The sequence below is a fragment of the Jaculus jaculus genome, chromosome 3, assembly GCF_020740685.1.
Source record: "Jaculus jaculus isolate mJacJac1 chromosome 3, mJacJac1.mat.Y.cur, whole genome shotgun sequence".
NCBI classification, from domain to species: domain Eukaryota; kingdom Metazoa; phylum Chordata; class Mammalia; order Rodentia; family Dipodidae; genus Jaculus; species Jaculus jaculus.
In genome coordinates, this window is record NC_059104.1 from 170,350,611 (window position 1) to 170,637,363 (window position 286,753).

General features: G+C 47.4%; 5 protein-coding genes and 1 pseudogene across 11 annotated transcripts in view; 4 read left to right on the plus strand and 2 right to left on the minus strand.

The window, feature by feature from the left end:
- The first annotated feature begins 28,382 nt into the window (after window positions 1-28,382).
- On the plus strand, window positions 28,383-173,765 carry Clpb (caseinolytic mitochondrial matrix peptidase chaperone subunit B). Its single transcript, XM_045145897.1, has 16 exons — window positions 28,383-28,825; window positions 32,839-32,890; window positions 63,602-63,688; window positions 91,135-91,238; window positions 113,691-113,819; window positions 140,572-140,669; window positions 153,322-153,436; window positions 161,808-161,885; window positions 163,021-163,076; window positions 167,821-167,865; window positions 168,183-168,344; window positions 171,606-171,762; window positions 172,416-172,489; window positions 172,624-172,743; window positions 172,950-173,054; window positions 173,452-173,765. Exons 1-16 carry the CDS (start codon window positions 28,414-28,416, stop codon window positions 173,698-173,700), a joined length of 2,043 nt encoding a protein of 680 aa, XP_045001832.1. The 5' UTR covers window positions 28,383-28,413; the 3' UTR covers window positions 173,701-173,765.
- Window positions 173,766-207,810: 34,045 nt separating this feature from the next.
- LOC101594764 (astrocytic phosphoprotein PEA-15) lies at window positions 207,811-208,283 on the plus strand. The gene has a single exon (XM_004660254.2). The coding sequence runs from the start codon at window positions 207,853-207,855 to the stop codon at window positions 208,243-208,245; it is 393 nt and encodes a 130-aa protein (XP_004660311.2). The 5' UTR covers window positions 207,811-207,852; the 3' UTR covers window positions 208,246-208,283.
- Window positions 208,284-220,685: 12,402 nt separating this feature from the next.
- On the plus strand, window positions 220,686-224,385 carry Phox2a (paired like homeobox 2A). Its single transcript, XM_004650762.3, has 3 exons — window positions 220,686-220,902; window positions 222,937-223,124; window positions 223,939-224,385. Exons 1-3 carry the CDS (start codon window positions 220,686-220,688, stop codon window positions 224,383-224,385), a joined length of 852 nt encoding a protein of 283 aa, XP_004650819.2.
- Window positions 224,386-225,008: 623 nt separating this feature from the next.
- Window positions 225,009-243,045, minus strand: Inppl1 (inositol polyphosphate phosphatase like 1). 5 transcript variants are annotated; one of them, XM_045145177.1, is made up of 29 exons: window positions 242,891-243,045; window positions 241,428-241,804; window positions 238,546-238,609; window positions 238,312-238,462; window positions 237,989-238,109; window positions 237,619-237,759; window positions 237,342-237,435; window positions 237,143-237,232; window positions 236,922-237,020; window positions 236,679-236,829; window positions 236,480-236,586; window positions 235,898-236,000; window positions 235,607-235,803; window positions 235,170-235,287; window positions 234,127-234,223; window positions 233,741-233,879; window positions 233,537-233,636; window positions 233,349-233,437; window positions 232,599-232,680; window positions 232,364-232,453; window positions 231,792-231,905; window positions 231,568-231,656; window positions 230,625-230,712; window positions 230,383-230,538; window positions 230,077-230,155; window positions 229,840-229,980; window positions 226,249-226,921; window positions 225,845-225,978; window positions 225,009-225,737 (listed from the first exon to the last, which is right to left on the minus strand). In XM_045145177.1, the coding sequence occupies exons 2-29, from the start codon at window positions 241,610-241,612 to the stop codon at window positions 225,647-225,649; spliced, it is 3,783 nt and encodes a 1,260-aa protein (XP_045001112.1). In that variant the 5' UTR covers window positions 241,613-241,804; window positions 242,891-243,045; the 3' UTR covers window positions 225,009-225,646. The 5 variants fall into 5 exon arrangements, with proteins under 5 accessions (XP_045001112.1, XP_045001111.1, XP_045001110.1 ...); XM_045145176.1 differs by lacking the exon at window positions 242,891-243,045 and adding an exon at window positions 242,624-242,711; XM_045145175.1 differs by lacking the exon at window positions 242,891-243,045 and adding an exon at window positions 242,379-242,394.
- A 20,739-nt stretch (window positions 243,046-263,784) lies between these two features.
- LOC101601076 lies at window positions 263,785-266,667 on the plus strand (annotated as a pseudogene).
- A 17,718-nt stretch (window positions 266,668-284,385) lies between these two features.
- Folr1 (folate receptor alpha) overlaps window positions 284,386-286,753 on the minus strand; it is a 15,527-nt gene continuing 13,159 nt past the window's right edge. For all 3 annotated transcript variants that reach the window (XM_045145832.1, XM_004650991.2, XM_045145833.1), the window contains 3 exons: window positions 285,179-285,367; window positions 284,948-285,083; window positions 284,386-284,785 (listed from right to left, as the gene is read on the minus strand). In XM_045145832.1, the coding sequence (XP_045001767.1) occupies window positions 284,505-284,785; window positions 284,948-285,083; window positions 285,179-285,367 (606 nt within the window). In that variant the 3' untranslated portion in view covers window positions 284,386-284,504. The remainder of the gene's footprint in view (window positions 284,786-284,947; window positions 285,084-285,178; window positions 285,368-286,753) is intronic.

A 286,753-nucleotide genomic window follows, 5' to 3' on the forward strand; every position in this document is an offset into this window, starting at 1 on the left:
GTTCAAGGCCAGCCTTGACTTTATGAGACCCTTTCTCAAAAAAAAAAAAAAAAAAAAAAAGAGGATGATGATGGGCATGGTGGTGCACACTTTTAATCCCAGCACTCGGGAGGCAGAGGTAGGAGGATCGCCGTGAGTTCAAGGCCACCCTAAGACTACGTAGTGAATTCCAGGTCAGCCTGGGCTAGAGCAAGACCTTACCTTGTATATGAGAATATCCATATGTATGCATGTTTTGGCATGTATATGTGTGTGGTGTAGTGTGTTTGTGTGTTCAGTATGGAGTTGCATGTGGAGGTCAATGGTGGGCCGGGGTATCATCTTTTTTTTTTTTAATTATCTGTTTTTTTTTTCTGGGATGTCATCTTTAATCATTCTCTACCTTAGTCATGACCAGCTAGTCAGTGAGCCTCCTGTCTCCAGCCTCCTTAGTGCTGGGGTTAAAGGTGTTGTACACCACACTTTACATGCATTCTGGGGGTCTAAATTCAGGTCTTCATGTTTGTGTGCAAACATCTTACCATCTACTCCCGGATATGTGTGCGTGCATGTGTGTGTGTGTGTGTGTGTGCACGCGCGTGCATAATTATAATTACATTTGTATATTATAAATTATAAAAATATATAATTATAAAATATATAATATATAATTACATATATGTGTGTATTATTAGCAAGCAGAGACATAGAGAGAAGAGAGACAGAGAAAATGGGGTGCACCAGGAATTCCAGCCACTGCAAACAAACTCCAGACACATGAGCCGCTTTGTGCATCTGCCTTTACATGGGTACTGGGGAATCGAACCTGGGTCTTTGGTTTTGCAGATGAGCGCCTTAACCACTGAGCAATTTCTTCAGCACTCCCCCCCAACATGTAGTGTTGATACTGTTCTCATGCTAATAGTCACACAGCGGTCCAATGCCTATTATCAAACCTATTTCTTATTTTCCACTATCACTAGTAATTTTCTATGAACACCTTATTTCTAGATATTTAACACAAAATGGGAAGAGGCTAATCATTCGTTGGCCATCCTCTGCCTTCCAAACCCGGAAAGTCAGGCCTTCCCGCCTTCTAGTTTTGGCAAAGTCCTCCCATTGCAAACCTCACTCTCCTGGCATTTTTAGCCCTATCGCAGGCTGTGGGTGAATCCTGTCCTTAGGCGTGGGAGGTGGCTTTTCTGTCTCAATGGTCACTGACGCTGTGGTCACTGCTTTGGTACATCCTGTGTGTAGATACCACCCGGGCTCAAGAAACTGCCGTGAGGGGCTGGGAGGATGGCACAGCGATTAAAGGCGCATGCTTGGAAACCTGGCAGCCCACGGCAAGCCAGACGCAAAGTGGTGAGGGCATCTGTCGGGCCTGTGGCAACAGGAGGTGGAGCCAGAAGAATCTGGAAGCTTGCAATCCAGCTAGACTGGTGCACACACAGAGGCAAAAATAATGAGAGATCCTGTTAGAAGGTAGGAAGGACTGGAGGAACACCCTGAAGTTGTCCTTTGTCCTCCACACATGTGTGTGCTGGGGCGCACATGCACACACATACACCTTTAAAATATATATATATAATTTATTTATCTACTTATTTGAGAGAGAGAAAGAGGGAGGGAGAGAGAGAAAGAGAAAGAATGGTCTTGCCAGGGCCTCCAGCCACTGCAAACAAACTCCAGATGCATGCATCCCCTTGTGCATCTGGATTATGTGGGTCCTGGAGAGTTGAACTGGGATCCTTTGGCTTTGCAGGCAAATGTCTTAACCACTAAGCCATTCCTCCAGCCCCAATTTTTTTTAAACGAAAAGAAGAAGAAGTATCCAGGCACGGTGATGCATGCCTTTAATCCCAGCACTCAGGAAGCAGAGGCAGGAGGATCACTGAGTTCAGGGCCAGCCTAAGACTGCATAGTAAATTCTAGGCCAGCCTGGGCTAGAGTGAGACCCTACCTTGGAAAAAGAAGGAGGAGGAGGAGAAGGAGAAGAAGGAGTAGGCCATTCTAAAGTGGCTGCATGGGAAGGAACAAGCTGGGAGACGCTGAGCTGTGAGCAGGACCAAGCGCCATTGTGAGATGTGGCAGAGTGCCAGGGAAGGCAGAGAGAATGGAGGAGAACCAACATCCACAATAAGACGAGAAGATAGCTGGCTGTCCACCACGAGATATGCCACCTAAACAACATCTGCCAGGGCCCAGGAGAAATCGCAGAGGAAGTGGTGACATGAACACTGCTCTTACTGCTAGCCTGACAACCAGCTTCAGGGCAATGGTGACAGACACGGTGATCAATCAAAACCCATCAAAGCGGAAGTCCAGAGGCTACAGAGAACTCAACAGTAAATCAGACTGCCAACAGGCCTGTCATGGCTCAGGGAACATTGTGGGAGAGGGAGGTGGAAAGATTTAAGAGCCACAGAACAGGTAGGAATGCCCTGAGACAGAGTGCCCCTGCTACCCCAACAGGGACTGACTTGGGCCTTCCAGACACCCCACAGTGAAGAGGGCCTCAGGGATACAGGAGTAGGGGCTCAGGGATAAAAAAGTATAACCAGTTGTAATTTATATGAAATAATTTTAAATTTAAAAAGAAGAAGCAGTATAACAAACTGGCCATGGATGGTGGCTCATTATCCCAGCATTTGAGAGGCTAAAGGCAGAAGGATCATAAGTTCAAGGTCATCCTCCCATACATAGTGATTTCAAGGCCAGCCTGGACTACATAATATCACATTTTCAAAACAAAACAAACAAGTATAATAGAATGTTCCATCCGAGTCTCATGAGGAATGTAGGAACCATGACCTTGTTCTGTGAATTACCGCTTGCAAAGAGAATCTGTTTTAATGATGCGACTGCCTACTCTTCATTTCCAGTAAATCTGACTAAGAAAACATTGGTGGTTCACCCAAGGGACCTTGAAGAGCTGATGAGAGTAAGTGGGAAAATATATTCCTGTATTCCTGCTCTCCTGAAGAACAGTTTCACCATTTTAATAAAGGCCCACAGTGCCAGCAGAGCCAACCCATGGTCCAGGGGACCATTTTATGTTGTGATTAGATTTTAGAATTTCAAAAGGGAGTTATTTCCCCGCTTGGAATACTTCTTGCCAAGTATAGAATTTGATCCTTCACACCCACATCACTTCTCAATTACTGTCATTTCCCCAGATGTTAACTCTAATTCATCTTCCCCTAGATTCTTATTTTCAAAAGAATATAAAGTTTAATTTAGGCTCCAATTTTTTTTTTTTTTTTGAGTGGAGGGTTGAGGTAGGGTCTCGCTGTAGCCCAAGCTGACTGGGAATTCACTATGTAGTCTTGGATAGCCTTGAACTCATGGCGACCCTCCTACCCCTTCCTCCAGAGTACTCAGATTAAAGGCGTGCGCCACCATGGCTGGCTTGGACCCCAGTTTTTAACCCATGGACCCCATCTTCCACAACTTACAGCTGCCTTGTGTCCTGATTCCTCCAGAGTTCTGGCTTTTATTATCTTAAAGAAAAGAATATTTCTTTCAAAGTGAATGTGATGGTCGTTCCTTGATATACCTGGTTACTCACGTCTTGCTTGCTGTGGTCACTCCTCAATCTCTGAACCCCCTCATCTCACAGGGGTGCTGGGTATTAGAGGCCCCTGTTATCTGTTCCCTTTATCTAGTCAGGAAATTGGGCTCCTGTTCTGCTCAGATTTTCTGCCCGATCCTCTATCCTCTTAGCCTATCAACTGTTATCATGCCTACTGTGTGGATACCCACATGGGCAAGTACAACTTCCCAGCCCCTGAGGCTCCTTCGTCTTCCTTTATACCACGTGTGTGTTGATTTTGCGGTTTTGGTTCTGTTTTGATCAAAGTAAGCCTTGTCAGGATGACTGCTACTTGACGGGCTCCCCAAGTCCCAGTGAAATCCAGAGGATATTGATCTCCTTCACCGAAGTCCTCCTTTGCTTTAGATCAGAGGGTTGAGGCCAGTACACTTCCTTAGATCACGTTGGAAGCCTCTTCCTTATTTAATTTACTTATTCCCTTTTAAATATTTATTTTATTTTATTTATTTGAGAAAGACAGAAGTAGATAGGTAGGTAGGTAGGTAGATAGATAGATAGATAGATAGATAGATAGATAGATAGATAGATAGATAGATGGCTATAGATAGATAGAGAATGGGTGCTCTAGGGCCTCCAGCCCCACAAACAAACTCCAGACCCAAGCACCACCTTGTACATCTGGCTTACATGGGGTCCAGGGAAATTAAACTTGGGTTCTTTGGCTTTACAGACAAATGCCTTAACTGCTAAGCCATCTCTCTAGCCTTTTTTTTTTTTTTTTTTTTTTTTTTTGAGGTAGGGTCTTGCTCTAGCCCAGCCTGACCTGAATTCACTCTGTAGTCTCAGACTGGCCTAGAACTCACAGCAATCCTCCTACCTCTGCCTCCTGAGTGCTGGGGTTAAAGGCGTGCGCCATCAGCACCCAGCTACTTACTCCCTTTTATTCCCATCCCTCACTCCCAACTAAAGGCAATCACTCTGACATATTGAACATCTGTATATCCTTCTAATTGTGTATATGGGGATTGTTGCTTGGAGCAAGATCTCACACTGGCCCAGACTGACCTGGAAATCACTTTGTAGCCCAAGCCGGCCTCAAACTCCCAGCAGTCCTCCTGCCTCAGCCTCCTGAGTGCTGGGGTTTGGTTTTGTTAAGACAGGGTCTGAGGGTTAGAAAGATGGTTCAGTAGGAGGGCTCCCCATATAAGCGTGAGGGCCTGGGGGGGGGGGGCTGAGACGCCCAGAGTTCTATTTCCCAGCACCTGTGCAATACAGCTGGGTATGGGCACACACATCCAAGCGGAGACTGAAGAATCGCTGGGGCTCGCACAAAGATGGCAACTCTGGAATTGATGAGCGTCTGTATCTCAAGGACACACATTGAATGAGCTATGTAGGGTGAGGCCTAATGTTCTCCTCTGGCCTCCTCACACATGCACATCTGCACATAAACCTGTATATACTCCACACAATACCATACATGCATACTACACACATACACATTTAAAAAAAAAAAAAAAGACAGGCTGGAGAGATGGCTTAGTGGTTAAGGCACTTGCCTGCAAAGCCAAAGGACTCAGGTTCGATTCTCCAGGACCCACATAAACCCGATGCACAAGGGGGCACATGCGTCTCAAGTTGGTTTGCAGTGGCTGGAAGCCCTGTTGTGCCCATTCTCTTTCTCTCTCTTACTCTTTCCCTCTCTCAAATAAATAAAAAAGAAAAATTTTTTAAAAAGAAACAGGTCTGATATAGTCCAGATATAACCCACGCTGGCCTCAAATTCTCTATGTAGCTGATGATTACCTTGAGCTCCTGATCCTCCTACCTCCACTTCTTAAAATTACATGTATTTGCCATCACTCCCAGCCTAAATGTTTCTTATGAAATATATTATATTATGTACATGAAATTTTTATAAATTTATTCATGTGTGTGTGCATGCACCTCTTACCTTTACAAACAAACACCAGACACATATGCAACTTAAAAATATATTTTTTGTTTATTTATTTGCAAGAGAGAGAGAGAAAGGCAGAGGGAGAGAGAGAGAGAGAGAAGTTGGGTGCACCACAGCCTCCAGCCTCTGAAAACGAACTCCATACACATGCACCACCTTGTGCTTCTGGCTTTACATGGGTACTGGGAAATTGAAACTGGGTCCTTTGGCTTTGCAGGCAAGTGCCTTAACCACTAAGCCATCTCGCTAGCCATTGTTTGACTTTTTAAAGAAAGATTTATTTAGTTAGTTAGTTATTAGAGACGGAGAGGAGAGAATTGGCACGCCAGGGCCTCTAGCCACTGCAAATGAACTCCAGATACATGCCCTACCATGAGTATCTGGCTTACATGAGACCTAGAAAATCAAACCTGGGTCCTTAGGCTTTGTAGTCATGTGCCTTAACTGCTAAGCCATCTCTCCAGGCCCGTTGTGTGACTTCTTAAAAACATACTTTTATTTATTGCTTTGCAAGGAGAGAGAGAAGAGAGAGGCAGACAGAGAAAATAGGTGCTCCAGGTCTCCAGCTGCTGCAAACAAACTCCATGTGCATGGTCCACATTGTGCACATGGCCTTACATGGTTAATGGGGAATTGAACGCATGTCATATGTACAGGCAAACACCTTAACTGCTAAGCTACTTCTTGAGGCCCTTGTGAGACTTTTTTTGCATCTGGCTTTTGTGGGCAGTTTTGGAATTGAAGCTGGGCTAGCAGGCTTTGCAAGCAAGCGTCTTTAGGCACTGAGCCATCTTCCCGGTACCCAGTACCTGAAGTTTTAATTTAGGTAATTGATCTTGTGTCATAGCTCATTATTTCTTTTTTTTAAAATATATTATTTATTAATTTGAAGGAGAGAGAGAGGAAGAAAGAGGTAGATAGAGAAAGAGAGGATGGCTGGGTGTGGTAGTGCACGCCTTAAATCCCAGCACTGGGGAGGCAGAGGTAGGAGGATTGCCATGAGTTCAAGACCACCTTGAAACTACATAGTGAATTCCAAGTCAGCCTGGGCTTCAGTGAGACCCTACCTCAAAAAAAAAAAAAAAAAAAAAACAGAGGGAGAGAGAGAGAATGGGCACGCCAGGGCCTCCAGCCACTGCAAATGCACTCCAGACATGTGCACCCCCTTGTGCATCTGGCTTACGCGGGCCCTGGGGAATCAAACCTGGGTCTCTTGGCTCCTTAACCACTAAGCCATCTCTCCTGCTGGCCCATCATTATTTCTTTTCTAACTATAATGTTTCCAAGACCTCGCCATGGTGCTGGATATACGCCTAGGTGGTTGTTTCTATGGGGTGCCTGTCCCCCACATCTTACCTAGTGACAAGTAAGTAGCCTGCCTTTGACCCACCAGTTCTTTGGAAAATGAAAAGCTGCAGTGTGCACCCTCATACATCTCCTATTTGGATACGTGTGAGAATTGCCCTTGGAGACAAGCCCGGGGTGGGGGGGGAATAATTTGGTAACACGACACACAAGATCTCTATTTTCACGAGTCCTGCCACGTTGCTGTTAGGAGCGTTCGCACCAGTCTGCGCTGTCACTGGAGGAGTGTGAGTGTCCCTACGTTACTGCATCCCTCCTAACACCTTGCATTAATTAGCTTTCTAACTTTTGTCAGTTGGAAGGGGAGGAGTGGTCGCACTCCTAATCTGAATGGCACGTGGCACGTGGCATTGCCGCACGTGGAGCCCCGGGCTCTCTTGGACTCAGCCTCTCATTCACGTCTCACACCTACTCAGCTGTGAAAATCCATCAGCTATGGCTACATGCCACTCAGAGCCATTTCCTTTTATCTTTCCCTTTACCATGATCCCAGAGGGAGGGAAAAAAATCCTCTCACTATTGCTATTACTACCTAATTTATTTCTTGGTGTGCAGATTCCACTTCACCAACATATGCTATGCCTGGTACCAATATTCCAGAAGAATGACCCTTTGAGGCAGGAAGAACGTGAAGAAAAAATAGCAGTTGGGGCAGGGGGAGGAGGCGGCTGGAGAGATGGCTCAGTAGTTAAGGCACTTGCCTGCAAAGCCTAAGGACCAGGGTCTGATTCTCCAGTACCCACGTAAAGGCGAATGCATAAATGTGGTGCACGCATCTGGAGTTTGAATGCAGTAGCTGGAGGCCCTGGGGTGTCTATTCTCTCTCGCTCTCTCATGAGTAAATAAATAAATAAATTTAAATCCTGGGGAAAAAAATAATGGGTGCCATTATGGCATCTTTCTATAAGGAGATTTCTAAGAGATGATTATTATCCCCTGAGAGATATAAAATTGAAAACAGTGAAAGAGTTGAGAAATTATCAGATTGGTAACTACTCTTTCTTTTTTTCCCCCAAACAGTGTCTTGCTAGACTTGGCTGGCCTCAAACTTAACAGCAATCCTCCTGTCTCTGACTCCCAATTCACAAATACTGAGATTACAGGCATATGTCTCCATGCATGGTTAGAATTCACTCTTTTGAGTCAAGAAAGCAGTTTAAATGAGCATGGTGGCTCATACTTAAAATTGGCAAGTTCAGAGGTAAAGGCAGATGGATCAGTTCAAGATCATCCTCAGCTTCATAAGGAGTCAAATCCTTGAAACCTTTTCTCAGAAAACAAAAGAGCCGGGCATGATGGCACACGCCTTTAATCCCAGCACTCACTCAAGAGGCAGAAGTAGGAGGATCACCGTGAGTTCAAGGTCACCCTGAAAATACATAGTAAATTCCAGGTCAGCCTGAGCTAGAGTAAGACCATACCTTGAAAAAACAAGGGGGGAGGGGGGCTAGAGAGATGGCTTGGCAGTTAAGCCACTTGTCTGTGAAATATAAGGACCCAGGTTTGATTCTCCAGTACCCATGTAAGCCAGATGCACAAGGTGATGCATGTATCTGGAGTTAGTTTGTAGTGGCTAGTGGCCCTGGATTGCCCATATTCATTCTCTCTCTCTCTCTCTCTCTCTCTCTCTCTCTCTCTATCTATCTATCTATCTCCAATAAATAAACAAATAAAATATTTTTTAAAAAGAGGGAGCCAGACATGGGGGTGCATGCCTTTAATGAAAGCACTCAGGAAGCAGAGGTAAGAGGATCACTGTGAGTCCTAGGCCACCTTGTAACTACATAGTGAATTCCAGTTCAGCTGGGCTACAGTGAGACCCTAAAGGCACTTGCTTGCAATGCCTGATGGCCTGGTTCGATTCCTTAGTGCCCATATAAAGCCAAATGCACAAAGTAAAGCATGTGTCTGGAGTTCATTTGCAGTGGCAGGAAGCCCTGGTTCACCCATACTCACTCTGTTTGCCTCTCTCCCTTGCTCTCAAATAAATAAATAAATTTTTTAAAAGAGGTGCTGGAGAAATGGCTTAGCGGTTATGGCACATGCCTGCAAAGCCAAAGGACCTAAGTTCAATTCCCCTGTGCCCACATAAGCCAGATGCACAAGTTGACACATGTATCTGGAGTTTGTTTGCAGTGGCTGGAGGCCCTGGTGTGACCATTCTCTCTCTCTCTCTCTCTCTCTCTTCTCTGTGTCTCTCTCAAGATAAGTAAATAAATTAAATTTTTAAAAAAGAGTTTGGAGGGCTGGAGAAATGGCTTAGCAGTTAAGCGCTTGCCTGTGAAGCCTAAGGACTCCGGTTCGAGGCTCAGTTCCCCAGGTCCCACGTTAGCCAGATGCACAAGGGGGCGCACGCATCTGGAGTTCGTTTGCAGTGGCTGGAAGCCCTGGCGCGCCCATTCTCTCTCTCTCCCTCTATCTGTCTTTCTCCCTGTGTCTGTCGCTCTCAAATAAATAAATAAAATATGAACAAAAAATATTTTTTAAAAAAAAAGAGTTTGGAGGCAGAGGTAGGAAGATCACCACAAGTTTGAGACCACCCTGAGACTATACAGTGAATTCTAGGTCAGCCTGGGCTAGAGGATACCCTACTTAAAAAAAAAAACAAAAAAAAAACAGTACAGGGCTGGAGAGATGGCTTAGCGGTTAAGCACTTGCCTGTGAAGCCTAAGAACCCCAGTTCAAGGCTCGATTCCCCAGGACCCATGTTAGCACAAGGGGGCGCACACGTCTGGAGTTCATTTGCAGTGGCTGGAGACCCTGGCACGTCCATTCTCTCTCTCTCTCTCTCTTTCTCTCTCTCCTCTCTCTTTATCTGCCTCTTTCTCTCTCTTTCTGTCACTCTCAAATAAATAAATAAAAATGAACAACAAAAAAGAATGGTCATAATTTAGATTATTTTCTCATCTCCCTGTACCAATAAAATTAATTTAAAAAAATACAGAACAAAAACAAAGAACTAAGGAATGGGAAGGGAAGGCAATTTACTATAAAAATACAAAGGTCTCTAGCTGGGCGTGGTGGCGCACTCCTTTAATCCCAGCAGTAGAGAGGCAGAGGAAGGAGGATCGCCATGAGCTCAAGGATACCCTGAGACTCCATAATGAATTCCATCCAGGTCAGCCTGGGTTAGAGCAAAAACCTACCTTGAAAAACAAACAAACAAACAAACAAATACAAAGGTCTCCAGTGCTGGAGCGAAGGCTTAGCAGTTAAGGTGCTTACCCGCAAAGCCTAAAGACTCATGTTTGACTCTCCAGGTGCTACGTAAGCCAGGCGCACAGTGACGCAGCACACAAGGTCACACAAGGTCACACGTGTGCACAAGGTGGTACACCGTCTGGATTTCAACTGCAGGAGCTCGAGGCCCTGGTGGGCCAATTCTCTCTCGTGCTTGCTGTCTCTCACTTTTGCTCTCGCTCTCTCACATAAAAAATCTTTAAGGGGCTGGAGAGGTGGCTTAGCGGTTATGCGCTTGCCTGTGAAGCCTAAGGACCCTGGTTCAAGGCTCGATTCCCCAGGACCCACGTTAGCCAGATGCACAGATGCACAAGGGGGCGCACGCGTCTGGAGTTTGTTTGCAGTGGCTGGAGGCCCTGGTGCGTACATTCTCTCTCTCTCTCTCTCTCTCTCTCTCTGTGTGTCTCTCTCTCTCTCTCTCTGCCTCTGTCTCTCTCTGATGCTCTCAACTAAATAAATAAAAATGATTTTTTTTTAAAGTACAATGACATATATGTCTGAAAACATCATGAAACCCATTCTTTTATATGTTAAAGACATTTATTGGGCTAGAGAGATGGCTCAGCAGTTAAGGCACTTGCCTGTAAAGCCTAACGGCCCTGAGTTCAAGTGCCAAGTGCCACTACCCATGTAAAGCCAGATGTACAGGTGGTACACCATCTAAAGTTCATTTGTGGTGGCTAGCGACCACAGCACGCCCATTCTCTCCCCTCCCTCACTACCTAAAATATTTCATAAACCTCTGTGGCTAGCTAAACTTGAGGATTTGCATTTTAAATAGATTTTATTCATTAATTTATTTGAGAGTGCATCTGGCTTTATGTGGGTACTAGGGAATCAGACCTGGGCCATTAGGCTTTGTAAGCAAGCACCTTTTAACTGCTGAGCCATCTGTCCAGCTACAGGATTAGAATTTTATTTATTAATATTTTATTTATTTAATTTTGTTTTTTTTTGAGGTGGGGTTTCGCTCTAGCCCAGGATGACCTGAAATTCACTATTTAGTCTCAGGGTGCCCTCAAATTTATGGTGATCCTCCTATCTCTGCCTTCCGAGTGCTGGGATTAAAGGCATGCGCCACCCGCTTGGTTCCTCCACACTTTTTTTTAAACTTGCTTTTATTTATTACTTCCACAATTATAGACAATAAACCATGATATTTCCCTTTCATCCCCCACTCAATTCGTCTCTCATTTATTTTAATGTCATCATCTTTACCTATTATAAGGGTCTTGTGTAAGACCAGGCGGGCATTGCGAGCTCATGGATATCCAGGCCATTTTGTGTCTGGAAGAGCACATAGTAAGGAATCCTACCCTTTCTTTGGCTCTTACATTCTTTCCTCCACCTCTTCCACAATGGACCCTGAGCCTTGGAAGGTGTGATAGAGATGTCTCAGTGCTGAGCACTCCTCTGTCACTTCTCAGCATTATACCTTTTGATCATACCAGAGGTTATCACTATCTGAAAATAGAAGCTTCTCTAACCAAAAGTGAGAGTAGCATTAATATATGGGTATGAACATTAAAAGAAGAGCAGTCTGGTGAGCATAATATATGCATTTAGCCATACACTAGCAGGCCCTATACCCCTAGGGTTCATGACCTCCCTGGTCATAGGCCATAGGCTTTTTTTTTTTTTTTTTTTTTTTTTTTGTAGGGTTTCACTCTAGTCCAGGCTGACCTGGAATTCACTGTGTAGTCTCGGGGTGGCCTCAAACTCATGGCAATCCTCCTACCTCCCAAGTGCTAGGATTAAAGGTGTGAGCCACCACGCTCAGCAGAGTATGAAAGAGTTTTAAATCAGGAGTGGCGGTGCACGCATTTAATCTCAGTACTTGGGTGGCTGAGATAGGGGGCTCACCATGAGTTCGAGGCCAGCCTGGAGCTGCAAAGTGAGTTCCAGGTCTACCTGGGCTAGAGTGAGACCCTATCTTGAGAAGAAAAAAAATAGTAATGTAAGGAAAAGATGGAGACTTTTTTTTTTAATTTTTATTAACATTTTCCATGATTATAAAATATATCCCATGGTAATTCCCTCCCTCCCCACCCCTACACTTTCCCATTTGAAATTCCATTCTCCATCATATTACCTCCCCATTACAATCATTGTAATTACATATATACAATATCAACCTATTAAGTATCCTCCTCCCTTCCTTTCTCTACCCTTGATGGGAGACATTTTTTAAATGGGTCATGGTGAATAGCGAATCAATCTGCTGCACTGGACTAAGGAAGGGAGTTAAGTCTAACTAGTGGAAAGATAGTGCACAAAATCAGTACGTTCATGTTTCTGTATAGGTCATCAAAACCTCCCCCAGAGAGTGGGCCACAGGGAAGAGGGTGTTGCATTTTGCTTGGCAAAAGTGGACAACATGCCAGCCGTGGTAGCACACGCCTTTAATCCCAGCACTCGGGAGGCTGAGGTGGGAGGATCACTGTGAGTTCGGGCCAGCCTGAGACTCCATAGTGAGCTCCAGGTCAGCCTGGGCTACAGGGAGACCCTACCTTGAAAACTGCAGCAGGCTAATGTCAGGCTGACAGAACTCAAACAAGATCAAAGTCAGTTAAGGTAAAAGAGGCCAACAGTGTATCAGAGAGAACAGCAAGTTATGGGGGAAAATGTCAAAAAGTAAAAATAGACTCTTCTTCACTCTTCTTCATAAGAAGGCAAAGAGGCAGAGTTATGTAAAACAGGTGAGGGAATGAAAAGAAAAATAACAGGACCTGAAAGTTTATCTAAGTTCAGTGGTGTCTCGGAGACACGTAGACACAGACTAAGGGCCAAGTAAAACAACCCCTGCCAGGGCACAGAACAAATCTAAACACAAAGGCTATCACCAGGCAGAGTGGCTCACCCCACAATCCCAACACTCAGGAGGCTCAGGCAGGAGAATTGCTGTGAGTTCAGGGCCACCCTGAATTCAAGAAAGGAAGGAATGAAGGGAGGGAGGGAAGAAGGAAGGAAGGGAGGAAGGAAAGAAGGAAGGAAGGAAGGAAGAAAAGAAGGAAGGAAGGAAGGAAGGAAGGAAGAAAAGAAGGAAGGAAGGAAGGAAGGAAGGAAGGAAGGAAGGAAGGAAGGAAGGAAGGAAGGAAGGGGAAATAAAAGGTTGAAAAGGCATGGAGAGAGTGCTTAAAACACTTGCCTGCGAAGCATGCAATGTCACATATGCACACAAGAGGGCGCACTCATCTGGCGGTCATTCACAGAGGCTAAAAGGCCCTAGCTCAACTTGCAGTTCTCTCTCTCTCTCTCTCTGTCTCTCTCTTTCTGTCTCTCTCTCTCTCTCTCTCTCTCTCTCTCTCTCTCTCTCTCTCTCTCTCTCTCTCTGTGTGTGTGTGTGTGTGTGTGTGTGTGTGTGTGTGTGTGTGTTTGTCTCTCTCTCAAAAATAAAATAATTTTTTTTTTAAAAAGCCTATGACAGGGGAGGTCATGAGCCCTAGGGATACAGGGCCTGCTGATGCCTGGCTAAATGCATACATTATGCTCACCAAAGTGCTCTGTAAGCACGTCTCTTAATGTTCATACCCATATATTAATGCTACTCTCACTTGGTTAGAGAAGCTTGTCTTTTCAGATAGTAATGACCTCTGGGATGACTCAAAGATTCCATAGTGCTGAGAAGTGACAGAGGAGTGCTCAGCACTGAGACATCTCTATCACACCTTCCATGCCTCAGGATCCATTGTGGAAGAGGTGGAGGAAAGGATGTAAGAGCCAAAGGAACGGTAGGACTCCTTGTAATACAATCTTCCAGATACAAAATGGCCTGGATATCCATCCATAACCTCTCAATGTCTGCCTGGTACTACACAAGACCCTTATAATAGGAGGAAAAGATGATGACATCAAAATAATAGAGGGACTAGTTAAGAGGAGGTAGGGATATGATGGAGCGTTGATTTGTGAAGGGGAAAGTGGGGGAGGAGAGGGAATTATCATGGTTTATTGTCTATAATAATGGAAGTAATATATAAAAACAAATTTAAAAAAAAAAAAAGTATGAAGGAACCAGGCATGGTGGCACACACCTTTAATCCCAGCACTTGGAAGGCAAAGATAGGAGAGGATGCCATGAGTTTGAGGCCACCTTGAGACTACATAGTGAATTCCAGGTTAGCCTGGGCTAGAACAAGACCTTACCTCGAAAACCACAAAAAAGGTGTGGAGGTCCAAGGCTAGCCCAGCCTAACACCAGCAACTGGAGATAAACCTGAAAACAATGTTCAGTGTCTATATGGGAGTGACAGGCAGAGGCTAGCAACTGCCACGTAAGCCAGGTGCGCAGGGTGGCACACGCATCTGGAGTTCGTCTGCAGTGGCTGGAGGCCCTGGTGCACCCATTCTCTCTCTGCCTATCTCCTATCTCTCTCTCTCCTTGCAAATAGATTAATTAATTTAATTTAATTAATTTTTAAAAAAATAGCTGGGCGTGGTGGCGCACGCCTTTAATCCCAGCACTCGGAAGGCAGAGGTAGGAGGATCGCCATGAGTTCGAGGCCACCCTGAGGCTACATAGTGAATTCCAGGTCAGCCTGGGCTAGAGTGAGACCCTACCTCGAAAAAAAAACAAATAAGAATGATGATGATGATGATGATGAACCCCATTCTCTGTGCACACCTCTTTCCTAACCTAGATTCTCTAGAACACAGTCGGCTGGAGGAGAGCAAACATGCTAATACTTTAGGGAAGAGAAGAGAGAGTTGGAGGAAAGGGTCAGTGCCACGGATAATGCCGAGGGAAGGACCAGGCCTGCTGTTCCTCCCTAGGGATTGAGGGGATGAAGAGCATCGGACCACCCAGAAACCTCTCCTGGCCACTGGAGAAAAACCACACTGAGTCAGGAGTCTTTTCGAAGCAGGAACTCACAGATAAAAACTCGCTTTGTTGCTATGATCAGTTGCCTATATCATGTTGGGGACAAAGGCGGGGATTTTAGGATGTGGGGGGAGAGGTAAGGGCCAATAGTAAACTGTAACTATTGAAATGGTAATTACAATTGCCACGCGGCAGTGGCAGGCCAGAAGCCATTAGGCGTCTTGCTGAGTCCTAGCTGGCCAGAGTCAGGTAGCCAGACTTTCGCTGGGCTCAGGAAGTCCCACTAGGTCTCACGCCCGGGCCTTTCCGAGCCCAACAGGTCAGGGGGAGAGGGGCGCTGGCGCCGCCGCTGCGCTGCGCTTTACCGAGCAGGCAGCTGCGTCCTGGGAATGCAAGCGGGCAGCTAGCAGGAGCCCTCCTCAGCCTGGAGGATGGAAGCCCCACGCCTCCAGAGCCATCCAGCAGGAGGAGCAGAAAGAGCCCCCCCCCCTCCTCCCCGCCCCTTGCTTTCGCCCATGCTTTTTACCATTGGTCAAAGTCATTTACGATGAGCCAACTCAGAGAAGGGAGTGAGCAGTTCAGGCTGAACCGCACTGCATCCGTCCCTCTGGCCACATGGGTCCGAATCTTGTGCAAGGGGGAAAAAAAAATGTAGCTCTCACTTTTTCTCCAAAAAGACAAGTTTGAGCCTGGTTCGTCAGGACATGACTCATTGATCTAGAACCTGAATTGAAATCCCATTGTTGCAGATGGTGATAGTTGATATCCAGGGCCGTAATGGATATTCATCGTCTCTCTCCTGTGCCAGCCATTCTAGGCTCCCCTCGCCCGTGGGCAGCACTTTGACTGGTCTGGATGGCTCACCTGGTGGGGTGATCAAGACCTCCAGCCCCGCAGCCTGCTTTTGTCAGGCCCCGGTCACTGTAATCACCCACTCTCGCTTCTCAGCCCTGGTGAGTTCCTGGAGCCCCAGACTACTTTCTCCACTATGAAAGGGCAGACTTTACTGTTCATGGGAATTGGGGTCCATGACTAACCCCCCCACCAATACAGAATTGGTTCTCAGTGTCTGCTGGTCTACTGGTATGAGGAGTCCAGACTGACCAAACCATAGTCACATCTTTCAGTGCATATGTGTGTGCGCTTACACACACACACACACACACATACACACACACACACACAGTAATAGGAACACAGATGGTTCACTAAGAGACACAGTGGTCAAGAATAATACTTCTACCAATGTGGAGTTACCCAGACCTGTGTATTGTAGTAATTTGGAAGAACAAATCATTCCATCCGGGACCACAATAGTAACATGTTCCAGAAAGAATTACAAAGATCAGGGGCTGGAGAGACGGCTTAGCAGTTAAGGCACATGCCTGCGAAGCCTAAGGACCCCGTTTCAATTCTCCAGGTCCCATGTAAACCAGATGCACAAGGTGGCATATGCGTCTGGAGTTCATTTACAGTGGCTGGAGGCCCTGGCGTGCCCATTCTCTCTCTCTCTAATAAATAAAAATATTTTTAAAAGTTGAAATGTCTGATGGTGGTGCACACCTTTAATTCCAGCACTAGGAGGCTGAGGTAGGAGGATCCCTATGAGTTCAAGGCCACTCTGAGACTACATAGTGAATTCCAGGTCAGCCTGGGCTAGAGCAAGACCCTACCTCAAAAAAAACAAAATAACAAAAAAGAAAGAAAGGAAGAAAGAAAGAAAGAAAGAAAGAAAGAAAGAAAGAAAGAAAGAAGGAAAGAAAAAGAAATGTGAGCCAAAGGAAAGGGAAGACTGCTTACAAAACAATCGTTCAGACAGAAATTGGCCTGGACATCTATGACCTCATAGTGTCTAGCACTACCTTCACAAGACCCTCATAATGGGAGTCAGAGATGATGACAACAAAATAAAAGAGACTAATGGAGAGAAGGAGGGGATATGATGGAGAGTGGATTTGTGAAGGAGAAAGTAGGGGAGGGGAGGAGAGGGAATTATCATGGCTTATTGTCTATAATTATGGAAGTTGTAATTAAAAAGAGAGATGGCTTAGCATTTAAGACACTTGCCTTAGAAGCCTAAGGACCCAGGTTCGATTCTCCAGGTTCCACATAAGCCTAATGCACAAGGTGGCACATGTGTCTGGAGTTTGTCTGCAGTGGCTAGCGGCCCTAGCATGCCCATTCTCTCCCTCTCTCTCTGTAATAAATAAATAAAAATAAATCTTAAAACACACACACCAAAAAAAAAAAAAAAAAGGTTTAAGCAGGGTGTGGTGGCGCCCGCTTTTAATCGCAGCGCTCGGGAGCCACCTCAGTTCATTCTGATAATTAGGGTCAATCCATCCGGTCTGCGTCTGGGTAGTTTTCAGTGTCTGCTGGTTCACAGGCATAGGAGCAGGCTGACCAGATCACTGCTGTAGACCCAAATTAAGCAGCAGCTTTATTCTGCCCCCTAGTGGACAGTCCTCGCAGGAACTCGGGACCCAAGACCTAAACAGACCAAGACTGAGGGGAGTCAAGTATGTAGATGTAGGGTACTGAGTGACAGTGAGGGCATTTTCCCTCCCTTCCTTCCACCCTTCCTTCCTTCCTTCCTTCTCTTCTCTTGTTTTTAAAATATTTTATTTATTTATTTACAAGCAGAAAGAGTTAGAGACAGACAGAGAATGGGTACCCCAGGACCTCCAGCTGCTGCAAACAAACTCCAGATGCATGCCCCACTTTATGTATCATGGGCTCTGGGGAGTCAAACCCGGGTCATTAGGCCTTGCAGGCAAGCACCTTAACTACTGAGGCACCTCTCCGGCCCCGTTCTCTTCTTTTGTTACAGATCTAACCCAGGGCTTTTTCCATGCTTAGCGAAGCTACACCCTCAGACCGAGGCCAATGTCACTGTACATGTATAACTATAACTGGCTATTACGTAGTGAGTACTTCCTCTTGGAGGGCAGTACCACCTCACCCTGATACGTTGGCTGAGCCTTGGGCAGTCCATTTGGCCCTCCCGCCAGCTGCTTTCAGTGGTAATAGTGGACCCCATGTCATTGTGATGCATCTTGTTCTTGCGCTCCCAAAGAGAAGATTCCATACCGAGGCATGGGCACAACAAACAAGTTGTCAAGGCTGGTTGTAGCAGGTGAGAAAGCAAGAGCATAAAGTGTGCCCTCCAGCCCGGAGGGCACACTAAGCCAACGGGCCGCAGCAATCCAGCTGCTCCCAGCATTGGGACTTACAAGTCTTGATCTCCCATTTCTCCTCCTTTTGCCACCCCTGAGGCAGTCCAGGGTGGTTTCCTGGAAGCCTCACAAGTCATTCTGTTACAACTGGGTGAATTAACTGCATATGTATGTCATACAGTGGAGAAGTTTGCTTAGAGCCAGATGTGGTGGCACATGCTTTTAATCACAGCACTCAGGAGGCAGAGGTAGGAGGAGAGCTGTGAATCTGGGGCCAACTTGAGACTACATAGTGAATTCCAGGTCAGCCTGAACTAGAGTGAGACCCTACCTAGAAAAACCAAAAAAAAAAAAAAAGGGGGGGGGGGATGTTTGCTTATGGGAAAGTGCAATGTTACTCTGCAGGTGCTCCTTGGAGAGGGGCCTCATGAGAACTGGCTGGAACCTGCCAAAACTGGCTTTGTTATTTTTCCTGGAGCCCTGTCCTTTTTTTCTTCCTTCCTTCCTTTTTTATTTATTTTTATTTTTTTTTTATTTTGTTTTTTCAAGGTAGGGTCTCACTTTAACCCAGGCTGACCTGGATTTCACTATATAGTCTCAGGTTGGCCTCAAACTCATGACAATCCTCTTACCTCAGCCTCCCAAGTGCTGGGACTAAAGGCCAGGCCCTTTCTCTTTTCTGGTCTTTTTGGTTATCTCCTACCCAGCTGCAAGCCCTCTCGATTCTCTTGCCCAGCATCTCCGGCCTTGCCATTTTCACTCTAATGTCCCTTTGAACTGGGACACTTGCATGGGTTTACTAGTGCAGTAATATGTCCTTTATTTGGAAGAATGTAGCAACATTCTTCACATGACTTGGGTCCTACAGATTTCACCAATGGCAGGAGAGATGACTCAGCAGTCAAAGACACTTGCTTACAAAGCCTGACAGCCAGGGTTCGATTTCCCAGGACCCACGTAAAGCCAGATGCACAAAGTGGCACATGCATCTGGAGTTTGTTTGTAGTGGTGAGAGGTCCTAGTTAGTGCATCCATTCATTCTCTCTCTGAAAATAAGTAAATTAGATAGATAGATAGATTTAGATTTTAGATTTTATTTTATTTATTTATTTGAGAGAGAGATACAGAAATAGGTAAGTAGAAAGAGAGAGAGAGAGAGAGAGAGAGAGAGAGAATGGGCACACCAGGGCCTCCAGCCACTGGAAACGAACTCCAGATTCATGCGCCCCCCCTTGGGCATCTGGCTTATGCGAATCCTGGGGAGTTGAACCTGGGTCCTTTAGCTATGCAGGCAAGCCCCTTAATCCCTAAGCCGTCTCTCCAGCCCCAAATACATATATATTTTTTTAAATTCACCAAGATGACAGACTCTTGAGTCTTTCTGCGGTTATTTATCCCTCGCCCTCTGGCTTGCACATACCTGAGGAGGGCACCCAAAATACCTGACACTTCCTGCATCCCAGGTCCCATCAGCATGATGTCATCAGGAAGTCGGCCTGTGTTATGCTGTGAGAGGTAAAGATCAAGGCTCTGTGGTCTACCCTTTGACAGAGAGTAGAAGAGATTAGAACATATTTTGGGGATAAGACAGTGACTGTGTATTGATGTCTTTCCCTGTGAGAGTGATAATGATCAAAAGGAACACATCTGACAGATCAGTGGCCACATATATGCTAAGTGCCAGACACCAGCTGATCTGTTTCAACAAAGGCGCATTGTCTGTCACAGCAGCTGTGGGTAGGCTATAAATCAGTTCCATCAGACTTTAAAATGTTTGCCCATTTTGGTAGGTATGCATATGTAATGTGTTTTTTTTTCCTTTTCTTCCTTTTTTTCTTTCTTTTCTTCTCTGCCACCCGAGTGCTAGGAATGTGTGTGTCACTACACCTGGCTATATGTACTGTTTTGTTTTTTTAACACAAACACACATATGATTTATTTTTATTTATTTATTTGATAGTGAGAAAGAGGCAGAGAGAGAGAGAGAGAGAGAGAGGAGAATGGGTGTGCCAGCTGCTGCAAATGAACTCCAGACACATGTGCCACCTTGTGCATGTGGCTTATGTGGGTCCTGGGGAATTGAACCTGGGTTCTTTGGCTTTGCAGGCAGCCATCCCTCCAGCCCTGTACTGTTTTTTATGTTTGTTTAAACTTTTTTTAGTTTAATATTTGATTTATTCATTTATTTTGAGAGAGAGAGAAAGAGGCAGATACAGAGAGGGAATGGGCACACCAGAGCCTCTAGCCACTAGAAACAAACTTCAGACACATAAACCACCTTGTGCATCTGGCTTCTGTGGGTCCTGGGAAATTGAACTTGAATCTCTGGCTTTGCCAACAAGCTCCTTAAACACTAAGCCATATCTCCAGCCCCAGTGTGTGGTATTTTATGGTGGCAGTCCAAGCCAACTAAAACTGGAATATAAGCTTGTCCCTTCTCCTCTGGAAAATTGCAAGAGCCACCATTGTGGTTGTAAACTTGATGACTTCAAACTACAGAGATTATGTTGCACATGAATTGTCTTGATGGTGATTATTTATTTTATTTCTTTATTTTTGTTCCTTTTTATTTATTTGTTTGAGAGTGACAGACAGAGAGAGAAGGAGGGAGAGAGAGAGAGACTGGGCGTGCCAGGGCCTCCAGCTACCGCAAACGAACTCCAGACGTGTGCGCCCCCTTGTGCATCTGGCTAACGTGGGTCCTGGGGAAGAGAGTCTCGAAGTGGGGTTCTTAGGCTTCACAGGCAAGCGCTTAACTGCTAAGCCATCTCTCCAGCCCTTGATGGTGATGCTTGAAAGGAATAGTTTATACACGGCACTGGCTGGTGGCTTGATCAGGGCTGAAGAATCCACTCCCAAGATGGGCCACTCACGTAGCTGGCAAGTTGGGATTGGCTACTGTCTAGGAACTAGGGTGGTTCACCAAGACCTTAGTTCCTCCCCATCTGGGCTTCTCTCATATAGTATGATGGATGGATTCCTTGAGCAAGCATTTCCAAACACAGGAAGTGGAACTTCATTTTTGAGGCAAGCCCAGCAGACTGCCCTTTTTTTTTTTTATAAAAGAGAGAGAGAGAGAATTGGCACACCAGGGCCTCCAGCCACTGTACTCAAACTCCAGAGCCATGCTCCACCTGTGCACATGTGCCATCTTCCCCACGCATCACCTTGTACATCTAGTTTACGTAGGGGATTTGAACCTGGGTCCTTAGGCTCACAGGCAAGCACCTTAACTGCTAACCCGTCTCTCTAGCCCCAAACTTCTTTTTCTTTTGGGGGGGAGTTGGAGGTAGGGTCCCACTCTAGCCCAGGCTGACCCGGAATTCACTATATAGTCTCAGGCTGGCCTCGAACTCACACCAATCCTCCTATCTTGGTCTCCCTAGTGCTGGGGTTAAAGGCATGCACCACCCTGCCCGGCTATTTTTCAACATTTTATTGACAACCTCCATACATATAGACAATTAATAAATGAATAGCCCTACTGGAACTTCTTAATAACGGATCCTAGACACTGGCATAGGATCACTTCCGTCTTACCCTATGCCAGCAGGGGCAGAACCTCCCCACACAGGAGAAGGGACATGCTTTCATAGAAGATGTACTAAAAACTCTGTACACACCATAGCACTGAACAATTTCTTTGGGTTTGCAGCCCTCCTTTCCTACAAACATTTATCAGAAGCCAGGCGTGTTGGCTCACACTTTTAATCCCAGCACTGGGGAGGCAGAGGTAGGTGGATGTCCATGAGTTCGAGGCCACCTTGAGACTACATAGTTAATTCTGGGTCAGCCTGGACCAGAGAGAGACCCTACCTTGAAAAAAACATAAAAGGGGGGGGGGCTGGAGAGATGGTTTAGCAGTTAAGCTCTTGCCTGTGAAGCCTAAGGACCCTCGTTCGAGGCTCGATTCCCCAGGACCCACGTTAGCCAGATGCACAAGGGGCTTGCAGTGGCTGGAGGCCCTGGCACGCCCATTCTCTCTCTGTCTGCCTCTTTCTCTCTCTGTCTGTCACTCTCAAATAAATAAAAATAAACAAAAAATATTTTTAAAAAAGCAAAAAAAGAGAAGACACATTTATCAGGGCTGGAGAGATGGCTTAGTGGTTAAGGCATTTGCCTGTGAAGCCTAAGGACCCATGTTTGACTCTCCAGGACCCACATAAGCCAGACGCACAAGGTGACGCAAATGCAAGGTCACACATGCGCACGCACAAGGCGGTGCTCGCATCTAGAGTTTGATTTCAGGGGCTGGAGGCCCTGGCCCGCCAATTTCTCTCTCTTTCTCTCTCTCTCTCTGCCCATTATAAAAAAAATTACAAAAACAACATTTATCATGCAGATTTACAAATGTGCCATATACCTAGGCTGGTGTCAAACAACCGATCACTCTGCCAGCACTCTGATTACAGCTTGCACTGCCACACCCAGCCAGACTTGTCTCTTTGCTTCACTGTCTTTTTTCAGCTCTGGGCTTTGGGAGGACAGGTCCTGAGTTTGCTCATCCTCATTCTGTTAGACTCAGCCTTGCAGAAGGTGACTCAAAGGTGATTAGTGAACAGTATTACTATGGCACATTCTTGCTGGGCATGGTAGTGCATGCCAGTAATCTCAGCACTCAGGAGGCTGAGGTGGGTCGATTGCCATGAGATCTGGGATACATGGTGAGCAATCGGGCTAGCCAAAGCTGCATAGCAAGGTCCTGCCTCACAATTAGAATAATGATTTGGGGTTGGAGAGATGGCTTAACGCTTAAAGCACTTGCCAGCAAAGCCTAAGGACACAGGTTCGATTTTCCAGTACCCACATAAAGCCAGATGCACAAGGTGGCACATGCATCTGGAGTTCATTTACAGTGGCTAGAGGCTCTGGTATGCCATTCTCTCTCTCTATTGCTCTCTCTCCTCTTTCTCTTAAATAAATAAAATATTTTAAAAAAAGAAGAATAGGGCTGCAGAGATGGCTTAGCGGTTAAATGCTTGCCTGTGAAGCCTGAGGACCCTGGTTAGAGGCTCGATTCCCCAGGATCCACGTTAGCCAGATGCACAAGGGGGCGCACGTGTCTGGAGTTCATTTGCAGTGGCTGGAGGCCCTGGTGTGCCCATTCTCTCTCTCTCTGCCTCTTTCTCTCTCTGTCACTCTCAAATAAATAAATAAAAATAAACAACAACAAAAAAAAAAAAAAGAATAAAAACTTGCACAATGCTGCTTATTCTCCAAGACTCAAAGATTTCTTTTGCCTGGCTTGCTCCATTCCCTGCTCCAAATTCCCTCTATATCTACCTTTTTAGACTTTTGGGTTCTTTAAGTCTAGTGTAAGAAAAGAAAAAGAAAAGAAACCCTTCACTCTCCAGCACCTTGACTCAAGGAGGTAACGGAACCCAGTGTAATAATCGGGCATTCAGAGACCATGCTCAAGCTATCACTGTGGATGGAGAATGATGGGGTACTACTCACACAGGGAGCAATTTCAGTAGCATGGAAAGGAAGGACATAAATCGGTTAAGGGTTGGTAAGAAAATGAGAATTGAGAGGCTGGAGAGAGATGGCTTAGTGGTTAAGGTGTTTGCCTGCAAAGCCAAAGGACCCAGGCTCAATTCCCCAGTACCCACATAAAGCCAAATGCACAAGGGGCACATGCATCTGGAGTTCGTTTGCAGTGGCTAGAAGCCCTGGTGTGCCCATTCTCTCTCTCTCTCTCTCTCTCTCCTTGCAAATAAATAAATAAAAATTTTAAAAATTCTTTGAAACAAATAGAAAGAAAATGAGAATTGAGGATGAGTCACTATTTTTTGGAAAGCTCAACTAAAGGAAACTCCCAAGCAAGGCCAGCCACACTATAGCAGTGACCCTGGCCTAGGAACCCTCGACCTTCTTTTCTAATCACGTGATTCCCCTTGAGATTAATCCAAAAGTCAGGATCCCCTCCTGCTTCATTCCTCTCCACACTTCTCTCCCAGTGATGGACACAGTAGGGAGCACAGAACACACTTAACAGTGAGTGAGGCCCTATCTCAAAGAAAACCTAAAAGGGGCTAGAGAGATGACTTAGTGGTTAAGGGGCTTGCCTGCAAAGCCTAAGGACCCAGGTTCGACTCCCCCAGGACGCCAGATGCACAAGGTGACGCGTGCATTGGGAGATCGTTCACAAAGGCTAAGGCTCTGGTGCACCAATTCTCTCTCTCTCACAAACAAAAACAAACAATATATGTATATTGTTTGTTTCTTGATTCTATATATATATATATATATATATATATATATATGGAGAGAGAGAGAGAGAGAGAGGGAAACCAAAAAAGAAATTGCTGGAAATTCTAATTCCAAGCCAAAATTTAGTGAAAGATTTTTTTTTTTAAAAGAAACTCAAAGCCAGGCATGGTAGTACATGCCTTTAATCCCAGCACTTGGGAGATGGAGGTAAGAATTCATTATATAGTCTTAGGCAAAGATCCAGAATGATGTCTGTTGGAATTACCTTTAAGATCCATCCCCAGTGACACCCTGTCTTGGCAGGGCTCTAACTGATGAAGACTAAGCAGGAAGCCTACTAAAAAATACCTAAGTCTTTGAAAGACACTCAGACCATCACAATGGCTAGGACTGTAACAAGCCATAGGCTGACAAGAAGCATCTGTAGTAAATTTGTATCTATTGTAAGGCCACTTACAGATCACTTACCAAAGCTAGTGCTTATCATTTTATTCCCACTTTTTAATGTACTTAAAATTCAAATCATAAGCTTATAAAATCCTGTCATAGTTCCAACTTCTCCAGTCTCTATTTTTTTCTACAGTTGCTGCACTAAAACATTTCAAATGAAGCTAAACAGGGTACATTTTTCCCTACAAAAAGCATAATAGAACTCAATCAGAAATGTTCAGAACTCAGGCCAGGTTGACATTGCCTCCAAAAAACCTTTCTTTTTTAAAGTAAAAGTTTCATTATATTTCAGTTTTCATTAAAATAAATTAAAATAGACAATCATGGACAAAGATAATTTATTTTTCCTTAACACAAAACTAGAGTCCTCCTGCTTATTTAAAAAGAAGCATTCCTGTTACAGAACTAAGTTTGATACTGAAATGATAAACCCTCAAATCACTTACTGGGTTGAGATTTCTTATGGATGTTCAAGTTGTGATCCCTAAAATAAATATTTTCTGATAAGTTTGTAAAACTGTTTAGTCTGCATCAAAATGTCTTATTTTTGTTGCAAAAAATTATGTCAAAAAATGTTAAAAAGTGGCACTCCCAAAACAGAGAGGTGAGAACCTTAAAAGTTACTTTTATTGGGAATCAGCCATAGCCTTCAGAGCACCAATAACAAATGACATGTATCTCAGCCACAAGCACAGGGGTCTCTGCACACTCTGGCTACTAACAGAATACCATCAACTAACAAACAAAGGAGAGTAAAGTTTTCATGCTGTGAACTTCAAGATCAAAGTGCCGACAAATTCAGTGCCTGATGAAGGCATGCATCCTAGTTCACAGACAGATGACAGATAACTTCTTGCTGACTCCTTTTCATAGAAGCAGTAAAATAGCTCCTTATGTTTCTTTTCTATTCACTAGGGTTCTACCCTCATGATCTAATTATATCTCAAAGAGCCCACCTCCCAGTGCCATCAGTACAGAGGTTAGGCATGCATATCAAACAGAGAGGAAGGTACACATATGTTGTACATGGGAACATGGTACCAAAGCAGGCAGAGGGTTTTAGGATCTGCTGTTTGCTGTCTGTCTGGATGATCCTCCTGGGTGTGAGTTATAACAGAAAGAGAGGAAAATCACTTGGAGCATTAGTAGAGCCCAGTATTCATACACTATTAGGGAGTAGATCATGAACTGAATTCTACTGTAGAAGATATCAGAGAATTATTATATGAGAGATAACACTTCATAAAACTTGTTTCATATATGTGTGAGTACACTATGTAGGCCTATGTAAACAGGAACGCTGATTTCTCACAGAAAGAGCTTTATATGCAATGGTATATTATTTAAAGTATATTTAAACTTCTCTGACCTCTCCATCCAAAGGTAAGGGCTCTTACACTAAAGGCTATTGTTTTTCCCTTGTATTTTACATTTACCAAAACTTGAGCAAACAAAAAACCTTGCTTCTAAGAGAAAGGGAAAATAGGAGTGGGGGAAGGAAGAGGGGCTATTTGACAAGCAAGTTGGAAGAGAGAAAAGGAAAGGAAAGGGAGGGAGGGAGGGAGGGAGGGATTAAAGGCCCCTATGCCCAGTTTGCTCTCTCTTTCAAATAAATAAATAAAAATATTTTTTAAAAAATTAGCGGGGCAGTGGAGAGATTGCTTAGTCGTTAAGGCATTTGCCTCTGAAGCTAAAGGACTCAGGTTCCCATGTAAGCCAGATGCACAAGGAGCACATGTGTCTGGAGTTCATTTGCAATGGTTAGATGTCCTGGTGTGCCTGTTCTCTGTCTGTCTCTCTTCTATCTCTCTCTGCTTGCAAATAAATAAGTAAAATTTATTTTAAAAATAGGCAGGCATAGTGGGGCACACTTTTAATCCCAGCACTCTGGAGGCAGAAGTAAGAGGATCCTTGTGAGTTCTAGGCCAGCTTGGAAGTACAGTGAGCTCTAGGAGAACCTGGGCTAGAGTGAAATCCTACCTCAAAAACAAAAAAAAAAAAAAAAAAGGTCAAAAGCTCTGGGATGAGGGAAGAGGATTCATCAATGAATATTTGTTGAGAGGAATGAAGTAGAGTGGTGGAGTGGAAATTCTGATTTTAATCTTGATATTTAGCAGCATTTACCCAGGAGTCCACAGAATGTCAGTACTTCCACCTAAGAACAAAATAATAATATGGCAGTATAGATGAAGTTAAAAGCATTTCCCTCCCTGATACAAAGTTTTAATATCTTTATTTATTTATTTGAGAGAGAGAATGGGTGTTCCAGGGCCTCCAGCCATTTGCAAACCAACTCCAGGTGCATGCCCCACCTTGTGCATCTGGCTTATGTGGGTACTGGAGAATGGAGCCTGGGTCTTTATGCTTCACAGGCAAGCAACTTAACTGCTAACTCATCTCCCCAACCTCAACTTTAAAAAATATATATATTTATTATTTATTTTTATTTGAGAAAGAGAGAAGCAGAGAGAGTGAGAGAATGAATGGGCGCACCAGGGCCTCCAGCCACTGCAAACAAACTCCAGATGCATGTGCCACCCTGCACATCTGGCTTACATGGGTCCTGGGGAATCAAATCTGGGTCTTTTGGTTTTGCAGGCAAGCTTCTTAACCACTAAACTATTTCTCCAGTCTGTTTTTTTGTTTGGTTGTGTTTTCGAGGTAGGGTTTCATTCTAGCCAAGACTGACCTGGAATTCACTATGTAGTCTCAGGGTGGCCAGGAACACACGGCGATGTGCCCCACTCTGCCTCCCGTGTGTTGGGATTAAAGGCGTGCGCCACCACGCCCAGCTTGTTTTTTGTTTTTAATCAAAGGAACTTTAATAAATGAGATTATAAAGTGGTCTATGAGACACATTTGGGGCAGTTTAGGGGTAACATCCTGAGTAAAAACAATGAACGTCCTTGAGCCTGCCCTTGCTGTCTGCGCCTCGCTAGAGGTCAAAGAAAGATCTGGCTTCTCTTTATCTCTTGCTCCCTAAAGAGGTTCTCCTTTAAAAACACAGCTGGAATCCCTCCCTAGGAAGGAGTTCCCCTTACTAGAATTAAAACTCCTGAATTAAACCTGAACTTGTCCTCGTGGTTGGTTAGCACAGCCTTCATTCAGGATCTCATTAGTTAATCCTGGATGGCCTGGAACTGGAACTCGCTTGTATTACCAGGCATCCTCCTGCCTCTGCCTCTCTCCTGCGCATCATCACACGCTGCGAAATCATTTCAACTTTGAACTTAAAAATTCTTGGCTGTTAGACTCCGGACCTCGAACTCCTCATCCTCCCGCCTCTTAGCTCCTAGATGCTAGGAAACATAGGAAGCTCCCGCTTCTGAAATCTCCAACTCCAATCGCCACGCCACGCCCTAACCAGAGCGGCTCCTCTTTTGCCACGCCCCTCCGTCCGGACTTCATTTCCCAACACGCTCCGGAGTCTCCTGAATGAGCGCTTATTGTGACGTCACCCCGTGGCCTTCCGGGAAATGTAGTTCCGTCCTCCTCAGACCGGAGGGGAAGATCTGAGGGTTGTGGACTACCACTCCCGTGAGGCAGTGCGCAGTCCCACCCCGGTTCGCGGCGTCTTCGAACGCGCCGCGGCAGCCATGTTAGTCGTGGCTGACACGGGGGCCGGCACCAGGGGGTTACGGAAGCAGCTGTCATGATGCTGGGGTCCTTGGTGTTGCAGAGAACCATGCGGGTGCCGCGGCTCCTCCCCCAGCTGCTCCGGTCCCAGTCGCTCCGCAGTCATAGCGGCGTCTTAGGCCGGAGCGTTACCCTCCACGACCGCGGGGAGCCTCAGTGGCTGAAAGCGGCCGCCTGGGGGCGCCCCGGAGCATCGTCGGCCTTGCTCCCCGGACCAGGGGCATCCAGCCGGGGGCGCCGGCCGCCGCGCACCGGCATCTCGTGCTTGGCTGCCTCCACGTGGGGTCACCGTACCTGCCCCGAAGACGAAGAAACACTCTCAGAACAGGACAGCTGGAATGGGGCCCCCCACAGGACCGGCCTGGGCATATGGGCCCTGGCCACTGCGCTGGTGGTTCACTGCTACAGCAAGAGTCCGTCCAACAAGGGTGATTATTAGGGCCCAATGTGGGTTCGAGGGAGAGGTGGGAGGAGTGTCCTGTGACTCTACGTCTTTGGAGGGTGGGAGGTGCTTGTGATTTTAGACGCGCATAGCCTCAGCCTCTAAGTGACCCTGGCATCATCTGGTTGGTACCAGAGGCACTGTCACACTGGAGAGCTAGCTCACCGCCTGGAGTTGTCTCTCGTCATAAGTCAGTCCCTCTCTTTGGGCATCTCTGGCGACCTGTCCAATGACAGTCTGGTCCTTTTATGCATCAATATTCTGCCTGGCCCACTAATCTCTCGAGATCTCTCAAGAAGCCACAGTGGCTATAAAGACGGTCCACTAGACGGTTGTCTCTTTACAGTGTCCTGAGATCCTTTCTTGTTCCAACGCCAATGCTAGGCCTCGACCCTTGTTCCTTCCTCTCGGTTCCCCACTATATAGTGAAGGCGATTTTTTTTTAAGCGCTTTTACGGAACTTTTGAGCGTGCAGTTGCCTGGATCTGTCCAGCAGTCCCTTCTAGTGTTGCGTTGTTAAGGTGATCTGGCATGTGGGAGACAGTTGGCAGAAGGAGGAAGTTGGAGCCCTGGAGAGCCAGAGGAGTGGGCAGGAGGTGGAGGTAGCGGACACTCAGATGAGTGTCTTTGTTGGGTGCCATGAGGCCGGTGTTTTATCCCTGGAGTTTGCCTCTGACTCTGATGCCTTCTCCCCTGTTTCCCTGATGGATCCAGATCCCGAGGCGTGGAGCGAGAGTTGGGAGAGTGGGCAGAGAGACAGGCTTGTGGTCTGCGGGACCCTGGCACTAGGTTCTCAGATGTCCATGCGGAACCTCCTGAAGCATGATGTCCGTGGATTCCCTGCATCCCAAAGGGACTGTTGAGCAGGGTTGGGAAGGGCCTTGACTTTCATTTTTCTTTTCTTTTTTAATTCATCAGCACATGGCTGTTGGAAAGGAAGAGCTTTGGACAGGAGTGAGGACAGCCCGAGTCTTGTTTTGCTCCTGTCCTATTCCCACTGTCAATCTGGACTGTTTGTTTTTATTTTTTTGCTTTCTGAGGTAGGGTCTCACTCTAGTCCAGGCGGCCCTGGAATTCACTGTGTAATCTCAGACTGGCCTCAAACTCAGGGATCCTCTTACCTCAGCCTCCCTAGTGCTGGGATTAAAGATGTGTGCCACCATGCCCGACTTTAAAAATGTTTCCTTTCTACAAAGTGAGCATATTGAAGTAGGCTCAAAGGACCCTTTAAGCTTAAACATGCTGTCATTCTATAATTTTGGGCATTTTGGGGGTACTGTCTGTGTGCCTAGCATGGGGCTAGGTGTGCAGGAAATCTCAACACAGAGCCAGTCAAGAGTTTAAGTGCTGTAAGATGTGCAGAGCTCGTGAGTACTGTGGAGTGTGTGGTGGCTCCGAGAGCTCAGCCTTCCTGGAGGATGGGCAATTTGAAGGATGAGGCAGGAGAGTGACTTTGTGGGCCCATGACAGCAGAGTCTGCATCTTACTTAGCAGGTTAAAACCAGAAAGATACACTGACACCTACACACCACCTTTGATTGGGTTGGACTCCCTGCCAGGGTTTCAGTCAGCCTAGTGTGGAGGGGAAGGAGGCCAGCGAGGCTAAAGGTACACAGGGCTTTTGTGCCTGTCAGGGAGTGTGGAAATCTGTAGGTAGTAGAGATCCATGAGCTGACCCAGATCATTAGCTCAGATTATCCAGAGGCCAGTGTGTTTGGATGAATTGGAGAAAAGTGCCCAAAATTTTCCCTAAGAGGTTCTTGAGGGTTCCTGGCTGGAGACTGAGATAATGACCGAAAATTATGATCATTTCCAACTCTCCTGACTTGTCAACAACACCGTCCCCTAACCAGGGGTTTTGAACCAAGTCCCTCAGTACATTATGGTAGGACGATTATTTAGGAGCCAAGAGAAATTCTCGAGGCTGTGGAAAAGTATGGAAGTATGGAAGGCTCACTAGCAGGTGGTGTCATGGTTTTATTTTTCTGTCAGTCTGTAACCTTGCAGAGCGAGGGGGAGAGGGGCTAGAAACATCTCTGAGGAAAGGATGGTCCCCTTTTAGCTGGAGGGTGTCTGAGTGCAGTTGGATGTGTGCCTGAGAACAGGCAGGTCAGGTAAGCAGGGAAAACCTGGCTTAGAGGCCCAGGCCAGTGGTGGAACAGAGGTGCCAGTGTCTGAAGAGAGCTGGTTGAAGTGCATTTTATCCCTGGAGTTTGCCTCTGACTCTGATGTCTTCTCCCCTGTTTCCCTGATGGATCCAGATCCTGAGGCAGGCCTGGGCGGTGTATCTCAGAGTCAGCCTGGGCACCGAGAGGGCCATGGGCACTTGGTATTGGGCTGTTTGAAAGAATTGTGGCTCTGCTTGTTGGCTGGAGTTTTTTCCAAGTCCAGAGGTTCTTCCTCTTGCCACAAGGTGGTGCCAACAACCAAGCCAGGCTTAGCATAGCTTTTTAGCTAGAACGGTGGAGTCCTACGGGATCTGACTGGTCTGTTTTGGATCTCCCTTCTCTGGGCTTTTCAGCCACTATTTCATCTCAGCATCCTTGTGAGGCTGGCAGGGCAAGGAAAATTGTCTCCTTGACCATGTAGGAGACTGGTGAGGGGAGGGTTGTGGCAGCCATGTGGTAGGTAGGTGGCAGAGTGAGTTGAAATCGGGCCCCTTGGTTGAGGGTCTCCCCATTGTTTTTTGAGGTAGGGTCTCACTCTAGCCCAAGCTGCCCTGGAATTCACTATGTGGTCTCAGAGTGGTCTTGCACTCATGGCGATTCTCCTACCTCTGCCTCCCAAGCATGTGCCATCACGCCTGGCTTGTTTTTTATTTTTTCCCCTTGAGGTAGGGTCTCCCTCTACCCCAGCTGTCCTGGAACAAACTCTGTAGTCCCAAGTTGGCCTTGAACTCACGGTGATCCTCCTGCCTCTGCCTGAGTGCTGGGATTGGAGAAGTGCATACCCTTGCCTGACCCCCCCCCCCAATACTTTCCTTCCTTCGAGGTTTTGACCTGTGACATGATTTAGAACTAGACTAAAGCCAGGCATGGTGGTGCATGCCTTTAACCTCAGCACTCTGGAGGCTGAGGTAGGAGGATCACTGCGTCCGAGGCGAGCCTCAGACTACTTACTGAATTCCAGGTCAGCCTGAGCTAGAGTAAGACCCAACCTAGAAACAAAACAAAACAAAACAAAACAAAAAACAAAAACAACAACAACAAAAAAAAAACCTTAGTACTGGACTAAAAAACTGGAGTTAGGAGAAAGTGGGATGAGATGGAAGAGGATGGCGGGGCCAGGGAGATGCCTCAGTGTTACGGTAAAGGGCTTGTGGTACAAGCATGTGTATGTGGCTCTGTGGGGATCTCTAGAACTCCCCCTTCCCCACCCCATAAATCTGATGCTGTAACACTGGCATCTGTGTAATCCCAGCACACCTATAGCAAGAAGGGAGGCGGAGACAGGAGTGTCTCATGGGCCTGCTGCCCTGGCGAACACAGCATTGAACAGCGAGAGTCCTGCGTCATGGTGGAAGGTGAGGACTGACACCTGAAGTTGTGCTTTGACCTCTGCACGTGTGCCCCCACACTGAGACCGTGACCGTGCACATCACACATAGCAAAACACAGTGGTGGGGCTGGAGGGATGGCTTAGCAGTTAAGGCATTTGCCTGCAAAGCCAAAGGACTCAGGTTCGATTCCAGGACCCACATAAACTAGACGCACAAGGGGGTGCTTGCGTCTGGAGTTTGTTTGCAGTGGCTAGAGCCCTGGTGCACCCATTCCCTCTCTCTCCCTCTTTCTCTCTGTCAAATAAATAAATAAAAATATTTTTTAAAGCCACAATGGTAATAGATACCACTCAGAGCTCTATTGCTTGGGAAGAGTGGGGGAATCTGTGTGTGGTGAGGGCAGAGGGGCATTTGGGTGTTAGAGGAACTGCCTTGCTGGGCCCTTCCATTAAGGAGTAGGTCCTGGGCAGGAGTCTGACCTGTGCCTCCTCTCCTTTCAGATGCAGCCCTGATGGAAGCAGCCCGCGCCAACAATGTGCAGGAAGTCACCAGGTGAGTGTGGGCCCTGGGGGTCTTTCTGTCCTTCGCTGGAGGGCTGGGCTGAGCTGGGTGTGGTGACACTGCCTCAGAGGAGATCCTCTCATTCACCCTGAATTGTCCTGGTGCCTTCCCTGTCTGTAGCCACAGAGTCACCTGGGTTCCCAGGCCCATATATTTTAGGTAGAGAGGCAGCCTGTTAACATCCTTGGATCTTTTTCTGTGATGCCTTGGAGTCCCTGAGCCCTTCAGTTTTGTTTTTGTCTTAGACAGAGTCTTGCGTAGGACCTTGAACTCACTGAGTAGCGAGGATAACTTTGAACTTGGGACCCTGCAGCCTCCACCTCCTGAGTGTTGGTATCACAGGCATTGCCTCCATACTTGTTTTGTCTTCTGACTCAGGGCTACCCGCTGAGCCACATCCGTCCTCCAGTTCTTGTTCCTCTGGTGGAAGTAACCACTACTGCTTGCTGCCTAGATTGGGTGTAGGTGGGCAACCCTGGAGAGGCATAGGGATTTAGGTAGAAGCTAGCAGAGATCTTTGTGCCAGAAGGTCCTTTGGGCTAGAAAAGCCTGTCTTCAGGGCTGGGGCACCTATGCTGGGCCCTGCCAGAGGCAGACTGCTTCTCTGAAGGTTGCACTGGAGAGGCTCAGGCTGGTGCTGGGGCAGGGCAGAGTCTGCCAGGACAGGTGCTGAGCCCAGGGCATCACTTAGGGATTGTTGCTTCGAGAAACGGCTGGCCCCGTGGCCTCAGCTTACCCTCTGTGTGCCCTTGAGTCAGTTGAAGAGTTCATTGAGCAGTCCCCTTTCTTGTCCTCTTGTCATCGCTTATGTTTTTATTAAGGGGGAGCCTTTAAAATGCTTTTTCTTTCTTTCTTTCTTTTTTTTTTTTTCTGAGATAGGGTCTCACTATAGCTTAGGCTGACCTGGAATTCACTATGTAATCTCAGGATGGCCTCGAACTCACAGCAACTTCCATGATTATAAACAATATCCCATGGTAATGCCCTTCTTCCCCCCACTTTCTCCTTTGAAACTCCACTCTCCATCATATCCCCTCCCTCTCAATCAGTCTCTCTTTTATTTGGACGCCATCATCTTTTCCTCCTATTATGATGGTCTTGTGTAGTGTCAGGCACTGTGTGGTCATGGATATCCAGGCCATTTTGTGTCTGGAGGAGCATACTGTAAGGAGTCCTACCCTTCCTTTGGCTCTTACATTCTTTCTACCACCTCTTCCGCAATGCACCCTGAGCCTCGGAAGGTATGATAGAGATATTGCAGTGCTGAGCACTCCAGTCACTTCTTTCCAGCACCATGGTGTCTTCTGAGTCATCCCAAGGTTACTGCCATCTGAAAAGAGAAGTTTCTCTACCAAAAGTGAGAGTAGCATTAATATAAGGGTATGAACATTAAGAGAAGTGCTTACTGGGCAGGTTGATGAGCATAGTATATACATTTAGCCAGACAGCAGCAGACATTACACCCCTAGGGCTCATGACTACCCCTGTTGTAGGTTTTCAGTATCTGGGATGTATTCCCTCCCATGGAGCGGGCCTCCAGTCCAATTAGAGGGCAGTTGGTTTCCCCCATAACAGACATGCCACTATTGCACCCATTGGCTCATTTGGCCTGGCTCGCCAAATATAAGGCTTACAGTGTCCACTGTTGGGTGTCTTCATTGGTGATTTCTCTCTTCCATTGAACTGCATGCAGAATGGCTTCTTCCAGCTTTCTGTCAGCTGGTCTACATGGAGGAGGTTTTCAGCTCAATTCCAGCAGGATTTCTCAGTGACCTTGCAGCCCAAGTATGTGTAGTCTTCAGCAGTAGGGTCTTACCATCTATTCCTGGTGGGAAACCAGGGGCCTCGGCAGTGGCCTATAATGTTTTGGGGGCATCAGGAACCTCCGTGGCCAACAACTCACTGAAAGGTATCCCATCCCTGACACTGAAAATTTTCTAGCTATAATCTGCAGCCTCTGAGTGTTCCATTGTCCAAACAAGTAGGTTTTCATATGATTTATTTATATCCTCTTAGATTTTGGTTAGCCCTCCCTCCACCACCTTTTCTTTACTCAATGTCCTGGCCTATTTCTTTTGAGAGAAAGATTGTGTGTGTGTGTGTGTGTGTGTGTGTGTGTGTGTGTGTGTGTGTGTATAGATAGATAGATAGATAGATAGATAGATAGATAGATAGATAGATAGATAGATATAGAGAGAATGGGCATACCAGGGCCTCTAACCACTGCAAACAAACTCCAGATGCATACACCCTCTTGTGCACCTGGCTTATGTTGGTACTGGGGAATCAAACCTGGGTCCTTAGGCTTCATAGGCAAGCGCCTCAACTGCTAAGCCATCGCTCCAGCCCACTTTTTATGTTTTTTACAGTGCTGGGGCTTGAACTCAAGACCCTGTGCATATTAGGCAAGTGTTCTACCACTGAACTACATTTGTAACCCTTGGTGGGGGGTGTTTAATTGTTTAAAAATTAAATTTTTGTAAAATTTTAATTCTAACTTTTGAATCAGAGTCTCACTGCCATGTTTCTCTCTGGAACTTCCAGGAAATTCTTCTATCATTTAAAAAAATATTTTTATTTATTTATTTAAGAAAGAGAGAGAGAGAGAGAATATGGACATGCCAGGGCTTCCAGCCACTGCAAACGAACTCTAGACCCATGCGCCCCCTTGTGCATCTGGCTAATGTGGGATCTGGGGAATCAAACTGGGTCCTTTTGGCTTTGCAGGCAAACGCCTTAACTGCTAAGCCATCCCTCCAGCCCAGTTCTTCTATCTTTATGTCCTATCTCGCCACAGGCACACTGGGATTCCAGAAACCTGTCAAGGCTTTTATGTGAGGTCTGGGGATCCAAAGCCAGGCACCCAGAGTTGAATGGCAAATTCTTTCGTCAGTGAGCCATCATCCCAGACCTGTCCCTTACTTTTTTGAGGTAGGACCTCACTAGATAACCTAGGCTGGCCTTCATTCCTCCTGCTCCTGCTTTAGTCTCAGGGGTGCCATGTTTACATTAAGTCTGGAAATCGAATGTTCAGGGTGGCTCTCCCTCCACCCACACCTCAGACCCTTGGTGCCCTTGCCCACTTCAGCTGCCTGAACACATAGGAAGTGTTGAAAGGCAGCCACAGCCCCACCAAGACTTACTGCTTTGATTCTCTTTCATTTTATCTGCTGCATTACTATTGATTCTCAAGGGTGCTTTTGACTATTAATGTTCAAGGCTTAGTTTTTAATAAACCACTTTTGCAAGTATGGGCTTAGGAGTTTTGTAGGCAAATAAATATGATGGAGCAATAGTTTAATAAACATGCAATGATGCATCTTAAAAACCAAGCGCAGATGTCATCTTGTTGTTATAAGAGCCATTCATAACTGCAGGCTGCATGAGGCATCTTCATCTCCCAGGAACACACGTGCCTTGCTTCATACTGCTGCATTACAGGAGAGCAAATTGCAGGAGAGCATGGGGGTGGAAACTGGCTTGCTGACCCTGCAGTCACCTGTTGGTCACTGCCGAGGGCGGCCAGTCTCCTGCTACAACCTGCCTGCTGTAGGCAGGACTCTCACAGAGCATAGTGCCGCCACTTGCCTTCTTGTCACCTGGTTGTCCGACTGTCGTTTACTCCACTGGGCACTTCTCTCAACTCCCAAGTGCTCGTAATTTTAGCTCTTTGAAATGTGGTTTTCGTTTTGAGGTAGGGTCTCACTCTAGCCCAGGCCGACCTGGAATTCACTATGGAGTCTCTCTCAGGGTGGCCTTGAACTCAAGGCGATCCTCCTACCTCTGCCTCCCCAGTGCTGAGATTAAAGGTGTGCGCCACCACGCCTGGCTGGGTGAAATATGATTTTTTTTTAATTGTTACTCTTTTTAAAAATATTTAATTTATTTTATTACTTATTTGCGAGAAAGAGAGAATGCATACTAGGGCCTCTAGCCACTGCAAAATAATTCCAGAAGCATGCACCACCTTGTACATCTGGGTTTATGTGGGTACTGGGGAATCGGACCTGGGTCCTTAGGCTTTGCAGGCAAGTGCCTCAACTGTTAAGCTATCTCTCCAGCACATGTTATTCTTTATTTTTAATTTTTAAATTATTTATTTATTCATTTGAGAGAAAGAAAGAGGCAGAGAGAGAGAGAGAAAGAATGGATGTACCAGGGTCTTCAGCTGTTGCAAACTCCAGATGCATGTGCTACCTTGTGCATCTGGCTTATATGGGCCCTGGGGAATTGAACCTGGGTCCGTTGGCTTTGAAGGCAAGTGTCTTAAGTGAAAAGCCATCTCGCCAGCCTCCGTGTTATATATGTTTTTAAGTTTTATTTATTTGCAAAGGGAGAGGGGAAGAAAGAGTGACACGGGTACAGTAGCACAGACTCCAGATGTGCATCGTTTTGTGCAGCTGGCTTTATGTGGTACTGGGGAATCGAACCTGGGCCTTCAGGCTTTGCATGCAAACACCTTTCTTTAATGGTTGAATTGTCTCTCCTTGAATTTCCGATCCTCCTGCCTTGCCTCTCAAACGTTAAGTGTACAACTGCATACCACCATGCCTAGCTTTTATTTATTTATTTTTGTGTTGGTTATTGTTCTTGTTTTTTTTGTTTCTTGAGTCACAGTTTCACTTTAGCCTAGGCTGAAGTGTAACTCACTTTGTAGTCCAGACTGCCCTTGAACTTACGGTGATCCTCCTACCCCATTCTCCCAAGTGGTAATGTTATAGGTGTAAACCATGTCTAGCTTCAGCTTTTTGTTGTTGCTGTCTTTTGAGGTGGGGTTTCACTCTAGCCTAGGCTGACCTGGAATTCACTCTGAATAGTGATCCACCATCCTCTGCCTTCCAATGCTGGGATTAAAGGCATTTGTTTTTTTGAAATAAGGTCTTGCTATTTAGGCTAGGCTGACTTCAAACTCATAACCTTGCTACCTTAGACTCCCAAGTATATACTTCATTTTTTTCTTTTTTCTTTCCCAAGGTAGGTTCTCATTCTAGCCCAGGCTGACCTGGAATTCACTGTGTAGTCTCAGGGTGACCCCAAACTCATGGTGATCCTCCTACCTCTGCCTCCCAAGTGCTGGGATTAAAGGCGTGCGCCACCACAGCCACCCCAAGTACACTTTAAATTGATGATCCTGCTACCTTAGCATTGGTCACCCTTCTCCCCAAACGCTCCCAAAGCAGTCCTTGCTTATGAAAGCATGAATGGACGCTGCAGATTCTGTATAAAGGGTGACCTAGACTCTAGCTTCAAGGGAATGTACTTACTGCTTAACAGAACCAGGCCTGGGCCAGAGGTAGAGAGCTTGACCATCCTCAATGGAAGGAAAGACTTTTGAGTTATATTCAGCCTTTCTACTCCCTTGACTGCATAGCTGTCTCACACTGCTCTTTATTTATTTCTGTGTGTCCTGGTACTTAACCTGTGCCCAACAGGCCTGTATATAACAGGATGGAATCCCTGTCTCCCTTTAAAAAAACAGTGTTTGTGTGCGTGTGACCTGTATTCATGTGGGAGTGAGGGCACACTCATGTCATGGTGCACACGTGGAGGGCAGAGTACAACTTTTGAATGATGGTCTCACCTTCCACCTCCTTTTCTTTTTTATTTTACTTTATTTTATTTATTTATTTTATTGGTTTTTGAGGTAGGGTCACACCCTCTAGCCCAAGCAAACCTAGAATTCACTGTGTTGTCTCAGGGTGGCCTTGAACTCAGAGGACGCCCCCTCCCCTACCTATGCCTTTCTCCCAAGTGCTGGGATTAGCACGTGCACCACCACACCCAGGCTTCCACCTCCTTTTGGAACAGGGTCTTCCTCTCAGTCTCAAGGTTGTTGGCTGCTGTAATTCTGGAAAATTCTGTCTTTTCCTCCCGACTACACCTATGAGTGAGAAGGGAGGCAGAAACAGAATGTGCTGGAAGCTAGGGGGCGGGGCAGTTAGCCTGATGAAAAAGCAGTGGTGAACAATGTGAGGCCCTCCCTCAAATGAGGTGGAAGGCAAGGATGGCCACCAAAAGTTGTCCTCTGACCTTCTTGTTACACACATGAGCACAGAGTTTGAGTTGGTCACATGCCTGTAGTCCCAGCACCGGGAGGATGAAGGAAGAGGACCTTGAATTAGAGGCCAGCCTGGCCTGCAAAACAAGTTCAAGGCCAGCAAGAGGTTGTCTAAAAATGAAGTGTGGGGCTGGAGAGATGGCTTAGCGGTTAAGCGCTTGCCTGTGAAGCCTAAGGACCCCGGTTCGAGGCTCGGTTCCCCAGGTCCCACGTTAGCCAGATGCACAAGGGGGCGCACGCGTCTGGAGTTCGTTTGCAGAGGCTGGAAGCCCTGGCGCGCCCATTCTCTCTCTCTCTCTCTCCCTCTACCTGTCTTTCTCTGTGTGTCTGTCGCTCTCAAATAAATAAATAAACTCAAAATAAATAAATAAATAAATAAATAAATAAAATGAAGTGTGTGCGCTGCCTTTCGCCTTAAAGCAATGGATGGTGCGCCCGTCCCAGGGCGAGGGCAAGCTCTAGTGCTTCCTCCTCTCTTCCTAGTCCCCAGCCCCAGGTTTCCCCGACCACCTCCAGTGCAGCTGACGCTGGCAGTGCAGAGGCCAGTGCCTGTGCTCCCACTGGCCCCGTGCAGACCTGAAGGCCCAGGGCACTGCCTGCGTCCCTCTCCCTCCCAATGTGGCTACCATCTCCTCCCTTCTTCCTGAGGCCCTTAAACATGTCAGCTTACCAGCCTGTGCTCCTCACCAGTGGGAGGCTGGCCCCTATCCTGCCTGTGGGTAGCATGAGCAGGTGGCCCTGCTTCTGGGCTCAGCCCATCCCTGCGCCTGGCTTTTGCACTCGGAGCCACTCACCCGAGACAGGGGCGGGGAGGGGGTTGCGGGGGCCAAACTGTTGCACATCTGTCTGTACTCAGGCCCAGCCACATGGCTTGTCTGGAGGAAACTCGAGGCCTCCTTCTCCAGTGCAGATCACATTTCCTTCAACTTGGACTGCTGAAAGACAACATAATGCCCCTTCTCCTTTTCCAGGCACGGAGCTGGGTCTCTACTAATTGCCCAACTCAGTGGATCCTCAACCCCAGCAGGCTCTGATGAAGGGAACCTGGTGGTGTCACTTTCAAACTTCAGAAGACTGCCCTTTCTGTCTATAGTTCATTTGACAAACACTTACCGAGTACCTGCCATATGCTGGGCCCTTTAGTTGGCACAGGGGACACCAGCGCAGTCATGCTTTCTTTGGTGTCGGAGTCGGAGGCAGCCTGCAGCAACAGTGTGATCTGCCCGAGCCAGAGCCCGGGAGATGTTCTTAACCCTCTTGAAGGATCAGTGAAAGCCTCTTACAGGAAATGGCAGCTGATCACAGTCCCAAATAGCAGCAGGTCCTGCAGATAGGAGAGAGCGGCCCTGGTGGGTCAGTTTGAATGGTAGCAGGGCGCGTGGCAGCCTGGGAGAGTGGAAACTGCGTTCCGAGTCTCCGGAGAAGTGTGAGACAGGTAAGGGCCTGCTCATGGATGGTACTGATTTACTGATTGGCCATCTGTCCATCCTGTCCTCTGTGCCTAGTCCTGAGGTGAAGTGGGGGTAGGGACAGTGGCAACACAGCGAGGAGACCCAGTTCCTACCTTGGTGAGGAAGAAGAACATGAATCAGAAACTGAAACCCCCCAAAACAAGACATAAATTTATGAGCCTAGTTTATATGAACCAAAAGAATATGGAAATGATCATGGCTGGGGGAGATGGCTCTGCAGTTAAAGATGCTTGCTTGCAAAGCCAGTTGTTCTGGGTTCAGCTCTCCAGTAGCCACAAAAATTGGATGCAAAGTGGCATATGTGGGCTGGAGAGATGGTTCAGCAGTTAAGGCAATTGCCTGTGAAGCCTAAGGACTGAGGTTCAATTCCCCAGTAGTCAGATGCACAGGGTGGCGCATACATCTGGAGTTCATTTACAGTGGCTGGTGGTCCTGGTGCATCCATTCTCTGTCTTGCTCTCTCTTTCTCTTTCTCAAATAAACAAAGCATTTTAAAAAATGAACTTCACCATGGAGAAAATGAAAAGACTCTTACATGTTTCTGAGAAGGAATTTGTATCCAAAATATGTAAAAAGCTCTTTCAAAAGATAATTTAGTGCATGCCTTTAATCCCAGCACTCAGGAAGCAGAGGTAGGAGGATCACTGTGAGTTTGAGGCCACCCTGAGACCACATAGAGAATTCCAGGTCAGCCTGAGCTAAAGTGAGACCCTACCTCAAAAAAACAAAAAATAAGATAATCTAATTTTAAAACTGAGCCAGGGGGAAGGGATGTGAAATTAAGTTGATTAAGAAAAAGAACCGTACCGCACTGCTCTGTACTAATATTTTTATTTTTGCAAGGAAGGGTCTCATTGTAGCCTGGGCTGATCTTGAATTCACTACGTCTCAGGCTGGCCTTGGACTCAGCGATCTTTCTACTTCTGCCTCTTCAGTGCTAGGATTAAAAGCATGAGGCCCCATACCCAGCTAACTTTTTATTTTTTTTAATTAATTAATTAATTTGTTTGAGGGGAGAAGGAGAAAGAAAGAAGGAAAGGGAGGGAGGGAGGAAGAAGAAAGGGCATGTCATGGCCCTTCGCTACTTCACTCCAGATGTCTGCGCTACTTTGTTCATCTGGCTTTATGTGGGTACTGGGGAATTGAACTAGGCTGGCAGGCTTTGCAACAAGCACCTTTAACTGCACCACTATCTCCCTAGCCCCCATCCTTTTAAAAATGATTTATTTATTTATAATGTGTGCATGTGTCCACCAGCTTTTGCATCTGGCTTTACATAGGTCCTAGGGGATTGAGCCTGAGTCAACAGGTTTTTACAAGCAAGTCCCTTTAACCACTGAGCCATCTCCTCCAGTCCTGCTTTTTAAAGCTTGTGTGAGTTATGAGAGACAGAGGTAGGTATGGCTGACAATTAGAGCTCAAGTAGATTGTATTTTTTTAAAAAATTTTTGCGGCCAGGTGTGGTGGTGCATGCCTTTAATCCCAGCTTTTGGGAGGCAGAGCTAGGAAGATCGCTGTGAGTTCGAGTCCACTCTGAGACTACATAGTGAGTTCCAGATCAGCCTGGGCTACATAGAATGAGACCCTATCTCAAAAAAAAAAAAAAAAAAAAAAGTATTTATTTGCAGGCACAGAGGGAAAGAGAGAATGGGTGCACAATGGCCTCTTGCCACTACAAACACAAATTCCAGACACATGTGCCACTCTGGTTTAATGTGGGCACTGGGGAATCAAACCTGGGCCACCTTTAACCGCTCTCCAGCCCTAAAATAAAATTTTTTTCTTAAACTTTAAAAAAGATATATTTCATTTATTTATTTTCAAGCAGAGATAGAAGAGAAATAGCATGGACACACCACGGCCCGGTGGGATCCCCCAGAGGGATCCAGTGCAAACAAACTCCATATGTATGCGCCACTTTGCATCTGGTTTCTGTGCGCACTGGAGAATCAAACCTGGGTTGTTAGGCTTTGCAGGCAAATGCCTTAACCACTGAGCAATCTCTCTAGTCCCTTAAACTTTTTTTTGATTTTTTTTTCAAAGTAGGGTCTCCCCTAGCCCAGGCTGACCTGCATGTAATTCACTATGTAGTCTCAGGGTGGCCTCGAATTGATAGCAATCTTCCTACCTCTGCCTTCTGGGATTAAAGGCGTGGGTCACCACACACAGTTTAAACTTTTTTTTTTCCAGGTATTCTAAGGATGGCCTTGAACTCAGTGATTCTCCTACCTCTGTCTGCTGAGTGCTGGAATTAAAGGTATGCATCACCATACCCAGCTTCTTAAACTTTTTTTTTTTAAATAGTATTTATTTGCAAACAGAGAGAATGAATGGGCACACCAAGGCCTCTTGCTACTGCAAATGAACTCCAGATGCATGCGCCACTTTGTGCATCTGGTTTACTGTGGATGGATATAGAGGAATTAAACCCAGGCCACCAGGCTATGCATGAGAGTGCTTTTACCCACTGAGCCGTCTCTCCAGCCCCCTTAATTGTAATTTTTTTTGTTGTTGTTGTTTTGAGGTAGGGTGTCTAGTCCAGGCTGATCTGGAATTCACTATGTAGTTTCAGGGTTGCCTCAAACTTACGGCAATCCTCCTACCTCTGCCTGCCAAGCACTGGAATTAAAGGCATGTGCCACCACGCCTGGCCTTAATTGTAATTTTTAAAGATCATGATGTTAATTTCTTTAATATTTTATTTTGTTTATTTGAGAAACTAATAGGCAGATGAGGGAGAGAATGGGCATGCAGGTATGCACCCCCCATACATGGCTGTGAATATAATTTTTAAAGAATAAAAAAGACCCACAGAGCTGGGGAGATGGCTCAGCAGTTAAGGCACTTGCCAACAAAGCCAAACAAAGCCTAATGACTGAGGTTTAATTCCCCAATACCCACAAAAAGCCAGATGCACAAAGTGGCACATGTATCTGGAGTTCATTTGCAGTAGCAAGAGGCCCTGGCATGCCCCTACATTTTTCTCTCTCTCTTTTTGGAAATAAAATTAAAAGCAATTCTTAAAGCTGGTGTGGTGGCACACACCTTTAATCCCAGCACTCGGGAAGCAGAGGTAGGAGGATCACCGTGAGTTCAAGGCCACTCTGAGACTACATAGTGAGTTCCAGGTCTGCCTGGGCTACAGGGAGACCCGACCCTACCTTGAAAAAACAAAATAAACGACTTCCTAACAGCCCAAACTTGTTTACTAGGTGGCTTTGGAAGGGAAGATGGTTTTCAGTCAGTTTAGGACAGAAGAATGGGTTGGGCTTTGTTGACAGGTAAACATAATTATTGTAGCTCTGCATCAATGTCTTGGCTTGGTACTTGTCCCCTCGTGCCCCAGCTTGAGGCACTTGCTGTCCTTGTGCCAGCATCGAGGTGTTCAGAATGTGTTTAGCTACAGCATAGGTGAATGTTTTACTCATTGATCGGGGGATTTTATCTAATTAACAAGAGCCCTGCCTGGTAAACACATTTGGCTGTCTCCGGGCCTCAGAGAGGCTGTCTGTGTATCGATTGCTGCATCATTTTGGCTGGATGGAAAAATATTAATGATGGCATCAGAAAAACCAAAACATCCAGCTCTCTTAATCAGCGAATATGTAAATGTCCTTGTGGTTTGCAGTGGATTGAAACAAAATCTTGTAGACCAAGGTCAAGGCTGGGACAGCATCACTTGCTGTAATTTGATACTTAAAGTAATTGCAGTGTTTTGAATGCTGGGCTGTAACGTGCACAGGTGTCTTCAATGCTTGGATGTTGGAAAGCAGCATGTTACAGAAAGAATGCAAGAGTTTTAGATTTAAAAGTCTTAGGTTCTAGTTTTGTCAGGTACTGACTGTGACAACCACCTTGCCCACTTTATACATGGTGAAACAAGTTCAGGTTGCTGAAGGCATTCTCTCAAAGCCCTAAGTCCACTCGGAAAATAGCTTTACTACATTGGTCTACAGGCAAGAGCGAGGCCAGAAGCCAGAGAGAGGCTTGCCTGGGTTCCCATTTTCTCCTAGAAAACTGGTCAAAAGGAGAGCTATTTCTTTTCTTTTTTTCCAAGGTAGGGTCTCATTGTAGCCCAGGCTGGCCTGGAGCTCACTATGCAGTCTCAGGCTGGCCTCAAACTCACAGTGATCCTCCTAACTCCTCCTCCAGAGCAGTGGGATTAAAGGTGTGCGCCCAGCGGGAGAACCATTGCTGCTGGCTTCACCGGGAGTCCACAGGTTCTAGACCCTCATCAAACCTACCCTCCTCATGGACCTACTTTCACCTACTTGCTTCCAACTCCCTGATGCTAGGACTGGCCTTCTTTCCCAGAGATGCTGTTGTCTTTATTGCTGTCTTGGCTTCTCGCTGTTTCCGGCTTGTTTCTTCCACGAGGCCCCCTGTAAGGTCTTGCAGCTCTCCCAAGCCTGCCCACCAAGCTTCTCTTCCGGAAAGCCCGCCAAGGCTGATAGTAAGTGGTAGTTGTTCACTAGCAACTACAATTCAGTCCTTGGCAAGCAGACTGCTAGATACCGTGTGGACTGATCCTTATTCCGTGTCACCGTGTTGCAAAACAATTATGTTATGTCCATTTTCCAGATGAGAACCTTGGTGCCTGAGCAGGTTTGCTCTCTCCTGGCCTCCCAGCTTAGGTCTGTGTTTACTGAGGCCCAGCCACACCCACAGTATGTGCTTTGCTCCCAACAGTCACAGGGTCGATCTTTCTTTCCACGTCCCAGGGGTCCTAAAGACTGACCCATCCCATGTCAGTCCAGTTACTGAGTCACCTTCCTGCCTTTTTCTCCCCGGTTCATGTGTTTCTCCTTTGACCCGGCTGTGAGCCTTGTCACAGCAAGGTAGATGACACATCCTGGTCCTTCCTCCACCTTAGCAAGTCACATGTGGCTGGCTGGGCACTCAGAAAGAACAGAGTTTGGCCCATTGATGGATAGGTTGATTGAAACCCTGTTTATCTCCAAAGACTGCCCAGTAGGAGAGTACAGCGCTGGGCAGCAGCTGGGCCCGCATGCCCCTTCTCCAGGAGTCCATTCATGTGGATGGGAGGCCCAGGAAGGCTGCATAAGAATCCTCTGATGCTGGGCGGAGGCTTCCATCTCAATGGCCTTTTGTGTGCAGAGAACACCAGGCCTCCTGGGAAGTCAGTGTGTTTGACCAGCCTTTGCAGATGGACAGTGAGTAGGGACAGGAGGTAAAGCGCAACAATGAGGGGCAGCCCCTAGAATTCCCAGGGACTCGGAATCCAAGTTAGGACCTAGCCGTGAGCGCTCACTCACGCCGAGTCCCTCCCTGGGTCAGGCAGGACTCCAGGCGCTTCTCGACATCATGTCCCCTCATTCACTGGTCAGCATCAGCCCTCTGGGACTTCTAGGACTGAGGTGTCTTCTGCCTCTTGAAGGAAAAGTAGATTTTGATGAAACAAGCATTCATTCACTCATTTATTTTCATTTATTATTTTTTCTCTTGAAATACAGGTATATACTAGAAAATTTACCCTTTTAAATTGCATAATTCAATAGACTTTAATGCATTTATTTATTTATTTATTTTTGAGTTTTTCACAGTAGGGTTTTACTCTAGCTCAGGCTGACCTGGAATTCACTATGTAGTCTCAGGATGGCCTGGAACTCATGGCTATCTTCCTACCTCTGCCTCCTGAGTGCTGGGATTAAAGGCGTGCACCACCATGCCCGGCTTCTTTAATGCATTTATAAGACTACAATTATCATCACAGTCTAACTCCAGAATATTTCGTCCCCCCCCAAAAAAAAAAATCCTGGTTTCATTAGGAATCATTCTCCAGCCTCTGGCAACCACTAAACTGTTTTCTGATTATGTGGTTGCTGCTGCAGACATTTCACATAAACGAGACCATACACCATATAGATTTTGTTTCTGACTTCTTTAATTTAGCTTAACTTTAAGATTCGTGTTGTGGCATGTTGTCAAAGCCTTTTATAGCTGAATCATATTCCATGCATGATAAAACCCACCTATTAATCTATTTGTCATGTGATGAGTATTTGTTTTTCACCTTTTAGCTATTCAGAATAATCTGATGTGGCTGGGCATGGTGGCACATGCCTTTAATCCCTGTACTTGGGAGGCAGAGGTAGGAGGATCATTGTGAGTTTGAGGTCAGTCTGAGACTACATAGTGAATTCCAGGTCAGCCTATGCTAGAGTGAGACCCTTCCTCAAAAAACTAAAAACAAGCAAACAAATAATCAGATATGGACTGGTTTTAAAAAATATTTTATTCATTTACTCATTTGAGAGAGGAAGAGACAGAAAGAAAAAGAATGGCCTCCAGCCACTGCAAATGAACTCCAGGTGCATGCGCCACCACCTGTACATCTGGCTTACATGGGTACTGGGGAAATGAACTTGGGTCCTTAGGCTTCGCAGGCAAACACCTTAACTGCTAAGCCATCTCTCCAGCCCACGAAGTGTTTTGTTTTGTTTTTTTTTAACTTTTGTTTCTATCGGCGGGGAGGAAGTTGAAAGAGAAGTGAATGCACAGCTAGCTCCTCTGCCTCTGCCTGTCCTCCTGTGCTGGAATTAAAGGCGTGTGCACCACGCCCAGCTACCTTTCTCCTTTTTATGCAGGATAGGCTCCCTAGCCCATGGAACAGTACCATACATAGTTAGGGTAGGTCTTTACACCTCAATATAATCTAGAAAATCCCTAACAGACTTGCCGAAAGCTTTGTTTCTATGATGATTCTAGATCCTGTCAAATCGACAACCAGAGATTACCCATCACAGAGATGAATGGCAGAATGTGGGACTCCAGTTCATGGGATGGCTACTACCCACAAGTTAGTTTCTAATCTAGAAATTTCCTCACTGATGTGTCCAGGGATGGTGATTCTAGATCCAGTCAAGGTGACACTTGAGGTGAACCACCAAAAGCACCCTCACTTGATCCTACCTCTGCTTTCCAGTCCTACTCACTTGAGCTTCCTTTTCCTATTCAGATTTTTAAAATTTCTCTCTCTCTCTTTCTCTCTCTGTCTCTCACACACACTGAGGGAGAAAGAGAGGGAGGGAGGATGCAAGGGCCTCTAGCCACTGCAGACTCCAGGTGCATTCGCCACCTTGTACATCTGGCATTTCGTGGGTACTGGGGAACCGAACTCTGGTCCTTAGGCTTTGCAGGCAAGCCCTTGAACTGCTGAGCCATCTCTCCAGCCCCTATTCAGATTGTTATATAAGGAGCTGATGCAATGAGGAGATAAATATTAGGAGACAGTGCTCCAAGCTACTCAAATTAGGTGACTAACTGTAGTTTCAAGCCTCCTTATCATCATTTTGTGGTGAAACGATTGCAGAGTTTTGATGCCCTCTGAGCCCCAAGGCACCATGACCCTTGTGAGAATCAGGGCAGCACCCCCTTGGCAGAGATTTTATGCTTCTGTTAGTATGCCAGAGCCTGCATAGATTTCCTAGCCACTGCCTTACATTCCTAGAATCTGTTTAATGTACAGTTAGGCTGGCTTACCGAGAAATAGGACCACTTATAGTCTGTGAACATTTGATTGGATTTGTTTGCTAAACTTGTTTTAAGCCAAAGGCAAGGCCACTTGAAGGCATTGCTTAGGTGTGTGAATCTGAGCTTGGCAGTGGTAGGATGGATGACTGCTATGGAGAAGCGGTGGGTTCGGCCTTTTCTCATCCCAAAAGTAGAAGAGCCACCCAGGAGAAGATATTCCATCAGAGTATTTCCATCCTGCAGATAATTTAAGGCTTTTCCTTTATCGTATTGTCACCTACAGTCTAGACAAGTTGAGTATGCTGTCCCATGCGGAGTGTAGAAACAAGGGAGGGCCGGGCTGTCTGCCTTGACGTCAGCGTGATATGACTTAGAAAGTACAGGGGACTTCTTTTTTGTTTTGTTTTTTTGCTCTTTGCTTTTTGAGATAGGGTTTTGCTGTAGCTCAGGCTGACCTATAGCATTCACTATGGAGTCTCAGGATGGCGTGGAACTCACAGCGATCCTCCCACCTCTGCTTCCTGAGTGCCGGGATTAAAGGTGTGCGCTACCACACTGGGCCCAAGCTACTTTTTTTTGTTTTAATTTGTTAGGGGTTAGGTTTAGGGTTATGGTAGGAATATGGTTTAGGGGTAGGGTTAGTGTTCCCAAGCTGCTTCTTAATTGGTTGTAAAATCTAAAGTCGCCCTATGTGAGATATGGGCTTGCTCATCTAATCTCTGGATCAAATGAGATCAAAAATGTCAAATGCCTCAGGCACAGCAAGCAGTTCAAGAAATGTGATTTATTGGACTTCATTATGTGAGCCTGGTCTGGTGATGCAGGTCTGTAATCCCCGCACCTGGGAAGCTGAGGCAAAAGGATCACAAGTTCATGATCTTTCCTGGGCTACAGAGTGAATTCAAGGCTAGTGTGGGCAAGTTAGTCAGACCCTGTCTCAAACTTAAATAAAAAGTAAAGGGCTGAAGAGATAGCTTAGTGATTAAGGCACTTGTCTATGAAGCCAAAGGACCCAGGTTCAATTCTCCAGGACCCACATAAGCCAGATGCACAAGATGAGGCCTGCATCTGGAGTTCATTTGCAGTGGCTGGTGCACTCATTCTCTCTGTCTTTTTCTCTCAAATAAATAAATAAAAACAAATTTTTTTAAAAAAGTAAAGAGAGGCTAGTTCTATAGCTCAGTAGTAGAGTGCTTGCCTGTTATGCACAAGGCCTTGGGGTTTAATCCTTAGCCCTGTCAGAAAGAGGAGGGAGGGTGGGAGGGGAGGGAGAACTCCATCGTTCAAGAGCCTTGTCAAACTCGGAAAGTCAAGAGTGCTACTGTTCTCACTGGTCCTATCCAAACATCACAGAGGATGCTTGACACTTAACGCATTATGTGAATGTTTCTTACCCATTTCCCCTCCTCAAGCTCCGACTAATTTCTCAGTGTGGATAAGGTCCATGTCTGGTCCATTTCAGCCTCCCCCCGCCCCCACGCAGTGCCCAGTTTAGAGAGGTGGCTTTGAGAAGGATTACTTGAGTTTTGCTGATTGAAGGCATTGTGGCTGGTTTCATGCATTCTGTTCTTTGTCTGAAATGTTGTATGGTCTTGAGCTTAACAGTAGTGGTTGAGGTGCCAGTCCAGGTTGAGAAGTTTGGTCCTCCACGGTGTCTCACTGCTGTCATGGGGCAAGCTTCCTGGCAACCAGCCAGCTGCCCGGCTGCCCTGTGCTGCAGGCCCAAGTCCTTCTTTGGTGCCAGTAGGTGGCGCCCATCGTCCTTTCCTACACAGCAGACTGGACAGGCATTTCCTTTTCACCAAGGCAGCTGCTGGTATCTTCAGGACATACATGTAGCCCTGGGCAGAGGTACCTAGATATTCTCACTGATCCTGTCCAAGCAGCTCAGAGAACCATGGTGCCGCAGGCAGTATTGGGGTCCTACCAATCTCTCCCCACACTCAGACTTAGCTTTCAAATGGTCCATGTCTGGTCCATCACAAGGTCCTCCATGCCCAACATCGAGTTTTGAATATTTTAGTTATTTGAGAGAGAAGGAGCACCCGGGCCTCCAGCAGCTGCAAGCAAACTTCAGACGCGTGCGCCACCATGTGCATGGGTATTGGGGAATCGAATCTGGGTCCTTAGGCTTTGCAGGCAAACACGCACCTTAACCATTAAGCCATCTTTTCAGCCTTTTTGTTTGTTTTTTAGTGTTTGGAGGTAGGGTCTCACTCTGGCCCAGGCTGACCTCAAACTCACAGCATTTCTCCTACCTCAGCCTCCCAAGTGCTGGGATTTAAGGTATGTGCCTTTTTTTTTTTTTTTGAGGTAGGGTCTTGCTCTAGCCCAGGCTGATCTGGAATTCACTATGTAGTCTCAGGGTAGCCTCGAACTCACAGCGATCCTCCTATTTCTGCTTCCCAAGTGCTGTTATTATGGGCGTTCACCACCATGCCTGGCATCCAGCCCTTTAAAAATATGTATTTTATTTTATTCAACATAGAGTTTTGAGAAGTTGCTACTTGAGTAACAGATAAAGGCACCCTCCCCTTTACAGCTTTGAATAGTTGGATTTTCACATTTTATTCAGTCCCAGCCCGAGCACATCTGCTGGGGAAGCAGAGATGTTTGTCCAGAGGATCCCAGGAGGTCGTTAAAGGAATCCATGCTTCTGTATGTCCTTTCTGGCCCAGGTCTGCCTCCAGGAGGTCATCCTTGGGACTCTGTTTCTCTGACTAGTGCTCACGTAGCACTTGCTTCCAAGATCTTTATTTGTGTGTTAGCTGTTTGCCAAGTGTGTAGCTGTGCAGTGACTGCCTTGAAGGTATGGACGGTGTAGTCCCCCAAAGCACCCTCAGCACCTGCTCAGTCGTGTGATAACCCGTCTTCAAGAAGAGCTTATAGAATAATGAATGAATGATAGGACTTCAAGGCGCTGAGTGAATCCAGCATGGGGCGCACACCTTTAATCCCAGCACTTGGGAGGCAGAGATGGGAGGATTGCCGTGAGTTCAAGGCCACCCTGAGACTACACAGTGAATTCCAGGCCAGCTTGGGCTAGAATGAGACCCTACCCTGAAAAAAACAAAACAAACAAACAAAAAATCATGTGAGCCAGGCGTGGAGGCACATTTTTTTAATCCCAGCACTCAGGAGGCAGAGGTAGGAGGATCACTGAGTTCAAGGCCACCCTGAGACTCCATAGTGAATTCCAGGCCAGCCTGGTCTACAGTGAGATCCTACCCTGAACCCCCCCCCCAAAAAAAAAAAAGTTGAGAGATTCTACAAACTGTTTTTACTGTGGAAAAAAGAAAGTCAAATCACAGAAGGGTCAAGGAGCTATTCCAGATGCAACTGAAGACGTGCAGTGTTTGGTCTTTGTCTCAATCCTGACTTTTGTCTGGATCTCAGGGGGGGGCTGCTACAAAAGATACTGGGTGCTGGGCTTGGTGGCTCAGACCTTTAATCCTGGCATTCAGCTGAGGTAGGGAGATAGATTGCTGTGAGTTTGAAACAAGCCTGGGCTAGAGTGAGACCCTGTCTCAAAAAGAAAAGAAAAAATAAGTGAACACAAATTTGAACACCCTTAAATATAGAATACTAGATAAAGGTAAGACAGACATAGTGCTGGAGGATTGGTTCCGGTATTTCCCAGGGATGCTTAAGCCTCTTATATATTATGGCATAACGTTTGTATGCATATATGTGTGTGTGTGTGTGTGTGTGTGTGTGTGTGTGTGTGTGTGTGTATGAGAGTGGGAGTGCCTCTAGTCACTGCAGACTCCAAATGCATGTGCCCCCTTGTGCATCTGGCTTACGTGGGTACTGGGGAATCAAACCTGGGTCCTTAGGCTTTGCAAACAAGCACCTTAACCACCAAGGCATCTCTCCAGCCCCAATATGTATGTCTTCTTGTATGCTTAATCGTCTCTAGATTGTAAGTGCTGTGCATATAGTTGTGCTCTGCTGTTCAGGAATGATGACAACAAAAAGTCTGTATGCTCAGTACAGATGCAGGGTTTTTCGTTGTTGGTTTTCAATTTCTAGTTTTGTTCTGAAGCTGGTTGAATCCTGGCTGTTTTCAGTGTTAAACATTGAGAATTTGATCATTGTCAGTTGGCTTTTCTGTAGGAGTACGAAGTATTTGAAAATAAGGGGCCTAATGTCTAAAGTAAGTTCTCATATGGACCAGGGATAATATAATAGAAAAGGAGTAAGAAATAAAATGAAGCAAAATATAAAGAGAGTATGTATGAGTAAGAAGGATTTGTGTGTGTGTATGTGTGTGTGTGTGTGCTGTTCTTCTGACTGGTCTTTAAGTTTTCTAACTAAAAACTTTAAGAAATAGTAATCTTGCTGGGCGTGGTGGTGCACGCCTTTAATCCCAGCACTTGGGAGGCAGAGGTAGGAGGATCGCCGTAAGTTCGAGGCCACCCTGAGACTCCATAGTGAATTCCAGGTCAGCCTGGACTAGAGTGAGACCCTACCTCGAAAAACCAAAAAAAAAAAAAAAAAAAAGAGTAATCTCTGCACATTACTGTCTGCCAGGTGTTGGTCAAAGGTGGGTCAAGGGTGGTCACCCAGCACTGGGCTGCATTCACTTAGTCCGGCTAGTGTTCCCTGAGTTACTTTAACCCCTGCACTATTTGCCTCTGAACAAATAGGACAACTACGATAGCAACTAACGTTTAGAAGCGTGCTACGCAATTTCCTTTGGTCATCCCAGCACCCTTATTAGGTGGTTTTAGCAGGATGGTAAGGTAAGATGAATGGGGTAGAGAAGTTAGCTTGCTCTACCCATGGTCACATGGCTGGCAAAGACCGAGGCACACTCCAATCTGGGTCAGTCTTTTCCAGGGAGAAGACTTTCTGAGCCCGCACATCCATGTGTAAAGAAAAGATAGATAATTCTGCAGGGCATTCATTAGGTCTGAGACCTGAGAACTTTCTCTAATGAATTATACAAATGCGTCACACCTCTGGTGTGGATGCTGCAAACACGCCAGTCCCTCTCCTCTCTCACTGGAGTCAGAGCATCTGGAGAACTTGCTAGAGGAAGGGGCCTGAGCTGGGCCTTAGAGGTGTGTGCACAGTTCAAGTAGCCAATGCCAAAGAAGCCATACAGAGCACCAGGCCCAGGCATGGGCCTGAAGTCTGCTGGCTCAGGCTGAGGTCCAAGAACGGCTTTTGCTACCTTGCTCCCCCTCCCCCCCCCCATACCCTTCAGTCCCTGTCCGCCTGGGAGATAAGGCACAGATGGAGGCTGAGTCTGCCTGGGGATTCTAGCCCGGAGCGCAGCGGGCGGCGCCTTTCCTCAGTTCAGACAGCGTGCCTGGTGCTGTTATTACTGTAAACAGGACCTTCTGGGCGGCTCCAGTCAGGTCCTGTTGCCCAGATAGCCATCATGATTGGGTGTGCATGGCTCAGTGCTTCCAGGCCTGTGATGCAGGTGGGACAGGGCTCCCCACTCTCCAGCCCTCCCCAGCTGCAGCTGGGGGCCAGTTTGTGCAAAGGATCCGGAAATCAGTTGGAACAATGCGTGATTGAAGTTCACTGGCCGCTTGGTATTGATTGGTCATAAAGAAAGAGGAAGAAAAGTGAAGTGGTACCTCCCTCCCCTGAGTCGGAGAGCTGGTTAACCAGAATTACTTAAATCTGCCTCTGCCCGGGACTCCCACCCTCCCTGAGGAAGCAGCAAGCGTTTGGAAGGTGCTGAGAGTCATGTCCACTAAGAATCCACTCCTCAGCTTTCATATCGATGCCACACACATTTAGAAAGATAGGATTTGAGAGCTTTTAGGTAGGGACTAGCAAGATTTTATTCAATTCTCTAGTTTTATTGAAGAGAAAAGTAAGACCCACAGAGCCAGATTTATCCTGGGCCACACAGCTGGTACCTGATAGAGCCATGACAAAACCATGGCCTCCAGCCACATCACAAACGTCCCCACCCCTGACCTAGATGCCTCCCACACACACAGGAGAAAAAGACTCATACCAGGATGAGACAAGTAACTCCCAACAAGAAGTAGTGTAACAGATTGGCATAGGCAAATGCCACAGGCACTCTTTCAGACCCTGAGTATGCCCATGTGCCAACTGCCAGGGCCGGCACTGGGGACAGAGATGAAGGCAGGTCCTCTTCTCTAGAGGGACATGCTGATGACAGGGGAGCTGGACATGACAACTGTGTCAATAAGAGGACAGCACAGGGTGGATTGTGAAGGCAGCCTTCTCAGGAAACATAAAGAGAGCAAGCCTAGGCTCTTCTGTTTTTCCTAAAATGTTTCATTGTTATAACAACAGCCCTGTTGTTATAAAAACTGTAAGAAAGCCTTCAGAGCAGAAAGTGAAAGTTTGTCTAGCCTCCCCTCTCCCCATCAGAGGTCATAGCATGTCCCCTTGGTCTTTGGCCCTCTGGCCTCTCCTGGATCCCTGGTGGCTGGGAGGAGGTTTTGCTTCTTCCTTTGGTTTGTTCTCTTGCGCGGTCTTCACTCTTGGGCTAGGGCTCCTGCGTAGGGATTGTACACAGTCTGTCTCTCGGTCCACAAACAACGTTGCGTACTTGGTACTTTCCAGTTTTTACGTAGTCTCCTAGCTTGCTCTGTCACTTTTTAAAATGAGTCAACTCTGATGGGAACGATAGCAGTAGCACGGCTCTTCCTTCCACAGGCCTTCCCTGCTTTATTGCATACCAAGAGATTTTAGCTACTTTGTTTCCTTTTCTCTCTTTATGACACGGCTGTGTATGATATGTAGTAAGGCTAATGGGATTCTCTCCGTTCTTTTTTTTTTTTTTAATGTTTTTATTTACTTACTTGAGAGAGAGGAAGAAACAGAGAGAGATTGGGTGCACCAGGGTATCCAGCCACTGCAAACAAACTCCAGACGTGTACACCACTTTGTGCATCTGGCTTATGTGGGTACTGGGGAATCGAACCTAGGTCCTTTGGCTTTATAGGCAAGCACTTAACTGCTGAGCCATCTCTTCAGCCCTCTCCATTCTTTTTTTAGACTTAATTAGTTAATGTGTGTGTGTGTGTGTGTACACATGCATGCACATGCCAGGATCTCTTGCTGCTTTACATAGGTGGCTGGGGAATTGAATCCAGGTTGGCAGGCTTTGCACGCAAGCACCCCCCTCCACCCTCCACATATTTTTGAGACAGTATTTCTTTCTAGCCAGGACTGACCTGGAACTCATTCTGTAGCCCTGGCTGGGCTCGAACTAACAGTTCTCATCCTACCTCAGCCTCCTGAGTGCTGGGCTTCCAAGTGTGACCCATCACACCCAGGTTGTGTTCCTTTTCTTTCCTCCCTTCCTTCTTTTCTTATACAAGGTCTGCCTTGTAAACATGCTCTCCTCAAACTCATGGCAATCCTCCTGCTTCAGGTTTGTAGGTGTCAGCATCACACTCATGCACCGGCACACCTAGGTCCTGTCAGTTGGGTGAGCGGACCAAGTCCGAGTCCAAGAAGCCAAGTTTACCCACAGGTCTTCACCAGGAAGTGGCAGAGCCTTTGAACCGAAATCTTTTGTGGTCTCCTGTTTAGGACCCTGAGCCGCCCCCAGTTAATGTCACCCACCCGTTCCTGCCAACCTGGGGAGTATAGCTCATTAGGGAAGGGCTAGTCACAGGTCTAGAGGGAGCCTGGAAAGCCTGCTGTGTCCACCCCTCTTCCCAGCCTGATGCAGGCTACTCCACCCCGAGTGGCAGCCTGCATTAAGCAGTCTACCCATCATCCCGGGGATGATGGAATCCTAACCTTTTCGGAGACACCGTGCTCTGTTACAAGCATCGCTCTTTTTAAAAGAGATTAATTCACTTGCCGCATTTTGTCCATTGGTGAAAATCACAGGGGGAGCAAGGGTGGCTTTCTCTGGCCTCTGAGGCCCTTTCAGCCCCTCTCAGCAGGCAGCCCCCTTCCCAGTTGGCTCTGGACTTTGAAAGGACTGCCTGCTGGGCATTCACTTGCAAAGCAACAAAATGAAATGAGGAGCCCTAGCTTGGGAAGCTCTAACTTTTGGGGACTGCTCCTGGAAATCAGAGGAGGCCCCCCAACCCAGAGAGAAAGTTGTCTGTGGTTGTGTCTGCTGCTGGTGGGATGGGCCTCTGTCCTCGCTGGGCTTGTCTGCTGCGCCCGCCTTACCTTGAGGTGTCCCTCACTCCCCACAGTGCCCTTGCACACAAGGGTTAGCACCTTCCTCTCTCCGGCAGGACTTTAGCTCTTGGGTCCCAGTGTCATTGCTTCCATCCATTACATCCCGTCCCAAGAGGCTACGACATGATGTTCAGGCCAGAAGACGGGCAGGGCGTGCAGGCCGAGGTTGCTGAAGAACACCTGGGTGCCCCCCCCCCCACAGAGCCTTTTCCTGCCATTTGCAGCGCTGCTGTCTCACCCGTGTGTGGAGCTGCCAGGGAGTGTGGCCCGTGGTAATCAGGTGACCAGGGACAGACTGAAGCATAGTGCGGGGCCATGCCTGCTGAAGGAGGGAGGCTAGCGGGCGGCAGTGCTGCAGCTAGACTAGCCCAGGGACACCCTGTTCGGTGCTCTTTCGCTTTCTCTCTAATAAATGAGACAGAGACAGTTTTGCTATGTAGTACTAGTTGGTCTCAAATTTGCAGCGATCCTTTTGCCTCTCCCTCCAACTACTGGGATTTTAGGTGTGCACTACCATACCTGGCTTGCCCTGTATTTTTTTTTTTAATTAATTTATTTATTTATTTTTGACTTTTCAAGTTACATCTCTCTCTAGTCCAGGCTGACCTGGAATTCACTATGAAGTCTCAGGGTGGCCTTGAGCTTTCGGCAGTCCTCCTACCTCTGCCTGTCTGTATTCTTTCACTGAAGTAACAAATTGAGAGGAACTGCTTCTGCCAGGTGTCCCTTTTAAGTTTTTTAAATGTCTTCATTTATTTGCAAACAGAGGAGAGAGAAAACTATATGTGTATATATGTGTGTGTGTGTGTGTGTGTATGTATATATATAATATATATATATATATATGCAAATGAACTCCAGATATTTGTACTTCTTTCCTTCTAAAAATAAGATTTATTTTTATTTATTTTTTAAAGACAGAGAGAGAGAGAGAATGGGTGCACCAGGGCCTCTAGCCACTGCAAACGAACTCCAGATGCATGTGCCACTTTAGGCATCTGGTTTACGTGGATCCTGGAAAAGTGACCCTAGGTCCTTAGGCTTTGCAGGCAAGAACTTTAACACTAAGCCATCTCTAAACATATTTTATTTATTTATTTATTTATTCCAGAGAGAGAGAAAGAAGTGGGGGGTGGGGGTGGAAGATAGAGAATGGGTGTGCCAGGGCCTCCAGCTACTGTGCCACTTTGTGCATCTGGCTTATGTGGGTCCTGGGGAATCAAACCTAGGTCCTTTGGCTTTGCAGGCAAGTGCCTTAACCACTAAGCCATTTCTCCAGTCCCACATTCTTTCTTATATATTTTATTTTTATTTATGTTCTAGAGAGAGAGAGAGAGAGAGAGAGGAAAAGGAAGAGAGAACGCACACCAGGGCTTCTAGCCACTGCAAAGGAACTCTAGACGCATGCATCACCATGTGCATCTGGCTTGCATGGGTTCTAGGGAGTTGAACCAGGGTCCTTAGGCTTTGCAGGCAAGCACCTTAACCTCTAAGCCGTCTCTCCAGCCACATTCTGAATCTGGATTTACATGGGTACTGATGAACTGAACTTCGAGCTAGCAGGCTTTGCAAGCAAGTACCTTTAACTGCTGAGCCATCTCCCCAGCCCAGGAGTTCCTTCTAAGAAGAAAACTCCTGCAGAAAAGATAACCCGGTGCTACAAATGCTCAAAATTGTTGATTATCTCACATTGAAACAGTAATGTACCCTTTATACCCATTAGCTCTGCACACCTAGTGCTCAGGGGGCTGAGGCAGGAGAATCATTAATTCAAGGCCAGTGTGGGCTATGTAGGGAATTTGAGGTCAGCCTGGGCAATGTAGTGAAAGCTTATCTCGAAACAGAGAAAAATAAAAGTAAAAAACCTACCACTGCTAAGCATTGGCACAGAGAGCCATGCAACAGTATCACCCCTGCTCTACTGGTGTGAGGGTCAGTGGAACAGCTGTACTGGAGAGGACCCTGGTACTGTTTAGTTATTTATGTGGTGCACACATACAATGTAGGGATCCCACTCTCAGGTAAATACACAGGTCCCAAAGCAAAAGATGTCCTTTGAGCATTGCTTGTAGTGTCCAGGAGATGGTCACTATCCAGAGGAGGGGTAAGGAAACATATGACGAGCTACCAGTCTCCTTTGTCTGCTCAGCCCTTTTCATATTAAGCCTGCTCAATCTAGGAGGTGCACTTTATAACTTCTTCTGCCGCAACCTATTGAATGACACTTACCTTTCTGGAAAGAAGGCTAAGCTAAGGGATGGTTAAACAGTTTCCTCTCTATTGCCAGCTTCAGTCAGGCAACGGTAGTTGATTGAAACCTGTGTGGAGAACTCTGAGACTTTGAACAGCTCTGGAAGAGTTCCTGGAAGAGATTTCTGGTCTCTGTCTTAGATACCTGGTTGCGTGCTTGCCTGGCCTGTCTGTACCTTAGACTGATTTTGCATCCTAGGCTTATCTTGATGGACTTGACTTCATGGGGCTGTGAACCCCTGGACATCACTGCCAAATGATGATAATGTTTGAGTGTGTTTGGGTGCTCCTCTGTACTTTTTTTTTTTTTTTTTTTTTTTGAGGTAGGGTCTCACTCTGGTCCAGGCTAACCTGGAATTAACTATGTAGTCTCAGGGTAGCCTTGAACTCTCGGAGATCCTCCTTCCTCTGCCTCCTGAGTGCTGGGATTGAAGGCGTATGCCACCCACGCCTGGCTCCTATATGCTTTTTGATAAATTTGATCAAAATTCCAAAAGAACACATAGCTCAAAAATGGTTGATGTCCCCTATCTTCCTGACTGGCATTTGAGACCCTGTGCTTCTCTGCATTTAGAAACCATCTGCTTCTTTGTTGTGCATTATCGCCAAGGTGGGTCTGCCTGGTAGTGTTCCTTCCTTTTATTTTTTTATTTTTTTTATTTTTTATTTTTTAAATTATTTATTTATTTATTTGAGAGCGACAGACACAGAGAGAAAGACAGATAGAGGGAGAGAGAGAATGGGTGCGCCAGGGCTTCCAGCCTCTGCAAACGAACTCCAGACGCGTGCGCCCCCTTGTGCATCTGGCTAACGTGGGACCTGGGGAAACGAGCCTTGAACCGGGGTCCTTAGGCTTCACAGGCAAGTGCTTAACCGCTAAGCCATCTCTCCAGCCCATCCTTCCTTTTATTTTTTGCCTTGTCTGGTCTGCCTTGTTCCTCATTTCCCTGAACAGGAGTCTGTGATTTTTTTTCAGCCTGTCCTGATTTTCTAGTTTCTCTAGAACTATTAAGCGTTAGGATCATATGCTTTCACACCTCACATCAGGCTGGAGAAATGGTTCAGCTATTAAAGGCACTTGCTTCCAAAGCCTGCTGGCCCAGGTTTGATTCCACAGTACTCACATCAAGTGAGATGCACAAAGTGGCACGTGCATCTGGAATTGGTTTGCAGTGGCAAGAGGCCCTGGCATGGCCATTCCTCCCACACACACTTCCCTCTCTGCCTCCCTGCCCCTCTCTCTGTAAATATATAAAGATATGTTTTAAATTTTTTGTTTATTTTCATTTATTTATTTGAGACTGACAGACAGAGAGAGAAAGAGAATGGGTGCACCAGGGCCTCCAGCCACTGCAAACCAACTCCAGATGCATGCGCCCCCTTGTGCATCTGGCTTACATGGGTCCTGGGGAATCGAGCCTCGAACAGGCCTCACAGGCAAGTGCTTAACCACTAAGCCATCTCTCCAGCCCTATAAAGATTTTTTTTTTTTTTTTTTTTTTTTTTTTTTTGGTTTTTCGAGGTAGGGTCTCACTCTGGCTCATGCTAACCTGGAATTCACTATGTAGTCTCAGGGTGGCCTCGAACTCACGGTGATCCTCCTACCTCTGCCTCCCGAGTGCTGGGATTAAAGGCGTGCGCCACCACGCCCGGCTTAAGATATTTTTTAAGAAGAGTTGTGTCAGGCTGGAGAGATGGCTCCATGGTTAAGGTACTTGCTGGCAAAGCCAAAAGACCCAGGTTCGAAGCCAGAGCACAAGGTGGTATATATATCTGGAGTTTGTTTACAGTGTTGGCGACCCTAGCACACCCATTGTCTCTCTCATTCTCAAATAAATAAATAAAATATTGTTTTTTAAGAAGTCTGACGGAAAACTTATTCCTGGGGTTCTTGGCATCTTTAACATCTGTGGTCATAAAGAATTGTTTCCTCATTTAAAAAGGTTGGGTCTGCTGGGTGTGGTGGTGTATGCCTTTAATCCCAGCACTTGGGAGGAACAGGTAGGAGTATCACAGAGAATTTGAGGCCACCTGAGACTACGTAGTAAATTCCAGGTCAGCTTGGGCTAGAGCAAGACCCTGCCTCAAAAAACAAAACCAAACAAACAAAAAGGCAGGGGCTTTAATTAATAGTAAATGTAGCAGGTGGCTCCAGGTCACCAGAAGAAATCCTCCAAAATAAAAAATAAAGAGTGGCTAAGGCGCTTGTCTATAAGGCCTAACGACCTGGGTTCAATTCCCTAGTACACATGTAAAGCTAGACTCACAAAGAAGTGAGTCTGTTTGTTTGCTGGAGGCCTTGGTGCGCCCATTCTCTCTGTCTCTCTTTATCTCACTCTCTCCATCTGCTTATAAATAAATAAAAATAAATAAAATGAAAAATAATTTTTAAAAATGAGGGTACCCTGACCTTTCCCCTTCAATCTCTCCCCTTACCGTTTGGACCCAGTCACCCCAATACTTTCAGGACTTCATAGACCCCAGCCTGCTCCTCTGGTGACAAGGCTTCACCTCTGCCTGGGACATCCCTGCCCCTCCCTCCTTCCTATCTGTGGAACTAAACTGCCCCTGACCATCACTGCCGCAGAGGCCTTCCTGGACACTGAGGCTGAGTTGGCTTCCCTCGTGCCTGCCACCTATGCCCTCCATTCACAGTCCTCCCGAGATGTGCTTGGTGCTGGGTCTCCCCTTCAGGCTGTCAAAGTGCAGCGTCAGTCACCGCATCCCAGCGTTAAGGCACACAGCTCTGAGGGCTGCATGAGTGGACAGGAACTTGACATTTCCCATCTGCCTCCCAAGCCTTGCTCATCTGCTGTCCTTAGCAGCACAGACTTTTTTTTGGGTGGGGAGAGATAGGATCTCATAACCCAGGCTGGTCTCAGATTTCCTATTTAGCTGAGGGTGACCGTGAGCTCTGGATCCTTCTGCCAACACCTTCCAGGTGCTGAGATTGCAGGAATGTCGCCACGCCTAGCTAACACAGGTGTTTGGCTTGGTCCAGAGAAGCTTTTACAACAAAGCCATGATACAGAAATGTTGTTAGTGCTTGGCCGCAAGCCTTTAGCTCTGCTAATACAATCTAGACAGCCTCCCGGTTCCCCAGACATCCTCTGCCCTTTGTCCATGTGGACATGTGAATAGTGGGTGACTTGCACTATTTTTTGTTGTTGTTTGTTTGCCTGTTTGTTTTGAGACAGGGTCTTGCTACATTCCAGGCTGGCCCGAAACTCACTGTGTAGCCCAGGCTGGTCTTGAACTGCAACCTGAGTGCTGGGATTATAGGCATATAGTCCTAGGCTGTCCTCAAACTCAGCAATCCTTCTATCTCTGCCTCCCAGAATGCTGGGATTAAAGGTGTGTTGCAGTCCGGTTCGCATTGCTGGTAGAAATCACCCAACCAAGAGCAGCTTCTGGGAAAAAGAGATTTATTTTGGCTTACAGGCTTGAGGGGAAGCTCCACGATGGCAGGGGAAAACGATGGCATGAGCAGAGGGTGGACATCACCCCCTGGCCAACATAAGGTGGAACACAGCAACAGAAGGGTGTGCCAAACACTGGCAACGGGAAACTGGCTATAAAGCCCATAAGCCCGCCCCCAATGATACACTCCCTCCAGGAGGCATTAATTCCCAAATATCCATCAGCTGGGAACCTAGCATTCACAACACCTAGGTTTATGGGGGACACCTGAATCAAACCACCACAAGGTATATGCCACCACACACAACATTTTTTTAATTAAAGTTTTAAGTTTTTATTTATTTGAGAGAGAGAGAGAGAGAAAGCGACAGATAGAATGGGCACCAGGGCCTCTAGCCATTGCAAATGAACTCCAAACACATGTGCCACTTTGTGCATCTGGCTTTATGTGAGTACTGGAGAATCAAACCTGGGTCCTTAGGCTTCACAGGTAGGCAGGTGCCTTAACCATTAAGCCATTTCTTTAGCCCAAGACTTTTTTTTCTTTTTCTTATTTTCCTTCCTTCCTTCCTTCCTTCCTTCCTTCCTTCCTTCCTTCCTTCCTTCTTTCTTTCTTTCTTTTTTTTTTTTGCTTGTTTGTTTTTCAAGGTAGGGTCTCTCTCCAGCCCAGGCTGACCTAGAATTCATTACATAGTCTCAGGCTGGCCTCAAACTCAGGCACTCTTCCTATCTCTGCCTCCCGAGTGCTGGGAGCCACTACACCTGGCTATATTTATTTTTCTTAAACAGTTGGTTCTATTTATTTCTTTCTCTCTGTCCACTCCATTATAGCTCCTCCTGTTCCTGGGACCCAGAATTCAGAGTTAGTGACATACTTTAGTTTTCCTCTATTTCTTCAATGTATATGCACTGGCATATGGATCCTAACAGGTCCATGTATGCTTTCCTAGGGACCTACTTAACTGTCCATTCATTCTTTCTCTCCCTCCCTCCCTCCCTCTCTCCCTTCCTTCCTTCCTTTCTTTTAGGAAGGTCTCACTGTAGTCCAGGCCAGCCCTAATTTAGTATTTTTCTAATGCTTTTTCCCTTGGCTTAAAGGATTTCCATTTCCAAACAACCATGGTTCTGATACAGTAGAGAAAGTGATCTATTTGTGAACTGGGAACAACCTAGAAGAGACAGAGCCTTAAGAGACACTGGGAAGTAGCACAGATGAAGGGAAGGAGGGCTGTGGACTGGGTGAGGAAAGGAAGGCTTCTCAAGAGAGAGTTCAAGGCCGGGATTGCATCCCATGGTGTGAGGGCAGGATTTGGACAGGCAGAGAGGCAGGGGAGAGTATTCTTGGGCCAAGGGAGTGGGAGTGTTAAGGTCTCACTGTTAAGGTGAGGACAGAAGCCCAGAGTGAGGAGAGTGATCAGACAATCTAGCATTAGGATTTAGTTCTCAAAGGACTGTTTGGAGACTCTACCAGGCTCCGTTTATTGACTGTCCATCTCTTTTTTTTTTTTTTTTTTGGCTTTTCGAGGTAGGGTCTCACTCTAGCTCAGGCTGACCTGGAATTCACTATGGAGTCTCAGGGTGGTCTCACACTCAGCGATCCTCCTACCTCTGCCTCCCGAGAGCTGGGATTAAAGGCGCGCGCCACCACACCCAGCTCTGTCCATCTCTTGTAGTTGTGTTGTTTTGCTTTGAGGCAGGATCTCAGTATACAGCCCAGGCCAGCCGTCAGTGTATTTTGTATCCTAGGCTGCCTCTGATTTGCAGTAATCCTCCTTCCTCAACCCACCAGGTGCTGGATTCTAAGCACTCACCACCATGGTGGATCCTGTGCTATAAGAATACTTCTCTGTCTCCTTTCAGGCTGTTGGCGGAAGGTGCAGATGTCAATGCAAGGCACAAACTTGGCTGGACGGCACTGATGGTGGCAGCTATCAGCCGAAATGACAGGTGAGTCTTGTTCCACCCAGGGCTCGCTGGTCTCTGCAGGCTGTGTTCCTGCCTGCTCCCTGCTCTCCGCTTCACAGGCAAGGAGACTGAGTGTCCTACAGTGTGGGCCTGCAGAGTAGATGTGGAGAGCCAGATGTGGCTTTGGAACCCAGCACCTTTCTTTGGCTTACTGTTGTCATAGCAACCACATGTTTGCAAGCCTATTAGAAATGGTTAAGTGAACATGTGTGAGCCATTACCATGCTCTTATTGTCCACTGTCTGTCCATGTTGAGACATCTTCAGTCAACTGTCCCCACTGAGGGCTCCGCTAGGGGCTTTTTCTTTTGGAGATCCTGTTGGAAACTAGGAAAGATAGGAGTCTGCCTTCCTCCTTCCGTCTCTTCCTTCCCGTTAGAGCTGGTGCTGTTTCTCACCCACTTCTCTAGTCCCTCCTCAGGGTTCTATCTACTGGCTAAAGATTGAAAGTACTTACCTCTTTCAAAGTGGCTCGTCAAAATATATATTGTTAGCCGGGCATGGTGGCGCACTCCTTTAATCCCCGCACTTGGGAGGCAGAAGTAGGAGGATCGCTGTGAGTTCCAGGCCACCCTGAGACTACATGGTGAATTCCAGGTCAGCCTGAGCGAGACCCTTTCCAAAAGATAATATGTTGTTTTGCTCATTTTGCTGCTGAGAACATTGAAGCCCAAAGAGGGAAAATGACTTGTCCACAGTCACGCCGACAAGTCTCAGAACCTGACACTTGGCTTTCAGCTCAGGCTGGTGCTGGGCGTGCTTCCATGGCTGCCGCGGCTTCTGCCCCAGAGCTCGCAGCTGGGTAGGGGTAGATGTATGGTCACTGTAGCTGCGCTTGTGCAAAAGAACTGGTTAAGCACAGAAAGGGATGCTTCCAGGCTTCCTCCCCCTTGTGCTGGGGGTGGCCTCCGGGTCCTGTACATACCAGGCAGGCACTCCACCGCCGAGCTGCACCCCCCGTCCTAGGAAGGGGCTTTCAGAGAAGAACTGGGCACTTCAGTGGTGGCCGTTGAAATTAGTACCTGGAGGTACCAATTCTAATTCTTCCCTCAGGAAGGTCTTCAAGGCGTGCATCGCCAGTGTTGGTGCCTGTGAAAGAGTTCTAAATGTGGAGGGAAGCCACGTAATAGCTTAGAATACAGGGCATGGTTAGAATACAGTGATCCTTCATTGTCTTTAAGATAGGATTTGTGGGGACTGGGGAAATGGCTTAGCAGTTACGGCATTTGCTGCGATGCCTAACAACCCAGGTTCAATTCCTAAGGACCCACGTAAGCCAGATGCACAAGGGGGCATCATGTGTCTGGAGTTCATATGCAGTGGCTAGAGGCCCTGGTGTGCCCATTCTCTCTTTCTCTCTATCTGTCTCTTTCTCTCTCATAAATAAATAAATATTTTTTAAAAGATAGGATTTGCTGTCTACTCCCATATCAGGAACTTTGTGTAGTCATTAAATTTCCTTATTTGCCCTCTTTAAGTCCAAGTATTTATTCCTCAAAAGCTATTGCATGGCCAGTTGTGGTGGCATACACCTTTAATCCCAGCTGAGGTAGGAGGGTCACTGTTAGTTTGAGGCTAGCCTGGGCTACAGCATGAATTCCCAGTTATCCTAGACTAGAGTGAGACCCTATCTCAAAAAAAAAAAGTAATTCATATATGCTGAGGGTGTAGCTCAGTGGTAGAGTACTTGACTAATCCCCTCCCCCCTCCAAAAAAAAACTGCTGGGTGTGGTGGTACAAACCTTTAATCACAGGGCTTAGGAGGGAGAGGTAGGAGGATTGCTGTGAGTTTGAGGGAAAGTGGGGGAGGGGAGGAAATTGTCATGGTTTATTGTATATAATCATGGAAATTGTCAGTTACAAAAAAGTTAAGGGCTGGAGAGATGGCTTAGTGATTAAGGCTCTTGGCTGCAAAGCCTAAGGACCCAGATTCAATTCCCCAGTGCCCATGTAAGCCAGCCATACAAGGTGACACATGCGTCTGGAGTTCGTTTGCAGTGGCTAGAGGCCCTGGCACACCATTCTCTATCTCTTCCTCTCAAATGAATAAATAAATAAATAATTTTAAGTTAAAAAAAGTTGGACTGGGATAAAGGCACTTGCTTACAAAGCCTGCTAGCCCAGTTCAGTTCTCCGGCTACCTACAAAAGCTGGTTGCAAAAAGTGGCACGAGAATCTGGAATTCATTTGCAGTGGCAAGAGATTCTTGGCACACCCATACACTCACATACATGCAGGTGGTGGTTTGATTCAGGTGTCCCCCATAAACCTAGGGGTTCTGAATGCTAGATTCCAAGCTTATGGAGATTTGGAAATTAACGCCTCCTGGAGGCAGTGTATTGTTAGGTGCAAGCTTATGGGTATTTGGCACACTCTACTGTTGCTATTGTCTGCCTGATGTTGGCCAGGAGGTGATGTCCACCTTCTGCTCATGCCATCATTTTCCTCTGCCATCATGGAGCTTCCCCTCAAGTCTATAAGCCAAAATTTTTTCCCAAAAGCTGCTCTTGGTCCGATGATTTCTGCCAGCAGTGCAAACCTGATTGCAATAATGCACATAAACAAAATTTATATACATACATATATATTTATATATACATATATATACACACACACACACACATACATACATACATAACATACATACGTGTGTGTGTTCTGGAATCTAATCTTGATTCTGCCCCTTAATTGAATTTCAGAATCTTTGAACACCTGTTTCTTCATGAGAAATACGTTATTTATACAAACATTTAGTAAATATGTATTCTGAACCAAGCCTTGTGCTAGCCTTTGAAGACTCAGAAGCCTTGGGGAGCTAGCAATTCAACCTGTAAAACAATGCAAAGGAAGAGAATAGCACAGCTAATCAGTGGGATTGGTGCAGAGAATACAGAGTACTAGTGGAGCAGAGGGGTGAGGGGACTGCATCTGGAGGCAGAGGAGATGTGTTCGTGGGATCTGGAGACTTGAACATGAGTCCTTAGGCTTTGCAGGCAAATGCCTTAACCATCTCTCCAGCACTTTTGTTTTGCTTAGCAAAGTAAGATCATGTGTCCACTACAGGTAATAAGTGGTTGAGTTACTATTCTCTGGAGACCACAGAAGACCATTTCACACATGAATGCTTATTCTCCCCCATTGATTCTCCACCCCAAACACCCTTCTTATTCCCTAGTTTGCAGGTGTTTCCATCTGCAGACTAGCCAGTGGTAAAGAAAGCAGTACATTCCTGCAGATTGTAGCATCTCAGTGTTGAAACAGAATGAGAACTAGCACTGTCCTTAAGCACACTGTCAATTAGTGATCAGGTAGCTAGTAGATGTGCTTTTGGGGACATGTCTCTGAATCTAATGAGGTGTTAGTTTAAGTGATTGTTCTGTCCTTATCCACAGCCATTAGCAAATTGTTGATGCTTGCTGAGCACAGTGACTGTGTTGGCTCCTGTTTACTTGCTTGGGTTCGAAGACTAATTACTAGGTTGTATTTTTATTTATTTGAGAGAGAGAGAGAGGCAGATGAGAATGAGAGGTGAGAGGCAGAGAGAGAATGGGCATTCCAGGGCCTCCAGCCACTGTAAACAAGCCCCAGACACATGTGCCTCCTTGTGCATGTGGCTCTACATGGGTAGGCTTTGTAGGCAAGAAGGACCTTAACCAGTAAGCCAGCTCTCCAGCCTCTAGGTTGTATATTTCTTTTGTATTCTTAAAAATTATTTAATTTCTTAAAATTTCATTGATGTATATGCTGTATATTGAGCAAATTCTTCCCCCACTTTCCCTTTTCTTACTTCTTTCTGCAATTTTAATTTAATTTTATTTATTTATTTATTTTTGGTTTTTTGAGGTAGGGTCTCACTGTAGCTCAGGCTGATCTGGAATTCACTATGTAGTCTCAGGGTGTCCTCGAACTCACGGTGATCCTCCTACCTCTGCCTCCAAAGTGCTGGGATTAAAGGCATGTGCCACCATGCCCCGGCTATTTTTGTTTTTTGAGGTACGGTCTCACTCTAGCTCAGGCTGACCTGGAATTCACTATGCAGTCTCAGGGTTGCCTTGAACTCATGGCAATCCTCCTACCTCTGCCTCCCAAGTGCTGGGATTAAAGGCATGCACCACCATGCCTAGCCTTTTTGCAATTTTAAATATTTAGTTATGAGAAAGAGAAAGAGAAAGAGGCAGGGAGAGAAAAAGAGACAGGGGAAGAGGGAGAAAATGGGCACACCAGGGCCTCTAACCACTGCAGATGAACTCCAGAAGCATGCGCCACCTTATGCATCTGGCTTTACATGGGTACTGGGGAAATCAAACCTGGGTCCTTAGGCTTTACAGGCAAGCCCTGTTTTTTTTTTTTTGTTTGTTTGTTTTTAGATATAGGGTCTTACTGTAGCCCTGCTGGCCTTGAATTTACAGTTATCCTCCTACTAAAACCTTATAGGTGTGAGCCACAAGATCTAGCTTCCCACTGTATAATTGATGTTGGGGATTTGACAAGGATGTGTCTGTGTATGGAACGTGTGTTGGTCTGCTTCTAGATCACATATGTGCATGTGAGGCTGGCCAGAGGTCTACATTGGGTACTGTGTTTGGTTGCTCTCCATTTTATTTTATTTTATTTTTATAAAGAGAGGGAATGGGTGAAACAGGCCTCTAGCCCTCTGCAAATGAACTCCAGAGCACGTACCACTTTGTGCATCTGGCTTTATGTGGGTACTAGGGATCAAACCTGGACCATCAGGCTTGACTAGCAAGTACCTCCAACCACTGAGCCATCTTTCCAGTCCTCCACCTTACTGTTACTTTTTTTGGTTTTCGGGTTTTAAAAAATATTTTTATTCATTTGAGAGAGAGCAAGAGGCAATTCTCTGGGATGGGTGCTAGGGCATCTTGCATGTTGTTGCAGTCAGGTTTGCACTGCTGGCAGAAAACACCTGACTTAGAGCAGCTTGGGGGGGCGGAGTCTATTTTGGCTTAGATTCCAAAGGAAGCTCCATGAATGCAGAGGAAAACAGTGGCATGAGCAGAGGGTAGACATCACCTCCTAGCCAATGTAAGTTGGACAGTAGGAACAGGAGAATGTGCCAAACACTGGCAAGGGGAAACTGGCTATAACACCCATAAGCCCACCCCCAGCACTATTCTGCATCCAGGAGGTGTTAATTCCCTAATCTCCATCAGCTAGGAACCTAGCATTCAGAACATCTAAGTTTCTGGGAAACACCTGAATCAAACCATTGATTTATGTGGGTACTGGCAAAATGAACCCAGGCCATCAGGCTTTGCAATTAAACACCTTTAACTACTGGACCTTCTACCCAGCCCTCAGCCTTATTATTATTATTATTATTATTATTATTATTATTATTATTATTATTACTATTACTATTATTTGAGTCAAGGTCTCTCACTGAACCCAAAACTCACCAATTCAGCTAGACTTGCTAGCCAGCTTGCAGTGGGGAGATCCTATCTCCATCTCCCCAATGCTGGGATCACAGGCAGGTGCCACCATATAATTTATGTGGGTCCTGGAGATCCAAACTCCGGTCTGCATGCTTGTTCAGGGAGCACTTTCCCAACTGAGTCATCTGCCCCCACTCTTTCAAGTCAGTATCTCATGTAGCCCAGGCTTGCCTTGAATTGCCACCACCCAGCCTAATTAACCAGTTTTTTAAGCACCCATTTTATGCCTCCCTCTTCTTTCTAATATTCAAATAGGAATTTTTCTTTATTTAAAGTAGCAAATTGAAGTAAGGCATGGGGACACACATTTTTAATCCCAGCACTTAGGAGGCACAGGTAGGAGGATTGGTGTGAGTTTGAGGCCAGTCTGGGAATACTGAGTGAGTTTCAGGACAGCCTGTGCTAGATGGAGACCCTACCTCAAAAAATAAATTAAAAAGACAAGCAAAGAAACAAAAAATAAAATAGCAAATTGAGCTGAGTGTGGTGGCATATACCAGAAACTGGGGTAGGAGGATTGCTGTGTTCAAAGCCAGCCTTGGCTACAGAGTGAGTTCCAGGTCAGCCTGGGCTAGAGTGAGACCTTGCTTCAGAAGAAAAAAAAAAAAGCCAGACGTGTTGGGAGGCAGAGGTAGGAGGATCATCGTGAGCTTGAGGCCACCCTGAGACTATGTAGTGAATTTCAGGTTAGCTTGGACTAGAGTGAGACACCATCTTGTAAAACCAAAAAAGAAAGAGAGAGAGAGAGAAAGATAGAAAGAAAAAGAAAGAAAGGAAGGAAGGAAGGAAGGAAGGAAGGAAGGAAGGAAAGAAAGGAAAGAAAGAAAGAAAGAAAGGAAAAGAAAAGAAAAGAAGTTTGAGAGATTGCTCAGTGGTTAAGGCACTTTCCCATAAAGCCTAACTACCATAGTTCTGTTACTCTGTACCCACATAAAGCCAGTTGCATAAGGTGGTGCATGTATCTGGAGTTCCTTTGCTTGAGTGTAGAGGCCCTGGCATGTGTATATTCTCTCTCTGTAGGGTGTGGTGGCACATGCCTTTAATTCCAACACTCAAGAAACAGAGGTAAGAGAATCACTGTGAGTTTGAGGCCAGCCTGAGACCACATAGTGAATTCCAAGTCAGCCTGGCCTAGAGTGAGACCCTACTTTGAAAAGAAAATAGCAAATTATTTATTTTTTCAAATCACAAAACTTGGGTCCCTACATTTTTGCCAGGTACTTGAAATAGCATCAATGATAAGCAGAGGCAGATCCTACACATGTAGAGCTTCTGTGTGTGTGTGTGTGTGTGTGTGTGTGTGTGTGTGTGTGTGTGTATGTGGGTTTTTTGAGGTAGGCTGTAGCCCAGGCTGACCTTGAATTCACTGTGTTGTTCCAGGCGGGCCTTGAACTCATAATGATCCTCCTACTACTGCTTTCTAAGTGCTGAGATATTAAAGGAATGTACCACCATGCCTTGCTCTTTTTTTTTCCCCTGTAGGTAGGGTTTCATTCTAGCCCAGGCTGACCTGGAACTCACTATGTAGACTCAGGCTGGCCTTGAACTCACTGCAATCCTCCTGCCTATGCCTCCTGAGTACTAAGTGCTGGGATTAAAGGCATGTGCCACCACACCTGGCCCATAGAGTTTATTTCTGTATTCATACTGGTCTTAGATGGGAAAGGTATAGACAATAGACAAGAATCATATACCTTAGCAGATTATATGACGTCAGAGGTGGTAAGTGTCATGAGTAAAAGAAAAGTGGAACTTGTCATAATAGGCGTACCACGAGGACATTGGCCAGAATCAGTGGGCCTTATTGGTAAGGTACAGTGGGAGTAGACAGGAAGAATTGTTATATGTATACCAATACAGCCTACCATTAAATTTTTCCTTATTTGATGTGTTCTCATTCTCACAAAACTAATCACTGAATCTTTCTGTAGTCACTTGCCAGACCTTAAGCGCCTGCATGAAAGGAAGCTAGAGAGGCATAGCCCTCCACTCAAGGCTGGATGCAGAAACCATCCACCTCTTTTAGATGTTGGCAGCCCATGAGCCCTAGGAGAGGGCCTGGGCTCAGTCCATTTATCCTCAGGCAGCTGCTTAACTTGTTAAGTCCGTAGGGATATAGAATATAATAGTCTCAATCTTTAAGGAGCTTAACTCCTTATCAGTTGGTATTTCTAAATGTATTTGTTATTTTATTATTTTATTTAGTTTTGAATAGGAAATACAGTGTCATATTAGTAAATTTTCAAAATATACACAGAAGCAAATTTAAAGCTCATTCCCTTATTTTATTTATAAAATGGTTTTGAAGTGACCTAATTAAATACTTACACAAATATACACAGGAGACTTAAAACTGGATCAAGATCAAACACCATGTTGTTAAAAGGAGAGATAATTATATCAGGATTGAACCAGAGGTTTTTTTCTGAAAGTTGTTTTATTGTTTATGTAAAAAATAATACAGAGAAGAAAATGGCAGTCCTCTGGATTCTTTCTGTCTAGAGATACTCATTGCATGTATACTTACTTAGGGTACAATTTTACATAAAGGGGACCTGCTATATTCACTGTAAAATAGGTAACTACTCAAGTTGAATATTAATTTAGACTGTTTTATGAGAAAGGGAACACAAGAGGATAAGTTTTGGTTCTTCTACAGAGAAGAACTTTGCTCTGACATCATTTATGTTATCATTCCCTATATCTAGCAAACATTTTTTTTAATTTAATATTGTTATTTATTTGTAAGCAGAAAGATAGAAGAGAGACAGACAGATTAGACACATCAGGTCCCCTAGCCACTGCAAGTGAACTCCAGACACATGTTCCACTTTGTGTATCTGGCTTTATGTGGGTACTAGGAGATTGAATAGCAAACATTTTTAATCATTCTGCCTCAGATGCTGATGCGTTAGGCCCTAGGAAGATTCAAAGACTAAGTAGCCACAAACTATCTTTAAAAACTTTCTTGATTGCTGACACCAAGGAGTTGAGTAATGTGATAGCTGTTGTCCTTTGTAGCCAAAGATTTGTCAGTGTCCTACCAGATTGGTCTTTTGCCAACCCTAGTAACAGCTTGAGCATAGAATTGACATTATCGGTCACTGGGGTCTGGGCCCTTCTCTACTGTGAGCCCCCCATAAGCCTCATGCCACAAGGCACTTGTTTGGCCTGAGTCTGGGAGCCTCATTCTGTATTGAACTTTAACCCAGCCTAGCTAAAGGCTAAGCCACAGGGTCCCAGGATGATCACTGGGACTTAGCATAGCCTTCACTGGCCAGTGCAAATAAACGGAGCTTTCAGCTAAATTCAATTAGTCTTTCTTTAAGAAGGGAAAGAAATCCAATTTTACCAAACATGGACAGACGGTGGAAAGCACTTTGATGTTACAACCTCTCCCTGATGCTTTACTTAGTCACAAGTTCATAAGCAAGAAGGCTTAATTACTTGGGAAAACACAGGATTAAAGCTGGCTACAATGACTGAGTATCCGCTCTTGGGTGACTTGATTCGAACCCATGCACCCAGTTCGTGTGTGGTGCAAACTTTGATGTGTGCCATGACAAGCTGAAAGCCGTGACCCCCTGGGGGAAGCACCTCCACATGGCAGTCGCAGGATGCGTAGGCGGAGAGGCAGGGTCTGCCAGGACTGTTTGCTCAACTTTGATGTCCAAGCAGCCACAGGCTCCACTGTTTACTCTTCCACTGAGGGGTGCATTGGGAGCCCCTACCTTTCCCAGTGGACAATGGCCAGCAATGGAGTGTGACGACTGTTGACCATTCCTGGAGCCTGGCGAACCAGAACAGGTCTTTAGGAGATGCAGAGCCTGGTGACGGGCAAAAACTATTTATAGGTCATTTTTCCAGATGTAGCTTTCCTTAAAGCCATAGGGATGGCTGAGAGCATGCAGTAGAGTTAAAAATAGTCTCATGAGCAGATAGTAAGTCCTGCTGGATCCTCGGTCTGCTTGCAGTCTGAAAGCTTGTCTTTCTTATTCCCTCCACCAGAGTGTATATGTACAGGGAATCATGTCAGAATAAAACTAGCATGATTTAGATCCTTTTATTTCTAATTCCTCAAAGAAGCTGTCAAAACATTTTTCTGATAGAGGAATAGTATGAGACTATATAAAGAACTTTTATAAATCAATAAAAAGACTGTCAATTAAAAAAAAAACCATAAGCAAAAGACTTCAGCAGATCTTTTACCAAAGAAGAGATAGAAGACAAATATATGAAAAGATACTCAATATTAGTAGTCATTAGAGAAATGTAGTTTTTTGTTTGCTTTTGATTTTTGCAGTACTGGGGATTGAGCTCAGACCTTTAAGAGCTGGGCATGGTGGTGCACACTGTCAGTCCTAGTATGAGAGAGGCAGAGGTAGAAGGATTGCTGTGAATTTGAGGCTACTCTGAAACTACATAATGAACTCCAGGTCAGCCTGGGCTAGAGGGAGACCCTATTTTGAGAAACCAAAAAAAAAATTATAATGATACACTGGCAAATCCAAATGCTGAGAAGGATATAAAGATTATCATACATTGCTTGTTATTGGAATGTCCAGTGGCCTAGTCACATTGGGTCTAGCACAAAGTGAAGCATACATTTACCACACAGCCCAGCAATACAACTCCTAGATATTTGCTGAAGACAAATAAGACCAGTATGCAGATATCTGTAGCAGCTTTATTCATAATTGCCAAGTGATGGAAATAACCCAATTGTCCACTAACTAGCAGATGGACACATTGTGGTATATCCATGCAATGGAATAGCATTCAGCACTTAAAAGAAAAGACCACTCATCACAGGCAACATGGAAGAATCTTCCAGCCTATGCTAAGTGAAAGCCAACACATGACATTCTGGAAAAGATAATATTCTAGAGAAAGAAATCAGATTACAGTTGGAGAGATGGCTTAGTGGTTAAAGTACTTGCCTGAAAAGCCTAAGGAGCCAGGTTCAACTTCCTGGAACCCACGTAAGCCAGATGCAAAATGGGGCTGGAGTTTGTTTGAAGTGGCTAGAGGCCCTGGTATACCCATTCTCTCTAACTGCCTCTTTCTCTCTGTCTCTCTCATAAATTAATAAATATTTTAAAAAATCAGATTACTGGCTGGGCTTAGGAATAGAAGGGATAAAAATGAACTTGTTTTTGGATTTTTGAGGTAGGGTCTTGCGCTAGCCCAGGCTAACATGAACTTCACTATGTAATCCCAGGGTGGTCTCAAACTCAAGGCAATTCCCCTACCTCTGCCCCCCAAGTGCTGGGATAAAAGGCATGTGCCACCATGCCCACCTTTGAACCTTTGCAGTGATGGAAATTGTTCACGTCTTGATGATGGAGGTGGTTGAATGACTGTATAATTTTCAAATTATATCAAATTATTTATCTTTAAAAGGATCAGTAAATTACCTTTAAAGTTGTTATTTAAAACATTGTGTGGGGGGGTGCATATGCTACAGCACGACAACTTTCAGGGGTCTGTGCCCCACCTTCTTTGAAGCAAGCAGCTGCAAACTTGTCAGACTGCAAGCCCATGTTAAACCAGCTGGTTGTGACTTCGGAGCCTCCTGGCTTCGTGTTTCTCCATTCCAACAGGAGAAAGTCTGGGGTGCTGGACTGGGGTGCCACACTCCACCATTCTTAGGTTCCATACATCTAGACCGCTGGTCAGGCAGACTCCCAGGCAGTGAAGCTGTTACTAGAGATCCCTCGTGGGGACATCAGATTGCGTCTTCCTGGACCTTCTCGTGGTTGCACAGGCTCCTGCCTCCGAGAAGGTGAGATGCACAGGCAGAGCTCGGCGCTGGGCCCCAGCAGAACTGTTTGAAATTCCCCACAAGAGCCACCCTCCTCCCGCCTGGCTCGCGGAGTACATTTCATCAGCATCGGAAGGACTGCTTCCCGGCACTGCCCTCCCTGCCTGGCCAGCGTCCCTGAGGAACTGAGCTAATGAGTGGATAACACGCATTTGCCAAGGCCTTCCTGGATGTGGTACCTGGGCTTTGTTAATTTTCAGATGCTGCCATCCTTGGCTGAAGACCATTTAATTCTGTCTCACAGCAGTCATTTATTTTTAGCATTGCTGATTCCCTCCACCTCACCAAGGGGAGGAGGGTATCATACCCTCCTGCCTAAGGGACCTCAGTCCCAGCCAGACTGCTGGCCTCCGAGGAGAGGCCATGCGGCCCTTTGTGGACCCAGCAGCTCCACAGGTGGTCTTGGCACTGGCAGCCGGTGCTGCCCATGCAGCTGGACCTTGGCAGCCTCCCTGGAAGTCTGTCCCTTACTGCTGCCCGGCCAGAGGCAGAGCAGGCAAGCTGTCCCTACGCTGCCCTTGTGCTTCAGCATGGGTTCTTGGGGAGTCCGTCCATGGCAGTCCTGTTTTAGGGGCAGGGGCCCTGCCCGGGGTCCCCAGCCCACAATTGGCCTGGCCGCCCGCCGCACAGTGGTGCTTCCCTCTTCCTGGGGTGGAAGGACTTCGGGCTTGGTGATGGAAGAGGATGCTGCTGATTGGGTGCTATCTGTGTGCCCAGCATGTTGAGGTCTTTATGTGGTGGCTGCAATGTTGAGGGCCATCCTGAAAGGAAAGCATTCTGTCTGTCCTATCCTACAGATAAGATCGTGAAGCACAGAGGTGACCAGGTTGTCCACTTTATGAAAGAAGGAGTCAGGTTTTGAAGCTGGAGCCTTCTGAACCCCAAACCATGCTCTTTCCACTGGACTACACTGCCTGTAGAGAAGGGGCAAAAACAAGGCCCTGCAATGGGTTGCTGGGGCCAGGAGTCAAGTTTGCTCAGGGTCTCAGTCTCTCTCCCTCTCCCTCTTTAGATTTGGAGAAATCTAAAAACAGGCAAATCTAATCCTCAAAAACTGGTAGCCAGGGGCTGGAGAAATGACTTAGCAGTGAAGGTGTTTGCCTGCAAAGCCAGAGGATCCTGGTTCAACTCTCCAGGACCCATGTAAGCCAGATGCACAAGGGAGTGTATGCATCTGGACTGGGGTTCGTTTGCAGTGGCTGGAGGCCCTGATGTGCCCATTCTCTCTCTTTCTCTCCCTCTTTCTCTCTTTCAAATAACAAATAAAATATACTTTAAAAACTGGTAGTCAGAGCCAGCTGTGGTGGCACACACCTATAATCCTAGCATTCTGGAGGCTGAAGTAAGAAGACTACTGTGAATTTGAGGCCAGCTCCTGGGCCACAGAGTGAGTTCCAGTTCAGTCTGGGCTAGTTGTGACGCCCTACCTTAAAAAAAAAGAAAACAAAAAGTCCCTGAAGTACCCACATTCTTTCTCCTCACAAATAAAAAAATAATTGCATTTATGTTATAATGTATGTACTGTATTAGTACCTAAGTATTTGTGTAAATAAATACCATGTTTGAGGAAGATGACTTGCAAATATTTGATGTATGATCCAAACATGCCCCTCAAAAAAAAAAAAAAAGACCATTGAACAAAACAAAAAGTGATAGAAAGGAATAAAACAAGTCTTTGACTGAAAATGTGGAATGCTGTGGGTGATGTCCTGAAGACAGGCCTGTTCTGAGGAGTTGGGCTTTGAAAAATGGGACAGGATTTGACTGAGAAAGTTTTGGGGCTCAGGCAGAAAATAGGACCATTCTGGAGGAAGGACCATTGTGATCATAGGCTCACAAAGGTGGAAGGTAGGGTAGGGAGAGGCGGGAGAAGAGGAGGAGCTGGCAACATCTGGGACCAGAAAAGAGTGAAGGCCTTAACTGGCACTAGCTATGATGCTCCGGCATTCTAGCACGAGGAAACAGTTATGGACTCTCAAGCCACACATGTGGGTTCAAATCCAAGCTCTACCTCTTACTCTTGCTTGGCAGGTTTTATGTGATGGTTTCCTCACCCATAATGGAGATAATTACTATAACCTCAAAAGGCATGTGTGAGGTTTAAATTTGTAAATACATGTCAGTTGTAAGGAGCAGTGCCTGACATATAGTCAGCCCTCAGTGAGGCTAAGAGCATTAATTATTATGGGTTGCTCCAGGAGGAACTCAGTGAATGGCCAGCAGGTAAGCCGACCTTAGGTGAAGATGCAGTGTAACCTGTCATCAGCAACTTGCAGGTGACTCAGAAGCAGTAGGGCTTTGAGATTCTTTTTCCATACCTTTTCTTGTTGTTTTGGTTTTTTGAGGCAGGGTCTCACTCTAGCCCAGGCTGACCTGGAATTCACTCTAGTAGCATGGTGGCTTCAAATTCACAATGATCCTCCTTCCTCTGCCTCTCTAGTGCTGGGATTAAAGGTGTGCCCCACCATGCCTGGCATCCACCTTTTTGTTTAAGAAGGTGGGCCTAGAACATGGGACCCATGAGTCAGGTGCTGTGATATGCAGCTGGCTTTTGTCCCAGGTGGCCATCTGCCCAATGCAAGGCAGTGCTCAGTATTTCCCAGCAAGTAAGGGTGGGTGAGGGTGCTGGCCAAGTGCCTGAAATACCAGCACCGTGTCCCAGAAAAGGGTGCTGGGCTTGACGTTTCTTCCACTGCTGCTGCTATGGCCGATTATCTCTGAGTTACACAGAATCATTTCTAATCCCATTTGGAATCGTTGTTCATGGTAATCCTGTTTCGTAGTAATGATATTCCAATTCCAGCCTGCGCCCATTCTAGTTTGGCAGATGCATGTCTTGACCTCAGGCAACCCAAGACACTGGTCCCTGGAAAACAGTGCCAGCTCATTTGCCTAACGTGACAGTCTCGGGTCACCCCCACCTCCACTCCCGCTCCTAAGCTACATCCCATCCTCAAGTTCTGTGTTCAGTGCTGTCTTCTGGAGATTGTTGGAGCACTAGAGCCTCCATTGCCTTCTAGTACAGCTGCTGTGGGAAGATCCTTCATTCCTGGGGCCTGTGGTATGGTCCAGGATATACCTTTTCTTTAAAAGGCAACTTCCAAAGCAACTGTGCCATTAGCTACTTAATGGGTGCTGAGCTGGGGGAAGGAATCTGCAGTAGATCTGGTAGATGTGTCTGAGTTTCAGCAAAGTATTTAGCTGTCTCTTGTGGCATCTATACAAATTAAATATGATATGGTAAACAACATAGTTACATTAAGGAATGGTGAATGACCTGTTTGGATGTTTGTATATGAATGGACATTGTACTGCAGAGCAGATTCAAGTGGTGAGCCATGGAGCTGTGGTCTGTTCAGTAGCAGTATCACTGACTTCACTGACGGCATTAGTAAATGCCACCCAAACTGGCAGATTGAATGATACCCATAGACATAGTGATGTGTTAGGTGAAAACAACTGATGACTAGGAAGTGATGTCGGGGGCCAGGGAGATGGCTCAGTCTGTAAAGAGTGTGCTGTGCAAGAGTCAGGACCTGAGTCTGGAGTCTGGATCCCCAGCACCCTCGAAAATGCCATAAATTCCACGCAAGAGTGGTTACCCACCTACAGTCCCCAAGCTCAGGAGACAGAGATCCCAGAGCAAGCTGGCTAGCTAGACTAGTCAGATTGGCATGCTCTGGGTTTAGTGAGAGATCTTGTCTCAGTAAATAGGATGAGAAGGTTGGAGAGATGGCTCAGTACTTAAGGCGCTTGCCTGCAATGCCCAACAGCCCACATTTGATTGCCCAGTACCCACGTAAAGCTGGATGCACAAAGAAGTGCATGTATCTGGAATTTGTTTGCAGTGGCTAGAGGCCCTGGTACACCCATTCTGTCTCTCTCTCTTTCTCTCTGTCTCACTCCTTGCAAATAAATAAATAAATATAAATAAAATATTTTAAAAATAAACAAAAGTGAGAATGATCAAGGAAGATAGCCAACATCAACCTCTAGCCTTTACATGCACGTACACACATGCAAATGTGTGTACACATACATGCTTACCACATACACATACCTATGCAAAACCAAATTAGCCTCAATGAGTTATAGCAGTGGTTAAGTCTGTATTCATCAGGGTGGGGATTATAGCTCAGGTACAGTGCTTGGGTGTCATGCATAAGGCCTTGGAGTTCAGTCCCTAGCACATTTTGGCAACTGAGCCTAACCTTGCTGAGCCTCACTCTACTCATTTACAAAATGGGACTGTCCCTCAATGCAAGTGGTTATAAATGTCTGAAATAGTGAATGTGCAGTGCCTAATAGATTTTTTTAAATTATTTATTTATTTATTTGAGAGCGACAGACACAGAGAGAAAACACAGAGAGAAAGACACATAGAGGGGGAGAGAGAAAATGGGCGCGCCAGGGCTTCCAGCCACTGCAAACGAACTCCAGACGCGTGTGCCCCCTTGTGCATCTGACTAACGTGGGACCTGGGGAACCGAGCCTCGAACCGGGGTCCTTAGGCTTCACAGGCAAGCGCTTAACCGCTAAGCCATCTCTCCAGCCCCCTAATAGATTTTGATAATGACTGATGACTAGTTTTGAGGTAAGTACAAGAGATTATTCTCATCTGAGGAAACTGGAGCACATTTTTTGCACTTATCTTGAATTAATTTCCTAAGGAAGCTGGTTTTAAAAAGAAAACTGTTCTCTCTGCCCTGCTCCTGTCCCATACCACAGAGCATCTAGAGTTAACACATGCCGGTGTCTTTGGTCAGGTCGCCCAGCCTTCCTGACCAGGCAGCAGAGCAGGTTCCTGAAGGAGCTCCTTGTCCATTTGACTTTTCAGCAAAGCTCTGAACTCTGTGACCTCTTGGCTTCCTCCCTCGTTGAGCTATACTGGGTTGTCTCCTCCAGCCTGTGACTCTCGTCCCAGTGTCCCTGGGCTTTAGATGCCAGGTAGGGAGGAGGTGCAAATCTCAGCATTGTGTGGAGCGGAGCCTTCCTTGCTTCACAGCTCCAGCTGCTTGCCAGCTCTGTGACAGACACGTGCCTGGCCCAGCCCCGGCCCTGGCTCATGCCACAGGCTTCCCAGCTCTTCCCTAAACAATGTGAGGACCCCAATCCCTTGTGGCCACTGCAGGTAGAAACCCCTAATATGGATTAGTGTAACTGTTCTCCCACATTAGGACCTGAAAGCCGGAGGTCACTGAGGCCAGTGCAAGATGGCCTGTGACACGCACTCCCACTTCTAATCCAGTTACAGCCTAATCAGCCAGTTAATTGGTTGTGGCTCTAAAGGGAATCCCTGGTATCTCAGGGACCACCCTTCTCATACATGGACTCAGTTTTGTCTGAGAACTGCCTTGCACTGTAGCCTGTGGAGGGCTGGGCACTTGGGAAGGGAAGATGGAGATTTCCAGAGCTCACCACCTGCAGCCCAATTCAGACTTTCTGCTGAGAGAAGGCTAGGTGGAGCACCAACAGCTTTCTCCTGCCTTCTTCCCCCATTTCCCAGTCAAGTAAGTGCCTTTATGCACCTGTCATTCGCGTACTCATGAACTCATTCAGAAAACATCTCCCAGGATCCAAGCACTGAACAAGAAGCTGAAATAAGATTGAGACATGGCCCTTGCCTCATACAAGACTGGGAAAGTATATAAAAGTTTGGTTTGGGGGCTGGAGAGATGGCTTAGCGGTTAAGCGCTTGCCTGTGAAGCCTAAGGACCCCGGTTCGAGGCTCAATTCTCCAGGACCCATGTTAGCCAGATGCACAGGGGGCGCACGCGTCTGGAGTTCGTTAGCAGTGGCTGGAAGCCCTGGTGCGCCCATTCTCTCTCTCTCTGTCATTCTCAAATAAATAAATAAAAATGAAAGAAAAATTTTTCTTTAAGTTTGGTTTTGTTGTTTTGAGACAGGGTCTCATGTAGCCCAGGCTGGCATTGAACTTGATTTGTACCCAAGGATGACACTGAGCTTCTGATCCTCCTGGTTCTGCCTTCCTAGTGCTGGAATTACTTCCTCACACTCAGTCTTCTGCATCACCAGGGATTGAACTCGGGGCTTCATGCATGCTTGGCAAGTACTCTACCAACTGAGGAACGTCCCCAGCCTGGAAAGTAAATGAAAGTGTGTAGACAATCCCGATATGGTGAGGGTCCTCCACTTGGGCTAGGTATCAGGTGCTATACAGAGAAGAAAGGCGGGGACCCAGGCTGGGGGTCAGAGGGCTCCCATGAGTTTGTGATGGTGTCATTGGGAAGCCCCAAAAGTGAACACTTGAAGCAGAGGACAGCTGAATGGCATCTTTGACCTTTGATAAACTGCAGGGAGTTCTCTGTTTATACTGGGTCCTTAATTCTTCAGTCCCTAAGAGCAGATGGGCTTATAAATTCTGCAATCAAGGAGACTCCTCAGGAAGAATAACCTTTTGCAGCAAATGGTCAAACTCAATGAGTGCATAAACAGAAAGGAATAGAGAAGCAGCCCTTTCAGAAGTCACGTGCCCACACTGCTGCACGTATGGGGTCTGTTGCTTCTGTGTGCTGCATTTCAGAGCACGTGCCCACCACGTTCCGCTCTTCCCCTCCCCCAGTGACAACCAGGCACCACGGCTGCGCTGCACTGCCATGACGACAGCCTCCTGATTTGCCCTTTATGGAACCGTAGGAGAATTTCTGTGGACAATCCATGCTCTTGATCAGAAGTGCTAAGTCGCACGATATAGTACTTGAATTTGATAAAGTGTTGTAAGACTGGCTACAAGAATAGAGTTGCTGCCCCGTCTATACCCTGGCGGTGCATGAAGAATCCCAGATCCCCATGTCCTCGCTGACACTTGGTATTTTGTAGCATTCTGAATTTTGTCAACGTGTTGAATTTAGAGTGACGTTTCATTAATTTTTTTGCATATGCCATCATACCTTGTACATCTGTTGTTTATTTATTTGGGGGAGAGGCAGAGAGAGAGAACATGCGAGAGAGAGAAAATGGGCGCATCATGGCCTCTAGCTGCTACAAATGAACTCCAGATACATGTGCCACTTTGTGGCTCTGGCTTATTTGGGCCCTGGGGAATCACACCCAGGTCTTTATGCTTTGCAGGCAAGCGCCTTAACCACTGAGTCACACTTCAGCCCTCATTCATGTTTTACTTTTTATTTCTTCAGAATAAAGAGTTTGAGAATCTCTTTATATGCTTAATAATTCTTTTTGTGGGGATGGCCTCTTTTGGGAATTGATTCTTCATATCCTTACCTCATTTTCTGTTAAAATTTGCATTGCAGCCAAGTGCTGCTACAGACAGTTACTGCCTAAGCACACCTCTTGTGCTATAGACATGCTGTGCTTTCCCAAGTCAGTGAAGGAATTAGGGTGTCTGGAGATGATCTCTAGCTCTGAGGTGGGTAGATTTCTATGGAGCCTCTTGCAGTCCAGTCCACATTGCTGGTAGAAATCACCCAACCAAGAGCAGCTTCTGGGAAAAAGAGATTTATTTTGGCTTACAGGCTCGAGGGGAAGCTCCACGATGGCAGGGGAAAACGATGGCATGAGCAGAGGGTGGACATCACCCCCTGGCCAACAGAAGGTGGACCACAGCAACAGGAGGGTGTGCCAAACACTGGCATGGGGAAACTGGCTTTAATACCCATAAGCCCGCCCCTCCAGGAGGCATTAATTCCCAAATCTCCATCAGCTGGGAACCTAGCATTCAGAACAACTAGGTTTATGGGGGACACCTGAATCAAACCACCACAGAGCCCTCAAAGCCAGATCCTGAGCTGGCTGAGAGAATTACTGAAAACCTGAGGTTTTTGCCAAGTGAGTGCCCGTGGAGTAGTTTCTCTGAATGGGGATGTTTTCTGTTCTGGAAAACAGTTGAGCAAAGTGGTCTTCTTTGTCTGCTTTAATCCAAGTGGTTAAAGGGGCCTAATCTAGGACTTGGGGGATTGCTCAGTGGTTCAAGGCTCTTGCTTACAAAGCCTACCAGCCTGGGTCTCCCAGGTTCATGTTCCCAGTACCCACATAAAGCCAGTTACACAAAGTGGCTCGTGGATCTGCAGTTTATTTGCAGTGGCAAGAGGTCCTAGCATGCCCATTCTTTCTCTCTTTCCCCCACCCTTGCAAAAATTAAGTAAGTAAATAAATAAAGGCTTAATCTAGACCACATCCCTTTGGTAGTCACTACTCAAATTTAAGGAAGTGATAGCTGACTCTACCCGAAACCTGCAGCTTGGCAGCCAGCACCAGAACAAGGAAGGGACGCGCGAGGTCCCCCCACTGGCGGCTCTGCCTGCCCGTGCTGTGAGCTTGTGCTCTTGCTGCTGACCTGCTCAGCACGCACCAGCCAGCGGAGCCGCTCCACCCTCTCCTGTCGGTCACCACTTGTCCCACGAACAGTTATGACTTGGTTTCTTTCTTTTCTAGCAGAAGCCATTTCCAAAGCCTCCTCTGCTCCCCCTAACTTCTGATGCCAGTGTCTTCCTTTCTTTACAACCTACTGTTCCACCTCAGCCTCTCGTCCTTACCTTTACATGGCTTTTCACCCTCAGCCTTGGAGCACCCGTGCCACCTAGTGCCTGGCCTTGGTTCTTCTTAACTGTGAACTCCTTGGCACCCCTGGTCCTGGCTTAGTGCTAAGTCTGCCCTCAGCAGCATTGCCATTACTTTCTCTGATCTGGCTCACCCCTAGCCTGGTTCTGCCTTGTTGGAGCTTGGAGTGCCAGCAGGGTTCTTTTGGTTGTTAAAGTTCATGGTGAAGAATTCTCGAGTAGCTCTCTAGCCTGGTCTGGGCTGGCTTCTTCAAGAAGACCCTGATCCTAGACCGGTAGTGCTCTGCATCAGATACTTTGTAAATGAGTTTGACGGTTGCAGGAGATAAAGCCTGCCAGTCATCTGGCAAGGTGATGGTGCCACTGTTGGCCACAAGGAAGCCATGTCTCCTTAGGCCGGTCTCTCTCACAGTGGGGCTGCTGTCTTTTGAGTTTGATCAAAAGTGCTGGGAACCTTCTGCAAGGTTGCAGGATGAGTCACCGTCTTGGATTGCCAAACCTCTTTAGCCTCCAAGTTGGTGAAGTGAATTGCCCATTTGCTTTGATTGGGTTAGGAGCCCCAGGGCCCATCCTAGTCTCTCTTCTCTCCCCGTCCTGCCAGACCACTGTCTGCCCTCCAGGGCCAAGGGCAGCACACATGGTTGCTTGGAGATGTCCTGCAGCCTGCAAATTGGACAGATAGAATCAATACTCTCGAACCTGGAGAGGCCCAGGTAGCACAGTTAGTGACACTAGCTGCCTGGAGGGACAGCCTGCCATGGAAGGAGGTGTGACTGAACAGTGATTGGACACAGCAGCTGAGGATTAACCGAATTATGTCCCTTTGAGTTTAGATTGACAAACCCTTCTCATTTGAACTTTAAAACACACCAGCTTGTACAGAAAGCAGAAGAGCTTCCTGCCTAGCACAGGGCTCTGCCAGCATGCAGGGAGTGGTCAGGTCCAGCCAGGGCTCATGTTGTCACTGCGGGGGTTGTGTGAGCACAGAGGACAGGCTCAGGTCTGTGGAGCCTTTTTCATGCACCAGCACTGTGGAGGGTCACAGACTCCCTCATCTGCCAGAGAAGCAGCATCATCTGTGCTACACCGGGAAGGAAGTGGAGACTCAGGTCTAGAAGTTTGTCCAAGATCATATTATCTGGGATGATAGAGCACTGGACTCCAGGTCTCTTTGTGTTTGTTATGAAATGCTATGGTGTGTGCATAATTGTGTCGTGGCTTCTCTTGACTTCCCTGGCCCAAGCACCGAATCAAATACATAGTGATCTCACACACACACACACACACACACGTGCGCGCACATGCATGCACACACACACACACACACACACACACGCATGCACACATGCACGCACACCTTCCCACATGGGGATGGTAGCACTAGCATATAATGCTACCATTTAGGAGATGGAAGCAGGAGGATTAGGCATAAGACCAGCCTTCATGAGACCCTACCTCCAAATCAAAATTCCCTTCTCATCCATTTGCTTAATTTTTTTTTTTTTTTTGAGACCAGGTCTCACTAGCCCAAGCTGGTGTGATAATCACCATGTACCCTAGGCTAGCCTCAAATTTGTGGCAGTCCTCCTGCCTCAACCTCCTGGTGCTGGGATTACAGGCATTAGCCATCACACCTGGCTTAATTATTTTTAATGTGGATGCAGGCAAACACCCCAACCGCTAAGCCATCTCTCCAGCCCTCCTTTTTTATTTATTAGTTTATGCATTTTTTTGTTGTTTATTTTTTTATTTACTTGAAAGTGACAGGCAGAGAAAGAGGCAAATAGAGAGAAAGAGAATGGGCGCACCAGGGCCTCCAGCCACTGCAAACGAACTCCAGACGCGTACACCCCCTTGTGCATCTGGCTAACGTGGGACCTGGGGAATCGAGCCTTGAACCTGGGTCCTTAGGCTTCATAGGCGAGCGCTTAACCACTAAGCCATCTCTCCAGCCCAGTTTGTGCATTTTTTAAAATTTATTGAATGCCAGGTGCCAGTGCAGATGAACACCAGGTGCATGCTTTACGTAGGTACTGGAGGATTGAACCTGGGCTAGCAGGCTTTGCAAACAAACACATTTAACCACTAAGCCATCTCCCCACTCCTTTATCACAGTATGTAGGTAAGGATTTTCTTAAACCTCTGCTCTTCCTCCTCCACTTCCTAAGTACTAGGGTTACTTGCATGTACCACTATGCCCAGTTCATGCAGTGCTGGGGCTCAAACCCAGTACCTCGTGCATGCTTGGCAAGCACTCTGCCAACAGAGCTACATCTACAGCCCCATTTTTAATATTTTAATATGTCTGAGTTTATGCAGTGGAGAAGAAAGCAGATGTGATCATGTCGCACTCTTTTTTTTTTTTTTTTTTTTTTTTTTTTTGGTTTTTTGAGGTAGGGTCTCACTCTAGCCCAGGCTGACCTGGAATTCACTATGGAATCTCAGGTGGCCTCGAACTCACAGTGATCCTCCTGCCTCTTCCTCCCGAGTGCTGGGATTAAAGGCGTGCACCACCACGCCTGGCTCATGTCACGCTCTTTATGCCTTCAGTGGTCACTTTATCCCCGCTGTAATTCCTATCATGCCCCCAACTCAGATCTCGTCTCTCAGATAAGGCACTGTGTTCTTTTGGTTCTCGAATTTATTTTGTCTATCCTCTTTACCATCCCAGGTCTGTATACTGAGCCTCCAAGTCTTAAAGCACGCTCTCCCTGGGCCTGGAGACCAAAGCCATAGGCCAGAAACTGTGAGGGCTGACAGGATGCTGGAGCCAATCAGGAGCTCGGGGCTGGTAGGATTGTCCTGGCCTTGGAGCAGACCCAAAGAATAAATAGGAAGGCAGACCTAGAACCTGGGGCTGTGAGATCTGCCCTGCCCCAGGGTATCTGGAGGCTCATCTTACAGGTATTGACCTGGAATCCATGGCACAGAGAACTACCTGGTACTGAATTTGACCGGGGCCAGTCTGGCTTCAGGGTTTGAGGCAAAGTCCATTGCTCGTTTCTCTTTCCTTCCTCATATGCAAGGTTTCTATTGCTATGCTGTACTTGGATTTGGGACATGGCTTGAGTAATATGAAATTGTCCGGATTCCTACCCTCTTCAGTGCCTCTTGTTAGGTCTGTTACACCCGTGTGACGTGTCCTCTTACTTGGTTTCCTTATCTCTTTGTGAAGGGGTTTTCACAGGTGGATAATTATTATAACTAGAGGGAGGTAATAGAAATTACTATTTGCTATCATGCTGACATCCTGCTGGGAGACTTTTTTTTTTTAATTTAGGGGAAGGTTTCAAGGAACCAAGTTTATTTCAAAGTAAGAGGTAAAGAAAGCAGAGTAAACAGACTCCTCAGGGAGGAGAGGATTCCAAAGCTGGAAAAATCCGCCATTCCAGTGGGAGCTGGGCTTTTATTGAATGAGGGAAGCCCACCCACCCAGAGTCCATGATTTGTCAGCTTAAATGAAAACAATAGCACTGGTTGGTCCCTGATGTATCCAGTGCTGTGCAGGTCCCAGAAAGTGCCCCCCCCAACCAGTCCCCAGGAAGGAGAACCCCATCTTAGGTTAAATTACAGCCACCCACCAAAGGCCCTATTCCCCTGTCTGCTTAGTCAAGGAAACTATTTCCTGTAGTGTTTCAGTTTCCACCCCCTCTCAGAAGCCACCCTAACTAACTGCTGTTAGGGAAATGGGGCGATGACCACTCTAACTTCTTCATTGATAACTGCCCATGCTAGGCCACGGCAGTCAGGAGTCCTCTGGAGGGAGGCTACCCAAGAGCCTGTGGTAGAACATTATGGCCTGGTGGCAGCTTCTGGGTAGTGGGGTGTCTCTGCATTTTTGGCATTTGAAAGTGTATCTGAAACACGTCTAAAGGAGTCTTATCCAGTTAAAAGATTGAAGTTCATCTTGAGATATGGGATGTTTAATATTATAAGACAAAAAGGATCTGTAACTCGATTAGAAGTGGCAAGGGATCAGCCTATTAAGACAGTATGAAAGTAAAGTTGTTAAAACTAGAAAGATAGTGGCCAAGAAGCAGAGGCCAGTAAGGTAAAAAGGAGACATAAAGGGTAGAGAAAGGAAGGGAGGAGGATACTTAATAGGTTGATATTATATATATGTAATTACAATGATTGTAATGGGGAGGTAATATGATGGAGAATGAAATTTCAAATGGGAAAGTGTGGGGGTGGGGAGGGAGGGAATTACCATGGGATATATTTTATAATCATGGAAAATGTTAATAAAAATTAAAAAAAAAAAAAAGAAAAAGGAAGTTGGGTGGCGACTGAGGAAGGACACTTGGCTTGTCCTCTGGTCTCCACATACACACGTACTTGTGCATACACACTCATCCAGGAATGTCACGCACAAAGGAAAAACATGTGAGGGGTGTCATTAAAAAAAAAAAGATAGATAGTGGCCAGCACTATGCCAAAGTATGGTGCCACCAAGTCAGGGCTAGAACTGCTCATTTTCAAGTACTTTGAATACCAGCGGTAGAAACTTTCATTAGGTTTGAGCCAGGTGACATCTTAAGGTTGAGAGCTTTCAGAGGTCCACAGATGTAGTAGAACCTTCAGTTCTTTTGTATGGAGTCAGTGGTGACACCAGGAGGGTCTAGAACAGTCCACAGTTTGAGTCCAGATGTGCCATTTGCACAACCCTAGTAGATAACAGTATATAGTCCTTCTCAGAGAGGGTGAGCAAGGAGTCTTAACTAGAACAAAAACTGGGGCATCCCTTTTGTTCTTCTTGGGAAAGCCCAGTTTATGTCTCTGACAACGTTTGTTGGAAGTTTGCCACTTGAGTAATGTGGACCACTAGTTTGGCCATCTCAGAGTCTAATATCAAGTGTTGGATGAGAAAGAGCCTACCATAGAAAGCTTCAGAAGGGTGATTGGGGTTGTTTCTTCTTCTTCTTTTTTTTTTTTCATCGTCATTGTTGTTGTTTTTTCAAGGTAGGGTTTTGCTGTAACCCAGGCTGACCTGGAATTCACTATGTAGTCTCAGGGTGGCCTCAAATTCAAGACCATCTCCTGCCTCTGCCTTCTGAGTACTGGGACTAAAGGCGTGCACCACCACACCCAGCTGGGTTGTTTCTAAGCCTAGTCAAGGCTAACAGCAGCAACTTAGTCCAGGGGGATTGTGACTCCTTGATAGGCTTTTTCACATGTCTGTCTAAGCGCACATTGGCTTCTAGTACCTTTCCTGAGGACGGGGCTGCTAGGCCAGTGTAAACAGAATTGAATACCCAACTCCTTAGAGGTCCCTCAGTGACTCCTGCCTTAAAGGCAGGTCTGCTGTCACTCTGAGTTTCTGTGAGCACATTTGTCTAAAATCCCACTGTTTTGTACAATTGTCACTCTTATTGTTTGATTTTTTTTTTGAATTAATAACCAACACTCTCTATGCTGTGCCTAAAGCATTTAAGACATACCTTACTTTCTGGCTATACTTTTTTTTTTTTTTTAGTATTTAAGACCAAGTAGGTAGACAAAATTTGAATTTTTTTAAAATTTTTATTTATTTATTTGAGAATGACAGACAGGGAAAGAGGCAGATAAACAGAGAGAGAGAATGGGCACTCCAGGGCCTCCAGCCACAGCAAGCAAACTCCACACACATGCACCCATGGGTCCTGGGGAATCAAGCCTTGAACTGGGGTCCTTAGGCTTCACAGGCAAGTGCTTAACTGCAAGCCATCTTTCCAGCCCACAAAAAGTATTTTTATAAATCAACAATAAAAGAAATGTAAAAACATACAGAAGACACCAAATAATGAGAAAATTAACAATAGTAAGGTAACAAAATTTGAATTTTTTTAAAAAAATGTTTTATTTATTTAGAGAAAGAGGCAGGCAGAGAAAAAGAGAATGTGCACTTTGAAGGCCATCTGCTATCTCGTTTTGAGGAACTGTTGTTCTACTCTTTTTTTAAAAAAAATAATTTGTTTTTATTTATTTATTAGAGGGGGGGGAGTTAGAATGGGCACACCAGGGCCTATAGCCACTACAAACTGCAGACGCATGTACCACCATGTGCATCTGGCTTAACGTGGGACCTGGAGAATGGAACCTGGGTCCTTAGGCTTTGCAGGCAAGCGCCTTAACCACTAAGCGATCTCTCCAGCCCAATTTGACTTTTTTTTTTTTTTTTTTTTTTTTTTTTTTGAGGTAGGGTCTCACTCTAGCCCAGGCTGACCTGGAATTCACTCTGTAGTCTCAGGGTGGCCTCGAACTCTGGACGATCCTCCTACCTCTGCTTCCCGAGTGCTAGGATTAAAGGCATGCACCACCATGCCTGGCTTGACTATTTTTTAAGGTCAGTTATAGCTGTTTTGGAGAGACTTAGGGACCTGGGAGGAGCTCTGCCATCTGCTAGGATGAGCTGGGCTAACTGTTTGGCTTTCCTCAGAAGCACGGAGGGTCTTCACATCTGTTCTGACTCTCATAAAGGTAGATTGTATACTGAATTGGAGTCCAGTGTCTGTGTCCTCATTCTCTGACTCTGTGTGTCCTTCCTGATCAAGAAAACATGTGGCTTACCAGAGTTGTAGGACACACTAGGAGTGTCACATTGTCTCTTGTGGCTTTTTTTTTTTTTTAACCTGAGAACAGGAGCAAAAATATTGGTTATTCTTTTAGCTCCCTTGTGGGAAACCTTTCTCAAGCCCCTCCTGTGCTCTTCTATTACACTTGTTATTTCTCTCATCACATTTTACTGTAATTTCATGCTCAAAAATGTATTCCCAGGGCTGGAGAGATGGCTTTGCTATTAAGGGTTTGCCTGTGAAGCCTAAGGACCCCCTTTTGATTCCCCAGGACCCACATAAGCCAGATGGACAAGGAGTGTGTGTATATCTGGAGTGCTTTTGTGCTGGCTAGAGGCCCTGGCATTCCATTCTTTCCCTCACTGTTTACCGCTTTTTCTCTCTCTCTCAAACAAATAAATAAACCATCAAAATTTATTCCCTCCTCAGTAGACTGGCGAGCTGGGCGTGGTGGTGTACACCTTTAATCCCAGCACTCAGGAGGCTGAGGTAGGAGGATAGCTGTGAGTTTGAGGCCACCCTGAGACTCCATAGTGAATTCCAGGTCAACCTGGGCTAGAGTGAAGCCCTACCTCAAAAAAAAAAAAAAAAAAAAAAAAGAATAGTGATTGGAACTTAGTAGGCATTTGTAGCAATTACCTTCATGTTGCTTGGACAAAACACCCTACCAGAAACAGGTTATGGGAGGAAAGGATTTCCTTCAGGCTTACAGTCTCACAGGCTTAAGGGGAAGTTTCATCATAGTAGAGTAAGCATGGCAGAGCAGGGGGCTAGGGTGTCACATCTTCACAGATCGTCGATTGAGTCCAGTGGGCTGGACTTCTGAACGTCAGGGTCTGCTCTCAGCAGCACTCCTCTGGCCAGGCTCCACCTCCCCAAGGCTCCACCAGCTGGGAACTAAGTAGGAATCTTAATCACACACACTTGGCTCTGGGGGACGTTTTATATTCAAATCACCAGAGCATTTGATAAGCAACTGTTAAATGAAAGTTTGAGTTTTGTAGTTGTGGAAATTGGACCTTATGACCTCTTACTTTTCTGGTTACTTCCAGAGTGGTGCAGGTCCTGCTTGCTGCTGGAGCTGACCCAAACCTTGGGGATGACTTCAGCAGTGTCTACAAGACCGCCAAGGAACAGGGAATCCATTCTTTGGAAGGTAAGCATGGGTCATCCATTGCTCTGGGAGTCTCCTCCAGTGGCTTTCATAAGTCTTGCCCACTGCCAGCCAGAACTTGTGGATATCTCAAAAGGCTTCCAACAGATGCCCTTCGCAGTCCCTCTGGCTCTGCCATTTTATCACTTGAAATGTGTTGAGGAAAGAGATCAGCATCTGAGTTCATGACCTAAGTGCTATGGGGCACATTTCAACTGGTGTGCTCCTGAGAGTACCTCGGCCTGGAGAGCCTTCGTGGGCAGACAGTGAAACATGGCTGCTTCATGGAATGTGTACTTGCTCCTCTTCTGTTTACTCAACTTACTCTGCCCAGTGTGAGAACATAGCCTCACAGGCTCCCTCGGCCATAGAAGTCTAAATACTACTCTGAATCTCGCTTCTTCTGTAGGTGGTTTTCTCTCAGACTGGCCCCTTGCCTTGCTGTGTGATCCTAGACAAACAGTGGACCTTCTCTGTGCCTTGATGACTATGGTATCAAATACAGTTGTCATCAGTGCCTCTTGGAGTCTCACACAGGTGATTGCTGAGGCTTCAGAAGAGGCATTGTGCCACGTGTGTGGTGGGGGGCACTTGGACACGTCAGTCTGTGTTGCCTCTGGTGAACAGCTCTTCCAAAGTAGGATTAAGAAGGAGGCAAGGCTTGCTTTGGCTAAAAGCAAATATAAATAAATTTTAAAAATATTTATATATAAAGATATATAAATAAATAAAATTTTTATATAAAATGAGCATTTTATATTTAAGCTTTTGCCTGTGCAGACTGTGCCAACTTCTAGCTCATTGTCCTGGGTCATCCCGACAGACTGGGTCTGACATTTAGCAACAGGACAGCTCAGCAGCGGCTCCTTTAGGGTTGGAATTGATACCAGGAGGACATCAGCTTTCTGTCTGTCTGAACCTTGGAACATAGGCCCTGGAGGAGATTGAGCAGAGCAAACATCCACAGCCCTCAGCTCTCAGAACTGTCAGTGAGGCAAGACTGACAGCTGTGTGGTGGCCCAGAGCAGAGGTTTTGTTGCCCCCAGGGAGAAAGTTTCTCTAATGAGTAGCATGGGGTGAATGTCCAAGAGCGTCAGGGCTCTGCGCTCCTGTGGAGTGTTAAGTCACCCTGCCCTTGGCTGGTCTTCTGGGTGCTCCCTAAATCTTGGCCTTTTATAGTTAAACCTTGCCTGCCCATAAGTCTTTTTTCTCCTCCCCAGCTGACAAGTCCATGCACAGGCCATGACCTGAACCCGTTGACTCGCTGCTGCATGGAGGAGTGCTTCCGTCAGAGTTCATGTGCCACATTTGCCACCTAAGATGTGGGGCTTCAGCTCATGAGCTGTCCTCTCACCATTCAAACACAGCACACCCTTCTTGTCTTCTGGTCAAGTGCCCTTGCCAACAAGCCCAGAAGCCCTTTGTGTGAAGGCCAGGCCAGGGGAAGGAGGCTCTGGGCATTGTCTCACCTGCTCTTGGAGTTGTAGCGGGACTCGGGACGTTTCTCGGTGTGCAGAGGCTCATTCACTTCTGCTGCCACACGGCCGCCCTCCACGGCCCGCAGTCAGGGTTGTAGCTTTGTGTTGCGGAGCTTCTCTCCTGTATATTCGTGCTCACAGTCAGCCTTCTGGAGCAATACCGGGTCAGCACATTTTTTCCTGGAAATGGCTGGTAACAGACATCTTAGTAGTAAACATTTGAAGCTCTGTGGGTCAATACAGTGTTAGTTGTGACTATTCGGCTCGACCATACTCGGTGCACAAACCGACTTCCTATTGGTTTGTTTTTCCATCCACTTATCTCTTTGGTCATTCTCTTTTGAATTCCTACATTCTAAGTAGGTTAACAGAAAAGCAGGCAGGCAACAAAACTATTAGGAAAGGCGGTCATGTCCCTCACGAAGTAAAGGTAAGACCACCTTTTCTTATTGTGCGTGGTCTGAAATTTGCCTTGTAGGCTTTTCTGGGTTCACTCTTTTTTGAAAACCATTCCCTGATCACTCCCCATGTGCTGGCACTGCTTCAGTTAGACAGGCAGGGTCCTTGCCATCATGCTTGTTTTTAGAGCAGAAAAACCAAAGGACGTTACTCAATTCAGAGTCCTGAAGCCCATTGACTCAACAGTTCTGATGCATTATTCATCACATAACTGTAATCCACCAAAGTTCCTTCTTTTACACCCGCTAATTCTCTACCACAAAGTTAGGAGATTCCCTCCCCCCACCATGCCTTGTGAAGATAAAAATGTGACCTATATTTGTCTTATTCTGTTGCTCTAGTGATCATTTCTGTGAAAGGAAACTAGGTTGGTTTGGCATGTTTGGAAACTTGTACCAGTGCTCAGTAGTCACCAAAGGGCTTAAAAACCATTTTAAAACATTTTGCCAGGTGTGGTGGCGCACGCCTTTAATCCCAGCACTCGGGAAGCAGAGGTAGGAGGATCACCGTGAGTTCGAGGCCACCCTGAGATTACATAGTGAATTCCAGGTCAGCCTGAGCCAGAGTGAGACCCTACCTCGAAAAACCAAAAAAAAAAAAAAGAACATTTTTATTCATTTAGTTTGTGTGAGGTGGAACACGCCAGCATCTCTTATGGCTACAAATGAGTGGCATATGTTTGAGCCACTTTTTGTGCTTGTGTTTATGTGGGTGCCGGGGAGCCAAACCTGGGACAGCAGGCGACACAAGCAAGCATCTGTGACTGCTAAGCCATCTTGCAGTCCTCCCTCTAAGAGCTGATATTGCTCAGTCACTGAGTGCTTGGAGTTCTGTCCCTGGTACTGTTAAAAAAAAAAAAAGTTCTTTTTCAGAAACATTAATTATAGTTTACAAGCCCTGCCCCTCTTTCCTTTTCCTTCCTTCCTTCCTTCCTTCCTTTTTTCTTCACTGCAGGTTATCTTTGTTGGCCTGTTTTTCTGGAGACTCATCTTAGATTCCAGAGCATATCCATTTGGATGTGCTTTTTCCCCGACTCCATGGGATCTGCTCTCTGACTGAGACCTGGAATGGTGACAGTCCTGCAGTGTCGTTGTCGTAGAGTTCATCATTCCCCTTAACAGCCCAGCCATCTAGTGCCTTCATAACTATGTTTTTCTTCCCTTTTTTTCGTTTAAGGAGGCCTCGTCCTTTCATCCCTCCTACCAATATTTATTGCTTGCCTGTCGTGAACTAGGCACCAGTCCCATCTGTGGCTCATCATTGATGAAAACAGGTAGAAGTGTAAGACAGAGCTGGGGGCTGTGAGGAGGCTAGGCTAGAATAGAGGGCGTCCTGGCATCATGGGAAATGCACAGGCTCAAGGTGGCTTCATGATCCCTCAGTGTGAGAGCAGAGCATCAGCGCCAGGTAACATTCCTTAAGCTTATAATCATTGTTTCTGCTGGTCTCAACCTCTATTCAATATTGAGGATGGATGGTGAATGGTAGCTTGTGACCTTGACAAAACCTCCCTAACCTTGTCTACCTTAGTGTTCTGATAGTCAAGAGATAAAATAAGGTGATGTGTGAATTGCAAAGTCCACTAGAATCATAATTGCTTATTCCCTCCACTTATTTATAATTCTGCACGCTTTTACTGTGTGTCAGGCACTCTCACAGATACCCAAGTCTTAGGGTGGGTTGGAGATTCCTAGGCTTTAAAAAATTTTTTTTGTTTATTTACTTGAGAGAAAGACAGGGAGAGAGACAATGAGAATGGACATGCTAGGACCTCTTGATATTGCTAAAGACTCCAGACACATGTACCCCTTTGTGCATCTGGCTTTATGTGGGTTCTGAGGAATTGAACCCAGGCTCATGCTTTGCAACCAAGTGCCTTTAACACACCAAGCCATCTCCCCATTCTGATTACAACCTTGGCTTTCTAAGAAGAAGAAGGGGGAAAAAACGAAGAACAACTTCAGTAAAAACGTGGGAAGGAGGGTGGGTGATAGCAGGCAGCATCACCTGCCATGGTGTTGAGAGCAAGAAGCGTGGGAGAGGGTAGGTGACACCTGCGAAGGGCTTCCTGAGGCACTTGTGGGAGCTCACACGGTATGCTCAAGGCTATTAAAGGACTTAAAGCAGAAGGCTATAAAATTTCATTTTGAGATAGACCATTCTGACTGGGTAGAAAAGGGAGATTGGCAATAGCTCTTGATCTCTTGAGGATAGTGGACCCTTTAAGAATCTGATGAGAGGTTACTGAAGAGATGGCTTAGCAATTAAGGCATTTGCCTGCAAAGCCAAAGGAGCCTTGTTTGATTCTCCAGGACTCACATAAGCCACATGCACAAGGGGATGCACGCATCTGGAGTTCATTTGCTGTGCCTGGAGGCCCTGGTGTTCCCATTCTCTCCCTCTGTCTCCCTCTTTGTCTCTCTCAAATTAATTAATTAATTAATTAAAATATATTTTAAAAAAGAATCTGATAAGAGAGGCTGGAGTTGCATCTCAGTTGTTGGTGCTTACCTTGTACGCGTGAAGCCGAGTTCACTCCTGAGCTGTACACATCTGTAATTTCCAGCATTTGGGAGGTAGAGACAGGAGGATCAAAACTTCGAGGTCATCCTCAGCTACATAGCAAGTTTGAGGACATGATACAAAACTTTGCTGTCTTGCGTCTACTGTGAGTTCCTACAGATGATCTTTGGGAGTAGGAGAAAGTGTTAGAAAGCTTTTAGGAAGAGGTTGGGCACCCTGGATTCTGGATGAAAAATTGATGTGAGGCACTCGTATCGACGTCTCGGTTTCTGATTGAAGTGCTGTACAGTTGGGTGTGTGGGGTAGTGCTCAGAAGAGTTGTCTAGCCAGAAGTAGAGATTGAAGAATTAAAGCAGCAGAAGTACCTGCAACTGCTCATGGAAAGGATTGAAAGTGAGGAAACGAGCCCCACCCTTTGAAATAGCAGCAGTTAGGGTGTGACGGGAAAAGACGACCCAGGCGGAGACTAACAGGTACCAGAGACACTTTCTATCTGTTCTACCTGCTCAAAATAGGCACAGCCTGAGGAGCAAAGAAAGCCTGATGCCCTTCTCATGGGATGGCCATGCCTAGGGAGGTCCTTCCCTGCCTTTCATGTCAACACTGCTCCTAAGCTGGAAGCCCATGTTCACTGGGTACACTGAAGACGTGTCCCCTCTTGTCAAGGTTGGTGTTTCTGGATGAAGGCAGGCTTGCTCAAAGATAGCAGTGGGAGTCTCCATGGCCTGATGGTTCTTTCCATTCAGAAAAGCCTCAGAGTAATGTCTTCAAAGGCACTGTGGTGTCCTGGAGAAAGGTCCGGCTACACTGCCAGCTGTCCACCATTCATCTGAGCCTTATCACGGCCTGGCTATGTGTGAGCAAGTGACATAAGTCCTTGACTTTCAGTCTTCTCATCTGTGACACAAGGTGGGTTAACAATACCCATCTTACAGGGTTGTTAGAATGATTAGAGAGAATCATGTATGTAAAAGCCAGCAATATTTAATGACATTCTCCATAGAGGTTACTTTGGGCTCAGAATAAAGCAGAAAGCCTGCTTAGGAGGTACTGAAAAACAAATCACTCGAGGAACATCAACATACTAGATGTCTGCCCATCATGGATGCGGTGAGGGGGTTCTTGCCCTGGGTGGCAGGATTAAACGGGTCCAAGTTCTTTGCCATCTGTGTACTTTCTAATGTTCTGAAAGCTGTCAGCTCTACACACAGCAAATAATATACTTAGAGGAAGTGAGATTTGGGCTTTGGGGTTGAAGAGGAGGGGGACACAGCTTAAGCAGGACACAGAAGAGACGTATTTGAGGTTAAGGGGGGAATTGTGCTCCTTCCCTGGACTTGACCACGTTCCCTTCAGCACCTCAAGTGCACCTGCACTCACACCAGGAGCGTTCCACTTGTGGCTCGCTGGTGGGTGGGGGGCACCAATCCTCAGGTGGAGGAAGCAGTAAATTAGTGGTAACAGTAAACAAGTTGCCCAGCCGGCAATGCCGCTGGCTGCTTATAAGTAAGGGTTATAAACATCCAGTGTCTGGGGCTGTCAGAAATGCAAGCGAGCACTCGGAGTGCCTCTCATATGTACAATTAAAACAATAAAACACGGCAGAAACGTGGCAGAACAGGCTATAAGTCAGTTTCTCTTCTCAGCTCCGAGTGGCAGCTGAATAAAGATGAGTCGTGCAGAACTGGGCTGGCATAGGCCTTCTGGGGTAGAGGCCTGCCAGGCCCAGCCTACCCTCTCAAAAACCACCTCCCCACAGCTCCAGGGGCTGCAGGCCCAGGTCTGCTCAGCTGACCTCCCATCTCTTGTCTTCAGATGGGGGACAAGACGGTGCAAGCTGGCACATCGCAAGCCAGTGGACAAGTGCCCTGGAGTTCAGGAGGTGGCTAGGAGTCGCCGCTGGCGGTAATGGAACTGCGCTCTCTACCATCATAGTCCTTCCCACGCCCGGGACATGCTAAGGAGTGGTCTCCCTAGCTAGCTCGCCTCCCTGTCTAGGTTCGCCTCCCAGTGTCCGTGTAAGTGAGCGCTGGGAGCCCAAGCACAGCAGGCACGGGAGAGAAGGTGTGTCCCACGAAGTCCAGGCAGCCAGAAACGCAGAGGCTCCTCGGAAAATAGGAATTACCTGGAGAGCTTGCTAAAACAGATTCCTGGGTCCCACCTCCAGATCAGAGTCAGTGGGCTTGGGTAGACCTGAGGATTTTACTTATGCCAGGCTCCCACTCTTTGAGCAGCACCATTTCAATTCTTGTGCTTGAACTGCCTTAAACACATCGTGGCCTTGGTGTCTCTAGAGAAGAGCCGTTACGCCAGCCACATAGGCCTCTGGCACAGAGATGTGATATGCTTTAGCCATGATATCATGGGTTTTCAGGAAACATAGTGGCTGTGACGCCTAGGGCAGTTTTCTTCTCAGAGACTCTTGTCTCCCAAGTTGTAAAGTAAAAGTTATTGGGAGAGAGCCGGGCATGGTGGCGCACGCCTTTAATGCCAGCACTCAGGGGCAGAGGTAGGAGGATAGCCATGAGTTCAAGGCCAACCTGAGATTACATAGGGAATTCCAGGTCAGTCTGGCTACAGCAAGACATGACCTAAAAAAAAAAAAAAAAAAAAAGTTATTGGGAGAGTTCGAGGTGGTATCTCTTACCTAAATTTAAAACATAGATGGAATTCTGCTCTTGGAACCTGTTATTTATTATATTACTGTGATCATTAGCCTCATCATGTTCACACAGAACTTCTGAATCTTCCAAGTGCTTTTCTGTGCTAGAAACTGTTATCCTGAAAGAACCACATATTAATTCGAGTGTGAGAAATGATTGCCCATTACCTAACTGTGTGACCTTGGGCAGTTCATTCTGTCTCTTTGTACTGGTTTTCTCATCTATAGAGAACATTTCTCATGTCCTGTACTTGTTAGAAGAATCAATTGAACGCTGGGCATGGTGACATATGCCTGTAATCTGCAGCACTCAGGAGGCTGAGGCAGGAAGATGGAAAGCTCAAGGCTAGCCTTGGATGTACACTGTGTTTAAGACCAGTCTGGGCTACAGTAACAACCCATCACCCCTTGCCCCTCACACACAAAGAATCAACGTGACATAATTATGAAAGCACTTGAGAAAATAAAGATCTCATGCAAATATAAGATGCTAGCAAGGATGGGAATGAATCAAGATTACAAACATGACCAGAACCATATGTCACAAGGGTCCAGTCAGGGGACTACGCGGACTTGAGTTTGGATCCCTAGTACCCACATAAAATGCTAGGCCTGGTGGTGCGTGTCTAGTCCCTGCGCTGGGGAGACAAGACAAGGAATCCCTGGGGCTTGCTGGCTAGCTAGTCTAGCTGAATCGATGCGCTTCAGGTTTAGCACAAGACACTGCCTCAAAAATAACATGGGGAGCAATTGAGCGAGATACTTGAAGTCAACCTCTGTCTTATACACTCAAGCATGTGGACCCACACATATGTGTACACGTGAACATGCGTGCACATCCTCAGGCATACAACACAAGTACATGCTGAAGAGTAAAAAGGACCATCAGAGCTCAGAGCAGAGGCAAGTGAAGGAAATACAGTCATACTTGGGCCTCAACATCCGGGAAGGGGTAAGACAGCTGCTGAATAGGTGGGTGTGGATGAGTGTGAGTAGAAAAGGGGCGTGCTGTGCCCAAAACTCTCAGAGCGGAGCCCAGAGAAGTTGTGTCTCAGGCTGGTAAAGGACACCTCGGGTGTACCGTATGTGTAGTGAGCCATAGCTATGCTGTGTTAGTCTACTGGGCTAGGTCAGGACACTTGGGCTTTGGCCATCAGACAGAGAGGAGCCACACAGATTCTACAGAAGAGGGCACTGCAGGAACTGACTCGGCAGAGAACGAGATGATGAGGCCACACTGTGAGATAGCTCCAGCAGCAGCAGGTAGCATTTTCATCCTATATTCACAGCACCCCTGTGATACTGTCACTAAAGGAAACAGACACCACTGTGATATCTGATGCTAGCAAAACCATCTCTTGCTCTTAGATAGAGCCCAGAGACCATAGAAGCCTGCATGTGCCGATCACTGATTGTGCTGAGAACCTCTGGCTTCTCCAAAGGCCTGGGAACCTACTAAGCCAGAAGCTCTTCAGGCTAGTTGTTTTTATTTATTTGAGAGAAAGAAAGGCAGAGAGAGAGAAAATGGGCACACCAGGGCTTTCAGACGCTTCAAACAAACTCCAGATACATGCACCACCTTGTGCATTTGATTTACATGGGTTCTGGGGAATCGAACCTGGGTTCTTTGGCTTTGCAGGCAAGTACCTTAACCACTAAGCCATCTCTCCAGCCCAAGGCAAGTTATTTTTTTTTGTATGTGCAAATGATTTTTTAAATTTTTATTAGCATTTTCCATGATTATAAAAAAATCCCGTGTTAATTCCCTCCCTCCCTACCCTCCCACACTTTCTCCTTTGAAATTCCATTCTCCATCATATTACCTCCCCTTAACAATCATTGTACTTACATATATACAATATCAACCTATTAAGTACCCTCCTCCCTTCCTTTCTCTTCCCTTTATGTCTCCTTTTTAACTTACTGGCCACTGCTACTAAGTATTTTCATTCTTGTGCAGAAGCCCAGTCATCTGTAGCTAGGATCCACATATGAGAGAGAACATGTGGCGCTTGGCTTTCTGGGCCTGGGTTACCTCACTTAGTATAATCCTTTCCAGGTCCATCCATTTTTCTGCAAATTTCATACCTTCATTTTTCTTTACCGCTGAGTAGAACGCCATTGTATAAATGTGCCACATCTTCATTATCCACTCATCAGTTGAGGGACATCTAGGCTGGTTCCATTTCCCAGCTAGTTATTTTTAATAATGTCCTTGCCTCCTCCCCATCCTTGGCCAGGTCCACTTGGTCTCATGGCCCCTCCAGGGCCAGTGGTTCTACATGTCATTTCTCAGCACTGCCCTGGAGCCACCAGAGTGGACAGTGCACTGTCACTCCATCAGGCATGTTGGCCAACTTCAAGATGAAATGTATCCGCCAGTTAGGTTAATTGTTTCCATCCTTTTAGCCCTCCAAACCTACATAGATATATTATGTGTTTCTGTCCTAGGAGAGGGAGATAGACTAGTTGACATGTTTTATTAAAAAGAATAAATTTGATGCATTTATAAAAATAAGAAAACTATGATAGGGTGGAAAAGAACTAGTCTTGTGAATTTTAACTGATTTACATATTTTGTGTATAAATATTTTTTCATCAAAAGTTCCAAATCAGGGATGGGTCCCACACACCACACAAAATATATTAGAGACATTTATATGGATAGCAGGAAGGGAGACAGAGGGCTGAAATTTTCCAGGCACCCAATGATTGATGGGGGCTGAGGCTCCTCCTGACGCTTTATTGAGTTTCCGATGATTATCTCTCGCTGAGACATTTTTTACAGATGACGGTCGAGCTGTCACAATGGACCATGGGGGAAAAAAAAACCAACAATAATAACACTTTAATCTTTTTACTGCACTGCTCCCTAGTATCTCAGATTCATCTTCCCTGACGCACGCAGTTCATTATTCTGCCCCTCCCTGGATGGGAAATAAAGGAAAATAAATATATATGTAGACACGCTTAGCCACATACATACACAGAACACAGTATATAAAGGAGACCACCTCAGAACCAGAGAAGGGCAGAATTTATTGTTCTTTTTGCAAGTGTTGAGGTTTATTAGTAGAGATGCTTGGTTGGCTTGGAATTGGCTATTAATTACAGCATTTCGTATTTGTTTTTTATTGCGAGTTTTTAACATCTTGAAGAAAAGGCAGAAGAGAGGCAAGCAGGTGCGGCAGTGGGGACCATGGAGGGACCGCGTTGCAGAGCGGCTGACAGGCAGAGGGCAGGCTCCTTCCTCTTCTCCTGCGGCCTGTCCCCCAGGGCCCCTGGAGCAGAGCGAGGGCTGCTCTGGTTAGGACGGGCATGGGGCGGGGAGAGGGTGAGCACAGGGTGACTACGGAGCAAATCAAAGGGCTCCACATACCTCTGTGCTTGGTATTGCTCTGAGAGTTAGGAGAGGCGGGAAACAGAAGTTCGGGCAGAGTTGGGGTTGACTGATAGAGAAGAGGACCAGATTCTTGGGATTTTTGTCTCACCTTTTAAATTTGATGATGGGTAACACATGGGTTCTGGAAACCAGGTTTTCTGGTAACGGAGGGCTGGGCCAGAGAGAATGCCACACTCTTCAAGACCGCACACAAGGTCACTGAGCTGCCTGTCACCTTCCAAGTCCCTTGCCGCGTCCCTGCTCTCCCCTTCCTTTTCACGGGGTGAGAGAAGACGGGCCTGTGGGCCTGCAGGAAGGTTGTCCCGCATGTGTCTATAGTTGAAGTGCTGATCCGCTCTTCCCTATCCGGGGCTCCTGCAGTCTACCAGCTGCTCTGGGGTGGGCCAGTTCCTAGGGAGAAAGCTTTGAGTCCTTGGGCAGAGAGCATGGTACCTGTGAGAACCGCCTCAGTCACCATGAAGGGTAAAGAGATCCGGAAGATACAATGTCTGTCTGTTTTCTGCTTGGGGACACAAGCTCAACATCCACTTACTAGAGAATTTGCTGAACACTTGCCATGTTCAAGAGTGTACACAGGAAACAATCTGAGAATACACAAGGCCATGCAAGAAGAAATGTCAACTGTTTTGATGTGCACTAGACACTGCTAGAAGACAAAGAGGGGAAGATAGATCATGAAATCAGGCTGTTTGACTCATGAAGTACGGGTCAACTGTAAATAAATAAAAGGAAGACAGAATGAAGTCATGTAATTACATAGGAAAGAATACAAGTGTCTGCGTTGAATAAACCAATTCAGTCATCCATTCATAGTGTTACTTTAAGCAAGTTGCATGACCTCAAATTCTTCGTTTCTTCAGTGACAGCTCAGTGCAGTGCTTGTGAGGAGAAATAGTTGTGTGAAACCTTGCATATAGTAAGTGTTTGGGAAATGGAAATCATTACTTTCTTATTACACAGAGTTGACCGGTTATGTGCATACTGGAGTGAAGCTCATTCTTGAGTCTTTAACCTTTAGGACTCACCTGTGACTCTGCTGAATATGAAATGCATTTCCACTGCTTTTCTACATTATTGGTGTTGGAGGTGGTTCCATGCAATTAGGATAGCATCAGAAGGAGAAAAGGGTCTATGGCCATGCCACTCTGAACACACCGAATCTCTGATCTCGGAAGCTAAGCAGGGTCAGACCTGTTTAGTACTTGGATGGGAGAAAGAGACAAGGAACAATATAAATTTATTATCATTTAGTGAGTCCCTCCTACATGCTAAATTTATTATCATTTATTGAGTCCCTCCTACATGCTAGGCAATATGCCAACGTTTTTACGGACATTTTTGTTTTGTTTGATTGGGAACAGGGTTTTGGATAGCCCATGTGGGCCTTGGATTCGCTGTGTAACCAAAGATAATTTTGAACTTCTGATCCTCCTGTCTCCATCTCCTAAAATCTGGAATTACAGGTATGGGGTTTTATGCCCAGTTTACAATCTTTTTAAAATATGTCATTTGGGCTGGAGAGGTTGCTTAGTGGTTAGGGCTCTTGCCTGCGAAGCCTAAGGACTCAGGCTTGAGTCTTCAGGTCCCATGTAAGCCAGATGCACATGATGGCACGTGCATCTGGAGTTCATTTGCAGTGGCTAGAGGCCTGGTGTGCCCATTCTTTCCTTCTCCCTCTCCCCCCCTCTTTTTCTCTGTCTCTAATAACTAAATAAAAATAAAAACTTTAAAATATTTTATTTATTTATTTAAGAGAGAGAGAGTAAAAAAGAGGCAGATAGAGAGGGAGAGAGCAAGAGATTGGACACATCAGAGCCTCAAGCCACTGGAAACAAACTCCAGACACATGAGCCACCTTATGCATCTGGCTTTATGTGGATATTAGAGAATCAAACTTAGGTCCTTTGGTTTTGCAGGCAAGCACCTTAACCACTAAGCCATCTCTCTAGTCCCAGCTTACAGTTTTAAACATAACAGCTTTATTGAGATTTAACTCATTTAAAATCTATGCTGCATTCACAAGAGTGGTACAGCTATCACTACTATCAACTTTAAAACATTTTCAGAGCCGGGTGTGGTGGCAAATGCCTTTAATCCCAGCACTCAGGAGGAAACGGTGAGTTCCAGGCCACTCTGGGACAACAATTAATTCCAGGTCCACCTAGGCTAGAGTGAGACCCTCCCTCATAAAGCACCCCCCCCAAAGAAAATTCATGTCCTCATAAAGAAACCCCATGTGCATTATCCCTTCCCCACTTCCCCTCACCTGCTTTGAACACCTGGCACAGTAATCTGCTTTCTGCCTCTGTATTTTACCTGAACTGGCCGTTCTGTACATGCAGAGTTGTACACTATATATCACTTATGGCTGGCTTCCTTTACCTAGTAAATGTTTCATCCATGTTATAACCAATATTTCATTCATTTTTAGGGCTAAATAATATTATCTATGTGGATATGCCATATTTTACCTATTTATCAGTTGGTGGGCATGGAATTATTTCTACTTGGCTTTTTTTTTTCTTTTTTTACATATTGCTGCTACAAATACTTGTGTATAAGTTGGTTTTTCTTTTTAAGCCTACAATAATGGATATTTCCATGTGGTCGCCTATCCAAGTACTAACCAGACCCGACCCTGTTTAGCTTCCAAGATTCAGGGTGATATAACCATAGACTTGTGTACACATTTTTTTAAAAAAAAATTATTCATTTGGAAGTCAAAAAGAATGGGCACGCCAGGGCCTCCTGCCATTGTAAACTAACTCCCAGATACATGGCCACTTTTTGCATCTGGCTTCACGTGAGTACTGGGGAATTGAACCCTGGATGTCAGGCTTTGCAAGAGAGTGCCCTTAACTTAAGCCATCTCTCCAGCCCCTTGTGTACACATTTTTATGTGGACATATTTTTTTCAGCTCTCTCTTTTTTTTTTAAATGTAAAGTATTTATAAATTTAATAGCACACTTCTATTTAATGAGTCAAACGAAAGCATGAAGAGAAATGATAAATTACATTGAAATTAATCAGCAATCAATAATTACATTGAAATAACAACACAGCATATCAACACTTGTGTCACATAGATAATGTCTTAAAATATTTCAGAAAAATAGAATCACTGGGAAACACACATACACATGATTTATCATAAGTATTAACCAATACATCATATATGAGTTATCTTGTATAATTTGTGTGTGTATATGTGTGCACGCATGTGCACATGAGCACACTTTGGCCTATATGACTATCAATTTAAGATGTCCTAATATCAGGTAAAGCTGAAAGCTTTGAAATAATTCAATCCCTATGAGAAGTCCTTAGAAATTAGGAAGGTAGCATTGAAGGTATGACATCTCAAGTGTCAGCTCTCTTGTGTATAAATAGGAGTTGAGTTTCCATTTTCGTTACTCTTAACCTGTTGAGGAAGCATCAGACTATTTTCCAAAATAGCCACATCATTTAACATTTGTACCACACTTCTTTTGGTCTGAGGGTATTTTTTAATTATTATTATTTAAGAGAAAGAGAGAGAAAATGGGCATACCAGGATATCTAGCCACTGCAAATGAACTCCAAATGCATGCACCAATGTGCATCTGGTTTAAGTGGGTACAGGGGAATCAAACCTGGGTCCTTAGGCTTCACAGGCAAGTACCTTAACTGCTAAGCCATCTTTTTACCTCTGGTCTGACTTTTTTATTATAGCCATTTCTAGTAAGTGTGAAATGGTATCTTATGGTTTTGTTTGTTCAGGCTTTTCTTGTCAGTCACTTGATTAGTTAATTGGTTGTTTACTTGTTTACACTTAGGTTTGTTTTTGTTGTTGGTGGTGATGGTTTGCTGTTTGTTTTTTTTTTTCCTGAGGTAGGGTCTCACTGTAGCCCAGGCTGACCTGGAATTTACTCAGTAGTGTCAGGGTGGACTTGAACTCACAGTCTCATGTCTCTGTCTCCTCAGTGCTGGGATCACAGGTGTGTGCTGCACATCATTGTGGTTTGGGCTTGTGCGTCCCTGGTGGCCAGTGATGTTGAACATCTTTTCATGGCCATTAGTGTGTTCTACTTGGAGAAATGTCTGTTCAGACTCTGTGTCCAGTACTTAATTGGGCTTGGCATGGAATGATGTGGAATAGGTAATGCTATTTATTTTGCAGACAAAGAAACTGCATCTCAAGAGATGTTAAGTATTTTTGACCAATTCTAATATACCTTGCCATCCCCCTGAGTATTCACAGTAGGTTAACCAGGGTTTCCTTATGGGGTGTGGGCCTACACAAAGCTGAACACAGCAGAGGGGAGTGTAACATCTGTTTAGAGGAAATCACCAGGGCTCTCTGAAAGTCAGTAGAGAAATGTGGATGTGTCTTAGGTTCTGAGACAAGGGAGGACATGTTAACTTAAAGACTGCCACTTCCTGTGTTGTCCAGATATAACATCACCTCAAATTAATTAGAACCCAATTAATATATGTTAATAGTCCCACTTTATGAATGAGAAATTTGAGGCCCAGGAAGATTAAGTAATTTTCCAGAGTCACTAGGTTAGGTTCCAAAGTCTATCATTCAATGACTAATTTTTTTCCTTCAGCAATACTCTGTAAAAGAGAGATCATTCCAATATAATATTGTTTGTAGCACAGACAAGCTTTCAAGGACAGGGTTCTCCACCACCATTTTCCAGCCCATGGAAAGTATTTAATGTGGTAGATAAGGAGGCAAATAAGAGTCTATGGTATAGAAGGACCTAATTCCAACAGATTTTGAGAGAGAGGTGATTTGAATTGGGTGGGGATCTCATCCAACGTACATGGCCCTGGGACTTCTACCTTAACCTTCTAAACGTGGAAGAGAACATTCTGGTGCCCAGGCATCCCTGGCCTCCCTACCACAGGGTGACTTTGGCCAGCTTGTGTCTTTGTGTTCTTCACAGTAACCTAGAGTGAGAAGGACCCTTAGGCTAGCTGCTCACGGAGCTCCTCGGAGGGCTTTCCAAATGTGCTTTTCCTGTCCTGTGTATTAACTTAGTGGCTAGAAAGGAGGCCCAGGAATGGATATGTTTAACCAGTTCACACCCAGTCCTGTCTCCACTAAAATTTGAGAACACTGATGCAGAGAAACTTCTCTGCTTTAACCATCGGGACCTTGTGGCACAGAGGGATTGAACCACACATCCATCACAGAAGTGAAAGGGTCAGTTTTGTTCTCAGTCCTCTGGCCTCCTGGCCTGTCGTTCCTGGTGATCTAATTCATCAACAGAAAACATTCCATGTCTATAGTTCTGCATATGCTAGGCCCAGGCCCCTGTCCGCACCAGGCAGCCACCTCCATGGACAGCCTCATCTCTGCCCACTCGCTGCTTCACAGCCTCAAGTGGCCGGGCTCACTGAAGGACTCGCAGCTTCTCGAATGGATAATAATGCCGTTTTCACCCTCTGTTTTTGTGAATGTCTGTTCTTCCCCTGAAATGCTCTTCCCCTCTCCACCTGGCCAACTCCCCCACACCTTCAAAATAGTTCTTTTGGGAGTTTGCTTCCACAGCCACATTCCATGGGTTACCTCTGCTTCCATTAGACCTGCGGCCCACCTCATAGTGTTTACTATACATACTACTACTCAGCTGAGGACCAGTGTGCTTGTGAGTAGGTGAATAGATGGAAGCTGATGTAGCTTGTTGTTGAAACTTCATGAAATCCTAAAGTGATACTTCATGCAGTCCAGAAAGTGTTAGGAACTAATTACTGTTGACTGTGATGAGCCTGGGGTCTAATTGGTGAGTCAGAACAGAAGGGAAAATTCTTGCTCATGAAAGTATCACAGGCAAGGTCATAATACAGTAATTAACTGCTAATCGACAACATACAGTCAGCAGTGCAGGCAGAGTTGGGAGGGTGGGCTTTCTGGGAGAGGAAGCCTTGAGTTGGGTTTTTAAAAAGCCCAATTTAGCTGGGCGTAGTGGCGCACACCTTTAATCCCAGCACTCGGGAGGCAGAAGTAGGAGGATCACTGTGAGTTCGAGGCCACCCTGAGACTCCATAGTGAATTCCAGGTCAGCCTGGGCTAGAGTGAGACCCTATCTTGAAAAACCAAAAAAATAAAATAAAAAGCCCAATTTCAAGAGGAAGGAAGTTCCTCCAGGCTGTGGAAAGAAGTGAAGAGATTGGCTAGTCCACAGGCCAGCTCCTGTTGTAAAGAAGAGACGGTTCACTGGCTGGGGTCCAGCTGTAAATGCTGGGGCCACAGAAGACCACCTTAGTGGCCAGCTGGTGAGATAGGCTGGGAGGAATCCCTTCAGCTTCCGTGGGTTCCCTCAGTGAGGGCTAGATGAGCGTGTGTGTGTGTGTGTGTGTCAGGGGCTGCCGGTTCTCTCCCCACTCCCTTTCCACTTCAAGCCACCCTTTGTGGCATGAAGTCTGTTGAAGGATCTCCCACGCTTGAAGAGTTAAGGCATGATTCCTAACACTGGACACCATGGAGAAAGAGCTTGGTGCTTAACATAGATGTTTCCGGCCATAGAGCGTGTCACCCTTCTGAACATCAGTGACATTCTGTGAAGTGGAACCACAAAGTTACACTTCTCAGGGCTAATCTGAAGTGAAAATGCTTTCCAGTTGTAAAGCCCTACTCGGTTTTGGGAATGTTCTGCAGGTTTTTAGCCAGGTGAGCAAATGAGGCTAGCAAGCAGGAAAGTGCCCACTGACACCAACTGAAACAGGTGGTTCTTAACGCAGACCAATTCTCCCGCTCCTGTGCCTTTCTTGCAGGAAAAATATAAAAATAAGAAAAAGTCCTCCCACATTTTTTCAAGACTGATATTTTGGAAGCTCAAGACTAGTCAGAAAGGGTAATAGCTGGCATTTATGCAAAGGCACTTTATGCACTACACCCCCTTTTCTCAGTATCAGACGTTACAATATCCTGTGAGGAAGTTCATGTTGTCTATCTCCAACCAAAACAAAGGAATGTGGTACGAAGAAGTTAAGTAAATTGTGCAAGATTACTCAGTGATCTCGTAAACTCAGGGGGGTTCAAACACAAGCAGTCTGCCTCCAGAGCTCACCTAACTCTGCTTAATAGCCATTCTCTGCTGCCTCCATTATGGGCTGGTATTATCATTGGCCTTATTCCAGAAATAGAAACAAAAATATTGTTAGGCCTTTGTTTATGCATGCTGTGTTGAATATGGCTATCCAAAATGCTTAATGGCAAAAAGCATTTCAGATTTTGGAGTGTTTCTGGAATCCTTGGCATAGATTTTACTGATTGTGCATCCCTAATCCAAAAATCTGAAATTGCTGGACATGGTGGCACGCGCCTTTAATCCCAGCACTCGGGAAGCAGAGGTAGGAGTATTGCCGTGAGTTTGAGGCCACCCTGAGACTACATAGTTAGTTTCAGGTTAGCCTGGACTAGAGTGAAACTCCACCTCAAAAAAAAAAACACAAAAATCGGAAATCTAGGTCTGCAGAGATGGCTTAGCAGTTAAGGCACTTGCCAGTAAAGCCAAAGGACCCAGGTTCAATTCCCCAGAACCCACATAAGCCAGATGCACAAAGGGTAGCAGTGGCTGAAGGCCCTGGCGTGCCCATTTTCTCTCTCTCTCTCATTAATAAATAAAAATAGAAAAAAAATCTAAAATCTAAATGCTGAAAAATCAGAAACTTTTTCTGAGATAGGGTCTTGCCATGTAGCCCAGGGTAGCCTTGGCTTATACTTCCCAAGTGCTGGGTATGTGCCGTCAGGCCCAGCCAAAATCAGAAAGCTTTCGAGTGTCGTGCCAACACTCAAAAAAAGTTTGATTTCATAATGTTTTAGAGTTACACTTTTCATGTATAGGATACTCTGTTGGAACTTTCATATATATGTGTGTGTATTTTTTAAATTATTTTTATTTATTTATTTGTAAGCAGAGAGATAGAGAGATAAAGAGAATGGGTACACCAGGGCCTTTAGCCACTGTAAACGAACTCCAGATGCATGAAGCACTGTGCATCTGGCTTTACTTGGTACTGGGAAAATCAAACTCTAATTGTTAGGCTTCGCAGGCAAACACCTTAGCCACTGAGCCATCCATCTCTCTAGCCCTATACTTATTTTTTGATTCAACAAGTATTTGTCGCACATGTTTGTGGACAGGCATTGTGCTGTACTGTGGGTACACCTGGCAAGAAGGAGGTCCCTCTGCCTGCTGTGTCCTCATTGGGCTTTTGGTGTCCTGGTAAAGCAGATTCACAGCGGCAGATGGCTAGGATAGAATGGAACAAACCCTCTGATCAGAAGAGGCCAAAGGTGCTAGAAGAGCTCTGTGGAGCAGTAACTACCTCACACTTAAACGGAAATCACTGGAGGAAGCAAGTTCTCACTAGAGGCCTAAGAAGGAATTGTTAGCCAAGTGAAGGTTTGAGGGATGGGCAGCTGTTCCAGCTAGTAGAAATAATGGCATTTTCAAAAGACCAGAACAGGAAAGAACATTAGGAAGTGAGGGGTGAGACCTCAGAGGTGACCAGGGCATGTCATGGACATTCCTTATTAGCTGGGCTGTGACTCCAGTGGTCCCATCTGCATTCCCTGAGGCCATCTGCCTGCTGTGCTTGTATGACAGTGTACTGTTGGTCTGACTCTGGAATTGGCCACTTAACTTCTTAGCATCACAAACTGGGTCTTATTCATTCTTCCATCTCCAGAAGCCACCACCTTGCCCTGGTACTCATTATACTTGTTTGTTGAGTGAATAATGGGTTTTCTTTGCAAAACGGATTACACCCTTCTTGCTTTCTTGAGCCAACTATCACTTTTCCTCCCGTTGATCATTATATCCAGCAGTTAATGTCCTATGTGGCAGTTCAGTGGTGCCCTCAGGGCCTTTTGAGGTGCTGGGCTCTGAATTCCTTTTTCAGCTTTTCATTGTCCTGTTCTTCTCCCTCCCTGCCTGGCCAGCACTCGATTATAATCAATCTGCTGGATTCTAAAGCATCCTCCCAGTCTTCCCGAGACAGGGTCCTCTCACGTGATTTGATAAGTAAGATTTAGCAAGTACATGATTCATGAATAAGAGTTCATAACCTCTGATTGTGGTCCTAAAGGGCTCTTAGGGTGACATTGTAGATGCCACTGCACACAGGACTTGTCCATTATCTGCTCAGAGGCTTTCTCACTTCCTGTTCTCCCTGTGAAAGGAAGGCCAGATAACACTTCAGGGCTGGAGGTCCCCTGTCTGGAGTGGAAGAGCTGACTGACCATTGAGTCTACAGTCCGCGAAGAGTGTGCTGTAGTCTCCAGCTCTGGCTCCACCAGCTTCACTCTGGCCAAGTGTTTGAAGTACTTCCACCCAAGCCAGCTCATGGGACCTGGCTACAGCCCTTGCAGCCATCCTGTGGTCAGAGCAGTGTCTTGCTTGCCTTTCTGTGTGGACGGAAATTGAAGAGAGAGCCGGAGCCAAGGCTGAGACTACAACATCCAGGTCCCGCTTCTCTGGCCTCAGTTCCTTCATTTCCCAAATGGAGAATGAGCTAAAACTCAGGTTTAGACCTGAGCCAATTCTTTTTTTTTTTTTTTTTTTTTTTTTTCAGTTTGAGAGAGAGAGAATGGGCACACCAGGGCCTTCAGCTGTAGCAAATGAACTCCAGACACATGTTCCCCTTGTGCAACATTGCATACTTGCCTCACAGTGCATCTGTGTTACGTGGGGCCTGGAGACTTGAACATGAGTTTTTGGGCTTCACAGGCAAGTGTCTTAATTGCTAAGCCATCTCTCCAGCTCTAGACTTGGGCTAATTCCCACTCATCTCAGCCCAGTCATGCATTGAATGAACTCAAGGGATTCTCCTCCTTCTGCCTCCCAAGTAACTGGGATGGTGATAGGCGTGCACCACCACACCTGTCTTCTTACCCAGCCACTTGTTAACGGGGCGACCTCTGAGCGTCAGCTTTATAAAGTGAGAGTAATAATGCCTACTAGGTTCAGTCGCTGTGAGACTTAAATGGGATTGTGTGACAGGACCATGCCTGGCACAGAGAAAGCTGATTAACAAAGGGAATCATTGTTAGGAAGAGGCGTGGACGGTCTTTTGGGGGGGGGTGGCCATACGCTCACCATTCTGAGAGCACTAAGGAAAGGAGGGTTTAGGAATTGCCAGGTGTGGTGAGCATCTAGGTGAGGTTAGTCCTTGCCTCAGGCCACACCTTTCTCCTACCAGAGGCTTTGCAGGCCTGGTGCCAGAGGAGAAGAGACACAGCGAGGCAGGTCCCCGACCCTCCCCCACCCGGATGCTCAGGAACATAAGGCAGTTCTATGAGAAGGACAGAAACTGCTCTCTTGGGCCTCATCTCCCATGGGAGGGTCCCAGGAGCACAGGAGCCTTTCAGTTTCTTATCCTGTCTAGAACTGTGAGGTAATACGAACCATTCTGGTGAGCAGAGATGATTGTGGCTACCCAAAGCAGAGCGTCCTGTAAAACAGAGAGTTTGGGATTATTCTGTACCAGTGAGAGAGAGCAAGTAGAGGCAGTAATGAACATTAGCACTGCTGTGAGCCTGGGTGGAGTGGCTACTATTCTGCTTACCTTTCAAAACTGCTTAAAGTATTTATTAAACGTTAAAAAAAAAATGTACAGAGATGGAGCTCATCAGTAGAGTATTTGCCTGGCGTGTACAAGGCCCTGGGTTCAATACCCAGACTTACCAAAAAGACAACAGCAAATAACAAGATTACTTACATATACAGTAAACTCCAATTTTATAGGGAATACACACACAGTAGGAAATCTAGAAAAAAATATTTTTTGAACTTTTCTGTAATTTTAGATTTTTACTTGCTTTTATAAACTAAAAACCAGAGATGTGTCCTCTTCTGCTGAGACAGCCTCCATGCCCGTGTCATCCTCCTAGCCCCTCCTCCACCTTCTTTGTTCACCTGGACAGCTGCTCCTCATCCCTCAGACTCCTATCTTCCTGGGTCCCATCTTCATGCCCAAGCTGGTCTGTGCTCTCCACTGGCTTTCTGTATCTTCCCATTGCACTTGTAACAAACAGTTTATCTCAAAAGTTACTCTCCTATCAGATTAGGTCAGGGACCATAATGATTCATTTTAGGTTCCCAAAATGAATCCTAACACATTCTGTATGTCAGCAAGCATTTGTGGAACTAAGCAGATTGTTTTGCTTCCTCTCGCCCAGCACAGGCAGCCGCACACAGAGGAGAGCTCCTTACCACGAGGAGGTGCTCAGATGAGCAGTTGAGGGATTTAAACTGCACATAAAAGTGCCTGCTGCAATCCAGCACTTGAGCAGCTGAGGCAGAATCATACTGAGTTTGAAGTCAGCCTGAGCTACATACAGAGACCTTGCCCCCCCAAAAAAAAAAAACACAAGCTGGGTTGGAGAGATGGCTTAGCCCTTAAGGCGCTTACCTGTGAAGCCGAAGGACCCAGGTTCGATCCCCCAGATCCCATGTAAGCCAGATGCACAAGGTGGCACTTGCGTCTGGAGTTCATTTGCAGTGTCTGGAGGCCCTCAGTGCCATTCTCTCTCCCTCTCTCTCTCTCTCTCTCTCTCTCTCTCTCCATCTGTCTCCCTTCCTCCCTCTCTCTCTCATACACACAAATAAATAAATAAAATATTTAAAAAAAAAACTAACAGGGCATGGTGGCACACGTCTTTAATCCCAGCATTTGGGAGGCAGAGGTAGGAGGATTGCCGTGAGTTCGAGGCCACTCTGAGACTACATAGTGAATTCCAGGTCAGCCTGGGCTAGAATGAGACCCTACCTCAAAGAACAAAAAGAGAGAGAGAGAAAACAGATGAAGCTGGACATGGTGGCTCACACCTGTAATCTCAGCAGAATCAGGAGTGTCACCAGAGGAGGGGTGAAGGATGGGGAAGCAGATAAGATATGGATTTGTTGCTAATGGTTTATGTTTCTCCCCCTAGTCCTGGTCACCCGAGAGGATGACTTCAACAACAGGCTGAACAACCGTGCCAGCTTCAAGGGCTGCACAGCCCTGCACTACGCTGTCCTGGCCGATGACTACCGCACCGTGAAGGAGCTACTTGACGGAGGTGAGAGCTGGGCCAGGAGGGAGGGGGCGCTTCTCCGGCACCCCTTTACCCTCCTTGAGCTCGGAAACCCTCGAGCGTGGCTGTGCTTGAGTGACAGTACAGTGCATTTGTGATTGGCCCTCCGGCGGCTGGAATGCGATCTTGGTCCACACATGTGGGACACCCCATGCCACCTCACCTGACTACACAAGCCATGAGAGCTTTCTCGATTGCTTCTCTTCCCAAAAGTGTCCCTCCCTGTGACCTCCAGAGCAGGGCCAAGGGAGCAAGGGAGAGTCTTGTCAGCTCCCTACAAATCCACGTCACCAGAGTGTTCTCCCTAATCCCGTCCCCAGTGCAGTCGCACCTGGACCTTTCCAGCATTCTGATGGTCTCCTGTTTGTCTCCAGCTTTGGACCCATCGGCTTGTTTTTCCTTGTTTAGACATGCCTTTAATCTGAGTGCTCAGGTGACAAGGAGGGCTGTGGGTTTGGGCTACGTGGTGATATTCTGTCTCTCTAATTTGACTCAACTCCCTGAAGATGAGAACCATGGCTGACTGACGCCTTCCATACCTGGCATAGAACTTGGCACCTAATAAGTGTATACTCTTTCAGGAGTGGCAGTCTCATTACTTGGGCTGGGCTGGTTCAGCCCAAGCCTGATACAGAGCTACCTGCCAGGCACCTTCATGAAACCACTTCCCCTCCTCCTTTCCTCTTTGCCAGTCCACCCTCTGTGGGAGGGGCAAGCACCTTGCAGCGTATGAGAGGCCCAGGCTACCAAGTGACAACATGGCCCCAGTACCCCTGCTCACCCATTCTGTGCCTTTTCTTGGTGCTAGACCCTGGGGTCCTCTTTATCCAGGGCTCATTCTCCATGGAATCTGAAAGCTGGAAGGGAGATTTACCAAGAACTGTCAACTCTGCCACCTGTCAGCCACAAGCACGCACGCTGGCTGCAAACCCATTCCTGGCCTACATCCTCAGTCTTCAAGGGACCTGCCTCAAACATACCTAGGTCTGGGGCGTATAGCTGTGAAGGACGGGGCTCCTCAAGAATGTGGTGACCGTGCAGCAGATGACAGACCTCAGAGTGAGGACTCACTGCTTAGGGACTTAGAAAACACCACCGAACAGGATGCTTCTTACTTTGTCCTTTGGAAAGCTCTGCGGCAAGACACTGGATCTAAGAACGAGCATGCACGCTGTGGCGTTTCTCCCTGCCAGGCCTGCAGTCAGTATTCCCAGCCATTGTCCCCTGGCTCCCCCCAGCCGCCAAACAGAGTTCACTCTGCAAGGAGCCTTCCACGCTTCCCTTCCAGATCGAACACCTTTGAAATAAAGAGGCAAAGGCCTTTTATGGAGCTCCCTGCAGCCTCGCCCCCAGGCCAAGGCTGTCCCTTTGAGCCGTTCAGGGGCATGATTCCTGCCTGGTGACTTGGAACAGATGCCCTGAGCCCCCACCTTTACATTTCTCCCACCTGCCTTTTTAGTTAGCATCCTCTTATACCCCCTGCCTTAGCTTCCCAGCCTCAAGGGCCAAAACCATTAGCTCGCTTGTATCACCCTCCCAGACCTGAACAAGTTGCTGTCACTCAGGGCCTGAAGGCCTGCCAACTTCTGACCTCCCTCCCCGCCTCGACCTCCCTGGGTCTGGCAGTGTGTGTGACCAGCCAACCGAGCGGCAGGATCCTGCTCTCTTGTCCTAGGGGCTGTTTGCCTGTAACATTTCCAAAGTCTTCTGACCTTAGCTGACCTTCTCCAAAGGGTCTGCCTTCCTGCCCATCAACTTTCAAAGCCTGTCCCGGCCACCGGCTTTGCTGCAACAGCATGGAGGGAGGTTCTCGCACGGCCATGGCAGGCCTGGGCGCGGAGGCCAGTCTGCTCCCAAGGCCACAGGGATTGAGGCTCCGAGGTGGTGGTAGAGCTACAGGGCGCAGCTCTTCTCACTCTCTAGCAAGAAGTCCCTGTTTGACGTGTGAGGAGCCTAGGCCGCAGCCCCGGGCTGATAACGGGGACTCCCACCAGCCCATAGGAGGCAGCGTGCAGAAACAGGAAAGGCACCACAGGCTCGAGTGGCCATCCGGGGTTGGAACGCAGCTTCCCACCCGCTTGCGGGGTTGCCAGAGCCCCGTCCCCCCACCCCGCTAGTTGCCTTCACGTCCAGAGGCAGCTTTGCTTCCGCTGTCATGAAATACACACATAGACATTTGAGTTCTAGAGTCCATAGTGAGAGAAAGAAATGTCGCACGTTTCTCTCATTGGTAGTAGTTACTATGACTTAAATACAGAAATGAGATTCTCATCCTGGCAACTGTCATCCCATTCCCCTTAACTCTGTCTCTTCCTGCAACACCTGTTGCAGTCGGGTCCACATTGTTGGCAGAAATCACCCAACCAAAAGCAGCTTGTGGGGAAAAGAGGTTTATTTTGGCTCAGAGGCTCAAGGGGAAGCTCCATGATGGCAGAGGAAAACGATGGCATGAGCAGAGAGTGGACTTCACCCCCTGACCAACATAAAGTGGACAATAGCAACAGGAGAATGTGCCAAACACTGGCAAGGGAAAACTGGCTATATAACACCCATAAGCCCACCCCCAACAATGCACTGTCTCCAGGAGGAGTTAATTCCCAAATCTCCATCAGCTGGGAACCTAGCTTCAGAACACCTAAGTTTATGCTGGGAAGAACAGGGCATGTACTATGTCTAGTTCCTGATTTTCTGAGTGGAATTCAAAGCAGAAACCTCAGCTTGAGAATGGCTACAAAGACCAAGCATGAACTTTGGCCTCAGGATTTGAATGCCACATAAAAACTGCGTGACTGGCTCAGCGTGGCAGTGCACACCTTTAATCCCAGCACTTGGGAGGCAGAGGTAGGAGGATCACTATGAGTTTAAGGCCACCCTGAGACTCCATAGTGAATTCCAGGTCAGCCTGGGCTATAGAGTGAGACCCTACCTCGGAAAAAAAAAAAACAAAACAAAGAATGAATCTTAACTTTTTAAGTGGGTACTGGGGATTGAACTCAGTTCCTCATGCCTGCAAGGCAAAGTACTTTATCAGCCGGCTATCTCTCCAGCCCCGAATCTGAAGGGGTTTTTTTGGAGGGTGTATTTAAATTTAGAGAGAGGGACAGGCAAATAGAATGGGGCACACCAGGGCCCCTAGTCACTGCAAGCAAGTTCCAGATGCATACACCCCCTTGTGCATCTTGCTTACGTGGGTCCTGGAGAATTAAACCTGGGTACTTAAGCATTGCAGGCAAACACCTTAACTGCTAAGCCATCTCTCCAGCCCATTTTTTTCCCTCAATTTTTATTAACATTTTCCATGATTATAAAAAATATCCATGGTAATGCCCTCCCCCCACACTTTCCCCTTTGAAATTCCATTCTTCATCATATCCCCTCCCCATCTCAATCAGTCTCTCTTTTATTTTGATGTCATGATCTTTTCCTCCTCTTATGACGGTCTTGTGTAGGTAGTGTCAGGCACTGTGAGGTCATGGATATGCAGGCCATTTTGTGTCTGGAGGAGCATGTTGTAAGGAGTCCTACCTTCCAACCATTCCTTTGGTTTGATAAGCGTAGTATATACACTTATCTAGATATCAGCAGATGTTATACCCCTAGGGCTCATGACTACCCCTGTTTTAAGTTTTCAGTATCAGGGATGTATTCCCCCCATGGAGCGAGCCTCCAGTCCAATTGGAGGGAAGTTGGTTTCCACCATGACAGACGTGCCACTATTGCACCCATTGTCCAGCCCTTGTTTTTTGAGGAAGAGTCTCACTCTAGCACAGGCTGACCTGGAATTCACTATGTAGTCTCAGGGTGGCCTCGAACTCACAGCAATCCTCGTACCTCTGCCTCCCGAGTGCTGGGATTAAAGATATGTACCTCCACGCCTGGCCCCTGAATCTTAAGTTTTTAAACTGGCTTTAAAGTAACTCTAGCCTGACCCTGACCTCATCCTCTTGCCAGCCCACAGTGCCCATCCAGTGTTCTGGTAGACTTCTTTCTAACAGCTAGTCTCTAGCTTTTCTTTTTTTTTTTTTCTTTTTGGGGATGGGGTGGGGAGGTGTCAGTATATAATGTGGTGTATGTGTTTAGTGTCTATGGGGTATGCAGGTATGTGTGCCCATGAGCACCCTATACACTCACCTGTGATAGGGAGCACTCACCTGCGGTAGCCTGAGTGGACCATCAAGTGTCCCACTCCAATGCTTTTCCACCCTTTGTTTTTGTTTTTTCAAGGTAGAGTCTCACTCTAGCCCAGGTTGGCATCAAATTTGGCAGTCCTCCTACCTCTGCCTCTCATATGCTGGCATTAAGGCATGCACCACCTCGCCTGGCTCCACCTCATCTTATTTGAACCCAGTCTCTCACTGAGCCTGGAGTTTGTGGTTTTTCATGAGCTCCTGTGATTCTCCCTACAGAACTGGGGTCACAGATGTGTGTGTGGTCACAGCCAGCTATTTATGCAGGTCCAGGATTGCATTCGAGTGGTCTCTCCGGCCTCCTCAAGCGTTCATGCTTGCATAGGAAGTGCTCTTAGCTGCTTAAGCCGTTGCCCCAAGCCCCAGTATCCCACTCCAGCCCACCTTCTTTCTGCCATCTTTGTTGCACTTCTTACTAGACTAAGGTAGATTGAGGGCCAAGAGTGTATCCCTTTTTTTTGATGCTTTTGTTTTTATATTTTGTTTCTGAGGCAGGATCTTATTTTAGCCCAGTGTGACCTGTTCACTCTGCCAGGCTGCCAGGCTGGCCTCAAACTCCCAGTGACCCTCCTACCCTAGCCCTGTGAGTACTGGGATTATAAGTGTGCGCTGCCACCCCAGGCAAATGTATCTTTTGTGTGTGTGTGTGTGTGTGTGTGTGTGTCCATCTCCTTTGCCTCACATTTGTACATTACTGAGTATGTTTCTTGGAAGCCAACTATCCACTCTCAGTGTTCTGGTATATTCAGCCTTGTAAAAGCCAGTCTTGTAGAACTTCCCATGTGAGCCACCTCTTTCTAACATCTCTTTTTCCTTTTATCCCAGAGCTACTTCCTTTTCAGTCACCCCAGCTCCTTACTCAGAAACCCTTGGACTTTCTGAAACCTAACCCCACTTTCCCCAGGGCCTCCCTCAGCCTTTTCTTCCTACTCTCAGGGCCCCCCTGTGACCCCCACCAGCGTGCCAGCTGAATTGTCAGTGTTAACCAGCCAACATCCACGGAGTCCGTAACTCCCCTCCAGCCCGCCTGAGGCAAAGAGCCTTTGCAGTGCTGACGCCTCCCTGTAGCAGCCTGTTAGCGCCGCGTCAGGAGCCGGCACTCACGAGTTCCATTTCTCGTTCCACTCCACTGTCTGTCCATCTGTCTGCACTGGCAGATGTTGAGCAGTCAGCCTGTCTTTGCCTCAGGCTGTCTGTCCACTGTTGATACTTCACAGACAACAACGCAGAGACTGGGGATGCACACTGGGCTGAGGATTAGCGGTTCTGGCTCTGCCTCTGACAGATTCTTGTCCTTCAGGCAAACCCTTTCACCCCGTCCTTAAAGCGCGGCAGCTAGAGAAGCTGCTCTCAAAGGCCCTCCAGCCCCAGTGTCCTGTGTAACCCTGGGTCTTGTCTTTCCTTCGTTCATCACGTGCTTGCTTCATTAGTCAAGACTTCATCACTGTGACAGAATAATAAGAGATTAAAGGAGGAAGGATTCATTCTGCTCATGGTACCAGAGTGTCAAAAAGGGCACTTAATCACTTTCCTACAAAACCTAATAACCTGGGTTCAGTTCCCCAGTACTCATGTAAAGCCAGATGCACAAGGTGGTGCATGCATCTGGATTTTGTTTGCAGTGGCCAGAGGCCTTGGCACGCCCATATTAATATATTCATATTCTATCTGCTTGCAAGTAAGTAAAGGTAAAAAAATAAAAGCTAACAAATTCTAAAAAAAAGGGGGGGCACTTAAAAAAAAAGAGAGAAAGGGTACATCTTGGGCTAAGTGACTCTAAAACCATTGCATTCTCCCCGTAGGGAAGTGTTGCAGTCCGGTTCGTATTGCTGGTAGAAATCACCCAACAAAGAGTAGCTTCTAGGATAAAGAGGTTTATTTTGGCTCACAGGCTTGAGGGGAAGCTTCACGATGGCAGGGGAAAATGATGGCATGAGCAGAGGGTGGACATCACCCCTTGGCCAACGTAAGGTGGAACACAGCAACAGGAGGGTGTGCCAAACACTGGCGTGGGGAAACTGGCTATAAAGCCCATAAGCCTGCCCCCAACAATACACTCCCTCCAGGAGGCCTTCATTACCAAATATCCATCACCTGGGAACCTAGCATTCAGAACACCTAAGTTTATGGGGGACACCTGAATCAAACCACCACAGGAAGTCTTTCCTCTCCTTAGTTAATCCTCTTAGAAACGCCCTCACAGATACCCAGAGGTGTGCTTTACCAATTTACTGGGTCCTTCTCAGTCCAATCAAGTTGACAGCCAAAATCAACCATCACACTTGGTGAATATCTCTGACACAGACCCCATTCTAGGCACTAGGGAAGTAAGAGTGATCTAGACATGCTCTCTGCTCTATGAGGACCTCAGTTGAGTTGGAGGGGTCGAACAAATGGACATTTTTACAACGAATACTGATATGGTGGTAGAGATTTCTGGAAGGTACTGTGGGATCACAACACAAAAGGACTTTTAAGCTGATCATACTGGTATACACCTGTAATCTCAGCACTTGGGAACCTGAGACAAGAGGATCATGAGTTTGAGACCACCTGAGTTATAGTGAGTTCCAGGTCATCCTAGGCTGTACAGTAAAACCCTGACTCTACGCTCCCCACCCCTGCTAACTCTCTAGAAGGGGAAGAAAGCCTGAAGTAGGAGATGTAATGATGGGGTGAGTACTGAGTTTTAGAGATGAGTGCAAGTTTCCCGGGAGGTGAGGGAGAAAGGCAGAGGGAAGCCATATGCTCAGAGACATGGAATGTAAAGTAGGTAAGATCTTGTGGCACAGAGACCTTGTCTCTTTCTTACCACTCCATCTACAGTGCATGGGAAAACAATCCCCAGCCAGCATATAGTAGTGATTCATAAATAGCTGTTGATCAGCCAGGGGGCTTTGGGGCCTCTCCTGTCAAAATGACTGGCAGGCAGGCCACTGGACAAAGGACATTAAATTGAACATGAAGATTAGAGGTTTGTCACTCTGTGGGGAATTGCTACATGGTTGAAGTGCGCTGAGGCTGCAAGTTGTTCAGGGTGATTATTCAGGTGAAGAGACCCAGGGCTCCAGTGGTGAGAACACATGGAGAGGAGCCATGGGAAGGCTTCGGGAAACAGGGAGAAGAGGAGGCAGAAGAGAGTGGGCAATGGGTGCCTGGAGAGCAGTGTTTCACACACCACCTGTTTTTGTTGCTGGTGATGGTAGTGTTTGAATTTGCAGTCTGCTATGAACCAATACTTTCTATGCTTGATTTTAGCCAAAAGGTCAAGAAGTAATAATACTTTCTTAAAATACAATAAAAATGACTTACTAGAAAAGTGAAATTTTCAGAAGGCATGCCAAGTACACGTCCAGATTTTCCATTGGTTTCCATAGACATAAAATTACTCTGGCAAGTCACCAGTGATGTTTGCAGAGAGTTTCTGTACTTATCTCAGAGAAGACAGGGAGCAAAGTTCACAGAATGGCACTAGTTCACAGACCCCGTGTTAAGCATCATTGCTCTGCGGGCTCTCAAGGCAAGAGGGGAGACAGATGAGCAGCAGATAGCCTCTGCCCTCGAGAAGAAGTTCAGGACACATGCAGCCACGCTGCACAGCAGAAGGGTCAGAGGCTTCAGGAGGCATCAGGGACTGTGATCACCCCAGTCTCACCCTGTAATGACAGCCCCATTCTTGCATGACTTTTTCATCTATAGGCAAAGAGATCATGTCAGTGATTGAATGCTAAAAGTTTCTTTCTTTCTTTTTTTTTTTTTCTTTTTTAATTTTTCAAGGTGGGGTCTCACTCTGGTCCAGGCTGACCTGGAATTTACTATGTACTCTCAGGGTGGCCTCGAACTCTCGGCAATCCTCCTATCTCGGCCTCCCAAGTGCTGGGATTAAAGGTGTGCGCCACCATGCCTGGCTACAAGTTTTTTCTTATTGTTTGGCACAATGCTAGAAGTCTTCTAGGGAGGTCTGGCTAATGCACAAGGTTTCTTTCAGAGAGGATGAAAATGTTCTAAAAATAGATTACCTACTATTTGTGTACTGAAAAGCATTAAATTATATTCTTTGACTAGGCAAACGTGATGGTATATACAGCTGTTAAAGGGCTGGAGAGATGGCTTAGTGGTTAAGGTACTTGTTGTGAAGCCTAAAGACCCAGGTTTGATTCCCCAGGACCCACGTAAACCAGATGCACAAGGTGGCACATGCATCTGGAGTTCGTTTGCAGTGGCTTGAGGTTCTGGCGCACCCATTCTATCTGCCTCTCTCTTTCTCTCTCCAATAAGTAACTATAATATTTAATAAGTTTTAAATCAATATAAAGAGAAAACAGAATCCTCCATGTCACTCAAAACTAGAAAGATACTGGCTGGCAGCAGGTCAGAAAGCCAGGAGGACCTGTTTGGCTCCACAGCTAGTGTGGTAGAGCAGGTGAGCCCCTCGATGTTTATAGAAGTATCCTTTTTTAAAGAGTGCCATTAATAGCTCTTTTGAGGGCTGGAAAGATAGCTTAGCCGTTAAGGCACTTGCCTACAAAGTCTAAGGACCCAGGTTGACTCCCTAGAACCCACATAAGCCAGACACACAAGGTCATGCACATGCATCTGGAGTTCGATTATAATGGCTAGAGGTCCTGGTGCACCAATTCTCTCCCACGCTCTTGCTCTCCCTCTCTCTTTCAGTCTCTCACTCATAAAAATTTTTTCATTTATTTTATTTGCATGCAGAGAGAGAGAGATTGAGAAAAGACAGACAGAGAGAGAATGGGCACTCCAGGGCCTCCAGCCACTGCAAACGAACTCCAGACATGTGTGCCCCTTGTGCATCTGGTTTACGTGGGTACTGGGGAATCAAACCTGGGTCTTTTGGCTTCATAGGTAGGTACCTTAACTGCTAAGCCATCTCTCCAGCTCCCCCGCCCCCAGATTTTTTAATTAAAAAAAAAAAAACCTCTTCTATGGTGCCTCACACCTATAACCAAGCACTTGGAAGTGGTCTTGGACCCACATATTCTCCTACCTCAACCTCCTGAGTGGTCCACCATGCCTTGCTACTTGAAATTTTAGTTTGTGATTTGTTTGTTTGAGACAAGGCCAGGTTGGCCTTGAACCCGTGGTTATCCTCCTGCCTCAGCCTCGCATTGCTGTAATCACAGGTGAGAACCATGATGTTCAATTCTTCTTGATCAAAATCAAAATTATTTTGACTAGAAAATTATGCCCTTTGCCTTGTTCCCAAATGCCTTCTATGCCCAAGCCTCTTACCTACAATTCGACAGAAAGCTAGTTTCCTGATTCTCTAAATAACCTTCAAGTACAAGGTTCATGTGTTGCTGTCTCCTGGAAAAGCTTTGCTCTTCCCTCTGCCTGTTAAGATTCTGCCAGCCCCATCTACTGCATGATGACAAGGCCAGCTTTCTCTTTTCATCATCTTTGCTGTTCCATCTACTGTCCTGTGCTGGTCTCAGTGTACTTTGTACATGGATATTCCCACAGCACAGCCACCAGATAGGGTCCAATCCAAGTAAAGAGTCTTCACCTCTTCTATGTCTATAATGCCTAGTGACCATTTCTCTGTTAACATAGTCAACAGTTACCTAGTGAGCATCAGTCGTGTGCTGAGGTACTGGAACGGGAGCATTGCAGACCCGTGCCTGCCGTCCGAGAATGCAGCGCAGGGGAAGGGCGTGCTCTAGCTGAATGCTGAGGGTAAGCAGAAATCAGACAGGAGGCTTGCCGGATTTCATTTTCAGTTCAAAATCACAAACTTCTAGAATGGAACGTTTACCACCGGAGAAAATGAGGCTCAGTGCGAGAAAAGGGCTGATGCACCAGCTCCCCATGCCCAGCCAGCCTTCCTACCAAAGAGGACTGAACTACTTCAGAGGGGGAGGGAATCCCCAAGGACTTTTTAATTGGCAACCTCCCTCCTTCTGCTATATTGAAAAGAAGTCTTTCCAGGGTGGGGATGTAGCTCTGCTAATAGAGTGCTTAGCATGCTTGAAGTCCTGGGTTTGATACTCACCACCTCATAAATGCAGTGTGGTGGTTGGTACATGCCCGTAATCCCAGTACTAGGGAGGTAGAGAGGCAGGACAAGTGTGAGTTCAAGACCATCTTTATATAAATCAAGTTTGAGGCTAGCCTGGGCTACATGAGGATGCATTCAGGAAAGAGTCAGTGGTCCAAACCATAGACAGCTAGCTGTGTGCTTCCTGGAGCCCGCAGGGCAGGCTGCTGTAGGGGAAACATGGAATGCTCCAGATGAACTTCTTGTGGGAAGAGAGCCTTTGCCTGTATTCCCGAGGCCCTGGCTCCCAGCCCGACTCTCCCTACTCCCTGCCCACAGCAGTGCTGCTCTAGGGCACACACCCCGGGGCGGCCATGGCAGGCTGGCAGAGGGCCGCTGACCCTGGGAGCTATGGGTTTGGCTCACTGTCTCCAGAAGCAGTGTAGGTGGAGGAGAACGTAGGCCCCGGAAAGACCTGCCCGGCAGATGCTGACCTCCCCCTCACCCAGGGGAGCCCTGGTTTCCAGCTGCCACACTTGGAGGCAATGAGCTCATGCCGGATGCCAGCCAGGCTCATCTGAGGACTGCTTGGAGCCGATTAAGCCTTGATGAAATGCGGGTGCCTGGATCCCGGTGGCTCTGGAGACCACGGGCTCTGGTGACCGGGCTCTCATCTCTAGCTCAGCTGTACAGAATGTGTCCTGGGAGTGGGGCCACTGAAGCGCCTTTCTCTGGGGTGAGCGAGGAACGCTAGCTGAGCCCTGAGGAAGGACTTGGTGTCAGAGAGTCTCCACACTAGGCCTGATCTCCCACCAGCTACTTTTCACCCCCAAGGTGCCACTGAATCCAGGAATGCTGGATCCTTTGGGGTGACTAATGGCCATCTCCTTCCACAGGATTATCTCAAGCTAACGGACAGGTTAGCATCTATATTTCAGACCTCAACGTAAATGGATTTGCTCAGAGACAACCCTCAGCCCCTTCGGACTAAATTACATCTCCATTCCACTGTGGTAGAGCCCTCAGCTCTTCAGTGCCGACATTGTAGTCACGATTTGCCTAATGTCTCTCTACTCTGCCAGACTTGGGGAAGGGGTATCTAATGAATATTTGTTAAAATAAAATAGGAAATCAGTTTAAAAATCAGTAAGGGTAAGAGACAGTTTACAGATTTATTTATTTATTTATTTATTTTGCAAGGTAGGGTTCTCACTGTAGACCAGGCTGGTCTTGAACTCATGGTGATCCTCCTACCAATGGTGTTGAGCTACCACACCCAGCTTTTTTTTTTTTTAGACAGGGTCTTATATATCTACGGCTGGCCCCAAACTTGCTATGACCTGAGGATGACCTCTTGCCTCTGTCTCACAGGTGTGTGCCCCTGTGCCTAGCTACAGATGAGGGTTTTGTTTGTTTGCTTTATTTTGTTTTGTTCAGGCAGTCTCACTCTAGTCCAGGCTGACCAGGAGCTCACTCTGTAGCCCAGGTGGGCTTCAAGCTCACAGTGACCCTCCGACCTCAGCCTCCATTTCCAAGCGCTTGGGTTGTAGGTGGAGCCACCACAGCCACCTCAGAAGAGCTTTTTTTGAATTAAAAAAATTGGGGGTGGGGAGGCTGGAGAGATGGCTTAGCGGTTGAGGGTTCTAACCTCAGCACTCAGCTCGTTCACGGGGATCTCCCCTATTGGCCTGAGTGCTGTCAGGGTGCCCACGGGCACTTACTGCTTGCCTTCAGGACTGTTTCAGATTTGGCAGGGTGAACCTCCATCCTTTTCTTGTTATTCTTTCAGCCTTTTTGGATTTTGTGGAATGATAAGTTGGTTCAGGCTTATCTTGAGTCCACCGCGTTTCACCCTGAAATCCTAGGACTCCCAGGACTTACACTGGGTGTTTGTGTTACAGATGAAGTCTAGAACCACATATGGTTCTTGCGCTGTCTGTAGACAGAGCCAGGAAGTACTCACCATGTAGACATATAAGCATATACATCGAAAAACATCTGTGCCCGTGTGCACACACATGCATATACATGGCACATACATGCACTGGCAGTGTGAAGAGCACATTCCCGTCCTGGAAGGAGTAGTGCTGTGTGTGGGGGATGGCACAGCTCTCCTGGCACACACTGTCTTTCCTCTGCAGAGGGTAGAAGGCTTCACTTTCCCATTTGTACTGTGGTGGTGACTGTTGCCCATGGCCTTTCAAAGACCATACTGTCAAGCTTTCCTGGCAGACAGGAAATCTCATTTGTACTCTTAGTTTGGCTGTCTCATCACAAGTGAATCCAAACATCATTTCATATGTCTAAGGGCCATTACATATCTCCCTTTGTGACTTGTCTGTTCATATCTTTCTTGCTCATTTTTCTATAGGACTTTTTTTTTTCTAAGCAGGGTCTCACTCTAGCCCAGGCTGTCCTGGAATTCATTATGGAGTCTCAGGCTGGCCTCGAACTTACAGCGATCCTCCTACCTCAGCCTCCCAAGTGTTCTTTAGGACTTTTGGCTCTTTTTCTCTTAATTTTTGTGAGGTCTTGTTGCGTAGCCCTGGTCGGCCTAGTGTTCACTATATAGCCCATGCTGGCCTCAACTCAAGACTTGTTGGGAGCATGGCCCTGTCTTGATAACCGTTTTCCCTGCTATGGACATTCAGCTGGGACTGGTCAGCAGAGGCTTAAACATCTGGTTGGCTCAGTCCTCCTGCCTCAGCCTCCCAGTGCTGATGCCGTAGGCAGGCACCACCACATCCAGCTCTTGTGATTTTTGCAAAAACATTCTTCAGGGCTAGGGAGATGGTTTAGCGGTTCAAGGCACTTGCAAACCCTGCCAGGCCAGGCTTGATTCCTCAGTACACATGTAAAGCCGCAAGCACAAAGTGGCACATTCGTGCTTCCCTTGCACCGTGCACCATTCTCCAAAACACTGGATGTTTCCTTTATGCAAGGCCATCCATCAGGTTCATCGGCGTCCTCGCCTCTGGGACAAGTGTGGCCAGGTCCTTCCAGCTCATTAGGGAAAAGCTCTCTGGGGAAAACTGGAATCACCAGCCCTGGCCAGGGGCTCTAGGTCACTGTGGTCCTCAGGATTTGTGGCCTGTTCTTTTTCCTCTCCGCCCTCATCTCCCCACCACCCTCCTGGGCTAGTTTTGATGGTGGTCACCTCACGTCTGGCTGACAATAGAGGAAGGGCTCAAGCTCAAAAAGTCCTCATTGGCAGCAGCATCTGTTTCTTTTACAGGCCAGTTTTATGTGGGTGACAAGTAATTCCTTCAACCTTGACGAGAGGCTGAAAATCAGCAGCTAACCAGTCACTCTGCCCAAACCCATAGCCTATATCGTCTGATGTCAAGCTCAGGAGAGCTGCATACTTCTCAGGCTCTGCACACTGGGAAGTGCAGTGAAGACCTCACTGGGTTCCACTTCTGCATGCGTTCTTAGAGCCACCTGGTTTAGAACGGAAGCCTGTGTGAGAATGTGCCTCATTCTAGTGGCTCACCCACTATTTTTTTCTTTTGTTTTGGAGACAGCGTCTTGCAGCAGTCCTATGCCCCAGCCTCCCATGAGCCACCACGCCTGGCTGCACTCCCTACTTTAACTGCTGATGCTTCTCCTACAAGCAAAAGGCTGGGCTAAGCCTTGGGAGTGGACATGTCGGAAGCACAGCCCTGTCTTGATAAACCCTTTTCCCTGCCATGAGCATTTGGCTGGGATCGGTCAGCAGACGCTTAAACATCTGGTCAACTCAGTCCTTTGGGGTGGACGGTGTTTCATAGACAACCACCAAGATTGATTGGCCTGCTAACTGAATTAGCCAGATGTGTGGGCATTGTGTGCCCTTTCCTGAGCCTCACATCAGTGTGGTTAGATGGAAGCAGACATGCGATTAGCATGTTTGAAGATGACGTTGTTGTAGTGCATGAACAAAAGCCGCTGCCTTCTGCAGAGACTGTGGCTGAGCCACAGACATCAGCAGCGTAATTACAACGGCTGAATTCACCCAGACCCTAGGTTCCGCCGCCTTGGTCTCAGCTGTCATTTGCCGAGGGTAGGGGTGGGGGTCGGCTACTGAAGCCTAGAGACCCAGGCTCTTTAACCCACTCTGAACTCTGCTTTATCCAGAGCCTTCCCCTCTCCACTGACAGCTGTTCCCAGATGCTTCCTGGTACCAGAGCCCACTGCCACCTTTGGGATAGTGTTTGCTGAATTGTGGAGAGAAGGAAGAATGGGACTGGTCTCCTGAAAGCCCACAACTTCCAGGAAATTTGCCCAAAATAAACATGAACTGAGGTTCCACACACCCAGTGCTGTCACAGGTCCTTCGTACCATTTTCCACACGCACAAAGTTCCGTGTAGGTGTGCAGGGCCAGAAGCTGTGCCTCAGCTTTTCCTTGCCTGGCTCTGGGTAGGAAGTGTGTCAGTGCTTGTGCCCTTGGCTCTGGTGCCACCTTTTTTGGTTTTTCGAGGTAGGGTCTCACTCTAGCCCAGGCTGACCTGGAATTCACTATGTAGTCTCAGGGTGGCCTCAAACTCATGATCCTCCTATCTCTGCCCCAAGAAGCACCAATTTTTGGATCACACTCACTTTCATGTTGTTTTTTTTTTTTTTTCAGAACAAACTAGGCATTTGTTTTATTTTTATTTATTTGAGAGAGTGAGTGAGCAAGTAAGCAAGGGAGAGAGAATAGGTGCACCAGAGCCTGTAAGCTGCTGCAGACAAACTCCACATACATGCATCACCTTGTACATCTAGTTTTATGTAGGTCCTGGGGAATCAAACCTGGGTCCTTTGGCTTTGCAGACAAGTGCCTTAACCATTAAGCCATCTCTCCAGCCCAAACCAGGCATTTTTAAGTCTAGAGTAGCTCTGCTGATGTTAAAACTCTGTACACATTTCTTACCCAGTGTGTCCAAACGCAGCCCTCCTCCACTGTCTTCACATTCCCTGTTTGGTGACCAGAAAACATTACAGTGAGACTTCTCCCTCACTTTTTTTAATTAATTTTTTTTTCATTTTTGGCATTTTCATTCATGTACGTACTGTATTTCATTCCCTCCAGTTACCCTCTCTTATTGCCTTCCCCCTCCTGTGAACACTCTTTTTCTTCCCCATTAACTCCATCTTACTTTCATGACCTTTTTTGCCCATTGAGTTACATTAGGGCTGCTTGCCTGATCATGGGTGGAAGGTTATTTCCTATAGAATTGACAACTTGCCAATGGCTGCGCCACTGAGGACCTGATCCTCCTTTCCAACAACAATGAGCTGTTACTAGTGACTGTGGGTCGTGTGGAGTCTCCTGTGCTTCCACCTTGATGTGAAGTACTGTTGACAGGCTCGGTCTTGTGTAGGAAATCACAGCTTCTGTGAGCTCGTGAGTATCACGCCGTGTCATAGCCAGAAGACAGTGTTTTACAGCCTCCTCCCACCCTCCCGCCCTTACGTTCCTTCCACCTCTTCTTCCATGAGATCCCGAGCTTTGGAAGCTTAGATGTCCTGTTTGAGGGTGAGCACATAGCACTTACTTTTTTTTTTTTTTTTTGAGGTAGGTCTCACTCTAGTCCAGGCTGACCTGGAACTCACTATGTAGTCTCAGGGTGGCCTCAAACTCCAATCCACCTACCTCTGCCTCCCAAGTGCTGGGATTAAAGGCGTATGAGCCACCACAGCCAGCTCGGTACTTGCTTATTCATGGCAGTTTTGCCAGCTATTGCATCTTGGCATTACCCACTGCCTATTGTGAAAACTTGTGTGATCAAGGCTCCAAGCAATACTAATACTGTCCATTTAGCGTAACCACATAGTTTGCCCCATAAACACTATTTCCCTAGCCATAGACTTTTGGCCAGGGTTTTACTACTAGGCATGAAATCCCTCTTATGGAAGCAAGCCCCAAATCTAATCAGATTACTCCCGTAGCATTCATGCCACTGTGGTACCATTGGGCATAGCTTACCTGGCAGGTTGGCTGTGGGATCCACCGCTGAGTAGGATTGCTGATAGCTTTTCTCCCACACCAGCTTGCATAGCCCCTTCTGGTACAAAGAAACCTAGACAGCAGGGAAGAAGCTTCCAAGGGCTGTTGTAGACAGTTTCATATTGCTGGGATGAACCTCCAAATCAGACATCGTTTATGGGAGGAAGGGATTCATTTTAAGCATACAGATGAAGGAGACATTCCATCTATGGTGGAAGGAGCTGGCTCCCATTCGTAAAGACAAGCAGACAGAGAGAGAGAGAACCAGCAGCAGCCAGCAAACACCAAAAAGCAGCAAGCACAAAAGTCCACCAGAGCTCAGAATGCTTTACACACCTGTGGGCTGGAATTCAGATCCGCATCCAAACACACCTTTGGGTTGGACCCCAGGGTCCCCGCCCCCACCCTGCTGTGACACGTCCTCCAGCCAGGAGGCTGGAGACCCAGGTTACAAGCTTTAATAAAATACCTGAGTCTATGGGGGACACACAGCCAAATCACTACAAAGGTGTCCTTCACTTTTTTAAAACATTTTATTTTTTTTGATTTATTTATTAGAGGGGGAGAGAAAATGGGCCTCCAGCCACTGCAAATGAGCTCCAGATGCATGTGCCCCTTTGTGTATCTGCCTTACATGAGTCCTGGAGAGTCTAATTGGAATCTTTGGCTTTGCAGGGAAATGCCTTAACCACTAAGCCATCTCTCCAGCCCCTGTTTTTTAAAACTTGACTTAAGGGGTTTTTTTTTTTGTTGGTTGGTTGGTTGGTTTTTGAGGTAGGGTTTCACTCTAGCTCAGGCTGACCTGGAACTCACTATGTAGTCTCAGGGTGGCCTCAAATCTCTGGTGATCCTCCTACCTCTGCCTCCCGAGTGCTGGGATTAAAGATGTGCGCCACCATGCTCCACTTGATTTAAGCTTTATTTATTTATTTATTTTATTTAGAGGAAGAGAGGGAGAGAATGGATGTGTCAGCGCCTTTAGACACTGCAAACAAACTTCAGATGCATGCATCACCATGTGCATCTGGCTTACATGGGTTCTGGTGAATCAGATCTGGGTCCTTAGGCTTTGCAGGCAAATGCCTTAAGCGCTAAGCCATCCCTCCAGCCCTTCCCTCACTTTTCAGTAAGCCCCCATCTGTCTGAAAACTTATGAGTCTCTCCTCTGGACTACTATAGCAGCCTTCTTGTTAACCTCCCCACCTCTAGGACCCCCTTCATACCAGATTCTGTCCTGAAAAGCTATGTCGCTCTCCTGCTTTTAAACCCTTAGCAGTCCCTAGTGCCTCGCAGGCTCAGATACTGAACTCAGCATCTCTACACCGTACAGTCCACCAGCAGAAGCTGTCTGCAAGAACCTGCTGAGCCGCGCACACCCTGACACTGCTCCCTCCTGCAAACCTCCTGACTCTCCTTCCCTGTGGGATGGGCGCCCTTATCTGCCGATCTGCACACTGCTTAGCCACCCAGACAGCTTCTTTTCACATCATCTCTGTGAGTTACCTTGGCTTCCTCACATAAAGCGACTTGCTTCTCACCCACACATAACTTCAGGAGGCTAGATATGTACACCTCGTAAATCTTTCGAAGATTGCCGTTGAATCTTTGAACGCCAGAGCTCCTGTGTGTCTCCCTCGCATTCTTTCCCCCGCTCCACTGAGTCTGCACCCATAACCCTGCTAGGTTTCTAGTCCGGGAAGTCCACCCAACCTCCCTTCTGTTTCCTAAGGTGGTAGGGCAGCCGCCCCCATCTTCACACATACTTATTGGTGACACTGTGGGAAGGAATGATCAGTAGGGTAATTGTAGAAAAATAATAGCTGTCGTTTATCAAAATCTCACTGTGTGCCAAGCTTTGAGCTAAGGCTGTGACTCTAATGCATAAACCAACTCTTATCAGGTAGGTACTCTTGTTTAAATTTTGTTTTCTTTATTTATTTGAGAGAGAGAAGTGGAGGCAGAAAGAAGGGGCATGCCAGGGCCTCTGGCCTCTGCAAACAAACTCCAGATGCATATGCCACCTTGTGCATCTGGCTTTACCTAGGTACTGGGGAATCAAACCTGGGTCCTTTGGCTTTGCTGGAAAATGCCTTAACTACTAAACCATCTCTCCAGTTCAGGTAGGAACTCATTGTCTACATTTTGCATGTGCCTACGAAAGGGAACCAGCATTCAGGAACTTGCACAAGTCTACCTGTAATAAGTGAGAGAACTGTTGTGTTCTGTCTGCGATTATAATCTTATGAGCAGAATGACAGTCTACAGTCTTAGAACCTTTATGCAGGGTCTGGCATAAAGTAGGTACCAGGATGTTTATTTGTTGGTTGGTGGTTGAATGTGTGTATGAATGAATCGGTGTTCTTCCCATTGAACTTGCCTGAAGGCTTTAGAGGGACCAGCTGAGCATCTGTAGCTTATGCCAAGAAGTATGGATTTTGTCTCATGTCCTAATGCCCAGCCGTACACAGACATGTTCGCTCCCACTCAGTAACAAACTGCCTGGAACTCTTTCCTGGCTCATATTTACAAGAGAATGTGATAAATTCTGTATTGATCCCTCCTGTTCCACTGTAAATTTTGCAAAAGATGATTAAATAGAGCAATAGAGTCTGCAGGCATTGTGGCTCAATATGTTGTGGACTGGTGTATCGACCTCCTCCATCCAAAGGCAGCCAGCGCCTATCCCTGACGCCCCAGACCAGTAATTAAAATCCTGTGAGACTGGGATTTAAAATCCAATCATATCCCTGAATCAAGCCTTCTAGCCTCCCCATGTGACGAGTGCAATAAGGTAACGGCAGGAGCATGTTTATGTCTGTGCTGAAGCCGTCCCCACAGGGTGGGTAAGAAATGGAGAGGTGGGCAGCCCTGCTGGCTGAATCCCTTCCCCCGACACCACAGCCACTTGTAAGACAATCTGTAGGTACATAAACAAGTTCCAGCCAAAGACCAAAACTTGGACTGTAAGAGAACAATATCAAGCCCCCAAATTCACAAATTCTGTCTCACTGTATGCTATTGTGAGGGATTTGACCTTGATTAAGCTGTTTTAGAAATTTGTCACCCAAATATATGTGTGAATTTTCCCAAGAGCTCTTACACTTACTCTAAACTGAAGCTAGTCTTCCTTGTTTTGAGTTCCGGAATATGCATGTCCCCCTGCCCCTAGCAAGACCAGGAGCTCCCGGGAGCAGAACTAGGGTGTTCTTAACTCTCCTTTCTACCCCTCGTGCTTAGTACAGTACCAAGCACATGGAAGTCTTGCAGAGAGTACTTTTGAATAAAGAGCAAATACACAGATACTAATCTTGATAAAGTACCTGTAAGCGATGAATCCATAGTAAACCTGTCCAGGAGCTGTCCGTTCAATACCCGAGTACTTCTGTGCTGGGAAACGTGGCTGGACCAAGCTGTCCATATTCTGCCTTCAGATGTTCTGATGCTTAGACAGTCAGCCAGCATCTGCTTCCAAGGTCTTATTAAAACCTTGGCTCAAAGGAAGGGATGAGGGTACTTAATAGGTTGATATTGTATATATGTAAGTACAATGACTGAGATGGGGAGGTAATATGATGGAGAATGGAATTTCAAAGGGGAAAGTGTCGGAGGGGGAGGGAATTACCATGGGATATTTTTTTATACTCATGGAAAATGTTAATAAAAATTAAAAATTTAAAAAAAAAAAAAAAACACCCTTGGCTCATGTAGAATGACTCTAATCCCAATTCTGCATGATAGTCCTTCAAACCTGAGAATGGCAGGCATGTTCTCCTGAACTGGTTTTTTTTCTTCAAGCCATCTTCCTCATATGGCTTCTGCAGCCTTTCCTATCCCAATTGTAGTTCCCAGAACAACCTCTCTTCCAAAACCTATGACTTCCCATTTATCTCCGTTAATTTTCATTTCATGTGGTTTAGCTCTTAGTGTCAATTTTCCATCAGGTATATTTGGCACCCTTCCCATCCTAATTACATCTGTAGAGTTGATGAGCAGTCCATCTCATGATATCCGTATCAGAAACATGCTGAACAGGACCAAGTCTATTAACTGCCACTGGAAACTTTTCTGGTCCTTCCATTGCTCCAGCCCACATTGCAGCATAGTGACCAGGGTTGTCCAGAGACATTTTATCAAATGTCTGACGAAATCCACCTTTATCCTAAAGAACGTGATTGAGCTCACAGGTAACTCTAGTAAGCCAGAAAGGAGGCTAGCGTGGTGTGGCTGTAGACCCGTCCCGATGCCTTCCCTTCCCTGAAAGGAAGCTAGTGTGGTGTGGCTGTAGACCATGTTGTACCCTTTCTGCAAACTATCTGTCCCCAACCCACTGTGAGAAACTCTAGTATCTTGGCCTTGGAGCATATGAGCACATTGGAAGGGGAAATTTGATTTTTTTTTTTTTCCTCTCCCTCTTTGAGGCATCAGGCCCAAAATAAGTAGCAGTTTGTGCAAGGAAAAGCAGGCCTGGCTTTTTTATTTTTTCAAGGGAGAGCTGCAGAGATGGCTTAATGGTTAAAGACACTTGCTTACACAACCAAAGAACCAAGGTTCGATTCCCTGGTACCCATGTTAAGCCAAATGCACAAAGTGGCACATGGGTCAGGAGTTTGTTTGCAGTGGCTAGAGGTCCTGGCACTCATATCCCTCTCTCCCTCCCTTTCTCTCTCTCTCTCATAAATAAGTGAATAAATAAATAAATAAAAACTTGTATTATATAAAATTTCAAACATATATGAAAGCAAATAGTATAATAAATCTCTTCTTAAATCCCAGTTTTACTGTTTATCTGCTGTATGACCATAGGTAAATTACTTCAGGTCTTTGAGCCTCTGTTTCCTCTTGGATGATGAATTATTCAGACACTGTATATAAAGACAGTGTACCAACAAATGTTAGCTTGTCTCCTTTCTCTTGCTTTATTGCCAGTCTCAGGCTATCTGTAAAATAGAAAAATAATAATAATAATACCTTATTGCTTTGTTCACCAAATTAAATCCACATATATGTAGCCAGCAGAAGATAAGGCATGTGAGAGATACCTCATAAATATTCTTGGTTGCATATCTGCAAGCACATATGGCCTTGTTTGTACATGTGTCAAGCGTGGCCAGTGGTGTGGTTCATGGAAAACCCTTAGGATAAGCTACCTGGAGAGCAGGGCTCCGCTGCTCTTCCGCTTCTGCCTCCTGTGTCACTTTCAACAACCTCAGCCTTGGAGAATTCAGAGGAGATTCAGCCAGTTTCCGACCTGAGGAACTATGTAGGCTAGACCAAGCTAAGGCAGGCCAAGACCAGCAGAGTGAATAGAAGGAAAACAGGAGCCCAGAGGGGAGAACACGGGTCACTGGGCCTTGAGGACTGAGTAGGATCTAGATAGTCTGGGGACAAGGGCAGGGCTCTGGACAGGAGTGTCCCAGATGCCAGCCAGCATGGGGTGAATGTGACCATAAGAAAGCTACACCGCTTCTCTGATGTGACCATTGCTTTTCTGAACACTTCCTTGATGGGACACTCAGACCAAGACTAGTCTCCATTGATATCTCTGCTCATGGGAAGAATTTCTCCTAAAAAAAGTAAAAATAAAAATAATTCTCCTAATAAGAGCCCATAACCAGGTGGACGGATCATGGAAAGCACAATGAACGAGCAGAGGAGCTAGCAGAAAACGTGGAAGGGTGCAGTAGATGGAAGCACCTTAGAGATTGCTGTCCACCTGCATAATTTTTTCCTCCAGTCTTTTTTTTTGGGGGGGGGGTGTTGGGCAGTTAGAGGTAGGGCTTCACTGTAGCTCAGGAGCCCAGGCTGACCTGGAATTCACTATGTTGTCTCATGCTGGCCTCGAACTCACAGTGATCCTCCTACCTCAGCCTCCTGAGTTCTGGGATTAAAGGCATGCACCACCAGGCCTGGCCATTTTTGGCAGTCCTTTCACAGATAGCAGTCATCACCTGCAGAGAAGTAAAGCCAGTGGCCTGGGTCACCCAGCAGGCTTGCGGCACTCCTCACACAGCCGGATCTCCTGCTCCTTTACAGGGCGCTCATGAGGGGTGTGGGGTGGGTCACAAGACAAGCAGTGTAGTCATAGCTGGGGCCAGTGAACATGTCAGAATTACTGACAGTAGTGGCCTAACATATCTGTGTCACACATTGACTATTATTCAGGCCTTCCTGTACACATTCTCCTTGCATTCACAGAAGTGGGCAAAGGCTAGACCAGGGTAGTGTCCAGGGAGGGGGAAATGACAAGCTCCTCCCACCCCACCCCGTTTAGGAGCTTTTCCTACCAGCCTGGAGGAGCTCCCAGTCCCACCATCACCCTAAACTCGCTTCTTTCCCCAGGAAGAGCAGGTGGGCCTCTCTCCAGCTCTTTCTTCTCCACTTCTCACCCACAGAGAAGTAGTACAGGCAGAGAGAAGCCTGGGTCCAGCAAAGAGTCTAGGGACTCTGGCCCACAAGGACAAAAGACTTGTGACCCCAGAGATGACACTGGGGAGAATATGATTCATTTATTTGGCAAATACCGAACATCTGTGCTGCTGGGTAGCCAGGCGATGTGAGTGTCCTTAAGTCCCTGACTGCTCAGGCCCTCAGTCTTCCTAGGACGGCTTTAATGCAGACAAATCCCTGCCAGGTGATAGGCAGAAGGTCTGTGGGAGCCCAGAGGAGGCCCCTTGCTTGTGTTAGGTTCTCTAAGCGGTTTGCCCTAGCCCCAGCCAGGGGGAAGGCTTCCTAAAAGAGAAGCCCATCTGTCTTAAAAGATGAACGAGTGTTTGCAGGAGACCAAGATGCTTGAAGAGGGGTCAGTAAGAGAGTTTGGGGCTCATATTGTAAGGTATCTGCACACAGATTGCGAATTGAGAAGCCCTTTGGAGGGCCATGTCTTGAGGCTGCATATTGTAGGCAGTCAAGGGAGCCAGGGACCACCTGTTCCAGATGTGGTGGAGGTAGGAACTTCTTAGGAAGTGGCAGAGCTTACATTGAGGTCTCATTGTGTCACATCAGAGGCCGGCATGGGACCTAAGAGCAGTGACTCAGCGAGGCCTCCTCTCCCACCAACACCCCCTCCACTGTCCTTAGCCTATCTTGGGTGAGGACACCCCAGCCAGCTACAATGGCACCATGACCACCACCCCCCCCGCCCTACTTCTGGGCCTGATCCCTATTGACAGGTCCCCCAGAATCTGAAGGAATTCAAGACAAATGGTTAAGAGGATGGAGTTAATAAAATTTGAAAAATTGAGGCCTGTCACTCCACTAAACTTTTTTCAATACCACTGACAGAAACATATTTCCCCAATGAGTGACCTTCCACAGCTGTAGCGGGCAGGCGCAGCCGCAGCCGCGCTGCCAGGAAGCCAGGCTGCTATTTATCAAATATGATAAGCTGGGACAACTAATCTGAAGCGGGAGAAGAGGGAGGGGTCCCGCGCCACACTGCCTGGGGTGCTCCAGGTGTTTGCCCGGACCCCCGACAGCCGGTGGGAGGTGACGGATGGCCTGCGATTAGCACCCCCACCTCTGTCCAGCCCTCTCACTTGCTCCCAGAGGCCTGGCCCTCTAGACCAGCTGCTTGGCCCTGAGGGGCCCTGGGTGGGAGGCAAGGGGAGGTCAGGCCAGGGCACAGACCATCCCGATGCCCCCGGAGAGGGCAGCCGGGTGAGGCCCAGCGTGGTTATTTATTGGAGTGTAATGGTTTGTGGCCATTGGTCGTGGAGGTGAAATCGATCAGTGGTAGAAGTCAGGTTCTATCAATTATTACAGCAATTAGTCAAGTCGGAGGGAGGGTATGGGTTGTGGGGTAGTAATATTGGATGGACATTATCCAGGTGCCCCCACCTCAGCCTTCCCAAAGTGGGGGCAGGCATGCTGCCCTGGGGCTCCGGAACCATGGCAAGCCCAGCTGGCTTCCCCCAGTGCAGTGGCCTGACCCGAGAGCCTCCTGGGTTGGAGCCAGGCCCATTGCTGCTATAAAAGGAAGCCCCTATGCTGGCTGGCCCAGGTGCAGAAACGGCCTACCTGTCCCTGTCCCATCCTTTATGAGAAGTGACATGACTCCTACTAGAAATTACTCAGTGGCCAATGTTTATGGCACACATTTTTCATTCTGTAAGCAAATATAGATCAGTGACAGCACTTGTTTGAAGCAGCTAATCTCACCCTGTTCTTTCTTGTACCATCTTCCTCACTCCTCTCCCCCTCCTCACTTCCTCCTGTCTTCCTGCCCATTTCTCCTCCCCGCTATTTTCTCTCCCTTCTGGAAGTCTCTCTACCCCCCTTCCACGTAGCACATGTGTTGTAGCAGAGGTGCCCTTGAGGCTGCCTGAGAAAGGAAAGGCCTTTCCTCCCCTCCTCGAGCTCACTGTGGTCCTCCTACCTCTGCCTCCCAAGTGCTGGGATTGAAGACGTGTGCCGGCCTCCAAAAGTTTAATTTTGCAGTATGAACTATATCTTGTGTGTGTGTGCACATGTGCACGTGCATGCACCTGTGTTCATTCACGTGTGTGTGAGAGAGAGGGAGAGAGGGTGCACGTGTGCCGCAGTACATACGTAGAAGTCAGAGGCAGGTGTCAGTCCACACCCCTCCGCCTTGTTTGAGGCGGGGTCTGTCACTCACCACTGTTTGCCGAGCTCACTGGCTCACGATCTTCCCGAGGATTCTCCTGCCTCCATGCCCGCCTCGCCATAGGCACGTTGGGAGACTTGTAGGCACCTGTGCTAGTGCGTCCAGTGTTCGTGGATTCTAAGGGTCCAAACTCAGGTCCTCAGGCCTGCACAGCGAGCACTTTACCACCGAGCCGTCTCCACGGCCTGTGAATTATACCTTCATAAAAATATTAATATTTTGTACTAAGTTCCTGATAGGAAATAGGATCATGTATGAAAATAATAATTTTTTCTTATTGGTAATAAAAGTTTCCTTTACCTGAATTGTAATTCCTATTCCCTGCCCCTCCCCCCTTCTCCTCCCACTCCAAATAGCCACATGCAAGTGTTTAATAAATATTTACTATTATGTGAAATTTATAGGGTTCATTTAAGAAGAGTTTCAGTGGGGAGAATTTTATAGATAATACAAATGTTTCCGCAGACTGATTTAGAAACACTGAATTTATGTTCTGTCAGCAGACAGTGGTCAGGCGCCCACCCTGAGCCAGACCTTGTGCTGAATAGGTCCTAGCCAGCTCATTAAGTTCCTGTGGCAGGGACTGTGTTTATGTTTCAGTTAACACATATATGGAGCATCTGTGTTTTTGTTGTTGTTGTTGTTTGTTTTTTAGGGTTTTTTTTTTACTTATTTTATTTTTGTTTTTGTTTTTTCAAGGTAGGGTCTCACTTTAGCCCAGGCTGACCTGGAATTCACTATGTTGTCTCAGGGTGGCCTCGAACTCACAGCAGTCCTCCTGCCTCTGCCTCCAAGTGCTGGGATTAAAGGCATGTGCTGCCACGCCTGGCTTGTTTTGTTTTCGTTTTGTTTGGTTGGTTTTTTTGTTGTTGTTGTTTTTGTTAGAGAGAGAGAGAATGGGCATACCAGGCCCTCCAGCCAGTGCAGATGAACTCCAGACTCACGTGCCACCTTGTGCATCTGGCTTATGTGGGGACTAGGGATTCGAACCTCGCTCCTAAGGCTCTCCAAGCAAGCACCTTAACCACTAAGCCATCTCTCCAGCCCTAAACAATTATCTTTTTTAAAAAAAATTATGTACAAGCATCTGTTACATGCATGGCTCAGCCTGCTTGGTTCCTGTCTGGAGTGCTGAGAGACGTGCTGTGGGGCTGAGCCAAGTCTGGCTTCCACGTGCTCAGGTCCCACTCCCCTAGAGGTGGTAGGATGGAACTGAACAGCTGCATTGAGTTGCTCAGAGCCGGACCTCGAGGAGAGAGTCTGACAGCACTGCGGGTCAGAGGACCCTCTCCTGATTGCACAAAGGAGACCCTTGTTCCGGCTCCTCTGCAGCAGGTAACTTTTTTCTCATACTCAGAAGCCCTTTCTCCTACAGTCACAGAAGCTGATGGTCAGAGGAAGTGCTTACACATGCACAGCCTCACCAACAGCTAGCTGCAGGCAGCGGCTGTGATGCCCACACCCTCCAGAGAACACAGCGCACTGGCTCGGAGGAAATGCCCGGATGTAGGGTGACACAAAGGAGGGTGAGGAGCAGAGAAGCTTTGACTGCTGCTTAGGTTGTACTCCGCGTTAGAAGGGCAGGGACCCTTTGCTCTGGCTTCGTCAGCGAATGTTCATTTGTACACAGATATGTCGGGAGCTGTGGGCATTCTAATGAATGTGTGTTGGGTATATGAAGCTGTGTATTTATTTGGTAATTTTTAGTAGCATGTTCCGCTGTGTATATTTGTATATGCACAACACATCTGCATGTGTGTGTGCACGTGCAGGACCCCTGTCCCAGCCCCCTGACTTCTGGCCAAGCGATATCCTGCTCCTCTGTCATCTTGTACATTTCCATGGGGTACCTGCATACTGAAATTGAGGTCCCAAGCCATCTAGAAGTGAAGGCTTAAAGTCTCACTAACCATGTCTACAGCGCCTGACCATTTATCCTCCTCTTCCTGCCAGGAGCCAATCCCCTGCAGAGGAATGAAATGGGACACACCCCCTTGGATTATGCCCGAGAAGGGGAGGTGATGAAGCTTCTGAGGACCTCCGAGTCCAAGGTGAGTCTCAGAGACAGGAGGCTGCCCATGAGCACCCCCTGCATCACTGAACCTTCCACACCAAGTACGTGCTTTGTAGCCTTCAACTCGTCATGCTTCTGTCTTGGCCTCCTAAGTGCTGGGATTATGTGTGCACCACCAAGCCAGGCTCCATGAATAAGTTTTGTGTGTTTAAATATAAACATCCAATACCCGTCTCATCAAGAATGGAGAGCTGTGCCTGTGACGACTAGGAAGAGGGACAGGCCCAAGCCACTTGTGGCTCTGAGCACCTAACCTTCAAATTCGTTTCTTTAAAATTTTTTACTTTATTTATTTGAGAGAGAAAGAAAGAAAGAAAGGAAGGAAGGAAGGAAGGAAGGAAGGAAGGAAGGGAAAGGGAGGAAGGAAGGAAGGAAGGAAGGAAGGGAGGAAGGAAGGGGCTGATAGAGAGAGAATGGACACACCAGGGCCTCCAGCCACTGTGAACGAACACCAGATGCGTGCACCACCTTGTGCATCCAGCTTTCCATGGGTCTTGGGTCCTTTGGCTTTGCAGGCAAGCACCTAAACCACTAAAACCTATTTCTCTCCCTATAATCTCTCCAGCCCTATTTCCATTTTTGAAGTGATGGCCCCTCAGCTTCTTTTCTGAGGGACTAACCAGTGTAATCTGGTGCTCTCAGGGCTTCACATTCCCTGAAGCCTCCTCCATCCTCCTTTGCCATCATCACTCCTTCAGGAAGAGATCCTGCACTTTTCCCCTCCACTGCATGCCAGAGCCTGGTACAGAGCTGAGTTAAAAACAGCCCCATGTGATTGTCCCAACCAATTTTTTTGTTTTTGTTTTTATAATAAATTTATTTTATTTATTTGAGAGAAAGAAAGGGTGATAGGGAGAATGGTTGCGCCAGGGCCTTTAGCGGCTGTAAACGAACTCCAGATGCATGTGCCCCCTTGTATATCTGGCTTACATGGGTCCTGAGGAGTTGAACCTGGGTTATTTGGCTTTGCAAGCAACTGCTAAGCCATCTGTCCAGCCCAGGGAGACATTTTCTTCAGTGCTATAACTACTGGTAATTTGTCCATGCTCTTGTAAACAACCCTAATGAAACTTATTTGGTCACCAAAAAAACCACCTATATGAAAGTAGAACATGTTGAGGAGAGGAAGGACGTCAGGAGTAAGAGGGGGTTAGAGAGGGCAATGGGGACGAATAAGATCAAAATCTATTATGTGCATGTAGGAAAATATGATGAAACCTGTTGTTATGTACATCAATATATGCTAAGAAAACTGAAACTAATGCACTTGACCACAGGGTTGTATAGGAGGTTCTGTATTGGGCCGGGAGTACCCAGCTTCTGGTCCATCATCTTTCACTCTTTCCAGCATCCAGGAGTCTCTTATCTAGACCAGTTAAAGTGCCTTGAGATAATTCAGTGTGGCAGGTCCCACCTAGTGGCAGATATTCTCCCTGTTTTTATCCAGAACATGTAGCTCAGTGGACTGAGACAGAAGAGGCTTGGGTTTGAACCCAGCTCCAGTGGTCTGCCTGTTGGACTTTGGGCAAGCACTTTCCTCACTGTAGCTCAGTTGTCCTCTGTGGAATAAGATCACTGAACTAGGTGGTTTCTGAGGTTGTGTTCGATGTGCAGCTGGGTGTCAGTCAGAAGAAGCTAGGTTGTCCTGCTGTCACAGTGCAGTACTGCAGTGGTCTAAACAACAGATTTATTTTCAAGACACTGTGTGTGCATGGGCGTACCAGGGTCCTTTGCCACTGCCAACAAACTCCACATACAGAGGCCCTTGGTGCATCTGGCTTTATGTGAGTACTTGGGACTCGAACTCAAGCCCGCAGGCTCTGCTTGCCATAGGCACTCAGATCCCAGCTGGCAGAGCCACTTGCCCTGCCACACATACACACTAATGTTGCTGGTTGCTTGCCAGAGGACAGGAGCACTCTGCAGCGGGCACTTCCTTCCAAGTGGACTAGCCATCGAATGCAGCCCAGCACAAAACCGTAAGCTTTCTTAAAACATGCGATTGATTGATTTATTTACTTATTTATTTGCAAGCAGAGAAAGATAGAGAAGAGAGACAGAGAGAACGGGCATGCCAGGGCTTCTAGCCACTGCAAACAAACCTCACATGTAGGCACCACTTTGTGGATGGCTTTACATGGGTACTGGGGAATCAACCTTGGGTTATCAGGCTTTGCAGGCAAGTTCCTTAACCTCTAAACCATCTTTCCAGCCAGAGATTTTTTTTTATTTTTTTTTTGTAACTCAGCTGCATGTTCTTGAGCATGACTTTTTTGTTTATTTGTCTGTTGTTGTTTTTTGAGGCAAGCCCAACAGACTGGCCTTTTTTTATGCAAGAGAGAGAGAGCGCACCAGCAAGCGCACACCACCGTCTCCAGCCACTGTAATTGTAATTGCACTCCTGATGCATGCACCACCTTGTGTGCATGTGCAACCTTGCACACTTGTATCACCTTGTGCACCTGGCTTATGTGGGACCTGGAGAGTCGAACATGGGTTCTTAGGCTTCGCAGGCAAGTGCCTTAACAACTAAGCCATCTCTCCAGCCCAAGCATGACCTTTATAGATGGCAGTATTGTGTCACAAAAAGCCGAAGGGTGAAGTAGCACAGTTGGTTTAGAAGTTGCCTTCACCAAGTCCAACAACGCCTGAAGCCCAGCAGCACGCAAACCGAGCATGGTGGCACACACCTGTAATCGCAACACGCGAGAGATCCACACAGGAGAGCCAGAAGTTCAAGGTCATCCTCGGCCACACTGTGATTTTGAGGCATCCTGGGCTACATGAGACTCTCTCTGAAAAGGCCAGGTTGGTGGTTCACATCTATAACCCTAGCCTTTGGGAAGTGGAAGTTTTGTTGCAAGTTCAAGCCCTACCTGATCTGCACAGCAAACCAAAAAGTAACTAATAAATCAAGCAGCATCAGAATGTTGGGGGACTGGTGAAGTGCCCGAGGTTAAGAGTGCTTGCTGCATAAGCATCAGGTCCTGGATTCAGCTCCCAGCACTCACATAAAAATTGGACCTGGTCACGCGTGCCTGTGACCCCAGCACTGCCAGGGCAGGGGACAGGAGGAGCACTGGGCGCCCTGGTCAGCCAGTCTTCCTAAACAAGGGAGAGCTCCAGGCTCAGTGAGAAACAGGAAAATAAGGCTGAAAAGTGTTATCTTCCTCTGGCTTCTGCTTGCACGTGTACACGCACACACACGCGTTAGACATGCCTGCAAAGGTCTTAATCTGCAGTGAATGCTGAGTCTTGAAGTAGAACCCTTTACTTCTCACACTCATTGGCCAGAACTAATTCTATGATCCCATCAAATCCAATCACAAGGGGGCCAAGAGCAGGTTTCCCACCATGAGCCTAGGAAGGGAGATCAGAAGGTATATGGTGATCAGCATCAACCATATAGTTTGTTCCCTGATGTGTCTAGTGACTTTTTTTTTTTTTTTTTTTACTGTGTAGTCTCAGGCTGACCTTGAACTTACAGCAGTCCTCCTTCCTTGGCCTCCAGAGTGCTGGGATTAGAGGCGTGCACCACCATTCCCAACTCAATTTTTTTTTTTTTAATTTTATTCTTCCTCTTAAAATGTGTCACCCTCAGAATTACTGTCATCTCATGTGACTTGAATGAGTTTCTCCTCCCTGCTGGTTCTCTGGTTCTCAGCATTCCCTAGGCCTAACTCTTCCACACCTGAGAACCTGAGAAGACCCAGAGAGGGAGAGGCCCAGCCACCGTCATGAGTTCCTCACCTGCATCCCAAGAGGCAGGCACTCGGAGCCCCAGTACCCAGAGACTGGCAGGTGCCTTTGAAGAGGCACAGGAGTTTGGGAGGTGGGCTCCAGGAAAGTAAGGCTTACCCAGCTCCTGGCAGAACGTGCGACAATGAACTTTACAGTGGGATTAGCCAGAGTCTCACTTTCAACAGCTTCATTTCATGTAGAGTTTAATACTTAACACATAGGCCATTTTTGTGTCCTAACTAAGAAACAAGAGAGAGGTAGAAATATATTTCTGTGCATGTGATGGCAGATAAAACAAAAATATGGGGCGCTATCCCATGATGAATATTCAGCTGAGGGGGACGTGCGCATGGCAGCCGGCATCGTCTCTCCCGGTCCTCCACCGAGACTCGCGAGGAATTTATTGCTCGTTTTAATCACACCCAGAGAATGAATTGGCAGGAATATTAGGCTGATAGGCCTATCCTATATATTTTATTTGCATATCCCAGTGACAGCATCACAAGCACAATTCCTCTCTCTATATATTTTCATTTGCTTCAGGGTAGCTGGGGATGTTACGCTCCCGTGGGCCCATATTCCAGGCTGAGAGCCTGGGTGCTCCCACCAGAGCAGAGCGAGAGGTGCGGGCAAGGAGGATGGAGGGCCATGTCCTTCCTCCCCCTCCCACTGTGCTCAGCGTTCCCACACATCCTGCCGCGCACTGAGCACAGATACCTGCTTACCTGGCCCTGGCCTCCTGTGAACAGATACAGTGCTAAGTGTTTTACAGAAACAAGTTTCCTCTTTTTTTTTTTTTTTTAATTTTTATTTATTTATTTATTTGAGAGTGACAGACACAGAGAGAAAGACAGATAGAGGGAGAGAGAAAGAATGGGCGCGCCAGGGCTTCCAGCCTCTGCAAACGAACTCCAGACGCATGCGCCCCCTTGTGCGTCTGGCTAACGTGGGACCTGAGGAGGTGAGCCTCGAACGGGGGTCCTTAGGCTTCACAGGCAAGTGCTTAACCGCTAAGCCATCTCTCCAGCCCAAGTTTCCTCTTTTTGAGAAAATAGCTCATTTGACTTGTCTTTAAGCATTAGGGCCTGAGTTCAGTCCCCGGAACCCACACAAAAATAGTAGGCATTGGACTGCAGAGATGACTTAGTGGTTAAGGTGTTTGCCTGTGAAGCCTAAGGACCCAGGTTCAGCTCCCCAGGACCCACATAATCCAGATGCACAAGGTGGGGCATGCGTCTGGAGTTAGTTTGCAGTGGCTAGAGGTCCTGACACACCCATTCTCTCTCTCTCTCTCTCTCTCTCAAATAAATGACATATTTTTAAAATATTTTATTTTTATTTATTTGAGAGCGGGAAAGAAGCAGAGCAAGAGAGAGAGAATGGATGCACCAGTGCTTCCAGCCCCTGCAAATGAACTCTAGAAGCATGTGCCACCTTGTGCATCTGGCTTACGTGGGTCCTGGGGAATCCAACTGAGGTCCTGTAGCTTTACAGGCAAGCACCTTAACAGCTTAGCCATCTCTCCAGCATGTGTGTGTGTGTGTATAAAACTTTTTTTTTCCTCTGAGGTATGGTCTCACTCTAGCTCAGGCTGACCCTGAATTCACTATGTAGTTTCAGGGTGTCCTTGAACCCATGGCGATCCTCCTACCTCTGTCTCCCAAGTGCTGGGATTAAAGGCATGCACCACCATGCCTGGCCATAAAATATTTTTTAAAATACTAGGCATGGTGGCACACACCTGTAATCCAGCTCTAGGAAAGCCAAAACAGGATCGCCAGTGCTTGCTGGCCAGCCACTTTCGCCTAATTGGTGAACTCCACGTCAGTGAGAGACACTCTTCTCCATAGCCAAGCACCCACGTACATATATATGAACATGCATCCATGCATGCACACACATGCACACTTTGTGTTGAAATATACTTGTATAAGCCACACATCAGAAATGTACTGTTTGTTATGTTTTCACAAATGAAACACACCTAATCAAGAAATACTGCCAGGCATGATGGCACACACCTTTAATCCCAGCACTCAGGAGGCAGAGGTAGGAGGATCACCAAGAGTTCGAGCCACCCTGAGACTGCATAGTGAATTCCAGGTCAGTCTGAGCTAGAGCAAGACCCTTCCTCAAAAACTTAAAAAAAAAAAAAAAAAAAAAAAGGAAAAGAAGGAGGAAGAAATATTACTAGAGGGATGGCTCAGCCATTAAGGCACTTGCCTGCAAAGCCTGACAAACCCAGGTTTGATTCCCCAGTGCCCATGTAAAGTCAGATACACAGTATGTGGCCCATGCACGTGTAGTTTGTTTGCAGCAGCTAGAGGCCCTGGCATGCCCGTATTGTTTATTCTCTCTCTCTTTGCAAATAAATAAATCATATTCAAAAAACATAAATACTACCACAAGCCTTCAGAAGTCCATCTTGCTCTCCTCTGTCACTGCCCATTCCCCAAGGAGAGAGGAACCTCAGCCTGGCTTTTTACTTTTGCTTAATTTTAGAAACATACAATGAATTCTTGTAAACTTTCACCAGATCTCAGCTGTTAACATTTTATCACAGTTGTTTTATTATCTGGATAAACATAAATAATACATATACAAATATTTTCTGAATCATTTTAGAGTAAATTATACATTTGTTTCTTTATTCCCACGTATTTCCTGAAAAACGTGGGCATGTTTTTGTTCTGTCTGCTTGCCTTGCTGGGGTGGACCCAGGGCCTCTGAGACTTGCTCTACTACTGAGCTACACCCTCAGCCCACATTTTCTTACCAAATGTCATCAAAATCAGGGCACTAACCCTGAGACTACATGGTGAATTCCAGGTCAGCCTAGGCTGGAGCTGGCTACCTCAAAAAAAAAAAAAAAAGGAGCCGGGCGTGGTGGCGCACGCCTTTAATCCCAGCACTCTGGAGGCAGAGGTAGGAGGATTGCCATGAGTTCAAGGCCACCCTGAGATGACAGAGTTAATTCCAGGTCAGCCTGGACCTGAGTGAGACCCTACCTCAAAAAAAAAAAAAAAAAAAAAAAAAAAAAACCTCAGGGCTCTCACATTGACAGTAGTACAAGAGCCCTCAGTGTTATTCAGATTTCCCCAGGCTCCCCAGTAATTACCTACAAGGAAAGAAAATCCAAGAACCCAAGTTGTGTTCAATTGCCACGTCCCTTTCATGTGAACCAGCTTCTCAGTCCTTGCTGACCAGACACTCGTACTAGGTGCAGGCTGGTTACTCTGTAAGTTTACCGAATTGAGTTTACCGAATGTTTCAAGTTATGTATTTTTGGCAAGAACACCCTCTGGTGTTTATGTTCAATAAATTCATTAGATAAGCCTGTACTAGAAATAGGGATTGGAAATTTATGTCTTAAGTCTCATCTCCCTAAATAGAATCAGAACTCCATGAAGGTGGGAATCAGGCCTTCTCTCATCTCAGGTGTTCAGTGCAGGCTCCAGAGGCAGCCTACCAGAGTTAGTGTTCTCTCTCTCTCCTTTCTGGCCAGTAGACCTGGCTTGAATTTACTTACTCTCTGTATGTAATAAGGGTAGTGACATTGTCAGCTGCATATGCATCTATGAGGATCACAGCATTGACCCCAGATCAGGCAAGACCCATCAGTGAATACAAAAAGTAGTGAGTAAAAGTTTGAGAAGCCATAAGATATTTCATTACATAGTATCAAAGTTGTTCCTTAAAAATACTTAATTGCCCAAGGGAAATGGTGGAGAAAGCCTGCAGACACTGCCTTAGCAGCAGTCATGGGATTATCATCAACACAAGCCCCTGATAAGAGGCACTGAGACCATGAATGCATTTCCTCACTTCAGCCACTCCTTGCCCCTCTTAACCTTCTCTCACCAGTCTTGTCTGTGGATCATCCCAGCTATTTGCAGAGATGTGACAAGGTCAGACTCTCAGGAATAAGTAAATTCTGGCAGCGAGAGCCAGCATTAACCCTGGCGAGCTGCCTCTGGAATCTGCGCTTTCCACCTGAGATGAGAGAAGGCCTGATCCCCACCTTCACAGGGTTTAGTCTATTAGGGAGATGGGGTTTTATGAGGAGCAGGAGGGAATGAAAGGGAAGGTGCATGGAGCCAGGAGGCCTACCTGTCTGACACTTGCTCTTTGGCCAGCTTCCTACTTCCTACAGAGGTGTGTCCCTTATGAGCTAATTCAAGAGACCCTCCAAGTCCTTACTCAACCTCTCTCATTTCCTAGTCTCATGTTCCTGTCTGCTTTGCATCCCCCAGACTTCCACACATCTTGGACGCCTCTGTTATCCTCCCCCCTGCCCCCAGTCTTATTGCTTCTCAATCTTATCTCTTGACTTCTGGTCCCCTTTGTTGACCTCCCTACCCAGTCCTCTATCGTCATGTTTCAGGGCCTGACCATGCCCTAAATTCGAGTCTGAATCCAGAGTCAGGAGTATGGGCATCCTTGAGAGGCTGTGGGCAACCAGTAAACTGCAAGCTATATAGTCCTCTCTGCTCTTTCTCTACACCTCCCAATCCTGTTCTTGGGTCTTACTGTGCCTACCCATCTCCCCTATGACAGCTGCCCTCTCATTGCCAGTTTCATTGCCAGACGTGTCCCCTGAGCCACTTTCAGCTCAGCCACCCACCTCTGAGTGGATCCAGCCTCGCTGGCCTCCCAGCCCTTTCCTGTAAATGCTCTCCCAGCCGGGGGGAGTACCATATCAAATCAAGACTGATGGAAACCAGTGGCTGATTATCCAGTCAAGATGCAGCGTGGGAAGCTGGTGCTGCCAGCTCCAGGTGAGAGCCTCTAAAGTTAATTGTGCCAGGCTTTTATTGAGAGGGTGCTCTCCCCATGCCTGCTCTTCAGGAAGCCCCTTTGCTGTGCCTGTCACTCCAGCGCCCGGTTTCTGCTGGCTTGGCTACCTGCCTGTCTTCTCCAGATAAGTGGAGCCCCACCCACTAAAGCAGAGCCTGAACTCAGTCTGGTGCCTTCTTCTCGCGTCTTTCCAAAGAGCCAGGATCAGCAGTAGCCTGCATTTTGGAGCCACCCCCACCTTCTCCCCCACAAATGGAGTAAGAACCGACCCAGTGTTTTCCTTCTTTCACTTCTTCTACGGATTAGATTTTTCCCAAGGCTGGGCTCAGAGTCTGGCTTGCACAAGGCCCTGGATCCACTCTGTAGAATAATCAGTATAACAAGTGACTCAGGCCTAGGGCTGTACTTCCATTGGTAGAGTGCTTGCTTTGCATGCATGAAGCCCTAGGTACCATTCCTAGCACCAGGTAAAATAGGGTATGGTGGCATGCACCTGTAATACCACCAATTAGGAGGTTGAAGCAAAAGAATCAAATGTCCAAGGTCATCCTCAACTACACAGTGAGTTCAAGACCTACCTGGTCTACATGAATCCTATTTACAAACAAAAATAATGGGGCTGGAGAGATGGCTTAAGACCTCGGTTCAATTCCCCAGGACCCACATAAGCCAGATGCACAAGGTGGTGCATGTGTCTAGAGTTCATTTGCAGTGGCTGGAGACCCTGGTACACCCATTCTCTTCCTCTATCTCTCTTCCCCCCATACACACCTTGCAAATAAATGAAAATATTTAAAAATAAATAAATAGGGCTGTAGAGATTGCTTAGTGGTTAAGGCCTTTGCCTGCAAAGCAAAGGATCCTGGTTTGATTCTCCAGGACCCATGTAAGCCAGATACACAAAGGTGCACATGCATCTGGAGTTCATTTGCAGTGGCTGGAGGCCCTGGTGTGACCATTCTCTCTCTCTCTCTCTCCCCCCCCCTTCACCCTCAAATAAGTAAATAAATAATAGAGCCAGTCGTGGTGGTTCACACCTTTAATCCCAGCACTTGGAAGGCTGAGGTAGGAGGATTGCTGTGAGTTTGAGGCCAACCTGAGACTACATAGTGAATTCCAGGTCATTCTAGATTAGAGTGAGACCCTACCCCCCCCCAAAAGAATTTTAATTCACTCCATACACTTTTAAAAATATTTATTTATTTATTTAATCCCAGCACTCGGGAGGCAGAGGTAGAAGGATCGCCATGAGTTTGAGGCCACCCTGAGACTACATAGTGAATTTCAGGTCAGCCTGAGCTAGAGTGAGACCCTACCTCAAAAAACCAAAAAATAAATAAATAAAATAAAATTGTGACCCGGGCTGGGCCTGGTGGCACATGCCTTTAATCCCAGCACTTGGGAGGCAGAAGTAGGAGGGTTGCTTTGAGTTCAAGGCCACCCTGAGACTGCAGAGTGAATTCCAGGTCAGCTTGGGCCAGAGTGAAACCCTACCTCAGAAAAAGAAAAAAAAAGATGACCCTGAAGATGAATTACTGAAAGTAGAAATGCTTCTTGGAGAAGACATGACAGGGCTACCATATGGTCATAACCTAATTAAGAAGGTAGAAGTAAAGGTTAGGTGGCTCAAGGGGGAGAGCTTGTTCTGGACCCCACAGAGCAGCGGCTGGAAAGCACACATGGCAGAATTCTGCACCATGAAGGAAAGCCAGTAGCGAAAGGAGAGCTGCCTTCTGCAGGAGCTGATCAGTAGTGAGGCCACGCTGTGGGCCTGGGGTGGGATTCAAAGGAGAGCAGTGGGCCAGGACATGACTCCTGGCTTCCACTTAAGCCAAAACAATTCTACTATCTGTGGACCTCCACCTATGATTAAATTAACTAGAATGGGGCTGGAGGGATGGCTTAATGGTTAAGGCGTTTGCCTACAAACCCAAAGGCCCAAGTTCAATTCCCCAGGACCCACGTTAGCCAGATGCACAAGGGGGCGCATGCATCTAGAGTTCGTTTGCAGTGGCTGGAGGTCCTGGCGTGCCCATTCATTCTTTCTCTCTCTCTCCCTCTTTCTCTGTCAAATGAATAAATAAAAATAAAAAATTAAGTTAACTAGAATGAATCATATGCCCACCCCACCCCCATCCCCACCAGGAAGAACAGGCACTGGGGTGGACCATCAGTCATCAAAGTACAGTAAAGAAAATGGAAATAGGGCTGGAGAGATGGCTTAGCAGCTAAGGCACTTGCCTGCAAAGCCAAAAAACTCAGACTTGATTCCCCAGATGCATAAGGTGGCACATGGGTCTGGAGTATGTTTGCAGTGTCTAGAGGCCCTGGTGCACCCATTCTGTACCTGTCTGCCCCTCCCTCAAGTAAATAAAGTTTTTAAAAATGGAAATAGTGTTTATCAAAGGTCAGTGCTAGGGATATACCTCAGTGGTAGAGTGCTTGCCTAGCATGTAGCAGGCCCCTAGGCTTAGTCCCCAGTACCAGAAGGAAAATAAGGGAGGGAGGGAGGATCTAACGCCTAAGAGCAGATACTGTGGTAACCATCCATGCGCTGATCTCATTCCCTCCTCACCACACCCCACAAGGTTCCTGCATGGTAAGTGTGAGAACTACCCCATGCTACAGGGAGGAAATTAAGATCCAGGATGGTGAACTACCTACCTAAGGTCACTAGCTAGTCAATGGAGGAGGTCCTCCAAGCTCAGGTCTGTCTGCAGAGACGCTTGTATGTTCTTCAGCATAACCGTCTCACTGTGAGTCAAAAGAATGAAACTTTGGATGGAAGGCGACTGTAAGAGCTAAACAAGATGCTGTGGGTGAAGTCTGAACACAATGCCTGCCACACAGCAGCCTCTCACAGACCCACCCTGGCAAGCCGGTTCTCCTTCAGGCTTTCGGGGCCTGCCCAACTGCAAGTTGGCACTGTCACAGCCAGCGTACGCATCTTGCCATGAGCACCTGCCAGCCCGGTGGACCCGAGTGCTGCACAGGCTGGTGGGCAGGAGGAGGAGGCAGATATACGGCTGGAGTCGGCAGAGCGGGTGATGCATGTGGCGCCTGAGGGAGCTGCACAGTGACACTCTGGATTCCAGCCGGCAAGCGCCGCTCCACTGGGATCGGCGCCGAATTATTGCTCCATATGAAACTGAGGACTGATGGGAGCTTTCAGTTACAGACTGATAGCAACAGCCAAAATTGGATTGTTTGCTATTTATTTTTTTTAACTTCTGTCAAGGTCACTACTGTAACAGGAAAACACTACCCAAGCAGCAGGTATTTTTCATCCACTCTGCCCACAAGAGCAATCTGCGGCCGCAACTTTTGTGACAGGGCCTTACAGTGACAGCTCTCCTTCAAGAAAGATGGGCTCGTCATAGGGGCTTGCAGGAAAGGAGCCTCCTGAAGTCCTGGTCTTTCCTTCCCAGTTCAGGATCTGCCTCTTTCCACCTTGGCTGCTAATCTCCACACACACTTCCCATTGGCCCAGCCACCAGTCTTCTGGCTTCTTCAAACCTCTGCTTCCTAAAAAGCCCCAAAACACTCCACATTCACATCTTTTACCCTCTTTCCTACTTCTGCACCACTCCATTTTGCTGCTAATTCTCCTTGTAGCTATCATCAAATTGAGTTTTCCACACCCTCAGCAGATGCCACCCAGCGCTGGGTCAGGACCTGTGCTGGGCAAAGCTGTGAGTGAAAGATAGCTCCTGCCCTCAGGAAGCACCCAGGGGAGTCAGGAGGGAGCACACACGTTCACTGTGTGTTCAGTGAAAGATGTAGTCCTAGGGATAAGTATTTATGCAGTGAGGCCCCAAGGAGAGAGAGTGGCTCCACTGGAGAAGTCTGAGGACAGGCCCTGCCCTGCTCTGCCCTGACTTGGCATCCCCTGGTGTGTAGGCAAGGTCTGGCTCTTTTGCCCCAGGACAGAGGGAGAGAGTGCGAAGACGTGGACCAGCCTCTAGTGGCCATGAGCCACAGCTGGGCCACAGGACTCACACCTGTGTGGTTTTCCCTGAACTGGGGGATAGAGTGAAAGTAGGGTCCTGCTGAGTCCAGCACCCCTGAGCCAGTTACCCTCTTTCCCTCAGTACCAGGAGAAGCAGCGGAAGCGTGAGGCTGAAGAGAGGCGCCGCTTCCCCCTGGAGCAGCGCCTGAAGGAGCACATCATTGGCCAAGAGAGTGCCATTGCCACTGTGGGTGCTGGTAAGTCCACGGCACTGGCCGGCGGGGAAAGGCAGGGCGGCTCTTACTCTGCTGTGGTGACATGCACCTTACATTCACTTAGTGCTTCACTTGTGCAGTTCCATCTGTGTGCAAGGCATTTCCATAAGCTGTTTGCATATCTGTGTCATGTAGTCCTTACAGCAGTACTGAAGTGGGCGCCATTAAGTCCCCATTGTGCAGATGAGGGCGCTAAGCTGCAGCATTCCATTTGCTCAAGGTCGTTTTCTTATGCTTAGGACTGAACTCATGCCCTCACCTTGCCCACCACCCACCCCCATACTCAACTTTATCTTTTTTTTTGTTTTTAATGAGAAAGAGACAGAGAATTGTTACGCCAGGGCCTCTAGCCACTGCCGTCAAATTCCAGACATGAGTGCCACCTTGTGCATCTGGCTTATGTGGGTTCTGGGGAGTCAAAACTGGGTCCTTAGGCTCTGCAGTAAGTGCCTTAACCACTAAGCCATCTCTGCAGCCCCGTGCTCACCGTTTTTTGATTTTTGGTTTTTTTTGGTTTTTTGTTGTTGTTGTTGTTGTTGTTGTTGTTGTTGTTGTTGTTGTTTGGTTTTTCAAGGTAGGGTCTCTAGCCCAGGCTGACCTGGAATTCACTACATAGTGTCAGGGTGACTTCAAACTCTCCGTGATCCTCCAACCTCTGCCTCCCAAATGCTGGGATTAAAGGTGTGCACCAGCACACCCGGCTTCCCATGCTCAACATTTATGTGGGGCATCAGAGAGAGCTTGTCCCTCGCTAATGACATAGCTGAACATGGAAGGATTTCACTCGCTGTATGCCAGCCAGGTCCCTGCCAGAATGGTTTGTTAGTTGCTGACGGGCCAGATCTCAAGGAGAAGATCCCCAATAGCTGTGGAGGGGAGGGCAGCCCGCCTGCGGAGCTTTCGTCGCCATCCTTTGGGCTCTAGGAGACAGGGTGAGATCCACGAAGAATGGCCCTCCTGGCCAAGCATGGTCCACCGGACAGATATGTACCCATCGAGATGCTGCTGGTGACAGCAGCCTCACCTCTGCTCTTCAGCTCGGGCATGCGCTTCCCTCAAAGTGGTTTCCGATGGGTGAGAGAGGGCGGAGGTCCCCTGTACCAGCCTTGCAGAAGCACTGAGAGGACTTTTCCACTGTGCATCTCATCCTCCTAGTTTCTCTAGGCATCTCTTTCCTCCTGTGCCATGGAGTGCCAGGTCCAGAACCCTATGACTCTAAAGCCCATGTTCTTTTCTGTCTGTTTCATGTAGCTTACAACTTACTGTCTGTCCTCAAGGTGCTGGTCTTAGACTGGGTTCTGGGTTCTTTCAGTGGAGCTCACAGCTGATTTTGTCTACCTGGAGCTGAGTGCCAGTCCCAGCTTGCCTCTTTCCTGGCTCTGGGCTAACTTCTGAAGCCCATCTTGTTACCATCCATCCTCACCTGTCTCTCCTGGCTGCTGATTCAGAGACTCCAAGAGCCCCCTCCACCCAAAGTCCCTCCCTGCATTTTCCTGAACCTTACCTAAGGTCAGTGGTAAAACGGCTTCCCAGGAAGACCCAGTTCCTTGCCGTGTGATAGACAGGTTGACTGTCATGACTCTAGTTACCCGAGGCGAGACAGCAGCCATTAGGGCCTGGCTTGGGCAGGGTTGGTGCTTTTTTGCCTCCGTGGGCTATGCATCTGCTTTGCTGAGAAGCCCTTCAGCTGGAGTTACACTGAGAATGCCCTGCCCCTGCTTGTTGTTCAGTGACCAGCTCCTGGAGTCTTCTCGACCTTCGCAGGGAGGGATCAGTGGCCTACTGCTGCAGCTGCAAGCCCAGCCAAGCCCAGGCGCTCCCTGGAGTGAGCTGTGCTGACCAAGCAGCACCCGGGGCCTCAGGGCCTCAAAGCCCAACAGGTGTCAGAGGGCAGGCCTATCCAGAGGCTAGCTCAAGCCTCTCAGAACCCCACAGGCTAGTGTCACATGTGTGCTGGGACTGGCTGGATGGGGATGGAGCCTGGCACCCCATGGGTGCCATGAGGGTGGGCAGCCAGAAAAGTGCCGCAGAATGAATTGATTTGATAAATGGCCATTTATTACCCTCACGAATTGGCTGAAACCAATTTCGGTCACATCAACCCCTGGTAAGTGCTGGGATATTGATTTGTGCAAAGTAATACAGTGAATTTATCAGTGTGATCCCCAGCTGCAGGGCCTCTAGCAAGGCTGGTGCACAGTTACCGCCTTACAAATGGAAGGGGTGACACGCCACCCGTGCATCCCAGGCCCCCCGTGCTGCTCCGGTCTGCTAGGGTGACTGGGGCCAAAGCCCGTGAGCCTGTGTTCCAGAATCCAGAGCTGCTACTCGTAGGGGTGAGAAACACACTGTGGTGTGGGGCAGCCCTCCTGGGAGCTCGGCACCTCTACACCCCCCCACACACACACACACAGAGAAGAGCTGGCGGCCTCTGCTCGGCTGTTCAGAAGCAGACGCTGCCTTGCACTGCCTTCTCTTCCTCGCGCCTCGCGGCCCAAAGGCCTGCACTTCCCCCTCTCCCATGGCTCAAACCCAGCCTCACCCCTCCTTCTACCACTCACCCGGCCACACGGCGGTCTCCTCTCTGGTCTTCCTGCCTCTTTTCCTTCCCCCAGAGTCGGCTCCCCCCTACACCCCAGCCAGAGTAATGTTTGGAAACCCCAAATCTAACCAAACCACTTCCCAGGGGAAAGTGCTCAGCGGCTCTTGTTGCCCTGATGTGGCGTCCCCGGCCCTCTGCGGCCACCTCCGCACCGGCCTCTGCCTCCTTGCCGCACGGTGCTGCTCCCTGCTTGGTCACTGCTGTCCTCTCCGCCTGCGCCTCCCTTCTGACCCTCCTGCCACTCTAGCCCGGCCCACCTCCCAGTTTTCCCAGTTCCTGGCACCCACTGTGCTCAAAGCAGGTGCTCAGGCTATTTGTGCCGTAAATCTACGTGGTGTGTTTCCTTGTGTGCCCGGGTCGTGCTCTGAACAAAGCCGCAGCCTCTGCCCCGGACCCGCTCACAAGCGTACTGGTCAGCGGACGCTAGCACACTCCTTGACCTTTGACCTCTCGGATGGGTAGGCCACTCAGCAGACCTGCTCTAAGACTTCCCTGGGCTGCAGGTCAGCCTCACACACGGGGCAGCTTCCTCAGAGCTGCATCTCGGGGACATGTGCCTGACAGCCATCCACTGAGTCTCGGACGGACCAGCCTCTGCAGCCCGTGGCAGTTCTACCCCGCCACCACCCTTCTGCCCAGGGCAGCACCAGCCGAGTGGCACATAGGGGAACACCACCTTGCTTCCTGCCTCACTTCCCTCCTGGACTACAAAAGTATGATCTCCAGGCCTGTGCCTCTCGGAACCTTCCCTTAGAGTTCCAGGGCTGAGGTGAGAACTACGTCCAGGCTGTGCCCGAGCCACGCACCGGCCTGCAGCTCTGCTCCACCTGCCTCTGCTCGGCTGTGCCCACGGCCTGCGCTGCCCTGCCCTGCCCTGCCAGCACACTCAAGACCTGGGCCTTCTCCAGGCTGCCCACTCTCCAAGGCCTCCCTGGACTCCAGTGGACATCTGTCTCCACACTCTTCCCCGTGGTTTCTGCAAGTTTGCACATCTCCCTCCCCCAGCTCTGCCTCCCAGGGTTGGGCACACACAAGCGGACAGAAGTGGATGGACTCAACCAGTGAATGAAGGCAGTGCCCATCTTGACACTGAGAGGCACTGGGGTGACCCTGAGGGCTGTTTGCCCTGGGAGGTGCACCAGCCTGTGCCAATCGTGTTTCCAGGTTAGATTAGTGAAAATCCTACATTAGAGCATGAGAACTTGTCAAGAAACGTCAGCCTCCCAGACTGCCCAGAACCTTCTACTGGATGGAAGCGGGGAGGGGGCAGCTCTTTCCTCTTCACCGTTTCACACACTGGGGCCTCCCTGGAATGTCCTATCCTACCTGTCATCCTTCAGGTACAAATGTCTCTCCCATCCACTTTGGAGCCCTCAGTTTTCATGTAGCATTTACCTCAGATGCACAAGCCAGCTCATGTCAAGCTTGTTTTCTGAACAAGTGTACAGAGCTCCCTGGAGAGGGCTCACAAGAGTAAAAGCCATCTTTACCCAAGGGCAGCTAGAGCACGAAGAGTCTCAGGTCCCAGCCACGCTGTCCTCTACAAAAGGTGAGTTGGAGAATCTGTTCTTCAACCTCACAAACCCATAAAGACCAAGAATAATCCATTTACCCAGAAAGCCTTAAACTAGTACAGGGCTAGTCTCAGGGCTCCCTAAGGTATCAGAACGCCTAGCACCTGCTTCCCTAGAACAGATTCAGACTGGGGCATGCCCTCCCCTGGGTATGAGAGCACATAAGAAACCCCTTACTAGGCTGGAGAGATGGCTTAGCGATTAAGACACTTCCCTGCAAAGCCAAAGGACCCAGATCGATTCCCTAGGACCTATGTAAGCCAGATGCACAAGATGGTACATGTGTCTGGAGTTGGTTTGCAGCGGCTAGAGGCCCTGATGTGCCCATTCTCTCTCTCTCTTCCTGTCTCTGTCTCTCCCTCTCCCTCTCCCTCCCTCTCTCTCTCTCTTTCAAATAAATAAAAATAATTACTTTAAAAAAAACCTAAGCCGGGTGTGGTGGCTCACATCTTTAATCCCAGCACTCGGGAGGCAGAGGTAGGAGGATCACCATGAGTTCAAGGCCAACCTGAGACATCATAGTGAATTCCAGGTCACCTTGGGCCAGAGTGAGGCCCTACCTCAAGAAACAAAAAAAAAAAAAAAAAAAAAAAAAAACCCTTACCACTGTCTGGGCTTTGGTTCCTCCTATGTGAAATGGAGGTGGTACCTACATAGGATGGCTACATGGATAAAAGAACCATTTTTAAATTGCCAAAGCCGGTGACTGCTGCCATGGTGTCCCCCCTTGTAGATGTTCACTCCTTGCAGCTTGCAGAGTATTTCCTAGGATTAACTTGTTTCTTCTTCTTGCGCAGCTGACAGCTTGTGTGTCTGTTTCTGTTTTATTGATGAAGAAGGGACAGTGTTTTAAAGTCATTACGAAGTGACAGAGGCCAGAACCCCAAGAACGGCCCTCTGTTGTGGTCAGCTTCACACTGCTGGGATGAGCATCCAAACCATGTAGAGTATAGGGGAGGAAGGGACTTGTTTCCACCTCAAAGACCCAGGGGCAGCTGCATCAATGGTGGGAGCTTCTAGTCATCCAAGCAGAGAGAAGCCGTCACCAGCCAGAACACATGAAAAGCACTGAACACCAGTGCTGCAGCTAAGCACAGGGAGCCCACCAGAACTCTGAGCACTCTGCGCACCTGTGGGCCGGACCCCAGGCTCCACCCCCAGTGACACCTCCTCCAGCCAAGCAGCTAAAGATCCAAGATAGAAGCTTTATTTAAACCCCTGAGTGTATGGGGGACACACATTCAAGCTACCGCAAACTCCCACTGTCTCTGCCACATCACTCTCAGTGATCAGAATCAGAGAATACAGACCCATGAGCTGATGGGAAACAGGTGCTGTGGTAGAATTAACCATTGAGTTGCTGCAGTTGAGTTTCATGTGGCCCAGTAGTGACAGGCTTGGCCAGGAGAAAGGAACTGAAAAGGATGGGACATGAGCAAGGCACAGCACAGCAATGGGAACCGAGGAGTGTGACTGGAACTTACGGAGCCAAAGGAGGTTGCTGAGCTGTCCATTCAGATCGCAAGAGCAGTAGTGAGGACAGGGCAGGGACATGAGCTGAGGCTGTGTTGGATGGCTCAGTGCTGTTGGAAGAGTACAGAGGGAAGGGTTTGCAGGTGAGGCAGGGCTGTGAAGGAGGTGCCACCTCCTTTCCCTACACCCGAGACACCAGCGTGGGCTGAGGAGTCAGCCAAGTGGGGTTAAAAGCCCCACTCTAAAGATTATTTTCCCGAGTAGTTTTGAACAGATTTCCTACCTTTATGTATATTCTCATCTATAAAACAGGAAGTGTTACAGTCATAATGAGGTGCTGTGACATTGTTGCTACGGAGGGTTTTTTATACTATAAAGTGCTACAAGAGTAAGTTTGCTGGTCCACGGTGAGAGCACCAGCACCCCGGCTGGGTCCATACTGGCCTGTCCAGGTCTTCATCTGTCCCCGTGTCTACCTTGGCCTGACAGGACCCTCGGGCTGCCCAGACTCCGTCCTTAGCCATTCTGCCCACCACATACCCCAGGGCTCGCCTTCCCCAGTCCTTCCTGGCTGCTTTCATTTTTCATTCTGTCGGACTCCATCTGCTGGGCCGTTTTTCTCTTCAGATATTATTAGAACTATCCAGAGTTGTAATTGCTTAATGGTTGGCATTTCGCCTGTTTCACAGGGACCCCAGATCAGACCCACCCCAGCCTCATGCCCTGGGTCTGGCAGAATTGACCAGGGACAGCTGTGCAGTGGAGTCTGCCTTGCATTATAAAGAGTTCTCTCCCAGGTGCATTATTAGAAAAGAAGGGGGAAAGATGGCCCCAGGCCTAATTCAATTCCGCATTCTCCATGGTGTTTTTATATCGCACAGCCCAGCAATGTGCAGCTCTCTGTGGACTAGCATGCCACCCCAAAAGACCAGCCGAGAGCAGAGCCTCGTGTGCGTCATACCCTGTCTGAGGGTATCGTGCCACCTGTCTGAAGGATGCTGGTGCTTCTGCCCCCAGATTTACAAGACCAGACTGGCTTCACGCGTCACCTTTTCCCAACAAAAGTCTAGCTCTTGACATTTTAGTACTCCAGTTCCTCCAAATACCCTCACCCCTATGTCTCTGTTTCTTTTGGGACACCAGAGGTTCCTCCTGGCACAGGCTTGGACTTGCGCCCTCACCTTTGCTGCCTTCAGGCGCCCATCGGTTTTCCTCACCGGCCCTTGCCGAGCCCCCCAGTGAGCTAGGGAAGATCTGGCCCCCAGCCCGGGGGAAAGGCACTGCACCGACCACCTTCCCAAGCACCTGCCGGGTTCTCGGGGCGCAGCTCCTAGGCAGCCCAGTGGTTGTGCACTGACGTCTGTGAGGCTGCACCAGAGACAGGCGAGGACGATGGCAAGCAGGGACTGAGCACTTGCGACGGGTGGAGCGGGTCAGGTTCCGCCCACTCCCCGTGTCCACCTCCTCACCCCTGAGCTGCTCCACTTCTCCAGATGCTGCCCCTGCACCGTCCATCCCGAGTCCTGCCTCCGCCGCAGAGCCTCCCCGCCCACCCCCACATCCCTGACACTGTCAACTCTCTCTCAATCGACGAAGTTTCCAGGCCTTGTCCTCTGACATAGATTCCTCCGCTAATTTCCCCTGGCACTCTGGGGACCAGACCAGACATGTTGTTCCATCTGCAGACAGACTTGACATTGCACAGGGCTGTCCTCTTCCTGCTCCCGACTGCCACGTGTCCACCACCGTGACCCAGACTGGTAGTCATGTTTGATTAGAGCGGCCAGATATGATTTTTAACAAGGCAGGCTTAGGGAGAAGCAACTCTTACCATCCACCTCGCGTGTGTGCATTGCCTCAGTTTCCTTTTTGGGATGATGGAGGTTAGAATACTTTCAGGATGTTTCCGAGTCTTGAGTAAGTGCACAGTTGCGCCCAGGGTACGTGTTCGAGAAGTGATTCTTTCAGTTCTGCCCCACTCGCGCCTGCTGTCCTACTCGTGGGACGCTCTGTGCCTGCCCCGTGGCACAGCACCTAGTGTCCTCACCTCACGCTTGGCCCTGGTCACTTACTGCCTCTTGAAGAAGTGCCCAGTGCAGATCTGCGCCACTCCTAGCCCAACCCTCACCAGAAGCCTTAGTTAGCAAAGAAAGTCACCAAGAGGTTTGCCCCCCTGCACCCCAAGCTCCCCACTACCCTTGATTAGCTTCTAGACACTGCACCTGGCTGCTTCTACTTCCTAATCCAAACAGCAAAGCAGACCTTGGTTTCCCCAAATGGGAAAAAGCCCAGAGCTCACACCCTGCATCCCCTAGACCTGTCAGGTGGTTCTGCCTCTCCCATTTGCACTGGTGAGGAGAGGGGTAGCCAACGGAGTTCAAGTTCCCCTCCACCAGCCAGTCCCTACCCCCTTCACCTCCATTCACCATCCACCCGCCTTTCAGTTTCCCTGGCAACGCTGAGTGCTCATCCTGGAAAACTTTATCCGAAATCTGCTCTGGGCAGCTTTCCAAATCCATGCTAACCTGATTAGGTGTCTCGAGGGGCCTTGCCAGCTAATCAGATTAGGCAGCACTAATGGTAGTGAGGACTTTGAGTGGGCGCAGAGCAGTAAAACATATTGTATACTTAGTGATAATTATCCTGCCTTTTGTGTCATTGATTTATCTGCCTCCCTCCTGTCCCCATGTTGTGTTGGCCGTAGCGATCCGGAGGAAGGAGAATGGCTGGTACGATGAAGAGCACCCTCTGGTCTTCCTCTTCTTGGGATCCTCGGGAATAGGTAATTGGGAACAGGTCAGCACTGGGGAAGAAGAGCTGGGGAGCACCTGCCCGGAGCCTGAGCCCCAGCTGTTGTGGGTCAGGGGTCATGCCACTCACCCCAAGTTCAGCTCCCGGCTCCAGAAGCAGCTGCCTCCAAATTACAGAGCCACCAAGAAAGAACACTCTGGGCCTTTAGTCCTGTTACAGACAGTTGAACTCGTAGCCCTCCCTCTGCTGTGATGCCAGGACCAACCTACCTGGCAAACCAAGCCTTTAGGGCCCTTAGTTCTGCTCCAGGTACTGCGTCCCCAGGAGCTCCCCTTTGGGGGCAACTGAACCACCTTCCTCCGCTGCCCAGCACACCAGCTACGCTCAGAACAGCCTAGCCTGAGCAGCTCAGAGAAGCCCCTGGGATTCGCATCTGCCCACTGCAGAACTGGTTGCAGTGAATAGGCCCAGAATTTATGGAGCCAATTGAGCTGTATGACCCGAGGCATTCTCTGCCTCTCTCCCACACCCCCACCATTGTCTTGCTAGGAATTGCATGATTTGGTCACCACCTCTTCCCTTCTCAGAACCTTCTTGGATCTGACTCTACTCTGGTCCAAAAAGGTTACTTGAGCATGATACCCTATACCACACAGTGGTTACACAGCATTCCAGATGGTCCTTCAAAACCACCACTTTTCTTATGATAGTCACAAAGAACTGTGAAGCCAATGGGAGGTGCTCCTCATCCGCTTGAGCTCTGACTAAGGTTTCAGAGACTGGCTGAAGTCAGAGTGGTCCTAGAAAGTGTAAGGCTTGTGCTGAGCTTCAAAGGGCTCCTTGAATTATAAGTCACCCTTACTCCCCTCCTCCATTCTCAGGGTGTTGCTACAGAGATGAGTCCTTGGTCCATCACAGAAAAATTAAGATGCCTTGTAGGCTTTGATTCTGGTCCTAGCTTCACCTTGTTTCCCCTGGGTGACCTTGGACGAGTCTCTGAGCCTCAGCATTCCCACCATCAAAGAAGTGCTTCACAGTGTCTGCATATTTCTGGTGTTTTGTTTTTTGGTTTTTGGTTTTGGTTTGGTTTTTTTTTTTTTTTTTTTTTCACTCCAGCAGACAGTAATTGGGTTGTAATCCAAGTCCTCTCCCTTTTTTCTTACTAGGAAAAACTGAGCTGGCCAAGCAGACAGCCAAATATATGCACAAAGACGCCAAGAAGGTAAGGGCTGGGACCTTTGCCATTTCTTCTGTTCCCCAATCCAAGCAGCAGCCAATCAAAAAGAAGCAAGCCTCAGCTGTGGGCACTCGTTTCTCCAATAATTTGGGCACATTTTTGTGCCTCCATTTCTTCATTTGTAAACAGGAATTTTCTGCCTAAGACTTGGGCCTCTTGGGAGAACCAAATGAGACTCAGTCCCACTGAATTAGTACCTGTCCCACTCCAGAAAAATGCCTGATATGCCAACAGCTAAAACAACATTTATTAAGCCCTTTCCATCCATGGGAGCTCAGGCTGGGCTGGTGTCCTAGGCAGGCAGGGCTGTGCTACAGGGAGCCTTGGGAGCTTGCGGGGTGAAAAAAGAGTGGGGGCTGGAGAGATGGCTTAGCAGTTAAGATGCTTGCCTGTGAATCCTTAGGACCCAGGTTTGATTTCCCAGATGCCAGATGCACAAGCTGGCACATGTATCTGGATTTTGTTTGCTATGGCTAGAGGCTGTGGCGCACCCATTCTCTCTATCTGCGTCTTTCTTTATTTTTCTCTCTCTCTCTCAAATAAAATATTTTTAAAAAGCAGGGATGGCATGGTCCCTCTGCTTCTTCACCCTACCTGTGTGCTCAAACTCCTTCCCATGGTCCAGAACCCTGGGAGATCCCCAGGAAAGGGACATCCCCAGCCCTGCTTGTTCGCACTTAGCTTTGCAAGGCCTGCGTGGACAGGAAATGCTTTCAAAAAAGAACAGTTCTTGGAAACAATGCAAATCTGAATACTACCCAACCAGTCTTGCCAGCACCGAGGCTAAGCTCCCCTGCCTACGGCCGGAGGTGGCCTGACATGCCCAGTGTGCTGGCCTGGTTTTGTGCATCGCCTCCCCCCAAAGCAGCAAGGAGCTGCCTAGGCCTCTGTGGGCCCAGTGTCAGCCCTGGACTCCTGTTCGCTTGAGTCCCACCTGCTCCTTGCTACTTCCCCGAGAATCTAGTAGCCACAGAAACAAGGATGCCCAGGCTGTGTATTCCTGAGCCCCTTCTGCCCAGGAACTAGAAGGCTCTGAAACCTCCGTGGCTCTTTCTGTATCTTTATCTGCCTCAACCAAACCTAGAGCAAGCCCACTTAACAGGCAGGCAGGCAGGCAAGAAGCAGCGAGTGGCATGCTAATGTGCTCCAACTGAAATAGCTAGCTTAAGACAATTCATCAGGTTGGCAGCGATTGAAACAATTAGCACTCTGGAAAGGGCCATAAACTAGCAAGACTATTAGGGAAGATGCAGTTACGGGCAGGAACCACCTGATTAGGGATGAGGAATTCTGAGTGGTTTAATTTTAATACTGTCAGAAAGGTTAATATTTAATTACAAATTATAATCTCCTTATCCAAGCTGTCTTAATATGTCTTCATACACAGTGGAAATAGGAGGAAAGTATCTGCTGACTTGCTGGTGTAGAAAGGAGTGGGGACTGGGTACAAGACTGATGATGCAAGTGCTTTTGTAGTTGGCACATCTAAATGGGTTCTTCCCCATGCAGGGTGCCTCACAGGTGGGACGGTGGCTTCCTTCAATACACATCTTACCCGCGTGCACCTGCTGTTGAAGGCGGCAGGCTAGCCCTGGCCATGGTGGGCAAGCTCTGGAGGCGTACATTCCTTGGCTCAAGTTCTGGTCCTTCTGCTTTCTCCTGGCCTTATCAGTTACTTTTCCCACTACCAGAAGAAGACTATGGAAAGAAAGGGTTTAGTTCAGCTTACAGCTCCAGACGTAGCATTGGCACACACAGAAGGCATGGCAGCAGGAGCTTGAGGCTGCCCAACCTGTGCATGCCAGTGAGAGGCGGAGGGCAAGGACCACTGCTGCCCAGGCTCAGCCCGCTCTCACCTCTGTGTACAGTCCTCAGGTCCTCAGTACAGTCCGGCCCACTGTGAAGGTGGGTCTGCCTACACTGGCTAACCTAATCAGGATGTCTTCACAAGTGACTGTAGAAACCATCGAATGGCCTTAGGCAGTTCCTTCCCCCAGGCATCAGGGCTCTTGCCTCAGGACAAAGCTGTCTCATGCAGTATCTGTGAACTTGTGAGAGGTTCAGGAGCGGCTGGCTCAGGCGGCAGCGCTCAGTGTGCGTGCTCATCACTCAGCCCAACCCAAGCACTGTCCACCTACTTCACTCGCGCTTGTTCCTGTGAGGAGCATGCACGGTGCTGACCTAGACTTCTTCCAGAGGAGAAGCCTCTGGCCCTGAAGCAGCATGCAGAGGCTTATCCAAGGTCACCTGCTTAAGGAGGAAGTAAAACCAGAATCCAGTCTTCAGTATTCTTCTCAATGCCATTGTTTCCAGCTGCTTTAGAAGGCAAACGTGACAGTAGGGGTGAGAGGCGTGGCATGCCCCTAAAACGTTCTAAGTCATGGGCGATTCTTCTAGACAGCTCCTATATGTACAAGTCCTTTGGACCAACTCATTATATAATGTACTTATCTAGCCATTTTCTAGCCAAGAGACAGGTTTTTGAGGGCTGCCTTTAAATCTAAGAGAGCCTTGGACTACGAGCTATCCAACCAGCGTACCCAACACACCTCCAAGCCACCAAGAGCAAAGTGCAGAAAGTGTAAGGTTGGAGCGCAGTGTCACCTAGGCTCGTCCCAAGTGAGCACTTGCCTCCCTTCCCTTCGTCTGCCTCCTGAGAGGAAAGTGGCCTGGGCGTGCAGGGGCTTCAGCACTGGCGTGAGTGCACAATAATATGTCCAGGCCTCCTGCCTAATGGGCATTATGTGTATAGTTGTCAAAGATCTATTTGTGAGCTCACTGTCTTCCTCCAGTCTCTCTACAACTTCTTCCAAATGAAGCAGCTTTAACTCTGATTGCCAGAGAAAGACCCTAATGTTGTGATGCAATCTATCATAAGGGAGGTAGGAGCCCAAGACTCAGTTACAGAGGCCGTGTGATCATAGGTTAAGGCAGGTATTTAAGGCTTCTGCCCTCCTCTGTGGAACTGGACAGGACCCTTCATCATCATTTGCAACATAGGTTCAGGGCTAGGGAGATAGCCATGCAAGTGAGGACTCGCATTGGGCTCCCAGCATCCACATAAAGGCCAGCAGGCAGGCAAGTGGTCAGGTGTGGCTGTAATCCTATTACCACCTGTAATCCCAGCATTGGGAAGTGAAAATGGGATCCCTAGAACAAGTAGCTAGCTAGACTAGCCAAATTGGCCAGTCCTGGGTTCACAGGAGACATCTTGTCTCAATAAGTAAGGTAGAAGGCAGTCGAGGCAGACACCCACCTCTTGCCTCCACACACATATACATATATTCAAAAATAGGAGGGTTGCTGTGAGTTCACAGCCACCCTGGGACTACATAGAGAATATTTTAATAAAGAAAATAAGAGGGGCTGGAGAGATGGCTTAGTGGATAAGGCACTTGCCTGTGACCCAGGTTTGATTCGGTTCTCCAGTACTCACATAAGCCAGAGACACAAAGTGGTACGTGCATCTAGAATTCATTTGCAGTGGCTAAAGGCCCTGGCATGCCTATTCTCTCATATTCTCTCTCTCTCTCTGTCTCTGTCTGTCTCTCTCTAATAAAATAAAGAGGGCTGGAAAGATAATTTAGTGGTTAAGACACTTGCCTGCAAAACCAAAAGACACAGGTTCATCTCCCAAGGACCCACGTAAGGCAGATGCACAAGGTGGTACATGCATCTGGAATTTGTTTGCAGTGATTGGAGGCCCTGAAGTATGCTCTCTCTCTTTCTGTCCCCCCTCCCTTCCTTCCCATCTTTCTCTCAAATAAATAAATATAAATTTTTTTAAAAAAAGGAAAAGTGAGTTCCAGGTCAGCCTGGGTTAAATGAGACCATCCCTTCAAGTGTGGTGAGTAGGTGTGGCCAAGGTCAGCACCACAAGTGTGGGTGGTGGTGATGGAGGGCAAGGCTCCACGCTGCCTTCCGGTCTGTGTGAGGGGTCAGCCCCCCCCCCCCCCCAGCCCTCATGTCTTTTTCAAGTCTGACTCTAACCCAGGCTGACCTGGAACTCACTTTATAGGTGAGTTAGCCTCCTGAGTGCTGGGATTAACAGTGTGTGCCAAGGTAGGATTAAATGAGACCCTACCTTGAAAAAGACAAAATTTAAAAATAAGTTGTTAGCCAGGCATGGCACACCCCATTAATCCCAGCACTCAGGAGACTGGGTAGGAGAATCACCGTGAATTCAAGGCCATCATCAACCTATAAAGTGGGTTCCAGGTCAGCCTAGGCTAGAGTCAGACTTGAAAAAGAAAGAAGGGAGCATGATCCCCTACATGGACCGGAAGGGCAACGTGGAGCCTTGCCCTCCATCACACTTGTGGTGCTGACCTTGGTCACACCCACCCACCCACTTGAAGTGATGCTCTGCAGAAGCAGAGACCAAGGCTGTTGTTCCACAATGCCCAGCACACAGAATGCCCACCGGGATGTGAGAGGGAGGGAGGGTGGGAGGGAAAAGGAGCAGTAGATAATGTGGTTATGAGACCAATAGAAGCAGCCTGAAGGAAGGGACGTCCTGAATTGGATTGAGAAGCGAGGGGGCATGACTCGGCCTTATTTAGGTAGAGAACGAGGAGACTATGTGAGGGATGAGTGGAGCAGAAAAGGCAGCAAGGACCAGGAAAAATGCGAGGTCCCAGGCATCTCAGGCCGCTGCAGCCTAAAGGCCCAGGGGTACTTGGGGGCTCCTGCCCACACACACATTTGCCCCCAACTTGTTTCCACACAGGGCTTTATCCGGCTGGACATGTCTGAGTTCCAGGAGCGACACGAGGTGAGATAAATTATGATTTGGTGAGCTAGTATGACTTGTCACTTGGGCCTTGGGCTTCCCATAACTCCGGCAGCCCTGGGATTTGTCCTTGGGGGTCCACTGTGCACAGCAGGGTCCCTGGTGTGGTGCATAGAGTTTGCTCTCAAGCACAAAGGCCTGTCTGCCTCCCATCAAGGCAGCACTCCTCCCCTGCAGCTGCTTTGTTGAGACTTGCACTCTTCAAACTGTAGAGAGCCATCTTCTCACACCGGCCCCATATTGCAGACACACACAAAAAAAAACCCAACCTTAATCACATGTTTCCTGCCATCCTCCAGGTAGCCAAATTTATCGGATCCCCACCAGGCTACATCGGCCACGAGGAGGGTGGCCAACTGACCAAGAAGTTGAAGCAGTGCCCCAATGCGGTGGTGCTCTTTGACGAGGTGGACAAGGCCCATCCAGATGTGCTCACCATCATGCTACAGCTGTTCGATGAGGTAAGCCAGCGTGGGCGTGGCAGCAGCAGGAACCCAGGGCGCAGAGGCTGTCCTCTGCCCGCTGCTTCCCCACGTGTACGCTGCGTCCCTTGGCCAACGTAGCTGCACTCCGTGGGCAGGGAAGGCGAACGCTGCTGACTTCGCATAGCCTCCCAGGCTGCCTTCGAGGTCAGCCATGGGACAGAAGTGCCATGAAAGAGGGGAATCTTAGTTCCAGCTCTGTCCCAACTAGCTTTGCGGCCTTGGCAAGTCATTGCCCATCTCTTAAGCATGAAGACCTCACGTGACAGCACACAGGTGGATCAGTTCCAGGCACCATTCTTGCCCAGCAGCTCTCGTTCCTCCCTGGATATCAGATTTTGCGTTAGTGTTCTCAAACGCTAGCAGTGTTCTCGTGGACGAGATTCTACTCTGTGGCTGACAGTCGCCCCAGAGCCAAAGTGAGCCGCCAGTGAGCAGAACTGCTTTCATCAGTATACCCTGTGTGCCATGCCTCTGCTAAAGACGTACAGACATCATTGCTGACCACCACAATAGGTAGAAATCGTCTTTAAAAAACAAAAACAAAAAAAAACAAAAAACAGGGAAAAAACCGAGATATCTGACATGTCGAAGGCTGTAGAATATCTGTCTAAAAATCCAAGACTGGGCCCTGGGGAGATGATTCGGTGAGAAAAATGCTTCCACGCAAGCATGAAGCCATGAGTCCAGATTCCCCACAACCCATATAAAATGCCAAGCATAGTGGTGCCATACGCATAAACTGAGCACCGGGGAGGTAGAGACGGAGGATCTCTAGGGCTCACTGGCTAGCCAGCCTTACCTCATTGGTGAGCTTTAGGTTAAATGAGAGACCCTGTCTGGAGGAATAAAGTGGAGAGTGTTGAGGAACAAACCCAGTCCCACCCTCTGGCTTCCACGCATTCACACACACACCCATAAACAAACGCGAATACACACACACACACACACACACACACACACACACACACACACACACGAGAACCAAGACTGAGGTCTGAGCTAGAGCAAGACCCACCCTCTGGAAAAAAGAGCCAAGATTAGACTGCAGCTGTGTGAGACCCCAGAGCAAGCCCCTCAAGCCGGGGAGGGGGGGGTGTTATGGAAAAGGATGACTGCCACCTATTCCAGGCCCAGCCCTGCCAGGAGAAGCTGAGGACCGGGGCAGCGTGGAGATGGCACCTTCCTCTCCCACAGGAAGGAACACTAGCCAGCACCAGGAGCTGCGTGGGGACAGCTCGCCTTCTCCTTGGCCCTCTAGTTTTCCATGAGAATGGAAAAGTGGTTCACATGAAGCACAAGGGGAGACCACCTTCCCACCATCCCCACCCCCATGCAAAAAAATAAATAAATAAAATAACTCAAGCACCAAGCCAAGAGAATCCAAATGTCCCCACCAGCTGCCACTGCCTTCCCACCTGGCTGGCATCCTCACCCTGGGCCAGGTCTGTGGCGTCCTCCCCGCCCTCAGCCACCCTGCAGAGCTTGTGCATCAGTTCCGCACAGAGTCTCCCACTCGGCGCAGGCCTGTTGGTGGCATTCAGGGGCTAATGCACCCCAAGCACACCCCACACCTGTCAGAAAACGCTCTGGTGACTAACGGAACCAGGGGTGATTCAGCAGAGCGGCAGAGGGGCCGTCTGTTGGGTGAGCGCAGAGGAGGAAGCCTGGGAGTGGAGGCGATGCCTCAGAGCCCAGCAGAGTGGTCAAGACAAAGCGGCAAGCGCTCCCGAAGAGAGGTCACATTTTACCCAGGGAAGGACAGCGAGGTTGCTTTGTAGTCAGAGGAAGAAGGATTTATGCTATTTGTAGTCAGGAACATTTGGAAGATAATAAGGAAGGAATAGGGTCAGATTTTCACTTTGCAAAGATCCATGAGAAGGGCCCACTGAGGAGACTGCTCAGGTGTCCGTGCTGGCACTGGAGAAGCCTGGTTCTGTGGGCTGGAAACAACTAGAAAGCTGCCAAGGCCAGCGGAGGGCCAGCGCACAGCCGGCAACCTTCATCCGTCTTGTGGGGGTGGAGCTTAGCAGAGGCCTGGCTAAAAGTCACAGCTCAAGATTCCTTCAGCACAGAGGTCACAGAATGGATGCCATCTCTCACCTGGAAGCATGCTGTGGCCCAGAAGCAGTACGGGCTCAACAGTGGGCCTGGCTCGGATTGGGTCAGAGGTGGTTCAAAGAGGGAGTCACAGGGGCGGCAGGCAGAGCCCTAGAATGTGAGCCACTTGCTCAGTGTGAAGCTCTGGGAGAAGGCGCGGTCTCGGCGCGGTGTTAGCGTGTCACGAGCAGGGCACCAGGCAACTAGACAGCAAGCCCTCCACCGCAGAGTTGGCTGTGAGGAAAATCCCCAGACCCTGCATAGGCTTCCCAGGCCCAAGGCCAGAAAAGCAAGAAGCCTGTGGCTATTATCAGAGCACCGTGTGGGGCTGAATTCTGGGTCACTTCCAATTTACTCCAGAGTTCTGAGCCCAGGGCCAAAAGTCCAAGAAGAGCCTGGTCTCTGGAGAACCACCTGTTCCTCTCTTCACGAGGTAGTGGGAGAAGAGCCCCAAAACTGGAGTAAGATTTGCACCCCAGCCAGGATCGCTGACACCAACAGTTCCCTTCTTCGGACACATCTTAATTGCTCTATGGAAACTGAGGAGAAAGAGACATGAGCATTGAAAATCACCCTTGGGTCAGGTGTGCTCTGCACCTGCTCCCCTTGCCCACCTGGGACCCATCCTGAGGTCCAGTTATGAGCAGAGCTTTGATCTCTCACAATGAAATTGCTGTTGGATTATTGCTCAGGCCAGCACAGCAGTGCACAAACTCAGTCCTCAGGGATGAGCCCTGCGAGCCCAGTGTGGCGCACACAGTACCATGGGCACATGCACCTGTCCCCAAGCTCGAGCGGCCATGGGTTCTGTTGTCTCAAAGTCAGTGGCAAGGAGAAGTGAGAATGATGAGCAGGGTGACCAGCTCCAGGACCTGGAGTGACACCGCCCTCTGGAACTGTTGTTTTCTGGGAGGCCTCAGCCCAAGGCCCAGACACTGTGGTCCTGGGAAACATCCCAGCACTCCAGTGCTCACTGCCCACCTTCCTCCTCCTGTGTCTCTGAAGGGAGAGCTGCGCTTTCTGTCACTGCATGCTTTCGAAGCAAGGGCTAGCCCTGAACCAGCCAACGGCAAAGGGCAAGCTTGAGAGGATGGTGATGGGCTGGGGTGCCCTGACTGGACAGTCTTCCTTCCTTCCTAGGGCCGGCTGACAGATGGCAAGGGGAAGACCATCGACTGCAAGGATGCGATCTTCATCATGACCTCCAATGTGGCCAGTGAGGAGATCGCCCAGCACGCACTGCAGCTGAGGCAGGAAGCCTTGGAGATGAGCCGAAACCGCATTGCTGAGAACCTTGGTACGGTGGGTGGCCTGAGCTGTCTGGGGAAGTGACCCGGCCACTAGCTCACCATGGGGCAGGGATGGGATGTGAGTCCTGGGTCCAGGTCAGGTCATTAGAACAGACACCAAGCAGTATACCAGAGAGTGGAGGGGACAGGCAAGTATGTCCTCTCTTCCTTAGGAAAGCCCTGGTTGGCTGAGTTTACAAAGCCACCTACTTCTGGGGATAAAGTAACACACACTCAACTGGTAGTGACTCTCGGGGAATAGCAGGTCAGCAACTAGAAACAGACATGGGCTTTCAGAAGCAGAGTGGCATCCTGTGTGGCTGGGCCCTGAGAGTACTCACAGAAGGCTGTGTGGGTGCCATCCTACTCAGGATGAGCCCTGCAGCCCCCTTCCTTCAGGTCAGAGTGAGCTCTCATACTGGCTCTTCTCTCCCTATACCCCGCCTCCCAACTGAGAACCTCAGGTCTGTGGCATCTGAGCCATAAAGGTGTCAGAAAGTAGTTAGACAAGGGTCCAAGGTGAGACCCAGATCCTTAGACCATGAGCCCAAGCACTCAGAAGGCAGGACCAGGGTTCGTCCATGGTCAGGCTGAGGAGCAGACCTAGCGCCAGGAGCCCCCTGAGCAAGGGAGTGAGAGGTTTAGAATGCTGTCTCCACAGGGGATGTCCAGATGAGCGACAAGATCACCATCTCAAAGAACTTTAAGGAGAATGTGATCCGCCCCATCCTGAAAGTAAGTTCTTGGTGGCTCCCGCTGGCCCTGAGCCACCCTAGGGAGATGGAAACCCCTTTCTTCCCAGTTGGGGTTCAGAAACTTCCCTGCTCCCTCATCAGTGAGCTCACCCCATGTCTGACCTGGCTTTGCAGGCTCACTTCCGGAGGGATGAGTTTCTGGGACGAATCAATGAGATCGTCTACTTCCTCCCCTTCTGCCACTCAGAACTCATCCAGCTAGTCAACAAGGAACTGAACTTCTGGGCCAAGAGAGTAAGAGGGGAGTGACAGCCCATGGGGAGGGCTGGGACCTGTCTCCTGGCAGTACAGAGCTCTGACTGGGAAAGGCCTCTTCCCCTGAAGGTGGGGCCAGTGGCCCTGGGGGTGCCGTTTCTCACAGGCCCAGGCTTCAGGCCAATGTGACAAGAACCAGAAGGCACTGGGCCACATGCAGACAGGTCTCTTCTGACCCCCCTCAGGCCAAGCAAAGGCACAACATCACCCTGCTATGGGACCGTGAGGTGGCAGACGTGTTGGTTGATGGCTACAACGTTCACTATGGTGCCCGCTCCATCAAGCATGAGGTAAGCACAGGGGCCTGAGAAAAGTGAGGCACCTCCACACCACACCTCCCTCCCTGGTGGCCCCCAGACCTAAGCCTTAGACTCCCACCCTGTATCCCTCTAGTTTAGTAACTGGAACTGTCCATAGCAAATCAGAAACCCCTCAGGAACCAAAAATACAAGGAGTCAACTGCAAATGCTGCCTGAAAGGAATTAGGAACCCTCACTGTTTGGGGACTAGGCTGGAAGCCTCAGAAACCCTGCCAGCCAGGTGCCATAACCCCCTTCACACATGAGAAAACAGCTGGGGCCTCTTAGTTGCCCAAGCAGTAATTGATAGAGGGCAACTCCAAGCTCATGCCACAAGCCGGGCACAAGCCAAAACAGTGGAGACTGAGTCACTTTCTGCCACCTGCAGGTAGAGCGCCGTGTGGTCAACCAGCTGGCGGCAGCCTATGAGCAGGACCTGCTTCCCGGGGGCTGCACCCTAAGAATCATCGTGGAGGACTCGGACAAACAGCTCCTCAAGAGCCCCGAACTGCCCTCACCCCAGGCTGAGAAACGTCCACCCACGCTGCGCCTGGAGATTATCGATAAGGACAGCAAGACCCGTAAACTGGACATCCGGGCACCACTCCACCCTGAGAAGGTGTGCTACACCATCTAGCATCCGCCTGCCCGTATGTGCCCTGAACACCCAATAAAGGCCCCTTGCTGTGGCATGGCAACTGACCTACCTTCCCCTCTGCATCCGCAAGGCCTGCTGCCCTTCCTGCAGCCCCTGGCAGACCCTTTGAGCCAGGCCTAAAGCGTCCTCTTGGTTGAGGGTCCACCGTCTGCTACCATGCTTCCTGGAAAGGAGCTGCCTCCTGACCCCCCTCCCCAAGACCAGGAGCCAGGAGGACCCTGGTCTGGGCCTCGGGCCCTGTAGGACCAGGGTGTTAGCAGAAGCTCAGAAGCGTGGTAACTGGGAACAGATGTGGCTGGAGAGAGACAGGGGCCAGGCTGAGTCAGGCCATCTCTGCAGGGGCACATGCACCTCGGCCCACGGTGTGCTCAGACCAGGGCCGCTGTGGTTACTCTGCAGATTCCTTGTCTCATGCCCTAAAATTCTAAGGTGAAGGAAGCCAATACTACTGTCTTTTTCTGCTGCTGTATCACACAACCCCTCCCACCCCCACCACACACATACGCACACACACACACCAGAGTCAAGCCTTGGGACTAGGCCTGATTCCTTATCCTGCCCTCCTGTGGGATAGGACAGCAATCCCATGTGACGTCACAAGCTCGGCCCCAGGGGCTTCCTTCAGGAGAATGATGATGACGCGGATCATGGGAAGCTGTAGAGGGGCTCCACCACCTGACTTAGTCCTCTGTAAGTGCCGTCCCGGCTAGGTGAGTCTGAAATGCCCTGGAGTTTACTCAGAGCACACGTTAGTCACTGAGCTGCGGGTCTGGATGCCATGCTCCTCCATGACAAGCCGCAGCGAGGCCTGCTGAGTGCTTGAGCACTGTGTGAAAGTCACCTCTGGTAACCACACATCCACCGTCACTGCAGGGCCGCAGTGGAAGCCTGTGTTAGTTAAACTGTGAGGAAGTGGAGACGGGGCAGGGTCAGTGACGGGGTAGCAGAACGTCAGGGGTGCGCTGTGCGACAGCCGAGCCTCCGCGTGCACTCCAGCTGCCACCATCCAGCCCCTCAGCCGGCCGCTCCCTGCCTCAGCACGGCTGTTTCGTTCTTGTTTACACTTTATATTGCAGTTGTTCTGTTCAGACTTAAAGAAAATCACCAGCGCAGTACAGTTCTTGTCCCTGTCCCCAGTTCTTGTCAACCATACTGTCGTGGTCCACACCGGGAAATGCACATGGCCGCAGCCTGCTGCCTGGCCAGCTTCCCTGATGTCCCTTGTGTGCCAGGATCCGAGCCAGGACGGCCTGCCTTCCTTGAATGTGGCTGTCAGATTTCCTTCCTCTCTCAGCCTGTGGCAGTTTCTCCATCCTTCTTGGGCTTTCCTGATCTTGACACCGTGGAAAAGTCTGAGCCAATGGTTTTGTAGAATGTTCTTCAAGTTTGCATTTGTCTAATTTTTCTTACATGATTATGTTGCGGGTCTCTGCATTTTTGGCAAGGTGACCGCAGAAGCAATGTGCCCTCGCTGTCCCCAGCAGCAGACACTGCCAACCACAATAGAGACTGAGCTTTCTTCACTGTATGATTATTTTCAGGCTGGGATGTAGCTCAGTGGTAAGGCTGGTGTAGCATGAATGAGGCACATTGCCACACACACACAAAAGTTACAAAGTCTCTTCTCCTTGAAATTAATAAAAATTAATCAAACAGTGTGGTGGCGCACATCTTTAACTCCAGCTCTTATGAGGCTGAGGTAGGAGGGTCGCTGTGAGTTTGAGGCCAGCCTCCAAAAAACAAAAATTAATTAAATTTTAAAAATTGCCAGGCATGGTGGCACTCATCTTTAATCCCAGCACTCAGGAGGTAGAGGTAGGAAGATCTCCATGAGTTTGAGGCCACCCTGAGACTGCATAGTGAATTCCAGGCCAGCCTGGGCTAGAGTGAAACCCTACCTTGAAAAACCAAAAAAAAATTAAGGTGTGTGTCTGTACTCCCAGCATTTGGGAAGCTGAGGTGGTAGGTTGCCACAAATTTTGAGGCCAACCTGGGTTACATTGTTGAGTTGCATGCCCTGTCTCAAAAGAAAAGGATGAAGGAAATGTTCTGGGGAGACAATTGAAGCTGTTAAAATGATTTATTTGTCCTTATAATTTGTTCTGCAAAGGTCAGTGTTTCTTGCTTATAGTATTAATGTTGTATTTACCTAATGATGTCTTTCTTGTTCCTTACTCGTCTATATTTAATTGGCATTCTATTCCAAGGAAAACCCTTTTCCCATGACTCAATGCTGTATACTAATTTATTTGGTAGGTTATAATTTATTACCGAGACTTCTTGCTCAGATCGGCCCTTGTTTGCTATTGGCTCTTCCACATTGTCTCAGCAGTGCTTCCATCCTTTGAGGCCTTACTTACTTCAGAACAAGATGTTGTTCCAGGCCCACTCACATCTCCCCTGTTTATCTCTGGTGTCAGCCAGTATTCCAGGAAGCTCCTGGTTCCTCTTACCAAACAAACCAAACAGTTTCTTGGTGCTTAGAAACCAAGATCTGGACACCAGGTGCGCTCAATTGGTACTTGGGTGTCATTATTCGAGACTCATCAGTACATGCTAGGAAGTGAAGATGCATGTTAATACACGCATATGCACTCAGATCTGGTTTTATATCTGTCTGAGTTCAGGGCTGGAGAGATGGCTTAGTGGTTAAGGCACTTGCCTGTGAAGCCTATGGACCCGGAATTCCCCAGGACCCATGTAAGGCAGATGCATAGGGTGGCGCATGCATCTGGAGTTTGTTTGCAGTGGCCAGAGGCTCTGATGCTCTGGCGTGCTCTATCCATCCATCCATCCACCCATCTATCTCTCTGTTTGTCTATCTATCTATCTGCCTCTTTCTCTTTCAAATAAATAAACCAGTATTTTTTTAAAGCCGTGAGTTCATACTGATCCAGTCCAGCACCACAGGATTTGACAGCCATTCTCTCCCACCATTCCTCTCTCCTTTCTCCCTGTGTGGCAGTCATGCTTCCTGAGAGGGCCTAGGTCAGGCAGCCAGGGGCCGTCTCTGGGCAGCTTCTCTGTTGAGTCATCAGTGGGTTTAACTCAGAGTAAATCACTGGAACCCTCATAGCCAACCTCCCGAGCCTGAAGTGCAGAACAGGGAACATTGACACTGAACAAGCCTCAACCTCAGCCATGCTGGACTCTTGTCATGCGCTTGTTGCCCGGCAGGGGGACCCGCCAAGATGGAGTTCTGTGTAGTCAGCGTAAGGGCCACGGCAGACATGTTATTGAGGACCATATAAAAAATATCCCGTATGGTTCAAAGAGGAGAACCTAAGCAGGGAGTGGCGCACTCCTGTAAGTCCTGCTTTGAGAGCCAGGCAGGAGAGTGCTGTTTGTATAATGACTTTTAGATTTAAGGGGGAAGCATTTAAGTCTTAAGAAAACAGAAAATTAATGAATAAAGGTTGAAGTTAAACTAGAAGAATAAAAGAACAAGGATGAATGAAAAAAAAAAAAAAAAGAAAACAATTAGCAGCCGGACATTGTGGCACACATCTTTAATCCCAGCACTTGGGGAGCAGAAGTAGGAGGATCACCATGAGTTCAAGGCCACCCTGAAACTACATAATGAATTCCAGGTCATTCAGGGCCAGAGTGAAATCCTATCTCAAAAAAAAAAAAGGGTGGGCATGGTGGCACACGCCTTTAATCCCAGCACTCAGGAGGCAGAGGTAGGAGGATCGCTGTGAATTCAAGGCCATCCTGAGACTACATAATGAGTTCCAGGTCAGCCTGGGCTAGTGTGAAACCCTACCTCGAAAAACAAAAAAACAACAAAAAAAAAGTGCCAATAAATTAGAGAAAACTTGGTGAGGGGGAAAAGAGCCAAGAATGAAAATACAAGATTGGAGGTCGGTGGGCTGGAGAGATGGCTTAGCGGTTAAGCACTTGCTAAGCAAGGAAAGGCTGAGCCAGTACAAGAACTAAAACAAACAGAAGGGGCTGGAGAGATGGCTTAGTAGTTAAAGGGCTGTTGCAGTCCGGTCCGCATTGCTGGTAGAAATCACCCAACCAAGAGCAGCTTCTGGGAAAAAGAGATTTATTTTGGCTTACAGGCTCGAGGGGAAGCTCCACGATGGCAGGGGGAAACGATGGCATGAGCAGAAGATGGACATCACCCCCTGGCCAACATAAGGTGGACCACAGCAAGAGGAGGGTGTGCCAAACACTGGCAAGGGGAAACTGGCTTTAATACCAATAAGCCCGCCCCCAACAATACACTCCCTCCAGGAGGCATTAATTCCCAAATATCCATTAGCTGGGAACCTAGCATTCAGAACACTTAAGTTTATGGGGGACACCTGAATCAAACCACCACCGTGGCTTACCTGCAAAGCCAAAGGACCTAAGTTCAATTACTCAGGACCCACATAAGCCAAATGTGCAAGGTGGCACATGGTCTGGAGTTTGTAGTGGGTGAAGGCCCATTTTCTCTCTCTCTCTCTCTCTCTCTCTCTCTCTCTCTCCCTCCATATATATATATATATATATATATATATACACACACACACATATACACACACACATGCACACACACACACACACACATATATCTGTCTCTGTCTCTCAATTTCAAATAAATCAATAAATAAACTTCAATAAAACAAACAGAGCAAACATCAAATCCTGGGCTGGAGAGAGTTCTTAGCAGTTAAGGCACTTGCCTGCAAAGCCTAAGAACCCAGGTTTGATTCCCCAGGACCCACGTTAGCCAGATGCACAAGGGGGCGCATGCATCTGGAGTTCATTTGCGGTGGCTAGAGGCCCTGGCGCACCTATTCTCTCCCTCCCTTCCTCCCTCCCCCCCCCCGCCTCTTTCTCTCTGTTGCTCTCAAATAAATAAATAAAATAAACAAAAAAAAATTAAAAAAGATTGGAGGTAGGTATGGTGGCACACACCTTTAATCTCAGAAGACAGAAGTAGGAGTTCAAGGCCAGACTAGGACTACAGAGTGAATTCCAGATCAGTACCAGCTAGAGTGAGACCCTACCTGGACAAAACCAAAAAATGTTTTTAAAAGTAACATACAAGATTAGAATAAGAAATTAGGTATAATCAGGGCTGCAAAGATGGCTTAGCAGTTAAGGCACTTGCCAAAGGACTCAGGTTCTATTCCCCAGTACCCACATAAAGTCAGATACACAAAGAGACTCACAGATCCAGAGTTCATTTGCAGTGGTTAGAGGCCCTGGCACACCCATTCTCATCCTCCCTCTCTGCTTCTTTTTTAATTTTATAGCAGCAAATTTAAAAAGAGCACAAATAGACAATTTCCTAGCAAACCCTGACTCAAGATGTAGTTTGACTAAACCATTCATTCTACCAATAGTATTAAGTGAACACACCACCTGTAGCAATCACTTTTCCCCCAAAATAGATGTGTTCTATCTTGCAAATGTATATGTAATGCTTCAGACTATGAAAAAAGCTGGGCAGTGTGTGTTATCCATAGGCTCAGGAGTTGAAGGTCATCCTTGGCTGCATAACAAGTTTGAGGCTAATCTGGGTTCCATGAGATCCTCTCTGAAAAAAGAAAAGAAAACATGCTTAGCTGAAGTCTACATATACTTATACATGATAAACTGACCACACCCCACCCACCCCCTTCGAAAAAAAAAGAATGGCCTAGCCAGGCATGGTGGTAATCCCAGCACTTGGGAGGCAAGAGGTAAGAGGATCACCCCGAGTTCGAGGCCACCTTGAGATTACAGACTGAATTTCAGGTCAGCCTGGGCTAGAGCGAGACCCTACCTCAAAAGAACCAAAAAAAGATAAATAGAACCCCAGACCGGGCACCCACGACATCCCGCAGAAATGACAGGGGACGCCCCACTGACATTGTCAGCTGGAGCCATGGCTGGCCAAGTGTCGTCTTCCGCTTGGGTGACGTTTCCAGTGAGCCCTTCCCATCGTAAGAGTTTTCATACTGTGGGATAAACACAGCTGAGCCCTAAGTTTTGTGGAGGTGCCAGTAAATGACTTACCCCTCCGCTGTTCTGAAGGGCACCGTGGTTGTACTGTTGGGCCATTCGCTGTTCTTTCTCACCCAGGGGCAGACTGTACCCGGATGAGGGGTCTTGGAAGACACTTTGAAATGAACGTGCTTGCGTCTGAGATGGGGGCGGGGGCTCACCCCATCTTCAGTCAGCTATGAACAGGCCTAAACAGCACATGATAATTTACTAATTAACTTATAAATCCCACCTATAAATATGGATGTAAAATTCCAAATAAAATCATGTTGAACTGTGCAGTGTGATCACATGAGGTTTATTTCACCACTAGAGGCTCTGTGGTGGAGGGTGTATAATCTCCATATTAAGAACAACTATTTAAATGCCTATGTAGAACAATAATGTTAATTTGTAAATTATATAAGTTATTGAAGAGGATATTATTTTTAGAAAATCTATTTAGAGGTTAAAGGTAAAGACAGTTGCAGGTATTTCAGGAAACTTAGTTTTCTACACATACAACATGTGGAGAATGATGAGCAAGACTTAAACATTCGGGAACTGAGGGAAGGGTATACAGAAATTGTATTACTTTTGTACCTGCTCTGTAAGTCTAGAATTATTTCAAAATAAAGGTTTTTAAATGAAAAGTGATGATAAGACATTATTATATCAGTGTATTCTAAAAAATTTTTTGATAAATTTTGTTCAGCTTTAAGTAGAATTTGATAAGATTAAAACCCCATGTTAAACCAGGTGTGGTGGTACAGGCCTTTAACCCCAGCCCTCAGGAGGCAGAGGTAGGAGGATCCCCATGAGCTTGAGGCCACCCTGTGACTACAGAGTGAATTCCAGGTCAGCCTGGGCTACAGTGAGACCCTACCTAAAAAATAAATAAATAAATAATAAAAACAAGAAAACCAAGTTAAAAGAAATTATTTGAATCTGATACAGCATCAAAACCTATGGGCTCGAGAAATGGTTTAGTGGTTAAGGTACTTGCCTGAAAAATCAAAGGAGCCAGGTTTGATTCCCCAGGACCCATGTAAGCCAGATGCACAAGGTGGTGTATGCATCTGGAGTTCATTTACAGTGGCTAAAGGCCCTGGCACACCCATTCTCTCTTTTTCTCAAACAAAGTAAAAGTTAAAAACAAGCCGGGTGTGATGGCACACGCCTTTAATCCCAGCACTCGGGAGGCAGAGGTAGGAGGATTGCCATGAGTTCAAGGCCACCCTGAGATGACAGTTAATTCCAGGTCAGCCTGGACCAGAGTGAGACCCTACCTTGTTAAAAAAAAAAAAAAAAATTAAAAACAAAACTATGGGCTGGAGAGATGGCTTAACAGTTCAGGCACTTGCCTATAAAGCCTAAGGACCCAGGTTCGATTCCCCAGTACCCACGTAAGCTAGCCAGATGCACAAAATGGTACATGTATCTGGAGGCCTTTTTTGGGGGGGGGAGTTGTGTTTTTCGTGGTAGAGTTTCACTCTAGTCCAGGCTGACCTGGAATTCACTATATATTCTCAGGGTGACCTCAAACTCATGGTGATCCTCCTACCTCTGCCTCCTGAGTGCTGGGATTAAAGGCGTGTGCCACCACATCCAGTGCATCCGGAGTTTTTGCAGTGGCAAGAGGCCCTGGCATGCCCATTCTGTCTACATATCTGCCTCTTCTCATTCTCTCAAATAAAATGTTTAAAAAAAAAAATAGTAATAGGCTAGAGAGTTGGCTCATGCTTGTTTGTGGGGCCCTCAAGTGCCCACATTTTAACTTTCTCTTTCTCTCTCTCCTCATGAGCAAATAAATTTTTAAAAAAAAAATGTTTTGGGCTGGAGAGAGAGCAGTTAAGGCTCTTGCCTGCAAAGACAAAGGACCCAAGTTCAATTTTCTAGTACCCACGTAAAGCTAGATGCGTCTGGAGTTTGTTTGCAGTGGCTAGAGGCCCTGGCCTACCCATTCTCTCTCTCTCTCTCTTTCAAATAAATAAAAAAAGTTTTTAATTCACAAAAATCAAAGCCTACGCACACCACACATACACACACAGGAAAAAAAAAATTGAACAATGTTTTACTGGGCATGGTGGCACATGCCTTTAATCCCAGCACCAGGGAGGCAGAGGTAGGAGGACTGCGGCGAGTTCGAAGCCACCCTGAGACTCCATAGTGAATTCCAGGTCAGCCTGGGCTAGAGTGAGACCCTACCTCAAAAAAAAAAACACCTAAGTTTTTGGAATTTCGGTTGACATGCTGCAGGTGTGCATTTGTTTCTTGGGTAAAACATGCCCAAAAGTTTATTGAGTAAATGGAAAAGGAAGATGTGTGCTGAGAAAAGAAGAAAGCATGCTCCAAAGTTGCTCAACAGACTAAAAAGTATTCTCAAAGTCGACAGTGATGTTTTCATAAAGATATTCAAGAGAGCAACTGTGGTAGTACCCAAACAGTGCCAGATGCACAAAGTGGTGCATATGTCTGGACTTTGTTTGCAGCCACTAGAGGCCTGGCACATCCATTCTCTCTGTCTCTCTCCTCTCTCTGCTTGCAAATAAATACAAATTTTTAAAATTTATTTGAGCCAGGCTGTGTGGTTGTACATGCCTTTTCTCCTAGCAGATGTAAGAGAATGGCCATGAGTTCAAGGCCAGCCTGAGACTACGTAGTAAATTCCAGGTCAGCCTAGGCTACAGTGAAACCCTACCACAAGGAAACCAAGGGGGGAAAAAAAATAAAAAGGAGAGAAGCCAGGCATGGTGGCATTGGGATAAAGGAGTGCACCACCCCACCCAGGCCTAACAGCATTTTTTTAAAATATTAACTTGCAAGTAGAGAGAATGGGCATGCCAGGACCTCTTGCTGCAATGAACTCCAGATGTACGCACCATTTTGTTCATCTGGCTTTACATAGGTACTGGGGAATCAAACCCTGGCCACTAGGCTTTGCAAGCAAGTGCCTTCACCACTGAGACATCTCCCCAACCTTTTTTTTTTTTAAAGAGAATCAGAGAGAGATAATGGGTGTGCCAGGACCTTCAGCCTTCTGCGAACAAACTCTAGACACATGCGCCCCCTTGTGCGCACATGCAGCATGGCACACTTGCCTCCCTGTGTGTCTGGCTATGTAGGACCTGTAGATTTGAACATGAGTTCTTAGGCTGCACAGGCAAACACCTTAACCGCTAAACCATCTCCCCAGTCTATTTTTAGTTGAATGAAATTGAAGTGAGAGGCTGGGGAGATGGCCCAGTGAGCAAGGGCACTTGCTTGCAAAGCCTCTGGGCCTAGTTTTAGTTCCCAAGCCACTCACCTAAGCCAGATGCAAAAGGCAGCACAAGCCACTGGTGTTTGTGGTGGTGGCAAGAGGCCCTGTTGCTCACAAGTGTGTGTGTGTGTGTGTGTGAGTGTGTGTGTGTGTGTGTGTCTAATGGCAGTTATATTGCCCGCCTGTGTCAGAGGTGGGGCCACTTCTGGTCAACACATATCACGGCCATCACAGTCCCATCCATTAGTGTGCAAACTGCAGAATGAATAGCTTTGGCTTTCATAAGAACTTATCCTGAACACAAAAATGCTGAAGAAATGATCCCATAACTATATTGCGTCACAATACACAGTATATGAGGTCGTTCCAAGCCAACGCCCTCCCCACCTCGAACAGCTGTCTGACTGGGAGCAATCTAGCAGTTTCTGCAGCTTAAGAGACCCTATCTTGGGCTGGAGAGATGGCTTAGCGGTTAAGCGCTTGCCTGTGAAGCCTAAGGACCCCGGTTTGAAGCTCGATTCCCCAGGACCCATGTTAGCCAGATGCACAAGGGGGCGCACGCGTCTGGAGTTCGTTTGCAGTGGCTGGAAGCCCTGGCACGCCCATTCTCTCTTCTCTCCCTATCTGCCTCTTTCTCTCTCTGTCACTATCAAATAAATAAATAAAAATAAACAAAAAAAAAATTTTAAAAAGAGACCCTATCTCAAAAAAGGTGGGGCACAGACACCTGGAAGTTGTCTTCCAATCTCCACAGGCATACTGTGACACACACATAAATGACAAAAACAAAATGCTTTTTATTTTTATTTATTTTTATTGACAACTTCCATAACTGTAAACAATATCTCATGATAATTCCCTCCCACCCACCCTTTTTCCCCTTTGAAACTCCATTCTCCATCATATCCCCTCCTTTGTGTGTGTGTGTGTGTGTGTTTGTTTTTCGAGGTAGGGTTTCACTCTACCCCAGGCTGACCTGGAATTCACTATGTAGTCTCAGGGTGGCCTCAAACTCACAACAATCTGCCTCCTAACTCTGCCTCCCAAATTCTTGGATTAAAGGTGTGCGCCACCATGCCTGGCCCCAAAAATAATTTTTTTTGGGGGGGGGGTTCGAGGAAGGGTCTCACTCTAGCTCAGGCTGACCTGGAATTCATTATGTATTCTCAGGGTGGCCTCAAACTCATGGCGATCCTCCTACCTCTGTCTCCCGAGTGCTGGGATTAAAGGCATACGCCACCACGCCCGGCTCCAAAAATAATTTTAAAAGTGAGAATGGGGCCTGAAGAGAGAATTCAGCAGTTAAGGCACTTGCAAGCAAAGCCTGATGACCTGGGTTTGACTCCCCAGTGCCCCCCTAAAGCCAAATACACAAAAAGGTGCACATGTCTGGAGTTTGTTTGCAATGGCTAGAGGCCTTGGCTCACCCACTCTCTCTTTCTCCTCTGTCTACTTGCAAATAAATAAATAAAAAAAAAGAAGAAGAAGTTGGGCTGAAGAGATGCCTTAGCAGTTAAGGCACTTGCCTGCAAAGCCAATGGACCCAGATTTGATTCTCCAGGTCCCACGTTAGCCAGATGCACATCATGGCACATACATCTGGAGTTAGTTTGCAGTGGCTAGAGACCCTGGCACGCCCATATTCTCATTCTCTCTCTCTCTCTCTCTCTCTCTCTCTCTCTCTCTCTCTCTCTCTCTGTCTTTACTAAATAAATGAATAGTCTTCATTGTTAGTAACTTTTGGCTTTATTTTCATATTTTTAAATACTTGAACAATTTTCTCTAGTGTGGGTCCTGAATGATTTGGATATTAGATGCCAGAGCTGGTAAGGGCTCCCAGCACTGGGGAGGCTGAGGTAGGATCACTGTGAGTTCCAGGCCAGCCTGAGCCTACAGCAAGATCCCCCTGGGGGTGAGGGGAGTAAACAGTGAATTCAGGGCTGGGGAGAAGGCTTACTGGATGAGGTGCTTAACTTTCTGCACAAGAATGAATGCCGAGTTTGACTCTCTAGCCATAGCAGACAGCTTCAGGTCGCTGAGATGAACTTCCAAACCAGGCACGGTTAGGGAAGAAGGGATATGAAGCTTGCGGACCCCAGGGAATTCCACAGCGGCAGAAGTTGGCCCCCTCGTAAAGGACCAAGCAGAGAGTGAAGCCACACCGCTTCAGCAACTCCAAGCGGAACTCAGGTACTTTGCATCTCTTTAGACTGGAATTCTAAATCCACCCCCACACCTTAGCGCTGAACCCCAGGATCTGCCCAGTGACACCTCCTCCAGCCAGGCAGTTGGAAATCTAAGAAGCTTTAATAAACTCCCGAGTCTACTGGGCATCAATTCAAACTACCACACCAGCTGATGTGGTGGTTGGTTGTAATCCAGCTCGCGTATGGCAAGAAGCTCTGGGGTAGCTGGCCTGGTGAGTGACGCAGTGAACAATGAGACACTCTGCCTCAGGCAAGGTGGGAGGTGAGGACCCACATTGGTAAACTGTTTCAGACAGATGGATATGAAGGACTCAGGAACGAGATGGACGCCATGACAGGCTTCAGAGTCCCCAGTAGGCCTAAGTTTCTGTTTCCCGGCAAGGTCTAAGTTTTTTTTTATTTTCTGGTAAGGATGGGCTTAACAGCTATTGGAAACTGATTACGCCATACATTCCTGTAGTCATAGATAAATTCAGTTCCCCTAGCCTCAGCCCGCCAACTTTGCCCGGCAAAATCCTAAGCCAATCAGAAGAGAGCACTGTTTAAATCAACCAATCATGTCCCCATCCCCTTCTTCTATGCCCAAACTCCTACCAAAACCCTACCCTCCCCGCTACTCGGGGCTCTTGTATGGATCCACTGCGTTGGTGAAGTCAAGAGACCGAGCTTAAGGCCAAAATAAAGCTCCTTGTCCTTGCATACGTGTTTGGTTTTCCTTGGTGGTCACTGGGGGTGCCAAGAACTGGGCATAACAGATGACTGATAGATAGATAGATAGATAGATAGATAGATAGATAGATAGATAGATAGATGATAGATAGATAGATAGATAGATAGATAGATAGATAGATAGATAGATAGAAGATAGAAAGAGAATTAGCCAGCCACAACCCTAAAACGGATCACTCTTTAGCCTCTTAAATCACTCAAGTCTATTCCCACCAGGACACAGATTTGCCGCAGAAATCCCAAGGTATGGAACGCAGCAACCATTCACCACCACCCCCCACAGTGTCCCGTCCTAACCTATGGTGTCCGCCAGAGCTTCTTGTTGGAATATCAGTACCATTCACCCAAACTGTTACCTCCAGACTGCTGTCCCCAAGATGCCACTGGCCTGCTGGTTTCTTACCCTTCACTGGTCTGTCTGCTGGTCCCCAGTCACACACAAGGCATATCACTTCCTTCACCAGTGCATGCCCATCATTCCTGGTGACTTCAGCTTCTCTTGAATGGTATATAGCTCTAACACCCACTTGGGATCTTTTTCTGCCCTGTCTCCCTCAGTCACTTACATCATGGTCACAACTTTTAATTTTCTTTAATAATGATATTTTTTTCTTTACTTACTTGAGAGAGAAAGGGGCAGAGAGGAAGAGAATGAGCATGCCAGGACCTCCAGCCACTGCAAATAAACTCCAGATGCATGCACCACCTTATGCATCTGGCTTACCTGGGGACTTGAACCAGGGTCCTTTGGCTTTGCAGGCAAGCGCCTTAACCACTAAGCCATCTCTTCAGCCTACAACTTGTAAGTTTTATTACCAACAAGATCACTTAACTAAATCCCAGTACCTCTCTGGCCAGTACCTCCCATCCTCCCTAATACATCCTATATGGAATTCTCTGGCATCTTCTAATCATGGAGCCACTCCAACTCTTGTTACCTATCTGCTCCCTCTTCCAAGTCCACTTGGAGCTCATGGTCCATCATTGTCTCTCTCCTCCCCCACTCTTCTTCCCCTCCACCACCACTCCTTGCAAATATAGTCTCAGGTCCTGGGTGACCTGACATCCATAGAAATCTCCCCAAACTTGCCAGGTGTAGAGGCACATATCTCTAGGTCCAGCTGCTTGGGAGGCTGAGGCAGAAAGATTTCTTAAACCAAATATGGTGGCACACACCTTTAATGCCAGCACTTGGGAGGCAGAGGTAAGAGGATCGCCATGAGTTCAAGGACACCCTGAAACTATATAATGAATTCTAGGTCAACCTAGGCTAGAGTAAAACCTTGCCCCTCACAACCAAAAAAATTAAGCCATGAGTTGAGAACATAGACACTTTCAAAAAAAAAATCTGGGGCTGGAGAGATGGCTTAGCAGTTAAAGCACTTGCTTGCGAAGCCTAAGGGACCCAGGTTCGATTCCCTAGCACCTACATAAGCCAGATGCACAAAGTGGAGCATGTGTTTGGAGTTCATTTACAATGGCTAGAGGCCATGGCACTCCCATTCCCTCCCTTCCTCTCTCTCTCTCCCCCTCCCTCCCTCCTCTCTCAAATGAATAAAATTGTTTTTAAAAATCTTCCTGGGCTGGAGAGATGGCTTAGTGGTTAAGTGCTTGCTTGTGAAGCCTAAGGACCCCGGTTCGAGGCTTGATTCTCCAGGACCCACATTAGCCAGATGCACAAGGGGGTGCATGCGTATGGAGTTCGTTTGCAGTGGCTGGAGGCCCTGGCGCGCCCATTCTCTCTCTCTCTATCTGCCTCTCTCTCTGTGTGTCTGTCGCATTCAAATAAATAAAAATAATAATTAAAAAAAATCTTCCCATACTTACACTTTAAAAGACAAACACTACACTGCCTACACCACATAGAGTGCGAATTCCTTTCAAGGCGGACATCAAGTCCCATCATCTGCTCTAACTTGCTCTGTATTTAAAATCAGCGTGGGGAAACATTCCTCTTCTTCTCCTACTAGAATTCCATTGATGTATCATTAAGCCTGTGGACAAAATGTAAAGCTTAACCAACACAACCTTATTTAGATAAAATAACAGGGCACGATCTGGAAAGATGGCTCAGCAGTTAAGGCGCTTGCCTGCAAAGCCAAAGGACTCTGGTTGATTCCCTAGGACACCCCCCCCCCCATAAGCCAGATGCACAAGGCGGCGCGCATGCGTCTGGAGTTCCTTTACAGTGGCCGGAGGCCCTGGTGTGCTCATTCCCATCTCCCCTCCCCAAAATAAAATAACAGGGCAAAGAGAAAGAAGAGAAGGAAAATGTCTGACAGCACAGTCTGTTTGTTTCCCATTCTCACCCCACACCCTGCACATTAAAAATAATAACAATAATTTTTAGAAGAGGATTCCAGGAAGATATATTTAGGAGAGAACCATGTTTTGTCTCTCCCTGTAGTTCCCCTGGCAGAATCTGTCCCATGAAACTAAGTTGGAGCTGGAGTCTGTGGAGAGCCTGGTAAATTGTGGTTGTTGCTGGCACCTCAGCAGCTGTGCGGGCCTGTGCCCTCGCCCCTTGGCAGGCGGTTACTCACACTTCCTGAAGAGGTTGAGCGCAGGTTGGACAAAATAACCCTTTCCTCCAAATACCTGAGATCTGGGCTTTCACTGCGGCTTGGGCTACAGAGATTGGAAGGGAAAAAAAGCAACAAACCTTTGTTAAACCTTTCCCGTTGGTGGTAGGCCCTGCCCCCTGTGGCTAAAGTCACTTCTAGGAGATTGGATTTAAAGGGCCAGTGGACATCCCTTGTTTTCTTTTTTTTCCTCTTCCATTTCCAATATCTGAGAAGCAGATATTAAAGACTAGAATAGCTAAAAGCAACTGGATATACAGTTGTCCTCTGTATCCATAGGAAATTGGTACCAAGCTCCATCCCACAACACATACATATTTACCAAAATCTATGGGGCTGAGGAGATGGCTCAGCCATTTAAAGGCACTTTCTTCCAAAATCTATGAATGCTAAAATCCCCCAAAATCTATGAATACTAAAATCCCTTATGTAAAATTGTATGGAACCAGGCGTGATGGTGCACACCTTTAGTTCCAACACATGGGAGGTAGAGGTAGGAGGAACATTATGAGTTCAAGGCCAGCCTAAATACACAGTGAGTTCCAGTTCAGCCTGGGCTAGAATGAGGCTCTACCTTGAAAATCCAACCTCCCCACTCCCCACCCAACCCCCACCCCCGCCAAAAAAATCGCATAATATTTGCATATAACCTATACACATCCTTCCATTGTTTTGAATCTTCTTTGTGTTATTTGTAATTCCTAATGCGATGTGAATGCTATTCAAATAGTTGTTGTACTGTGGTTCTTAGGGAACAAGGACAAGAAAAAAATACACATGTTTAGCAGAGGGAATTATTTACATACATTTTAGCCACAGTTAGTTGTGTCCACAGAGGTAAAATCCATGTGTATTGGACAGAGTAAATGTAGATTGTGTCCAGGACTACACATATCTGTGGAAATGCATAGACCAAGAAAGTGAAGGTGTGGTGGCACGCACCTACAACCCCAGCACTCAGGAAGCTGAGGCAGGAGGATCACAATCTTGAGGCCTGCCAGGCAACTGGAGTACATTTTCAGTGGTTGGAGGCCCTGGTGTGCCCATTCTCTCTCTCTCTCTTTCTCTCTCTCTCTGAGTCTTTGTCGCTCTCAAATAAATAAATACAATTTTTAAAAATCTTTCTTTAAAAAACATCTCATTGAAAGAGAGACTCTGATTTCAAAGTTACCACATTATTAGATTCAGTTGCTAAGTTTCAATTAAAGAGCATAAATCGGCGGCTGGAGAGTTGGGATTAGCAGTTTAGGCGTTTGCCTGCAAAGCCAATGGACCCAGGTTTGATTCCCCAAGATCCACATTAACCAGATGCACAAGAGGACACATGCGTCTGGAGTTCATTTGCAGTGGCTGGAGGCTGTGGCGTACCCATTCTATCTCTCTCCCTCTTCCTCTATCAAATAAATAAAAGTAAAAAAAAAAAAAATTAAAGCATAAATCAGGGCTGGAGAGATGGCTTAGTGGTTAAGGTGCTGGCCTGTGAGCCTAAGGATGCAGGTTCAATTCCCCAATACCCATGTAAGTCAGAGGCACATGGTGGCACATGCATCTGGAGTTCCTTTGCAGTGGCTGGAGGCCCTGGTGCCCCCTTTCTCCACACCCCTCTGTAATAAATACATTAAAATAATTTTTAGAAAAAAAGCATAAATTGGGCTGGAGAGATGGCTTAGCAGTTAGGCTGCTTTCCTGCAAAGCCTAAGGACCTAACGTTCAATTCCCCAGACCCCACATAAGCCATAAGCACAAGGTGGCGCATGTGTCTGGAGTTTCTTCACATTGGCTGGAGGCCCTGGTGCTCCCATTCTATCTGCTTTTCTCCTTCTTAAATAAGTAAAATATTTTTTTTAAAGCAGGCTGGAGAGATGGCTTAGCAGTTAAGGTGCTTTCCTAGAAAGCCTAAGAACCCAGGTTTGATTCCCCAATACCCATGTAAACCAGATGTACGGGGTGGTGCATGCGTCTGGAGTTTGTTTGCAGTGGCTAGAGGCCCTGGCATGCTCATTATCTTTCTTTCTCTCTCTCTCTGCTTTTTTTTCTCTCTCTCAAATAAATTAAATCATTTTTTTATAAAAAGCATAAATTTCCAGGCATAGTGGTAAATGCCTTTGATCCCAGAACTTGGGAGGCAGAGATAGAAGTTCTGTGGGTTTGAAGCCAGCCTGAGACGACATAATCCAAGTCAGCCTGGGCTACAGTGAGACCCTACCTCGAGGTTGGCGGGGGGGGGGAGGGGGGGGCGGGGGGGCGGAGGAAAACTTGGTTAAAGGCACTTTCTTGCAAAACCTGTCCGGCCAGGTTCGATTCCCCAGCACTCACATAAAGTCATATGCAAAATGTGGTGCAAGCATCTGCAACTTATTTACCAAAGACCTTGGCATGCCCATATGCACATGTATAAATAAATAATAAAATAAGAATTTTTTTTTTAAGCCAGAAGGGCTTGGAATGATATATTCCAAGTTCTGAAAGATAATAACTGTCAACCAAGGTTACTTTATCTTGCAAAGCTATCTATTCAAATAGATGGAGAAATAAGGACATTCCACAACAAAAGCAGGCGAAAGGAATATTTGAAGACAAAAGCAGCTTTACAGAAAATACTTGAAAGGATCCTCCATGCTGAAGAGAAAGAAAAGCACACACACAAGGAATGTGGAAAAAACAAACCATACTCAAATACTAGTTAATACAAGAGAGCAAAGGTAAAACAGAAAGAATCAAGAAAAATGGTAAAAATAAATACACATCTTTCAATAATAACTCTTAATATCAATGGCCTCAATGCCCCAACCAAAAGACATAGTTTTGCAGATTGATTTGAAAAGCAGGGTCCGGGCTGGAGAGATGGCTTAGTGGTTAAATGCTTGCTTGTGAAGCCTAAGGATCCAGGTTCAAGGCTCGATTCCCCAGGACCCACGTTAACCAGATGCACAAGGGGGCACACGCATCTGGAGTTCGTCTGCAGTGGCTGGAGGCCTTGGTGTGCCCACTCTCTCTCTCTCTCTCTCTCTATCTGCCTCTTTCTCTCTGTCTGTCACTCTCAAATAGATAAAAGATAAATAATTTTTTTTTTATCCTGCAAAGTTATCCATCCAAATAGATGGAGAAATAAAGACATTCCATGACAAAAGCAGGTTAAAGGAATATCTGAAGACAAAACCAGCTCTACAGAAAATACTTGATAGAATCCTCCATGCTGAACAAAAGGAAAAGCACACATATAAGGAACCTAGAAAAAACCAGCCATACTCAAATACCAGTTAACAGAAGAGAGCACAGGTAGAACAAGTAACACACACACACACACACACACACACAAATGGCAAACATAAATACACACCTTTCAATAATATCTCTTAATATCAACGGTCTCAATGCCCCAACGAAAAGACATAGATTTGCAGACTGGGTTAAAAAGCAGGATCCTACAATTTGTTGTCTTCAAGAAACTCACCTTTCTACAAAGGATAGACATTATCTTAGGGTGAAAGGTTGGAAGACGGTGTTTCAAGCAAATGGGCCTAGAAAACAAGCAGGGGTTGCTATCCTAATATCAGACAGGGTGGACTTTAGTCCGAAGTTAGTCAAAAAAGATAAGGAAGGTCACTTTATATTGATTAAGGGCACACTACAACAGGAGGACATTACAATCCTAAACATATATGCACCTAACATGGGGGCTCCCAAATTCGTCAAACAAACACTATTAGAACTAAGGTCACAGATAACACCAAACACGGTGGTGGTGGGTGACTTTAACACCCCACTCTCATCAATTGACAGGTCATCCAGGGAAAGAATAAACAGAGAGGCATCTGGACTAAATGAGGTCATAGAAGGAATGGACCTAACAGATATATACAGGACATTTCATCCAAAGGCTGCAGAATATACATTCTTTTCAGCAGCACATGGAACATTCTCTAAAATAGACCATATATTAGGACACAAAGCAAATCTTAACAAATTCAGGAAAATTGAAATAATTCCTTGCATTCTATCTGACCACAATGGAATTAAACTACAAATCAGTAGCAAGAAAGGCTACAGAGCATACACAAAATCATGGAAGCTAAACAATACACTACTAAATGATGAGTGGGTCAATGAAGAAATCAAAAAGGAAATCAAAAAATTTATAGAGTCAAATGATAATGAGAACACAACATACCAAAATCTCTGGGACACAATGAAGGCAGTTCTAAGAGGTAAATTTATAGCCTTAAGTGCCTATATTAAGAAATTAGAAAGGTCGCAAGTAAACGACCTAATGCTTCGCCTTAAAGCCTTGGAAAAAGAAGAACAAGGCAAACCAAAAAGTAGTAGACGGGAAGAAATAATAAAGATTAGGGCAGAAATTAATGAAATAGAAACAAAAAGAACAATCCAAAGAATTAATGAAACAAAGAGTTGGTTCTTTGAAAGGATAAACAAGATTGATAAACCCTTAGCAAATCTGACCAAAAGAAAGAGAGAAGAGACACAAATTAATAAAATCAGAGATGAACAAGGTAACATCACAACAGATTCCAGAGAAATTCAAAAAATTATAGGGACATACTATAAAAGCATATACTCCACAAAGTATGAAAATCTGAAAGAAATGGATGATTTCCTTGATCTATATGACCTACCTAAATTAAATCAAAATGAGATTAATCACTTAAATAGACCTATAACAAACATGGAGATCCGAGCAGTTATCAATAATCTCCCAACTAAAAAAAGCCCAGGCCCGGATGGATTCACTGCTGAATTTTACCAGACTTTTAAGGAAGAGCTAACACCATTGCTTCTTAAGCTTTTCCAGGAAATAGAAAAAGAAGGAATCCTACCAAACTCCTTCTATGAGGCCAGCATCACCCTGATACCAAAACCAGGCAAAGATAGAACAAAAAAAGAAAATTACAGACCAATCTCCCTCATGAACATAGATGCAAAAATTCTCAACAAAATATTGGCAAACAGAATACAAGAGTATATCAAAAAGATCATTCACCCTGACCAAGTAGGCTTTATCCCAGAGATGCAGGGATGGTTCAACATATGCAAATCTATAAATGTAATACATTACATAAATGGGTTGAAGGACAAAAACCACATGATCATCTCATTAGATGCAGAGAAAGCATTTGACAAAATCCAACATCCCTTCATGATAAAAGTCCTACAGAGACTGGGAATAGAAGGAACATATCTCAATATAATAAAGGCTATTTATGACAAGCCTACAGCCAACATATTACTAACTGGGGAAAAACTGGAAGCTTTTCCACTAAAATCAGGAACAAGACAAGGGTGTCCACTGTCTCCACTTCTATTTAATATAGTTTTGGAAGTCTTAGCCATAGCAATAAGGCAAGAGACACACATAAAAGGGATACAAATTGGAAAGGAAGAAATCAAGTTATCACTATTTGCAGATGACATGATTCTATACATAAAGGACCCTAAAGACTCTACTAGCAAGCTGTTAGAGCTGATCAAAACCTACAGCAATGTAGCAGGATACAAAATAAATACACAGAAATCAGTAGCCTTCATATATGCTAACAACAAACACACAGAGGATGAAATCAGAGAATCACTCCCATTCACAATTGCATCAAAAAAAATAAAATACCTTGGAATAAACCTAACTAAGGAAGTAAAGAATCTATACAATGAGAACTTTAAGACACTCAAGCGAGAAATTGCAGAAGACACTAGAAAGTGGAGAAACATCCCTTGTTCCTGGCTTGGAAGAATCAATATCGTGAAAATGGCAATCTTACCTAAAGCAATCTACACATTTAATGCAATCCCTATCAAAATTCCAAAGGCTTTCTTCATGGAAATAGAAAAAACAATCCAAAAATTCATTTGGAATCATAAAAAACCTCGAATATCTAAAATAATACTGAGCAACAAAAAAGAGGCTGGTGGTATCACCATACCTGATTTTAACCTATACTACAGAGCCATAGTAACAAAAACAGCATGGTACTGGCACAAAAACAGACATGTAGATCAGTGGAACAGAATAGAGGACCCAGATGTAAGCCCAAGTAGCTATAGCCACCTGATATTCGATAAAAATGCCAAAAATACTCATTGGAGAAGAGACAGCCTCTTCAGCAAATGGTGTTTTGAAAACTGGATAAATATCTGCAGAAGGATGAAAATAGATTCTTCTCTCTCGCCATGCACAAGAATTAAGTCCAAATGGATTAAAGACCTTAACATCAGACCGGAAACTTTGAAACGGCTAGAGGAAAAAGTAGGGGAAACCCTCCAACATATTGGTCTTGGCAAAGACTTTCTAAATACAACCCCAATTGCTCAGGCAATAAAACCACAGATTAACCACTGGGACCTAATGAAATTACAAAGATTTTGCACCGCAAAGGACACAGTGAAAAAAGCAAAGAGGCAACCTACAGAATGGGAAAAAATCTTCGCCAGCTATATATCTGATAAAGGATTAATATCTAGGATATACAAAGAACTCAAAAAGTTAACTAATAAGGAATCAAACAGGCCAATCAAAAAATGGGCTAAGGAGCTAAATAGAGAGTTCTCAAAGGAAGAAATACGAATGGCATATAAGCACCTAAAAAAATGTTCTACGTCACTAGTCATCAGGGAAATGCAGATTAAAACTACATTGAGATTCCATCTCACTCCTGTCAGATTGGCCACCATCATGAAAACAAATGATCATAAATGTTGGCGGGAATGTGGAAAAAAAGGAACCCTTCTGCACTGCTGGTGGGAATGCAATCTGGTCCAGCCATTGTGGAAAACAGTGTGGAGGTTCCTAAAGCAGCTAGAGATTGATCTACCATATGACCCAGCTATAGCACTCCTAGGCATATATCCAAAGGACTCATCTCATTTCCTTAGAAGTACATGCTCAACCATGTTTATTGCTGCTCAATTTATAATAGCTGGGAAATGGAACCAGCCTAGATGTCCCTCAACAGATGAGTGGATAATGAAGATGTGGTACATTTATACAATGGAGTTCTACTCAGCGGTAAAGAAAAATGAAGTTATGAAATTTGCAGAAAAATGGATGGACCTGGAAAGTATTATACTAAGTCAGGTAACCCAGGCCCAGAAAGCCAAGCGCCACATGTTCTCCCTCATATGGGGAATCCTAGCTACAGATGACTGGGCTTCTGTGTGAGAATGAAAATACTTAGTAGCAGAGGCCAGTAAGTTGAAAAGGAGACATAAAGGGTGGAGAAAGGAAGGGAGGAGGATACTTAATAGGTTGATATTGTATATATGTAATTACAATGATTGTAATGGGGAGGTAATATGATTGAGAATGGAATTTCAAACGGGAAAGTGTGGGGGTGGGGAGGGAGGGAATTACCATGGGATATATTTTATAATCATGGAAAATGTTAATAAAAATTAAAAAAAAAATTTATAATATATATATATATCATACATAAAAAAAAAAAAAAGCAGGATCCTTCAATTTGTTGCCTCCAAGAAACTCACCTTTCTACAAAGGATGGACACTATCATAGGGTGAAAGTTTGGAAAATGGTGTTTCAAGCAAATGGGCCTAGAAAACAAGCAGGGGTTGCTATCCTAATATCTGACAAGATAGACTTCAGTCCAACATTAGTTAGGAAAGATAAGGAAGGTCACTTTATATTGATTAAAGGCACACTCCAACAGGAGGGCATTACAATCCTAAACATATATGCACCTAACACAGGGGTTCCCAACTTCATCAAACAAATGCTATTAGAACTGAGGTTACAACACCAAACACAGTGAAATAATTGAATTAAAATAATTCTTTGCATTTTATCTGATCACAATGGGATCAAACTACAAATCAATAGCAAGAAAAGCTATAGAGCATATACAAAATCATGAAAACTAAACAATGTACTACTAAATGATGAATGGGTCAATGAAGAAATCAAGAAGGAAATCAAAAAAATTCATAGAGTCAAATGATAATGAGAATATAACATACCAAAACCTCTAGGACACAATGAAGGCAGTCCTAAGAGGTCAATTTATAGCTTTAAGTGCCTATATTAAGAAACTTAAAAAGTCTCAAGTAAACGACCTAATGGTTTATCTTAAAGCCTTGGAAAAAGAAAAACAAGGTAAACCAAAAATCAGTAGACAGGAAGAAATAATAAAGATCAGGGCAATATGTGGATCCTAGCTACAGATTATTGGGCTTCTGCCTGAGAAGGAAAATACTTGGTAGCAGAGGCCAGTAAGTTAAAAAGGAGACATAAAGGGAAGAGAAAGGAAGGGAGGAGGGTACTTAATAGGTTGATATTGTATATATGTAAATACAATGATTGTAATGGGGAGGTAATATGATGGAGAATGGAATTTCAAAGGGGAAAGTGTGGGGGTGGGGAGGGAGGGAATTACCATGGGATATATTTTATAATCATGGAAAATGTTAATAAAAATTTAAAAATTAAAAAAAAAGATAAGGGCAGAAATTAATGAAATAGAAACAAACAAACAAAAACAAAAAAATCCAAAGAGTCAACAAAACAAAGAGTTGGTTCTTTGAAAGGATAAACAAAACTGTTAAACCCTTACAAATCTGACTGAAAGAAAGAGAGAAGAGACACAAATTAATAAAATTAGAGATGAAAAAGGCACCATCACAACAGATACCAAAGAAATTCAAAAAGTCATAGGAACATACTATAAAAACATATACTCCACTAAGTATGAAACTCTGAAAGAAATGGATGATTTCCTTGATTTATATGACCTACCTAAATTAAATCAAGATGAGATTAATCACTTAAATAGATTTATAACAAGTATGGAGATCCAATCAGTTATCAAAAATCTCCCAAATTAAGCCAGGCATGGTGGCTCATGCCTTTAATCCCAGCATTTGGGAGGCAGATGTAGGAGGATCGCCATGAGTTCTAGGCTACCATGAGACTACATAGTGAGTTCCAGGTCAGCCTGGGCTACAGTGAGACCCTATCTCGAAAAAACAAAAAGCAAATAAAAATCTCCCAAATAAGCGGGGCATGGTGGTGCATGCCTTGAATCCTAAAACTAGGGAGGCAGAAGTGGAAGGATCACCATGAGTTCAAGGCCACCCTGAGACTACATAGTGAATTCTAGGTCAGCCTGGGCTAGAGCGAGAACCTACCTCAAAAAAAAACTCCCAACTAAAATAAGTCCAGGCCCAGATGGATTCACTGTTGAATTTTACCAGTTCTTCATGGAAGAACTAACACCAATGCTTCTTAAACGTTCCCATAAAATAGAAAAAGAAGAAATCCTACCAAACTCCTTCAACAAAGCCAGCATCACCCTGATACCAAAACCTGTCAAAGATAGAACAAAAAAAGAAAATTACAGACCAATCTCCTTCATGAAGATAGATGCAAAAATTCTCAACAAAATATTGGCAGACAGAATACAAGAATATATCAGAAAGATCATTCACCCCAATCAAATAGGCTTTGTCCCAGAGATGCAGGAATGGTTCAACATATGCAAATCAATAAATGTAATACATTATATAAATGGACTGAAGGACAAAAACCACATGATCATCTCACTGGAGTGCCCATTCACTCGCTCGCTCTCTCTCTCTCTCTCTCTCTCTCTCCCTTTCTCTGTCTCTAGTAAATAAATAAAAATAAAAATCTTTAAAAAATCTAAGAGGATATAAATAAGTTACATGGAAACCTACTTTTTTGGACAATGGAACACTCAGAAGCCATAGATTGTTATTAGAAAATTTTCAGTGTCAGGGATGGGATACCTTCCAGTGAGTTGTTGGCCAGGGAGGTCCCTGATACCCCCAAAACATTATAGGCCATTGTCAAGACCCTTGGTTTCCCACCAGGAATAGATAATAAGACCCTATTACTGAAGACTCCACATACTTGGGCTTCAAGACCACTGAGAAATCCTGCTGGAGCTGAGCTGAAAACCTCCTCCATGTAGACCAGCTGACAGAAAGCTGGAAAAAGCCACTCTGCATGCAGTTCAATGGGAGAGAGAAAAATCACCAGTGAAGATACTCAACAGTGGACACTGCAAGCTTTAAATTTGGCCAGCCAGGCCAAATGAGCCAATGGGTGCAATAGTGGCATGTCTGTTTTGGGGGAAACCACCTGCCCTCTAATTGGACTGAAAGCCCACTCCATGGGAGGAAATCCATCCCTGATACTGAAAATCTACAACAGGGGTAGTCATGAGCCCTAGGGGTGTAACATCTGCTGCTGTCTGGCTAAATGTATATACTGTGCTCACCAAAATGCCCAGTAAGTATGTCTCTTAAATATCTCTATCACACCTTCCAAGGCTCAGGGTCCATTGCGGAAGAGGTGGCAGAAAGAATGTAAGAGCCAAAGGAAGGGTAGGACTCCTTACAACATGCTCCTCCAGACACAAAATGGCCTGGATATGCATGACCTCACAGTGCCTGACACTACCTACACAAGACCATCATAATAAGAAAAGATGATGACATCAAAATAAAAGAGAGACTGATTGAGAGGAGGAGGGGATATGATAGAGAGTGGAGTTTCAAAGGGGAAAGTTGGGGGGGGGAATTACTGTGGAATATTGTTTACTATCATGGAAGTTGTTAATAAAATAAAAAGAAGCCAGGCAAGGTGGTGCACGCCTTTAATCCCAGCACTCGGGAGGCAGAGGTAGGAGGATTGCCGTGAGTTCGAGGCCACCCTGAAGCTCCATCGTGAATTCCAGGTCAGCCTGGGCTAGAGTGAGACCCTACCTCAAAAAAAAAAAAAGAAAAAAGAAATTTTTTCAATGAGCTTGAAAACAAATAGCAGGCTGGAAAGATGGTTTAGCAGTTAAGGCACTTGCCTGCAAAGACTAAGGACCCATGCTCTGCCAGATGCACAAAGGTGAGGCAAGCACAAGGTCACACATTCCCACTAGGTGGCACAGCATCTGGAATTCAATTACAGTGGTTGAAGCCCTGGCACTCTAATTCTCTCTCAAGAAATCTTTAATTTAAAAAAAAAAAAATAGGAAATTGGGCGTGATGGCACATGCCTTTGATCCTCACAACTGAGAGGCGGAGGTAAGAAGATTGCTCTGAATTTGAGAAAAGCCAGAGCTACAGAATTTAGGTCAGTCTGGGCTAGATGGAAACTGTACTTCAAAAATAAACAAATATTAATTAAAAAAAAAAAAAGAGCTTGAGTGTGGTAGCTTAAATCTACATACTTGTAATCCCAGCATTGGAAAGCTGTGGCAAAAGCATTATAAGTTCAAGACCAGTCTGGGCTATGTAGCAGGATCTTATCTGAAAAAAAGAAAAGATGGGGGAGGACTGGGGAGATGATGGGGCCCCATGAGTAAAGTGCTTGCCATGCACAGCAGGCACCTCCTCATGCTGAGACAAAATATACAACAAATGGGCTGGAGAGACGGCTTAGAGGTTAAGGCACTTGCCTGCAAAGCCAAAGGATCTGGGTTCAGTTCTCCAGGACCCACATAAGCCATATGCACAAGGGGGCACATGCACCTGGAGTTGGTTTGCAGTGGCTGGAGGCCCTGGTGCACCCATTTTCTCTCTCCCTTCTCTGCCCTTTTCTCTCTCTCAAATAAAAAAATAAATAATATTTTTGTTTAAAAACATACACAACCTCATGGAAAATGCTAATAAAAATTAAAAAGAAAAAAATTTAAAAAAATATACACACAACCAAAATCAGTTTCTTGGAGGATAGGGTTTTTAGGCTTACAGTGTGAAGTTTCACGGTGGTAGAGAAAGCATGGCAACCAGCTCACATCTTTTTTTTTTTAACAATTTTTTTATTGACAACTTCCATAATTGTAAACAATATCCCACGGTAATTCCCTCCCTCCCCCCGCACTTTGCCTTTTGAAACTCCATTCTCCATCATATCCCCTCCCCCTCTCAATCAGTCTCTCTTTTATTTTGATGTCATGATCTTTTCCTCCTCTTATGATGGTCTTGTGTAGGTAGTGTCAGGCACGGTGAGGTCATGGATATCCAGGCCTTGTGTCTGGGGGAGCACGTTGTAAGGAGTCCTACCCTTCCTTTGGCTCTCACATTCTTTCCGCCACCTCTTCAACAAGGGACCCTGAGACTTGGAAGGTGTGATAGACATATTTCAGTGATGAGCACTCCTCTGTCACTTCTCAGCACCGTGGTGCCTTCTGAGTCATCCCAAGGTCACTGCTGTCTGAGAAGAGAAGCTTCTCTAACCAAAAGTAGCATTAATATATGGGTACGAACATTAAGAGAAGGGCTTACTGGGCAGTTCAGTGAGCATAGTATATACATTTAGCCAGACAACCCAGCTCACATCTCACAGAGCAGCAGCGGGGAGACAGTGGTGTGAGGGAGCCAGCTCTGAATATCCACTGGCCTGTAATAATCAACCCAAGGTCAGGTCGAGCCCCAGCCACACACCTCCTGCAGCAGGGCTCCACCTCCCAAAGGCTTCATTAGCCTGGGATGAAGTTTTAATCACAAACCTTGAGGCTACAGGGGGCATTTTACACTCAAACAACCACACTGTGCAAGCATGAAGACCTGGGTTTGGATGTCTACACCCACATCAAAGTGCCAGGTGTGGTGGGACACATCTGTAATCCCACCTCCGGGAGGCAGAGACAGGAGGATCCTTACAGTTTGTAAGCTAGATAGTCTAGCCAACTTGGTGAATTCTATATTAAGTGGGAAGCCCTGTCTCCAAAAAATTACATAGTCAGCAGGATGTCATGGTGTACATCTTTAATCCCAGCACTCGGGAGGAAGAGGTAGGAGGATCACTGTGAGTTCAAGCCACCCTGAGACTACATAGTGAATTCCAGGTCAGCCTGAGAGAGAGGGAGACTCTATCTCGAAGCACAAAAACAAACAAACAAAAATTACCCAGTGACTGAGAAGACAGCTGATGTCAACATCTGGCTCTCTCTCTCTCTTTCTCTCTCTCTCTCTCACATCCAAACATGCAGATACATATACATACATACATATACACACCAAAAAAAAAAAAGTAGCTTGCAATTTAAGGAAATAGAAAAGGAAACTAAACCCCAACTTAGCAAAAGGAAGGAAATGATAAAGTTTAGAACAGAAATAAGTGACATGAAAATATTAAGACAAACATCAAAGAAACAAAAATTGGCTCTTGGAAAAGATCAACAAAATTGACATACCTTTAGCTAGAGGAAGCCTCAAGCTACCAAAAGCAGAAATGAAAGTGGGAATTCTTTCTCAGTCTATAGTGGGGGAGGAGGGACTACAAAAGAATGCTATGACAGATATATGTCAACAAATAGAACAGCCTAGATTATGGACTGTCACTAAATAGGATTTATCGCTGGGATGCAAGGATAGTTCATCATGAAAAATCTATCAGTATATCACATCAACAGAAAAAGGCGGAAACACCACATGAGTGTCTACTGTCTTGTCGAAAAAGCGCTGACAAAATGCAATGCGTTTTCATGATTAATAAAAAACACTCAACAATCTAGAAATAGGAAAAAAAATACTTGCATAGACTAAAGCCTTATGTTAAAAAACCCCCGCACTTACCAGCCAGGCATGGTGGCACATGCCTTTAATCCCAGCACTGGGGAGGCAGAGGTAGGATTGCCTTGAGCTCAAGGCCAGCCTGAGACTACAGAGCTGAGTGTCAAGTCAGCCTGGGCTACAGAGAGACCCGACCTCGGAAAATAATAATAATAACAACAACGACATCAACAATGGGACTTCTTGGATCTTTTAGTGGGAAGACCTTCCTAGAAATTAGACCTCCCTACTTGGCCCTGAGGCGTGTTGGGGTCTGATTCTGGTTTAGGGGCTGGAAAGCTCCAAAGCCAGAGCTGGGGCTGAGGCTTTAGCATCACAATGGGCAAGAGCGCTGCGTTTCCCTTTCCAGGGGGCGGCTGGGTCTGGGGTGCAGTGGGCTGCCCACTGCTGCGTGACAGCTCCTGAGGATCTCTGCCTCCAGGCGCTCACCTCCTGGAAGACCTCCTCTCCTTGAAAGTGGGTATAACCAAGTAATTTGTTTCTAAGTACCAGTTACAGAAAAAGAGATGGAACGACCCTTCTGAATGCAGGTGCTGTCTTCTAGCATGTTCTAGCTGTCATGTGCTTGTGATGGAGGGGACCACAGGGCATGGAGTCAAGACTGACCTTTGGCCTGTACCCATGAGGAAGTGAGCTCTTCCAGTCCAGCAATGCCCCGGGCTCTGGCTGCTGTCAGTAGGCATGCAGAGTGAACCTGGACCACATCCTTCCGTGGCAATAGCAGATGTGTACAACGCCTTGACTGCAAACTTGGGACACACCGAAACAGAAAATGCAGGAAAACTGGACCGGACTCCTGACCCACAGAAACTGAGAGTAAATGTGGGCTGTTAAGGCGCTTGCTCACAAAGCCTGACAGCCTAGGTTCAATTCCCCAGTACCCTCGTAAAGCCAGATGCACAAAGTGACACATGTATCTGGAGTTTGTTTACAGTGGCTAGAAGCATACCTATTTTCTCTCTCTCTCCCCCTTTCAAATAAATAAGCAAAACATATATATACATACATATATATACACACACACACACACACACATATACATACATATATATACATATATATATGAAGCCAGGTGTAGTGATGCACACCTTTAATCTCAGTCCTTGGGAGGCAGAGATAGGAGGACTGCCGTGAGTTCAAAGCCACCCTGAGGGCTAGAGAGATGGCTTAGCGGTTAAGCGCTTGCCTGTGAAGCCTAAGGACCCCAGTTCAAGGCTCAATTCCCCAGGACCCACGTTAGCCAGATGCACAAGGGGGCGCACACATCTGGAATTCGTCTGCAGTGGTTGGAGGCCCTGGCGCGCCCATTCTCTCTTTCTCTATCTGCCTCTTTCTCTCTCTCTCTCTCTCTCTGTCACTCTCAAATAAATAAATAAATAAAAATAATAAACAAAAAAAATGTTTTAAAAAGCCTCCCTGAGACTACATAGTGAATTCTAGGTCAGCCTGGATTAGAGTGAGACCCTACCTCAAAAATATATATATCTGTATGTATGTATGTATATTTAAGGACCGAAGAACCAAATACAAAAATACACATGAAACTAGAACAATGCCATATCATTGCCTCCACAAGGACAGTACTGCCACCGCCATCCTTAGCATAGCTGACGCAGCCACCACTGCAACTGTCATGCTTCCAAGAACAAGCTGAGAGGGCCCCTATTGCGGCCTCTTTGCTCCTGGAGAGACTCCCAAAGGCTCCTGAGTCCTTAGTCCCCATCCTTTTTCTTTTTAATCTTTAAATTTTATTTTAGAGAGAGAAACAGAGAAAGAGAGAGAAAACTGGCACACCAGGACCTTGGCCACTGCAATTGTATGCCAGACACTTGCGCCACGTCGTGGGCATGTGCCACTTTGTACTTGCCTCACCTTTGTGCACCTGGCTTATGTGGGATATGGAGAGTCGAACCTGGGTCCTTAGGCTTCACAGGCAAGCGCCTTAACTGCTAAGCCATCTCTCCAGCCCCCCATTCCTTACTCTAGCCTGTGCTCCTATACATGCCTGGCTGGGGCAGGGAATTTTACTATGGCCACCCTGCAAAACACATTACTCTTTCTGTCTCTCTGCTTACAAATAAATAAATAAATAATATTTTTTAAAGGGGGTTCTGGGGCGGAGAGATGGCTTAGCAGTGAAGGCGCTTGCCTGCGAAGCCTAAGGACACAGGTTCAATTTTCCAAATTTCACATGCACATGGTGGCGCATGTATCTGGAGTTTGTTTGTAGTGGCTAGAGGTCCTGGCACACCCATTCTCTTTCTCTCTCTCTCCCTCTCTTTGTCTGTCCCTAATAAATAAATAAAGCATTTAAAATAATGAAAAAAGCCGGGCATGGTGACACACACCTTTAATCCCAGCACTTGGGAGGCAGAGATAGGAGGATCCCCATGAGTTCAAGGCCACCCCTGTGACTACATAGTGAATTCCAGGTCAGCCTGGGCTCAGTGAGTCCCTACCTCATAAAACCAAAATCATTATAATGATGATGGTGATGATGATGAAAATAAAAGAGGGGCTGGAGAGATGGCTCAGTGGTTAAGGTGCTTGCCCACCAAACCTAATGACTTGAGTTCAATTTCCTAGTACCCACATAAAGCCAAATGCACAAAGTGGCATGTGCATCTGGAGTTCATTTGCAGCAGCTGGAGACTCTGGTGTATCCATTCTCTTTCTGTCTCTCTGTCTCTGTCTCTCCCTACTTGCAAATAAATAAATAAATGATATTTAAAAAAACACATGACTCATGGTTTTCTTCCTGCAGCAACCTCAGATTGCCACCCACAGACAGTCACACATTGCCTTACTACTCTTCTCTCCTCTTCCTCCTCTTCTTCCTCTTCCTCCTCACTCTTCCACACATTGCCTTACTACTCTTCCTCCTCACTCTGTCTTGCCATGTACCCCAAGGGGACCTTCAACTCAGGGTCCTTCTGCCTCAGCTTCCCCAATGCCAGCTTGCTTGTCCTTCACACCAAGCCCTCTCTCGAGGTGGGCAGATATACACATTGCACTCCAATATTTCATGATTTTCCCCCTTAATCCTCTGAAGTTGCAGTCATCAGGCAGCGGGGGAGAAGGTTGATGTCAAGTTCAAATTGGCAACACACAGCAATTTTCCCAGCAGCTTAATGACTGCATGACAAGAGTGGTCCATTTCCAAATTCCAAGGGAGGCATTCTCACTGCATCCTACTCTCAACATCAAGAAAGCCAGTTCCAGGCTGGAGAGATGACTCAGCAGTTAAGGCACTTGCCTGAGAAGCTTAAGGACCCAGGTTCTAATCCCCAGAACCTTTGTCAGCCAGATGCACAAGGGGGCACCTATGTCTAAAGTTCATTTGTGGTGGTTAAAGGCTCTGGTGAGCCCATTCTTCATGATCCCCCCCCCTTTCTCTCTCTAATAAATAAATAAATAGCCAGGTGTAATGGCACACATCCTTAATCCCAGCACTCAGGAGGCAGAGGTAGGAGGATCTCCATAAGTTCAAGGCCAACCTGAGACTACATAGTGAATTACAGGTTAGCCTGAGCTAGAGTGAGACCCTACCTCAAAAAACCACAATTAAACAAAATAAAGCCAGTTCATATATATATATATATATATATATATATATATATATATATATATATATATATATATATATTTTTTTTTTTTTTTATTTTTTGGTTTTTCAAGGTAGGGTTTTATCCTAGCCCAGGCTGACCTGGCATTCATTATGTAGCACCATGGTTCTCCTACTTCTGCCTCCTGAGTGCTGGGATTAAAGGTGTGCACCACCACGCCAGGCAAACCAGGTTTTAATCTCAGTTCTCGTGAGGCAGTGATAGGAGGATTGTCATGAATTCAAGCCCACCCTGAAACTACATAATGAATTCCAGGTCAGCCTGGGCTACAGCAAAACCCTACCTCAAAAAAAAAAAAAAAAAAAAAAGTAATGAAGGCTGGAGAGATGGCTCAGCGGTTAAGACATTTGTCTACAATGCCTAAGGACCTGGGTTTGATTCCCTATACCCACATAAAGCCAGTGTCTGTAGTTCATTTCCAGTGGCTGAAAAGTCCCTGGTGCACCCGTTCTCTCTGTCTTTCTGTCTGCCTCTTTCCCTCTCCTCCCTCCCTCTCTCTCTCTCCCCCTCTCTCTCTCTGTCAAATAAATAAATAAAATATTTTTTAAATGGTAATGACAGGGTAGCTGGGTGGCCTTAGTTACTGATGGGTAGAGGAGAATGGTTGACAAGGGTGATCCTTATGACAGAACAGTGAATGAAAGGCTGAGGTTGAGAGAAAGTTCTTTAAACGTCCTTGCTCTAGGCACCCTTGGCCCGGGCAGTCACAGCAAGAGAGAACAGGGATTCGAGGCTGTATACGGAGTTGGCAGGTAAGTGCGGGTGAGAAGAGCTCTGGTCCAGAGCAAAACCAGACCAGCTCCTCGCTTTTCGCTGGAGAGTTGAGCTGCACAGGTGATGAGGTCTAGACTGGGACGCCAATCAAACCTGGCTTCTGCTTAGAATTGAAGGAAGATGATGCTCAGGACACTGCTCCAGGGGACCAAAGACACATTTCAGTGGCAAGAAAGAGAAAGGCCAGTGTGGGGGGCGACATGGAGAGCTTGGGAGATCATGCTCAGAATGCTGGGAGAGGCGAAGGCCACAGGTTTCTGGTAGAATGGGGTTGAGATGTTGACATCTGGGAATCTTTGGGCTTCTACTGTCCAAATAACCACTGGTGGTTTGAGTCAGGCATCCCCCATAAACTGATGTGTTCTGAATGCTAGGTCCCTCCGCTAGTGGGGACTGGGGAATTTGGGAATTGGGGCCTCCTAGAGTTGGTGTATTGTTGGGGGTGGGCTTATGGGTGTTATAGCCAGTTTTCCCTTGTCAGTGTTTGGCACACTCTCCTGCTGCTGACGTCCACCTGGTGTTGGCGAGGCAGTAATGTCCACCCTCTGCTCATGCCACGTCTCCCCTGCCCTCTGAAACAGATGGAACCAGGACTTTCAGCAGCGCTGGGACTCTACCCCCTCCACACCTCGGTTTGTCCCTGCATGGAAACTTTAGCTGCTGGTCAGTGTTGTCACTGGGGGAGGGACGTGGCCACTTACAAGTGCCGCACTGAGGGAAGACTTTCTTCCATGCAGAAAATGACCCAGGAGGGAGGAAGTCTGTCCCTGGGGAATGGAGGATGGAGAGAAGGACAGCGATCCCTTTTCATAACATGGAGTAAGGGATCTCCAATGATGACTCTTTCCCTGGAGAAAGGGCAGGACTCTTCAACACGAAGATTTTAGGCCAGGGTCTGGAGAGATGGCTTAGAGGGTAAGAGTGCTTATTTGAGAGGGCTTCCTTCACCCTGAGTTTGACTCCCCACTATCCACGTAAACAACTGGGCATGGCCGCGCATGCCTATAACCCCAGACCTATGGGGACCCGAAATGGGTGAATCACTGGGCCTCACTGATCAGCCAGGCTAGATAAAAACAGCAGCTCCTGGTTCTCAAGGACAATGTAGATGAGCGACAGAGAGGACATCTGGCCTTCTCCTCTGGCCTCCATGCACACGACGCACAAGGGGACGCAGGCGCCTGGAGTTTGTTTGCAGTGGCTGGAAGCCCTGGCGCACCCATTCTCTCTCGTGCTCGCTCCCTCTCTCTTTCTCTCTTTGTCAAATAAATAAATAATAATTTTTTTTTTAAAAAAAATATTGCTCGGAAGAGGCAGCGGCGGCGGCAGAAGCAGCGGGGGCGGGAGTCCAGGAGGCGGCTCCGGAGGCTGCTTAGGAACCGGGACCCGGGGAGTGCCCGCGCCCTGAGCTCTCAGCTCCGGAGGCGTCATGGCAGAGTACGGGACTCTCCTCCAGGATCTAACCAATAACATCACCCTTGAAGATCTGGAACAGCTAAAGTCAGCCTGCAAGGAGGACATCCCCAGTGAGAAGAGTGAAGAGATCACTACAGGCAGTGCCTGGTTCAGCTTCCTGGAGAGCCACAATAAGCTGGACAAAGACAACCTTTCCTACATTGAGCACATCTTTGAGATCTCCCGCCGTCCTGATCTACTCACAATGGTGGTTGACTATAGAACCCGAGTGCTGAAGATCTCTGAGAAGGATGAGCTGGACACCAAGCTAACCCGTATCCCCAGTGCCAAGAAGTACAAAGACATTATCCGGCAGCCCTCTGAAGAAGAGATCATCAAATTGGCTCCCCCACCGAAGAAGGCCTGAGCAAGGGGGAGGAAGAGGAGGAAGGTTGCACCTTCATGGGATCACTCCCTTCCCCATCCTCTATGGGAAGGGGCAAGGACATCTCCCTGCCGCATACCCATGTACTAACCTGGTCCTAACCCCCTTACTATGCGCGTGTGTGTGCGTGTGCCCACGCTCTGGCTGGCTGTCTATATGTCTAGCTCATCTAGTTCCTCTTCCTCATGAGGGGATGGGAGTCAGGGGATGAAGGTGGTTTAGTTTCCCCACTCTTAGGGGAAGGTGGGGGCTATTTCTACATGAACAGAAATTGGCACATTCCTCCTCTTTCCTCCGCTCTCCTCCCATATATTTGAAGTGTGAAAGCAGAATCTTACCTTGAGGAGCTAAGGTGAAGATGAGGTATGGGAGAGATGGTTAGATTTAAGGAAAAGCAGTGGGGAAGGTAAAGAGGCCACTCAACCCCCACTGGAAGGGGCAGAGAAAAGCCAGGGCTCAGTGTTTATACTCTTAGGCTGTACTGGCTAGAATCTTCTTTCTTGCCATTCTTCAGGCTGGAAGGTCAGAGTGTCAGTGGTCCCTTCTAATGGGCCTAGGAGGAGTGTGAGTCACGGTTCTAATGAGAAGACCAGATCCTTTCCTGGTCCCAAAGATCAAGCCCATAGAGAAGCCAGCATTTAGTGCCCCTCACTTCCACATTGCAGACTATGCTGGGAACATGCACCACTGAGCCTGAGATGGGACTACAGGCAGAGATGGGTCCTTTTCCATTCTTTTATTCCTGTCTACAGACTGTTGCATATACTGATGTTGAACCAAGGGAAGTTGGGAAATGAGATCCTTAGGTTTTAACTGCAACTTGACCATACCTATAGGATCCCAATGTGGATACCGCAGGCTGCTTTCCCTATCTCGGGTTTAGAACATCTCAAGCCAGAAAGAAGTTTTTTGTTTTTTGGTTTTTTTTTGCACTGAATCCCACCCCAATTCAATCCTGGAAGGGACTTGGTCATCTTTTTCAACATGGGCTTGTGGCTGCCTCCTAGCCAGATCACTAGGGTACAGTGAGTAACCCTAGCCTCCTCCTGTTCCAAGACTGACCTACCCTTCCCTACCTTGACCGTGCTAACTGTGTGTACATATATATTCTACATATATGTATATTAAACCCGCACTGCCATGTCTGCCCTTTTTTTGTGCTGTCTAGCATTAACTTATTATCTAGGCCAGAGTGGGGGGTGAGCGGGGAATGCCACAGTAAAGGGTGTGGCAGAGTCAAATTACTACACAGTCTAAACAGAAAAGAAAGCTTTAAAAGAAACAAATTTACATGTAAACTCAGAAGCTACTTTGTAGAAAGTTGAAAGTAGGAGCTTTTAGGATGTGGGTACAGAGCTTCAGGAGGAGGGGTGGGCTGGTCGTCAGAAGAGGGAAGAAGCCAGACTGGTTAGAGAACACCCTCAACTCCTAGCCCTACCCAACCTGCCCATTCCCTCTGGCCACTGCTGCAGACACCTGCCTTAACACACACCTCGAAGACTCCATGGTTTTGCATTAAGGGACCTTCCCAAGTCACCCCAGTCCTGATTGGCTTCTCCCTTAAGACAGATACTTGTAAAATTGGGAAGAGGGAAATTACCATGAATCGTCCTTCCATCTGAGATGTTATATGTGTGTGTGAGAGAGATGGAGCCTTCCTTATGAAAGAAATGGAAGAGGCAGGGTAGTTTTTAGCAGTTTCTCTAAAGCAAAAAAAAAACTAAAACGAGTAACCTGCCCTCCCACCCTTTGTGCTGCGGTGAGGTGGCCCCTATCCTGTGCTCCTCTGTCTGCAGCACGCACGGCCTTGTTCTAACCCTGGAATAAAGGTGAGATATATATATATATCTCAATGGTCAAAGGTGCTTGCTTGCAAAATCTGCTGGCCTGGGTTCAATTCCCTGGTACCCATGTAAAGCCAGTTGCAAAAAGTGGTGCATGTGTCTAGAGTTCCTTTGCAGTGGCAAGAGACCCTGGCCTCATTCTCTCTCGCTCTCTCTTTCTCTTCCTCCCTCCCTCCTTTCTTCCATTCACCTCCATCCTGCTCACTCCCTTTCTGAAACATAAATAAATTTTAACATTAGATCTCAAGTTTTATTCATTCACTCCACAAATAGACTGGGGAAGACCTATGGTACACACAGTACCATGGAGGGGCTGGGAAGAAAGAGATACTCAGACTGCCGGGCGTGGCGGCACACGCCTTTATTCCCAGCAGAGGGAGGAAGATCGCTGTGAGTTCAAAGCCACCCTGAGACTACATAGTGAATTCCAGGTCAGCCTTGAGCTAGAGCGAAACTCTACCTCAAAAAAACAAAAACAAACAAACAAAAAGTGATACTCAGGTACACACAGTTCTTCCCTGAGACCTTGCCCTGTACAGCAAACACTTCAGTAAGGTGACCTGGGCAGCCACGGAGGGAGCAAAATACTACTGGAGTCAGCAGAGAAACCCAACCTCATCTAGGAACATCAGAGACGGCTTCAAAAATCTAGTGACATCAGTCCAAAGAGAGAAAATGGACAAGTAATACGTGGTCTGGGTAAATTGGGGGAGGACAGGGAACAGGGTACGCTTTCAATCCAGGGAGAACATCTCTAAACAGGAAGATTAGCAAGTGTATGAAGGCTTTGAAGAAAACCAAGACAAGGGCTGGAGAGATGGCTCAGTGCTTAAAGGCACTTGCTTGCAAAGTCTGACAACCCAGGTATCATTTCCCAGTACCCATGTAAAGCCAGATCCACAAACTGGTGCATGTGGTGTATGTGACACATGTGTCTGGAGTTCATTTGCAGTGGCAGTGTCCCTGGTTTGCCCATTCTATCATCTATCTACCTAAGTATCTATCATCTATATCTATTTCTCCTCTTTCCATGTGTGTATGTATGTATATGTATATGTGTGTGTGTGTGTGTGTGTGTGTATAATATAAATAAATATATATATATAAAGATGGCTGGAGAGATTGCTTAGTGGTTAAGGCATTTGCTTGCAAAGCCTAAGAACCCAGGTTCAATTCCCCAGTACCTACCTACATAAGCCAGATGCACAAGGTGACGCATGCGTCTGGAGTTCATCGGCAGTGGTTAGAGGCCCTGGTGCACCTGCCCTTTCTTACTCTCTATCACCCCCTGCTCAAATAAGCAAATAAAAAAATAATGAAATATATTTAAAAAAAAAGAAGAAGAAAACTAAGCCAGGCACGGTAGACACACCTTTAATCCCAGCACAAGGCAGAAGTAGGAGGATTGCCATGGGCTTGAGACCACCCTGAAACTACATAGTGCATTCCAGGTCAGCCTGGGCTAGAGCAAGACTCTACCTTGAAAAAAAAGAAAAGAAAAGAAAAACCAAGAGAGAGAGAGAGAGAGGGAAGAAAAACAAAAAACCAAGATGAAAAGGCAGCAGGTTGGAGTGTTGGCTCCAGGATATTGCAAGCTAGAGCAAGAGCCATGGGAGGACCTTGGAGAATGGTGGACCCATCTGATTCCTAACTCTGAGACTCTTTGGGCTCCCTGTAGATGTGTCTAAGGTGGGGAATGTACCACACATACCAGTGAGGAGCTTGTTGGAGCAGCTGAACCTTCAGATCTCCATTCCTACAACCTGTTACATAGTTACTTTCTCGCTGCTGAGACAAAGCACTTGACAAAAGCAGCTGATGGGAGGAAAGTTGTTTATTTTGGCTTACAGCATCGAGGGGAAGCTTCGTGGTGGCCGGGGCTGGCACGGCATAAGCACAGGCTGAGACATCACATCCTTACCACAGCAGGTGGAAAACAGCAGAAGGAGAGTGAGTCAAACTCTGGCAATGGGAAACTGGCTATCATACCCCAAAGCCCCCAACAACAGCAAGGCTCCACTGCCCAAGTCATTATCAGTTAGGGACCAAGCATTCAGAACACATGAGCTTATGGGAGACATCTCATTCAAACCAGCACATTCCACCATCGGCCCACATGAACTGAAGACTATCCATAATGTAAAATACATTGCATGCAATCCAACTTTAAAAGTTCCCATAGTTGGGATGGAAGGATGGCTTAGGTGGTTAAGGCATTTGCCTACAAAGCCAAAGGACCCAGGTTTGATCCCCCAGGACCCACATTAGCCAGATGCACCAAGGGGCACACACATCTGGAGTTCATTTGCAGTGGCTGGAGGCCCTGGCACACCCATTCTCTCTCTCCCTCTTTCTCTGTCAAATAAATTAATTAATTAAATTAAATATTTAAAAAGTTCCCATAGTTTTTTTTTTTAATCAATTCTAACACTGTTTAAATATCCTCATAGTTCAGGGTCTCTTAACTTTGAATCCGTAAAATCAAAAACACATAATGGCACAGAGTAAACATTCACATTGCAAAAGATGTCATTGGACATAGCAAGGAAAGGCTGAACCAGTACAAGAACTAAAACAAACAGAGGGCACTAAAGAGATGGCTTAGTAGTTAAGGGGCTTACCTGCAAAGCCAAAGGACCTAAGTTCAATTACCCAGGACCCACATAAGCCAAATGTGCAAGGTGGCACATGGTCTGGAATTTGTAGTGGGTGGAGGTCTATTTTCTCTCTCTCTCTCTCTCTCTCTATATATATATATATATATATATATGTATATATATATATATATATATATACACATATATATATCTGTCTCTGTCTCTCTCTCTCTCTCTTTCAAATACATCAATAAATAAAATTCAATAAAACAAACAGAGCAAACATCAAATCCTGGGCTGGAGAGATTTCTTAGCAGTTAAGGCACTTGCCTGCAAAGCCTAAGAACCAAGGTTTGATTCCCCAGGACCCACGTAAGCCAGATGCACAAGGTGGCACATACATCTGGAGTTCATCTGAAGTTGCTGGAAGCCCTGGTGCGTCAATTCTCTCTCTCTTCCTCTCCAATGGAAAAAAAAAATTATATATATATATATATATATATATATATATATATATATATATATATCTCAAGTCCTGTAACTCCAAGTCCAACATCTGTAACCAGTGACAAAATCTCTGGGATTCCAATTCTGGCCCCCTCCAGCTGGGCTACGCACACCCTGGAGAAAATTCCATCATGAGCCAGCAGCTCTCCTTGGTGGCTGTTAGATAGTCCTGGTATATCCAAAATCCTGGGTTTCCACTGCAACCCACAATTCATCCATGACAGGGCCCCAAATCCTCTATTTAGGGACTATGACTCCAATTCACATCGTCTAGGGGACATTTTCAAATACTCATGTTGTAAATCCAATGACCCTTTCTTTCCTACATTTGCTATACTTCCCAAACCAGTACCAGGTGGGCTTCACCATCAGATTGTTAATCCAGGATGGGAGTAAAGCCAATGTGAAGAATAGGAAAACACCTTCAGCATTCTTCTCTCAGGTTCCCTGAGTTCAAAAGAATCAGCATCTTCCTGCTGTCCCACTCTCTCAAACAGCTGAATAAGTGTTATCTCTAGCCTGGAACTTTCTTTTTATGTCATATCTATCTATTCACACCAGTTCATTTCTTCTTTTTCTTTTGGTTTTTGGAAGTAGGGTCTCACTCTAGCTCAGGCTGACCTGGAATTCACTCTGTAGTCTCAGGGTGGCCTTGAACTCTCAGTGATCCTCCTACATCTGCCTCCTCAGTGTAAAGGTATACGCCACCACACCCAGCTTTTTTTTTTTTTTTAAGATTTTACTTTTATTTATTTATTTATTTGAGACAGACAGAGGTGGGGTGAGAACACGCACACCAGGGCCTCTAGTCACTGCATACGAACTCCATATGTATGTGCCACCATGTGCATCTGGTTTACTTGGGACCTGGACCCTAAGGCTTCACAGGTATGTGCCTTAACCGCTAAACCATCTCTCCCTTCTAAACTCAACCCTGCTCAAGTTCTCAGGAATGCAACAAGCCTCTCACACCTACTGCTTCCAGCCCAGTCTAGACAAAAGCTCTTTCTTCCCCTCACAAGTCTCCACATAGTTCAACTCTGACCAGAATGGTCCATCAAACTCTACTTATAACACTGTAAGGCATTTCTTAAGCCAAGATTTCAAGTCCTTCCACATTCCTTCCACAATTCAGTTGTAAAAGATCAAAAGCTACACAGAGGGTTTGGGAGTTTTTTGGGGGAAAGAGGGGTTTTAAGGTAGGATCTCACTTTAGCCCAGACTGACTAGGAGCCCACTCTATAGTCCCAAATTGTCCTCAAACTCACAGCAATCCTCCTACCTCTGGAGTGCTGGAATTAAAGGCATGCACAAAAACACCAATCTTGAGTGCTTTTTTTTTTTTCTTTTTTGTTTTTTAAGAATAAAGTTTAGCCAGATGTAGTGGCTCACACCTTTAAGCCCAGCACTTGGGAGGCAGAGGTAGGAGGATCGCCATGAGTTAAAGGCCACCCTGAGACTACATAGTGAATTACAGGTCAGGCTGGACTAGAGTGAAACTCTACCTCACAAAAAGGAGGGTAGGGAACTGGAGAGATGGCTTAGTGGTTTAGCACTTGCTTGTGAAGCCTAAGAACCTCGGTTTGAGGCTCAATTCCCCAGTACCTGCATCTGGAGTTCATTTTCAGTGGCTAGAGGCCTTGGTGTACCCATTCTCTCTCTCTCTGTCTCTCTGTCTCTTTTTTTCTCTCTCTCTTTCTCTCTCCCTCCCTCCCTCTCTCTGTTGCTCTCAAATAAATTAATTAATGAAAATAAACAAAATTAAGTAAAAAGATATCTAAAAAAACAGTAGCTGAGTACACAAAGTCCAAAGATGAGAAGAATTACTATGAAAGTTACAATAGATATACACACAAATTTCTAGCAAAAACAACCTCACTTCTGGTACCAATTTCCTGTTGTAGTTACTTTCTTGTTGCTTGGAAAAAAGCACTTGACTAAAAGCAGCTAATGTCAGGAAAATTGTCTATTGTGGCTTACAGTCTTGAGAGAAAGCTTCATGACCATAGTGGAAAGCATGGCATGAGCAGAAGGTGGATGTCACATCCTTACCACAGGAGGTGGCAAACAGCAGAAGAGTGAACTGATCTCTGGCAATAAGGAGCTAGCTATATAATACACTAACGCCCACCCTCAGCTACACATCTTCTCCAGCAAGTCTCCACCTCTCAAGTTACCATCAGTTGGGGACACCAAGCATTCAGAACAGATGAGTTAATGGGGGTCATCTGATTCAAACCAACACATAACCTAAAAAGTAATTTGAGAAACACACAGAAAATAACAAGTGTTGGTAGGTATGTGAGGGGAACCAGAGCCCTAATGCAATGTTGTGAGAATGTAAAAATGGCAGAGCTTGCTTGGGCTGGAGAGATGGCTTAGCAGCTAAAGCACTTGTTTGTAAAGCCGAAGGACCAGGTTTGATTTCCCCAGGACCTACATAAACCAGATACACAAGGTGGTACATGTATCTAGAATTTATTTGCAGTGGCTAGAGGCCCTGGAGTGACCATTCTTCCCCCCCCCCCGCAATAAATAAAAATAAAATATTAGGGCTGGAGAGATGGCTTAGCGGTTAAGCACTTGCCTGTGAAGCCTAAGGACCCCGGTTTGAGGCTCGGCTCCCCAGGTCCCACGTTAGCCAGATGCACAAGGGGGCGCACGCGTCTGGAGTTCGTTTGCAGAGGCTGGAAGCCCTGGCGCGCCCATTCTCTCTCTCTCTCCCTCTATCTGTCTTTCTCTCTGTGTCTGTCGCTCTCAAATAAAAAAAAAAAAAAAAATTTAAAAAAAAATAAAATAAAATAAAAATAAAATATTATTTAAATTTTTTTGTTTATTTTTATTTATTTGAGAGAGACAGAGAGAGAGAAAGAAAGAAGCAGGTAGAGAAAGCGAGAATGGGTGTGCCAGGGCTTCCAGCCACTGCCAACGAACTCCAGATGCGTTTGCCCCCTTGTGCATCTGGCTAACGTGGGTCCTGGGGAATCAAGCCTTGAACCAGGGTCCTTAGCTTCACAGGCACGCACTTAACCGCTAAGCCATCTCTCCAGCCCCTAAAATATTTTTTAAATGGCAGAGTTTCAGCTGGAGAGGTGGCTTAGTGGTTAAGGCGCTTGTCTGCAAAGCCTAAGGACCCAGGCTCAATTTCTCAGTACTCACATAAGCCAGATGTAGAAGATAGTGCATGAATCTGCTGGAGTTCATTTGCAGTGGATAGAGACCCTGGTTCTCCCCCTCTCTCTCTCTCTCTCTCTCTCTCTCTCTCTCTCTCTCTCTCTCTCTGTGCGTGTGTGTGTGTGTGTGTGTGTGTGTGTATCTGCCCTTCTCTCTCTTTCTCTCAAATAAACAAATAAAATATTTGAAAGAAATGACAGACCTAATTGGTCTGGTGGTACACACCTTTAATCCTAGCATTTGGGAGGCAGAGGTAGGAGGATCACTGTGAGTTCAAGGCCACCCTGAGACTACATAGGGAATTCCAGGTCAGCCTGGGATAGAGTGAGACCCTACCTCAAAAAAACTAAAACAAACAAAAAAGAGTGTATATTCACACAATAGACTATCACCAGGCCTTGAAAAGGAAGGGAATTTGCCAGTGTGGTAAAACACACCTTTAGTCCTACCACTTGGGAGGCAGGAGCTGGAGGATCGCTGTGACTGTGAGGTCAGCCTGGGGCTACAAAGTGTATTCTAGATCAGCCTGGGATAGAGCAAGACCCTACCTCAAAAAAAAATTTTTTTTTAACAAAACAGGGTGGGGGGTGAGGGAGAATTCTGACATATGTCACACTTATGCTGAAGGGCATCATTATGCTCAGAGAACTAAGCTAGTCCCCAGAAGACAAATACTGTATACCACTTTTTTTCGTTTATTTTGTTTTCCAATTTTTTCCCCCTTTTCCCTCCCCATTTTTTTCCTCTTCCTCTTCTTCTTTTTGGCTTTTAGGCCAAGGCTGACCTGAAACTCACTCTAGCCCAAGGCTTGCCTTGATCTCACATAGGTTCTCCTACCTTAGACTCCCCCATCCCCCACCAGTGCTGACATTATAGATGTTCAACCAATATACCCAGCTTGTGTGATACCACCTCCACGATACTGAAAAGTAGCCAAAATAATAGAGACAGAAAGTACAAGGGCAGCCACCAGGAGCTGGGGAAAGGGAAAGGGAAAGGGAAAGGAAAATGGTAAGTTATTATTACTGGGTTTTTGAAGTAGGGTCTCACTCTAGCCCAGCTGACATGAAATTCACTATGTAGTCTCAAGCTGGCCTCGAATTTATGGCGATCCTCCTACCTCTGCCTCCGGAGTACTGGGATTAAATGTGTGTGCCACCATGCCCAGCTGAAAGTTATTGCTTTGTAAGTATTAAGTTTGGGTTTTACAAGATGAAAGCAGTTATGGAGAGCTGGGGAAATGACTCAGAGGTTAAAGGCACTTGCTTGCAAAGCCTGCAGACTGGGTTCAATTCCCCAACACCCATGTGGAGCCAGGCATACAAAGCGACCCGTGCATCGGAGTTTGTTTGCGGTGGTAAGAGGTCCTGGTGTGCCCATGTGTGCATGCCCCCCTTTTTTGAGGTAGGGTCTCACTCTAATCCAGGCTGACCCAGAATTCACTAGCCTCAAATTCATGGTAATCCTCCTACCCCTGCCTCCAGAGTGCTGAGATTAAAGGTGTACGCCATCATGCCTGGCTAACAAAAATTTTTTTTTAATTTATTTGAGAGACTGTGTGTGTGTCTGGGCGCCCTACAGCCTGTTGCCACAGCAATTCCAGATGCATGCACCACTTTGTACATGTGGTTTTCTATGGGTAATGGGGAAATGAACCTGGACCATCAGGCTTTGCAAGCAAGCACCTTTAACTGCTGAACCATCTCCCAAGCCCACATGTGCATTCTTGCTCTCCCTCTCAAATAAGTGTAATAATATATTTTTTTAACTTTTTATTTATTTATTTGAGAGCGACAGACACAGAGAGAAAGACAGATAGAGGGAGAGAGAGAGAATGGGCATGCCAGGGCTTCCAGCCTCTGCAAACGAACTCCAGACGCGTGCGCCCCCTTGTGCATCTGGCTAACGTGGGACCTGGGGAACCGAGCCTCAAACCGGGGTCCTTAGGCTTCACAGGCAAGCGCTTAACTGCTAAGCCATCTCTCCAGCCCTGTAATAATATTTTTTACAAAAGAAAAGAATTATAGAAATAAATACAGTGGTGGTATTGCCCAAACGACAAATGAATTAGTAACACGGAAGTGTACAATTAAAACTGATTATGAGGGCTGGAGAGATGGCTTAGTGGTTAAGGACCCAGGTTCGATTCCCCAGAATCCACATAAGCTAGATGTGCCTGGTAGCCCATGTGTCTGGAGTTCATTTTCAGTGGCTAGAGGACCTGGCATGCCCATTCTCTCTCTCCCTCTTAAATAAAATATAAAAATAATGATTATAGAGCCAGGTGTGGTGGAACACGCTTTTAATCCCAGCACTTGAGAGGCAGAAATAGGAGGATCACCATGAGTTCAAGGCTACCCTGAGACTACATAGTGAATTCCAGATCAGAGTGGGCTAGAGTGAAACCCTACCTCAAAAAAAAAAAAATTACAAAAAATAATAATGTTGATTATAATAGCCAAGTAAGTGGTGGTGCACAGATTTAAGAGGATTACCATGGGTTCAAGACCACCCTGAGACTACAGAGTGAATTCCAGGTCAGCTTGAGCTAGAGTGAAACCCCTACCTTGAAAAACCAAAATAATCAACATCATTATGATGGTAATTTTTTTCTATTATTTTTTTGTTCTATGTTGGTAACTTTTATGCTTATGCATATTTTACCACACCTCAAAAAATTTTAAGTACTTTGACAAAAATAGCTCCAAGAAGTTCTGACATAGAGAGCGTACAGGAATTGAGAATGACTATCCCAGGAAAGGGATGACCTGAGGGCAGTGGTCCCCACCGTGCTTTTAAAGGGGTGGGAAGGGCAGTCATTCCTGGAGGGCTTCTCTCAATCCAGGAGGGCTTTGGCTGGTGACAAGGCTATGCCTCTCTTCAGCCTTCTCCTTGCGTCTGGGGTCAGCAAGACTGGCCACGATGCTAATGTAGAAAGTTGGGTGCTGGGGGGTGGGAGGAGAGGGCCGAGCGGCTGATGGAAAGTTAGGGGTCACTTGGTTACTCCCCTGCCTACATCCACAATACACACACAGCCAGAAGTCACACACTGCTGAGCTGGGGGCGGGGTGGGGGGGGGCAAAGCTGAGGAACCGGAGGGGCAGGCTCCAGTGGCCCCTGGGATCAGTGAGGGAGAGACCTCAGCCCCGCGATCTCCCTCCTGGGCCCCCCGTCAACCACTTTGCCCTGGCATCCTCCGAGCTCCTGGGGCTCTCAGGTTCCCCATCTCCTCGGAGGCTCTTCCTCTCGGCCCCTGCACCTCTGCGGTCCCTGGCCTGGTCACTCCGAGGCCGTCCTCGGCGTGCACCTACCCCACTGTGACTCTCTTGTTCGGTCTCAGCCCTCTCCCGCTCTCCGCCACAGTCCTCGTTGCCGTCCGCTTCTCGTCCTCTCTCTTGGGTCTCCACGCCCGTCTCTTTCCGCCCTTCTCGGATCCTTCCCCTGGCCTCCTCTCTGGTGGTCCCCACTTCCACCCCCTGCAAAGCTTGCTTTTCTGCGCATTTCACCCTTGAAACATGTGTACCCCAGTCTCTCTTTTCCCTGTGTCCATCACGGGCGCTGGCCCTTTGCTAGCCTACTCTCTGTCTGTCCTCTAGATACCCTGGACCCCTCCCTGCACCCGCCCTCACCCCACACCCCTTCCCAGGCTCAGTCTCCTCCTCGTCCTCGCCTCCTTTCCCGGCTCCAGGGCATCCTCCGCGGTGGGACCTCGCTGGGGGCGGGGCTGAGGGGGGTTGATCAGAATAACTCGGTTAACCGGGCGAATTCAATTAACTTCACACCAGCACCGCGGGGCCGACCTCTCCCCATCACCCGCAGGGCCGCAGGTGGGGAGACCCGGGCACGAGGTCAGGACCCTCGGGCCTGACATGGGGTGCACGGAACGGACCGTAGGTCTGGGCGGGATTGGGACCGGATAAGGGACGACTGGGATGGGCTTCGAGCCGGGAGACAGGGGGGGCGGCTGGAACCCATTGGGGAAGGGTAGGGGGGTCGGGGTGGGGGCGGGGTCTGGGCCGCCCCGGCCCCGCCCCCCGAGCTCGCCCCGCCCCGCCCCCTCCACGGGGTGCTGCGCGTTAAAAGGCGCGCGGGCCGGCGGGGCTGCACTTGCTTTGCACCCGGGGCACCGTGCGGCCGCGACGGGACGGGCGGGCTCGGGCGCTCAGAGCTGGTCCCAGGTCCTCGGCGGCTGGCGCTCGGATCTCCAATCCCGACCTCCAACCCGGCCCGAGACCGGGACCCAGACCCAGACCTGATCCGGCCCGGCCCGGCCTCCCGCCCCCCTCGTCCCCCAGGGCCGATGGACTACTCCTACCTCAATTCGTACGACTCGTGCGTGGCGGCCATGGAGGCGTCCGCCTACGGCGACTTCGGCGCCTGCAGCCAACCGGGCGGCTTCCAGTACAGCCCCTTGCGGCCTGCCTTCCCCGCCGCCGGGCCGCCTTGCCCCGCGCTCGGCTCCTCCAACTGTGCGCTCGGCGCCCTACGCGACCACCAGCCCGCGCCCTACTCGGCAGGTGAGCGCAGTCCCGGCCCAACCCTCCCCCCAAAACCCTGCGCTACCCCCTCCCCCAGCCCTTGCCCCACTCTGCAAGTTGATGCAGTTGGCCCCACGACCCAGTCCCTGTCTTAGCCAGACCCTCCAATGCCCTTTAAGACCCCTCTCCAGTGTCACCAGATCCCTTTTAGCAGAGATGACCCTCACCCTCATATACCTTCGGGTCAAAGAAACTGACCGAGGGTCCACTCCCAGGCCCCTCACTAGGGCCTCCTCTCCCCACCCGCGAAGACTGACTACCAAACCTTTCCATCCCCTGGATCTTCAGAATAGGAGCCCAGCCCAGTCCGGTCAGACCTTCATCCTCATCACCGCTGCCCCAGACGATGCTCAGCCCTACCCAGGAGGGAACCTTCCTAGGGCCCCAGCACCATGTGGCCCTCCTGCACTGTCTTAGACCCATGCTGCCTGGGCCCAAACCTTAAGAGTATCGCCAAAAACAGTTCCATAACCCCAGAAATGGAGTCTCCGTCATTAAGACACTGATTTCCACATTCACCCTGAGCTTCCCCAGCTCGAGCCCTGCAGAATCCAGCGCCCCCCAAGTCCTTTGATCCGAATCCCCATCTGAACCCTAACCTCACTGACTTCCATCCCTTCAGTTAGAGTCCTGGCCCCACCCCACCTCCTCTCTCTGGCCATCCTTAGTAGAGCACAGGGGACCCAAGCAGAAGACTGGGGCCTTTGGGGAGGAGGGAGGCTAAGTGCTTGGATTTGGGAACATGAGGAGGGCAGGGTGAGGGAGACTGGAGATTCCCGGTCAAGGGGAGGATGGGGATCGTGTTGATAAGAACAGGAACTAGAGGGACGGACTCCTACGAAATGGGGATGGGGGTAAAGCCAAGAGATGTAGGAGCATAGATTGGCACGTGGGGGACCCTGAGAGAATTGAGAACGCAGGGTTAAGAGATGGAGAAAAGAACTAGGTGATGGGGCCCAAAAGAGCGGTGGGGGGAAAGGTTGGAAACAGATAAGTGAGGTAGAAATTAAGAATGGGGAACTGGAGACAAGGACTAGGGGAAGATGGGACAAATAGGGAGACTGGGGACGGGAGAAAATTCTAGAGACCACAGACAGGGTTAGAGACCGAGAGTCAGAGATGGTGCTTGAAACACTGCCTGTGGGTCAGTGGAGACTGGGAAGACCGAACAAGAGGAGTTGAGGGGTCTGGCGGGATTCAGGGGAGATGGGACACAGAGAAGATGTCTGGGAGGGAGCAGATGGGAACTCGGGTAGGAAGAAATAAGAACCCTCCTCAACGGGCACAAAGAAACTAGGCGTCTGGAAGGAGAAAAGTTGTACAGAAATTCAGCTGTGCAAAGATGAAGATGAGGAGACATTTGGAGAAGAATGAGGACCAGGAGGCATAGCTAAAGAAATGAGGCTTGGAAAGGAGAGCGATGCGCTGTGTAGGGGGAGGTGTGGGAAGGAATAAACAGAACAAAATCTCTGTAAACACTAGAAAGCAAGGCTGAGGAAGACCTGGAAGGAGGGTCTCAACAGCAGAGGCCTCAAGGCCCAGGACTGGTTTAGTCGGGGAGAAACCCCCCAACCCATGCTGACCTGAACTGAGAGACATCCAATGGACTAGTGTGGAGTCGGACCTGAAGTCAGGCAGACTGAGAGAAAAGACCTGCCGACGTGCTGGGGTGGATGGAACGGCAGGGGGTGGGGGGGGGGGAAGGAAGGTGGGGAGAACAGAGCACAGGAACAATGACAGATCCTGGGGCCTTGGCTGGCTGGAGGTCAGCTTTGGGATTCCTGTTTCAGGGCGCGCAGTGCGCTGCCCAGATTCCCAGATCCCAGACAGCCATGATCCTTGCTGGTTCCATGGAACCACTAGTGAGGCTGGTCCTGAAGTTAACTGGACCTACCCGAGCGAGGAAAGGGGATTCCCCGTAGAGCAGGACGCCGGGGTCTTGAGGGCTCCGTTCGGCTTCTCACGCCCCCGCCCCCACCCTCGTTGCCCTTGCCCCGGCGCGCACACCCGCAGTGCCCTACAAGTTCTTCCCGGAGCCGTCGGGCCTGCACGAGAAGCGCAAGCAGCGGCGCATCCGCACCACGTTCACGAGCGCGCAGCTCAAGGAGTTGGAGCGCGTGTTCGCCGAGACCCACTACCCCGACATTTACACCCGCGAGGAGCTGGCCCTGAAGATCGACCTCACCGAGGCTCGCGTCCAGGTGAGTTGGCCTCGTGTGCTTGCTGTGTGCGCGCTGTCGTGGAAGGGAGCGCAGGAGCTTGGGCACCTGGGAGACGGGACTGAAGTCAGTGAGCCACCAGGACGCAACCCGGATGTGGTTGAACGGGGACCAGACGTGGGACTTTCGGGGTGCCTCCTGTTCAGATTGTTCCCACAGACTCCCTCCTAACTAAGGTCGGAGGTTCCAGAATTTTTCTTGCAAAGCCGGGTAGGCAGGGGTAGGATCCTCACCCGCGAGAGGGCGGCCAGGGGTTCCGGCCAGGCAGCGCTTGTCTTACCCAGCGCTGCAGCACGGAAACCCGCGAGCCCGGGACGTCTTAAGTTTTGGGGCATCTGCACGGCGGAAGAGAGCCGGGTCAGGGCGGACAAACGTTCAGCTGGTGCATTTGGACCAGAGGCCCTGAACAAAAGGTTTTCCCGGGTGGCCTGATTCACCCTTCATGCCACCCCCCGCCCCCCCGCTGCTCCAGGCCGGATGCTTCCTTCCTAAAAATGCATTGAAGGGTGGTGCGGTTAGGGTGGTGGGAGTGACTGCCGGCCCCCCCACTAGGAGACCAAAAATGCTGGGAGGCAGCGCGGGGTCAACAGTGAGCTGATCCGAAGGACAAAAAAATAAATAAATAATTCAAAGACCCGGAAAAGGTACCGGGGCCAGGAGACCAGGCTGATGATAATCCGAGAGCGATCTTAATAGGGACCGAAGTCAGCAACCCCTTCCCTCCCTCCCCCGCGTCTTGAGGCCCCAGGGCTGACTTTGTGCTCTTTTGGGGACCGGCTGTTCCCTGTACCCACAGGTCTGGTTCCAGAACCGCCGGGCCAAGTTCCGCAAACAGGAGCGCGCGGCCAGCGCCAAAGGCGCGGCGGGTGCGACGGGAGCCAAGAAGGGCGAGGCTCGCTGCTCGTCCGAGGACGACGACTCCAAGGAGTCCACGTGCAGCCCCACGCCCGACAGCACCGCGTCGCTGCCGCCGCCGCCGCCCGCGCCCAGCCTGGCCAGTCCGCGCCTGAGCCCCAGCCCGCTGCCCGGCGCGTTGGGTTCGGGGCCCGGGCCCGGGCCGCAGCCGCTCAAGGGCGCGCTGTGGGCCGGCGTGGCGGGAGGCGGGGGCGGCGGGCCCGGCGCTGGCGCGGCGGAGCTACTGAAGGCCTGGCAGCCGGCGGAGCCCGGGCCGGGGCCCTTCTCCGGAGTTCTGTCCTCCTTTCATCGGAAGCCCGGCCCCGCCCTGAAGACGAACCTCTTCTAGCCGCCGCCGGCCTCCCCGAGGCTCCGAGCCGGTCCCCGGGCGACACCCATCCTCCCACACCCCCCCCTCCCCGCAGGACCCCACCCACGGTCCTTCCCCGTCCTGGCTGACCCGTCTGGAAGCTTCCTCTCCGTCCCCACTCTCTGACTAGGTGTGCCCTCCCCTGCGCTGGAAAACAACTCAGGGCCACTGTGGTCCTCGGCCACCGGCACCCAGCAGAGTCTGACACCCGGACCCCCGGTAGCTTGGCTTTCTTAGGAACCGGGATCGAATACCTCCTTGTCACTAAACCCAGTGCCCAAGCATTAAGTGTTCCCAAGGAGCGGCGCCAGACAGCTCCCCGTGACTTCGGCTGGGTCGGTCACTCCTGACCCCTCAGTGAGGACCAGAAATGCCACTGCCTCACACCTCGGGCCCACCTGGGTTGCCACCGGGACAAGCAGCAGGCTGGAGGGTCCCACCGCCTCCCATGCCAAGCCTATCTGGCAATTGAGGACAGACGTGCTAGAAAGAGGGGAGAAGCTGCCAGAGGAACAGTTGGACAAAGCGGTTTTCTTTTTCCCTAAATTTTTTTTTGTTGCTGTTTTTTTCTTCCTTGAAAAACTTGTTATTTATTAAGGTGATTTTGCTCAATCCAAATAAACTTAATTTATTGAAGACATCAAGCCGGCGGCCCTTCCCAGTGCCCAGGACGGCATATAGACTGCTGGTAACAAGCCCGTCCCCCCACTGACAGTGCGCCCAGCAACCTGACCATCTTAGGGCGGGCCGCCACGCATTCCCGGGCAGCAAGAAGCGAGCTGGCACTTTATGGCTGCATTCCTGACCTCCCACCCCAATAACATTAAGGTGCCCTCCCTCCCCAAACCCATACAGAAAAACTTAAATAAACCCCCGGCCCGGCCCTCGGGCTCTTCCTTCATTTCCGGACGGACGTCCCCGGGGTACAGAGTTGCAGGGAGGGAACAGAGTATCAGAAACAGCGGTGAAAAGTGGGGCCCCAAGTGTACCCCTCGTACACCCCCGGGGGCTGGCAGGTGTCCGCATTGGAGTAATCAAGGTGTTTGGTAACTGGAAGCTAGTAAGCCTCGAACAGTTCTGGGGCTAAAAGGTGGGGGGAGGGGGCGCAGGATGTCCCAATTAGGGCCCTCCGAATGACTGGGCAGTGGGGAACGCTGATTCCAAATAAATAGCAGACAGGCATCCTGCTCCTGGTAAGGTTTCCACCTGGTTGTGCGGCAGCTGCTCCGAGCCTGAGCTCTCACTTGCTGAGTTGCAGGGTGTCCAGAAGGAGGCGCTTGTGAGCCGGATCCTGCACCCCAGCCTCCTCCAGGTCTTCCTCTGTGATGTCACTGCGAGAGTAAGAGAAGCTGGGAGATGGGCTCTTGGTGCAGAAGGACCCTTCGTTGCACCCTGGGGGCCGGATACCCGCCCTATCCGCCTCCAGCCCCGCCCCCACCTGAGAAACTCCAGGTCGTCCCAGCCATGGTGCACCAGGCCCTCCTCATAGCGCTCCAAGCCGATGGCCCGCAGCCAGGCACCCATGCCCGCCTCTCCCAGCCCGCCGGCCCGCCCGCCCTGCGGGCACGGAGCCTGAGGGAACAGCTCATGTTAGAGGGAGCACCGAGGGTGCCCTCCGCCCCTACAAGACATATCTGCAGGTAGCTACGCTCTGCCCATGATCTGGGAGGAAATGAGGCAAAGATTGGGGCTGATTCATGTGTCCCAAAGCATCCAGCTCCCAGCAGAGGGCACACCAGTGGGTGCGGAATGGAGAAATGGGAAGGATGGGTCCCCACAGTCGTCTGGGGCTTAATCCTCCTCCCAGGTACACACACAGCCAGCCAGCCCTGGCCCACACACCTCCTCGGCCAAGTCTTCCTGAATGCTCTCTCGGATGCGGGGTGGAGGAAAGCTGAGGGGCCGGCCGTAGTCCGAGGGCAGTCCTCGGGGTGGCTGCAATTCCAGGGCGCTAGGGAGGAGCGCTGAGCGGCCAGGCCCAGCAGAAGCGTAATCCACCTCACTGAGTGTCTTGGCCATCTGTAGTACTGAGCAGGACCGGTCATCCCCGCTAGCAACCTCCCCTAGGAAATTGCTGGCAGGTGAGGTGCCTGGGGGCAGTGGAGGCCTTGGATGGGCTTTGGGGGGTGGTGGGCCACGGGCATCACCTCCACTTCGGCCCCTGACCACTGGCACTGACAAAGGATCCAGGCTGGGGGGTAGGAAGATGGCTGAGTCTGGCAGAGGAGGGGGTGGAAAATCTGGAGGGGGCAATGTGCCCCCAGCGTCCTCATCTGATGAGCTCCCCTCTCCCACACGAGGGGGCCGGTGGCGCCCAAGCTGCACGGCAGGCACTGTGATAGCCACTTTGTTCTTGGTGGCCGGTGGGACAGGAGCCCTGACGGGCGGGGGTGGCTCCAGGGGCAACAGCTGGTGTGGGACCCCTTCAAGGACGTAGTAAGCAGGGTTATTGAAGCTGTTCTTGGGTGGGGGGGCCGTCACGCCTTCGGGCTCTGGTGCCCCTTCTGGCTTCAACCTGGTTTGAGGAACAGGATAACTGTCAGGACCCAGAAACCCCAGGTGAAGGCAATGGGCGCAGGGGAAGGAACTGGGCAACCATCAGAGGACAAGGGACCACCTTGAGTGTATCACTGGCTCTCTCCCACCGCTGGCTTCGCTGTATCTAAAGTTGGGGGATTGTTGGTGAAGGTATAACCCTAAATAAACCGCCTTGCCTTATCTGCTCAGGTTCTCAGAACTTTATGATGATCCTGTAACTGAAACCTGAGCTCAATTGGGTGAAATAGATGATCAAAGAGATAAGAGCGTCCAGAGAGATCTGAAAGCCTTCTGAGGCCTGAGATTGATCCACCAGTCTGACTCAAGCCCAAGGATAAAATCAAGGTGAACTCTAACCAAGCGTGGTGGCACACTCGTTTAATCCCAGCACTCGGGAGGCAGAAGTAGGAGAATCAACATTGAGTTCGAGGCCACCCTAAGACTACATAGTGAATTCCAGGTCAGCCTGGGCTACAGTGAAACTCTACCTCGAAAAATAAAAAAATGAACAACAAATCAGGGTGAATAAGGACAGCTGAAATTAAGTGAAAAGGCACCAAACTCTACCTGGGAGGGTTTTTTTTTTTCTTGGTTTAAAGTTCAAATGACAATTGGGTAGCATTAGAAAGCAAGCTTGGCTTCCCCAAGCATAACCCACAGACCACTAGTTCCCCAGGCCCTCACTATTTAGTTCAGGCAAGCCTCAAACTATCCATCCTCTTCCCTCAGCATTCTGACTACAGGTGTGCACACCCATACCTGGCCCCAGGGCATTGTTATGGGTAAGACGTTTCCTGGCCTAATCATTAAGTTTTGGAAACGATACTAAACAGAGTTGAGTTTATTTCCTGCTCACATTTTTGAAACCTCTGCTCATATAAATACACTGGGAATATCTAAGAAAACAAAAATCTATTAAAAAGCATTTTCAGAGCTGAGGAAATGGCTCAGCGATTAAGCCTAAGGACCCATGTAAATCAGATGCACAAAGGGGCACATGAGTCTGGAGTTCATTTGCAGTGGCTGGAGGCCCTGGCACATCCACTCTTCCTCCTTCCCTCTCTCTTTTTCAAATAAATAAATAAATAATATTTTTTTTTAAAAAAGCATTTCCAGCCAGGTGTAGTGGTGCGTGCCTTTAATCCCAGCACTTGGGAAGCAGAGGTAGGAGGATCACCGTGAGTTCAAGGCCACCCTGAGATAACAGAGTGAGTTCCAGGTCATCCTGAGCTAGAGTGAGACCCTACCTCGAAAAAATAAAACAAAACAAATAAACAAACAAAAAAAGCATTTCCAGCTGGGCGTAGTGGCATATGCCTTTAATCCCAGCACTCCAGAGGATCGCCTTTGAGTTTGAGGCCATCCTGGAGCTACAGTGTGAGTTCCAGGTCAGTCAGGGTTAGAGTAAGACCTTACTTCAAAGAGGAGGAAAAAAAAAAAAACATTTTCTCAAACTTTGGCCATAAACCCATTTCTGAGGAGGGAGGCTCTTGTAGGTCACAGCCCCATAGGATGATCTCTGGGAAACCCAGGGGTTAGCCCGAGCTTTCTCCAAATAGAAGCTTCCAGCTGCTTCTGCTTTGTTGTTTCATTTGTTTGTCTAGAGACAGGGACTCATATAGTCCAAGTTGGCCTGGAACTTGATATGTAGCAAAGGATGACTTTGAACTCCTGATTCCCCTGCCTTCGCCTCCCAAGCACTGGGACTACAGGCATTGCTACCATACCCCAATACACACACATATATATGTATGCATACCTTTTTTGGGGGGGGGGTTCAAGGTAGTGTCTCACTCTAGCCCAGGCTGACCTGGAATTCACTCTGTAGTCTCAGGGTGGCCTTGAACTCACAGCAGTCCTCCTACCTCTGCCTCCTGAGTGGTGGGATTAAAAGTGTGCACCACCACACCCAGCTTAAATATATTTTTTAAATCTTTTATTTATTTGTAAGCAGAGAGAGAGAATGGGTGCACCAGGGCCTCTAGCCACTGCAAATGAACTCCAGATGCACGTACCACCTTGTGCATCTGGCTTTACATGGGTACTGGGAAATGAGTGCAGGCCATTAGGCTCTGCTGGCAAGTGCCTTTAACCACTGAGCCATCTCTCCAGCCCCCGTTTTTTGCTGTGGTTGCTGTTTTGAGGTAGGGTCTCTCTCTAGCCCAGGCTGACCTAGAATAATTCACTATGTAGTCACAGGCTGGCTTCAGCTCACAGCAATCCTCGAGGGCCTCTGCCTTCCGAGTGCTGGGATTAAAGATGTGTGCCACACACCCAGCTTAAAAATATTTTTCTTTATTTATTGTCAAGGAAAGAGAGAGAAAATGAGAAGGGTGCACCAGGGCCTCTTGACATTACTAACGAATTCCAAATACATGTACCACTTTGTGTATCTGGCTTTATGTGGGTACTGGAGAATCAAACCCAGGCCATAAGGCTTTGCAAGCAAGTGCCTTTACCTTCTGGGATATCTCTTCAGCCCTATATCCACATTTGTGTGGGAGGGTTGACCCATAAATTTAATTAACTAGGGTTGCTCACAGGAGCATTGGGTAAACTGTTATTTACAAAAGCATAGGCAATTTACCAGTGATTACATCACTGAATAGAGCAACTCTCTCTCCTCCAGGCACCATTAGCTGCCAATAGCTCCTCAGAGAGGGGTAAGACCTCTCCGGAGCACATCCACCTTTGAAGGCAGCATCAAGAGCTAAGGTTGACAGTGCTTTCAAATCAGAGCCACACCTACGCCACACCTTGGCTGGCCACAATTGCCCTGGGGTGACAAAAGCACACCCACAGCAGACAACCTCTAGGCTGGCCTTGACAGCCAGACAAAGTGACTGAGTTGGGGGGGGCGATCTGTGGGGGACGATGACAGATTCCCCCTCTCACCTGGGGTTCAAGGGCTCCTCCCGAGAAGCTGCTCGGGGCGGGGCTGGGGGCCTCCCAGTCGGTGGGGGTTTCTCTGGCTCTTCGAACAATTTGGACAGCGGGCAGGGGGCCTCCGTGGAAGCCGGCTTGCGGCTCGCCGATCTGGGAGGGAGTACAGCAGAGGGAAGGTGACCTGACGGCCCGGAGCTGACTAGGAGCCAGGTGCCCCTTCCCGTGACAGGCAACACCCTCGCTCACCTGTGCTCCTGGCTGCCCCGGGACACAGAGGGGGCTTTGCCCTTCGCTCCTGCCTCATCCTTATCGATGCTGATCCACTCTGGGGGCAGGTAGGGAGACTCAGAGAGGACTTGAGATCTTGGGTCCCAGCAATCCCCTCTAAGCCTTCCAGGCCCTTCCCAAGGATTCCTCAGAACAGACCTACTTCCAACACGGCTATAGAACCTCTCAGTATCACAGGATTCCAACATGCTGCCACCCTCCTGTATCTGTCTAGCCCACCCCACCTAATGCCCCCCACAACCCCCCCCCCAGAGGTGCCCCCACCATAGAGCCGCTCACGGGTGCCCATGCGTTCTGTGGGCACCCGCACCTTCATGGAGCCACGGATGTTGCCTGTCTCCTCGCCTCGGTGAGAGAGAAAGGTCAGGAACTGCTGGGCTGTGCTGCCAATCATGGATTTGAGTGCAACCACACACTCTCCTAGGAATAGGTTCAAAAGATCAGCATGTTGCCAAACCTTTCCTCGGCGCTCACTGCCTGGTTCCTGGGCCCTTGACACCTCTCACCATAGGATTCGTAGCCGTCCATGGACTTGACTGTGAGCAGCAGGTGCTGGTCCTGCAGGTACTCAATGTCGGCCAGAATGGGCTTGAGCTGGGGAGCAGGGGTCCAGTGAGGAATGAAGTCCTCACCACCCCTTCATGCCCCTCCCACGTGCTGTCCCTGACCCTACTTACCCCCTTCCCTCGGACCTCACTATGAAAGAAAGTTCCCAAATCCTGCAGAGCGTCAACATCACTGTAAGTAATTAGTTTTCTGCCCCCTCAATGGACCATATAGGACCCGACATTTAAAGGTTCAGGAAGTCTTTATTAAACGAATGACTAAAACTATAACTTGCTTGCACAGTTCATAAAATAGCAAATGTCATAGCCAGGCAGGGTGGTATACGCCTTCTATCCAAGTACTTGGGAGGCAGAGGTAGGAGGATTGCCATGAGTTCGGGGCCACCCTGAGGCTACGTAGTGAATGCCAGGTCTGCCTGGGCTACAGCAAGCTCCTGCCTCAACTCTTCCCCCCCAAAACTGTCAGTGGCTCAGTGGATTTGCCACCGAAGTATGAAAACCAGATTTTAGATCCCTGGCACCCACATAAATCCCAAGTGGGCATGGTGACTTGCCTATAAGCCCAGTGGTCAGGAGTCAGCCACAGGGGATCCTAGGGACAAGCTGGCTAACCAGACTAGCCAAAGCCAGTAAAGTGGAGAGGGAGCAGGGCAGGCATCCAACATCAACCTCTGGTCCCCACATGTATGCACACCCCCCCACACACACACATGCCTACAAATGTCCATATGCACTTGCCCACACAAAACAACTGTCTTTATCCTCACTCATGTGCAAGAAGTGCGCATCTAAATCCTTGGCCTGCACCACCCTCCACTCCAAGCACCCCACCAGCATGCCAAGCCTCTTCTTCCCCATGGCCCCTCACCCACAAAAGCCTCACCGTGGGCAGCTGGCGTGAGGACCACTGCACTTTCAGAAAGTTGATGTTGTCACTGCTCTGTGCGTCATTCTCAAAACTCTTCTTGTACTCTGAGATGAGGGTGGGGGACCTCCAGTTAAGGACCACCTTCCAGCTTCCCTTCTCCCCTGCCTTGGGTCGGCCTCTGCCCCCCACCCACACACACACCCTTTTCGGCCCACAGCCAGCCCTGGATCCCCTCTGACCCTCTAAGCAGGTGGAATAGAACTCAATGAAGAACTTGGTGCGGCTGGCTGTCTTCACAATGGCCTCAATGCTTTCAAATTCAATGTAGGCCTGGTCTGAAGTCTTGGAGAGCCCTGGAGGAGGGGGGTTTGGGGGGAGGTTGCAAAGGAAGAATTGCAGGCCGAGGGGCCAGAACATAAGAGGGTCCCAGGAAGAGAGGAATCTTCAGAAAGTCTAAGATGGGAAATTAGGAGCCCTGGCAGAGCTTAAGACAAGGCTAGGAAAGGCTTCCCAATCTTAAACCAATAAGGAAAACCCCAAAGCCAGACCAGAAAGACAAGACAGGCAGTAGTGTGCAACATCTACAGGCACACTCGGGGCACGGCTACAGATGTTCACACTCATGCACACAGCCACTCGTGGGCTCACTCGGATAACACAGACACCTTCACACATCACAGGCTCAGAAATACTCTTGCACTCACTTGTACACACACCCCAACACCACTCATAAGCATGTATAACCAGAGCCATCACGTCCCTAGGCCACTGTCTGTGCCCACCCACATACAGCCCCATTCACAACAAGCACCTTTCTTGGAGATGAACTGAGAAGTAACTCCAACTTCAAATGTCCCAAACACAGGGGAATGATCGCTGGTGACGATGTCATCAGTGCAACCTGGGCAGTGGGACAGGAATTGATGGGGGGGAGGGGGCGAGGGGGGCTCAGGGGAACTGTCCCACTGTTTCCCCTCCAAAAGGGGAGCAGAGGCAGGACAGTGATCACCCGGTGCCTCCCATCACCCTGCCCTGGGGGCTCTGACCATAGGAATTGCAGATGATATGGGTTTCAGGATAGGATTTCCACAGAATCCGGTCACACCATGAGGGCACATTGGTCCGGACCTGTAGCAAGGGTGACACTGTGATCAAAAATGACAGCTGAACATTTATACAATGGAGTTCTACTCAGCGGTAAAAAAAAAAAAAAATGAAGTTATGAAATTTGCAGAAAAATGGATGGACCTGGAAAGGATTATACTAAGTGAGGAAACCCAGGCCCAGAAAGCCAAGCGCCACATGTTCTCTCTCATATGTGGATCCTAGCTACAGATGACTGGGCTTCTGCGTGAGAATGAAAATACTTAGTAGCAGAGGCCAGTAAGTTGAAAAGGAGACATAAAGGGAAGAGAAAGGAAGGGAGGAGGATACTTAATAGGTTGATATTGTATATATGTAAGTACAATGATTGTGATGGGGAGGTAATATGATGGAGAATGGAATTTCAAAGGGGAAAGTGGGGGGGAGGGAATTAACATGGGATTTTTTTATAATCATGGAAAATGCTAAAAAAAAAAAAAAAAAAAAAGAAATGACAGCTGAGAGTTTCCCAGCACTGGCCCTACCCAGAACTGACTAAAACCCAGACTTCTGTTATACTGAGCCCTACCTCCCTCCCTCCCTGGATCCCCATAATACCCAGAATCACCCACCAAAAGCCTCAGGAAGGCTAGAGCGGCACTGCAGGCCCCCCCGCTCCTGAGTTACTGCAGGCCCTTTTTTCTTCTACGTACCCCAGTTGGCTTCTGTTTGTGCCAGGCGTATGTGTCCCGGGAGCCCCGTTCATAGCGGTAGGTGGGTGGAAAGGAGATCTCCTCTTCACCTAAGGAGAGCAGGGGACAGTGAGGTCCAAGGCCCCAGGACCCCAGGAATGCTCCAAGCCCCCACAGACATCGGGGAGCACCCACCACGCCTTACTCACTGAATCGAAGGAAGACCTTGTGCTTCTCCCGCTCCAGGTTGAGCTGGTCCACCCTGAGCAAGGGTTCGAACTCCTTCCTGCTGATGTAGTTCAGGATCTCCTGGGGTACACACATGGAGATCCAAGGCTTGCCTCCTGAGCAGAGCCGGGATACAGCCCTCCCCGCACCCCTCACCACAGCCACCGGCAGGGCCCTGCTGGCACCTGGATGTCCATGTCCAGGCGATAGTTAAGGTCCCCAAACCAGAAGAGGTGAGTGAACCGCAGAGAGATGTCGAAGGCACTGAGCTGCCGGTCCCCCAGCGAGAGCAGACGCAGGATGTCCAGGTAGTTTTGGTTTCGCCTGTGGTGGACGGGGAGGAGGAGGGCGGGCAGGGCCTCAGTAGGAGGGAGGGCATAAAGGGAAGTCTCTGGGATCAGGGCTCCTACAGTCAGAGGGAACCGCTGGGGACAATGCCAGGATCGTGAGAAGACAGAGTCTTGCATCAGAGTAAGGGGAGAAAAGTGGGTCTCTGGGGACAAGGGGGGTTAAGGCATCAGCCATAGGAGAGGGAAAACGTCCCAGGAGGAGACGGGAAAACGTCACTCACCGGGCGGTTTTCTCGTTTCCTGAGGTGAGATGGCAATTCACGAAGCCAAACGAGGTGCCGTTGAACATGAAGGAGACACCCACAGCTCCCTTGTTCCCTGTCAGGGCAAACAAAAGAGAAAGGCTGTAGTCACCCACAAAGGGCTCCGAACTCTGCTCTCTATCCCTCAAAGTGGCAGTGTCAACATCCTTCCAATCCCAAACCCCAGATACCATGATACAGGCCAGCCTCTACACCAACACCCACACTTTCCCCGGGATTGTCTCGGGAGATTGGCCTGTGCCCATTTCTGTGAACAGGGCTCTGGAGACCACAGGACATCTTTTTTTTTTTTTTAATTTTTTTATTTATTTATTTGAGAGCGACAGACACAAGAGAGAAAGACAGATAGAGGGAGAGAGAGAGAGGATGGGCGCGCCAGGGCTTCCAGCCTCTGCAAACGAACTCCAGACGCGTGCGCCCCCTTGTGCATCTGGCTAACGTGGGACCTGGGGAACCGAGCCTCGAACCGGGGTCCTTAGGCTTCACAGGCAAGCGCTTAACCGCTAAGCCATCTCTCCAGCCCACCACAGGACATCTTAAGGGTGCACAGCCCTGTCGTGCAAATCAGAAGACAGAGCACTATGCCTGGCTTCTCTACTTCCTGTGTGTCCTTGAACAAGTCACTCAACCACGCTATCATCTATGAAATGGGAATTATTATCCTGGCCCAGCCTTACTGGTGGGACTGGCAGAGACTTAGAATGAGAACATAAGGGCCGGCCAGGCATGGTGGCGCACGCCTTTAATCCCAGCACTCGGGAGGCAGAGGTAGGAGGATCGCCATGAGTTTGAGGCCACCCTGAGACTACATAGTGAATTCCAGGTCAGCCTGGGCTAGTGTGAGACCCTACCTCATAAAACCAAAGAGAATTTTATGAATTCAGAGTACCCTACATGTGGGAAAACAAAAACCACAAGAGAAGGGGAGACCCTAGGCTAAAGAGGCAGCAGACATGGACAGAGGGAGCCCACTACCCTCAGGAGTTGCCTGCCCTGCTCACCAAGAGTATTGGCGATGCCAGTCTTCACACTGGATGTGCTGACGTGGCTAATGCGGTTCTCGTGCTCTGGCTTGACCAGCACAGCCACCTTGATGTTCCACAGCGACTGCATGGCAATCTGTGGAGAGGGTCTGGGGGTCACCCTTCCTCCGGGCTGTGTACCCTGCCCACATTCCCTGTGGTCTGTCATCTCTACTGTCGTGTAAGTCCCGGGACAGGAAAGTTTGCTGCTATCCCTTTTCCTGAAGGACAGAGAGGAGTGGGCCCTCCCGTGGCATGAAGAACTGACGGAGGACTCAGGGTTGATCTCCCAAAGGAAGCGCAAAAGCCCAGAGGGAAGCCACACACCATGCACCCCGGGGCCAGCCATGAAGTCAGACAGAAACTGAGATGATATGGAGACAAGGGACCAGGCAAGATGAACCCCCCCCCCTCACCGGGCGGTAATCCAGGTCTGTGAGCTCCTTGAGGCCCCCGCGCAGCAGGTCCAGCCACTCTCGGTCACCCACTGAGTTCTCCTGGGTCCCAAAGACATAGATATCATGGGGTATGGTCACCGTGACCTCATCCAGGGCCTTCCCCAGCCCCTTTGATGTGAACCAAGATGTCACGTGTTTTGGAGGCGGCACACTTCCTGGAGGTGGAGGGGATGTGGCAGGCGTGGGGAGGTCAGGCTCCTGTCCCTGGGCCACGCCCCTCCCCCACCGCAGTCCCAGCCCGGGCCTGACCCATGTTCCAGGTGCCTATGAAGACAGAGATCATGTCGGGCTCATCCTGCTTCGAGTGCTTGCTCTTCATGAGCTGCAGCAGCTGGCAGAAGGCCTCTCGCTTCTAGGGGGACAGCACCCAGTCAGGGAAAGGTGAGCAGCCAGGAATCCCACCATTCCGCAGGGTAGCAGGGTCTGAGGCCCCCCCACTATACACAGTGAATGTTCATTAAATAACTGATTGAATCATACTCAGTCTATCTACTTTTTTAAAATTTATTTTATTTATTTGAGAGAGAGGAGAGAAAGGGAAAAAGGCAGATAGGAGAGAGAATGGGTGCACCAGGGTCTCCAGCCACTGCAAACGAACTCCAGGCACATGTGCCTCCTTATTTATGTGGCTTATGTGGGTGCTGGGGAAATCAAACCTGGGTCCTTTGGCTTTGCAGGCAAGTGCCTTAACCACTAAGCCATCTTTCCAGCCCTATCTACTCCCGGTATCCCTTCTATCCTGTGGGGCGCAACCCTAGTTAGTTAGAAGGGTGGCAGGTCCAAGGGCACGTGTTCCAGTGACAAAGACTCATGGAAGTCCTCAGTGCTCACCCGGGCGCTGACAAAGATGAAGTCCTTGCGCTGAGTCCGATCCTTCTCCTTTTCAAACACAACCCCCAGCTTGTTCTGGACACGTTGAGACTTAATGAGCTGGCGGACTACGAGACGCAGGACACGTCACAGGAGCCTGGACCACCAGGCCGAGGACGTGACCCCGCCCACCTCTCCCGGCCCCGGGGCGCTGGCTCACTGCGGTCGTGTGTGAAGGTCGTCCAGTCCTCCTGCGAGTCCCGCTGTCTCCGCAGCAGCACCAGTCGACCGCCCTCCACGTCCACGCTCAGCGTGAACTTCTGTGACTTCCCAATCTTGGTCAGGTCACCCAAGGTCACGTCCAGCTTCACCTGCAAGAAGGGAGCTAGCTGGAGAGGCTGCCCGACTGGACCTCGGAGTGGGCAGCCTCCTTCACCCGATGAGGTCCCCGCCTGCCATGCACCTCAAAGGCCTGCACAGGGATGGTCTTGGCCTTGCGTGTGGAGGGCTGCAGCGGGGCCGGGGGTGCCGTGGAGCTCATGTCCTGCAGTGCCTTCAGAGCCTGGAGGGGCAGGGCGAGGTGAGGTCAGGGGACAGGCTGAGGACCAAGACGGGGAGGGCCACAGCTGATGTTGGGGCAGGTGGCTGCAAGGGTGTGTGTATGGGGAGGGGGGAAGAGTTCACCTTCTTTTGAATGCCTGACAGGAAGTCTTTTAGCACAGACAGCTTCAGCACCAGGCTCTCCAGTTCCTGCTCCCCAGTCTGCGGTAGACTCTAGAGTGGAAAGAAGTTAAGTCTGGCCCATGAGGCTTTCAATCGGAGCCCGGCCACCACTTCCAGAACATGCCCCCACCTCCCCGGGGGCCTCTCCCTACAATCCCACCTGCTGCTGTAAAAGGCGGGTCACCATCGGTGAGCTCTGCTGGTCAAACACCTTGGACAGGATCTCCAGGCCTGACAGGACCTTGTCCACCTCGCTAGAACAGACAGACAAGTCGCAATCCCCCACCCTGACCCACGTTCAGGGGACAGGGTGCTAAAGGCGGCGCTTCCATCTTCAGCATGCAGGGCTCAGGGCCCAGGGGAGGAGGTCAGGAGACAGTGGCCGGCTCACTGTTCAGGGTCTGCGATCAGAGCATGGGGTCGGCCGTCTCAGGTACCTGTGCAGCCGCCGGCAGGAGGTGACGAGGGTGCGGGTGAGGTGGGGCAGGTTGCTGGCTCCCCCTCGCACAGCCTCCAGGTCCAGCCCGTAACTGCCCTTCAGATACTCGTGCGATACGGTGCTCAGCCCATTGGGGGCGCTTTGGAGAGAAGGCGAGAGTCAAAGGAGCTCCTGCTGACTGTCCCTGTCTGGACACAGGTGCAATCGCAAGTGACAGAGACACGAGGGATTCAGGGTATCTATCTACCTCTGGAACTAAGATGGGGTGGGGGTCCCCCTGGGAGGAGCTCAGGTCTGATGGGGGAAATTCTCAAAGGGGAAACTTCCTGCTCAGCAGAGGGGACTGCGAAAGAAAAAGAGGGTCTCACCTCTCAGCAGCTGGTGGTGTGGGAGTTTCAGGGGCTGCCATGGGACTGCTGGGTCCCACGGAGCCAGAAACGCTGGTAGAGCCAGAGCGCGGAGGCAAGGGGGGCTTCTCATCCTCCACATCTGTGGACACGGGACAGTGGGCAGCAGTTTGGATTTCTGGCCCTCGGTGGTATGTGACAGGCATACCACCACGGCTGTCAGAGACCGTCCCCGAAAAAAAAAGGGGGCCAAGGGCACAGCAACGTGGCTGGGGGAAAGGGGGACTTCAGGGGAGGCGGGGTTGAGAAGGGAAGCAGAGGGGAGGACATTTCCCCCACCGCACCTGAGGCATCCCGGTCATCTGGCGGATCCGGCTCTCTCTCGCCCTCTACAGGCAGCAGCAGGGCACACACAAGGCCCTGGTTGGGCTGGGCATACAGGCCGATGAGCTCGCCCAGGGTCTGGAAGCGGCGCACAGGCACGCCCTGGGAGGTCTGCAATGATGGGGAGGAGGTCAGCCAGCAGGTCCCCCAAAACCCGAGTCTGGATCAAGGTGGTCAGGGGCCAGAGCTCCCACCTGCACTGCCAGGAAGTCCTCTCCATCCGGCAGAATACGGTAGGTGTGCACGTGCTTCTGATACCTATGGCAAGCCAAGTCAAGTCAGAACCTGTCACCCCAGCTGGATTCTGAACCTCTAAGTAGCTCCCCCTTACTCTTGCTACCAGACTCCCCCCCACACACACACACACAAAGGACCCTCTCAGCTTGGTTTCCCTAAAAAACACTTGCCCAGGTTGCACAGGGTTAATGATGGGGCCAGTCAGCTTCCACCCTCTTAGTGCCAACAAGAGCAGGAATAACCAGAAACCCCCCATCCCTCGACGACCCCCCCCAGACCTACATAGACTCCATACCCACCGCAGAGCCAGGAAAGCAACAGGCAGCTCTTTTGTGGCCTGCCTCTTACAGCTGTCTAAACAGCCCCTCTGGGCTGTGGTACCAGTCTGGGCCCCCCGCCAGAGTAAGAGTCCTCAGAAGCCTGGCTAGCCTCGAGTTGCGTGCAACTTGCACAGGCAAGGCTTCTGTCTGTATTTGTGTTGGTGTCTGGCTCTGCAGGACTTGGGTGTGTCTGGGGACACTTTTGCAGGAGGTTGTAAGGGCATCATTCTAGGGTTTTGCTTTTTCTCCTTCCCCAGACACCAGGAAACTGGGATGGTCCAAGGGGATCCCTGTGGGAGACTCAGCCTCTAGGAACCCTAAGTCAAGGAGGAAGAAGAGGGGTGGTGACAGATGGCAGCGGCAGCGGCAGCTGAGCAGGTGACAGCTGAGCCAGGCACACACTGAGTGGGGGATGGAAGGCTACTTCTGCCTACACACCTCAGAGAGGGACCAGAGCCTGTGCGTGTGCTAGGCGGTAGAGGGGCTGGCCCCACAGAGGACCAAACACCAGAGTCATGATCTCCTTAAAAGTTAGTCCCCATCAGGGGCTCTCCTTGTACTTTGTGGACTGAGGATCTGCCTTTTTTTTTTTTTTCCGAGGTAGGGTTTCGCTGTAGTCCAGGCTGACCTCGAATTCCCTATGTAGTCTCAGGGTGGCCTTGAACTCACAACAATCCTACCTCTGCCTCCTGAGTGTTGGAATTAAAGACATGTGTCACCATACCCGGCTTGTTTTATGTGTGTGTGTGTGTGTGTTTGAGGATCTGCTTTTTTTTAACAATAGCAGGTCGAGTGTTCAGTATCCTATGGGCCTAATTTAATCCTCATATTCTAAAGCAGGTATTATTATCCCCATTCTCCAGATGATGAAACCAAGGCTCAAAAAGGAAAAAAAAAATCGCCCAAGGTTGTGGAGCAAGTAAAAGGAAGAGTTGAATTTCTAAAACCAGGGCAGAAGCCAGTGTGTCTGTCAGGGCAGGGGTGTGTCTTGAATGTTAGTCATGTGCATGTGGTGTGTGTATATAGGTAAGCATGTATTTGGAAAGCCTATGAAACCTCCCACTTTTGATCCCTACTGCCTCGTTCCTGGGATGCAGGACGCGACCAGTCAACAGGTAAAACTGAAGACACCACCCACCCCCTGTGTCTCTCCCCCGCCCCATAGATGGCTCTCTCACCCAACTTGGGCCTTCTGGCAATGGAGCCAAGAGTGTCCCCTTACTGGGACAATAAGGTTCCTCATCCAAACAAGGCCTCCAGCTGTCCCTCTTCCACTCAACAGCTGACCCTGCACCTGCCTCTGCCCCCACCCTGATTAGGGGGTCTGTTTAGAGGAAGGACTCTTAGGGTATTCATGGAACTAGGCTACTCAGTTTAGTGTCCCCCATACTGGATGGACCTAAGACTTGAGGAGAAATAAAAGGTTGAGAAGACTCCTAACCAGGTGAGTCAACTACCTAGGACAAACATCAGTCTGACTGACATTTGGGACGCCACGAATAATATTTCATGCTGGAGGACTGTCTTAGGCAGTCAGATGTGTAACAAACAGGACCTCTGGCTTCTACCCAGTAGCTGCCCCATAGTTCTATCCCAGGTGTGGCAATGAAAAGTGTCTTCCCTGGTCTAGGCCAATGCATCCTAGAAAGATGTTAGGAGAACAGAGGGGTTAAAGGAGGGATGGAGGGGACATAGGTTTATGGGTTCACAAGGTTAAGGAAGACTATAACTATATCTAAACACAGAAGCCAACGAAGCTTTCCACTCACTACAGGAGCCCACTCCTCGTCGTGGTGGGGCATGGTGTACGGGTCAGAAAAGAACACTCATCCCACATCACCACCATACACAGCTGCCAAGGTACAGCCGCAGGCCCAGGCTCACTCAGAGGACTGCCAAAACGGCCTTCACACTCAGCATTCCCGGCCAGATAACCAGGACTCGGGCCAGAGCCAGGGACACTCACTCATTGATTCATGAAATAATGGCTCTGTCCCATACAGCCTCACCCTGCTGCCTCCTCAAGCCTTCCTAATAGGCACCACCAACACTCACCCTCAGCCACCCACGGCCAACATACCCCCTAGGGAAGCATCCCACTACCTTATCAGTTCCTCGGCTTCCAAGCGCCCCTATGGCCTACCCTTAACACTCAAGAGACTATGAGAAAGAACTGCACACACGTGGAACGTGCATCCTCACCCAGTGTGCCTTGCAGCGGGCAAGGACAGGGGTCTGAGCGGCACTGCCAGCGTCTCTCTCTCTCCCCATCACAACCACCCTGGGCCTCAGAACTCTGGCCCCAAGGCGCCACAAAGTGCTCCCAGCCACAGCAGGAAGTGCCCCCAGCGTCCGGAATAAAGTCAAGGTCCCAACTCTAGGGAGGGGTGGAGGCGGGGCTGGCATCCCATCTCCCCCCTCCCCGTTCCTCCCCCACCTCCAGATCAAGGCACCCCAAGAGGGGGTGCTCTCCCACACCACCACCCCCACCGCCGATCCTGAGCCCCCGCCCCACTCACAGGACACACAGTGCGAAGGCCCCCGCCACGCTCTCGCTGTCTCGCACCAGGAAGCTGCCATCGCGGCCGGCCCGGGCCAGCAGCTCCTCGGCGGCGGCGCGGCTCAGGTCGCGGTGGTACCAAGCGGGAGCCGGGCTACCCAACGCGCCCCCGCCGGGGCCCGGAGCCCCGCACGCCGAGGCCATGGCCGGCCCGCGCAGGGCTCAGCGTCGCCGCGGTCTCCCGCCGCCCCGCGCCATCCGCCCCGGGAAGCTCGGAGCCGAGGCTTGGGGGTTGGAGTGGGTCGGGGTGGGAAGGGGCTGGTGCGCCTGAGGTCCGTGCGGACCGAACCCGGAGACCCGGGACTCCACGCTCCGCCCCGCAGCGCCCGGCCTCAACTAGAAGAGAAAGAAAAGTTTGTTCGGAGGCGGCGGGGGAGGGGCAGGAGCGGAGCGCGGAGCCGGCCCCCTTCCCCCTCCGCTCGGCCCTGGGCCCGGGCCGCCCCTGCCCCCAACCTCCTCTCTCGGGGACGAGGTGCCCCCCCTGCCCCGACCGTCCCGCAGAACCTGCGGTGATCCTGCCCACCCCCCCCCCTGGAGATCCAGCCTCCAAGTCCCCCACACACACCCTGCGTCCCGACACTTGGGAGTCTCGAACTTCCCGAAGAATCCTGCCCCGTCTCAACCCTCGCAATGAGATGACCCCCCCCCCAAGTCCCTCCAAAGTCCGATTCCACTCCAGATCTTTCCCACTCGGCGCCCCCACGGTATCTTATCGGGGTTCTCCAAGGAAGACTCCAGGAGGAGCCTCCTCCCTCACTTCCCCCATCATCCGAGCGAGCAAAACCCTCCAACTCTCAAAGCGATCTAGGGCGCCCCTCAGACCTGAACCCCAGAAACTCCACTAGGTCGGACTCCCGACCGATCGTGCAGGGGATCCCGTCCAGACAGACATCCCCCCCACCCCACCAACCACCAAGGTCCAGTGTCCTCGAGCCTCTCAGGCACCGTTCCTGGCAGGCCGTCCAGAGCCCTTCCCCCTGCTCGCCGCCAAGTTCTCCGGCACCACGCCCCACACCCGCAAGCCCCGGGGGCTCAGCGGAGCGACGCTGGGTAGACACCCCTCCACCCCGGCTCCTTTCCAAGAAAGTTCCCTCCAGTCTCCGGTTCCCGTCCCCGAGCCGCGGCCACCGCCGTCGCGTACGTGCAGACCCCCACCTCCCGTGCAGCTCGGGGACCTCCTCTCCCGGGAAAGCGGCGCTGGACTCCCTGAGGTCACTTAAGATGGCCATCCACCGCCTCCGCCGCCGCCGCCGCGCACCCCGCGCCTTCCGCCCCGCCCCGCCCCGCCCCCCCGGAGCCCCGGGCAGCCCCGAGCCCCGCCTCGAGCGGCCGGCTCCTTTCCCCCACCCCTCCGGGAGCCGCTCACCCGCCGGGTGACCTCGGGCAAGTCCCCCTCTAACTCCCGGCGAGGCCTCGGCTTACCCGCTCTGTACAATGGGGGCGATGATGTTACGTGGGACACGCTGCAAATGTGGGGGGGGGGGCGCCGCGGGAACTCTGTTTTAAAAGCGTGGGCAGGCCTGGCACCCTGCGGGCGCTCCCGGACGACGGCTATTTTTATTATTAATTAAGGAGTAACGAAGGTGACAGCTGTGTAAACTGTAAAGCGCCGCTGCAGAATGAACGGGTATTATTAGCACCGCCCCCGCCCCAGCTACTCCCTTCCAAGTCAACAAACTTGCGCCTCCGCGGGCCACATGCCCAGCAGGGAGCTCCCGACACCCGGACCCGCTCGGACCTCCCATCCACCCAACCCCCCGGGGCCGTGCAGGGACTCGGGCGGTGGAAAAGGGGGCGGGACCCAGACGGGGGTCTGCCCCGCCCCTCCCCCCCAATAAAAACCTAGTTGGTGGCGGCGTCTCCCCGGAGTCCTCTTCCTGCCCCGCCCCTCTGCCCCCCCCTCCGGCTCCTTAAAGGCGCAGGCCTGAAGCCCGTGGCCCACTACGGGCAACTCCTGGGAGACGTTAGAGCATGCCTTTAACCCCGCAAGAGAACTTTCACTTTGGTAAATGAAACTTGTTGACCGAGCCTGGGTCGGTCCTGAGGAGTTTCCTCGATTTCAAATGTGCCTGGGCTTAACCCAGCTGGAAACAAAGCTGAGACTTGGAGAAGAGGTCTATGGGGACCTTCCAGATCAGATAAATACGGTCACGTGAGAGATCCGCCACCCACCGACCTGTGTCTCCAGATCTGCCGAGCACCCAATAATTCATCCCCCGGATCTGTACCCAGTTTAACCCCGTTTGGAATGTGAGCCTGGTGTCAGGGAGAGAGATCTGAACTAGGATTCAGCACACCTGGGTTCGAGTGCCAGCTAGGCCTCGCACCTGTGGGCTGGGGTTACTGCTGTAAGGAATGTGGAAACGAAGACTCAAAGGGTTTGCAGAGGCCCAGGTCTGAGGACTGTGCAAAGACAACGGAGTAGCCAGGTTTGGTGGCCCATGCCTCTAATCCCAGCACCCAGGAGACCCAGGCAGGAGGATCACCTCAAATTCAAAGCCATCTTGGTCTACCTAGCAGGTATCTTGCGGGCCGGAGCTACGGAGTGAAATGTTGTATAAAATAAATAAATGAATGAATATAAACAAAACCAGAGAAAGCCGGACGTGGGGGCGCACACCTTTAATCCTAGCACCTCGCCTTGAGTTCCAGGCCAAAAATAAAATTAAATAAATAAATAAAACCAGAGAGAGAACTTCTGTCTTGCTCAACCCGTAGCCCTTCCAAAGCAGCATTATTAACAATTATTAACAATCCCAGAAGGGACAGAGGCACCAAAGAGGCCCTGCTCCTGCCTCTGGGAAACCCTTAAAGGCTTCCCACACCTGAAGGACACTGCACTTGGACAAATTCCTTTTTTTTTTTGGTTTTTTTGAGGTAGAGTCTTACTCCTCAGTCTCAGGGTGACCTTGAACTCACAGCGATCTTCCTACCTCTGCCTCCCCCCAGTGCTGGGATTAAAGGCATGCACCACACTATGCCCAGCTCTCAAATTCAAATTCTTCACCCTGATTGTCGTCCCAATGAGCTCTCTTCCTCCTTGAGAGTCCCTTTAATCCACATCATATTAGCCATGTGAGTTTTTTCCCCTCCGACAGGGAATCCTGAGCTGTCTCTCACTTTCCCAGAGATAGGGATGGATTTGGTGGGGGGGGGGGGAGGTCTTTTCTTTTTTTATTTGTGTGCACTCGTGGGTGCATACGTGCGTGTGCTAGCCTTGCACCCTCTTCACCAGGCTCTCTTATCTCTGCAAACAAATACCTTCCAGCTTTATGTGAGTGGCTGGGGAATTGAACCCCAACCAACAGGCTTTGCAAGCAAGTACCTTTAACTGCTGTGCCATTTCCCCAGCCCCCGGATTTTTTTTTTTTTTTTTTTTTTTTTTTTTTTTTGAGGGGCTGGGGAAGTTCTGAGATAGTCTCACTCTAGCCCAGGCTGACCTGAGCTCGCTCGGTAATCCCAAAACGGCCTAGAACTCAGCAATCCTCCTGTCTCCTGAGTGCTGTGCCACCACGCTGGATGTGATTTTATTTTAAATTTATTTATTTGACAGCAACAGACAAAGAAAGAAGCAGATAGAGAGAGAATGGGCATACCAGGGCCTCCAGCCACTGAAAACGAACTCCAGACGCCTGCGCCCCCTGGTGCATCTGGCTAACGTGGGTCCTGGGGAACCGAGCCTCAAACCCGGGTCCTTAGGCTTCACAGGCAAGTGCTTAACCACTAAGCCATCTATCCAGCCCATGGACTTGATTTTTTGTTTTTAAGATTTTTATTTACTTATTTGAGAGAATAAGAGAACAGAGTGAGCCAGGGCCTTTGCTTCTGCAAATGAACTCCAGAGGCAAACTCCCCTCTAAGCATCTGGCTTAACATGGACAATGGGGAACCGAGTTTGGGTTGTTGGGCTTTTCAGGCAAGTGCCTTAACCACTGAACCATCTCTCCATCTTTGTTTTTTTTGTTGTTGTTGTTGTTTTGAGACAAAAGCTTATGAGATCAGGCAGACCTCAAACTAGGTATATAGTTGAGGATGGTTTTGAATTTCACATCTTCCTGCCTCCACCCCTTTGTGCTGGGATTGCAAATATGCACCCACCTGATTTATTCAGGGCTGGGGATCAAACCCAGGGCGGCATGCATACTAAGTAAGCACTCTATCAACTGAACTACTTGCCCAGCCCAGGACTGGAGAATGTTTGGTAACTGATACAAAGAAGAAATCCAGGCTGGAAAGATGGCTCAGTGGTTAAGGCACTTGCCCACAAATCCTAAGGACTGGAGTTCAATACCCCATGCCCCTGTAAAGCCAGATACACATCGTGGTACATGCATCTGGGGTTTATTTGCAGTGGCTAGAGGCCCTGGCTCCCCATTCTTTCTCTCTCTACCTCTTTCTCACTCTCTCTCTCTCTCCATGTATAGGTAGGTAGGTAGGTAGGTAGGTAGGTAAGTAGATAGATAGATAGATAGATAGATAGATAAACAGTTAGAGGAGATGGCTCAGTTAGTAAAAGTATGTGTCATGTAATCATTAATTAGAAATGAATTCCTTTTTTTTTCTTTTGGTTTTTCCATGCCGTCTCACTCTAGCCCAGGCTGACCTGGAATTTACTATGTAGTTTTGGGGTGGCCTCGACTCACAGTGATCCTCCAACTTTGGCCTCCTGAATGCTTGGATTAAAGGCACGTGGCATGTGCCACCATGCCCAGCTAGGACCTTGTAGCAGACAGCTTTAGATTCACTGAGATGAACTTCCAGACCAGGCACAGTTATAATAAAACACTGAATATATTGGGGGCCATCTATTCAAACTACCACATACCTGAACTCTTTTTGTTAATAATTAATTTATTTTTTATTAACAACTTCCATGATTGTATACAATATCCCATGGTAATGCCCTCCCTACCCCCAATTTCCCTTTTGAAACTCCATTCTCCATCATATCCCCTCCCCCTCTCAATCAGTCTCTATTTTAATTTTCATGTTATGATCTTTTCCTCCTATTATGATGGTCTTGTGTAGGTAGTGTCAGGCACTGTGAGGTCATGGATATCCAGGCCATTTTGTTCCTCAGGGAGCATGTTGTAAGGAGCCCTACCCTTCCTTTGGCTCTTACATTCTTTCTGCCACTTCTTCCACAATGAACCCTGAGCCTTGGAAGGTGTGATAGATATTGCAGTACTGAGCACTCCTGTCTCTCCTCAGCACCATGGTGCCTTCTGAGTCATCCCAAGGTCACTGCCATCTGAAAAGAGAAGGTTCTCTAACCAAAAGTGAGAGTACCATTAATATATGGATATGAACATTAAGAGAAGTGCTTATTGGGCAGTTTGATGAGCATAGTATATACATTTAGCCAGATAGGAGTAGACGTTTCATCCTTAGGGCTCATTACTACCCCTGTTGTAGGTTTTCAGTATCAGGGATGTATTCCCTCCCATGGAGCAGGCCTCCAGGCAAATTAGAGGGCAGTTGGTTTCCACCATGACAGATGTACCACTATTGCACCAGTTGGCTCATTTGGCCTGGCTGGCCAAATATAAGCCTTGCAGTGTCCACTGTTGAGTATCTTCACTGGTTATTTCTCTCTCTCCCATTGAACTACATGCAGAATGGCTTCTTCCAGCTTTCTGTCAGCTGGTCTACATGGAGGAGGTTTTCAGCTCAGTTCCAGCAGGATTTCTCAGTGGCCTTGCAGCCCAAATATGTGGTGTCTTCAGCAATAGGGTATTACCATCTATTCCTGGTGGGAAACCAAGGGCCTAAGCAATGGCCTATTATGTTTTGGTGGCATCAGGGACCTTCCTGGCCAACAACTCACTGGAAGGTATCCCATCCCTGGCACTGAAAATTTTCTAGCAACAATCTACAGCTCTTGAGTGTTCCATTGTCCAAAAAAGTAGGTTTCCATATGATTTATTTATATCCTCTTAGATTTTAATTAGCCCTCCCTCCACGTTTTGTTTACTCAATCTCTTCCCCTGACCTCACTTGGGCCTTTTCACCACCATCAATCTATTCTTCTATTTACATATATATGATGCCATCCTATTAAGTTCCCTGCCCCTCTTCCTTTCTCTTCCCCTTTTTTGAGGTATGGTCTCCTGTAGCCCAGGCTGACCTGGAATTCACTCTGTAGTCTCAGGATGATCTCAAACTCAAGGTGACCCTTCTATCTTTGCTTCTCAGGTACTGGGATTAAACACATGCACCACCACATCCAACCAAGAATTTAAAAAATATATTTTATTTATTTGAGGGGGAAGGCAGATATATAGAGAAAAGAGGCACCCCAGGGCTTCTAGCCATTGCAAATGAACTCTAGACACATGTGCCACTCTGTGCATCTTCCTTTATGTGGGTACTGGAGAGTCGAAACCCGGTCCATGGGCCTTTCAGACAAGTGCCTTAACCACTGAACCATCTCTTCAGCCCCTTCTCTCTTTTTTTTTTTTTAAATTATTTATTTATTTGTTAATTGATTTATTAGCGAGTGAGAGATAATGGGCATGCCAGGACCTCTTGCCACACAAACAAACTCCAGACACATGTGCCACCATGTGCATCTGGCTTACCTGGGTTCTGGGGAATCAAACCTGTGTCCTTGGGCTTTGCAGGTAAGTGCCTTAATTGCTAAGACATCCTTCCAGCCCTAGAACATGAATTCCTTTTTTTAATATATATATTTTTCAATTTTTATTGTTATTTATTTGAGAGCAACAGACAGAGAGAGAAAGAGACAGAGACAGAGAGAGAGAGAGGGAGAGAATGGGTGTGCCAGGGCCTCCAGCCACTGCAAAAATGAACTCCAGATGCATGTGCCACCTTGTGCATCTGGCTTATGTGGGTCCTGGGGAATTGAGCCTTGAACCAGCGTCCTTCAGCTTCACAGGCAAGCTCTTAACCACTAGGCCACCTCTCCAGCCCCCACCCCTCTTTTTGAGAGAGAGAGAATGGGCACACCAGGGCCTTCAGTGGCTACAAGCGAAATCCAGATGTGTGCGCCCCCTTGTGGCACATGTGCAACATTGCATGTTTGCATCACTGTGTGTCTGGCTACGTGGGACCTGGAGACTCAAACATGAGTTCTTAGACTTCACAGGCAAGTGCCTTAGCCACTAAGCCATCTCTCCAGCCCTGAATTCTTCCTTTCTTTTTTTTCTTTTTTTTAGAGAGTGAGAGCTAGAGAATTGGCACCAGGGCCTCAGGCACTACAAGCAAACTCCAGATGCTTGTGCCACCTAGTGAGCATGTGGGACCTTGTTCTTGCCTCACCTTTCTGTGTCTGGCTTATATGGGAGCGGCTCAGTCGAACCTGAGTCCTTGGGCTACACAGGCAAGCTTCTTAACCACTAGGCCATTTCTCCAGCCCGAGTACCTAAATTCTTTTTTCTTTCTTTTTTTTTTTTTTTTTTTTTTTGATTTTTCGAGGTAGGGTCTCACTCTGGCTCAGGCTGACCTGGAATTTACTATGTAATCTCAGGGTGGCCTCGAACTCTTGGCGATCCTCCTACCTCTGCCTCCCGAGTGCTGGGATTAAAGGCGTGTGCCACCACGCCCGGCGAAGACCTAAATTCTTATCTCCAGTACCTACATTAAATGCTTGGGAGGCAGAGGTAGGAGGATCACCAAGAGTTCGAGGCCACCTTGAGTCTACATAGTGAATTCCAGGGCAGCCTGAGCTAAAGTGAGATCCTACCTAGGAAAACCAGAAAAAAAGAAGAAGGTGGAGAGTGATATAGGGAGACACTAGTCGATTTCTGGCCTCCACACACATGTGGATATACACACGTATATATGGGTGTGCACAAAAGGAAATATCCTGGCCAAGCGTGGTGGCGCACACCTTTAATCCCAGCACTCGGGAGGCAGAGGTAGGAGGATTGCCTTGAGTTTGAGGCCACCCTGAGACTCCATAGTGAATTCTAGGTCAGCCTGGGCTAGAGTGAGACACTACCTCAAAAAAATTTTTTTTAGAGCTGGGCGTGGTGGCTCATGCCTTTAATCCCAGCACTCGGGAGACAGAAGTAGGAGGATCACCATGAGTTCGAGGCCACCCTGAGAATACAGAGTGAATCTCAGGTTAGCCTGGGCTAGAGTGAGACCCTACCTCAAAAAAAAAAAAAAATTTAAAAAAAAAAGGGAAATATCCTGGACCTGCCTCTCATCCGGGTCCCCAGAAGCAATTGAATATCAACATGCAGACACTGGGCTCCCATGCTTTCTAGGAAAGGATTTTTGTCTGTTTTGTGAAAGAAATGATTACAGCTGTTTCACTTTTACATTTTAAATTGCAGTCAGGATTCGAACACAGGTCTAGTTGCTCTAACCTGAAGGAGTCCACACTTCTGTCCTTCCCTCAGACATCGACTCATGACAGAAGAAGTCATCACACAGGACGTATCACAGGTTTATTAGAACTGATTCTTGGGAAAACCTCACCCCACCATGGAGCAGGAGGTGGGTGGCAGAGGAGTGAGATGGGCTGAAAGCAGGTTTAGGATTTCCTCATTGTGGGAGCTGAGCTGAACCCAGCCTGGTTATCCAAGCCGGAGGCAGGCAGATATAGGGAAGACGGGATTCAGCCCAGAGTGGCATGAGGGCCAGGCTGGGCAGAAGAAGCCCTGAGCCACAGCATGAGACTTGATATCAGTTGTCATGGACATCGTGGGTGCCATAGCCTTGGCATAAAACCTCACCACTTCCTTGTTGGGATTACCCTGGCCTGGGTCAAACCACATCTGCATGCAGTGGCAACTCCCTCAGCGGCAGTTGCTGACCTTGTAGGAATGGCTCCGGAGACCTTCACGAAGGCTGGCTGGTATTGGGAAATAGTCCTGAAATGTGCAGCAGACAGGCTCAGCTGGGCACTTACTAACTACTGCAGACAGAGGCACGAGAAACAGACACTCAGCCCTGAGGCCAAAGCTCATTTCTGGCCACCCTAGAAAGTTTCACACACCCCCAGATATTCTTTCCAAACCTTTAGCTGAGGTCCCGTCCCAGCCTCTGTGACAGTCACTCTCGCAGTTGGAAGAGCTGAGCGGGCAGGCTTCCCAGCACTCCAGTACATCCAGAAAATGCTCTTTGGGCCAGCTCTGCTCCACCAACGTGGAGGGGATGTTGGCAGCCATAGCAGAAAAGACACAACCTGGGCTGGAGAGATGGCTTAGTGGTTAAGGCACCTGCCTACAAATTCTGGGAACTCAGGTTCAATTCCCTAGTGCCCATGTAAGCTGGGTTCATATGTGTCTGGAGTTCATTTTCAGTAGCTAGAGGCCCTGGCGTGTAACAGCCAAGGGGGAACACTCTTTTTGGAATAATACTAACACTTTTCTTTCTTATTTTTATTTATAATCATTTATACATATTATTGGTAATGTGAATAAAATACATGCTATATACTAAATAAAATAAATATAAAATAAATAAATTTGCATGTATGTGTGCACGTGCACGTGCATGCCAGAATCTCTTGTTGCTGCAAATGAATACCTGTCCAGCTTTATGTGGGTGCTGGGTCATTAAACCTGGGACAACAGGCTTTGCAAACAAGTACCTTTAATCACTGAGCCATCTCCCCAGCCTTTCAACGTACACTTAATACAAACTCTACTTTAGCTGGGCATGATGGCACTCAGGAGGCTAAAGCTAGAGGATCATGAATTCAAGGCTACTCTAGACTGCACAGTAAGACATTATTTAAAGTGGGGAAAGGGGCTGGAGAGATTGTTCAGTGGTTAAGGCACTTGCCTGGAAAGCCTAATGACCTGGGTTTAATTCCCCACTACCCACATTAAAGCCAGATGTACAAAGTGGCACATACATCTGGAGTACATTTTCAGTAGTTAGAGGCCCTGGTGTGCCCATTCTCTCTCTCTCTCTCTCTCTCTCTCTCTCTCTCTGCTTGCAAATAAATAAAATACTTTAAAAAAAAAAAGCCAGGAATGGTGGTGCATGCCTTTAATCCCAGTACTTGGGAGGCAGAGGTCGGAGGATCACCGTGAACTTGAGACTACATAGTGAATTCCAGGTCAGCCTGGACTAAAGTGAAACCCTACCTCGAAAAATACCAAAAACAAACAAACAAACAAACAAAAAAAAACAGATCCTAGTGTGGGGTGGTACTCAGCTAGAATCCCAACACTGTGGAGGTAGGTAGAAGCCAGAAAGGATCAGGAGTTCAAAGTCATCTTCAGCTCTTTGGGAAGTTCAAGGCCAGCCTGGGCTATATGATAATGCCCATTCTCTCTCTGTGTCTGCCTCTTTCTCTCTCATAGATAAATAAATAAATAAAATGTGCTGAGCCAGGCATCGTGGCTCACACCTTTAATCCCAGCACTCGGGAGGCAGAGGTAGGAGGATCACCATGAGTTCAAGGCCAGCCTGAGGACTACATAGTGAATTCCAGGTCAGCCTGGGCTAGAGTGAGACCATACCTCACAAAATAAATAAATAAAATGTGCTGAAAAAATTGAATGAATGTCTGGTGCAGTGACGCACACCTTTCATCCCAGCACTCGGGAGGTAGGAGGATTGCTGAGAGTTCAAGGCCACCCTGAGACTACACAGTGAATTCCAGGTCAGCCTGAGTCAAAGCAAGACCCTACCAAAAAAATAAATAAATAAACAATTGAATGAAAAACCTATTATGGTTTCTTAATCCAAACCTAATTCCATCTTACATATGGATGTATCACACTATCGATTTCTGGGATTGAAAATACCATGAGATATATGGTGGTACTACATGATTTGTTCTACTGGAGTTAATCTATTTAGGAAATTATTTCTAGGGGCTGGAGAAATGGCTCAGTGGTTAAGACACTTGCCTGCAAAGCCTAACGACCTGAGTTTGATTCCCCAGTACCCATGTAAAGCCGGATGTATAAAGTGGCACATGCATCGTTCGTTTGCAGTGGCTAGAGGCCCTGGCATGCCCCACCCTCTCTGTCTTTCTCTCTCTCTCTCTCTCTCTCTCTCTCTCTCTCTCTCTCTCTCTCTCTTTCTTTTATTTTTTTCTGTCCATCTCTCTTGTCCCTGTCTCTGGTTGCAAATAAGTAAATAAATTTAAAAAGAGAGAGAGAGAGCTGCAGCTGGGTGAGGTGGTGCACGCCTTTAATCCCAGCACTCAGGAGGCAGAGGTAAGAAGATCACCATGAGTTCAAGGCCACCCTGAGAGTACATAGTGAATTCCAGGTCAGCTTGGACTAGAGTGACCCTGCCTCAAATAACCAGAGAAAGAGAGAGAGAGAGCTGCCGGGTGTGATGGCTTGTCATTTCTGGGAAATCAAACCTGGGTCCTTAGCCTTCACAGAAAAGTGCCTTAACTGCTAAACTATCTCGCAAGTCCTTGCCTTAGTTTTTTTTTTTTTTAACTTTCTTTTCTTTATTTATTTGAAAGAGGGAAAGTGGTAAAGTGAGTGAGAGAGAGAGAGAGAGACAGAGAGAAAATGGGTGCACCAGGGCTTCTAGCCACTGCAAATGAACTCCAGATGCATGTGCCACCTTGTGCGTCTGGCTTGCATGGATACTGGGAAATCGAACTGAGGTCCTTTGGCTTTACCAGCAAGCACCTTAATGGATAAGACATCTCTCCAGCCCTAATTCTTTTCTAAGAAAGTAAAAAAATAGGGCTGGAGAGATGGCTTAGCTGTTAAGGCACTTGCCTGCAAAGCCAAAGGACCTAGATTTGATTCCCCAGGACCATAAAGTCTGATGCACAAGGTGGTACATGAGTCTGGAGTTTGTTTGCCGTGGCTGGAGACCCTGGCACACCCATTCTCTCTATGTATATATGTTGGCCTCTTCCTGTCCTCTCAAATAAATAAATAAATTTGAAACAAATTTATTTATTTGCAAGCAAAGAGAGGTAGAGAGAAAAGAGAGAGAATGACACACCAGGCCTCCAGCCATTGTAAACAAACACTTTAAATTACTGAGCCCTCTCTCCAGCCCCCACCTCTCCTTGGTTCCCTCCCCCCAGGTAGGGTCTCTAGACCTTCCCCTGCCCCCTCCCACCTGGAATTCACTATGCAGTCTCAGGATGGCCTGGAACTCATAGCGATCCACCTACCTCTGCCTCCCAAAAGCTGGGATTAAGGGCGTACACACAGCCAGCCCCCTATTTTTACTTAAAAATCATACAAAAGAAGCCGGATATGGTGGCACACACCTTTAACCCCAGCATTCAGGAGGCTGAGGTTGGAGGATTGTTGTGAGTTCAAGGCCAGCCTGAGACTATGTAGTGAATTCCGGATCACTCTGGGCTACAGTGAGACCCTACCTAAAAAAAGAAAAGAAAAAAGAGCAGGGCATGGTGGCCCACGACTGTAATCCCAGCACTTGGGAGGCAGAGGTAGGAGGATCACCATGAGTACAAGGCCATCCTGAGACTATATAGTGAATTCCAGGTCAGCCTAGGCTAGAATGAGACCCTACCTCAAAAAAAAAAAAAAAAAAAGAAGAAGAAGAAGAAAGGAAAGAAGGAAGGATGGACAGATGGACAGGCAAAAGGAAGGAAGGAAGGAAAAAGAAAAAGAAATAAATAATACAAAAGGGATGTGCTTTCTTTAGAAAGTGTACTTTATGCCTGGGCATGGTGGTGCATGCCTTTAGTCCTAGCCCTCTGGAGGCAGAGGTAGGAAGATTGCCATGAGTTCAAGGCCAACCTGAGACTGCAGACTGAATTCCTGGGCTAGAGTGAGACCCTACATTATAAAAGAAAGGAAGGAAGGAAGGAAGGAAGGAAGGAAGGAAGGAAGAAATTTTCATGGGCTAGCAGTATGCAGTGCCATGCATTCTGGTAACAAAAGTCAACAAGCCACAGCTCCCAGTCAGCCATGGGATCAAAAGTAGCTCTTCTACAGTATACATAGTGGCTAAGCTGTGATGCTCCGTAATTTGACTCTATGTGGTGGTTTGAATGTAAAATGTTCCCCAGAACCTCATGTGCTTGAGATGAAGCATCATACTTGGTTCCCAGCTGGTGGCAATTTGGGAGAAAGCTGTGGAGCCTTGCTGGAGGAGGTGTTACTGGAGGTGGATCTTGAATTCTTTTTTGTTTGTTTGTTTATTTAATTTATTTATTTGAGAGTGACAGACAGAGAGAGAAAGAGCCAGAGAGAGAGAGAGAGAGAGAGAGAGAGAGAGAATGGGCACACTAGGGCCTCCAGCTACTGCAAACGAACTCCAGACATGTGTACCCCCTTGTGCATCTGGCTAAAGTGGGTCCTGGATAATGGAGCCTCGCACTGGGGTCCTTAGGCTTCACAGGCAAGCACTTAACTGCTAAGCCATCTCTCCAGCCCTGGATCTTGAATTCTATTAGTCCAGCTCACGGGGTGTTCCGAGCTAGCTTATGGCTTCTTCCCTGATGCTATGATAAGATATGACACGTTGGCTGTCTGCTCTGCCATGCTTCTCCTGCCATGATGAAACTTCCCTTCAAAACTGTAAGCCAGGGCTGGAGAGATGGCCTAGTAGTTAAGGCACTCACCTGCAAAGCCTAACAACCCCAGTTCGATTCCCCAGTGCCCATGTACCAGTTGCACAAAGTGGTGCAAGCATCTGAAGTCCTTTGTAGCAGCTGGAGGCCCTGGCACGCCCATTCTATCTCTCTGTCTCTCTTTTTTCTGCTTCTCTCTTTCTCACTGCTTGAATATAAATAAATAAAATTTTAAAAACCATAAGTCAAGGGGCTAGAGAGATGGCTTAGCAGTTAAGCACTTGCCTGTGATGCCTAAGGACCCCAGTTCGAGGCTCAGTTCCCCAGGATCCACGTTAACCAGATGCCCAAGGGGGCGCACGAGTCTGGAGTTTATTTGCAGTGGCTAGAAGCCCTGGCATGCCCATCCTCTCTCTCTCTGTCACTCTCAAATAAATAAATAAAAATGAACAAGAAAAAAAAACATGGGGAGGGGATAGGATGGAGAATGGAATTTCAAAGGGGAAAGTGGGGGGAGGGAGGGTAGTACCACAGGATATTTTTATTATAAGCATGGAAGATGTTAATAAAAATTTGAAAAAAAAATCAAGCCAATAAATTTGGCCAGCCAGGCCAAGTGAGCCAATGGGTGGAATGGTGGCATGTCTGTTATGGGGGAAACCAACCACTCTCTAATTGGACTAGAGGTCCACTCCATGGGAGAGAATATATCCCTGATACTGAAAACCTACAACATGGGTAGTCATGAGCCCTAGGGGTGTAATGTCTGCTGCTGTCTGGCTAAATGTATATACTATGCTCAACAAACTGCCCAGTAAGCACTTCTGTTAATGTTCATACCCATATATGAATGTTACTCTCACTTTTGGTTAGAGAACCTTCTCTTTTCAGATGGCAGTGACCTTGGGATGACTGAAGGCACCATGGTGCTGAGAAGAAGTGACAGAGGAATGCTCAGCACTGCAATATCTCTATCACACCTTCCAAGGCTCAGGGTTCATTGTGGAAGAGGTGGTGGAAAGAATGTAAGAGCCAAAGGAAGGGTAGAAGTCCTTACAACATGCTCCCTGAGGAACAAAATGGCCTGGATATCCATGACCTCACAGTGCCTGACACTGCCTACACAAGACCATCATAATAGGAGGAAAAGATCATGACATCAAAATAAAATAGAGACTGATTGAGAGGGAAGGGTATATGATGGAGAATGGAGTTTCAAAGGGGAAAATAGGGGAGAGGGAGGGAATTACCATGGGATATTGTTTATAATTATGAAAGTTGTTAATTAAAAAAAATTTTTTAAACCCATAAGCCAAAATAAACCCTTTCCTTCCATTAGCTGTTTCTGGTCAGGTGTTTTGTCCCAGTAATTAGAAAATAAGTGCTACACTGCATTAAATGTATCTTTAGTTTATCATGACATTATCAGAATATAACCCCAAAGTAAATCCAGAAGCACCCATATTTAAAAAAAAAATCTCTGGGCTAGAGGGATGCCTTAGCGGTTAAGGCATTTGCCTACAAAGCCAAAGGACCCAGGTTCAATTCCCCAAGAACCATATTAGCCAGATGCACAAGGGGGCGCATGCGTCTGGAGTTCGTTTGCTATGGCTGGAGGCCCTGGCGCGCCCATTCTCTCACTCTCCCTCTTTCTGTGTCAAATAAATAAGAATAATAATACTTTTTTAAAAAATATCAGACTGGAGGGACTGCTTAGTGGTTAAGGCATTTGCCTGCAAAGCCAAGAGACCCAGGTTCTATTCCCCAGGATCCACGTTAGCCAGATGTACAAGGGGGCGCATGCATCTGGAGTTCATCTGCAGTGGCTGGAGGCCCTGGCGTGCCCATTCATTCTCTCTCTATCTTTCTTCCTTTTTCTCTGTCAAGTAAATAAATAAATAAACATAAATTTTTTTAATCTCTCCATTGTATTAAATATAAAGTAATATATTGCTTTTGGTTGCTGCTGTTTTTGAGGCAGGGTCTCCCTTTAACTCAGGCTGACCTGGCCTCAAACTCATGGAAATCCTCCAACCTCAGTATATCAATACTATTTGTATTTTATTTATTTATTCATTTATTTTGCTTTTTCAAGGTAGGGTCTCAGTTCAGGCTAACCTGGAATTCACTATGTAGTCTTAGGGCAGCCTTGAACTTAAGGCGATCCTCCTACTTCTGCCTCCCGAGTGCTGGGATTAATGGTGTGTGCCACCACGCCTGGCTGATATTTTAAAATTAGAAATACAAAAAGCCAGGAATGGTGGTGCAGCACTCAGGAGGCAGAAGTAGGAGGATCGCCTTAAGTTCAAGGCTGCCCTAAGACTACATAGTGAATTCCAGGTTAGCCTGAACTAGAGTGAGACCTTACCTCAGAAAACCAAAAAAAATAAATAAATAAAATTAGAAAAACAAATAGATTTTATTAACATTGGATTTTATTTCAGAATGGAATGGAGGGTATAAATGTATTTTTCACCAAAAAGATACATTGGGGGGGGGGCTGGAGAGCTGGCTTAATGGTTAAGGCATTTGCCTACAAAGCCAAAGGACCTCGATTCAATCTCCCAGCACCCACATAAACCAGATGCACAAGGTGGCACAAACATCAGAGTTCATTTGCAGTGACTGGAGGCCCTGATACACCCATTCTCTCTGTGTGTCTGCCTCTTTCCCTATCTCACTCTCAAATAAATAAATAATTTTTAAATAGATACATTGAGTATAATAAATTTACAATGTACTGGTATAAATCTTTATAAGAACGTATGAGTTGCCACATACTTGGGCTGCAAGGCCACTGAGAAATCCTGCTGGAATTGATCTGATAACCTCCTTCATGTAGACTAGCTGACAGAAAGCTGGAAGAAGCCATTCTGCATGCAGTTCAATGAGAGAGAGAGAGAGAAATTACCAGTAAAGATACCCAACAGTGGACACTTGCAAGGCTTATATTTGACCAGCCAGGCCAAATGAGCCAACTGGTATAATAGTGGCACGTCTGTCATAGTGGAAACCAACTGCCCTCCAACTGGACTGGAGGCCTGCTCCATGGGGGGGAACACATCCCTGATACTGAAAACTTAAAACAGGGGGAGTCATGAGCCCTAGGGTTGTAACATCTGCTGTTGTCTGGATTAGTGTATACACTATGCTTATCAAACTGCCCAGTAAGCACTTCTCTTAATATTCATACCCTTATATTAATGCTATTCTCACTTTGGATAGAGAATCTTCTCTTTTCAGATGGCAGTGACCTTGGGACAACTCAGAAGGTATCATGGTGCTGGAAAGAAGTGACTAGAGTACCAAGTAACATCTCAATCACACCTTCCAAGGCTCAGGGTCTAATGAGGAAGAGGTGGCAGAAAGAATGTAAGAGCCAAAGGAAGGGTTGGACTCCTGACAACGTGCTCCCTCCAGACAAAAAAATTGGCCCCAATATCCATGACCTCATAATGCCTGACACTACCTACATAAGACCATCATAAGAGGAGGGAATGATCATGGCATCCAAATAGAAGAGAGACTTATTGAGATGGGGAGTAGATGTGATGGAGAAGGGAATTTCAAAGGGAAAAAGAGGGGGAGAGGAGTATTACCATGGATATTTTTTATAATCATGGAAAATTAATAAAATTGAGGAAAAAAAGAAAAAATAAAAAAAAAAGAATGACAGGTACAATTCATCCTTTCTGACAAAAAAAAAAAAAAGAACGTATAAGTTGGGCGTGGTGGTGCACGCCTTTAATCCCAGCACTCAGGAGGCAGAGGTAGGAGGATCGCTGTGAGTTCGAGGCCATCCTGAGACTACAGAGTGAATTCCAGGTCAGTGTGGGCTAGCGTGAGACCCTACCTCGAAAAATAAAAAAAAATAATAAAAAAAAGAAGCAGCTCTGTGGACCCCTGAGTTGGAGGGCTCAGAAGGGGGCTGAGGTTAACAGGTGGGTATTGGGGGGAATTTCCCAAGCTGGAAAAGATATGCTAGCAGCACATGCCCTCACCACTGTCTCTCTAGACTATAGTGAAATAGTTCAGATCCATGTTTTGCTACCTTGAATAGGGCCAGGGTCACATAGGGCCCTCATTCTTTATATATTATTTTTTACTGACAACTTCCATAATTGTAAGCAATATCCCATGGTAATTCCCTCATTCCCCCCACATTCCCCTTTGAAATTCCACTCTCCATCATATCCCCATCCTTCTCTCAATCAGTCTCTCTTTTATTTTGATTTCATTATCTTTTCCTCCTATTATGATGGTTTTGTATAGGTAGTGTCAGACACTGTGAGGTCATGAAGATCCAGATATCCAGGCCATTTTGTGTCTGAAGAAGCATGTTGTAAGGAGTCCTACCCTTCCTTCCTTTGGCTCTTACATTCTTTCCACCACCTCTTCCACAATGAACACAGAGCCATGGAAGGTGTGATTGAGATATTTCAGTGCTGAGCATTCCTCTGTCACTTCTTCTCAGCACCATGGTGCCTTCTGAGTCATCCCAAGGTTATTACCATCTGAAAAGAGAAGGTTCTCTACCAAAAATGAGAGTATCATTAATACATGGGTATAAACATTAAGAGAAGTGCTTACTGGGCAGTTTGGTGAGCATAGTATATACTTTTAGCCAGACATTACACCCCTAGGGCTCATGACTACCCCTGTTGTAGGTTTTCAGTATCAGGGATGTATTCCCTCCCATGGCGCAGACCTCTAGCCAAATTGGAGGGTGGTTGGTTTCCTCCCATAACAGACATGCCACTATTGCACCAGTTGGCTCCTTTGGCCTGGCTGGTCAAATATAAGCCTTGCAGTGTCCACTGTTGGGTATCTTCACTGGTAATTTCTCTCTCTCTCTCATTGAACTGCATGAAGAATGGCTTCTTCCAGCTTTCTGTCAGCTGGTCTACATTGAAGGAGGTTATCAGCTCAGTTCCAGCAGGATTTCTCAGTGGCCTTGCAGCCCAAGTATGTGGAGTCTTCAGCAATAGGGTCTTACATCTATCTATTCCTGGTAGGAAACCAAGGGCCTCAGCAATGGCCTGTAATGTTTGGGGGGCATCAGGGACCTCCCCAGCCAACAACTCACTGGAAGGTATCCCATCCCTGGTACTGAAAATTTTCTAGTAACAATCTATGGCTCCTGAGTGTTCCATTGTCCAAAAAAGTAGGTTTCCATATGACTTATTTATATCCTCTTAGATTTTTTTATTTTTTTTTAATTTTATTTATTTATTTTTGGTTTTTCAAGGTAGGGTCTCACTCTAGCCCAGGCTGACCTGGAATTCACTATGGAGTCTCAGGCTGGCCTTGAACTCATGGCAATCCTCCTACCTCTGCCTCCTGAGTGCTGGGATTAAACGCGTGCGCCACCACGCCTGGCCCGCTTAGATGTTGATTAGCCCTCCCTCCACCTTTCCTTACTCAATCTCCTCCCCTGACCTCACTTAGGCCTTTTCACCCACAGGACCCTCATTCTGTCTCAGCAAGTGCTGTGCACTAGACTCTGGATTAGCTGGGCCTCCTCCTTGGCCTAGAAATCCTGCCAGCCCTGGGGGGAGGGATGTGACCCAGCCCTGCTGGGCTCTCCAGATTGGCAGGAGGATCCAATGACATAAGCCACAGGATGGTGTTTGGTTAAAGAATACAAAAATGGAACGAGTGGTTTGTTTTTAAACAGCCGTGTTTCCTCAGGCATTTTCCTTCCCTGTTCTCTAAAAGCCATTCCCCCCTGCAGCCCTCACTCCCATCCCATTTCCAGCTCAGCTATTTTGGGCTAATGCACCAGGCCCCACCTTATCTCCCAAGAAACAAATGGAGCTAGGCTTGGCATCACATGCCTATAATCCCAGCACTCAGGAGGTTGAGACAAAACGATTGTGGATTCTAGGCCAGCCTGGGTTCTACAGTAAGTCCTTTCCTCAAAGTATAATTTTTTTTTTTTTTTTAAAGCAAAGGCCAACCCGGGCACGGTGGCTCACGCTTTCAATCACAGTACTTGGGAGGCAGAGGTGGGAGGATCGCCATGAGTTCAAGGCCAGGCTGCGGACTACGTAGTGTATTCTAGGCCAGCCTGGGCTAGAGACCCTGCTCAAAACACACACACACAAGAGCAAAGACCAGCAGACTTGAGGGACACTATCAATTAGATTCAGCCAAATGAATACTCAGGGTCATGTTCCTGGCAAAATGATGGCCCCTATCTCTATTCATTCATGCTCTTACCTCACTTTATTCAATATGATGATAATTCTAGATTGTTAACCTGATGGGATGGATCTAGAAGCAACTCGGAGATAAATCTCTGGGCAGGCCTGTGAGCAAGTTTCCAGATTAGGTAAATTAAGTCTAATGAGGGCAGCATCATTCCATGAGCTGGGATTTCAGACTGAATCCAAAGAAGAAACTGAGCCGGGTGTGGTGGCTCACACCTTTAATCCCATCACTTGGAAGGCAGAGGTAGGAGGATCACCATGAGTTCGAGGCTACCCTGAGACTACATAGTGAAATACAGGTCAGCTAAAGAAACAAAAAGAGTAAGAGTTGGTGAGATGACTCACAGGTTAAGTGGTAAAGGTGCTTGCTTACAAAGCCTGATGGCCTGGGTTCAATTTCCCAGTACCCACATTAAAAGCCAGATGCACAAAATGGCACATGCTATTCTTTCTCTATTTTGCTCTCTCTCTCTGACTCTTTCACTCTCTTCAAAAAAAATAAATAAGGGCTGGGGAGATGACATAGCGGTTAAGCGCTTGCCTGTGAAGCCTAAGGACCCCGGTTCGAGGCTTGGTTCCCCAGGTCCCACGTTAGCCAGATGCACAAGGGGGTGCACGCGTCTGGAGTTCGTTTGCAGAGGCTGGAAGTCCTGGCGCGCCCATTCTCTCTCTCTCCCTCTATCTGTCTTTCTCTCTCTGTCTGTCACTCTCAAATAAATAAATAAATAATTTTAAAAATAAATAAATAAATAAAATTTTGGCCTTGGAGAGATTGCTTAGTGGTTAAGCACTTGCCTGTGAAGCCTAAGACCCTGGTTTGAGGCTTACTTCCCCAGGACCCACATTAGCCAGATGCACGAGGGGGCGCACGCATCTGGAGTTCGTTTGCAGTGGCTGGAGGCCCTGGTACGCCCATTCTCTCTATATATATCTGTCTCTTTCTCTCTCTGTCTGTTGCTGTCAAATAAATAAATATAAATAAATACAATTTTAAAGGGAGGGGGGCTGGAGATATGGCTTAGTGCTTAAGGTCCTTGCCTGTGAAGCCTAAGGATGTAGGTTCAATTCTCCAAGACCCACCTAAGCCAGATGCACAACATGGCACATGCATCTGGAGTTTGTTTGCAGTGGCTGGAGGCCCTGGTGTACCCATTCTAATTTTCTCTCTCCCTCTTTCTCTCTCAAATAAGTAAATAATTTTTTATAAAGTGTCATATGCATCTGGAGTTCATTTGTCGTGGCATGAGGTCCTGGCATGCCTAGTCCCGCCTTTCACTTGGAAACTAATAAAATATTTATTTTAAAAAAGTAGAAACTGGGGCTGGAGAGATGGCTTAGCGGTTAAGCGCTTGCCTGTGAAGCCTAAGGACCCCGGTTCGAGGCTCGGTTCCCCAGGTCCCGTGTTAGCCAGATGCACAAGGGGGCGCACGCGTCTGGAGTTCGTTTGCAGAGGCTGGAAGCCCTGGCGCGCCCGTTCTCTCTCTCTCCCTCTATCTGTCTTTCTCTCTATGTCTGTCGCTCTCAAATAAATAAATAAATAAATAAATGAACAAAAAAAATTTTTTTTTTTAATTTTTAAAAAAGTAGACACTGGGGCTGGAGAGATGGCTTAGTGGTTAAGCGCTTGCCTGTGAAGCCTAAGGACCCTGGTTCGAGGCTCGGTTCCCCAGGTCCCATGTTAGCCAGATGCACAAGGGGGCGCACGCGTCTGGAGTTCGTTTGCAGAGGCTGGAAGCTCTGGCGCGCCCATTCTCTCTCTTTCCCTCTATCTTTCTGTCTGTGTCTGTCGTTCTCAAATAAATAAATAAATAAAAATTAAAAAAAAAAAGTAGACACTGAACTGAATATCTTTGTGTGGGTTTTTTTGTTTGGTTTGTTTTTTGGGTTTTTTTTTGTTTGTTTGTTTGATTTTTGAAGTAGGCTTTCACTTTAGCCCAGGCTGATCTGGAACTCTGTAGACCCAGGCTGGCCTCAAACTCACAGCAATCCTCCTACCTCTGCCCCCTGAGAACTGGGATCAAGGGCGCACACCACCACACCCGGCTGAACATTTTTCTCCCTGCTTCCTAAGTGTGAAGTGAATGTGACCAGCTGCGCACGCACCTGCCACCGTGATGGATTGTGACCCCTCGAATTGTAAAACAAAATAAACTTGTCCTCCCTCAAATTGCTTCTTGTCAGGTATTTTATCACAGGTCTGAGAAGAGTAATCAATACACCCACTATCGATCTGCTCCTTTGGGCTCTGTCACTGAAACATCTACGAGTTGACCACAGAGACCCTTTAGTCTCTCCCACCATCCTACATGTATTTATTTATGTGGTTGATTCTTTCTGGAACTTAACTTACAGGGCTCTGTTTTTTGGGGTCAGGTCTTCCCTCTGAGTTCCTCTTTGAGTCACCCTCCTCACAGAAGCCACAATAAGCTTTCCTTCCTGCCTGCCTGCCTCCCTCCCTTCCTTCCTTCTTTTCTTTTTTCCTTCCCTCCCTCCTCTTTCATTATTCTGTGGAACTAGGAATGGACTCCAGGATCTTGTACCTACTAGGCAAGAAGAACTCTACTATTGAGCTACGTCTCCAGCCCACAGTAAGTAAGCTTTCTAACATGCAGTATGTCTCTACCCTTTACGTAAACCTGCCAAGTGTCCCGATGACCTCGTCACCTCCCCACCGGAAATTCTTTGGCTGCATGCAAGGTGTGTTTGTGTGTAAACTGGCTCCTCGCTAGGCTATCAACAGACCCAGACCCTATGCTGTCCTCCGCAGTCTACAGAGCAGTCTAGGGCATAAGAGCTGTGGTAAGCACAGAATGCAATGTCCCGCTCCGCCCTTCCGTTCTTCCTGCTTTTTTGGACCCCATCCCCATCAAGACTTCTTGTGTCTGTCGTTTTTCTGCCTCCATCCATCTCTTCTCTTGTTGACTCACTCATTCCAGGACCCACACGTAACATCCACCAGTATCTGGACACCTCCTCCTCTCCAAGAAGGATGTGAAGATTGGGATTCTCAGAAGAACCCAGGCTACAGGGTAAATGCCAGTTAGATCCAGTGAGAGAGCTGTCCCTTCACGGCCTTGCAAACATCACTGGACCTTTAGCTGGCTCACCAGAACATTTCTGAGAATTGCATATGGAAAAGCATGGCATGGCCTGCATGGGCTACATGATAGCAATCAGGTTGCTCTGTGGTCAGCCAGGTAGACACAGGTAGAACTCCATGGATTTTTCTGTGGGACACAGAAATGCTTTTTTTTTCTTTTCTTTTTTGGTTTTTATGTTTCTGAGGTAGGGTCTTACTCTAGCCCAAGTTGACCTGGAATTCATTATGTAGTCTTAGGGTGGCCTTGTGGTGTGCATACATGTGTATGCATTTCTGTATCGTGTGAGCACACATGTATGCAAATGTGTTTGCACATGTGTGCATATGGAGGCTGGAGGTCAACATAGAGTGTCGCTCTCAGTCACTCTGCACCTTATTCTTTCAGATAGGATCAACCTGGAGCTCACCAATTCTGCTAGACTAGCTAGCCAGGGAGACCTAGGAATCCTCTGATTCTGCCGGGATTGAAGGCATGCACCACTACGCGCAGCTCCACAGGGAAGTTTTAATTGTCCTCGATATCTGATAATTACAACATCCTGCTATCCAGCACTTCTGAGAATGTAACTAAACAATTCCTGCACCTTTCTTTAAAATGTGCTGGGGAGGGCTGGAGAGATGGCTTAGCGGTTAAGCCCTTGCCTGTGAAGCCTAAGGACCCTCGTTCCAGGCTCAATTCCCCAGGACCCATGTAAGCTAGATGCACAAGGGGGCGCACGCATCTGGAGTTCGTTTGCAGGGGCTGGAGGCCCTGGCGCTCCCATTCTCTCTCTATCTATCTGCCTCTTTCTCTCTCTGTCTGTCACTACCAAATAAATAAAAGTAAACAAAAAATGTGCTCGGGGAGATGATAGCTCAATGGGTAAAGTGCCTGTCATGCAAACACGAAGACCTGAGTTCGATTCCCAGCACCCATGTAAAATGCTGAGTACTGTGTCACCTGTAATCCCAGCACTGGAGCACTAGCTACTCTAGCAGAATTGGTGAGTTGTAGGTTGGTCCTATCTCAACAAATAAGGTGCAGAGTGACTGGGAAAGACACCCTATGTTGACCTCCAGCCTCCATAGGCACACATGTATGAAAACAAATGTGCTTGCATACATGTGTGCCCATACAATGCAAAAATGCATACACATGCATGCACACGGCACACATACCCATACAAAAAATTAATTAAAATATAAAATGCAGCCAGGTGTGTTGGCGCACTCCTTTGATCCCAGCACTCAAGAGGCAGAGACAGGAAGGATTGCCGTGAGTTCAAGGCCACCCTGAGTGAATTCCAGGTCAGCCTGAGCCAGACTGAGACCCTACCTCGAAAAACTGGAAAAAAAGAAATACACATGCCAGTTGTAGTGGCTCATGCTTATAATCCCCGCACTCAAGGTAGGAGGATCGCTGTGGTGGAAGGCCAGCCAGAGCTTTAAGAGTAAGTTTCAGAAGCCGGGCGTGGTGGTGCATGCCTTTAATCCCAGCACTCGGGAGTCAGAGGTAGGAGGATTGCCGTGAGTTCAAGGCCACCCTGAGACTACATAGTGAATTCCAGGTGAGCCTGGGCTAGCGACAGAGACCCTACCTTGAAAAAAAAAAAAAAGTTTCAGGTCAGCCTAGGTTGGAGTGAGACCCTGCTACAAAAAAAAGGGGGGGGCATAGGCGGAGAGATGGGGGCCACGGTGCTGGAGGCAGACTGCACTTTGTGGGCAACCTGGACTCCAAAGTGACTGAGGAGCTGCTCTTCGAGCTATTCCATCAGGCTGGACCAGTAATAAGTGAGAAAACTCCAAAAGATAAAGATGGTAAACCAAAGCAGTTTGCATTTGTGAACTCCAAACATGAGGTATCTGTTCCTTTGGCAATGAACCTACTTAACAGAGTCAAGCTTTCTGGGAGGCCCATCAAAAGTCAGCTTAGGGCTAGAGGAATGGTTTAATGGTTAAGGCATTTACCTACAAAGCCAAAGGACCTAGGTTCAATTCCCCAGGACCCACATTAGCCAGATGCACAGGGGGGCGGAAGCATCTGGAGTTTGTTTGCAGTGGCTGGAAGCCCTGGCATAGCTATTCTCTCTCTCTCTCTCTCTCTCTCCTTCTTTCTCTGTCAAATAAATAAATAAGTAAAAATGAATTTTTTTTTTTAAGTCAGCTTAGATCAGGAAGTAGTCATACCTCTCAGGATGTTGGTTGATCACATCCGCAGGATCATGTTGGAAATTCAAACCCTACCTCCACATCTCCGAGCAGCAGATATGAAAGGACTGTGGGATAATATGACTCCATCGTCACAGATCATTCAGAGGTCATTCTCTTCTCCAGAAAATTTTATCGGAGACAAAGCAGTTATGAACAGTGTTTTGAGACAGATGTCATATGGTGGGAACTTTGCTTCTCCACATGTGGGTCAGTCAGGATTTTCGCCATCAGCTCAGTCACATAATCATACTTTCAACCAGTCTTCAAGCTCCCAGTGGCGCCAGGATACACCGTCATCACTGCGTAAACCCAGACAGGATTCTCACCCCTACCTAGCGTAGGCACCACAGCCGTGAGCAGCATGACACTGGTCATGGGTCTGACCATCCCTACAGAGGAGGCAGAGATGATTTCTTCTATGAAGACAGAAATCATGGTGGCTGGAGCCATGACTGTGATAACAGAAGGGACAGCAGTAGAGATGGAAAATGGCACTCATCTCGACACTGATAGTATTCCTAGGACATGACTAGAGCCATCTTAGGCCCTGTTGACCAAGATTGTCTGGAAATATTTTTGAAAAACTCTACAAGCAGTTTTACAAATGACCACATTTCGTTACAATTTTTTTTTTTCTAATTATGGCTGCATCTGGTTAGCAGATACTGCCAAAAGTAGATGCCTCCCATGTCAACAGTAGAAGATTCTGAAGGAACCTTTGAAAGGCTTATGTCCTCTGTAGCATGGGACACAACCTTTGGGCCTTCAGAATCATGAATCCAAGAGTCTTCGCTTGATTGGCTTGGATAGAGTTTAATGGCAGTAATGGAAAGTTGGGGCTGCCTTCCTCTTGGCATTAGCAGCCTTACATAAATTTGGAAGATTCACTGGGGCAGAAGCTCCTTGGCCATCCACCCTCCACTCCTTAAGATGCTGAAACATAGGGGTCCATGCTTATCCAAGGTCTGTCTTTTTGCATCAACAGATTGCTTCGTCTCATGCCCAACACCAGCAGGAAGCTGGCTTAGGATAATCCCTCTTCTGTCAATGTTTTCAGCGTCACGCAAGGTGTCATTTCAGCAAAATTAGCCATGAGCTTGACTTGTGATGAAGGCCTTTCCGATCAGGCCAAGCCCACTGAAGAACATTCCACAAGTTCAAGAAGTCGTCTGAGTGACAACATCCCTGCTATTTATGAGGCTGGTGTCAAGGTCGACTGAGTGTGTGTAGTGGGCTGGTCACTCCAGGCCTTACAGCTACAAACATTGCATTAAACCTCTTTTTCAATTTGTTCAAGCACTTTCTGTTGTGGCTTCCTAGCAAGGTAATAAGCCAAGGTCAATACAATCTTAATCTTTGGGTCACTGTTAACCCGGTGATGGCGCATTATCAGAAAGGCTTTGATCAGGCTAAACTTTGTCCGAGAGACCAGAAATTAGATTGTCAAGTTGAGGGAATACTGTAAGAAATGTCAGCATAACTGAGATCACTTGGCCACTTGGCCAAGGGTCCTCCGGATTATCCAGGTATTGGCCATTGCTGTGGCTGCCCCCTCATGCTCAGCCTGAGAGGCGTGCCTACGGGGTAAGTGCCCATGCCTCCACATTCCAGCATTACAGACATTGTGTCCTCTATATAATTAAAAAAAATACAATTTCATACAGAAATAAGATTTTGGTTCTAGTTTTATCACACTAATAACCTTCCCCCTCAGGGTTTTATGAAGAGGAAAGGCTTTTTGTTTGCTTGTGTTTTTGGCAAAATAAGTACAATTCCTAATCATTTCAGGCAATTTAGAAAGGGCAAATTGTACAGATTGGTTGTATTTTAATTACTGATTACCCTTTTGTATTGCAATAATTTTTTTTTCATTTTGGTGTGTGTGTATGATAGAAAACATCCAAGTTAGTAGTCTGAAATCGCTGTTTTATTTTGTTAATAAGTTTAAAAATACGTTTCCATGATTGATTTTATTAGAGAAAGGATCCTGGTTATGTTTGAGGATCGGCCATAATGTCTAACTTAGAATTGGAGGATAAATTCTGTGACATTTCTCTTGAGTTTAATCCTAATCGAGCATACATTACATGTGTACTAGTCTAAAAAAATTCAGAATTTTCTCATTAGATCATGTTTGTATGACTGGTCACTCAGGAAGTTAAATATCCACATGCATATTTTTACATTAGAGTAAATTACAATGTTAATGAAATTCCTTTTTTTTTCTTCTAGAGGAACAAAAATGTCAGCGCATAGATAAAGTGGTCAAATGGGTTACTGCAAGTGTTCTTTTTAGGAATTTGAAACCTGTATGTGCTTCCCTAATCACCCAAATTTTAGAAAACATTTTTCAATGCTCAGAATTGTATACCAGGACACATTTTATTATAGGAATTGTACCATCTCTCCAGCCCCTTAAAAGTATTTTCTAACTTATCTTATAACTCACAGATACTTAAGAACATATTTACAGCCAGGCGTGGTGGTGCACGCCTTTAATTCCAGCACTTCGGAGGCAGAGGTAGAAGGATTGCTGAGAGTTTGAGGCCACCCTGAGACTACATAGTGAATTTCAGGTCAGCCTGAGCTAGAGGACGATCCTACCTAGAAAAAAAAAAAAAAAAGAGAGAGAGAGAGAGAGAGAGAGAAAGAGAGAACATATTTACCTATCACATGTTTGTGATTTTCCTACATTTACTCTTCTTTAAATATTTAATCTATGTATTTGACAGAGGGAGAGAGAGACTGGAAATGGGTGCACTAGGGCCTCCAGCCACTGCAGATGAACTCCAGACACATGTAACATCTTGTGCATCTATGTGGTTTATGTGGGTTCTGGGGAATTGAACCTGAGTCCTTTGGCTTTGCAGGCAGGTGCTTTAACTGCTAAGCCATTCTTCAGCCCAAATTTCCTCTTCCTAACTTCTAAGCTTTTCCATTATCTTTTCAGTATTACTTCAAATTATTACGCATTTATTTGATTTACTTGTGCCTTAATAGCCTAACATACAGTGGTCTATTGCATTTGAGGTTTTTATTGAGGTGTTCTGATCTATCTCCTAGGTCTTGTTGGTGTAAAGTATGGTTCATTCTCTCTCTATCTGTGCTCCCCCTCAAATAAATAAATAAAATATTTTTTAAAAAAAGAATTTGAGCCAGGCGTGGTAGTGCACGCCTTTAATCCTGCGCTTTGGGAAGCAGAGGTAGGAGGATTGCCATGAGTTCAAGGCCACTCTGCGACTACATAGTGAATTCCAGGTCAGCCTGGGCTAGAGCAAGAACCTATCTCGATATAGCCACCTGATATCCGATAAAAATGCCAAAAATACTCATTGGAAAAAAGACAGCCTCTTAAGCAAATGATGTTGGGAAAACTGGATATATATCTGCAGAAGGATGAATATAGATTCTTCTCTCTCGCCATGCACAAGAATTAAGTCCAAATGGATTAAAGACCTTAACATCAGACCTGAAATTCTGAAACTGCTAGAGGAAAAAGTAGGGGAAACCCTTCAACATATTGGTCTTGGCAAAGACTTTCTGAATACAACCCCAATTGCTCAGGCAATAAAACCACAGATTAATCACTGGGACCTCATGAAATTACAAAGATTTTGCACTGCAAAGGACACAGTGCAAAAAGCAAAGAGGCAACCTACAGAATGGGAAAAAATCTTCGCCAGCTATATATCTGATAGAGGATTAATATCTAATATCTAGGATATACAAAGAACTCAAAAAGTTAAATAATAAGGAAGCAAACAAGCCAATAAAAAAATGGGCTATGGAGCTAAATAGAGCATTCTCAAAGGAAGAAATACAAATGGCATGTAAGCATCTAAAAAAATGTTCTACGTCACTAGTCATCAGGGAAATGCAGATTAAAACTACATTGAGATTCCATCTCACTCCTGTCAGATTGGCCACCATCATGAAAACAAATGATCATAAATGTTGGCAGGGATGTGGAAAAAGAGGAACCCTTCTACACTGCTGGTGGGAATGCAATCTGGTCCAGCCATTGTGGAAATCAGTGTGGAGGTTCCTAAAACAGCTAAAAATTGATCTACCATATGACCCAGCTATAGCACTCCTAAGCATATATCCGAAGGAATCATCTCATTTCCTTAGAAGTACGTGCTCAATCATGTTTATTGCTGCTCAATTTATAATAGCTGGGAAATGGAACCAGCCTAGATGTCCCTCAACTGATGAGTGGATAATGAAGATGTGGCACATTTATACAATGGAGTTCTACTCAGTGTTAAAGAAAAATGAAGTTATGAAATTTGAAGAAAAATGGATGGACCTGGAAAGGATTGTACTAAGTGAGGTAACCCAGGCCCAGAAAGCCAAGCGCCACATGTTCTCTCTCATATGCGGATCCTAGCTACAGATGATTGGGCTTCTGTGTGGGAATGAAAATAGTTAATAGCAGAGGCCAGTAAGTTAAAAAGGGGATATAAAGGGAAGAGAAAGGAAGGGAGGAGGGTACTTAATAGGTTGATATTGTATATATGTAAGTACAACGATTGAGATGGGGAGGTAATATGATGGAGAATAGAATTTCAAAGGGGAAAGTGTGGGGGGGAAGGGAGGGAATTTCCGTGGGATTTTTTTTATAATCATGGAAAATGCTAATAAAAATTAAAAAAAAAAAGAACCTATCTCGAAAAACAAACAAATAAGAAAAAGAGAGAGAGAGAGAATTTAAGTACATCCTGGGAAAATTCCAAACCAGCTAACATAACTAAACAGTAAAATCCTGTCTCAAAAAAAAAAAAAATTATCTCACAAATGCAACATCTGGACTTTCTCAGTTTCAATGATTCCTTTTCCTCCTATTTTTTTCTGCATGCGTATTATTTTTCTGTTAAAAACTGGTTATTTAAAATAATATACTATGGGGCTGGAGAGATGACTCAACTGTTAAAGATGCTTGCTTGCAAAGCTTGATAGCCTGGGTTCCATTCTCCAGTATCCACATAAAGACAGATGCAAAAAGAGGTACACAATTGGAGAGATCTTAGCAGTTAAAGTACTTGCCTTCAAAGCCAAAGGACCCAAGTTTGAGTCTCCAGAACCCATGTAAGCCAGATGCACACGGTGGTGCATATGTCTGGAGTTCTTTTGCAATAGCTAGAGACCCTGACCCGCCCATTCTCTCTCTCCCCTTTCTCTGAGATTGCTCAGTGGTTAAAGTGTTTGCCTGTAAAGCCTAAGGACCAATGTTTAATTCCCTAGTACCCACATAAAGCTGGATGCACATGGTGGCATTTGCATTTGGAGATTGCTTGCAGTGGCTAGAGACCCTGGCATACTCATTCTCTCCCCCTGCCCAATAAATAAATTAATTAAAAAGGAACATAGGGCTGGAGAGATGGCTTAGCGGTTAAGCGCTTGCTTGTGAAGCCTAAGGACCCCAGTTCGAGGCTCAATTCCCCAGGACCCATGTTAGCCAGATGCACAAGGGGGCACACGCGTCTGGAGTTCATTTGCACTGGCTGGAAGCCCTGGTGCACCCATTTTCTCTCTCTTTCTCTCTCTCTCTCTCTCTCCCTCTTTCTCTGTCACTCTCAAATAAATAAATAATAAACAAAACATTTTTTAAAAAGGAATACATATTTTGGGTTGGAAAGATGGCTTAGTGGTTAAGGTGCTTGCCTACAAAGCTGAAGGACCCAGGTTCGATTCCCTAGGACCCATGTAAGCCAGATGCACAAGGTGGTATATGCATCTGAAGCTCCTTTGCAATGGCTAGAGGTCCTGACTGGCCTATTCTCTCTCTGTATCTGCCTCTCTTTCTCTCAAATAAATAAATATTTTTTAAAAAATGAAATAAATAGCTAGTCGTGGTGGTGCATACCTTTAATCCTAGCACTCAGGAGGCAGAGGTAGGAGGATCACTGTGAGTTCGAGGCCACCCTGAGACTACATAGTGAATCCATGTCAGCCTGGACTAGAGTGAGACCTTACCTTGAAAAACCAAAAATAAAATAAAATAAAGTATTTTAAAATTATTTTTTAAATGTTTATTTTATTCATTTACTTGGGAAGGAGGGAGAGAAAGAAAGAAAGGCAGATAGAAAGAGAATGGGTGTGTCAAGGCGTCCAGCCACTGCTAACGACTCCAGATGCATACACCACCTTGTGCATCTTGTTTACTTGGGTCCTGGGGAATTGAATCTGGGTCCTTTGGCTTTACAGCAAGCACCTTAGCCACTAAGCCATCTCTCCAGCCCTGTAATAATTATTAAAAAAAAAAACAACAACCTCAGGCTCCATTAGCCTCAGCCTCTTGAGTGCTGGGTTTACAGGCACACTCTACCATGCCTGATTTGTTATGTTTGTTTTGTGGGGAGCAGTGGAGTTTCTCACTGTAGCCCAGGCTGACCTGAAACTCACTCTATAGTTCTAGGCTGGCCTTGAAATCACAGTGATTCTCCTACCTCTGCCTCCCAAGTGTTGAGATTAAAGGTATATGCCACCATGCCCAGTGTAGGGTCTTTTTTTGTTGTTGTTATTCTTGTTCTTAATATTCTTATTTATTTGTTTGCTTAAATAAATGAAAAAAAATTAATTTACTTATTTATTTTGAAAGTTAGCCTCTGCAGCTAGGATGCCAAACAACTTATTGCTGATGGTTTGAACAAGCTCTACATGGAGCTTTTCATTGTTTGAGCTCCGTTTGGAATGGGAACAGGGACCTTTTTATTAGTAGTAGTGGTATTTTTATTATTATTTTTGAGAGAGAGAGAAAGGGCACACCAGGGCCTTTCGGCCCCTGTAAACAAATTCCAAACTTGGGCGCCCCCTTGTGCACATGTGCAACATTGCATGCTTGCATCACTGCGTCTGGTTACTTGGGACCTGGAGACTCTAACAGTTCTTGGGCTTCTCAGGCAAGTACCATAACCTCTAAGCCGTCTCTTCCTCCAGCCCTATTATTTTTTATTTTGTTTTTGGTTTTTCAGGGTAGGGTATTGCTGTAGCCCAGGCTGACCTAGAACTCACTGTTTATTCTCTGGGTGACCTCGAGCTCACAAAGATGATCCTCCTACCTCTGCCTCCTGAGTGCTGGGATCAAAGGCATGTGCCACCACACCCAGCTTCCTTTTCTAATTAATTAATTTTGTTTGTTTGTTTTTCGAGGTCTCACTCTGGTCCAGGCTGACCTGGAATTCACTAAGTAGTCTCAGGGTAGCCTCGAACTCACAGCGATCCTCCTACCTCTGCCTCCGGAGCGCTGGGATTAAAGGCATGCGCCACCATGCTCAGCCCTTATTTAATTTTTATTTTTTGAGACAGGATCTTGTTATGTTGCTGGCCTCCAACTCCTGAGCTCAAACAATCTTCTACTAGACGGCACGACAACACAGGCCAAGCCACCCAGAATGAATGAGGCTCCTAAAGACAACTTCCAGGTAGGTCAAAGAGCATGAATTAGAGTCTAAAGGTGAGACTTTGGGGACACTCCATCCACTCTGCACCCTCTAGTGGCTGCCACGTGTTGACTTCTCCTATGGTGTGAGATCACTGATTTTTTAAAAATTTTTTTTGTTTAATTTATTTACTTGAGACTGGCAGACAGAAAGAGGCAGAGAAAGAGAGAGAGAATGGGCGTGCCCGGGCCTCCAGCCGCTGCAAACGAACTCCAGACACGTGCGCCCCCTTGTGTATCTGGCTAATGTGGGACCTGGGGAACCGAGCCTTGAACCGGGGTCCTTAGGCTTCACAGGCAAGCACCTAACCACTAAGCCATCTCTCCAGCCCTGATCATTGATTTTTGAAGGCCACTATGACCTTGGGGAAAACCTGAGTTTGATTTAAAAAAAAAAAAAAAAGTCAAAACAAATGCCAGAATGGCCCGGCGTGGTGGTGCACGCCTTTAATCCCAGCACTCAGGAGGCAGGAGGCAGAGGTAGGAGGATCACTGAGTTCAAGGCCACCCTGAGACTACATAGTGAATTCCAGGTCAGCCTGGGCTGGAGTGAGACCCTACCTTGAAAAAACAAAAACAAAACAAAAAAAGCCAGAATGTTTACTGTTCCTATTGAGACTTAGCTATTTTTTCTGGAATAAATGTTTCTTGGATATTTGAAGGCATTGGTTAATTTCACGGGCTCTGTTTAAACCAATTTTGCCAGTATTTGCCAATATTCTCGCTGCTCTCACGGAGGCATGGATTTTCAAATGCCCTTACTCTGCCCTTCTAGACATGCTGGCTCAGATTACTTCTATTTTAGGAAGTAAGACTCTCCAAGTGATATTGGTTGCTCAGAGTGTCAAGCCTATTCTCAACATGAAGAAACAAACATACTTTTTGTTTCCTGTGTGAGTTTTCTCCTGACAGCAGTGTTAGGTCTAAAAGCTACCTAAAAGTAAACTTTTACTTCTCTAGAACCATGTTAACATTTTTGGCTTCTATGCTGACTCATGTCAAACTCTGGGGTCACAGTCTAACATAAAATAGTAGGAAGATTCCTCACTCCTAAAGAAGTTATAATTTGGGCTGGAAAGATTTCTCAGTGGTTAAGGTGTTTGGCTGCAAAGCCTAAGGACCTGAGTTTGATTTCTGAGGACCCACATAAAGCCAGATGCACAAGGTGGCACATGTGTCTGGAGTTTGCCTCTTTCTCTCTCTCATAAATAAATAAAATAATTTAAGAAGCTATAATTGTTCTTTGTAAATATTATTTATTTATTTGAGAGAGAGGGAGAAGAATGGGCATGCCAGGACCTGTAGTCACTGAAAATGAACCGCAGATGCATGTGCCACCTTGTTTATCTGGTTTATGTGGGTCCTGAGGAATCAAACCTGAATCAAACCTTAGGCTTTGTAGAGAAACACCTTAACCACTAAACCATCTCTCCAGCCCCATAAACTGTCCTTTTGTTTATTTTGAGATACTAGGTATGGTGGTTTGATTCAGGCGTTCCCCCATAAACTTAGATGTTCTCACTGCTAGGTTCCCAGCTGATGGAGATTTGGGAAATTAACGCCTTCTGGAGGTGGTGTATTGTTGGGGGCGGGCTTATGGGTGTTATAGCCAGTTTTCCCTTGCCAGTGTTTGGCACACTCTCCTGTTCCTATTGTCCACCTTATTTTGGCCAGGGGGTGATGTCCACCCTCTGCTCATGCCATCGTTTTCCCTACCATCATAGAGCTTCCCCCTTGAGTCTATAAGCCAAATAAACCTCTTTTTTCCCACAAGCTGCTCTTGGTTGGGTGATTTCTACCAGCAATGCGGACCGGACTGCAACACTAGGGATTGAACCCAGAGTCTTGCACATAGCAGGCAAGCGCTATACCACTGAACTAGCCCAAGCCAATTATCGTTTTTAATGAGAAGATGGTTTGAAAATACATAGTCTTATTTATTGTACAGGCCATTTCCTGACTTTTTTTTTTTTTCTGTTGCCTTCTAAGATTAAGCCCTAATTCCTAATAATACACTGTTAAGGCATCTCTCTTTTTAGGAAATACTTTTTATTTTTATTTATTATTTGAGAGAGATAGAGAGAGGCATAAAGGAAGAAAGAGAGAATGGGCGCACCAGGGTCTCCAGCCACTGCAAACTCCAGACGCATATGCCACCTTGTGCATGTGGTTTACGTGGGTCCTGGGGTATTGAACCTGAGTCCTTTGGTTTTGCCGGTAAGTGCCTTAACTGCTAAGCCATCTCTCCAGCCCTTTTGGCTTTTTGAAGGAGGGTCTCACGCTAGCCCAGCCTGACCTGGAATTTACTATGTAGTCTCAGGCTGGCCTCAAACTCACAATGATCTTCTTACCTCCACCTCCTAAGTGCTACAATTAAAGGTATATGCCACTACACCTGGCTAGGTGATTTTTTTTTTAATATACAGAAAAAGGAGGACTGGAGAGATAGCTCAGCAGTTAAGGCACTTGTCTGCAAAGCCTAATGACCCTCGTTCAGTTTGCTAGGACCCACCTAAAGCCAGATACACAAGGTGTTGTATGTATCTGGAGTTTGCAGGGGCTAGAGACCCTGGCACGCCCATTTTCTCTATCCTTCTGTCTTCTATCTTTTCTGCTTGCAAATAAGTAAATATGTTTTAAAATAAAAAAGAACAGAAAAAAAAGGGAGATGCCAGGCATGAGAATGCACGCCTTTAATCCCAGCACTTGGGAGGCAGAGGTAGGAGGATCCCTTTAAAGGCCACCCTGAGACTACGTAGTGAATTCCAGATCAGCCTGACCTAGAGTGAGACCCTACCTTGAAAAACCAAAATAAATAAATAAATAAAGTTAGTTTGTGGGGATGGAGAGATAGATTAGCAGTTAAGGCATGTCGGGAGTTCGTTTGCAGTGGCTGGAGGCCCTGGGGCGCCCATTCTGTCTCTCTAATAAGTAAATTATATATACATTTTTTTTTTGATGTAGGGTTTTGCTCTCTCAGGCTGATCTGGAATTCACTTTGTCATCTCAGGGGGGAACCTCAACCTAATGGCAATCCTACCTCAGCCTTCCAAGTGCTGGGATTAAAGGCATGTGCCACCATGCCCAGCTAAATTAAATATATTTTTAATTTTAAATTATTTTTATTTATTTTACATGGAGAGAAAGAGAATGGACGCATCAGTGTCTTCTGCCACTACAAATGAACTCCGGATTCATGCACCACCTTGTGCAGGTACCTTTACGTGGGTTCTGGGGAATTGAACCCAAGCCATCAGGCTTTGTAAGTGCCTTTAACCTTTGAGCCATCTCTTCAGCACTTCTGGTTTTTTTTTTTTTAAACAAAATAAACCTTTTTATTTATTTATTAATTTGAAAAAAGAGAATGGGTGCAGCATGGTCTCTAGCAAATGAACTCCAAATGTATGCACCACTTTGTGCATCTGTCTTATTTTTATTTATTTATTTAGTGCATCTGTCTTATATAGGTATTGGGGAATCAAACCTGGTGCCTTAACTACTGAGCCATCTCCCCAGCCCCCAAATTTAATTTTTTTTTAAAATTTAATTTATTAGTTTTCTTTTCAGTGAATACAGGCAGTTTGGTACCATTATTTAGGCTCATCTGTGATCTACCCCCTCCCATTAGACCCTCCTTGTTAATGAAAATGGGTCGTGCATTGTGGTAATTTTTTTTTATTTAAAATTTGTATTTTATTGATGTATTTGAACGAGGGAGAGAAAGAAGCACACAGAGAGAGAGAGAGAGAAAGAGAGAGAGAGAGAGAGAGAATAGGCACACCAGGCCTCTAGCCACTGCAAATGAACTCCAGAAACATGTGCTACTTTGTGAATCTGGCTTATGTGGGTTTTGGGGGAGTCAAATCTGGGGCCGTAGGCTTCACAGGCAAGTGCCATAACCACTAAGCCATCTGTCCAGCCCATTATTTAAGGTTTTTTTTGTTTGCTTGTTTGTTTTCCGAGGTAGGGTCTCACACTAGCTCAGGCTGACCTGGAATTCACTATGTAGTCTCAGGGTGGCCTCAAACTCACAGCAATCCTACCTCTGCCTCCCAAGCTCTGGGATTAAAGGCATATGACACCATGACTGGCTTCATTATTTAATTTTTTTTAAAAATACAATCAATTGGAATATGAGCTGGCATGATGACTCACACCTGTAATCTCAGTACTAAGGGAAGTGGAGGCAAGAGGATCAGAAATACAATGTTATCTTTGGCTACACAGTGAGTGAGAGACCAGCCTAAGATACATAGGAAACCCTCTATTGGTTAAATGGCCTTAGCAGACTGATTCTCCTTTGTCATTCTTTTTCTCTGGGTTCTAATAATATGTTCCCCAAAGTAGGGACAGACTGGGACCTCATACAACATGGCAGTTACTAGCAGGTCTGTGATGTTACAGTTCATCCCAGTAAAAGTTCATCCCTCATCCACTCTGGTACTGGAGGATGTTGCAATCAGCTTCTCATGGTTTGCACAAAACACCCGACCAAGGAGCTGGAGAGATGGCTTAGCGGTTAAGGCGCATGCCTGCGAAGCCTAAGGACCCAGGTTCAATTCTCCAGGTCCCACATAAGCCAGGTACACGTGGTGGCACAGGCGTCTGCAGTTCGTTTGCAGTGCCTAGAGGGCCTGGTGTGCCCATTCTCACTTTCTCTCCCTCTCTCTAATAAAAAAATAAAAATAAAATCTATAATAAAAAAAACACCCTTATGAAATTTGCAGAAAAATGGATGGACCTGGAAAGGATTATACTAAGTGAGGTAACCCAGGCCCAGAAAGCCAAGCACCACATGTTCTCTCTCATATGTGGATCCTAGCTACAGATGACTGGGCTTCTGCGTGAGAAGGAAAATACTTAGTAGCAGAGGCCAGTAAGTTAAAAAGGAGACATAAAGGGAAGAGAAAGGAAGGGAGGAGGGTACTTAATAGGTTGATATTGTATATATGTAAGTACAATGATTGAGATGGGGAGGTAATATGATGGAGAATGGAATTTCAAAGGGGAAAGTGGGGGGGGAGGGAATTACCATGGGATTTTTTTTATAATCATGGAAAATGCTAATAAAAATTAAAAAAAAAAAAAAACCACCCGACCAAAAGCAGCTTGTGGGAGGAAAAGGTTTATTTTGCCTTACAGACTCGAGGGGAAGCTCCAAGATGGCAGGGGAAAACATGATATAAGCAGAGGGTGGGCATCACCTTCTGGCCAACATCAGGTGGACAACAGCAGCAGGAGAGTGTGCCAAACACTGGCAAGGGGGAGCTAGTTATAACACCCATAAGCCGGCCCCCAACAACATACCTCCAACAAGGTTCCAATTCTCAAATTCCAAGGACTGGGGATCAAACACTCAGAACACATAAGCTTATGGGGGACACCTTCATCAAACCACCACAGAGGATAATATGTTGACCAAACTATTTGATACTCAACAGGGGTTTTCTCTTCGCCCCTCCAGTTTACCCAAAGATCCCTCCCATACTTCACTGACAGGAAATAGACTCATGCATCTGACATCACCACTATAAGCTAACCCTTGGATGAGTCAAGCTCTTGGATACCCACAACTTGGATTTCCGGAAAAACTCCAGCCCCCAGGCAGGAGACATCTATGGAGGGAAATGTTCACCCAAGACAACGTAATAGGGAATAATTTTAAGGAATGAATCAAGTTAATGAAGGAGATATGATTGTGGTTATCATTGTGGTATTTTGGGTAAAGTACTTCATACTCTTTTTTGATTAGTCATATGATACAGCCTATTTTCTTTGCCAGGGCTCTGGTCTCTAACCCTTAATTTAGCAGATCATACTTGTGCCAGCTGGAATAAGCACTCTTTTATATATATTTCAAAAAAAATCCTTGGTCAGGGAGCCACTTCCCTAAATGTCTCTTCTGGCTCTTTCCACATTTGCTCCAAGAACAGACTTCCTCCTTCAGTGCCTATTCCTTCCAATCAATCCCTTCTTCCTTCCTGCCCCCTCCACTGTTTCTGGGAGAGTCTCATTATTTATCTGCAGCTGGCCTAGAGCTTGCCATTATGGATCTCAGGCTGGCCCCAAACTCCTCCTGATCCTTCTTGCTTCAATATATACGCCAACACACCCTGCTCCTAATCTGTCTTTTGTTGTTGTGTTTTTGTTTTTTGAGGTAAAGTCTCTGTCTAGCCCAGGCTGACCTGGTATTCAGTGTGCAGTCTGAGGGTGGCCTCGAACTCACAGTGGTCCTCCTACCTCTGCCTCCAGAGGGCTGGGATTCAAGGTGTGCGCCACCACGCCTGGCTTTCTAACCAATCTTTAAGTACATGGTAGCCATCCCAGCTCTTGGGAGGCAGAGGTAGGATCACTGTGAGTCTATGGCCAGCCTGGGAATAGAGTGCATTTCAGGGATAGAGACCCTACTTCAAAAATAATAGTAACAGGGGCTGGAGAGATGGCTTAGTGGTTAAGCGCTTGCCTGTGAAGCCTAAGGTCCCCGGTTCGAGGCTCGGTTCCCCAGGTCCCACGTTAGCCAGATGCACAAGGGGGCGCACGCGTCTGGAGTTCGTTTGCAGAGGCTGGAAGCCCTGGCGCGCCCATTCTCTCTCTCCCTCTGTCTGTCTTTCTGTCTGTCGCTCTCAAATAAATAAATAAAAATAAACAAATGAAAAAAATAATAATAGCAATAGGACAGGAGAAATGGTTTAGTGGTTAAGCGCTTGCCTGTGAAGCCTAAGGACCCCGTTTCAAGGCTTGATTCCCCAGGACCCACCTTAGCGAGATGCACAAGGGGGCGCACTCATCTGGAGTTCGTTTGCAGTAGCTAGAAGCCCTGGCGCACCCACTTTCCTCTCTCTCTCTCTCTGCCTCTTTCTGTCTGTCGCTCTCAAATAAATAAATAAAAATAAACAAATGAAAAAAATAATAATAGCAATAGGGCAGGAGAAATGGTTTAGCGGTTAAGCGCTTGCCTGTGAAGCCTAAGGACCCTGATTTGAGGCTTGATTCCCCAGGACCCATGTTAGCCAGCTGCACAAGGAGCCATTTGTGTCTGGAATTCATCCCAGTTGCTGGAGGCCCTGGTGCGCCCTTTCTCTCTCTCTCCCTCTCTCTCTCTCTCTCTCTCTCTCTCTCTTTGTTGCTCTCAAATAAATAAATAAGACAAAAAATAAAAATAATAGCAATAACTTCATGGTGGCATTTTGATTATGCCAGATGTTAAATGCCTTAGGGGACTCTTCTTCATGGGCATACTTCATAAAATTTAGAATATAAGGACTGGAGAGATGGCTTAGTGGTTAAGGCGTTTGTTTGCCTGTAAAATCAAAGGACCTTGGTTCAATTCCCCAATACCCACCTAAGCCAGATGCATAAGGGGTACATGCGTCTGGCATTTGTTTGCAGTGGCTGAGGCCCTGGTGTGCCCATTCTCTCTCATTCTCTATCACTCTCAAATAAATAAACAAAAATAAAGTTAAACATATATATTTTTTTTAATTTAAAATATAAAATCGCATAGGATACTGGGCATGGTGGCTCATGTCTGTAATCCCAGCACTCAGGAGGCTGTGGTAGAAAGAGCTCAAGGCCAGCTGGGCCTATAGAGTTCTCCAGTCAGCCTGAGCTAGAGACAGACACTGCCTCAAAAATAAAAATAAAAGAGCTGGGTGTGGTGGTGCACACCTTTAATCACAGCACTGGCGTGAGTTCGAGGCCACCCTGAGACTACATAGTGAATTCCAGTTCAGCCTGAGCTACAGTGAGACCCTACCTCAAAAAACTAAAAATAAATAAATAAATAAAGGCATAGGTGGGCTGGAGAGATGGTATAGTGGTTAAGGCATTTGTCTACAAAGCCAAAGGCCCCATGTTCAATACCCCCAGAACCCATGTAATCCAGATGCACAAGGTGGTGTATGTGTCTGGAGTTCATTTGCAGCAGCCCTGGCATGCCCATTTTCTCTCTCTCTCTCTCTCTCTCTCTCTCTATCCACCTCTTTCTCTCAAATAAATAAAATGAATAAATTCTTAAAAAATAAAAAAAGAAAGGAAAACAATAATACAAGCTCAAACTGGAGGGGAGATGCATGCCTTTAATCCCAACACTCAGGGGGCAGAGGTAGGGAGGGTCACTGTGAGTTTGAGGCCATCTTGAGACTACATAGAGAATATTCCGAATTCTAAGTCAGCCTGAGCTAGAGCAAAACCCTGTGTGGGGGTGGGGGGAATAAGGGGACTTGGGAGATGGGTCAGTGGGTTCAACTTCCCAGCCACCCATGTAAAGTCTGATGCAGAAAGTGACGTAAGCATCTGGCTTTGTTTACAGTAAGAGACCACGGCACACCAACACACACCAATTATAAACTTTAAAAAATTTAAGGCCAAAAAAAAAAAAAAAATTTAAGACCAGGTGAGATGGCACATGCCTTTAATCCCAGCCCTCAGGAGGCAGAGGTAGGAGGATCGCCCAGAGTTCGAGGTCACTCTGAGACTACATAGTGAATTCCAGGTCAGCCTGGGCTAGAGAGAGACCCTTCCTCAAAAAACAAAACAAATAAATAAATAACATTTAAACCTAGGAGATTGTCTTATTTATCTAGCTATTTGTTTATAAACATAAATTTACTTATTGAAACTTTATGTTGATATGTGTGATATGACAAGTTTTAGACATTTTTCATTGTCCTAATAATTTTTTTATCTCCCTTTGTACCCATTTACATATTTAATCCCTAGTCCCTTCCCAAGTCCCTGGCAACCACTGGTCTACTTTCTTTCTCTATAAATTTGCCTTTCCTGAACATTTCTTTTTCATTGATCATTATTATTTATTTATTTGGGGGGGCAGATAAAAAGAGAGAGAGAGAATGGGCACACCAGGACCTCTAGGCACTACAAACGAATTCAAGATGCATCTGCCACCAGGTGCATCTGGCTTATGTGGGTTCTGAGGAATCAAACCTGGGTCCTTAGCCTTTGCAGACAAGGACCTTAATTGCTAAGCCATCTCTCCAGCCCTGAACATTTTTTACAAATGTAACCATGACTATGAGGTATCTTGAGTCTGACTTCACTAGTATCAAAGGCTCAGTCCTCAGTTGTGCTACTGAGAAGCATGGCAAATTTCCTCTCCATTGAAAGGTGCAAACAACTATTGGCAGCTTTATCAAAAGCAGCTGGCAAAAACAGTTAAGGCACAAAGCCTAGGGACCCAAGTTCAACTCCCAGCACCCACGTTAAGCCAGTGGCACAAGGTCATGCATGCGTACAAGGTGGCACATGCATCTGGAGGTCGATTGTAGGGGCTAGAGGTCCTTCTGTGCCAATTTTCTCTCTCTCTCTCTCTTTATCATAAAAAAAAATAAAAAATTAGGGGAAGTGGGGGGAGGGAGGGCATTACCATGGGATATTGTTTATAATCATGGAAGTTGTTAATAAAAAAATTGAAAAGAAAAAAATTAAGCTGGGCGTAGTGGCCCAGGCCTTTAATCTCAGCACTTGGGAGGCAGAGGTAGGATCACCATGAGTTTAAGGCCACCCTGAGATTACATAATGAATTCCAGATCAGCCTGGGCTACAGCGAGACCTTACCTCAAAATAAATAAATAGTTCGGCATAGTGGCACACGCCTTTAATCCCAGCACTAGGGAGGCAAAGATAGGAGGATCTCCGTGAGTTCAAGGCCACCCTGAGACTACATAGTGAATTCCAGGTCAGACTGGGCTAGAGGTAGACCTTATTTCAAAAAGTTAGAAAGGGGGGCTGGAGGGATGGTTTAGTGGTTAAGGCATTTGCCTGCGAAGCCAAAGGATCCTGGTTCAATTCCCCAGGACCCATGTAAGCCAGCTGCACAAGGAGGCGCATGCATCTGGAGTTTGTTTACAGTGGCTGGAGGCCCTGGTGTGCCCATTCTCTCTCTCTCTAATAAATAAATAAAATATATTTTTTTTAAAAAAGTCAAAAAGGGCTGGAGAGATGGCTTAACAGTTAAGATGCTTGCCTGCAAAGCCAAAGGACCTCTGTTTGATTCCCCAGAACCTATATAAGCCAGATGCACAAGTTGGCTCATGCCTCTGGAGTTCGTTTGCAGTGGCTGAAGGCCCTTGGTGCACCCAATCTCTCCCTCTCTCTTTTTTATTTTTTAAATTTTTTCCGATAGATAAAGAATGGGCACGCCAGGGCCTCTAGCCACGGCAAAGGACAGACGCGTGTGCCCCTTGTGCATCTGGCCAACGTGGGTCCTGGGGAAATCGAGCCTCGAACCCAACCGAGGTCCTTAGGCTTGACAGGCAAGCGCTTAACCGCTAAGCCATCTCTCCAGGTCCCCCTCCTTCTCCCTCTTCTTCTCCCTCTCTCTCTCTGCCTCTTTCTCACTCTCTCAAATAAATAAATAACATTTAAAATATATATATTTTATTTAAATATCTGACTAGTTCACTGTAAACGTTAGAGGTGGGAACTAACAAGGTTTAACTTCAGTTAGTGGGGAGTAGGAAGCAAAATAATGTACGTTTCCATTCACACCCAAATCAGAAGGCACGTGTGAAATGTCTGGTTTATTTCAACCGGCTGTCAGGGGCCCTGCCTCAAAGGAGGCTGGGCGCCGCGTGGCTAAGCAGGCAGGGTCACCCAGGTATTAGGGAGGCAAGAGGCGCTCAGCTGAGCAGCCAGAGCAGTACTAAGGGCAGGCTGCACATGAGGGGCCAGGCCCCACGGAGCCCCGCTCCGCTCATGGCCTCGGCATAGAACCTGGCCACCTCCTCGTTGGGGTTGCCCTGGGCTGGGTCAAACCACATCTGGATGCAGCGGCCGCTCCCCCGGCTGTAGTTGCTGACCTTGTAGGAATGGCTCCAGATTTCCTCGCACAGAGCGGCAGGCGTAGGGAAGTAAAAGTGGAAGGGGTGGCAGGCGGCCCCCACGGGGCACTGGTTATGCCCTGCAGGGGGGACAGAAGCCGGGTAGTGGTCGCCCGCCGCACAGAACCGTCTCCAGTCGTGCCAGCCCCGCAAGCCTAAGTCTTCCGACACTTGCGCCACCCCTGAACGTGCACGGCTGACACCCCCCACCCACCCACCCACCCACCACCCCCAGCTCTCACCAGAGGTCCAGTTCCAGCCCTTGTGCCAGTTGCTCTTGCAGGTGAAGGAGCCGCGGCAGTCGTCCCACCAGCGCTGGCAGTCCTCTCTGCACAGGGGCACGTCGAGGATGCGCTCCTTGCGCCAGCTCTGGTCCGCCTGGGAGCGCACGGGGAACGGGCTCGGGCTCAGGGACCTGCCAGAGACGCCCCGGGGCTACTTCGGCGAGGTGGTGCCAGGAGGGGCATGTGTACCTGTTGGATCCACGGTCCCAAGTTGGGAGAGCACTCATAGAGGCAGGTGTCCTGGATGAAGTGTCGCTTGCACGCGGGCTCCATCGCTCCGCAGTGATCCCAGTTGAACCTGTACAGGTAGGAAATATCCTTGTGGGCTTCCTGGCTGGTGTTGGTGGAGCAGCAGGCGTTACTCTTCCAGGGACTGCACTGGAAGGGGGACACAGGACTGAGCTCATGGTCAGCATAGCCAGGTTATTCTACAAACAACCTTGACCCTTGTGGCGTCCTTGAGTGCCCAGCCCAGCCAAAGTCGTTCAGGGAAGTAACTTGAGTTGGGACCCTTATTGCAGGAAGTGTGGGAGAGGCTCTCAGTGCAGTCTTTACAAAGCTCATGAATTTGTGTCTTTTTAAAAATATTTTATTAAGCCGGGCGTGGTGGCGCACGCCTTTAATCCCAGCACTCGGGAGGCACAGGTAAGAGGATTGGGAGTTCGAGGCCACCTTGAGACTCTATAGTGAATTCCAGGTCAGCCTGGGCTAGAGTGAGACCCTACCTCGAAAAAATATATATATATAATTTATTTACTTGAGAAAGAGCGACAGATAGAGGGTGAAAGAGAATGGGCGCAGCACATCCTGTAGCTACTGCAAATGAACTCCAGATGCATGAGCCACCTAGTGCGTCTGGCTGACATGGGTTCTGGAGAATCAAACCTGAGTCCCTAGGCTTCACAGGCAAGTGCCTTAACCACTAAGCCCTGCATCTTTTTTGTTTGTTTGTTTGTTTGTTTGTTGAGACAGGCAATATCATATGGTCCAGGCTGACTTCAAAATCCATACATAACTGAGGATAACCTTGACCTCCTGACTCCATCTGCCACGTGCTGGAATTACAGGTATGCCACAGCACCCCTGCCTTATAATTCATATCTTTACTGAACTCTTTATTTTTAATTTAATGCACAGGAAAAAAAAACATACAACAAAAAGACACTGAAAGCATTACATAGTTAAAACACCAAAAAGATACAGAACTATTAATCTAGTGGCATTTATAAACTAAACTCTTTTTTAAAGTATCTTATTCATTTATTTATTTGAGAGAGAGAGGGAGCTCTTTACTGAACTCTTACCTACCCTAACACAGGCCCATTTTCTAGGAAATGGGGATAAAAAGAGAAACAATTATCTTTAACTGTTTTGGAGGGAGAAAGGTGTGCGGGCTTGCAGCTTGACAGGGTGGTTAGTTTAAATTTCACTGAGGGACTGGGGACTGGAGAGATGGCTTAATGGTTAAGGTGTTTGCCTGCAAAGTCAAAGGATCCCGGTTTGACTCTCCAGGACCCACATAAGCCAGATGCACAAGGTGGCACATGCATCTGGAGTTTATTTGTAGTGGCTGGAGGCCCTGGCATGCCCAGCCTGTCTTGCTCTCTCCCTCTCTCCCCCTCCAATAAACAAATAAATTAATTTTAAAAGATTATTTCTTTTCTTTCTTTTTTAAGAATATTAATTAATTAACTGATGAGAGAGAAACAGAGAGAGTGAAAATGGGTATACCAGGGCCTCCTGCCACTGCAAATGAACTCTAGA

Bases quoted from the DNA above. Each gene is read 5' to 3' on its own strand.
- Clpb (XM_045145897.1), top strand. From the start codon at position 28,414: ATGATGCTGGGGTCCTTGGTGTTGCAGAGAACCATGCGGGTGCCGCGG. The intron at 28,826-32,838 runs GTGATTATTAGG...CTCTCCTTTCAG, and splicing joins CAAGAGTCCGTCCAACAAGG to ATGCAGCCCTGATGGAAGCA. The intron at 168,345-171,605 runs GTAAGCCAGCGT...CTTCCTTCCTAG, and splicing joins TGCTACAGCTGTTCGATGAG to GGCCGGCTGACAGATGGCAA.
- LOC101594764 (XM_004660254.2), top strand. From the start codon at position 207,853: ATGGCAGAGTACGGGACTCTCCTCCAGGATCTAACCAATAACATCACC.
- Phox2a (XM_004650762.3), top strand. From the start codon at position 220,686: ATGGACTACTCCTACCTCAATTCGTACGACTCGTGCGTGGCGGCCATG. The intron at 220,903-222,936 runs GTGAGCGCAGTC...GCACACCCGCAG, and splicing joins GCCCGCGCCCTACTCGGCAG to TGCCCTACAAGTTCTTCCCG. The intron at 223,125-223,938 runs GTGAGTTGGCCT...CTGTACCCACAG, and splicing joins TCACCGAGGCTCGCGTCCAG to GTCTGGTTCCAGAACCGCCG.
- Inppl1 (XM_045145177.1), bottom strand. From the start codon at position 241,612: ATGGCCTCGGCGTGCGGGGCTCCGGGCCCCGGCGGGGGCGCGTTGGGT. The intron at 238,610-241,427 runs GTGAGTGGGGCG...GGCTTGCCATAG, and splicing joins GCCTTCGCACTGTGTGTCCT to GTATCAGAAGCACGTGCACA. The intron at 230,156-230,382 runs GTGGGGGCACCT...ACCTGCCCCCAG, and splicing joins CACCCGTGAGCGGCTCTATG to AGTGGATCAGCATCGATAAG.